We start from the raw sequence: 288,358 nt of genomic DNA, 5'->3' as shown, positions 1-288,358 counted from the left end.
AAAATACAAAGAGGTTGGTGTGAAATCACTTCCTCAATGGGAACTAAGTGAGACATGCTCAGTGGCTTCCCAGCAGAGGTGAGAAGGAGTTATCCTTCTCTGAGTCCTTGTGGAGAACCACCACACGTGGGGAAATTCCCTGCTGAAGTGTTCAGGGCTTATTGCTGCTCACAGACACCTTCTCCAAGTCACGGCTACAGGTCTCACCATATCAAAATATCCCCTCAGGCCTTAACTGTCTTACACTTTGATTTAAACTTATAAAGGAGAGGGGCACCTGGGTGGCTCAGTCAGTTAAGCCTCCGACTCTTGATCTTGGCTCAGGTCATGATCTTACAGATAGATTGGTGGGATCCAGCCCTGCATTGGGCTCTGGGCTGTGGAATCCCTCCACGAAGCCTGCTTGGGATTCCCTCTCTCCCTGCTCCTCCCCTGTACTCTCTCTCTCTTTCAAAATAGAGAAATAAACTTTAAAGAAATAAACTTATAAAAGAGAAAAGACACGGTGAGATAAAAAGACAACAAACATTGAAAGTTCTTGGCAGATTTTCCTTTGACTTGGGCTTTGTCTAATCACCGGTGCTAAAACACAAGGCTAAGAGCCAGAATTAATTTCCAGAACAGTGCCAGTCAACCGGAGGGCAGACCCTTGCTTGGCTCCTGATTTTTAGAAACAAGGCAAGATTCCCAGCTTCAAAACAATCTCATACTAGAAAACACTGAAGCCAGGGACACCTGGGTGGCTTAGTCAGTTAAGTGTCAGACTCTTGATTTTGGCTCAGGTCATGATCTTGCAGTTTATGGGATCGAGCCCCACATTGAGCCCTGCATTGACCCCTCTATCAGGCTTTGCACTGACAGTATGGAGCCTGTTGGGATTCTCTTTCTCTCTCTCTGCTCCCCCACCTGAAAATAAATAAATAAACATTAAAAGAAAAAACAAAAAACACTGAAGTCAGAAAGACTGGGATTCCTGAGAGTAAGATAAAGACAGATCAGAGAATTGTGTCACCCAAGCAGCCAGCCTGATGAGGGAGGATGAGGGCTGGACAGTAAGAAAGTCGTCTTTTTCCTAATACTTATGTCAGCTGTGTCTAATTGAAATATAATGCATTCCACGTATGGAATTTTAATTTTTCTGGAAGCCACATTTTAAAAAGCAAAACGAAACAGAAATTAATTTTAATATTTCCACTTAGCACAATGAATCCAAGATATTATCATTTCAATATCTGGCCAATATAAAAATTATTAGGGATATATTTTCCATTCCATTTTGTACTAAGTCTTCAAAACCTGGTGTGTATTTTATTTTACCCTTATCACACATCTCAATTCAAACCAGCCACATTACAAGTGATGAATAGCAACACGTGGTTAATGGCCACTGTGTTGAACCCCTCAGAGTCAGAGAACTAAAAATAAATGAGAAAGATAATCTAAGGACACCACTATTCTGAAAAGAGGCTGCCTGCCTACTGCAGTCGAGGCAAAGGGGGATGGCTTCTCTGGGAAGATGCCACCACATCGTCGTCTTTATGGAGTTTATTTCATCTTTACCCTGACCCTGTGAACTGGATATTATTCTCTCCTGATTAACAATAAGGAAACAGGGTCAGTAGTCTAAAGGCTGGGCCAAAGTCCCCGGGGAATAAGTGGATCTAGGATTCAAGCCCAGGCCTCCTGACTCCTCATGCTGGCCATGCAATGCTCTGGAAGAGCCCCACTTCCAGGAGACAATTCCTGAAACTCCAGGGGACTCTCTGTGACATCCTTCTGTCTGTCCCACACAGATTTTACTCTCTTTTTAGAAGACCAATGACACATCAACCCAACAGAGATGGGCGTCTGTGTATATTATCCAGGATGGTTTCTAGAAATGTGGGGTTAGGTGGGAAGGTGGATTCAAGCAAGGCTGGCCATGGACAAACATGTCAGAATTGTTTTTTGGTGTCCCCTCTGGAGCGCCTCCTCCCTTCACCCCTGTGCTGGGCTCTCACCCTGGATTCACTCACTACGGACCTCTCCCTGCTCCTCATGCCCCATAGTACATTTGGGCCAAGTGTCATTACCTGCACACACTGCTCTCTCTGCTTAAATGATGAAGTATGCTCATGTGTTGGACTCAAAGTCACCACAGCAGATATAACAGGGGCCTTTTCTGGAGAGAACACCTACACCTGAAGAGAGTAAATCAGTGGTGCAGATGTTCAGAAGATAGAGAGGGATCTTCACATCATTTCCTTTTAAGTCTACTGTTCCAGGTCAGTGGTGCTCCAGAAATGAATGCCCCATTCAAACCTAAACAATAGGGCATTTACCATTTTGTCTAAATAGTGCCCAAGCCTCAGACTGGGAAAAGCCCCATTTACTGGAATCAGTTCTGTTGCAGACCTAGAGATAGGATCACCCCAGGTGGTAGGGCCATGAGGCATGTGGCTGCGGATAGAGTAAGGCTCTGTCCACTTAACTCCTACCAACCTACCCCCGCCCCCCGCTCCCCACTCCCTCACTCCCACACACACAAACACTCTACAAATCAACACCTGGTCAAGGAGCTGGCCACATCTCCTACCTGTCAGGTGTTGCTCTGCCCATGAACCCTGGCCTAAGACATCAACAGGGGGATTCTCTCTGGGAGGTCCCCGTGTCCCTCCCTCTTCTTCATTACCCTCTCTCTCTGCAGCTCACACAGCCTGGACCCAGTACAAACCCATCCCTCACTGACATCCTTTGCCTTCAAAGAGTTCTCTGAACAATGGCCAGCCAGGCGCTCACCCGAGTGCAAACAGGGCTCTGCTCTCTGCTCCCTGAAAGGCCATATGGAAACTCCCCCTCATTTGTCCGCCACATCTGACAGAGCTAAAGCCTTTTATCTCAGAAGGAAAGAGCTCAGTTCTGAGCAGCAACCACGCCCCTAAGCACACACAAAGTCAAAAAGACATTTGTCCAAAGGGCCTGTCACAGAGAAGTCTTGTGTGTGTGTGTGCTTAAAGAATTTTCTCTTCCCGCCAAAATGTCTGTACCAGCAGCAGCAGCAGCAGGTCCGTGGAGAGCCTGCCATCTGACCTGCTCCGCAGGTCCCTAATTGCGTCCCATCTGGTGTCTGGCACACACAAAGGCCACCGGCCCAGCCCCGCCCCCGGCCTTTCTCTGGGCAGTTTTGTGCATTTGTGCAGCCTGGGCTAGGCCCACCCTGCCAGGCCCGACAGGGCGCACTGCTGGCGTGCGCCAAGGCCCAGGGGCCTCCCAGGCACTCAGACCGGCTGGCAGCTCAGGGGAGGAAGACAAAGGCCGTGCCTGGCGAGGTGGGCCTGTGCTTCAGGGCGGGCACCAGCATGGTTTGTCAGCCCAGGACTGATAGGTGACGGGGCAGGGGGCGGGGGTTATGGGTCTCAGCCAGAGAAAGAGGATGGACCAGCCCCAGGATGGACCAGCCCCAGGACCCCATTGAGTTGGCAGTATGCATTAAAATGCGCTTGCCTCTGACTCAGCAATTCCTAACTCCTAAGACTGTCCCAGACTGCAATTCAAAAGGGCCCAAAGACAAAGACCTCAAAGGTTCCCAGCACCACCTTTTCACACGATGGCAAAAACTTAGAAACAACTCTAACAATTAAGATTGGGTTGGGTTGCATAAATTGTGGAACGTACACACTATAAAATACCATGTAGTGATGAAAGGTGATGCTGGAGGCCTGTGGATGTTGGCATCCAAGGATATCCACAAAAACATTCTTAAATTTAAAAAGCAAGCTATAAAATAATATATATGATATAATCCTATGTCATTACAAGCTATTTTTATGTAAATTGATATATGCATGCATGTATGTGGGTATGTCTGTATGTAGAAAAAAATATATGTACCAGGCTGTTAACTCATTGTTTCTGGATATTGAGTTTATGGCTGATTTTTCTTTCTATTTTTGATCATCTGCATTTTCTGACTTTTACACATTTTCTATAATTATATAACAAAGAAATTTTAAAATGAATGCTGGAGACCACTCTTTCACTTACTTACAAATATTATTTAAAGCATGGACTAGAGGAAGTCATCTGAAGGAAACTATAGAGAAGGAGTTCCAGGGCAGAGGACTAGGAACACCAATATTTAGAAGTTGGGCATAGGAGGAGGAAGAGACAGGAAAGGAAAACAAGAAGGGGCAGCTAGTAAGAGAGGGGAAAAACCAGAAGGACCCCAGAGGCCGAGTGAAAGAAGTGGCTCTGGCAGAAGAGAGAGGCACTGTCACTCGTCCTAAGCGGTCAGATAATCAGATTAGGACAGCAAACTGGGCAAGCAGAATAAGAGGGAAATTGAGGAAGAGTTTTGCTGTGAAGAAATACAAAAATGGAAGATGTGGAGACTGTTGTCTGCTGAGGGAGGGCTGTTTTTTAAAGGTGGGAGATATTTCAACACTGCTGTAAGGATGACAAGAATGGCCAAGCAGCGAGGGATGCTGGGAGAGAAGGGAGGGTTGCAAAAGCACAAGCTTGGCTGAGTGAGAGGCGCAGGGTCCAGCTCACCTTTGTCAAGGAGGGAAAAGCAGACAGGTGGGCGCGATGCAGGCAGCTTGGGAGGTGTGGCCGGGGAGAGGTGAGGTATTTCCACCTGTGCTAGACTTTTTTTTAACAAACAAATATGGAAACCAATTTGACAATAAATTTCATATTTAAAAAATATATAAATTAAAAATAAATAAATAAATAAAAAGGAGCAAGCTGTGAGTGAAGGGAAGTCTGAGAAGAGAGGTAGGCACGACCTCCTCAAACCGGGGAAGAGTCAGCTGTGCAGGGGTGCGGGGTAGGGTTGTGCTTGAGGCCTCGGCACCCATGCACGTTATACAGGAGGTCGGTTGGCACTCTTGTGTGTTTGCCTCTAGCCCGGCTCCGGTGTTGTGTGAGTGAGCGGGCTTCCCACGGTGCGGATGGGGATGGCCAGGGCGTCGTGAACGCGGCCTGCACCCGCCAAGCATTCCTTTCTGCTGTGCTTCAGCCGGTTGCTGGCAAAGACTTCTCCACCTTGGCCCAAAGCCTATTTACTGACTTTAAGACTTAATTTAGGGGTCGCAGGCTTCAAAGAGCTGAGGGAGTTGCTATCACTAAGCACACGAACTGTAATTAGGTATCTGAAAATTAAACTAGGAGTTCCTTGAGGGCTTATGGGTTATGCTTACCTTTATTTCCTGAAGTAGTTAGCAGCTCAGTACACAGGTGTTGAAGGGAAGAAAGGAGAAGGGACGGAGCGGGTAGGGAGGAAGGTAAGGAGGAAAAAGTTTCCTCATTTTAGAACTGAGGAAATAAAAACTCAGAAAGGTAGGGGCGCATGGGTGGCTCAGTTGGTTAAGCTTCCAACTTTGCGTCAGGTAGTGATCTCACAGTTGGTGAGGATTTCACAGTTCATGGGTTCAAGCCCTGAGTTGGGCTCTGTGCTGACAGCTCAGAGCCTGGAGTCTGCTTCAGATTCTGAATCTCCCTCTCTCTCTGCCAGCCCCCCACCCATTCACGTTCTGTCTCTCTCTCTCTCTCTCAAAAAATAAATACTCCTCACCCACTTGCACTCTCTTTCCCTCAAAAATAAATAAATATTAAAAAAAAAAAACTAAGAAAGATAAACATAGGTCTTCTGTTTCCAAACTCTGCTTATAAAACCCACCAAGAGTAACATATTAACATTGGTCATGTTATCAGACACATGACTCAAGCTAGAGGGACCTTGCATAGGATTTGCTTATGCTTATTTTCCCGGTGTAATTATTAATGGAGTCATCAGAGGTCGTGGAATTCAGATGAGGGCTGGTTGCTTGAGTGAAACCTTTCACAACAGTCTGCAAACTGAAAATTCAAAACTTTTTCATGGTTATCATGTGGATCAGTGTCAGATTCTCACTTTTGACCATCCCTCCACGACCCCAGTGTATTACACACGAGTGTGAACTGAGCTATACCTTTCTAAAAATATTTTGCTCCTATTTTTTAATTTTGTTACGATTTTACTGATTACACATATCAAACGAAATTGAATTTTTACAGCTTTTTTGAGGTGCAATTTACATACCATAAAATTTACTCATTTTACTCGCTCAATTCAGTAATTTTTAGTAAACTCACAGTTGTGAAACCAAATAAAATAATTGGACTAATTTTATTTATAGGTGGGAAATCAAGTATATCTTGAGATTTCTATTAACATGAATTATTTAATGCACACAACTCCAAATATACACTCTGGAACTTTCTCTCCTTCAGTTTTATAATAATTTATATCTGTGTCAGGAAATGACTTCATCTCAACTCTTAAGATAATAAACGAGAATTAAAAAACAGCAATCATATTCTTGAGCATGATAGTACTTTAGTATTTTTTCCCAGGACACACTCCACCTTATGTTTTCATGAAAATATCACAAATGAGGAGATCTCTCTCTCTCTCTTTATAATGCTGGGGGAAAAAACAAGAGCTGACAACTGATAATTAATTACACAGCCCAGCGTAGTTCTGCCTCTAAGGTTCCTCTGCTCTGGCTCACCCAACCGTTCTACCTTCTCGGCCACCTACTCTCACTGTGGTTTTTACTAAATAGATATCCTGACTTGTCATTTAAGACATTTTCTCTGGATTATCAGAGAAGAAAATCCATGCAGCTGTTGAGAGAGCAATGGTCCTTGTTTTCCCACCGGCCAGTTGTTCTTTCCCACACCTCACGTTCTGTATGAGGATTTGGGGTTGGAAACCATTGACCAACTTCTTCATCACAGACTCTAGAAAGATACCATCAGGACACACATTCATCTCACATTTAATATTATAGAAGCAACTACCCTGCCAACTACTATGAGTACAGTTTCTGATATCAATGTGCCAGGCAAATAACAAGAAGACCTAAATCCTAACTTCTCCTCAAGCTTGATGTCCTAGTTCATTGACCGCAGAACACATCCAAGAACATCGACAATACAAGGAAGTGTCTGGAAGAGAGTAAAAGTCAGAAATCTTTCTGGAACCCTCCAGTAGAAAGCTCTGGAGATGGAGTTTTTTATCTAGGAGTCCCAGGAGTGGGTCCCAAACATTTAAATTTAAGATTTCAAAAACATTGGGAGCTTAGAGAAGTGATACCTTTGGAGTCTGGAATATTTTGCCAAAGAAAGATATCCTCATTTTTAAAAAAATGTTCATTATTTAGAGAAAGAGAGAGCGTGTGAGTGAGCAACTGGTGGAGGGGGAGAGAGAGAGAGGGAGAGAGAAAAAATCCCAAGCAGACTCCATGTTGTCAACACAGAGCCCATCACTCAAACCCATGAACCAAAACATGAGATCATGAGCCGAAATCAAGAGCCAAATGCTTAACCAACTGAGCCAGGTGCCCCTTCCTCATTGGTTTAAAAAGAAAGGTTATTATCTGAACACCTCCAAAATAAAAAGAACGTTCTCAGAATGATTATTCTATAAGTTAATTCTTTTTTACTTAAAAATGTATTATGCCAAGGGTGCCTGGGTGGCTCAGTCGGTTGGGCATCCGACTTCAGCTCAGGTCATGATCTCATGGTTCGTGGGTTCGAGCCCCGCGTTGGGCTCTGTGCTGACAGCCCCGAGCCTGGAGCCTGCTTTGGATTCTGTGTCTTCCTCTCTCTCTCTCTGCCCCTCCCCTGCTCACACTCTGTCAATCTCTCTCAAAAAAAATAAATAAACATTAAAAACAATTTTTTAATGTATTATGCCCACCTACTTTTCTCAAGAGCATATCCTCATCCAAGATAGAATCATTTTTCATATAGACAAAGGAATTAGAAAAACATTTTATAATTCTTTAATCAGATCAAAAGGTTGATCAAAACAATCCCAAACTGAATGATAGAATTCAGGCAATATAATACAGTGCTGCAATGGTCTAATGAATTCCAAAGAGTTTGTGTTCTTATCCTGTCCCCGCTATGCCTTTTATTTGTGTTATGGCCTAGGGAAATGATTTCTTATGCTACTCTTTCTCCTTCAACAAACATGAGAAAGTATTCTTCTTTATAACCACATTGTAAAAATTACAGTGAGAGAAAACAATTAAAGGACTCAAGCCACACAACTAACCTATCATTATATCTAAAGTGCTCAATAATTCCAGTACCTTTAGATACTATTATCATACCTATCCCCCAAATTATTTATGATTCCCTGGTTACATCATATACTCTCTCCTTCCAAAAGTGAACGGTAAACCAAATATAAAAGTATAAATTAAATTTACTACTTCAAGTCCTTTAAATGAGGTTTATCAACCACCTACTAATCAACTGCCTGCCTTCCCTTGGTCCTGTGAGGGGCAGAGACGAATCGGATGCAATCCTTAAGGAGGGAGGTAAGACATGGACCTAGAGCATAGGCCCTCAACACCAAAGGTGTAGGGAAGGCTAGGGGGACAATGTTTGGAAGAAAGTATTTGTTCCTATCTCTCCCACAATCCCAGCCTTCTTGCGCTTCCCCCAAACATTTTCTGTTTAACTTTTCCTCTTGAAATGATTTCACACTAAAAGAAAAGTAGCAAAAATAGTACAAAGGACTTTCCTAAAGCCCTTCAAACCAGCTCCACCAATTGCTGACCTTTTAGCCACATTTGCTTTCTCATTCTTTCTCTTTCCCTCTCTCTGTATGCACACACACACACACACACACACACACACACACACACACACTGTTTCCTTAAAGTAAGAGAGTCGGAGACATCATACTTCTTTATCCCTAAATATGTAAGTGAATATTTACTAGAAAATCGATTCCTTTTTACAACATAGTATAATAATCAAAATCATGACGTTTAACATTGATACAATACCATTATCTAATCTATGAATTTTATTTAAGTGTTGCTAATTGTTATTAGACTGAATGTGTCTCCCCAAAATTCGTATGTTGTAGCCCTAAACCCCAATTGTGACTGCATTTAGAGATGGGGCCTCCTGGGAAGAAATTAAGGTTAAATGAGATCATAAAGGGGGTGCCTGACCAGTAAGAGTGGTGTCCTTATAACGAGAGACACAAGAGAGCTCTCTCCCTCTCTTTATCTGAGCACAAACTCAGAGCAAAGGTCATGTGAGCATACAAGGGAAGGTGTCCCTCTATAAGCCAGGAAGAGGGCCATCAACGGAAAACAAATTTGCAGGCACCTTGGATTTTGCAGCTTCTAAAACTGTGAAAAAATAAACTTCTGTTGTATAAGCCTCCCACCACATGGTATTTTGTTACAGCAGCTCAAGCAGACTCATATGCTAATGGTTCCAATGACCTTCATAGAAATGTTTATTCTTGCCCAGCCTCCAGTCTTCCAAGAACTCTTAAAGCTCTTTATATACAACCCTTTCTTTATATAGGAATGTATGTGTTTTTGCTAAACTTTTCACATGTATATGTTCATCTTTCGGGGGAAGCTTTAAGCAGTATGAATCTTTGCTTTTGTCTTGCACATCTGTGATTGCTACACACGGCTCCCACAGCAAGTTCTTGCACACAGGAGGTATTCATGAATATTGGTTGATTAATTGAATGGGAATAAGTTTTAATTACTTATGAACCATACTGTTCGTCTCTCCCATCCTGTTGCCAGAACAAATTTTCCCATTGTTCCATGGGAATAATACATACCATATCTTATTTACACATAGGCTCTAGTTTATACACATAATTCTTTGATCATGTTCAGAGATGGATAAGCTCCCAAATTCCTTCAGGATAAAGTTCAACCTCTTTCCAGGATTTTAAACACTCCTCAGGATCTGGATCTAATGTGCATTTTCACTGTATTATTTCTTACTCTGCACTCCACACTCAAACCAAAGTGAGCCACTTGTCATCCCCTATTTTAATGTCCTTAATTTTCCATTTCTCCACTCTTTAATCATTCTTATTCTCTCTGCCTAAAATGCAATTCTTCCATCATCCATCATTGATCGAAATTACCCTCTAGCATTGAGCCCAACATTGGAGTAGAGCAAAATGGAACTGTTCTTCCATATATGCATATGTGTATATATCCCACAAAAATTTATTGAGCACTTGCTATCTGCCTGTTATGTGCTCAAACCACAGTAGTTAATGAGACAAATGGGGTTTCCTGCCCTCATCATCATCCTTGCCTCTGCTGGTTGGACAGTCTATTCTGAGAATTTGAGCAGCGTTTCTATTTACAATGACTTATTTTCCTGATAGTTGGTCATTTGGCTAACAAGAATGCCTCATTTGTATAGGCAATCCATGGTTGACAGACACATACACATTCATTATTTCATTTTATGCCAACTCAAAGGTGCCCATTTTATGAAAGTGGATACTGGAACCTGGGTGGTTTCATCAGCCAAGTGTCTGACTCTTGATTTTGGCTCAGGTTGTGATCTCATAGTTGGTGGGTTGGAGCCCCATGTCCAGGTTTGTGCTGACTATGCAGAGGCTGCTTGGAATTCTCTCTCTCTCTCTCTCTCTCTCTCTCTAAAATAAAGAAAAAGAAAGAAAGAAAGATAAAAAGAAAGAAAGCAAGAAGACTCTGAAATTCAGAGAGGTTAAGTTAACTGACCAAGGCTGATGTCAGATACAGGATGAAGATCCTGGCCTTCTAACCTCCTGTTCACTTCCACCACCTCCAGAAACCAGATTTAGAGGAGGGATAAGCAATATTAGCTCTACTCTATAAATGAGAAAACACATTTAAGCACAATGGATGTCAGGATATGTTGCAAAGCAAATGCAACCTCGTGGTATTTGGAAACCAAATTCAATCTTACTTCTTCCACCAAGATAAGATAAATCATATACAAATGCTTTAAGAAAAAATTAACTACTTGCTGAAATTTATTTGAATTCATAAGTTCAATTGTTGGTAAATTGCCCTTGCCTTATCAGCACTTAACTAATCCTGTAATTCGTTAAACCAGTAAAAAATTCAAATGCAAGTAATTCTTATAGTTCCAGTCTTGTCTTATACTATTAAAGTAACTCAGCATTTCAGAAAATTTGGGGGAAAAATCTCTCATAATCCACAAATTCTAACATATCCACAGCTAGCTTGAAAGTTTTTCCTTTGAGTTTTTTACCAGATACAAAAATTTTACATTATTACAATTATAGTTCTCTTACTCTGTTTTTTCACCTGATGTTCTATTTATACTTTACTGTATTTCTACATAGTCTAAAAATAGAACAGGTCTTGGAATCAGAAGGCCCAGGTTCGAAATGCATTTCTACCACCTTACCACTTATCTACAGGGCAGATGTATATCTTATGGGGCCCAAAGCTTTTACAATTTGAGGAGAGGCAGTCTTTAAGAATACAAAGTTGAGGGGAGCCTGGGTGGCTCAGTCAGTTGAGCGTCCGACTTAGGCTCAGGTCATGATCCTGCAGCTCGTGAGTTCAAGCCCAGAGCCGTGTTGGCTCTGTGCTGACAGCTCGGAGCCTGGAGCCTGCTTTGGATTCTGTGTCTCCTTCTCTCTCTCTGCCCCTAACCCACTCACATTCTGTCTCCGTCTCTCTCAAAAATAAACATTAAAAAAATTTTTTTTTAAAAAGAATACAAAGTTGAGAGCAGAATTAAGTATTTCTTTGGAATGAAAAAGGAAATCACAACAAATTTCTGGAGATTTGGAGATTTTGATCTTTTCTTCTGAGCTCTCTTCAGGCAATTTACCAGAACTGCTTGTACAGAGATGCTCCCTGATTACAATCTGGTTTCCCCTCCCAGCCTCCACACCGTGTGACTCCTGAATTCACAGAGGACCTGCAAGTGGAGTCCCTAAAACATTCCTTTCATTTGCTTTACAGTAAATCCACATCTGCTATTATGATCTTGGACAGGTTGCATACCCTCTCCAGTCCTCAGTTTGCTCATCTATAAAATGGATAATAGCTACCTGCAGAGGTTGCTATGAGAACCAAATGAAATAATGCAAAACTCAGTGCTGGAACCCATGCAGCACCACCCAGGCTGGTTATTACTTTCCTAACGCCAATGATGGGGAGGTAGAGGCTGCTTATGGAACATTGTGCTCCACCCCTGCTCCTTATAGAGACTGTTTCCTTTCCGGTTAGGTTATTGTCACTTTTTCAACAATCTATGCTTTTCTTTCTTATGCCAGTTTTCATGGATTTTTAGACCAATAGATTTTGTTAGTTTTTAACAAACCCTTCTCTAGCAATTTATAGCTAAAATTAGGAATTAAGTAAAGCAACTCTTTATCTGGGTCTTCCCCTTAATTATTTCTTCTGAAAATAATGCCTCATAAAACCTGATTTTGGGTTTTGCCTTTTTGGGGTTATTTTGAGGTTTTGTTGTTGTTGTTGTTTCGGGATGTGCTGAAGCAATTACAAAAAGTTAGAGGACTCAAGAGATTCAACGGCTCTAGCCTGCGAGCAGACGGACTATTCATAACTTTGTAGTTTCCAATTTGGAGCAGTCTCTGATGAATATCCTGCCCAAGCTGGTCTGCTTAGGGAACAAAAGCCTGGAGTTGTGACTGTTTCACGCCCCATTGGAGGTGCACACTGCTCAGGGCTGTCCTCTCTGGTGGCCTGTATTCATCAGAGGGACTCACCACCCTTGATGAGCTGGCTTTTACCAATCACTACAGGGAAATCCAGTGTGGACAACACAGAAAAGCTTTCCTTCAAACCACTGGGACACTGCCACAATCTTTTTTATCTTGTAAGTAACCCACAAAAGTTTTGATTAACTATATCCTGTTACTGCTTCCTCACCAAAAAAGGTAGCTTTTGCTGGGACAACTTTCCCAAAATGCTACAAAAACCCTGAAAGTTGTCCCTAGGTCATTTATTCCATAGTTTACAACATAGATCTCTCTAAGGACCACTTTCATATGGCTGCTTTGCACCTGATATTCTACAGGTTCTGAAAAACGGGGACTAATTAGGTACGTGTGAAATAAGACACAATGTGGGGAAAGGTGCTAATACCCCAAAAGGCAAGAGATGCCAAGTGTCTCATTCCATTTCGAACAACGAACCTTGGGGTGCAGTTCTGCCATTGTAAAAGAAAAGCTTTTACAGTTACAGCTACTTCAACCTCAGTTCAGGTACCTTCCCTTATATAATAATGGAAGAAGGGATGAACAGGGAGAGCTGCAAGGTGGGTAGGAGAAACACACCCAAAAGGGAGGCTTGGCACCAACTCACAAGCAGATCTGGGACAAAGGAGCAGGAAAATCGACTGCATACCACCTTTGAATACTGGAGAGAGGAAACAAGTTACTCGTTAACTTATTTTAAAGAGTGGGTTGTGACGTATGGCTGTTACTTCCTAAGATTTCTCTTACTAAAATTCTCTTCCATGTTTAAAAAGAGTATATATATATATATAATATATAATATATAATATATAATATATAATATATATATTTTATTTACTTGGAGAGAGACAAAGACAGTGTGAGTAGGGGAGGGGCAGAGAGAGAGAGGGAGGGAGAGAGTCTCCAGGAAGGCTCCGCGCTGCCAGCCCAGAGCCCAATGCCAGGCTCGAACTCATGAAACCATGAGATATAACCTGAGTCGAAACTAAGAGTTGGACACTTAACCAACTGAACCACCCAGGCGCCCCTAAAAGAGTATATGCTTAAAATATACTTAGAGATAACTGAATACTTATAGGGAAATTTCCCTAAATACTAAAAGTAAATGTCTAATAATTGTGCATTCTTTAAGAGCTAGAATTGACCTCAAATTGTAAATTAACTTTATAAAAGTGGTAGCATGTATCTGTTTTATCAACTTTTGATTTTATGGTAAACTTCATTATTTCACCTCTCAAGATATTTGGCCCACATATTTACACTCCAGACCAAAAGCAAGAGAAAATCGTACTAATTCCTACTGTTGCTCTTCCCAAACCTTCAACCCAGTTTCTTCTCTATATCTTGAATTTTGGCTTCTATATTCTTCAAACATTAGGCTGAGCTCATTTGAATATTTTTTAATTTTTTTTAACGTTTATTTATTTTTGAGAGACAGAGCATGAGCAGGGAAGGGGCAGAGAGAGGGAGACAAAGAATCTCAAGCAGACTCCAGGCCCTGAACTGTCAGCACAGAGCCCGATGTGGGGCTCGAACTCACGAACTGTGAGATCATGACCTGAGCCGAAGTCAGACTCCTAACTGGCTGAGCCACCCAGGCACCCCTTGAATTTTTTTCTATTAACATCAATGTAGCTTGATGAATGGTGGTTCCTATTAAGAAGAGTGTGCCCAGCCCTGTGCCTGGGGAGAACGCTTCCCACATACACATACATGGATGTATATTTATTGGATAAATGAATAAATGGTAGAGAAACCTCTTCCATACTTAAAAAAGTTTGTAAAGAATGAGAATAAAACTAAAATAATGTAACAGAAAAAGCAAGGAGTATTTCAGATAAAGTCCACCTTATAAATGGGCTTTCTGGACAGCTTCTTTTCATTGACTACAATTTCTGAGCATTATGTAAACATTATGTAGTTAATATGTTATATAATGCTCAATCAAAATTTGCCCATGGACAAACCTCTGCCACAAATGCAACCGTTCACACTACAATAATAGCCTAATATGGGAGGCTGAATAATGACCTCCAAAAATGTCAATGTGTGAATTCCCAGAACTCATAAGCATGTTACCTTACATACTAAAAAGGACTTGGCAGATGTGATTAAGGATCTTGACCTGGGGAGATTAGCTTTGATTATCCAAGTGGTCCCAGTGTAATCAAAAAGGAGACAGAGAGAAATTTGACTAGGAAGAGGAACGCCAGGGGAGCCTGGGTGGCTCAGTCAGCTGAGCTTCCGACTTTGGCTCAGGTCATGATCTCACGGTTTGTGACTTTGAGCCCCGCGTTCAGCTCTGTGCTGACAGCTCCGAGCCTGGAGCCTGCTTCAGATTCTGTGTCTGCCTCTCTTTCTGACCCTCCCCCGTTCATGCTCTGCCTCTCCCTGTCTCAAAAATAAATAAACATTTTTAAAAAATTAAAAAAAAAAAAAGAAAGAGGAACGCCACAGGTATGTGTCAGGAAGAAGATACCGCCAATCATTCCTGGTTTTGAAGATGGAGGAAAGGGCCATGAGATATGGACACAGGCGGCCTCTAGGAGCTAGGTAATGCAAGGAAATGGAGTCTCTCCCCAAGCCTCCAGAAGGAATGAAGACCTTCTCACATCTTGATTTTAGTTCAATGAAACTGACTTCAAATTTCTGACTTCCAGACTGTAAGATAATAAAGATGTGTTATTTAAAGCCACTAAATTGTGGTTATTTTTTAGAGCAGCAATAGGAAACTATAGAGCAGAGTGTAGTGTAATAAGTTCATTTTTTCAGAGAGATATCTAAGATCTTTCTCTTTCAAATTTCTATGATCCAAAATAATTGAGTACAGTGACTTCTATAGGATGAGTCGATAGTCCTTGAGCAGAAATGAAAAATTATGAGCAAGAGCTGAATGGATGATAAGAAACCAACCAACCAACCTAGAAGTGCCTAAGGAAAATCCAGTAGACTCTATTTATTATTATATTGTTTGTAAAGAAAGAATCTTCCCAATAACTGCCTTTATATACCTTTATGTCACTTCAAGTTTTTTTTAATACTATTTCAATAAACTAATTAGTAAATTAATTATGTATAGTACTTAATAGCAAACACAATATATTGATACTTATAATAACTGATAAGGCTCTAATTGTATATGTTGGGTTTGATTTTTGTAGAGTCAATACAGTTATATTAACAGATGATACACATTTGTAGGGAAGATTTCTGCCAGAAGTAGCTACAGTTGGCAATTGAGAACCAGGAGATCAAAGAGCTGGCATTCCTTCTTCCTACACTCCCTGACCGGTACCACAGTTCTTGGGTCCTCTTGAAGCATTGAAAGACTCATAAGTCATTTCCAGGCGTGCATCCTAACCCCCTGCAGCTGTGGCCTCTGATCTTGGAATGTATTGTTTCAGCAGAAGCATAGAAACCTAGAAAGCCTGCCCTGTTGAAAGGTTGCATAGAGCCTATATAGCAAATGCCAACCAATAAATAATTTTAGCCTCATTCTGTTCATATTCTTTTAAAAAAATTTTTTTTAATGTTTATTTATTTTTGAGAGAGACACAGAGTGCAAGTGGGGGGGGGGGGTAGAGAGGGAGACACAGAATCCGAAGCAGGCTCCAGATTCTGAGCCGTCAGCACAGAGCCCGATGTGGGCTTGAACTCACAAACTGTGAGATCATGACCTGAGTCGAAGTCGGATGCTCAACCGACTGAGCCACTCAGGCGACCCTCATTCTGTTCATATTCTTATATTTTATCTCTCTTCTTCTTAACCCCTTCTACACCTGGGGATTCTACTCAAGCATCATTTCCCAATGAAAACCTTTCCTGCCCAATCACCCAATTAGCTGGAGTTTTTGTTCTAGACATCCATAAAACATTGTATTCCTTTCCTTCAGAATGCTTATCATGGTTTGTAGTTATATAGTCAGTAGGGTGGTTATTTTTTTAATGTGTCTCTCTCTCCACTGTAGGGGCCAAAGGCAGGCCACCAAAAAATGTGCCCCTTTGGTATATTGATTATTTTAAATAAAAGCTACGTAAGAAAATGCTGATATAAGGACGCTCAGACCCTTCTCTGTTACCCTGAAAGCAGGAAACAAATCTCCCATATGAAAAATATCCTCCCTGTGCTAAGAAGTAAAAAGACATCTTTATCTCCAGGGACATCTTTAAAGACGAGAAAGCTGTAGAAACAAATCTTGTTATTTTTTTCTAATCTACTACCTCGGCCCTAATTCTGCTTAGAATTCCCTACTAGTTAACATCCCAAACATCTGTTTTGTTTATCCTGTCAATTCCTCACAATTTATTGTCTTTTTGTCTAAAATGTATAAAAACTAAAAAAAAAATAAAACAAAATGTATAAAAACTGCCTGCCTTGATCATTTCTTTCGGTCTCAGATTTCATTATTGGGCCTCTGTCACACATAATAAAACTTTGGGGTTTTTCTCTGTTAATCTGTCTTGGGCAAATTTAATTCTTAGTCCAGCTGAAAGACCTTGAAGGGTAGAAGAAGAATTTTTCCTTCCCTATATCACCAAATATCAAATCCCATAAGATTAGAACCAAGTCTGTTTTATCCTTACTAATTTATGGTAGGACATGGTCAATGTTGGTTGCATGAATGACTTAATGATGAACCTAAGGTGTGGCTCCAAAGCTCCCTTTCTCCTCCACTAACAAATACTTGGCTAATCTAGAAACCAAGTCAATGTAGGTGAGCCAAAAAACAGAAAACAACGCTCCAGAATATTTAGAAAATATTTGTTGAGGGCTGGAGCTCAGTGGGAGCTGGAGCTCTTCAGAAATGTACAAATCTAGAAGAGGAGCCAAGGCATACACAAAAAGCTCTAAAAAGAGACAGAAGTAATGATAACTACAAATAGGAGACAGATAAAGTGCAATGGAAATTCAGAAGAGGCAAAGTGACCTCCACTTCACGAGGCAGTGAGGTTATCCTGCCTCATTCCACAAACCACCTTTCTTTTTTTTTTTTACTTTTTTAATGTTTATTTCTTTCTGAAACAGAGAGAGACAGAGCATGAGTGGGGGAGGGGCAGAGAGAGAGGGAGACACAGAATCTGAAGCAGGCTTCAGGCTCCGAGCTGTCAGCACAGAGCCTGATGCGGGGCTTGAACTCACAAACCATGACATCATGACCTGAGCTAAAGTCGGTCGCTCAACTGGCTGAGCCACCCAGGCGCCCCCACAAACCACCTTTCTTGATAATATTCCACACTCCCTTGCCCCTCAGTCCTTTTGCTGCATCCATTTGGCAGATGGATATGCAATCTGCTTCTGCTGCTGCCCTGGATCAACTGGTCCTCGCAGTGGATGCCAAGGGTGAGGCAGATGTGTATCACCATGTATCAGTGCAGGGCCCCTGGCCTGTGGTCGTGCACCCCAGCTGAGGGCACAAGTGGGGCTTAATTAACACAAAAGCATCATTATGGACCTAGCAGAGGGCCTGAACTCATGCTCGCCTAAACAAGTCCTCAATACTACTTGGCAGTTCTACTGTGTTTCCCTGATAAATCCCTTCCCCGTTCTCACCAATCACTTAAAAATTCTTTACTCTCATCAGATCTCTGATATGTCTCCCACCTCATCAGTTCCTCCTGTCTTTCCCTGCCTCTTACTCCACAAAAGAAACTGAAGTCAATGAATTGGCTCTCTGAGGAGAGTCCTCACCCAAGGGCAGCACCACCTCTCCCCCCTCCGCCCTGGTACAGCCCACTTTCAACGAGACCCAGGGTTGGAAAAACCTGGCCTCACCTGACTTGGGACATCTTGAAGGGCCACCTGAGCCTCAGAGCTCCCCATGGAGTCGGCCAAGGTCTTCACTGAGACAGCACTATAGGGGACCAGCTTCTCCCTCTGCCCAGTCCTATTCCCTCCCCTTCCTCAGGTGTTGACTGCAAGAGCACCCTCTAACACACATCCTACATGCTCATCTCCATCAGACTGCTTCCCAGGGGTTACATGGCCTACCAGGGCTTGCCCGCTTCTTCAGGAGCCTTCTTTGCACTGTCCTCCTCCACCAACCTCACTATTACACTCTGCCTTTGGGGTCTTTTGGGGTCTTCGAATATGGAATGCCTGCTCCCTCCACAAGGCCTTACTCTCCTTACCTAGTTACCTCATGCCGATCCATCTGCTAGAACTCACTTCACACATAACTTTCTCTTGAGGAAAACAGGTCAGTTTCCTTTGTCCTAATTTCTCATGGGGCCATATTTCTCTCCTTCATAGTGCTTAGAGCTCTATCTCCACCCCGCTGCCCCTGCAGAATTTAAGCATGCTTCCAGGGCTGCTTGTTTTTGCTCACTATTCTACCTTTTGTGTTTTGCATAGTTCTAGGTGGTGCGCTCAATGCTGGACACATTCTCTTAGGGAGCTTACAATCCACTGAAAGAGATGGCAATATGGAGGGTAAGAAGGTATTAGACCTCCATCTTACTAATGAAAAAACTGAAGCTTGTGACAGTCCCAAGGTCAGCAAGGAGAAGAGTTGGGATTAAAGTAATCAACTCCAAAAGACACAGGGAGAAAGGAAGGCGGAGAGGAAAGATTCGAATGACTGTAATTTACTAAGTTATTCTGTTGTGGCCTGAAATGAGTAGTGTTTCTTCTGAATTACAAAACATTTTCCCTGTGAATTCCTGGTGACTTAAAACTGCATTGCCCAGTGCACTAGCCACTTGCCATATGTGGCTATTGAGCCCTTGAAGTGTGGCTGGTCTGAATTGAGATGTACTGTGAAGTATAAAATGCATTTTGGATTTCAAAGAATGTGGGGGCAGGGGTGGAAAGAATGTAAAACACCTTATTTTAAAATGTCTATTAAAAGTTCTAATTGGGTAAAGTAAGTTAAACTTTAAAAAATGTACAGGCCCTCTCATCTATCACTATTTGCACTCCTTGTTGAGCAAAAAGTGTTCAATTAATTAGTGAAGGTCTACTAGTGTACTAGCCCCGGGTGACAGGGAACTTGGGAATGGTGGGTTAATCAGATTGTAAGCTCTTACAAACAAAATTTGTATGTTTGGCATTTATAGCCCATGGAAATATTCACTTATTTCATGTAAACATTTTGCATAAATTTACTTTGCCAGAAGAAATGGGCTCAAGATATGCTAAAGAAGAGCAGTGAGAAGCACTCCAGAAGCCCCCTTCCTCAAGCCTTTCAACAACTCTGCTACCCAGGATAACCACTACCCTGACGTCTAATAGCATACATTAGTTTCATCTGTTTTGTACTTTCATAGAAAAAAAAAATCATACACTATGTACTCTTCTGTATACTATGCTTAATTTAAAAAATAATTTTGTATGTTTATTTTTTGAGAGACAGAGTATGAGCGGGGGATGGAGACACAGGATCTGCAGCAGCCTCCAGGCTCTGAGCTGTCAGCACAGAGCCTGATGCAGGCCATGAACCCACGAACTATGAGATCATGACCTCAGATCTTAAGTCATGAAGTCGGACGCTTAACCGACTAAGCCACTCAGGCGCCCCATCCTATGCTTAATTTTAATTTTTAAATCTTTATTTATTTTTGAGAGAGAGAGAGAGACAGTTCAAGCAGGGGAGGAACAGAGAGAGGGAGACACAGAATCCGAAGCAGGCTCCAGCCTCCGAGCCTGATACAGGGCTCGAACTCATGTACCCTGAGATCATGACCTGAGCTGAAGTTGGATGCTTAACCGACTGAGCCATCCAGGCGCCCCAACCTATGCTTAATTTTAAAGAATCAGCCCAAATTTCAGATGATTGAATGCATACCAGCTCAACATTGTACTGTGTGTTTGGACAAGTTTCTTAAGCCTGTTTCCATATCCATAAAAGTGGATTATAACAATGTTTACTTAATAGAGTTTTTGGGAGGATTAAATGACATTACTTGTGTGACTGGCACATGGCCCCATCTGCTACACTGTACTCAAATTTTCAGGCCGTGAACTTCTGGGTGGTGCAAGATCCCTGGGTGGTGCGAGCCTACCCATTCTCCATAGTATACAGGGAAAAGAAATCCACACTATCTAGGCAGTAACCGAATTCTCAAATGAGCATCTACAAATATAAGAGGAAACTTGGCTACTTGATCCACCTCATTTTTCAGCCTAAGGAAGAGATGCCATTTCTGTTACACCCTTATTCACATCCCCTTCTAGAGTATCAGCTTCCTTAAGGGAAGGGTCATGTCCTGTTTACCTTAGTATCCCCAATACCTAGTACCAGGTACTGCAAGCACTTGGTTAAGTAGTGGTTGCTAATTGAACGCATAAATAAGTGCTAACTGTATTGGGGCTTAGCAAATTGTGTCAGAATTTGATCCAATCTTTTGAGCTATGGTTACAAAATTACAGTAGTAAAATCACAGCAAAGTCAATCTCCCTCCCTCTTTCCCTGTGCTGGCCAGGAAAATCCACTCAAACCTAGCACATTCTGTACTTGGAACTTGAAAAAGCACACCAGATCTGAGACCTGCAGAAATAAGGGCATTAGAGTACACTGTTTTCAATACTGAGTTTGCTCAAATGCAACAGCTTTTAATGTACTAATGCCAAGACACTAAAAAGTTTTCAAAACATTCTCTTTTCGATACATGTCAGCCATGAATAATTTTTTTCTGATATACTTTACTTTGGTTTTCTACTGATATATTTCAGATTCTTGACCATATCTATTCATTAAAAAAAAAAAAATGCCAGGGAAGGGGAAAATGTAAAGTTATGATGGAATTTCACTTGGCTCACTTTACCCTCCACTACTTAATTAAAAATAAATTTTCACTGAATTTCACTTGGTTCATTTTACCCTCCACTACTTAATTAAAAATAAATTTTCACTTTTCGCAGAGTGGGAAGTACCTCTGAGAAAACTACTATCTGTTTTACATTATAATTAAAAGTCTGATTAGCTGGCAAGCCTATCACTCTATAGATGCATAAACTAAGTAGGAAATTACATGGTTATAAAATGAGCTAAAAGATTCTAACAAAATGATAGCTTATTGACTATAAAGTAAAACTAGTTCCATGTAGATAACTAAGAAACCAAAGCCATTTATATTCTGTTGTATAAAGTATGGTTAATATTCCTGATAGTCATGACTAATTTTTAAAAATTCTTTCAATTTAACACTTACTGAGATTTTTCTAAGCACCATGCTAGACAAGGAGCTATAAATAGCAGTCCCCACTCTTGAAAACAAAGTCTAGTGGGAAAGTTTTATGGAAGCACTAGGATAATCAGGAAATGATTCACAGATCTGTGTCTTCAAGGATGAGTAAAATTTTAACAGGCTAAGGAGACAAAGCAAAGCAATCATGCAGAGAAAACATTACAAACACAGGCATGGAAGCAGAGGCATGCACATACATGTTCTTGGAAGATCCAAGTCACCAGGTCTATGTTAGGAAGTGCAGGAGACAACAGACAACCATGGGAGGTCTTTGAACAGAAGATATGTGATCAGATCTATGTGATTTTTAAGTTTATTTGAAGGGGGGTAGGGACAGAGAGAGAGGGAGATAGAGAATCCCAAGAATCCTGATGCCGGGCTAAAACTCACAAACTGTGAGATCATGACCTGAGCTGAAATCGAGTCAGATGCTTAACTGACTGAGCCACCTAGGTGCCCCTCTTTGTGATTTTTGTATTTGTTTCTTTATGCTTACACAGAAGAAGAGAATGTGCTTCATCCTCTTAGCAGTTGTATTTCACACTGTAAATTAATAGATTGGCATTCTACTTTCATGTGTCAGTCTTGAACATTTGAGATCAGCATTCTACTGAAGGGTAAACTCATTTTTGGTGGGTTAATCCATCAGATTTCTAAGCCTAGAAAGCTAAAGGTAAAATCTAAATGGTGATGAATACACTGAAGCAATATAATACTCCACAGACCTGACTGGGTGACCATTTGGCCTTGCAGGTGACACCCTGATGTCACTAGCACAATTTCTTGATATTTCTATAGAATGGAAATAATCCAAGTAAGAGATGAAGGAATGGAATTAGAGCAACAGCCTTATGCAGGCTGAGAAATTTACTGCAGATTTCAATGTGGGGAGTGAGGGAGGCAGGAGACTTTTCACTGGGTGATGGAAGAAAAGGCAACACCACTAAGGAAAAAAAAAAATTGAAAGGTAGGTCCAAGTTCGGAAAAAGAGAAGATGCATTTAAGGTACTGACAGAAGAGTCCTATGGAAATACCTAAAAGCAGATGAAAATATGGCTCTGCAAGAGACTGTGTAAGTATTTCCACTTCCTGAGTAAAGAGGTCAAGTTGTGTTAACAGATAAAATCACCTGTATAGGTAGTTCTAAAGGAGGGGGAAAAAGTCTCAGAATGTTGGGTCAACTCCTTAAGGATGCAATGAACATCATAAAACAAAACCAAAGTGAAATGAGGAATGCCAAGTCAGCTTGTACACAGATGCTTTATTATGGATGTTAATAGTCAATATTGTATGCAAGATTCTCTTACAATGGAAAGTTTTCCCATACATCAAAAAACTCAATTTAGTCAGGGTAATTGCTGTATTAACGTGAAAACCTTACAACAAAATGCAATATTATATATGTGTAGTCAGTTTCCATGCAAGTATGGCTGCTACATGTATGTCTGGCATTTTTATAAATACTGAAAGAAATTCAAATGAACACAACAGTATAAAGGTGATGTAAGATGCCTGACACGTTTAAGATTAAAAATCTTCTTGCAAAAAGCAACAAAGCAGTTAACTAAAGGATTCAACCAATACCAACCCAAATATGTCCTATGTCCGTCCAATAAGCCCAAGCTTATCTGCAATATATTACACTTGGGATACTTTAATGCTCAAGAAAAATTATGCTTTAAAAAAATATAGCTCTTCCAAGATATTATACTTTGGTGACTGGAGACTATGTACATCCAAACCAGCTAAGGGCTATGGGCTACATTAAAACAAACAAACAAACAAAAACCATTATGTGCTATTAGTTCAAAGTAACTGAAATAGAAATGATCCAGTATGATTTTGCTACAATCATTGGTTTTTTATAAACATCACTTTTATAAAGTGATATTTCTGTGAGAAGTTCACTAATTAGGAAGCAATCAACATACTTAACAAACACACTAAGAAGATTCAAATTGGTTCATCTATTTGTTATCAACAAGGCATAATCTTAGTAGCATACATTTTCTTCACTTCTCACTACATATAATATGCAAAAATGAGCAAGTGGATTTAAATAGCTTAAAACCCTTTTAGGTCTACTGTTCAAGAGCTAGGAATTCAAATACTTAGTATTACCATTTCTATTAACATAAAAACATCAGAAAATCTTAAGCTGTCTTTGTTTTAAGGCATAGTATTTTGGCATTTGCAAGAATTTGCCTGGTAATGGTTGATTCCACTAAGTTAACTTGAGAACTTGCCATCATTTGCTTTTTACCTTTTCACACAGTGCAAGTGGTGGTGGCTCTTTCCTTCTCTCATAGCAGCAAGCCGATTCTGCTATTTTCTATAGCAGCATACTTCAGGAGTGGAGAGGGAGAGAGTGTGTCAATTATAAATAATTACAACTACAGTGTACAATTCTATTTGCCTGTCAGTGTTTAAGTTGACAGCACACCATTATATGTCTCAAAAAAAGTACATAAAATCTCTACACAAAAGCAAATAAAGACATTCTTTCAAAAAAGAAATAAGTGCAAACACCTAAAACAGGCAACTGAAGCAACTGTTGTAACCTGTAGAGAAACACAAAACATTTATAAAAGGACAAAATATTTTTATAAATAAAAGGTAATGTTCTCTACTTCTGAAACACTGAGTAAATATAATAAACTTCTAAGTGCAGACTGTTTTTAGGGACCAAAGTACCATATTATTTGTTTAAACAAAACGCAAAATTTTCAAACACATATACAAATCACCAGATTAATTTATATGACCCCCCCATATAATTTAAAAAGAAAATATTAAATTATTATTTAGTAAATTTTTAGAACTATTTTATAACCAACATGATTTAAAGGGCATAGTGCAATATTTAGGTAGATGTGACATACAGTAAAGATACTGTATTCTTTGCAGCTATAACTTACTACTATTTCATACTTAAAAGTCAAAATTGTTTTTTACTATGTTAGCTGTAAATAACAGGAAACAACATTGGCTTCTAGACACCCTGTATAGGTATAAATATCTACATTTAAGCTTTAAAAATGAAAATAAATTATAAAAAGACTTCTTTCCAATTTACAAAGTCTTCTTGCGCCTACATACTGTACAATACATTCAACAAAACTCTTCTGAGATTTATGAAGAAAATACTGACTCTTTACTAATAAGGAAAAAAACCCTTTTCAATGCTTTTTGTTTTTAGTACTATGCTCAAATAAATACATTTAACACTGTAGTTAATTTTATTGTTTTTGAAAAATACCAAAAATTAGTAGTGCAACTTTCTCTCCTTTTCAATTTTTTTTTCCATTGCATTTCTTTGTAAATGATAGCCTAAGGAAATTGGCACATAGGCAAAAGTACTTCATAAAACCATGTGTGCTTCTCATACACAGACTAATGCAGAAGTCATACATACTCATAAACCTATCTGTAAAAAACTGCAGCATCAAGAGAGTAACAACACGTATCTTGTGAAGAAAATATGTGAGAATTCTAGGATATCTGTAACATTCTAATATGGTTTACCCATCTCGTTCTTTAAAAAGAATTTTAAAAAATCTCATCTCTTAAAAAATAAACTATGAAATTACCTACCCCTTACTTAAGTGGCTGGGCTTTCTGCCTGCCCAATATGAAAAATGATGTAAACCGTTTTAGTGCTGTATTAAAACTTTAAAAACAATTACTTGACAAAAATTTCATTGCAACCTAATTTAGTAAAGAATATAGTAAGAGAGTGGGGCATTTCATCAATTTTAATAACAATTACAGTATGAGAGCTCTTGAAGTGCTGCTGGCAGCTGTATAAGTACTCAAATATCTTCTTGCTTGTTCAGTCATGATAAGTTGGTCTTCTGTCTTCCCATAAACCACTGTTTCCCATTCACAATTTGACTGTGAAGGAAATATCAATAGCGATGTGAAAATTACTAAAATAACTATTCCACTTCACAATTACACTTTTAAAAGTCAATTATTTCAACTGACTGGATTTAATGATAAGTAATCACTGTAAACATGTTTTGACAATGGCATTGTGATTCTTTTTATTAAACAGTGTTTTAAAAATACATACCGAAATATTTATGGACAATTTTTTTAAGTCCATATTTTTATTTTCTTAAGCCCATGTTTTTTAGCTATCTATATTGTTTATAGACCTGTGGAGGCAGTTTGAAAGGTTTCTACCCACGACTCCCCCCAAATCAAATCAGTCTTAACATGGAAAGAAATGTCAGTCTTTATTGCTTCAAAATTTTGCAAAACATTCAAAGAGAGGATGCAATGTCAAAAAATGAGCTGAGAACGCTTTGTTTTGCAAATTAGGAAATATATTCATAACAGAAGATCAAGTTTGTTTCATTGGTTTTCTTCTATTATAAAGATTACTACATTATAGGTATGGCCTGCTATATATATTTTTTCCTGAAAAGTTCTATGTTACACACTGGGAAATCAAATCATTTTAAATGGATTGAGAGAATGTGCTTCATGGCTCTTTGAAGAGTGGCAGCTAAGGACTGAGACGAGGTGGCCACATTTGATTGCCAAGTATGTTTTCAAGGACTGCTTAAATGTCAGAATGCTAGGGCTGCAGTCACTGTGGTATAAAGAAGAGAACTTCCTCCTCAATGAACTCTCAAATTATCTGGGTTGAATTCTTAAGATAACGTAGTAAAAAAACTTTCCAGGCTTCATTTACAGCAACATAATGGCTGCACAGCAACAGAAAAAAGAATTTTGTTTTACAACTTCTGAGCCAAAAAGTTGACTGGAAACAATTATACCAACAAAATCAAGCTGAAACTGCTTCCAACCACTTACCCTTTCAAGATAACAATTAGGGATATACATATTTGTTACAGGAGAAGAAATGCCAGAAGGAAACTTAGATATCTTTATTTTAAAAATTAAATAGTGCTGGGGTGCGTGGGTGGCTCAGTTGGTTAAGCGTCCAGTTTCGGCCAGGTCATGATCTCATGGTTCGTGAGTTCAAGCCCTGCGTCGGGCTCTGTGCTGACAGCTCAGAGCCTGGAGCCTACTTCAGATTCTGTGTCTCCCTCTCTCTCTGCTCCTCCCCTACTCACGCTCTGTCTCTCCTTCTCAAAAAATGAATAAACATTAAAAAAAATTTTTTTAATAAAAAAATTAAAATTAAAATTAAATAGTACTTAAGAAATCAACAGAAGAGACTCTGGCTACAACTCCAATTATTTAGTTTATATGTGTCCTGATGAAGGAGTCTCTCAAAAACGCAAATCTAGTTTGAGTGACAAAATAATGGTGAATGTTTAGTTACTACTATAGTCAATTTTGAATTTAAAAAGAAAAAGTATAATTTGTGATAAGTCCAAAGTGATAATTGAATAAACAACAACAAAAATCACTAAGAGAAACTTATAAATTCATACCTGAAGATTCTTTTCCAATGTGACAACTTTAGAAGTGTTAGGGTTTGGTTTCTTTTTATTAAGTGTATATGTTTTGTTGGTTGAATTTAGATCTTGTTTTTCAGGAGTCAAGTTGCACCTATTGTCATGTATTTCCAATAATGGTATCATTAATAAAGATGTTGTAAATATATTTTCTGACTAAGAGAGAAAAAAGAAAAAGGAAAATAATTCAAAAATGGAGACAAATATAGGGACTACTGAGTAAGTGGTAGTGGAAGCCCTGCTCATTTCCCTCCAAGAAAGCTTTTGGCTCCAATAAAATTTCTAGTAATGTAGTAAAATTAAATATTTCAGAAATTAGCCCAAGAAAAATACTGAAATTTAAAGTTTTCAGAACTACCATTTTTTGACATTATACATAAGTGAGTGAACTCTTCTCAAAACAAATATAAAAGACAAGGAAGTAAATAAAATATTCTCTACAGTTAATAGTTTCTCTCTGAATTAAGCAGAATAATAAATACTAAAAGAAACTCTCTATGAATTTCTAAGAAACAAGAACCACTAAGACTTCAAGCCACCATCTTAACAAAAAAAAAATTCTTTACAAACCTGCATGTCTGAAATGTCTTCAGTCAATAGTTGAGTCCCTGGTTCTTCTTTTTCCCAATTATCTAAGACCAGTGATTTTCTGACTTTCTTTACAGAAGCTGTATGCTAGAATGAATAATTTACAATAGAAACATTATGGTAAAGTCACTTTTGTTTTTAAAATCAAGACTTTTATTAACAATAATACTAAAAGATTACCTCCTGTTTGCAGCTTTTGTAAGCAGGTTCATCTTCCTCTTTGAGGAATATGTCTGTTCCAGTTTCTTCTTTTAAAACTTCCCGAATATCTTCTTCCAAGAAGGCAAGTGGCTGTGACTAAATTGTTTTTAAAAGGGTTGAAAAGTCTTTTATAGCAATTCCCTTTTTTCCCCATATATAGAAACCAATCTTTTATACTTTTTAATTATTGGCATTATTTTCACCCAGTCCCTATAGATACATAAGCTGAATGAATTTAACTAATCAGTTTTATGGCAAAACTAATACTGCACATTGCAAGCACTGAATGAAGTGTGGCACTTTCTTTATTCCAGGCTACTAAACAAAAATCTTCTTGGGGAATCTACTGTAGCTCCTGCTTCAATCAGGATCCCCAGAATTAAACTGATGAGAGATAATTTCCCAAATATTTTTATATAAAAATAAGAAATACAGAACAAATTGGGAGGGACCACACTAGCTCTTATTCTACTTTATTATAATTATTATATAGCATGTAATTACTAGTTAACACATTTTTCTTACCACTAAATGTGTAAGCTATTTAAGAGCAGTGAGCACATCTTTTTCATCTTTGTATATACTTTTGTACATCTAGCCTTAGGCTTAGGAGCTGAGACGGTGTTCAAGAAGCAGTGTGGGTGTGTATGTCTATGCGTATATTGGAAAGAAACCTGAGTGTGCGCTGAATAGTGAAATAGTCTCAAAATATTATTTATCTAGCTTTCTATCAAATAGCTAAGCAAAAATTTGTTTAATTATATCAAACACCTTCCATAACCAAGATCTGCTTTAAAAAAAATAAGTAATCAAAGTGCCACCAAATAAAGAACAAACTGACAGCACAGAATGACCAGCAGTCAACAAAGCTAGGGAGAATAACATTCATATATAAATGATATTTCAAAGCACTTACAAAAACTTTAAAAATGGAAATAGAATTTTTTTTTAATGTTTATTTTATTTTTGGGAGAGAGACACACACACAGCGAGAGCAGAGGAGGGGCAGAGAAAGAGGGAGACACAGGATCCGAAGCACGCTCCAGATTTTGAGCTGTCAGCACAGAGCCTGAGGTGGGGCTTAAACTCAAACCAAGAGATCATGACCTGAGCCAAAGTCAGATGCTTAACCGCTTAACCAGCTGAGCCACCCAGGCGCCCCCAGAAATAGAATTTTTAAAGTGCTCTCACCTACACCCTGAGATATGAAAGAATTATGTCAGTATTCTTATGCATTGCTCTACGAGTTTTTGTTTTAAGGATTACATTTCACAAAAAATATAGATTAGGTGCTCTTAAAAAAAATCTATAATTTCTTTTTCCCTCATAAGAATACAAATGTCCTACAGAAGTGACTAAGACATAGGTGAATTCATTCGCTACCATGATTATTCTCTTAATTGTCCTGTGACAAAGAAAAGAATTACTGTATTTAATATTTCCTAAGTTTGATACTACCAAAATTTAGATTTATATTTAAAGGACTTCCAGAGTTTTTAGTCTTTTGAGTGATTTTCAATGAACATTAGAAGAATCAATGTTTATTAAGAAAGCAACGGATACTTAAGGTGTACCTGATTAAAATTCCAGAGCCATCTCGAAGAAGTGCATATGACTCATAAGATACATTAGAAAAATAAATGGTTAGCATATAGTAGGTACTCAGTAAATAACAACTGGAGAAGGAGGAGGAAGAATGAAAAGTCAACTTGCTGTAAACAAATGTATGAGCATATGGATATTTTAGAAATTGTAATTACTAAATCATTACTTTCTTTTCATCTTAAATTGTTGACAAAAATCATCTGTTTTGCCAATGGATAAATTCTTCCCAAACGAGAACAAACTGACAGGGACTTTAGGTCACTTAAAACCTAATTACTCATGCACTATTACTTTTTTTAATGTTTATTTATTTATTTTGAGAAACAGAGAGACACAGACAGAGCACACACGCAAGCGGGAGAGGGGCAGAGAGAGAGGAGAGAGAAAGAAATCCAAACAGGTCCATACTGTCAGCGCAGAGCCCAATGCGGGGCTCAAACCCGGGAAACTAAGATCATGATCTGAGCTGAAATCAAGAGCCTGACATTTAACCAACTGGGCCACCCAGGCGCTCTCTCATGTACTATTACTAAAATAACAATTTTATTCAATTTATATGTTGACCAAATGGCCCTGAAGCACTGTAGAATTCTTATGCCTTCAGATCATTATTTATTTGTCTAACTTCCAATTAGGCTACACACTCCTATGAAGGCAGACACCATACCTGACAGGTTCAACATTACATCCCCAGAGCCTAGTCCAGTGCCTGGCACCTATTTATTAGGGACTAAATTATTTGTTGAATTAATGATGAATTTTAAAATGAATAGGGGCGCCTGGGTGGCTCATTCGGTTAAGCGGCCGACTTCGGCTCAGGTCATGATCTCGCGGTCCGTGAGTTCGAGCCCCACGTTAGGCTCTGTGCTGACAGCTCGGAGCCTGGAGCCTGGTTCAGATTCTGTGTCTCCCTCTCTCTCTGACCCTCCCCCGTTCATGCTCTGTCTCTCTCTGTCTCAAAAATAAATAAACGTTAAAAAAAAAAATTAAAAAAAAATAAGTAGAAAAACATAACTAAAGTTTCCTAGAAGTGACCAATATTTTAAAAATAGTTTATTTCTAATGAACCTAATTTGTCAGAAATCTGTTATCTGTCTGGAATTAAAATGCCCATAACTCATCTAACATACTTTCCAGTTGATAATATATATGCAAAAGCACAAATTATACTTCCCACCTCCATTTATGAACTACTATTGTTACCACTATTATTAAAATAATAATAGCAACTAAGTAAATACTACTTGAAACTTAGCACCAACCGCTTTATTTCTACTATCTTTTTTATCTTCAGAAATAACCTCTGAGATGTGGGTTGAATAGAAAACTGAGCCTGATCAGAGTCATAAGTATTATCAGCAAAGTGCTTATGTATATCAAAATATTAAAATTATTTTATTCTACTGCAGGTAACCACCACAGAAACTACTAAAATGTGGGTTTTAATATTAAGGGTTCAACTGACACTTGATTTGCTTTCTCTAGATGATATAATAGTAAAAAAAAAAAAAAAAAGTATAAATTCAAAACAAGCCAAGCAAAGGTTTAGTTACAAGTTAAGGAAAAAGATTCACACAACAAATTCTAACTTATAAATCAAGAAATCACATTTTATCAATTTCTGTGCACATCTTTTTTAAAATGTAAAGATTCGAAGATAAATATCAAAATTTGTGTTTTATTAAAATTAGGAAAATTCTTAAGATTAAAAAGAGTATACATACCACAATTTTAAGAGGTCCATATTTTTTCTCTTGAGCAGCAAGCGCATTCTTAAAAGGAGTAGGAGTTCTTGGTGTGGTACCCAATATAGATCTTCTAATAGTAGGTGTTCTAAACCTAGCCAATCATTTAGATATTTGTATTATAGTCAAAATTTGATTTTAGAAGAGTTAAGGAAGGCAAAGCCATGATAAAAGCATTACACTAAATTTTTCTTGCATATACACATGCTTTATTTAAACATTCCAGGAGTATTCTAAAGTATGCTTGCCTAAACTAATTCTTACTGCAATCAATCATCTTAAAATAGAAAAGGAACAAATGTAAAAAAGTACTAAAAATGTTGTTTGCTTCATATCAAAGTTTTCCACTATGTTTACCTTGTTTCACTAGGGATAAAATATGAGGTTATGATCTTTTTTTTCAATTCTAAGTCCTATATGAATAGGGATTAGGATATTTGTATAAGTGGACAAAAAGTTAACCTATTTTTTTTAAAACAGGATCATTTTTATTACACATTTTTAAGTAAGCTCTGTGCCCAACACAGGGTTTGAACTGATGACTCCAAGATCAAGAGTCACATGCTTCACCAATTGATCCAGCCAGAAACCCCACTAATCTACTCTTAAAATTGTGCTTCCCATTTTCTTTAACACAATTATTTAATACTACTTACCCTACATTTTCCTTTTGATCTTTGGGGGTTGTTTCCTTATGAAGAGGAGTAGTAATGAGAACTTTCTGCCCACAAATAGGGGTTGATGTAAATGAAGGATTTTCTATATTAATTTGTTCATTTCCAGGGCATGTGTTGAAAAACTAAAAAAGGAAGAGAGTTTAAAGACAATTTCTAGAACATTAATTTCCCTACACAAATATTACACTGATAGGATTTTCAAAGATATTTTCAAATGTAAGATATTTCTCCATTCCTTTTAGAATAGAATTATCAATAATATTTCATCTACATTCCACTCCATGAAAATTAAGCTCCATGAGGGCAAGAATTTTTATTTTGTTCATCACTGCCTCCTCAGCTCTTTTAAGTGTTTAGCACATAATAGGCATTCAAGAAATAGTTGTTTAAAAAATATTCAAAAGTTACAAAACACCATACAACAATTTAAAAACAGTGTATTATTAAATAGTAATCTACAGAAACTGTTAAGTAAAACAGATTCATACAACAGTGTAACTGGAAAAATTTTATTATTTTATTAATAAGTGTCTTTATTAATCTTAAGTGTCCTTTTCCATGAAAATACTTTGAATTCAGAAAATAATAATCATGCTTTGCTGATAATACAGCTGTCTAGAAAATCTGCTTACCTAAAACACAACTCTCAGAACTTTGGAGTAGCCAGAATTGGTATCAAGAATTCATTTTCCAAATGACACAATTTACTCACTGAATCTTAAGTTACATACAACCATGAAATACTATTTTTGTAGCCAACAGAATAGAAGCAGTGGTAGGAAGAAGTGGAAATTACTTTAAGGCTACTTATAACTGAAATGAATTCTAGCTCTATCACTTCTGGCTCCTAATATTTACAATACTTAACCCTGAGATTAGCAGTCAAACCCTCTCAAAACTCTGCAATGATGCCCATGAGTTATGGGATAAAATTCAAGCTCTTTGGTATGGGATACTAGATCTTTCTTATCATTACTCAACCTTCTCAGCTACTTTCCACCTTAGAATTTATACTTCAACAAAAATTGCTAGTGTTCAAAACTCCAAAAATAGAAAATTGCTGGTGTGCCCAACCCCATTTCACCTTCCTCAGGATGCTTTGTGACTCTAAGAGCTGGGGTGATGTTGGGAAATGCAACTCTTCAAACTGTAGTCCATGTCAATTGCATCCCCTGAAGCACAGGGGGTTTAATTTTCAGAGAACACGGTTTTTGTATACAGCCAGATCCTCCTAATTTTCCCAGCATCAAAATACACTTTCAATAATATCTCAGCATCCTCCAAGTTTATTTGGCCATTAAACTTCCTTCTTTTCCTGTAAAACTTTTTAACCTCTATCAAGACACTTTCAGCAAACATCAGCTCCATCCTCTTACTGACTGTGGACAAACTGCTTAACTTCTGAATTTCATTCCACCTCCCTTCTAAGGTTTTTTGCAAGAGGATTAACTGAGATGCTGTAAGAAGTGTTTAGCACACAGCCTCAAACACAGTATTCATTAAGAAAGATAGTATTATAAAATAAGAGATACAGTTTGCCCTGTATCTCTTATAAATTGCTGCTGCCCAGAGACGTAACTACAGGAGAAAGCAGATAGTTCCTGACATGCCTAGAAAACCTTCAGACACATGAAATTCTTCCAGTGAGCAGTCATCTATGAATATACACTTGATACCTGTTGAACCGTTAATCAGGAAACAATCTCAGTCTCAGCTCTGCCATCAGGTAACTTTGGGCAAACCATTTTACCTTTCTGGGCCTATTTCCTGATGAATCCTATAAAGATGTGCAACTACTAACCTAAAACATCCCTTTTAGCTCTAAAAATTTTAAGATACTGTAAAGTAACTACTATACTTTATGAGATACATTCTGATCTACCAGAGCTCAGCACTCTCATGTATACATTTAAATACCTTATCCATTTTTATCGAAGCAACAAACTGCTAGTAAGAATATTAAACATCTAATGTAATCGAGCTCATCAACATTTGGAAACATAAACAAACACAACACTACTACCTGTGAAGGAGAAAATGGTAGTGTTTTCACCGGTGTGTGTTTTAGTGCTGTATTACCACCATCATTGAAGGAGCCATCGCTATGTTCGCTGCCTGGGGACTGACCCACTCGCATTCTTCTCTTCTTTCTGAGGATGGTTGGTGGAGTGCTAAACTTGGCCACATTTGGGGATGTTACAGGAACAGCCTCACTGTCTGTACTGTTACAACTGTTTTTTTTCCCTTCAAGTACAAGACTGACATTAAACTGACATCCCATGGCTCCTTCATTGTGTTGAATTCGCATTAGTTTGACGGGGGTAGACTTGACAGGAGAAGCAGCAGCATCAGAAAGATCAAAACTGGTAACATCACTCCATGCTACAGGATCCTGCAATAAAATAAATCCTTAAGTTAATGTTATAAACTAGTTAAATCTGACACTGAACACAGAAAGATGACTTTCACAAAGTTATTCCTTTCTATTAGGAGAAACAGGCTTTCCTTGTTCTTTTTTTTTTTTTAAGACCATTTGAAAGGAACAGATTATGGTTTCACTACACTCCAGTTTGGAACATCCTAAAATAATATTTCATCCAATTCAGTAGCTGAGGAATACTGCCAAAGTATTTTAAATAAAAAGAATAAATTATTTTAAGTTACTATCAAAGAGTACAATTCTTCATAAAACTTGCACTCTACTCTGTATCAGAAAAATACTATCAAATTCTATAAAGTCATTTGGAAATGTGTATAGAACATCTTCAAAATGGCCATACACTTTGATCCAGAAATTCAATCTAACCTAAGGAAATAATCATGATTTTATACAAAAATTTACATAAGATGCTCTGCAATTTTCAATACTAAAAAATTGGATACCACCTAAATGTTCAATAACAGTACACTGAGTAAATAAATTTTGTTACATTCATATGAAAGGATAAAATTGAAGTTTAAAAAACAGTTAAGAAAACAAAGACATGCTCATGATATAATGTCAAAAAAATCCACAAACATAATACGTAAGAGTACGTTTCAGTTTAAAAATATATGCATATATGTATGTATTATATGTATAGAACACAGCCTGAAAGAAAATACTTGAAATTATTAACTCTGGGCTTATGAGGATTTTTCTTCTTTACAGTTTCCTCTAGTTTCCAACTCTAATATACTTGTACAACTTGTACAATAAAAAACAAATTGGTAACTTTTAAAAATTTTAGACAAATTACATACTTGAGATATAGATACAATTTTTTATGCCAAAAGCCACTGCAAAAAATCAAAACAAAATTAAGCATGACATATAAAGGAATGCTTAAAATAAAACTGGTCAGTGTCCCTTAAACTAAGTTTCTGAACATGAAACCATGTAGCTAAAATTGAGCTTTTTATAATCTCACAATTTCAAACTTACAGATTCAATAAGTTCTAGAGTCTCTGCAAATTCTGGGATGGTCTGTAGAGAGGACAGCACAGCATTTGCCTCTACGGCCAGGAACTTTGTGGGTGAATTCTGCTGAGCAGACAGAGTTTGATTTTCATCCATACTGTAAAACTCACTAGTGTGCTCCTCGAGGCTATTTAGAGTATTAGACATGCTATCATCCATGAGGAAACTACCAGACCAGCTAGAAAAGCTTCCAGGTTGCTAAAAGTACAAAAGAAATGTGAATATTATTTGTCATTCTCAACCTAAGCATAAATTTGGATTTTAAGTATGAGTTTTTTCTAGAATAACACACTTCACAACATTTCAGCTAAAAATATAGCAGCAAATATACTGTCTTTCCTCAAAATGGATGTAAACATTTTTTTCATTAAACCTCTTGACTCTATTTCTTTTCTCTATTTTTTTTAAATGTATAATATCATGGTAAGATAAAATTAGCATGTGTATACAACATAAAGTTCAAACTCCCAGAATCTGTCCTCTCTCTACCTTTCACACTTCATCTCCCAACATTTCCACTCACAAGCCCTCCTTTTATGAACTATCAAATACCCAACTACACTTGTTGCAATTCCCTCATGAGTTAGTCTTTTACCCTAGAGTGTCTTTGCACATACTGCTGCTCTCTTTATCTAGAATGCTCTCCAACACAGACCAAGGAAAACTTGTATTCTTCATTTAAGATACACCTCAAATACTGGAAAGTACTCCATCTGATCATCCACTTTTACCTGTTTCACTTATAATAATGTTCCAGTTCACCTACTTTGCTAGAATATAATCATTGTCTTTCAACACTGCACTCAAATAGAATTTCTTCTAGGAACCCTTCTCTGACTACTCAATCCTTAGATACCTCTCTTATGTGTTCCCATAAAACTTTGTGACTTATCACACTATATCCTATTTCTTGTCTGTGTCCTCATTGTGGAGTAAATCTTTTGAAGTCAGAGACTGTGTCCTATTTATCTCTCTAAAGAGGTACACTGGGCAATCTTTTGAGCTTAGTTTCCTAGTATCTCATAATAAAAAATGAAAAGAGACCTTGAAGAATCATGGTTAAGAAACAATATGTAATTTGAAAGTTGTTAAGAGTGGATCCTAAGGGGCACCTGGTGGCTCAGTTGGTTAAGTGTCTGACTCTTGATTTTGGCTCAGGTCATGATCCCATGGTTCATGGGATCGAGGCCCGCATTGGGATTCTCTATCTCCCCCTCTCTCTGCCTCTCCCCTATTCATGCTGTCTCTCTCTCTCAAAATACATAAACAAACAAACAAACAAACAAAAAGAGTGGATCCTAAGAGTTCTCATTACAAGAAAAAAATATTTTTCCCTTTTTCTTTTTCAATATAGTTTTGTACCTGTATCGGATGACAGATGTTAACTACACTATTGTGGTAATCCTTTCACAATATACATCAAATCATTATGCTGCACATCTTAGACATACAGTGTTGTATGTCAATTATATCTTAACAAAACTAGGGGAAAAAATATGTAAAATAATAGCTCTGTCCAACAGAACTCTCAGAGGTGATGACAATGTTTTTGCATCTGAAACTGCTCAATATGAGAGCCACTAGCCATATGAGGAATCAAATGTGACTAGTGCAACTGAGGAACTCAATTATTAAATTTTATTTAAAATTAAATGGGGCTAGTAGCTACCATATTTTAGAGAGTACATTGCCCTGTCCATAGGAAGTACTAAAAAAATGGTACCTATTACTTAAAAAAAAAAATTACTAGACTGTGCTAGATATTCATAATAACAAAATGTTAAGTTTCAAGTTAAGTAAGGTGAAAAAAGTTTTCAACATTGTTACAAAGTAAGTTCCACCTGTTTTAAAATTTCTCCAAAATAAAAGAAATTAAAGCAATCTTATTTTATTAGCACAGCCAACTTCTGAGTTTATGGTCACTTTCTGGAGATAGCTTCCAAACCATAAGCATTTCAATTAAGTTTGGAGGTGGGAAAAAGATTCCAAAGGTGACTAGGCCCAGTGGAAAAACCACAGGGCTACCTTCAGACACACCTGAAAAATGAATTTCTAACAACAAACCACAAACTTCAGAGTTAATAATAAGGATTACCAAGAATACATAAAACATATCTAACAATGCTCCAACATAATGGATACCCAGTAAATGACAATAATTACTATCACATAATTTTTAATAATAAATACTTTTACATACATACTTTATGTGTATAGACTAATTCACTGGGTGTAACAACTTCCCTCTAGAATCTAGAATCTCCAACCAGATCTTTATAAGAGTGATATTTAAATAAACAAGTTCTAAAAAATTAATATCTTTCTTCATTTTAAATTCCATTTCTTTTAGCTAGTTGTATCTTCCTGTTAAATTAAAAATGGGCGTGCCTGGGTGGCTTAGTTGGTTGAACATCCGACTTTTGATTTCAGCTCAGGTAATGATCTCACAGTCGTGGGATCAAGCCTGTGTCCAGCTCCACGCTGAGAGTGGAACTTGTTTGAGATTCTCTCTCTCCTCTCCCTTTGCCCCTTTCCCACCCACATGCTTTCTTTCTCTCTCTCTCAAAAAAATAAAATAAAATAAAATAAATAATAATAGTAATAATGGTAGACTCAAAAAAAATCAAAAATGGTTTAAACATGATATAATTATCTAGAAACGTGGACTCCCTTAAAAAAACCAAAATTAACTTTAAAATAAGTGCACTTTAGGTCTTCCTATTTGCCCATGGTTTTTGCAGTTTCAAAACAAAAACTATGCTTCCTATGGCATATATCTTGTCCATTAGTTAACAAATGTGATTTTTATTAATACTGTTTTAAATGGTGTAAAGACATCACCAGTTGCCTCCTAACACTATTTCAAGATCTCAGGTAATTCTATTTAGCAATTTTGTATTAGTTCCTAGTCACCTTAAACGGACAGTCCCCTCATTAAACCCCAAACCAAGAATAACCTTTTTCTAAATGTAAAAAGTCTCAGGATATTAAACTTTTAAAACTGTCATTTAAGTATAATTTTTTTTTCTTTTAATCCATCAAGCATAGCCTAGTTTAGCTAGGATGATTACCATTTATCCTAATTTAATACTCCTAATTGTTCTCACCAACCAAATCCCAGACAAGAGTTTGCACATGTAGTAACCAAAACCCAACATCCATATAAAAATTTCTTTAAAGAACATAAAATTTAAGTATTCCCTTTCCCTATATTTTTTAAGTTATTATTTTTTTTCCAAATTACTGAATTTGTATTCTTAATATAGTAAATAGGAAAAAATGTTCAAGGACAGAATAAAAGTAATTTTGAAGCACATAAATCTCTACATGTCTATTAAGTTCTTTATTTTTTAAACTTTTTTCTATTAAAGCCATCATTACAAGGAATGTCTAAAATAAAAGGAAAGACTAATCTAAACCACACATTTTACAAATATATAGACATATATTTTTATATATATACATATACACATATGTATAGATATATAATCATACCTTAAGTCTGCTTGACATTTATGACTCAAAAAGCATCTTAGTACAGAACACTGTAAAATACGTTCAAAGAGCTGTATATCAAAATCAGGCAACCTCAAAGTTGCAAATTAGAAAAACTATTTTTAGTCTGTATTAAAATCTGAAGTCATACTGAATAGGCTTTCTGTGTTAGTATATGAAAGTCAATGCTGATGAAAACTACAAGAGCACAAAAAGACTTCTAACAAGGTCTAAACACTTAAGCTTATTTCTTACCGATGAAACTCGCTTTCTTCTAACTTCATTCTCAGCTGACATAAGAAGCAACTCAAGTTCCTTTATTTTTTTTTCCTTGTCTGGATCTTCATCAATGAAGGGTGGCTAAAATAAGTTAAGTAAAATAGAAAGACTATTTAAATAATGCCTTTATTATTATTATTATTGTTGTTCTAATTTTTATTTTCTTTTATGCAACATAAAATCTATTTTCTCTAATAAAGCTTAATTCAAGTAAATCCCAAATGCTCAATATCACAATCCTTCTGGTATCTAAAGAGATGCTTTTTTTTTCCTTCCCCTCCCCCATGGTCTTCTGTTAAGTTTCGCAAGATCCACACATGAGTGAAAACATATGGTATCTTTCTCTGTATGACTCATTTCACTTAGCATAACACTCTCCAGTTTCACCCGCGTTGCTACAAAAGGCCATATTTCATTCTTTCTCATTGCCACGTAGTATTCCATTGTGTATATAAACCACAATTTCTTTATCCATTCATCAGTTGATGGACATTTAGGCTCTTTCCATAATTTGGCTATTGTTGAAAGTGCTGCTATAAACATTGGGGTACAAGTACCCCTATGCATCAGCACTCCTGTATCCCTTGGGTAAATTCCTAGCAGTGCTATTGCTGGGTTATAGGGTAGGTCTATTTTTAATTTTTTGAGGAACCTCCACACTGTTTTCCAGAGCGGCTGCACCAATTTGCCTTCCCACCAACAGTGCAAGAGGGTTCCTGTTTCTCCACATCCTTGCCAGCATCTATAGTCTCCTGATTTGTTCATTTTAGCCACTCTTACTGGTATCTGAGTGTGGTTTTGATTTGTATTTCCCTGATGAGGAGTGACATTGAACATCTTTTCATGTGCCTATTGGCCATCTGGATGTCTTCTTTAGAGCAGTGTATATTCATGTTTTCTGCCCATTTCTTCACTGGATTATTTGTTTTTCGGGTGTGGAGTTTGGTGAGTTCTTTACAGATTTTGGATACTGGCCCTTTGTCCGATAGGGAGGGAGCCAAAACATAAGAGACTCTTAAAAACTGAGAACAAACTGAGGGTTGCTGGGGGTGGGAGGGAGGGGAGGGTGGGTGAGGGGTATTGAGGAGGGAATCTGTTGGGATAGGCACTGGATGTTGCATGGAAACCAATTTGACAATAAATTTCATATTAAAAAATAATAAAATAAGAAATAAAAAATCAGAAATGCTAGCAAATATTTTCAATTTAACAGAAATGATTTGGGAAATTTATTATTTTATTTTAAGTAATCTCTACCCTGGGATCATGAGTCACATGCTTTACTGACTGAGTCAGCCAGGAGCCCCCAGAATTGGGAAATTTAAAAAAAAAAAGGTCATTAAAAAACTTATATCATCTATATTCTACCCAGTTTATCAAAACATATATCCATGGGAATGCAAGCTGGTGCAGCCACTCTGGAAAACAGTATGGAGGTTCCTCAAAAAACTAAAAATAGAACTACCCTATGACCCAGCAATTGCACTACTAGGCATTTATCCAAAGGATACAGGTGTGCTGTTTTGAAGGGACACATGCACCCCCAAATTTATAGCAGCACTATCAACAATGGCCAAAGTATGGAAAGAGCCCAAATGTCTATTGATGGATGAATGGATAAAGAAGATATGGGGTGTGTGTGTGTGTGTGTATACACACACACACACACACACACACACACACACCATGGAGTATATGGAGTATTACTCGGCAATCAAAAAGAATGAAATCTTGCCATTTGCCACTACGTGGATGGAACTGGAGGGTATTATGCTAAGTGAAATTAGTCAGTTGGAGAAAGACAAAAATCATATGACTTCACTCATATGAGGACTTTAAGAGACGAAACAGATGAACATAAGGGAAAGGAAACAAAAATAATATAAAAACAGGGAGGTGGACAAAACAGAAGAGACTCATAAATATGGAGAACAAACAGGGTTGCTGGAGGGGTTGTGGAAGGAGGAATGGGCTAAATGGGTAAGGGGCATTAAGGAATCTACTCCTGAAATCATTGTTGCACTATATGTTAACTAATTTGGATGTAAATTAAAAAAAAAAACAAAATTTGAAAAACAAAAGAAACAAACAAAAAATATGTCCATTCACAACCTAATGCTTTACGTTGGAAGAATGAAAGGAATACCTTACTGGTGCTGTCAACCACCTTACATTTGTACAGCTTATATTTTTCAAACTCACAAAAGTTTCTCCTTTAGTGTAATAATACTCAAAGTAAATAAAACAGATAGTATTGTTTTCATCCTAATTTTATGGATGAGGAAATAGGCACTATTAGAACTTTAAAAACAAAATTTTTTTTTTTAATTTATTTATTTTTGAGAGACTGAGAGAGACAGAGCCCAAGTGGGGGAGGGGCAGAGAGAGGATGAGACACAGAATCCAAAGCAGGCTCCAGGCTCTGAGCTGTCAGCACAGAACCCGACATGGGGCTCGAACCCACAAACAGTGAGATCATGACCTGAGCCAAAGTTGGACACTTAACCAACTGAACCACCCAGGCACCCCAGAACTTTCAAATATATGTTTGAAAGTGTGGGTTTTTTTTTTCCTTTCTTTTTTTTTTGTTACAAATAAAAAATTACCTGAATAAAGGCAGAAGTCGTCTGAACATGTTCTACGCAATTGCCTTCAGGTGACACATACTGATAGCCTGGGATCTAAAATGGAATTAAAACATTAGTATCATACATAGAATACCATATAAATTTTTTAAATCTGAGGCAGAGCATAAAAACTCTTGACAAATATCGACAATAGAAACTCATGAAGTATCTGTTAACTTTGAATATTCATTCATATAATAGTTTCTAACAGCTACATTTTTGTTCTTAGAATCTACTAACGAAAAGTCGTAACTCTTAGGAAAGCTGTATCTTCTCTTGGATGAAATATGAGAATTACTTGGCCTATATTTATCAGCCAATCAGTCCATCTATTATCTACACTACCCACCAAATTATTATTTTTTTTAATCTCCTCTTAGAAGGATTGCTCTATCTCCTGGAGAAAACAAAGTAATTGCGTTCTTTCTTATCTTTCAGAGGAAGGGGTTAGTCCATACAAAGCACTCACAAGAACAGACATTAAAGCAGGTTTTTCAATATTCTTATCTCCTACTCCTACTCCCCATGCCAATCTCTGTGTGAAAGATATGAAGCTTCTTCTACTACTTGTCTCAGAGAATGTCATAATCACTCATGTGCTTTTTAATACTCTGACAACAGACTAAGAATTATTTTCTTTCTTTTCTAAAGCATCTGTAATAAGAATTTCGAAGTTTCATGCAAATTTAGTGTGCAATGGTGGAATGAAATATAAGAGAAGTATTTTTAAAAACCTAAATATGTAATGAATAAAAACATAAAATTGTTCATCTTCTATAATGGCCTACCTAAATCACTATCTGCTGTAAAATCACAAAAATAACTTCTAACAAAGAATTTAATTTTCACAATACTTGGTTTGTATCAGTTATCATTAAACTTCCAATGAATTAGAAACTTATCTTTCTCAAACTTTTCATTTAAATCTGTAACAGCATTTCAAACCAATCCATTTTTTTCTTTCAAATCCAAATTAGAATCATCTTTTTAGTAGTTTGAGTTGAATTATGAATACATAATTCTTCCAAGAATTATTAAAAGTACAATAAGCCATTCTTAAAGCACAAGAAATACTCTTATTTTCCAATATATTTTGATGGAGACTGTTAAATACTCTCCTGGCCCCAGATAATTTTTAAAACTGTTTCTATGAGTTAAAGCAATAAATGTAAATGATAACCTAAGAGCAGAATGTTTCAGTTTATGCTGCTGAAATCTAGGACTCTAAAGAAAAATGTAAAGAAACAAACAATAAAAACCTTAAGGTACTGTGAATATCAGCAGGTAACTGTACTGTCTTCATATGTTTTCCTATTTGTAAATTAAGATGTCATACTTTTTTTAATTCTTTTAAAATTATGTGCAAAAGCATGCACATTTAATGAAGTACATTCAAATGAAATCTGTGCATACTAAGCAGACTTTTAACACCAAAATTTTATCTTTTGGTAGACACTATTAAGTCCTGATTTAATCTTTACCCTTTATGTGACGAAAACCAGAATTGTTCAACATAAAAAATTGTATGACAGGCAGAGAAATGTAAAACAAACCTTATGAAAACTTCTAAACTAATGTCTTGCAGATAAGAAAATGCACTGTAAATAAAATAGAGCTTGCCCTATTATGAAGTTGGGCAATCTCTACTCTAATAAACCTGTCTAAACAAAGAATGACATCACTTAGTTGACTGGTTACTAGGGAGAAAGGCAAAGTTGAGTGTCATCAAAGAACCAATTAATTATTTACCACACCTCCCAAAATGATGAATGAATTTTGACTATTTTCTTCTTAAGATCATTTTATAGACACTTATCTCTTAGAGATAAGTAATACTACAATTACATAAAATATTTTTAAAAAGGAAACTGCAATGGATGTTAAAGCACAGATGACTATAAGCACTGAATCATAAATGAAGATTCAAAGAATGATAGCATTAGTAAGTGTACATACTAAGGTTCTTAATTAGATAATATAAAAATTACATATAAAAGGAAACATTTTAATGTGTTTGTTTCCAAAATATTTATCAATCAAACAAGTAGGATAAACCACCACTAATGGTTTAACAGCTAGATAAGGCAATTTTTTTTCAGTCTGGAAATTTAAATATCCATTCCCCTTAATATATGTTGTATTTGTTTTATTAAGAAACCAAATATCCTCCCATATAGCAACTAAAGAAATTTTTTTTAATAATAAAGGTATTAAAAATATGTGCCTGAACAGGTATGTAAAACTGATTCTGGGTTTGCAAATGGTCCATAGTCGCACAAGGTTTGTGTTGAAGTTTGGATGAAGATCGTTCTGATTTTATTCCATCTTGTAAGTAGCCCTCCTGTTCCACTTTTCTTCGCATGGTAGAATTCCAATGATTTTTGATAGAATTATCAGTCCTAAGAAATGAAAGTGTATAATTTAAAAAGAAAAAAAGGATTCCACAAATTTTAACACTGTATAAAATGTAAGTGCTTAAATTTTTTACAAACAATGAAACTAGATACATTTTTTTCATGTTTACTTATTTATTTTGAGAGAGAGAGAGAGGGGGGGAGGGAGGGAGGGAGAGGGGCAGCTGGAGAGGGAGAAAGAAAATCCCAAGACTCTCCACAGGGCTCGATCACATAAACTATGACCTGAGCTGAAATCAAGAGTCAGATGCTCAACTGGCTGAGCCACCCAGGAGCCCCAATACTTTTTTAATTCAAAAGATAAACTGTCCATCTATAGATCAGGCACAGTTCTAAATAGTGGAGATATAGCAGTGAATAAGAAAGTCCCTGCTTTTGGGAATGCAAGCTGGTGCTGCCACTCTGGAAAACAGTGTGGAGCTTCCTCAAAAAACTAAAGATAGAACTACCATACGACCCAGCAATTGCACTACTAGGTATTTATCCAAGGGATACAGGTGTGCTGTTTTGAAGGGACACATGCACGCCCATGTTTATAGCAGCACTAGGCAACAATAGCCGAAGTATGGAAAGAGCCCAAATGTCCATCAGTGGATGAATGGATAAAGAAGATGTATATATATACAATGAAGTATTGCTTGGCAGTCAAAAAACAATGAAATCTTGCCATTTGCCACTACATGGATGGAACTGGAGGGTATTATGCTAAGTGAAATTAGTTCGAGAAAGACAAATATCATATGACTTCACTCATATGAGGACTTTAAGAGACAAAACAGATGAACGTAAAGGGAAGGGAAACAAAAATAATATAAAACAGGGAGGGGGACAAAACGTAAGAGACTTTTAAATATGGAGAACAAACAGAGGGTTACTGGAGGGGTTGTGGGAGGGGGGATGAGCTAAATGGGGAAGGGGCATTAAGGAATCTACTCCTGAAATCATTGTTGCCCTACATGCTAACTAATTTGGATGTAAATTAAAAAAAATAAAACTAAAAAAAAAAAAAAAGTGGCTAAGCAAACAATGGACATGCATGCAAAACTAGGAAATAACACACTGGAATCATTTTAAAAAGTTAGAAATGAGAACAAAATGAATGAAGAAAATATTCACTCTGCCCATGCATCTGCCCAGGTCAGAAATTTTTCTTACCCTGTCAAACTGCTTTGTTTCCAACGGTACAGTTGTAATCTAAGTTGATGAGCTAAAACACAGTTTAGTGATTTGATCTTCCCCTTGATCCAAAAGAGGTATCTTGCAAGTGGGAATCTGCCATCAGCTATCTTTCTAGACTGCTCCTTTGTATTGCTGACAACCTCATCCCAACTTGTTATTGTTGTTCCTATTGAAGCAACAAAATTTTTCTTTTCTAATTAATACTCCTGATAAGAACTCAGGAAATTGTTTTGAACTCTTTCCTATTTTGGCAGCTCTGACATTTTATGACATTTTTCTCCACCCCTATTCCCTAAACCTTTGACCACTCCTCCCTCTTGCTTTTTTTTTTTTTTTTTTAAATAATCCTTTTCTGATTTCTTTTCTGTTTTTCTCCTCCAGTGATCATCTCCACACTGTTTTTCTCTCTGTATTCTGTCTCGGGCACTTCATCCCATTTTTACATTTTCTAATCATCCCTATATGGAAGATGGACAATAATATCTATTTATTCCTATATTCCTGACCCTTCCTCAAGCTTTGCACTCATATTTCCAACGCCCCACTGAACATGATCAGTGGGAGATGCTACCCTATACTAACATATAATGTATCTGAACAAAAATTTACTCCAGTGAGTTCTCTTTTCCTTCCCTGTACCTGTTAATATATAATCAATCTTTCTCTCATCAAGGATTGAAGCTTTGAAGCTATCTTTTTCTTTTTAATTTCCTTCTACTTCTCTCCCCTAACCTCCAAATCCACTAGTAATCAAGGCATGCTAATAATTCATTCAAAATTGCTTCTCACATCTGGCACTTTCATTACATTCATACCATTACCAGAGTCCATGTCCTTATTACTTCACATCTGGATTCAGATTAAGATGTAGGGATCATGTAGTAAGCAACTGATAGGTGCCAGATACTGCTAGCTGCTTTCATAAACATTGAATCCTTCCTTAAATTCTCTCTCTTCCAGACTATCCTCTACCCAACTTTCAGATTAATATTCATAAAATGTTAACTTAGTCATCTTTTCTTTCTCCTGGCAATAGCCCTGCAGTGGCTCATTCAACGGCAAACAACTATGTTTCTTCACTTCTTTTTAACATTAACTCTACTCCACTGAAGTTACATCTTTGTTAAATGCTGTATATACTGTGGTATATTGAAAAAGAGGCCATAGACTTTCCCCATCCTAACATGAATACTGCTTTGCAAAGTGAATTTGTAATTCCTTCAGTCAAAATGTGTCATCTATTTCTCCAGTTTGTCTTGTGACTAGACTTGACCAATGGGACAACAGCAAACATGACTCAAGCAGAGACTTGAAAAGTGGTTTTGCATTAGGGCTTGTCCACTCTTGTTGCAGTGGGAACCTTGAGCTCACCATATTAAATGAGACTGAGCTAGCATGATGGAGGAAAACTTTGGCTGACAGTGTAAAATCAATGGACATGGGAATGAGGCCATCCGGAATTACAGCCATCAGACAACTCACTAGCTGCCCATGTATGCACGAAAAACTCTGTGGAAATCAGCAGTCAGCCTGGACTAGAACAATCACCTGCCATCCAAAGAATCATGAACTAAATAAATTAGTTGTTTTAAACCACTTAAAAAAAAAAAAAAAAAAGTCCCTGCTTTCATGGGGCTTATATTCTCATTGAAAGTGTGGCAGCATGGAAGGAGGGAAGAATAGAAAAACAAAAAAAATAAGAAGGAAACCATCAATGCAAACTATATTCAGCTATATATAAAAAGATCAGGGGTGCCTGGGTGGCTCAGCTAGTTAAGTGTCAAACTTCAGCTCAGATCATGATCTCACAGTTTGTGAATTCAAGTACCACATCAGGCTCACGGCAGTCAGCACAAAGCCTGCTTTGGATCCTCTGTCCCAGCCCTACCCACCCCTGCTCACGCACTCTCTCAAAAATGAATAAACATTTAACAAAAAAAAGATCATATACCATGATCAGGTGGGATTTATTCTAAAGATGCAAAGATGATTCAATATCTGCAAAACCAATCAACACCACAGTAACAAAATAAAGGATAAAAACCACGTGATTATCTTAATGCATGCAGAAAAAGTATTTGATAAAATTCAACATCCATTTATGATAAAAACTCTCAACAAAGTAGGTACAGAGGAAACATACCTCACCATAATAAAGGCCCTATATGACAAATCCACAACTAACATCATAGTCAATAGTAAAAAAAGGAAAGCTCTTCCTCTAAGACAAGGATGCTCGCTCTTGTCACTTTTATTCAACGTAGTTTTGGAAGCCCTAGTCATAGCAAGAAAAAGAAATAAAAGGCATCCAAATTTGAAAAAAACTAAAACTGTCACCATTTCAGATGGATGACTGTATACAGAAAACCCTAAAGAGTCAACCAAAAAAAAAAAAAAAAACATTAGTACTAATAAGTGAATTCAGTAGAATTACAATATACTAAATTAGTATATAGAAATCTGTTTTTTTTTAATTTTTTTTTAACGTTTTATTTTATTTTTGAGACAGAGAGAGACAGAACATGAACGGGGGAGGGTCAGAGAGAGAGGGAGACACAGAATCTGAAACGGGCTCCAGGCTCTGAGCAGTCAGCAGAGAGCCGGAGGCGGGGCTCGAACTCACGGACCATGAGATCATGACCTGGGCCGAAGTCGGACGCCTAACCGACTAGGGGCTCAGTCGGTTAGGCGTCCGACTTCGGCCCAGGGGCTCAGTCGGTTAGGCGTCCGACTTCGGCCCAGGGGCTCAGTCGGTTAGGCGTCCGACTTCGGCCCAGGTCATGATCTCGCGGTCCGTGAGTTCGAGCCCCGCCTCCGGCTCTCTGCTGACTGCTCAGAGCCTGGAGCCCGTTTCAGATTCTGTGTCTCCCTCTCTCTCTGACCCTCCCCCGTTCATGCTCTGTCTCTCTCTGTCTCAAAAATAAACGTTAAAAAAAAAAAATTAAAAAAAAAAGAAATCTGTTGTTTCTAATACAGTAATAACAAACTATCAAAAAGAAATTAAGAAAATAATACCATTCACAACTACATCAAACAGAATAATTAGGAATAAATTTTACCAAGTAGGTGAAAGACCTGTAGTCTGAAAACTGTAAGACACTGATAAAAGAAACCAAAAATGGCACAGATAAATGGAAAGATATACTATGCTCATGGACTGGAAGGATCGTTAAAATGCACATACTACGAAAAGCAATCCACAGATTCAATGCAATCCCTACCAAAATACCAATGGCATTTTTCATAGAGCTGGAACAAATAATCCTAAAACATGTACAGAGCCACAAACACCCCAATAGCCAAAGCAATCTTGAGAGAGAACAAAGCTAGAAGTATCATTCTCCCTGGTTTCAAACTATACTACAAAGTGACAGTAATCAAAACAGTATGGTAATGACAAAAAACAGAAACACAAAGGAACCAAATAGTCCAGAAATAAACCCACAGTCAATTAATTTTCAACAAATGAGGCAAGAACATCCAAATGGGAAAAAGACAGTCTTATCAATAAATTGTGCTGGGAAAACTGGACAAGTACATGGAAAAGAATGAAAATGGACCACTTTCTTACACCATATACAAAAATAAACTCAAAATAGATCAAAGGCCTAAATGTAAGATCAGAAACCATAAAACTACTCGAAGGAAACAGGCTGTTAGCCCTTGGACATTGGCCTAAGCAGTATTTTTTTCATTTGTCTCCTCAGGCAAGGACAACAAAAACAAACAAATGGGACTACATCAAACTAAAAAGCTTTTGCACAGTGAAGGAGACCATCAACAAAACAAAAAGCCTACTGAATGGGAGGAGATATTTACAAATGATATAATCAGTAAGGATTAACATCCAAAATATATAAAGAACTCACACAACACAGTATCAAAAAACAACCCAATTAAAAAATGAGGAGAGAATATGAACATTTCTCCAAAGAAGATATGCAGATGGGGGCACCTGGCTGGCTCAGTGGATGATGCGACTCTTGATCTCAGTCAGGGTCCTAAGTTCGAGCCCCACGCTGGATGTGGAGCCTACTTAAAAGAAAAAAAATTGTGTTTAATTAAAAAAAAAAAAGAAGATATGCAGATGGCTGACACATGAAAAGATGCTCAACATCACTAATCATCAGGGAAATGCAAGTCAAAACCACAATGAGATATCACTTCACACAGATCAGAATGGCTACTATCAAAAAGACAACAGGGCACCTGGGTGGCTCAGTTGGCTGAGCATCTGACTATTGCTCAGGTCATGATCCCAGGGTCATATGATCGAGCTCCCACATCAGGCTCCGTGCGAAGCATGGAGCCTGCTTAAAACATTCTTTCTTTCTCTCTCTAACTAAAAAACAAAAAACAAAAAACAAAAAAGACAAGAAATAACAAGTGTTGGCAGGGATGTGGAGAAAAAAGAATCCTCCTGCACTGTTGGGAATGCAAAAAGGTGCAGCCACTATGGAAAATAGTATGAAGTTTCCTCAAAAAACTTAAAAGCAAAACTACCATAAGATCCAGTAGTTCCACTTCTGGAAATCTATCTGAAAAAAGCAAAAACACTAATTCAAAAAGATATACACACCCCATGATCATTGCGGCATTATATACAGTCAAGATATGGAATTAACCCAAGTGGCCACTGACAGATGAATGGAAAAAGATATGGCATATACATACAATGGAATATCACTCAGTCATGAAAAAGAACAAAATCTTGTCATTTGCTACAACATAGATGGAGCAAGAGGGTATTCCGCTAAGTGAAAACAGTCAGGTAAAGATAAATACCATACAATTTCACTTATCTATGGAATCTAAAAAACAAAGCAAACAGACAAAACAGAACAGAAACAGACTCATGGAAACAAAGAACTATGTGATGGTTGCCAGAGGGGGTGGGCAAAATAGGGGAAGGAGATTAAAAGTACAAACTTCCACTTATAAAATAAACAAGACATGGGGATACAATGTATAACATAGGGAATACAGTTAATAATAGGTAACAATTTTGTGATGGTGGCAGATAGTAGCTAGATTTAGATGGTGATCACTTAATAATTCTATCCTTCATAAAATTTACATTTACTGAGAACCTACTTTATGTTAAAGCACTAAGCTAGCTGAGTAAAAATATATGTAAGACTGAAAACATCAGAATTTTCTAAACCAAGTTGAGTAACCTGAATAAAAAACTTAACACTATGCTTTAATTTCCTTATCTATTAAAAAAAAAAGGACAGCATTGTTTGCTCTGCATATTTCACTTACATATAAAGATTAATTAAAAATATAGGTAAAAGCATTTTATAAACTATGAAGTATAATATAGAGACTACATACAGCAATTAAAAAAAAAAACAAAACATGCATACCTTCTGAGTGAGGTATGGATTTTCCCAAGGTTGATGGTCTACTGTACTACAATAGGGAAAAATTTCAACCAGTGCAATGTATAGTAATACTTACAATGTATAGTATACAGCGGTATATCACTCTCCCAGAAGGAAATTCTGTATTTTAGCCACAGGGATATATACACTACTCTCATGATTTGAATCATACCATAATTAATTAAGAATTAAATTTTGTCTAATGAACTTTCATAGTTTATTTCAGGCAATATATTTGCTATTCCCTGGTCTTGTGCATAGAATCTAGTATGAAAGAAATCTCTTCAATTTACATTCTATTCCAACCAGGTTTGTACACAGAAGGTCTGTCTGACTGGCACTGATAAGTAAACAATCTAGGAAGTTATTAAATATTCACATAATCGGAAGGTCTATCATTTTACTGCACAAATTACTGCTATAAAATATTTCATTAAGAAAGTAATTCTATTGCTTACACAAAATTTATTACAAATAGGCCCAAAACGTTGCTTGTCTAAATTTCAATTATAAAAGTAATTCTATCCCTCATACAGAATTTATTACAAATAGGCCCAAAAAGTTGCTTGTCTAAATTTATTACAAATAGGCCCAAAAGGATGCTTGTCTAAATTTCAATTATAAAAGTAATTCTATCCCTTATTTATTACAAATAGGCCCCCGAAATAAATAGAATTTATTACAAATAGGCCCCCGAAAATTGCTTGTCTAAAAAAAAAATAAAAGTCATGGGGTACTTGCAAATATATTTAATAGTAACATAATAAAGATCAAGTTTAAGTACAGGAAAATGTATATACATTTATATAAGCACCTTCCAGGAAGCAGTTTGGCAATTTCTGCCCAACGATTTCCCAGCCGCTTATGTGCTTCATAGATGATCCTGTCCTCCTCTTCTGTCCAGGAAGATTTCTTTACCTCAGGATTCAGATGATTATGCCATCTTTCTCTACACTGCTTGCCTATTCTTCCTTTCAAATGTTTTGCAATTAAAGACCATCTTTTTGGCCCATATTTCTGAACTAATTCAATAACCTAAGAAACAGAAAAAACAAAGTTTAAAAAAGCAATACCTTTTTAAAAGTTTATTCATGGGGATGCAATGTACAGCACAGTGACTATAGTTAACACCATAATGCAGGGGCGCCTGGGTGGCTAGGGGGTTAAGCATCTGACTTCAGCTTAGGTCATGATCTCACAGTTCGTGAGTTCAAGCCCCACATCAGGCTCTTCACTGACAGCTCAGAGCCTGGAGCCTGCTTCGGATTCTGTGTCTCCCTTTCCCTCTGTCCCTCCCCTGCTCATGCTATGTGTCTCTCTCAAAAATAAATAAACATTAAAAAAAATTAAAAATAAATAAAAACTATACTGTAATGCACATCTGAAAGTTATTAGATCTTAAAAATTCTCATCACAAGAAAAAAAATTTTTTAACTATATATGATGACAGATGCTAACTAGAATCCTTGTTGTAATTATTTAGCAATACAAACCAAGAGCAAATCATTATGTGGTACACTTGAAACTACTATAGTGTTACATGTCAATTTAACATGACACAGTGAGAATACATCTCAATTTGAAAAAGCATTACCTTGATAGAATTTTAAAACATAACTCAAGAATACTATTTCTTTTAAATGCATTAAATCCAAACCACAACTACTAATTGTTAAGTTTATTTAAGTTAAGTTACTAATAAGTTAACTAATAAATACTAATTCAGCATTGGCCAAGTACAAAAGTTTACCTCAAACTTATCTAAAATACAATGTGCTAATTAAAGTGACTTGTAAGTTAAAATGTTATCACTGAAAATCAATTTAACGGTAAAAATGTTGAGACTTATAGATTTTCTACTCTTTCTTTAAAAAAAGCTTCAGTTGGAGGCCAAATAAATCAGTTTGGAAGCAAGAAGGATCTACAAAGTTATTGTCTTCTCATTTATTCCTTTCTCATACTAAAAGGATACAGAACACACATTATAAAACCTATCACTGACCATCAAGTAAATCTTACCAGTTCTGAGCCTAGTAAACTTTTTTTTTCCCTTGAGTGGCAGGAAAAAATGCTCTAATTCCTCAACCCTATTAACATTTCTGCCATAAAGAGCATGAACTAAAGCCAATTCCTAGTGGAGGGCAGCAACTTTCCCATTCTTCTCAGTCTTTTATAAAACAAACAATTACCTTAATATCGAAATCACCAAACCTTTTAGAAATACAGTGCTCTGGTATCTATCTTATTTTGGGGCACATTATAGGTCAAGAGGGAAAGTTAAGAATGACTTCCTCACATATCATGTTATCAGATAAAATTAAAATCAAATTAAATTGTTTTTTAAAATGTTAACTCAATTTTCAACAAGCTATACCCTAAATGTTACTCACCTAAGCTCTAAATAAGATAAATAAGCTAATAACATTTTTCCTTCTGTAAACTAAACTCACAAAGAAAAGCTATATATATTATACTTGGTTTGACTCAATTCAGAAAAACTATATTTCAAGACATTCAACTTTCAATTCTTCTACAAGCAGCAACCAAATCAAAGTGATTTAAACATAACCTTTGTGACAAAACAATATATTAGGAAGAAAAAAAAAGCCAATCCACCTACACAGTGAGAATAAAATATATGAACATGTTACCCTCTGATCTTCTTCTTTAGTCCAGGGACCCTTTATCAATTCTGGATTTAAAACTTTCTGCCATCGATGCTGGCACTGAAAATCTGAACGATTCTGAAAGAATTGATAATTTTGTTATTGAACAATTGTCTTCCAGAAAGCAAGTCAGCCTAAACTCAAGAAGAAAGTCTTCAAGAATAATGCATTCAATAACATTCTTTAAACTGTAATATTTATCTTATATGCCTGTGTCTCAATTCATTTTTAAATTAAAGTCTCTGGCAGGGCTTAGACTATATATTTTTAAGTATATATCTCTACACTGTGCCTTATAACACAGATACTGCCATGAAGAAATGTATCTGAGCACTTGGGTGGCTCAGTCGGTTAAGTGTCTGACTTCAGCTCAGGTCATGATATCACAGTTTGTGGTTTGAGCCCCATGTAGGGCTCTGTGCTGACAGCTCAGAGCCTGGAGCTTGCTTTGGATTCTGTGTCTCCCTCTCTCTGCCCCTTCCCCATCTGCATTCTGTCTCTCTCTCTCAAAAATAAATAAACACTAAAAAAAATGTATCTAAGATTGAGAAATAAAAGAGAGTAAACAGAAAACTATACAAAATAGACAAATGAACTCAATTAGCACAGTAGTATATTGTATATACTACTATATAATTGTGTAACTTTATACAATTTAAAAACCCCCAAAGGCATTACTAGGCCACTGCATGGTACTTAAAGGATTTTTATACATGATGACCTCCAAGTTATCAAGAAAAAACGAGAGGCGCCTGGGTTATTCAGTCGGTGGGGCATCTGACTTCGGCTCAGGTCATGATCTCGCAGACCATGAGTTCAAGCCCCACATCGAGTTCTGTGCTGACAGCTCAGAGCCTGGAGCCTGCTTTGGATTCTGTGTCTCCCTTTCTCTGCCCCTCCCTGCTCACACTGTGTGTGTGTGTCTCTCTCTCTCTCAAAAATAAACATTAACTCCTATGTATAATAAATAATAATAATAATAATAATAATAATAATAAAACAGTTAACTTTATGAATGACAAAAATATTAGAAGTATATAAAGGGATAAATACAAATACTTTGTTTACCAGTCACTGCCTTTGTGTCTAGTGGGTCTCAAGTTATTTTTATTTAAACTGAGTTTCTTCATTTATGGCTTCAAAACATCAATGCTGATCCATTTTTAAGGCTATCGTTTTCTTCAAAATAATCAGACTGCTCCTGTATGTGCTTGTAGCATTTCTTTGTTCACTTCATTTGCTGCTATACCCTCAAGTTAAACTGGTAAACCTAATATAAATAACTTTTCTAATTTAGTTTCCATTTATCTAACACCTGCTAAATGTCAGGAAATATGCCCAACATCCTATATGTCATTTCTAATTCTCACAACAATACTACAAAAACGAGTACTATTATTTACATATTATAGACAAGGAAGCTGAACATCAAAGAAGTTAGTAATTTTTCCAAGAGCAAACAGCTAGTAGAGCTGGCACTTGAATATAGATCAGACTGACTCCAAAACTTACGCACTTTCCATTATCTGGTCTCAATTTTCAGGTTATGTTGAAAAGCATCATAACAATTTAGAAAGAACATAGGTAATCTGATTTCTGATATCCACAGTAGTCAAAACAAATTCAAATGTGACTATTTTGCCTCCCTACCTTTAATGTAGTAAGGAACAAAAGGAATATATGTAAATTATAAATTTATAAATGTTGTAAATTATAAACTTACATACTAATGAATAGCATGTGAATAGTATGTAAATTATAAAATTACATACATATGTATGTGTGTAATATAAAATTACATATATACATACTAATGAATAGCATGTGAATAGTATGATGAACGAACAATAAGTAGAATTCTTTTAAAGATCAATAACACCTTAAAATCCAAATAAAGGTTGACAAACTTTCAACAGAGCTTTTTCTGATTTTATTGATTAGGTGCCAAAAGATTTCCATACATTTAACTTCTCTCAGAATGTTTTAACATTTATCAGCAAATATTTATAAAGCCCTACCCAAACCTAGTATTTTCATTTTAGATTAGTAATCTTTTTAGGCCCCTATATAAACTAATTACTAGAAAAATCGGACTTTTTAAGCCTTTGGCCACTATAGGAAGATCAGAAAAACAGAGATGTTTTTAGAAAGGAAACCTAAGTCTAAAATAATGAAGACACATTTTTGAAAAACAGCAAATTTAACCCAATAGCTTATGTTATCCATGTTATAAATAGAAGAAAATATTTCACTCACTTGAAGATGACTAGCAATTAGAGTCCAATCATCAGTTCCGTGTTGTTCAACCAACTTCTTTAACTTATCATCCTATTAAAACAGGTGTGAAAATTAGAAAGCTTTCTTTCCTTTGCCTATTCCTCTATTGCTAAATATAGATAACTGTCTAATTCTTTCATGTCATATCTGATGACCATTAGTAGAAGGATAAGCCACTGTAATACAAGCTCTCCCATTTACTACAGTGTTTCTGTCAGTCTTAACATCATACCACTATTCACACCTCTGGTGGAAGAAAAATATGTGCTTATCAGTTGATGAATAGCTTTTCTCATGTTTTGCTTTTCAAGATCTTTAATTCCTTTATTAAATATTATTAACCAATAAGTACAAGTATGAAATTACTAAACCTTATCATGTAATTACCTCATCTCTTGTCCATTTTACTCTGTTCCAGAGTTTCTTCAATCCTTTTTGTTGTGGTACTTCATAATCATGATCAGCATACTGGAGGTCATCATCCTCATCCTCACTAAAACAACAACAACAACAACAACAAAAAAAACACAATTGTTGGGGCGCCTGGGTGGCTCAGTCGGTTGAGCATTTGACTCTTGATTTCGGCTCAGGTCATGATCTCATGGTTCATGAAATAAAACCCCTTGTTGGGATCCACACTGACAGCATGGAGCCTGCTTGGGATTCTCTCTCTCCCTCTCTCTCCACTGTGTGTGTGTGTCTCTCTCTCTAAATAAATATATAAACTTAAAAAAAAATTGTGAAATCAAGAATTTTATGCAACTTTGTAAATTCAATCATTGAATCTGTGTATACAGGTATGACTGAAGAAGCCACCCAGACTAAAAACATACATCCCAACAGATTATTCAAGATATAACAAAGTAAGAGTTATACAATGTAGAGTAGCTATAGTTCTTACTGACACCAGGAGTTGATATGCCATCAGGGGTCAACTGTAGACAAGGAAAGAGTTTATGTCATGCTAAGGAGTTTGTCTTTCATTCTTTATTTGACCCTTTATCCTAAAGGGTCAAAGGACTTTAAGTAAGGGAGTAAAACACAAATATCTCATGTTTCAGAAAAATCACTGGCAGGATGTAGAGAAATGGAGGAAGACCAATTAGTAATTTTTGATAATAATCCAAGTAAAAAATCATTAGGGCCTGACACTGGTAAGGGTAAAATACAAAACACAGTCACATCCAGTTAAAAGAAACAATGGAAGAAATGATCCATTAACGTTACAATAACAACAAGAAAATTAAAACATGTAGAAATAATATGAATATACAAGATCAAAATATAGTAAACAACAAAACACTATTGTAATACACATTAGATCTGAACAAATGGAAAAACATTCAGACCACATTCCTGGATAGGAACAGAATTACAGATGTCCATTCTCCCTAAAATAATTCATAAATTTAAATTAAATTAAAATACCATTATATTTTCAGAGGAATTTAAACATGCTGATTCTATAGTTCATATGGAAAAGTAAACAAATAGCACTACCCAGTGAAGACATACTGTAGAGAAACAATAAATAAAACAATACTACCGGCACACAGATACACAGATCAATGGAAGAGACTAGAACATTCAGAAAAAAACAAAATCCAAATGGGAATTCGGTAAATTTTAACAGTAACATATCAAATCAGTGGTGTGAAGATAGATTTTTCAATAAATGGTAAGGCAGAGGGTAACAAATTTTAAAAACAAACTTTGAGGGGCGCCTGGGTGGCTCAGTTGGTTGAGCATCCGACTTCGGCTCAGGTCATGATCTCATGGTTCGTGAGTTCAAACTCTGCATCAGGCTCTGTGCTGACAGCTTGGAGCCTGCAGCCTGCTTCGGATTCTGTGTCTCCCTCTCTCTCTGACCCTTCCCAGCTCATGCTCTGTCTCTCTCTCAATAAATAAATAAATAAATAAATAAATAAATAAAATTAAAAAATTAAAAATTAAAAATTAAAAATTAAAAAAAACTTAAAAACAAACTTTGAGTCCTACTTTAAAATAAAAAACTTTAGATGAAGCAAATATATTTTTAAAAAAACGAAACTGTAACAATACTATTTAAAAAAAAAATAGGGTAGGCCTGGGCACCTGGCTGGCTCAGTCAGAGAAGAGTGTGAGTTTTAGTCCCATGTTGAGTGTAAAGATTAGTTCAATAAATAAAATTGAAAAAAATACGGTAGGGGAGGCTGGGTGACTCTGTTGGTTAAGCACTGGACTCGATTTCAGCTCAGGTCATGATCTCATTTCATTTTGTGGGATTGAGCTCCACACAGGGCTCTGTGCTAACACCACAGAGCCTGCTTGGGATTCTTTCTCCCTTGCTTTCTGCCCCTCTCCTTCCCCTGTATGAACACGTACACTAATGCACACACACATTCTCTCTCCCAAAATAAATAAATAAACTTAAAAAAAAAATAGGGTAGAATTCCATCTTTTTATATCCTTGAGTAGAATGGATCTAAATATAACAAAATCAAGAAACCATTAAAGAATAAACCAACGAAGGTAGTAATTGTGGCAACAATAAGAAGTGCATGAAAATGATAAATATGAAAAAAGTAGAAAAAGATTTTGCAAGGAATCAATGACTCCAAAATTTCTGGCTTTGGGAGCATAAACAGAGCTATCCACCAAGATAAAGAATAGAAGGAAAAACAGAACTTTGGGAGGGAGAAGAGAATGGGGAGAGTCTCAGGCAGTTTTGGACTAGCTAATTTCAAGGCACTTGAGAAATATATAAGAGGAGATATCTAGAATAGCACAGTCCAATAGAAATATAATGCAGTCATATATGTAATTTCCTAGTAGCCACATTTTAAAAATAAAAACATGTCAAAATAATGTTATTTAATACATTAAAAATTATCATATAATCAACATAATCATGAGCTACTTTACATTCCTGTTTTCTTACTAAAGAAAATCTAGTGTGTATTTTATACTTAGAGTACATTGCAATTCAGACTAACCACATGTCAACAGCTCAATAGCCACATGTGGGAAGTGGCTATCCTATGGGCAGAGCAAATCTAGAAGGCAACTAGGCCCAATATCTTCAGCTCAGGTAGGAGGCCTAGGGTAGACACATAGTTTTGACAGTCACCAGCATACAGAGAACAATTAAAGCCATGAGAGCACAAATCCCCAGAAGAGAGGGCAGGTCTTTATGATAAACTGAACCAGAAGACTTTGAGTAGCTAGAGGACTGAATACAGTCATGAGCATCTGATAATAACAAGAGCTAATATTTGTTTAAACTTTCTAAGTACCAGACATTAAGTCGTCTATGAAATTTCTCTCTTAAAACCCCACAACAACCCCAAGAATATTATTATTCCCATTTTACATAATAGGGAGCTTTGACTTAGAAAATTAACTTCTTGCCCATAGTTATGCCAAACACAGCATGACTGAACTCCAAAATCCACTACTTAACCACTATACTACCACATACTAGAAAAACAGGGAAGAAGCTGGAAGACACCAAAGACACCCGAAGAACCAGGTTCTAGTTACAACTTTACTTATTTTGCATCCTTGGACATATTAACCTCTTAGGGCTTTAGTTTACCTGTTTGTGAAATGAGCACCTACCTGATAGTGCTTCTTTAAGGATAAAATTAAATGAAAAAACACATAAAATACCTCCTATAGGATTGTGGCACAGAGAGGTAGTTCAACATTAGTATTATGTGCATAGGCTGAATGACCAGCAATATCCATGATTATTTCTATTTCAACTCTTTTCCAAAAATTCACTCAGATTTCAAACAGTTAACGTTTGATGATTTGTTTAATCTCAATGTAATATATTTAAGAACATGTGGGCAGTTCCTAATATCTACACATAGTTTAGTTCTTACAAAACTGAAACATGGAGGCCTAGATTTAACATATACTGTCTACAGATCCTTTGCAGGAACTTGATTTCCCTTGATTTGTCACTTCTATAGGACCAAAATTCTTCATATCTGACCAAGCAAGACTCCAAGAACCCTAAGTCCCCTACCTATATAGCTATCTATCTCTGCTTCAGTTCAATACATTTCAACATTCCAATGCTCTCTCACTAAGGCCAGTGTCTATTTGTAACATTAATCTGCCAGTCCCACTTTCATATATGTTTGTTTTGTTGAACTAATCTGAAAATAAAAGTTTAAAAAAATAAATACCTGTTATTTGCTGCCATCTTCAGCTATCAGAAATATCACCTGATTAGCCAAGATGAAATTGTTACAATGGAGATGGTTCAGGATCCAACGACTTCATAAATTTCTAAGGCTACCAAATCAGATAAACACCATATTGAGGCTTTCTGTCCCATTTGTATATATTCATGGCATCTACCCTTCCTTTTTAATGCTCATCACATATGCCAACCTTCCCAACCAAATAATAAGTTCAGGAGTGCAAAGACCATATCTGATACATTGACCTCTCTGCACAAACACAGTACCTATAATATTTGTAAAATTAATGATTATTGAATGATCTTCCTTACTTTTACCTCCTCCAAGTACTCTGTATCCCAAAATTACCTCACTCCCTTCCAATCCAATCAAAATTTCCACCTCTCTCAGTACAACTGACCTCAAGTGGATATGAGAAAGAACACTTTTTTTTTTTAACAAATGAAAATATCTTTAGGAGAAGGTGAAAGGCATTCCCATTTATTAAAAAGGACTTTCAAAATCCAAATGCACCTCCAAGTGGTAGAATTTTAATTGTTTGCTGAAACAAAATATTCAGTACAGAATGGGTTCTTTAGGGTATCTACTAATACTGCCTAACCTTTCCTAAAACTGTCCCTACCAACACTGACACTTCCTGCCATCCCAAAGAGCCCTCAGTCATGCTTTTCACAGCTTCCCCTCTTTCTTCCCTCCCCTCAGATCCCAAGAGCTTCCACAATAGCATATTTGAGACTGCTTTTTAAAATTGGGTTATTTCTGGATCAAAACAATATTTAATTTGGGGACCTGCCTATATAAATCTTGAGTATTCAAAAAAATATCTATATCACATCTGTACAAAATTCACCATGGGTTCTTATCAAAATATTTTAAGTTAAGGATAAGAGTCTAAAGATGTTACTTGGGTCAAAAGACTAGTGTGCAAGCAGCAATTTTCCTGAAAACTTGTTCAACTTTAAGATTCTGCCTCATTTTTTAACCATATACTTGATTTGTGAGAAATTTCTATTTCTACATGCGGTTTCATTCTCTGTTTTGCATCAGCATGGTCATCAGTTTCAGACAGAGTTATACAGCCCAATGTTCAGGAAGCTGGGTTTTTTGAGTGGGTTAGTGTGAGGGAGGATTAAAGTAGAATTCTTAGAATCATCTCTCTACCACTGGGACTTTCCTAGAGTCTATCCACCCAGCTACTTCTTAGTTTTAGCATAAAGTTATTTCTATATTAGTTAAGTAATTGTTAAAGGATGATGTAACTTTTAAATAAGTGTGACAGAATAAGATCCTAGAAAATTATCAATATCACTAGCTACAACAGAATGATGCCTGAGAATGCCTACAATTTGCCAAGAAAAAAGAGAAGGGATAAAACTCCACAAATAATTTCACCAACATCCCACTTTCACCATTTAACAGTAAAGAAGTTCCATTGCTTAATAATGGTTAGATACCATCAAAACAAATCCGTTCTATTTTTCTGCTTTTCAATGTCTTCCTTTAGCATTTCTATATTATAGCAATCGATAATGATAATAACTAAATAAAATCAACTCCCTACCTTATAAACAAATAAGCCATTTTTAATCTAGAGTGACTGATCTAGAAGACAGCAAAATGGGTGAAATTATTGGTCCCATCACAAAGCAAAAATAGAAGAGGAATTTGGTTGCTGAATCTTCATCCAGGACTTGGTTTCCAAAATTACTCTTCCAGTTCTATTTTTTAAGTCAAAGAAAATATTTATTCTATAACTGTCTAATACATAAGCTAAGCACTACATTAAAATGAAAAGGTTTTTTTTTAAATTATGAATGAACAGTGATTAGGATGAGTATTAAACAGCAAAATGAAATGCATGCACACATACACACATAAATACTATGACTCATTAGGCCAGGAAAATGGCTAAGAATAACTCTACACTAGGCATGAGCTAATAGGATATTACAGTCATAACTTACCCCGTGAACTAATACACAAACTATTCTTGACAATATTAACACAAAATACTTGACAATATTAAGATAAAACATTAGGGAGAAGTTCAATTTTAAAGGACATTAATTATCTCACCTAAAAAGAGTAATAAAAGGTATTGAAAGGAAGAACTTGAGAATTTTTTAAAATTTACTTTTATATGAAAAGAAACTACTGGTTTGAAATTAGAGATATATCAAGTTCTTTAAAATTGGCTCTAATAAAATCACTTCAACCTGATCATATTTTAAGTCATAAACTGCATCAAATCTGAAATTTTTATCAAAATCCAAAATTATATCTTTATTATACTGTCTTAACAGGGTAATTCTGTATTTTTTAAAGTCCAATTGAATTCAAGGTATGAAAATTTACCAGGTTGATTTAATAAAGTGAAATCAGGCCACCCAGTGGTTAATATTATGTACTGCATACATGAATATTTTATTTCCAAACATAGGCTGCAAGCTAGCATCATTATAGTAAGACAAAATTGACTTCATTTGACCATTACTAATAGCAATACTGAAATAAATACTGAAGGGAATTTTACCTAGCTATTCATAAATGAAAATAATGAGAGAATTTTTCTATTTTATTCCATTAGTGTATATATTTTTAAATGAGCAAGGATGATTACAAAAGGGTTCAAAACAGGATATATATTAAATCTAGAAATTACCATACAGACCATAAAATCCAACCCTCTATAAAACAGATTTAAAAACCTGGATATAGAGTTTACTTGCTTTCCTAAAACAATATTGCTAGTTAATGACAAAGCTGATTAAAAAATCAGTTCTCATACTTCAGTGTTCTTTTCACCCATAATACTCATTTTGCTGGAAACAACATAGTAAAATTGCTTCCCCTCACACACATACCTAACCACTGAAAAACATTTTCCAATGCAAAATCTGGCTTTTACCTTTATCAAGTGTATATATCTGAATCTGTTACTACTTAAATAGGTCTTCTAGGTTCTAAATGACATTTTTTAAAGTTTATTTAAGGGTAGCCCTGGCTTTTAAAAACTAAAATTAATTACTTAATACATAATGATGCTTAAAAATCAAACACGTGTTGAGGTGCGTGGGGGCTCAGTTTGTTGAGCTTCCGACTTCGGTTCGGGTCATGATCTCACAGTTAGTGGGTTTGAGCCCCCGTAGGGCTCTGTGCGGACAGCTCAGATCCTGGAACCTGCTTCGGATTCTGTGTCTCCCTCTTTCTCTCCCCTACCCCACTCACACTCTGTCTCTGTCTTTGTCTCTCAAAAATAAACAAACATTAAAAACAATTTTTTTAATCAAATACATGTTAGTAACAGATATGCCAATTGGTATTGCCTGTAAAATATATCATTAAACCCCCCAGTGGGATCTAAAACTATTTAAAGTCACATTAAATGAGCCTTTTCCTTTATGTAAATCTAGTTCAGAGACACTACAGCAATCTTAAACAAAAAGCAAAAGAGCCAACATCCTTCAGTTGTTTCAACCTGAGGTAACAGTTTTTTTACTTTTTTTCCCCATATCATACAGAAAAAGTATACTACAGAATTTATGCCCATAGTCTTATGTAAATCATTTATACAGCAAAGTACAGTTTTTGCTCAAATACTTAAATAGTTGTATAGTGGAGATCTTAAATTGACTAAATTATTTCCTTTCTCATTCAACTATAAATTAAGTTCATATTTATTATTGAGATATTTAGCCAAGAAACATGAGACTACACTTTGCTCAACAAATAATTTCTCCTTCAAAACATTTCACATTCTATTCTCTTCTAAGATAAAAAAGACATATTTTCATAAATAAGCAATATAATTTAGAGCATGAGACATTCAAGTATGAAGACCCTAAGAAATACACCACACAGAGACGATAACTTCTCACCACATCCTCTACCTCTACACTCCCATAGGGAACACAGCTTCACCCCACCACATTTAGTTACTCCAGCCTTATGACTTTTTAACTCATTCTACAATACATTTCAATTCATACAGCTGACAAGGAACAAAAGCCAACAGTACAATTAATGTTTAGATTTCAGGGCTCACAGTACCGCCAATAAAAGAAAATAACCTACACAGGCAAATTAGTCATTAAATCACTTCTCCTTTCTTAGTCTATTATTATTAAGCATACAAAAACTATGAAAAGAACAGACAAAATCAACCAGAGAGGGCAGGGTTCTGACATTCAAGCATCCCTGTCTAACCATAACTAAATGCTGATGATAGCATTAGCTAAGATATTCTTTCAAATAAGATTAACATCAATAGTGATAGGTAGATAATGCCACACAATAAATATAAACAAACTTCCATTACTGAGTTGACATAGTCAAGTGTCACCTTGCTTAATGAAGTTACTTTATTTTTAAAATTCTGTATATTTAAAAATCCAAAAGAAAAGGCCTAAACGAGTTCCTCAGTAATTATAATTATAGGAGCTTTTAATATTGATTGTTTTTGAAGATTAGGAAGTTAATTAGAGCAGCAATTCTCACCTGGGTGATTTCGCCCCCCAGCCTTCAAAACGCATTTGATAATCTCTGGAGACATATGATTGTCACAACTGGGGGAAACAGGGTGTTATTGGCATCTACTGGGTAGAGGCCAGGGATGCTGTTAAACATACTACAAAGCACAGGACAGCCCCCCCACCCCCAAAGAATCATCTAATCCAATATATCAATAGTGACAAGGCTGAAAATCCTATTCTAGAGGTGGGTTTATGCATGTGTATGTGTATACTTGTTCCACCTCAAGAGTTTGACCTATACTGTACTTGCCACAAAATAACAGTCTTACAAGGACTTAATCATATATTTCATGTTGATTTCTGAGAAAATACCCTACATACAGCAGATACTTAATAAATGAACAAGGCAGCAAATATTATGTGTCGCTATTGCCAGTTTTTAACAGAAATCTGCAATGAGTGAATCCTAGTACTAAATTCCAAGTTTGGAAATACATCTCTCGTTAAGACTTTAAGGTTGTGGACCTAGATAAAGAAAGCCATTTGTAAAACCTACCAAACATCTTTTAAGGTTTATTTAATAATAGTGACAAAAGACACCCTAGTTTTGTGCCATCTAAGTGGTTACTACACACAGTTTAGGTGTAGCTACTATAGCAACATATAAATAAAAATTAGATGAGTAAACTCCTCCTAGCAAGTTTCCAACAAAAAAATATGCCCTACCTCTGGGCAACACTTAGTTACAGTCAGAGCCAAACACGGGCACTAAAAATATTCAGTGAATCAAACATTGTTTTAAGATGAAGCTACTGGTGGTAACAGTGTGACATCTTCCCAACAGAAGATATTAAAAAGATAAACATAAAGTTGAGACACCGTAATGGTAACTACAGAACACGTCAAAACGGTCCTCTCTCATCAGCTATTCCTAAGGGGATTTTCCATACCTGTCAAGGCAGCAAAGATGGCAGAGGAGTCCCAGCGCAGGTTTATCACATAGTTCCTATTTTAATTGGTACAGTAGTTCAGAAAAAAGTCTCTCCGAATACCATTTTCAAGTCCGGGCTGTACACTAGCACTTCTACGTGCGCAGGGTACTCCCTAAAAGCGCACAGACTTACCTGGCAAGAAACTCCGACCAAGAAGCGGCTGTGCGAGATTGGAGTCTGGACGTGCGCTGTGGGGAGAATCAACTCAAAAGAGCAACCTGACCATTTGTTACTCACTTTCTGCGCCTATAAACATAGTGGTCCCCAACTCTCCACAAGTCACGGCTGGGATCCAGCCAGCCGGGCCGAAGCGGCTGCGGAGCAGCGGGAAGCAAAACCTCTGCCCTAGCTGGGGAGGGCCTGATGGGGACGCACTGGGAAAAGGAAGAGAATCTGAGCCGAGACTGTGCCAACAGGCCTGCGTAAAAGGGATGTCACCCACCTGCGCGACCTCTTCGCCATCCTTCAAGTACCGCATAGGCGCGGGCTGGGCGGGGACGCAGTTCAGCCTCCTCCAGCCTCAAGCGAATGTTCCTTGTCCCCGACCCTCCAGCCGCTTCCCTCGCTCCCTCTCCGAGGCGACCGAGAGTGGAACGCACGTCCCCGGCAGGGCAGGACGGAGGGACGGAGGGGCGGACAGCGACCCGCCCCCGGCCCGCAGCGCCACTCCTAGCCCCGGCCCGGCCCGGTCAGGGATGCCCCCAACATGTCAGCAGGCGCGCTCTCGCCCTCCCTTGACCCCTCCCGCCGTCTCTCAACCTCCTAGCTGCGGTCCGAGCTCAGCTCCGCGGCTGGCGCCGACCCCCACCCTCACCCCGCAGCGAGCAGCTCTGCAGGGCTCGCAGCCTCCTGCAGGGTTTTGTCCGCACCGCCGAATCTCGCGCCCAGCCTCCCTCAAGAGCCGCCGTTTGAATCTGCGCACGCGGCCCCGAACCTCATTGGCTGTAGCGGCCGCACGCGGGGGGACGAGGGCGTGGTGGGGAGAGCGCGCGCGGCTGAGGGCGGGGCTGGGGAGCTGGAAGTCGGGACTGGAACTCGCGGGAGTCGGGGAAGGAGCTGGGAGTCAGGGGGTGGGGCCGCAGACCGGGCTCGCCGGTCCTGCTTTGACAGGACCCGGAGCGCGCCCAGCGCCGCACCGCGCGGGGCCTTCTGGGAAAGCGAGTTCCGGTGCTCGCAGAGGGGCGGGTCCGGAAGCTGCGGTAAGAGTCCAAACTTCCCGGAGTGTGCTGTCAGGGTCTCTGGGGGTTGGGTGGCCCCGCCTAGGCAAGTCCCCACAGCCTTCTCAGCCACAGTTCCTCCACTGCGAACTCCTCCGGGTGTATCCCGCCTCATTAGTTTGGAGGCGCGGTCTTCGGACTTGAGACAAATCTAACCATAAAATTTGCGCGGCCGTTATTGCTTAAGCAAAAATGTGAGCTATTTTTGCCCAGATATCATAGCTACTAGAGTAGCGAAGGCTGTGGCAGAAAACTGAATATCAAGAATAAGCAGGAGTGACAGGTGAAAAAAGGTTTTAGCTGGAAAGATGCTTGACACGGAAAAAGGAAATAATCCAGGTCTGCGTCTGGTCTTGGCAGTGCCTGTCCTTAGCTCGCTCTCCGGGAAGTAATTGATGCGCGATGAAGAAGCCCTGATCCAGGAGAATAATGCAGGAAGACAGGAGCGGACTGGGAGTTTTGCCCGGATAAATGAGTATGGTAGTCAACTGTGGAAAGTGACGGTCTTTCCAGGAGAGACGGAAGAGGGTAGAACTGCACCGAAGGAGCTTCAGCAGTTGTAACTATTCTAAAGGATTCAAGTATGAAAACTAGGAGCTGCTCGGTTCAAATAGTTCAAATAACATTAAAGTAGATTACAGTAACCACTACAAATGGTAAAAGATCCAGATTTGCAAGGTACCATGCTCTACTGCATACAGCACTAAACCACATGTTAATATTATAACAAACTTACATTTTGCTATTTTGAAATTTTACGCATCAATTTTTGCAAATCAGAGATGCAGGTGCAAATGTGAATTGAAGAGAGTGCATGCACTACTTTCAAAACTTAAAACGCCTTTTTATGTATTAGCTCCTTTTTCTCAAGGTACGGATTTGGGGAAGGTAAAACACCTTTTAAATCATTCCTTATTGTGTTGTTCTTTCACTTTTTTAAAAACTTAATTTAGAAAGTAATGTCATTTGAAAACAGTGTTCTCTGATTTACTCCTGAGTCATACATTACTCGGTTTATTTATATTCTAACAGGAAGCAGAATTTCTGTTATATTTTAGGTTTTTTATACAAAATACATTTTTAGAGTTTGATGGCAGGTATTTTAGATTTTGACAATAAACTAAATACCCATCATTTTAGAGATAGAGAAAAAGGTAATTCCTCAGAAAGATCAGATTGCAAATTCATTTAAATCACTTAGAGAAGGACAAAGTGTACAGTTAAAGTGGTTCACAGTCATTTGAATACATATACTCAAATGTAATTGAGAATTGGTTTTTTTTTTAGCGAAACATTTTAAAAGTGTTCTTCAGAGTATATAAGGAGTTTTCAAAAGAATTAGGAGGGGGAAAAGCAATGAAAAATGGGCAAAATATTAGAACAGACCCTCCACCAAAAAAGATATACAAAAGGGAAATACACCACTTGAAAAGATGCTTCACATCATTAATCATTAGAGAAGTACAAATTAAAACCTCAGTGAGATACTACCACATAGCTAGAATGAGGGAGGGAAAGGACTGTGCAAGTGTTGGTGAAGGTGAAGATGCTGAGCAAATACAGCTTTCATGCATTGCTGGTAGAAATGCAAATGGAAAAGCCACTTTGGAAAACAAATGTTTACAGTGGCTTTATTTGTAATCACCAAAAACTGCAAACACTCAAAGGGATCTTCTCATTGTCACACTTCTCAATACCAAGAGTTGGTTTTGAATAGTCTGTTAAAGCTTCTCAAGTTGTTCCACTAAGATATAGGGAATTGTATACCAAGGGAAGATAGATTGGGAACGAGTGTTGGAAATTGCTTTGAAAACTATTTTATCTTTTAAAACTCATATAGGGGTGCCTGGGTGGCTCAGTCGGTTAAGCGTCCAACTCTTGATTTCCCCTCAGGTCATGATCTCATGGTGATGAGATTGAGCCCCACATCTGCTCCATGCTGGGCCTGGAGCCTGCTTAAGATTCTCCCTCTCCCTCTGCCTCCCTCTTTCTCTCAAAAAAAAAAAAAAAAAAAAAAAAAAAAAACCAAAAAACCTCACATGAAGTTTTCTTTCTACTCCATGACAAATATATTCCTGTTTTCAATTATAAAAATGATTTTTCAAGCATGTACTAATTTACTTTCTTACTCCAAGTCTTTAAATACATTGCTAAATTGCTTCATTAATATTAAATCAGCAGTATGATGCACCATACTCATCCTTCCCATGGTTATACCAACTTCTTATCCTCCCACAAAGGCCAAATACTCCCAAGCTTTGCTTATGTTAGTTTGAAAAGTTTTTGCTAGCTTAATATACTGAGAGGCTATACTTTTAATAGAGTTGTATCTGTGATTCTCATAGAGTTTTGTCTGTTTTATTTATTGCTAGAGTCCCAGTCCCTAGAATAGTAATGTGTTAATATGCTCAAATACAATCACTATACAATGAACAAAACAAAGGCAAATAATAAGCACATGGATAAATATAAAAAGTACAAATTAAGTTTGAAATACCATTTCATGAGTGCTAAGGTTGCAAAATATTTCTAAATCCTGCCAACTAAATTTGAATAATTCCTTGATATTAGTACTGAAGCTGGTATAATCCTTTTGGAAAGCAATACTGAGCAAAAGCCATAAAGATGTGCATAGCCTATGACAGACATTTTATGTTAATATACTGTAATTCAATGTAAGCAAAAAAAGTTGTCATTTAGTGCTTATAGTATTATATTACATTAAAACCCCACTTTGGAAGTTTTCACATTTTGAGACTAATTTTAAAAAATTTGTCTAATGTTTATTTATTTTTGAGAGAGACAGACAGAGCATGAGCAAGGGAGGGGTAAAGAGAGAGGGAGACACAGAATCCAAAGCTTGCTCCAGGCTCTGAGCTGTCAGCACAGAGCCCTACACGGGGCTTGAACCTGCAAACTGTGAGATCATGACCTGAGCTGAAGTCAGACACTTAACTGACTGAGCCACCCAAGTGCCCCAGATTTTAAGACTAGTTTAAATGGTTCATCATCAGAGAAGAACAATTATACAGCTAGTAGAAATAGTATAATATTAAGGCAATGCAATTAAATGACTATTACATTACTGGGCCCTTCTAGGTGTTGAGCATACATTCATCTTAGGCAATATTCACAACTTGTATAATTGTAACAATCCTTTGAGGTAGGTACTATTATTTTCATCCACTTTATAAATGGGAAAAATAGTGCACCAAAAGATTAACTTGTCCAAGGGCATATAATGGCAGAACCAAGATTGGAATTAGAAACCAAGCTTCCAGTCACTCTACTACCCTACTATCCATGAGCATTCCAACTATCAGTATAGTATATACTATAGACATAGTATGATGTAGAGCAAAGAGCTAGTAGCAGAACCGTATGATTAATATGTTATTCGTATACATAAGAACTCAGGGTATGTGTGTATGTGGGTATGTGTCTAACATTATAGAAAATGGTCTATGGACTACACACCACAAACTATTTAACAGTGTATCACTTTAGAGAAAAGGATGAGATGGGAGCAGGATGGGCTTTAACTTTTTCATTTTATATGTAAAGTGAATGTACTTTTATATTATCTGACTTTTTAAAGCATAAACTCTTATTTTTTAATTTTAAAAAATAAGCTGCCAATAGAAGGAAATAGTGTAACTATGGTATATAAAACAATATTGATAATGCTAAATAAGTATGCTTTGGCAGAAATGATGAAACAAAATATTATGTGCTCCATCTGAAAACAAAACTCAGATTCAGATATCTTGTAGGGACACCTGGGTGGTTCAGTCAGTTAAGTGTTGGACTCTTGATTTCTGCTCAGGTCATGATCCCAGGGTTGTGGGATTGAGCCTTGCATTGGGCTGTGCACTGAACATGGAACCTGCTTGAGATTCTCTCTCTCTCCCTTTGCCCCTCTTTCTTGTTCACATGCTCTCTCTCTAAAAAACAAAACAAAACAAAAAAACCCTACATCTTGAATATATAATTGTCTGCTCCAACCACCAATATATTTTGGTAATCTGTACTTTACATTTAGGATGCTATTTTAAGTTTGATGGAAATTATAAGTAGAAATCATACTGTTATAAGCAGCTATAGAATTCTTAGTTTGGCTTTTAAAGGTAAAAATAAAAGTCGTTGATCTGCAAGAAAAAAAAAAACTAAGAGAAAAAATGTTTTAAAGTGTCCTTATTTCCAGAGATGGGTAGGGGGGATGGATTAAATAGGTGATGGAGATTAAGGAGTGCATTTGTGATGAGCACCGGGTGTTGTATGAAGTGTTGAATCACCATATTGTATACCTGAAACTAATATTACACTCTATGTTAACTAACTGGAATTTAAACAAAAATTAAAAAAAAAAAAGTGTCCCTATTTCAAACCAATATCCTTTGCTCTACTCTTTTGTGGTAAATGGCCACCCAAAGATATCCGTGTCCTAATTCCCAGAACCTGTGAATATAATACCTTCATGGCAAAAGGTACTTTGCAGGTGTGATTAAAATAAGAGTCTTGACCTGGGGAATTCAGTTTGGATTATCCAGGTGGATCCAGTGTAATCACAAGGGTCCTTAAGAGTAGAAGAAGGAGGGACACCTGGGTGGCTCAGTCAGTTGAGCATCTGACTTCAGCTCAGGTGATGACCTCACAATTCGTGGCCCAGTGCCATGTCCAGCTTTGTGCTGACACCACGGAGCCTGCTTCAGATTCTTTGTCTCCCTCTCTCTCTGCCCCTCCCCTGCTTGCTCTCTCTCAAAAATAAACGTTAAAAAAAAAAAAAAAAAAAAAAAAAGGAAGAAAGAAGCAGGAGAAAGAGAGAGATTTGGAGATGTTATGTGTTAGCTTTGAAAATGGGGAACAGGGTCATGAACCAAGGAATGTAAGCAACCTATAGGAGCTATTAAATAAATCAAGGAAATGGATTCTCCTCTAGAGCCTCCAGAAAGGAACACAACCATGCTGACACCTTGATTTTAGCCCAGGCAGATTCTTTTGGAACTTCTGACTTCCAGAATTTTAGGATATTAAGTTTTTACTGTTTTAAGCCACTGAGTTTGTGGTAATTAGTTATAGCAACAATAGGAAACTACACCTCTGAATTTTCAACATTTTTAGCCTGTGGTAATAAAAGTAGTGCTTTCTTTTCAAAAGGTAATCTTTCATGGCATTCAAAATTTAGCACTTATTTACAACAAGTGAGCCTAATAACTGAGGGTTCAAAATGAAGAATAGGAACTCCAAATTAAGAGTACTCAGAGCATTAAACAAGAGAAATAATTTACCAGATACCCCAAAATCCTTAAAGCAGGACTATTGCTTATCTATAGGAAACATGACATGTGCCAAGATACGAAGGTTATGTGCTTCTCCACTTTAATTCTAAGCTTTCTACCTTTTTAATTTTATTAACTTCCACTTTATCAGGGACAATATCTTGTTTTTCTTTTGTTTTTGTTTTTGTTTTCAGCTTCCCCTACTCTCCTGGCTTAGGACATCCAGGAACTCCCAAATGGAACAATGAATTTGGAAGATTTGGAGGGAATTTGTGGTTATTGAAGATCATTACTGGCATTTAGTGTGCCAGTTCTACTAACAGAAAACTCTTTTCATGTTTGAAACAGTTCTGCACAAGGAAGAATTATCCTGACTTCCATTCAACATTCAACCCACACTAAATGATAAACCTGATTATATTTAAGCCCAGAATCAACTGTTTTTACTTATAAACACAAGTGCACACGTGTTTGGGTCTTTTTGCAGTTTTAAAATACACTGAATATTTCCAGAAGTACAACTACTATGTAAGCCAGAGGAAGGTTGTGTTTTATTTTGTTCAGACTTAATCAAGAGTTGTTTCTCCATTTTATAAAATCACATCACTGAGGGTAACTCAGCTTAAGGGTTTAAGACAGAAATGGAGCCCACCAATATCTATGTTTCTAGCTATTTTCATAGCGATTCTACGTATATATCAGCTGGATTTTATTATAAATCTCTTCTGTTTCTCCTCTGTATTATAGGGAGAACATTAAATTGATTTTTTAAAAATTTGTAAGTTATCTATGAATATCACTTTAGTAGGGTATAAGGAGTAAAGTATATGGTTATAAAAAGGGGACACAGGCTCTGGTAGTTTTGAAAATATTGATCTAAATTGTTTCATTCATCCATCTGTCCCTCCCTCCCATAACCCGGTGTCTGCTATCTTCCCTTCTTCCCTTTCAGGCAAACTTCAAAGGTGTCTTGACGTGGCTATCCCATCAGTCTTCAGTCTTAGTGTAATCTAACCTTTACCACCATGCAGTGGAATTGTGTCTGTAAAAGTCACCAAACCCTGTTAAATCCAATGGACACTTGAAGAAAGAAATTCAATTTCATTTTACTTGAACTTACTATAGCATTTGACTTTATTACTTCCTTTTATTTGAAACTTTCACCCTTGTTTTCCATGACCTCACCTCCATGATTTCCTTACCTCAGACTGTTTTAGAAGTCTCTCTTCTGCCAGCTCCTTAAATGTTGGCATTCTCCCAAATTGCATTTAGCTGTCTTCTCACTGTACACTCTCTTCCTAGACTATCTCATCCACTTCTATGACTTCAGTCATATCCTATGATTTACAGGTCTTCACTTTCAATCCCAACCCTTCTCCTGAACTCCATCTCTCTCCCTTTAGAAGCACTAAACACCCCAAATTCACACTGCCCCAAATGGAATTCACTCCCTTTCTACCAATCTGGAATTACTCCAGTATCCTATTCCAAATTAGTAGGACTACCATCCAGCCTCTCAACTCCTAACCTGAGTCTGGATTCACTTTTTACTGTCTCTGCAATATCCTCTCCTTGACATGCCCACAGCCAGTGGGTCAGTTCAGGCTTCCATCTCTCACCAATTATAGCAAGACTTTTTTTTTTTTTTTTAATGTTTATTTATTTTTGAGGGAGAGAATGTGAGCCGGGAAGGGGCAGAGAGAGAGGGAAACAGAGGATCTGAAGCCAGCTCTGCACTTTAAGACCTCAGAGCCCAATTCAGGGCTCACATTCATGAGTCCCGAGATCATGACCTGAGTTGAAGTTGGACACTTAACCAACCCAGTCACCCCAATTACAGCAAGTCTTTTAACTGATCTCTCATCCTCTAGGCTTGTCCAATTCACTGTATCTTCTCTACTTGGCCACCTGAGGGATTTTTTAAAACACAAATCTGTTAAAAATTTTTTTTCTAATGTTGATTTATTTTTGGGAAAGACAGAGACAGAGCATGAGCATGAGCATGAGCAGGGGAGGGGCGGAGGGAGAGGGAGACACAGAATCCAAGCAGGCTCCAGGCTCTGAGCTGTCAGCACAGAGCCAGACTCAGGGCCAGAACCCACGAACCATGAGATCATGACCTGAGCCAAAGTCGGATACTTAACCAACTGAGCCACCCAGGTGCCCCTAAAACACAAATCTATTTAACTTCTAATATCTGCCTTGGGAAAGTTTCAACTTCTAGCTGGAGTCTCAAAAAACCCTTCTCATTTTGATATTTGGGATCACCTTGCCTATTTTCGAACTATATTTACTTTTAAAGCAATTATGGCTACAAAACATATTTTGAATAACATTAGGACTTGGCAACATAACAGTAATAGTATAGCTCATAAAAGTTAGGAAGTAGCATGGGAGGAACTCATGATTTATGAGTTCGAGTTCTGCATGGAGTTCTGTGCTGATGGTGTGGAGCCTGCCTGAGATTCTCTCTCTCTCTCTCTCTCTCTCTCTCTCTCTCTCTCTCTCTCTGCCCCTCCCCCACTTTCTTTCTCCTCTCAAAATAAACTTTAAAAAAATAAAATAAAAATGAAATAAAATAAAACTGATGGCTCAATAAGACTTAAGTATATTATATCAAGTTAGAAGATGACCTAAAAATGGCAAGGGAATTCATCTTTCATAATGGAGGGAATCAAATACTGTCTAACGTTGATAAATCAAGAGATTAGACCTGTTATGGAGGTAACCACCAAAATAGAAATAGTTGATTTAGCAATTGAGATGAAGGAACTGGGTGTCTTTCTATCTAGTTTTGAATTTTTTTTTAGCCAAATACATTCATTGCTTTGAGAATAACTTTTTAAAAAGGAATACAATTAAGGCCCATTTCAATGAAAACTTTTATAGAATACTTTTTCAGCTATTGATTTAATTTCTCTAATTATTTCACTGTACCAAAAAATAAATTTAATAACATTGTAAAGTTTATTATACTAAAGACATAGCCAAATCACTTGCCATAAGATCACAAAATGAAATAGTCTTAATTTGAAAAGCAAGCTTGGGGGCACCTGGTGGCTAAGTTGGTTAAGCATCAGACTCTTGATTTTGGCCCAGGTCATGATTTCACGGTTTGTGAGTTCGAGCCCTGCGTCAGGCTCTTCCCTATCTGCCCCTTCCCCCAACTCTCTCTCTCTCTCCCTCAAGATAAATAAAAAACACTTTTAAAAATCTTAAAAAAAAAAAAAAAAGAAATATTCCAAGTGCAACTTTTACATTGGTTACTAGTCACTTAGGCAGTCCTACTGCTACATGGCAACAGAGGAAATGACAAATACCATGACAGGGCCATGAGAAGCTGGAGGAAGAAATGGAACTAATCTTCCTATAATCCTGGTAATGCTGGAGAAAAAAGCAAATAATTGAGGGTTCTAGCTCCTAATTTGATTCTTTCTTTACTATTTTGCTAAAATTTTTGTTATACATCCATGCATCTTATTTATACTGGTCATATTCAGTAGCAAAGATACCTTTTAGTTCCAAAGGATAGGCTCATATTCTCAAGTTGGTTTTATGCACTGAATTTAGAATCTCATTCTGCTACAATGTGTTTCCTTTTCCTTAGCAACCCTATTTGCACGAGCTTTCTCAAACTTTTTCGTCCCTATCCATTCAACTGGATCACCACCCTCTTACAGGAAGGATTTGGGGTCTAAAGGGTGGCAAACATAAACATCACACTTAATTTTGATTCACTGCCCTAAAAAATATTTTTGGTAGTACTGAATCTTGCCAATTTGATTTTTAAACATCATATTAATTCTTTTGATCTCGAATGACTTCACTTCTAAGGAAGCCTTCTCTAAACCACTAGTAGGTCAGGTTAGTTCCTCCTGTAGTGTAACCCTCACCACCAAGGGATGCCCATGATGACAAGTGAGCTTGTTTAAATGACTCCTTCACTAAAGATTATGATGGCAGGAAGTAAGTCTTTCTTACCATTTTATTATTTCTTATGTGTAGCAAAGTACCTGGCACATAATAGATTTCATAGAAATGTTTTCTAGGGGAAATGCAAGTAACCATGAGGGAACTGGACTTTCATCTAACCAATGATTCTCAAATTTACCCAGATCAATTATCTAAGAAATGTGGAAATCCTTCTCTAAAGCACCTCCCAATTTGGAGAAGGAAAATCCAAGAACTTGGGGTAGAGGATTGAGGTTCAGGAAGGGAAATTGTAGGAAGTGAAATTAAAGCCAGGTGGTACACACATTGAAATAATTTCAAACCAGGTTGGCATACCTGAAAACGAGCTAGATTTAACAACAGACGTTTTTATAGACCTATGTGACCACCAAATTTTACTTGGCCACCTATTAAGTCCAGGACCTTGGGTTAACTACCTAACCTACTTGAGTCTGTGTCCTGAAAGATGAAGACAATGGCGTTACCCAACCACAAAGAGTTGTTTTGAGGGTTTAACTAATTTTACATGTTGTGGTTCACCTATTGTCTGGATATAGGGAAATGGTCACTAAATGATAGTTATGAATGTGTTTATTGCTTGTCTCCATCATTGGGATGTAAGCTTCTACATGGGCTTTGTCTCATTTAGAATTGTTTCCCCAGTTCCTAGAACAGAAGCTTGGCTTTTGATCAGTGCTTAATAAACAGATTAAATGAATGAATGATTCAAGTATAATGTTGATTCCATAAATCAAATATAAAAATAAGTCATTATTTTACAGGTAGACCTCATACTATACGTGTTTCTTTCTATACATGGAACTGACAAACAGGAATAATCCCCCCAGATTCCCACAGTTTGTTTTTAGATGAAGATTTATGTGGTCTGACAAATGGACCAAAGACAGGTTTAGTTCCAACAAGGGTAGAGTACAGGTTTAAAAAAAAAATTAATGTTTATTATTTTGAGAGCAAGAGAGAGAGAGAGAGAGAGAGAACGAGAACAGGGGAGGGACAGAGAGAAGACACAGAATCTGAAGCAGGCTCCAGGCTCTGAGCTGTCAGCACAGAGCTGGATGCAGGGCTCAAACTCCCAGAACACGAGATCATGACCTTAGCTGAAGTCAGATGCTTAACCGACTCAGCCACCCATGTGCCCCAGGAAAGAGTACAGGTTTAAAGAACCTGTAAGTTTTTCATCTCAATATACCATATACAGTTTATGAAATCAATTAAAGACTTACTTCATTTTTCTGTATACATTTTTAATGATTAGAAACAATCAACTATGCAGTCATAATTGCAGTTACTGGGGTCTGAAAAAGCCAGTCAATAAAAATAAAATCCATATTGAACTGTCATGAGTAGGATGTTTATCTCATTTTATTCACTGAAGTTTTTGAGAGCTTCAAACTATACGGTATGTGACCAGTGGGATGCATGTACAAGACCTCAAGTCCAAGTTTGGGACAAGTGTAGCCAGCCAAAGCATAAAGCAAAGCTAATTGTTTAGTTTACTTGGAGCCCACACCAATGTCACTTGTCCCATAAGCACTAGATCATCAGCAAGTGAGCCCATGATGACATGGTCAGCAGAACAAGAAGGTAACAACTGTAGAACCAAAAGATTATAGTAGAAATGGAGGCCTTGAGAGGCTCCATGACTTGCCTTAGGTCACAGAACAAGTTAGTGAGAAGCACAAGACTGTCAGTTCTCCAGATTTTCAGTATTGCATGTGGTCATAAAGCTCTTGCATAAATATTTGAACATACAAACCATTCAGTTTTTAGCCCATTAACCATTTATCACAAATAAAGCAGGTTTTAACCTAACAAAACGAACTATTTAAATAATGTGTCCTGTATATGAGGATTTATCCCTTTTAAATGGCAACTGAACTCTACTGAATTACTGTGATATGTAAATAACAATAATAGTAAACATTTGAGTGTTTACTTTATGTCAGGCACTATTCCAATCATCTGATAAGTATTAACTCTTTTAATCCTCACAACCACCCCAGGAGTAGATATCCTCATCATCCTCCTAGACAGGAAAATGAAGCATAGAGCGATCATACCATAAGCAGCGTGCCCAGACTCAGTTCTAGAAGTCTAGTGTCTGAGACTCTGCTCTCACTAAGTTAAACAGGTCTAACAAATTGGATATTAAACATACATATTAAAACTTCAAAGTAAGTATGTCATGTTGATTGCTAAGCTATACAAATGTTACTATTTTCTTTATTTCCCTTCATTTCATTATGTCTAACAAGTATTTTTTAAAAAAACAGCACAAAACTAAGTTCTGTCTTTATTGGAACATGTCTGTTTTGTCTTTAAATATTCAGTAAGCGTTCCATAACCCAATTATGTAAAATGCCTAAAGAAATTTTGCTCATTCTTTTCTAATTGAGTCCACTTCATTTCCATTGAGATCACATTAAGGGGGAAACTTCTGTCCCTATATGATGTCCCACTAAAAGTTTAGAAAAGACTTTATTATAGTAAGAATTCCTTTATAAAACTGAACTATATTTTCATGCATTATCTTATTAAAGTATAATTCCAGGAAACTAAAGAATAAAAAATTATTTTAAAAAGCTACTGTGGAGAAGTCGAGGGGAAAATCAGTATGTATTAACTTATAGTTTTATTAATATAAAAGAAAACTTCAAATACTGTACAGTGTGAGGTGTGCTGTAGAACACTATATAGTTATAATACACTATTACCAATTATTTATTACTCAAATGTAATATATACAGCAACCACAAAATCAGAAAATAATGGGTAACAGCCAGTGCCTTAGGGATAGAACATTTATACTATTTAATTGAGCAATTAAAGCACTAGCTATGTGATTTTTCTAAATATTTACATTACCACTTATTTTTACATATTCTAAAGAGTATTTCTCTCCAAAAAGTAGACTCTCCAGCTCTTGGCACTAATTCTTAAAGTCAAATAAGCCTGAAATATTGATAACCTTTTCACTCTTTTATTGCCCTATCATAGGCATAAAAGGCTCAGGGACTTGTGCATTCTAAAGAAAAATATGCAATACCTTCAAATTTTAAATACTAAGTAATTGATACTCACAAGCAGATAATATCAACTAAAACTTTTTTTTTTACTAATTTTCCTTTTCTTTTACAAGAGAATAATCATTGTATTAATATTATACTACAAAAGCATGTAGACTCCATAATTTAAAAAATTAAATGTCAGATATACAAGTAATGGCATTTTCTCCAATAATTCACAATTTTTTACAATTTCTGCTATTTTGGAACAAACGTTAAAATTCCCACAATTTAATTATCATTAAATATGAATTGAAACACAGTATCTCAAAGAATTATTAAGAATGGCAGAACTTACAGTTAACTATAAATCTTACAATAGCTCCGCTTTGTTATTTTATTTCTTAAGTAAACATTCTACTGTGGTATGTTTTCAAGTGAATAGTTCTCTTTTGCAAATTAATTTCTTATATTGTGAAGAGCCTTGAGAATGTACAATTTTGTTAAATTATATAATCTTGAACTGTAGGATATATCTACCCAACTTATGTAGAGTATGTATCTCACTACTGCTATGATAAAGGTCATTTTAAATTCGTATCAAATGCAGCTTAATTCAATTTTGCAAAGGCTTCTAGGAAAATCTTAATATGGAGATCTTGTTTTGGGAACCATGAAACTCTCAATATCTACTCTGCAGTATTTTAAGTGTGGGCCAACTGAAATTCCTATTGAAAAATGAAGATAAAATTGTACTGATATTCTGAAATAAACACAGTATTAGATATTGTCACTATATTGATCAAAGCATAATTAATGACATAAGTTACGAGTTTACTTCATAGCTAAAGATTAGTAATTAGCGAGTTCTAAATTTTTAAGAAAATGTTCACTAGCAGTCAGTATTAGTAGGCAGCTCCATAAAGTAATAGTTATAAATTGTGCATTTAGTAGCTAACATGTGATGTCAGTACAATTCTCAAAAACCTGTCATTAGTAATATATGAATTGCTAGCAAGTGATCTTCCCTGAGGTAAGAGACCATACACAAAAGTCTGCTCATTTCAAATCAAGTTAGATACTTAAAAAGAATGGCAATAGGGACCTGTGGCTGGGATTCACAGATGCATTTCAGATTGATGTCTTAATTGCAAGCAGTAGGCTTGACTGTGAAAACCAAACTAAAAATCATCAGAAGATATAAAGCAAATTTCACAGTCAATAGCATTTGCTAAATTTCTCTCAGGTCTTCATTCTAACATTTTCCAATAAAATACTTGAAACATAGTGAAAGGGGAAACTTAGGCTTACTTTTTAACCAGTTCCTGAGTAAACATTCTCTTGGAGTTCATTATATTCTAGCTTATAATATATGGCAGTGTCTTGTTTTCTTCAATTTCAACCAGTTTGTCATTACCACTATTCTAAACATACACCATCTTCAACTCTACTTGGACTTTTGGTCATCATTTCAAACTTGGTATGACTACTTATAAAATGTATTACTGAAGAGAAAAATTTACAATTTTACTTTAAGTTTCAGTGAAACATCGCAAATAGAATTTAATTATAAGATTGAGTTATGGTTATGTTACATCTAGGGCTAAAAAAAATATTTTGACGATTTATGATCTCTAGCTTGAACTCAAAGTTGTGGTGACCACAAATGGCAGTACTAAAAAATGAGAAGTCTGTGGTCATGTATTTGATTATGATAACCATATGGAAGGACAAAGGATGAAAATTAAGCACTTAAATTCTTTCTAAAACTTGTGAAGATGATACCTGGCCCACTTCTCAAAACCTACTACTTACTCCACCCAAATTTCAGCAAATTTAAAATAATTTCAGAAAATCTGACCACTCTCAAAATCAAGCCTTTTATTCTTTATCAAGGGAGAACCCAAACTATTATAATATTCATACCTAACTGGCTTCTAAATAGCATTGCTGTGGCAAGAGAAATTAATAGTGTTATCAGAGTTTAAAGCCCTTCTTCTAATGTTCACAGGTGCATTCTAATTTGACTAAATGCAAATACTTAATAGGAAGATAAAATTTATTCCTGACACTTTTACTTTATGCTATGAGAGTGTATTTCTCAGTTATTAACTAAACATGCCAAGCCACAGGTGAAGAAAATATTTGTTAAAGAAAAGGTGATTATATCATTTACCTGGAAGCAGTGCATCTGCTTGCTAAACAGTTTTCCTGTATTTAAACTAATAAGAAAAAGCCAGTTTCAGTGGGTGAAAGAGCCCAAAAATAATTATAGTGGTTAGTGGTAGTTCTAATTTTTAGTTTTATACCCAGAAGCCACCTATACTAACTAAATAATTATTTGGTAGCTGCAGTTCTTTATGCAAAACGAGTGCACAATATAAAAGTCCTAAATTTTCCTGCTCTTTAGGTATTAAGATAATTGAAACTAAATTTAGAAGAAAAGAGATAAAATATGGTTTAAAATGTGATGTGATAAAACCCAAATATATATCTTGCTCAGATATCACTTGCAAAATGTCTAGATTCTCCATTCGTTCCTGATTCAAAATGGAGTAGTTCATTTAGTAAGTGGATTAGGTCAGAAATACTTTCATAGAAAGAAATCTAAAGCCTCCCTTCTTTGGAAACACAAGTCAAAGTACTGTATACATATTCCTTAATAAATCACCAGGTTGAAATTTTGAAACACCTGATAATATACTTTCTGATGAACATTTTCTTAGACTGAAAACACAGTTCTGTATCTGTTACATGTGCAAACAGAGACAGCCAGGCTTTGAATGCTCTAGATAAGAGATTGTATTAACATACATTTTGTCTTTCATCCATTCAAATTCAACTTAATTTCAGTGAACAAAGGAAAAAGATGGATTGAAATGTACATTTCAGAATACAGCTTTGCAGAATAGGATAAAATAGTGCAATACCAATCTCAGGATAAACATTCTTTGTCTTTAAGGTATAATAAGCATGAAAGCTGCTTCTTGAGGAAACTGGCACTAAAGATTTGATGAATACACTATTTAAGCAAATGCCCAGTTGATCAGGGTATGATGCAGTAAAATTTGCATCCAAATCCAAGTGAAGCCAACAAATAAAGAAAATTTTATGGATGCTAAGGGAAAAAAGGAAACATTTTTGGTTCAAAGGGGCTCAAAGACATTTAGCATATACAAGCTTAAATACCATTGATCAAAATTGTAGAACAATGTAACTCATTCATAAAGATAAATTCTTATATATAAATTCTCTGTGAATCTGACAAACTCTGAAAATTAGAGATTAACTACTGCTACCATTATTTTCATATTTTCTACCACACTTTGAAATCAACTTTTCTGCAAGATTAAAGAAAAAAATTCAGTGGTACTTGACCAGGCCAGGATTAAAAAAATAATGGTAACATATTATCAACAACAGAGCACACAATTGACTGTGTTGGCTCAGACAGCAACATTACTGAATCACATTGACTTTATCATTCTAGAATAGATATTTTCCCCCTAGCCTTGCTTAAATCAGCAAAATGTTATATCATTACACTCTATTCTCAAGATATTTTTCACCAAGAATACATATCTCTATGAATGTGTTTACGTTCACGGAAATGTCAGGATCCCAGTATCTAATAAATCCTTCTATGAATTTTAAGATACAATTTAGTTCAGATAACCTTCAAATTTACATAAATCTTTTGACACTCTAATAAATATGTGGAATGGTTATCTTGATGACATCAACATTAGCAAAATCTCATTTCCCCCTAGTTCTATCCTTTTCAGAAATCAAACATTAGCAAGAGAATTTTCATGTTTGAAACATTAAGACTTTCATGGAATTAAAGTTACAAAAACTTCCAATGAACCACATGTATGGAAGAAACTCATCTCAGCAGATCTAATAACTAATTTATAGGAATTCAGAGCCAGCCTGGGCAGCAGTATATTAAAAGCTATTGCCAATCACACACTTGCTGTCATGCACTGAATAACAAGATATAATCTTTGAATTATATACGTACAAGATTTTTTATGACTAATTGAGTTATGTGGCCCAGCCAACAAATGTTACATATTCACAATAAACATTCTGCCTTTATTATTAGCCTCTAAATAAATCAAGAGTGATCCATTGGCTCAGTTGTGTTTGTCATTTCAGCATCTTGGCTATCCATCTCTTCAGGCTCCTCCACTGAATTTCCCTTTTGTGCTTTTGACCTTGTGGCAAATGCTGCTCCCAGTGCCTCTGCCACACAGCTATCAGTTGTTTCTATATTCAAATTTTCAGTGCCACCAGTTAAGGAAAAAGATTCAGGTAAGCCAGTCTGAAGACTCCCAGACTTCACAGAAGAACTCACAACTTCTGCTTTCCTTTGAGGAAGATCAGATGGTGGCTGCTCTGTACTTTGATCCCGCAAGTGCTTGTCCATTGAAGCCTGGATAGAAGAAACCATTTCCTGCAATTTTTTTCGCTGGGCCTCAACCAAATCAGGATCAAGCTGCCTGCTGTCTCTCATTGTAACTACTCCAGGAGCTATTCGAATAAGCTCACTATTACTAGGAGCAGCTGTGAATACAGAAGGCTCTATTTTAATGGAACTAGTACTAAAGTCTGTCCCTATGTTATGCTTCCGTACAACTGGGGCTTCCCTAGCTCTTGAATCAAGGTGTGGGTTACTGGATGCAGTTCCTAGAGAATGCCCTTTTCCCTGAAAGGCAGTTACGTTATGAAGCTGCTCAGATTTCTTTTTCACTACTCCACCACTACCTAGTTTTAATAGCCCATGTGAGGGACTGGATTCTCTACTTCTTGTAGTAGCCTCTGCTCGAACCTGACTTACAGCCTCTTTAACTAAATCTTCAACATCAGGACCGATGGGGAAATGTCCTGCAGCATCCACACACAACTCCAGTCTATCTTCAGAAGCATTATAGACAAAGGTTTTGCCAGGCAGATGTGGAAAAGTACAATGCTTGCCATCAGCCATACCTAAAGAAGGGGGGAAAAAGGTGTTTAACATATTAAAATCTTACTTAAAAAGTGTAGTAAAGACCATTATAGTTGAAATAGTGAATTTGCAACAATAATAGCCAGATCAGTTTTGAAAAACAAAACTAATTTAAAAATAACTCATTATATTTATTAATAGAATTTGACACTACTAAACAAAAAGAAATATAACAGACCTTACTGTAGTTCCCCAGGGGACTTTTTTTTTTCTTTTTTTTAAAGACCATCATTAACCTATTACAAAGTTAGGAAAAGGGCTTGCAACAAACAACTGAGTTATGGGAAAATACTAGCAAAATTAGTAAAACAACTGCTTACAGTAAAGCAGTTAGAAAATATATTTTTATTTACTAAAACTCAAATTTAAAACTCAGCAAAAATACTTATAAGGGCAAAGTGTTGCACAAATAAGCTGCACATTGTGAATTACAATTAAAAAATCATAAGTAATTTTACTGAATTACAGAATACCAGAATAAAAGTAGTTTTCTCAGCATACCTTAGGTACATACTTTTCACAAATATAAAAAAATATGTACTTTCAAAATAAGATATCCCCTAGTTAAAGTAGTAATTATGAGAGCACATTCAGGAAAGCTAAAAAAGAGCTAAAAGATCTTAATTCAATTCCTTTAAAAAAGGAATTATATTTCATGTTACTTCTCTTATTCTTCTCTGGTAAGTCACAATCACCAAAATAAGCCTGACTTATAGATGCTCCTGCGATTTACTTCTGATCATCAACTAATAGAGCAACAGAAGAACTTGAAAGCAGCTTCTCTTTCTTTTCTAGTTGAGGATCTTGACCTCACTATATGGCATTCCAAAACTGTATATTCTTTCCAGCGTACGTGTAAGAAATATGTGTGTGTTTTAAACTATCCAATATTCCTACATTTTAAATTTGTTACTCAGAGTATACTCCAAGTATACAAAAATAGGGGTATAAAACCAAAGATTTTCCATGTTAGCAACAACAAAAGAAAGATGAAGTATAGAACTCTCAACAACATGTGATGAAAATGGTATGTTTATGGCAAACTATAAAGGCAAAAGCAAACTAGTTTAAAATGAATGAAACTATTAGTAAGTGCTGTAGAAACACAGAGGTGTAGGGTAAATGAATTCAAGAATGCTTAGTGGGCATTTAGGTAGTCTCCAGTTTTGTAGGTTGTTAAGAATAGTTCTTCCTGGGGCGCCTAGGTGGCTCAGTCAGTTGAGCGTCCGACTTCGGCTCAGGTCATGATCTCACAGTGAGTTTGAGCTCAGCGTCAGGCTCTGTGTGCTGACAGCTCAGAGCCTAGCGCTGCTTCGGATTCTGTGTCTCCCTCTCTCTCTCTGCCCCTCCCCAGCTCATGCTCTCTCTCTCTCTGTCAAAAATCAATAAACATAAAAAAAAAAAAAGTTGTTTAAAAAAATATATAGTTCTTCCTCCCTCCACTGAAAAAAAGCTACAGAGTGGTTCTAATGTATCTCACTGAATATTCCAAATAACCAGAGAAAAGAACGAAACTGCAAATGAATAAATAACATATAGTAATTTTAAACACTCATTTCAGCAGAAGTATCCATTAATACAAATCCAACTAGAATTTCCTCTTGACAGAACATTTTTGGCAGAGATAACTGACAAAAAGAGACAAAGTTTAAAATCAGAGATGTGGTCTAAAAAGTGCCTTTCAGGCCACAACCCTGGAGTCAGTTTATTACCAATCCCCTCCCTCAAAGATCTGTAAAACTTGGCACAAGAAACAAAGGTAGCAGAGAAGAGAATTTTGAATGGTTAAGTCCAGGGATGACCCTAGGCAAAACTTTTCAAACATTCATTTCAGTAGATAACATCTATTGAGTCTCACTATGTGCCACGAACTAAAACAGACCCTGATGATTCAAATAAAATGTAATTCTTAGGAGACAGATACAAACAGATCATTATAATACAATCAGGTAAATATATGATGGGCATACTACTCATTTCACTGATTTGAGGATTAAGTGAAAAAACATGTAAAGCATATACCACAGACTGCCTAATATTAATCAGTCAAAGTTTTAATTCCTCTGTTAGATCAAAAAAGGTTTTGTAATTGTTTCCAGGCTGCTATTGTGATGCTTTTCCTTGACCCTCCCTGGAAAGGATCATAGTCCCACACATGTTCATCACAGTATTTTTTATAACAAAATACCAGAAACAATCTAAATAAGCTTTCAACAAGAAGAGAATGGCTAAGAAAATTATGGTCTATCTCCCTAATGGAAGTAATATCCAGCTATTAATAACTGACATAAATAAGAAACCTATGATGTTTCATATATATAGTTAAATGTGCATGAATAGCAGGAAACAAATCTAAGTACTATAATTACAATCTGGCCAAAACATATATGTATAAGATAAATATTTAAAAATTATAGGTGATGTTTCCCATTTCTATATTTTCTAAACCTTTATATTATTAAAAAAATTTAAATTGTATTAAAAAATCACTGCAAATATGTTAAGGGTTGTGACCCCTTTAAGCATAATCATTTACATTTTATATAACTTATATAGTCCTTTGAATTTTAAGAATCAAAGTGTATTAAAGTTCCTATATCACATATCAACAATTCTATCACACTGGATACACCAAAAAATGTGTATACTAATGTTTATAACTACATTCTTCCTTATATCAAAAAACCCAAAATGCATCAGAAAAGTAGATGAATAATATTAAAATGATACAATAGAATACTATGTGGCAGTGAACATGAATGTAGTTGAATCCATCAACATGAACAAATCTGAAAAAGTGTTGCATAAAAGAAGCAAATCACAGAGAATGTATACAGCACAATTTTCAATGTCCATTTTCACAAAGTTCAAACACATTATAAAGATACCTGTACAAGTTTTAAAACTAAATTTTTCGTTCATGTCTGCATTTATCTCTATATAAAGACCTGCATGGAAAATTACTATACTTTAAGCAAATTAACTTTAATTTTTTTTAAATTCATTTATTTTGAGAGAGGGAGAAAGAGAGAGAGGGAGGGGCTGAGAGAGGCAGAGAAGAATCCCAAGTAGTCTCCTCACTGTCAGCATGGAGCCCAATGGAGAGTTCAAACCCACGAACCGTGAGATCATGACCTGAACTTAAACCAAGAGTCAGATGTTCAACCGACTGAGCCATCCAGGCACCCCTTAAACAAATGAATTTTAAAATATCTATCCAAATATAAAGACTAGGAACATTAACAGTCTGGTTAATTAAATTGGGAAATATTCCTGTTCAAATGTAGATATAACCATCTATTTGTTAGAGTGAATTTGAAAAAAGTAAGAGAAGTATGTTCCAATTTTTGGAGGATATGGTTGTAAATTTTGGGGTGAGGAGGGCTTGATATACTTTGATTCTTTGACCACCAGATAATAACAATGATTTGCCACATAAATCTGTCCTAAAAAAAGGAGAGATCAGGGGCACCTAGCTGGCTTGGTTGGAGGAGCATGCGACTCTTGATCTCAGGATCGTGAGTTCAAACCCCACGTGGGGTGTAGAGATAACTTAAATAAATTAATTTTTAAAAAAAAGAGGTAAAACATTGCCACAAATACTAGAATTGTATCTTGAACAGTAAAATAATTTTCTGACAATGACCCATTTCAAATGGCTGTTGTAGTCAAAAGAATTTTAATTATTCTGCAAATGCCAGTTGAAATTCTAATAATAATAACAAACATTAGCTAATTATTTATTAGGTGCCAGGCCCTTTGCTAACTGTTTCATGTGCAGGATCTCATTTGATCCTAACAATCTCTAGATTATAATATCCACTTACAAATGAAGAAACTGAGACTTAGAAGTCACACAGGTAGGGGCACCTGGGTGGCTTGGCAGGTTAAGTTTCAGACTCTTGATTTCAGCTCCGATCATGATCTCACGGTTTGTGAGTTCCAGCCCTATGCACTGACAGCGCGAAGACTGCTTGGGATTCTCTCTCTCTCTCTCTCTCTCTCTCTCTCTCTGTCTCTCTCTGTCTCTCTCTGTCTCTCTCCCTCCCTCCCTGTCTCTCTTAATAAATAAAGTTAAGAAAAAAAAGTTTAAAAAAACTTTTTAAAAATAGTAGTAATGGGAGTAAATGGTAGAACCAAAATTTGCTATCAGATGTTCTTACTTCAGAGCTCTAAACTACTTCCTAGTAAGGATAAGTAACACCGGTAACATTTAAAAAACTATAATGGCTCTATTGAGAAATAATTCACATACAATTCACCCGTTTTAAGTGTACAACTGAATGGTTTTTTGTATATTCACAGAGTTGTGCAACTGTTACCACAATTTTCATCACATTAAAAAGAAACCCAAACCCATTAGCAATCATTCTCATTTTCTCCCCTTTCTCTAACTCCCAGCCCTAGGCAACACTGATTTCTGTCTCTCTAGGTGTGCCTATTCTTGACATTTCATATAAATGGAATAATAGAATGTGTGGTCTACTGTGACTGGCTTGTTTCATGTAACATAATATTCTCAAGGTTCATCCATGATATAGTACATACCAGTACTTCATTCCTTTTTATTTCTAAATAATATTCCATTGTATGAATATACTAAATCTCACTTATCCATTCATCAGTTGATGGAAATACTGGGTTGTTTCCACTTTTGACAGTTATGAATAGTATTATTATGACCATCTGTGTACAAGTTTTGTGTGGACAAGTTTCATTTCTCTTGGTTATACACCTAAGAGTAGAATTGCTGGGTTGTAACCATGTTAAATCTTTTGAGGAACTGTCAGACTGTTTTCCCAACTCACTGTACCATTTTACATTCCTACCAGCAGTACGAGGGTTCCAGTTTCTCTACATCTCCTTGCCAATAGTTCTTATTACCTGCCTCTTTAATTATAGCCATACTAGTGAGTGTGAAGTACTACCTCGTTGTGGTTTTGATTTGCATTTCTCTGGTTAATGATGCTGAGCATCCGAACATCAGTTCATGTACTTACTGGCTGTTTATATATTTTCTTTGGAGAAACATCTATTCAGATTTTGCCCATCTTTTAATTGAGTTATTTGCCTTTTTACTGATGAGTTCTTTATATTCTAGATGCAAATCTATTATCAGGTACATAATTTGCAAAAATTTTCTCCCATTCTGTGGGCTGTCTTTTCACTTTCTTGATGGTGTCCTTTGTAGCACAAAAGTTTGCTTTTTATTTTCCTACTTTTTTCTTTCGTTGCTTGTACTTTTGGTGTCATATCTAAGGTTTTGCCAAATCCAAAGTCAGGAAGTTTTAGGCCTATGTTTTTTTCTAAGAGTTTTCTAGTTTTACTTCCTATACTCTGGTGGTGGATACATTTGGTGTGAGGTAGAGGTCAAATTTCATTCTTTTGTGTGTAACTATCCAGTTATCCCAGCACCATTTGTTGAAAAAATTATTCTTTCTTTATTAAATTGTCTTAGGATTACAGCTAACAGTTTAAAAATAATTCCAAACCAGAAACATATAAGTATTCAGAAAATAATCAAGAGTCATCCCCACAATCACCCACCTCCTCCCTCCCACACACAAAAAACTGAGGGAAGTTACTTTCAGTTGCATGAAAGACACTGCATACTTACCCTAATTACTGAAAACACCATAATCAATCCTAATTAAATACTAACTTTTAAAAAAACTACTAGCTGGTATCAATATAGTTCAGGATGTAGAATAAAGTGAAAATGGAAAGTTAAAAAGAAAAGGATTAAAAAAAGAAGGGAGGATGCTAAGAGAGAAATTTATAGCTTTAAATTTAAATCTACCTTTATTAGAAAATAAAAATAGAGAAAACCTGTGAAACCAAAACCTGTTTCTTTGAAAAGATCAATAAAACTGATAAACCATTAGCTGGATTGGCCAGCAAAACAAGAGAGGCACAGATTTACCTATATCAAAATGAAAGAGCTAGAGACTGTACAGATATTAAATAGATAGTAAGGGAAGATTATAAATAATTTTATGCCAATAAAATTGATAACTTGGATGAAATGGATAGATTTACTGAAAAGTAAAACTAACAAAGCTTACTCAAGAAAAAAGACATAACCTTAAGAGGACTCTATTAAAGAAATTAAATTCATAGTTTAAAATGTCCAGCAAAGAAAATTCCAAGCACAGATGGCTTCATTGATGGATTCTACCAAATAGTTAAGAAAGAAATAATATCCTCTAGAAAACAGTATGGAGGTTCCTCAAAAAGTTAAAAACAGAACTACCCTACAATCCAGTAATTGCACTACTAGGTATTTATCTATAGGATACAAAAAAACAGACTCAAAGGGGTACAGGCACCCCAATGTTTATACCAGCATTATCAACAACAGCCAAACTATGGAAAGAGCCCAAATGTCCATCAACTGATGAATGGATGAAGAAAATGTGGTAAACACACACACACACACACACACACACACACACACACACACACACACACACTGGAATATTATCCAGTCATAAAAAAGAATGAAATCTTGCCATTTGCAATGACATGGATGGAGCCAGAGTGTGAAGTAAGTCAGGGAAAGAAAGACAAATACCATTATGATTTAACTCATACATGGAATTTAAGGAACAAAAGAGATGAAAGGATGGGAGGGAGAGAAAAAAAGAGAGAGGGAAACAAACTGTAAGAGACTCCTAATAAAGAACTGAGGGCTGATGGAGGAAGGTGGGGGAGGAATGAAAGAGATGGGTGATGGGTATTAAGGAGGGCACTTGTTATGATAAGCACTGGTGTTGTACATAAGTGATAAGTCATTGAATTCTACTCCTGAAAGCAATACTGCACTGTACGTAAACTGACTAGAATTTAAATAAAAATTTGAAGGGAAAAAAAAAGAAATAATATCAGTTATTACAAAATCTACCTAAAAACAAAAGAGAAACAAACACTTCTCAACTCTATTTTATGAAGCCAATATTACCCTGATTAAACGGTCATTACAAGACAACTACATTCTGGGGTATCTGGGTGGCTCAGTTGGTCAAATGTCTCTCTTGATTTTGGCTCAGGTCACGATCTCTCGGTTCATGGGATCGAGCCCTGTGTTGGGCTCTGCTCTGATAGTGTGGAGCCTGCTTGGGAATCTCTCTCCCATTCTCTCTGCCTCTCCCCAACTTATGCTCTCTGTCTCTTTCTCTCTCTCTCTCAAAATAAACAAACATTAAAAAAAATTACATGCCATCATACCCACATAAGTCACAAAACACTCAACAAAATAAGTGATTTGAATCCAGCCACAAAGTTGACTCAACATCCAAAAATCAATATAATTCACCCTATCGATAAACTAAAGAGAAAAACCATAAGATCATCTCAATAGATGCAGGAAGAGAGCACCTAATAAAATTCAACATCCATTCAAAATATAAATTCTCAGTAAACTACCAATTGAAAGGAATGTCTTCAACCTGAAAAACCTAGAGGCTGAATGCTAATGCCTGCCCCCAAAGATCAGGAACAAGGCAAGGATGTCTGCTGTCACCACTCCTATTCCACAATGAACTTATAGCCAGTGCAATAAGGCAAGAGAAAGAAATACAAGGCATACTAACTGAAAAGGAAAAAAAATAACTTTTTTACTTGCAAAAGATATGATAACCTACATAGACAATCCCATAGAATCTGATCAAAAGCTACTAGAATATGTGAATTTAGCAAGTCACAGGATACAAGGTCAATGCATAAAAATCAATTTTCTATGCAATAGCAAAGAACAAAAGGAAACTGGAATTTTTAAAAAGCATCTTTTACAAGCATTCCCAAAACATGAAATATTTAAGATTTCCAAGAATTGTATACTGAAAATTACAAAATTTTGATGACAGAAATTAAAGAACACTTAAATAAATGGAGAAATACAAAGTTTTCATGAAATGAGAAGAATTGATGTAAAAATATCAATTATCCTCAATTTGATCTATATAGTCAACAAATCACAGTAAAAATCCCAGATTTTTTTTATAGAAACTGACAGGTTGATTCTAAAATTTATATGGATAAGCAAAGCACCTAAAATATCCAAAAAAATTTTTTGGTAAAGAATAAAGATGTTTGCAATGACATAGACAGAGCTAAAAAGTATTATGCTAAGTAAAATAAGTCAGAGAAAGACAAATACCATGTGATTTCACTCATGTGGAATTTAAGAAACAAATGAGCAAAGGGAAAAAAAGGGGGGTGAGGGAGAGGCAAATCAAGAAACAGACTCTTAACTACAGAGAACAAACTAATGGTTACCAGAGGGGAGGTGGGTGGGGGATGAGTTAAATAGGTTTGGGCATTAAGGAGTGCACTTGTTGTGATGAGCACTAAGTGTTGTATGGAAGTGTTGAATCACTATATTGTATACCTGAAACTAATTATTACACTGTATGTCAACTGGAATTTAAATTAAAACTTTTAGAAAATAGAAAAAAAAAGAATAAAAATGGAAGACTCATACCAACTGATTTCAAGAATTACTATAATGATACTGTAATCAAGACTACAGTATTTGTTAAAGGAGAGACATATAGATCAACAAATCAGAAAATAGTATCTAAAAACAGACCCACATATACATGGTCAATTGACTTTTAAAAATAATTTTACTGATGCTATATTTTGCATATACCCTTTTCAAGTGTATAACCCATGGTCAGTTGATTTTTGATGAAGCTACCAAAGTAATTCAATGGACAAGGCATACTGTTTTCAACAAACAGTGCTGGCACAATTGGATGTCCATACATAAAAAAATGAACCTCAACTCATACCTTGTGACATATAAAAAAATCAACTTGAAATAGATCATAAACCTAAATATAAAACCTAAAACTATAAAAACCCCTAGAAGAAAACATAGAAGAAAAATTTTGTGACCTTTGATTAGGTAAGGATTGTTTGGATAGGGCACAAAAAGTATAAATCATGAAAGAAAAAAATTGTTAAATTGGTTATCAAAATTGAAATCTCTGATCTTCAAAAGATACTGTTAAGAAAATGAAAACACCAATTACAAACTGGGAGAAAATATTTGCAGAACACTTACCTGATAAATGATGTGTGCCTAGAATATACAAAGAACTCTCAAAACTCAACTTAAAACAAAGATTCAAGCCAATTTAAAGATGAGCAAAGGATGGGGTGCCTGGATGGCTGTCAGTTGAGCGTCCGGCTTTGGTTCAGGTCATGATCTCACATTTCATGAGTTTGAGCCCCACATAGGGCCCACTGGTGTCAGAGCAGAGCTCACTTCCGATCCTCTGTCCCACTCTCTCTGCCCCTACCCTAATCACACTCTCTCAAAAATAAATAAAACATTTTAAACAAATGAGCAAAGGAAGAAGTAGGAAGCAAATAAGCATATGAGAAGATGGTCAACGTCATTGGATATTAGGGAAATGCAAATTAAAACCACTATGAGATAGTACTATAAACCTATTAAAATCATTTTAAAAACAAAAACTGATACTACCAAGTGTTGGTAAAGAAAGATACAGAGCAACTGGAACTCCAATGCAGTGCTAGTAGGAAAAAAAAATGATCCCGCTACTTTGGAAAATGGTTTGGAAGCTTCTTATAAAAATAAACATACACTTACCATATGACTCAGCAATCCCATTCATAGGTATTTACAAAAGGGAAGTGAAACATATGTCCACACACAAAGACCTGTTCACAAATGTTTATGGTGGCCTTATCCATAGTAGACCAAAACTGAAAATAATCCAAATGTCCTTCAATTGGTTATGGATTTTTAAAAATGTGACATATCCATGTCCAATGGAGTAGTACTCAGCATAAAAAACAATGAACTACTAATATATGCAACCAGATAGATGAATCTCAAAAGCATTAAGCTAAAACAGAAATTGGCAAATTTTTCCTGTAATGGAACAACACAGTAAATACTTTATGTTTTCAGACTATATAGTCTCTGTTACAACTATTCAACTCTGCCATTGTAGTGTGAAAGCAGCCATAGACAATGTGAGTATGGCTGTGTTCTTTTTGGCTGTGTTCTGATAAAACTTTATACACAACGGGCAGCAGACCTGATATGGCCCACAAGCAGTAGTTTGCCAACCCCTGTGCTAAATCAAAGAAGCCAGACACAAAGGGTTGTATTAAATTAATCCATTTATATGGCAATAATGAAAAAAGCAAACATAAAGAGACAGAAATAAAATCAGTGGTTGTCAGGGGCTAGGGGTAGGGGTAAGGGATTCATTAGAACGGAGCACAAGGCAACTTTTTTGGAATGATGGAAATGTTCTGTATCTTGACTGTGGTGGTGGCTACTGGGCTGTATATGTTTGTCAAAATTCATATTACACTGAATACCTACAAAGGGTGAATTTTATTATATGCAAATATGCTTCAACAATCCTGTCTTAGAAAGAAAGGAATGAAAGAAGTAAGATCAAGGGAGAAAGGAAGGAAGCCAGCCATTCTTTGGTCCCTGATTCAAATAAAAGAAAAGAAAGAAAAAAAAAAAATGGAGACAATCAAAAATCAAGGAAATTTAAACACTCACTGGATATTTGGTGATGTTTTAAAAATTATTTTTCATATTTTTAATATGTGATAATATATTGTAATTTTTTAAGGAAAGTTCTTACTTTTAGAGATACATACTAAAGTTCTTACAGATGAAATTATGTCTGGATTTCTTTTAAAATAGTCCAGTTGATGTAAATAAAAATGTACTGAGAATTGCTGAAGACAAGTGGTGGGTTAACAGGGGTTCATTATATTATTCTTACTACTTTTACATATGTTTGAACATTTCTACAACAGCCAAGTTGGGTTGTTTTTGTAAGAAGGAAAAAAAGTGTGTAAGAGATAAAATCCATAAATAGTGACTGTGCACTTAATGTCTACAGAGGTCCAGTAGGTGGAAAAATGAGAAAAGCCAGAGTGATAAAGTCTGGGGCCAAAATTATTCACATCAAATCTTTGAAAAAACATGTGAGACCCAAACACACACACACACATTGCCAACATTTCTCTTAAGACCTTAAAACTCTGAAGTTGCATACTTGCATATATCTTTACAAACAATGCATATACAATATGAGAAGTTAAATATATAAAATGAACTATTTCTTAAAATCCAGAAAACACTGAGGTATATAATAAGAATAGCCAAAACACAACAACAACAACAACAACAACAACAACAACAAAAATACTGTATTTTTTGTTTGTCCTTAGAATCATATACATAATTTAATGAGAAAATAGGAGCAAGAAAGTGATAGGAGACTTTTTGTAATATTATAGCAGAAAATATAGCTGACCATATCAAGAGAATAATCCACTTTAATTAGGCAGACTGCTGAAGAATATATACCTAAAATAAATGTTGGAAATAGCCTTATTTTTATTTAATTTTTTTGTTTCAGAGAGAAAGCAAGCATGAGCAGGGGAGAGGGGCAGAGAAGAGAGAAAGAGAGAGAATCTTAAGTAGGCTCAGCATCTGTCACATAGCTCAACAAAAGGCTTGATCCCATGACCCTGGGATCATGACCTGAGCCAAAATCAAGAGTCGGATGCTCAACCAACTGAGCCACCCAGGTGCCCTGGAAATAGCTTTTAGAAGAATACTATCTGATCTTTCTTAATCTTATAATAGCTTAAATGGAGATATTATCTAAGAATAAAATCATATATTAACTATACCCATGGTTTTCTTCATAATATTGTAGAACACTCCACCCTGCTGGAACATGTGAGGAAGCCCCTTTGCATAAGACCATACATCTTCTCCTGTAAAATAAAAACAAACAGTATTAGCAACAAACAAAAGAATTCCACCCAGGGTTGCTTAATGATTAACCTTGAACAGAGATTGCAAGGTAGATCTCCTAAATAAGTGATGCAGCTTGGTATAACATAAGGAGATGATATGGAGTGATGGGACTGCGGTAAACTAGAAAACCCATGACCTATCTAAAGGTGGCAGCCACTGACTGCCAAGTGCTATCATAGCAGAGTGTAAGCCCAATGCTTTAAGACCATCTGGCTTTTCAGAAGCCAGAAAGCTAGGTTTTTCATGTGAATTCTCCCTATTTTTAAATGTAGAAACTAATTCAAAAATGTCTTTAAAACTGCATGAGTCAATACTGGGCATATGAAACAAAATATATCTGAAGACTCAATCCAACTCAAAGGAAAGTATTTCTCAACACTGAACTAAACCAACAGAGAGAGTGATAGGAAGATATTTATTTTTAACAAGTAGAATACAGAACATTCTATATTTATGTTAAAACTAAACAAAAATAGATGAAAGAGGCTAGGGAGAAAAGTCTATAGGTAGACTGAAGATAAGTAATTGATGTTGTATTGTGTTCTTCCAAAGTTGACTTTTTTAAATAGAAATTTAGAGGGGAAATGACTTGTTGAAGAGATTTAGAATAACCTTTAGAAGTCCACAAAATGTCCCCAAGCAAATCACCATTTCACAAAAATATTTTTTCAAGAACATCCTTTGACAGTGACTATTCAATAAGAAGTTTCAAATAAAAAGTTAAGAATGATAATCACTGTTCAAAAAGGTAATAAAGAATGGAAAGAACGTAATAGTTACTTCTGGTAACTACAGGAATGTTGTTTTTGTTTCCTTATACTTTCACTATTTTCTCATCTGATAATGTACATCTGATAATGTACATCTGATAATGTACGATCAGAATTTTTTAAGTTAATCTTAACAAAGAAAGGTTTTTATTTTTCCTACTAGAAGATTATACTGGGTCTGAGTTTTGAATGGAGGTTACTGATGATGAGGCTTAATCACTATGTACATGCAATCTCTCAGAGCTCTAACCCCTTCCCACATTTATAAACAAGAATAGGAATTTGCATGGCAGTTGGCTAAAGTTATTCAGTACATCAGTTTAAAGTATGCAAATTTTAAAAGGCCAGGCACTTAAAGTTTCGGTTGAATAGAACATTTACTTACACACAAACACTTCATTCATTAATGATACAGTATTACCAGAAAATGGCTAAATTTAACAGTGGGCATACAAATTTAAAATTTTAATATTAATAAAATCCCCAAATACAGAATGTTAATAACTTCTAGTAGAAGTTCTGGTTGCTGAATTTATCATTAGACTTCATTTGGATGAATTATTTCTATGATAACTTTTCATTTACTTATCAATATTACTTTGTACTATTTTATAAAATATCAGAATACAATTTATTTGGAAAACGTAAAAAATTATAATGGTAGCACTTAAGTTTTTTTGTTAAAAGTCTGAACAGGTCTCAAATTAGGGAACTCTTCAGAATTGACCACCATTAAATACTAGTAAAAAAAAAAAAGACATTTCTTAGTGCTTTACATAACTTAACTATTCCTATTCCTTAACTATTCTGGAACTCTAACCAGTTAGAACTCTACTGGAGTGGTTATTAATCTTGTTTTCATTCTGTCCCTCTTAGGATCCTTCTTTTTTTTTAATTGTTCCTAAGGACCCTTTTAAGACACTATATTCCTATGCTGCCTCCTTCATTACATTTGAATACTACAGATATACAGATATACTGTTTGTCTATGTACTACATCAGAATTGTATTCATTAAAGTTTTTTTTACTCTCTCCATCTCCCAAGAACCAAATTCACCCCCTTTGAGAGCAATATGTGGCCCCACTGAGTATGCATGCTCTGTTGCTTAAGGGAAGGATAAATAAATCAAAACCTCTATTATCTACCCAGCTTTGAGCTGGAACTTTACAGTTTCATTTTCTCATCACAACTAAGTCCTATTTTACAGAAAAAGAAACAAGCTCAGAGTTTAAGCAATTCTCCCAAGATCAAACAGCTAGTAAGTGGCAGAGCCAGGATTTGAATCCTGTGTATCATTCCAAAGTTTAGACCTACCCTTTCCATTGATATTAAACCTCTACCAGAGGTCAAATTGTGTTACTACAAATTTGACAGAACTATCCGCAGTCTTTTCTTACAGAAATCCATGGCATCAACAACTGGTTAGGAGGAAAAAGTAGGCAAATTATTTCCTTTGGTATACAGATACTTCCATTTGTTGGCAATAGAACCAAACAAAGAAATTAGAGGTCAGGAAAAATGGATTGTGACATTCTGCACAAGAGCCCCATTAGCATCATATGGCTCTCCACTGCATTTGTCTCCATCAATTCTACAATTGCCCTGGTTCAGGCCTGTCTCCTATTCGAATTACTGCCACCATCTCCTTAACTGGTTTTCCCTCCAATCTTGTTCTCAAATCCCTCCTCCATAATACCTTCAGAGTTGCACCTTTAATGTCTCCCCAAAAAACATAAGGTAAAGTCCAAGCTCCTTTTTCATGGCAGATAAGAGTAATCCTTGCATTCTCTCCTATCCCACATCTCACATCATACCCTAACTTGAGTTTTACAAAGCAACACCACCAAAATGCTCTCTGGTTCCCAATGGCCAATAATTGCTATATATTCTTTAAAACTCAATTTAGGTGTCACTTTCTCTAGCATTCTTCAGAGTGGTGGATAGGTAGGTACCTTCCTTGCTACTCCTATGCATATGAGTACCACAGCCTTCATCACACTACAGGGTAATTTAGTGTATTTTTCTGTTTCCCCTTCTAGACTAGCCTTTCAAAGTCAGGAAAAGGTCACTGGTCTATCTGACTTTCTATTTCCAGGGCCTGGCACGGTGCTGGGTAGACAGTATCATTCTTAACATTCATTGAATGAATGTACATGAATGAACAGTATAAATGATGTTTTTCCTTTTAACAGTGCCTCAAATAAGTTCAGAAAAACTTAACTGAAGCAGCACCATGATAACTGTTCTTCAGTGTCAATACTGATAAAATATAACTAATGGAACCATCTATACCTCTTCATGAATCTAATAAAAAAAAATCACAGCAAAAACAAAGGAAAAGACTTTTAGGTACAAACTTCCAGTTATCAAATAAATAAGTCATGGGAATGTAAAGTACAACATGGTGACTATAGTTAATACTGTATTGTCTATTTGAAAGTTACTAAGAGTAATCTTACAAAAAAGGGAAAGAATTATTTTTCTACCATTTCATTAGAAAGCAAACTCTTGGAGAATAGGAAAAGCTTGGTAAAACATTGAACAAATATTGTTTTAATTCATATTGTTAGTCCTCAATTAATTTTACTTTTATTTTATTAAAAAAATTTTTTTAACTTATTTATTTTAAGAGAAAGAGAAACAGAGCACACAAGCAAGGGAGGGGCAGAGAAAGAGGGACAGAGAGAGAATCCCAAGCAGGCTCCATGCTGTCAGTGCAGAGCCCAATGTGGGGCTCGAACTCACAAACTGTGAGATCATGACCTTAGCTGAAGTCCGAAGAGCCGGATGCTTAACCAACTGAGCCACCCAGGTGCCCCAATTTTACTTTATAATTCATTTGTTTCTCCACAGTGAACAGTAAAATATTTATATTCAACATATTGTGTGTATGTATAAATGTAGAAAAAAGTCTGTATCACCATCAATAATCTCTGTCCAAACTTTGTCTTCCTCCTAAAAATCTTCAGTTCTCCTATCTAAGTTACATATGGCAGTGATATTACAGATGGTTTTTCTTTTGGTTTATCTGACTTTTTTCCTCCTTAAGAAGCAATATTTAATTTTTAAAAAGCATGTTAAAATGAAACATTTTAAAAATTTTCATTTTTCTAACTTTTACTACTAATAAAATCATGGGGTTAAAAGTGGGCTTTAAGCTCATCATTCCAATCTTTTTTTTATTTGGGGAAGAGGGGCAGAGGGACAGAGAGAGAGAACCCCAAGCAGGCTCCACACTAAACAATGTGGGGTTCAATCCTACAACCCCAGGATCATGACCTGAGTTGAAATAAAGAGTCAGACGCTCAACAGACTGAGCCACACAGGCACCCCCATCATTCTAATTTTCTAACTAGATTTTTAAAAAGGCAATTTGAAGTTTCTACTTTGCAATTTATAAAGTGAGCAAATTTTAAAATCTAACACCTATATGAAATTTATTTATGTGTTTTTATTGAGGCATAATTGACACACAATGTTACATTAGTTTCAGGTGTATAACACCGTGATTTGACAACTCTATAGGTTATGCTACACTCAACATAAGTGTAGCTACCACCATACACTATTACAATACCGCTGACTATAGTCCCTAGGCTTTAACTTTCATCCCCATGACTTTTACATTCTGCAACTAGAAGACTGTACCTCCCATGCCCCTTCACCCATTTGGCCCACTTCCCATCCCCACGACCATCAGTTTGTTTTCTGTATTTATGGGTCTGTTTCTGCTTTTTTGTTTTGTTTTTTAGATTCTGCATACATATAAAATAATATAGTATTTGTCTTACTCTGTCTTATTTTACTTAGCATAATACCCTCTAGGTCCATCCATATTGTTGCAAATGGCAAGATCTCGTTCTTTTTTTATGGCTGAGTAATGAAATGAAATATATTTTTAAATGCCCCCCCTTTATATTTTTAAAGATGCCCAAAGGTACTAAACATTAACTCTGAACTCCCATATCTATGACCATAAAATAAACTGGCCAAAATGTAAATTTAAACTAGGAACATGGGACCGTTTCTACTAGAAATACTCCTAAGGGTATTCACTAGCTGAAAGAACCATTGCCATCACTCCACCCTTCTTGCAGATCCTCCCATCTAAAAATGTATCTACTTTATCAGTAGTCAAAACCATTTCTAAGAAAGGCATGCCTGTTTTTATCCTTATACTGAATCCCTGAAGTATATCAGCCCATACAACTTTTAGCAGCATCATTAGCATTAAATGATGTATTTATCTCACACACACACACACACACACACACACACACACACAGTCTCTGGGGAGTAAAAATGTTACAGGCAACTATCATATTTTACTTTATACACACTTAAATTCTTTGAATTTTTAAAAATATCTTATAACTGAAAAATATGAAGGAAAATAAAAAATATCAAAGTAGCTAAGCGCAGAAAGGAGCAGAATCAATGTTTAATTTAATCTTCAAAGTATGATAGTATAAATTCATGTATAGACTACTATCTCTGCCTTTGAGTAGTTTATAATAAATACGGTGGGGTAAGCAAATGAATAAGTAAACCAACAAATAAGATAATGGAAACCTGTAATAGGTGCTATAAGAGAAATGAACTGGGTACCATGAGAGAGGGGGCCTACTTAGAGTGGTTAGCAAAGGTCTCTCAAACCCTTAGAAAAGGTAGTCAGGAGAAAGCCTCTCTAAGGTGGTATTTAAGCCTACACCTAAACGAGAAGGAGCCAACAATTCAAACAGCATAATGCTTGATGAACTATTTTCATAACAGCTCAGTTCACATCTGGTAATTCACAAAGTAATTTCTGCATTTTGAAATTTGCAATTTTATAAATAAGCCCTGTCATTTTCCATTTTCCAGTCCTCTCCAAACTAAACATCAATAGTTCTCCAGCACTCTTTACATAAGGTTGTGTGTATATATAACTATCCCCAAACTGACATTTTTACCAACACATCAGTTTTTATTAAGAATGTCTTCTGCATAATTCAAATACAGTTATAAGAAAATTAGAGGTAAAAAAAACTAATGTTTAATACAGGGACTAATACAGGCCACGCAGTGTCTTAGTACACTACAGCAGAAAGTCTCTCAAGTGCTACACTATGAAATCAGCAAAACACTCTTTTTATGCTCAAATTTTGTGTTGGGAATAGAAGATTTAAAGAGATTTGTGTATTGAGAAGGGAAGCAACATAAATGTTGGAGGTAAAGAGGAAAGGGATCATAACAAGAAGACACTACCTTACTGAACTCATTGCAGTCAACAGTCTAGTACTCAGATATTCAGGTTGAGAAACCTCAAACTAAACTCAAAAAGTGACCAATTATAAACCAGAACTACATTTTACTAATTTTCATTATAAAATATATTATGCTAATCAGACTTTTACAGTACTGATCATAATCTCACCCTTGCCAATTTATTTATCTACAATGGAGAACACAGTCCTCTAAGTGAAGACTACAGGTATGCTCTCACCTGTACATCAATACTTAGGAAGTTAAATGAATGATCAGAATACTTGATGAATACAGAATCCCTAAACGGATACAGTTCTTTCAGCCAGGCCATGGTGAGGACTGATCAAATATTCCAGCCCCTAGAGATTATCTTTCTAGTTACTAGAATTTTCATGAACCCCAGATGATGTATCTTTTCCCTTTGTACAGTAGTGTATAAACAGTGCCAAATTCTGCTTTTCAACTCTTTTTCAATGTTCAATGCTGACCATCCATTCCATTTCTGCTGACACAGCCTTTCTTTAGACATGTTAATGTCATCTATTTAATCCAATCAAAAACATTCAGAGTGCCTACAACCTGCTGGGCACTATACTAGGTACTGAGCATCCAAGGTTAGATAAGAAATGAGCCACATCCTCAAGAGTTCATCTTCTACTGAGGAAGACCTTTTCTTTTCCTGTTTTTGACCTGGGAGATTGCCAGTTTTTAAACTACCTTCTGCATGTATCTAATTTTATCCATTCTTTGCTGATGTTATTTGATTTTCGCAGTTCTAGGAGGATTTTACTGTTGCCCTGTGTATCAACCACAAAAGGCATTTTGTAAAGAGGCAACTGAAGTATTGGGGAGTTAAGCAGCTTGCCTGAATCACTAAGTTAATAAGTAGTGGAGCCAAGATTCAAATTCGAGGTCTTTCGGACTCCAAAGATCACACAATCTTTCCTATATTTCATGCAGTCTCTAAGAAACTAAAAACTCTAAGAGATAGAAATACACAAAGTGCCTAGTACATTTCTTGACATATCCCCCGATTTGATGGCTATGTCTGCCAAAATAAAATCTACAATATCAATATCAAGTTATTAATGTGTACAGGGCTTTTAGATCTCCTATTAACTTCTAGGCCCCCAAATTTAACAAGCCAGGAATAATCTTTATTTTGGTAGGTCAAGGCCCAACTCACTGATACTTAGTACTCTTAGAAAACAGAATCAAAACCCAGATCACTTTTCTAGTTAAAAACTCTAATCTCAGCAAAAATAAGGCTCTTCTAATATGTAATATGAATTTTAACTCTACTTTAAGCCTTAGTAAAGCATATTAACAGTGATTTAAAAACAAAGAGTAAGCAAATAAAAATAATGTAAAAAGTGCACCATTGGATCATATCCCAAATCATCTAAAGCTTTAGTTTACATATTTGGTTGATATTTTTAATTTATGCTGAATTATTAAAAAGAAATGCTTCTTAAGAAACACATTAACATCCACCTCTGTTTCTTGTATTTCTCAGGAGTTATAATAGTACAATATGTTTGAAAGCAAAGAGTCACTGAGCAAGGAAATTATTTAAACATAAATCCTAATGTACAAATAAAAATGTGATGAACTAGGAAAGGAAGAACAGGAAATGGAGGACAGAGACTATTAGGTGGGAGTGCAGTGAGAATATAAACACCAGAAACTGCAATTCATCAAACAGGAAGTCCTGAAATCACATGACATGCAGGAAAAGAAAATTTTAAAATAAATGAAAAGGGGCAAAGTGACCAGGCTCAATACAGCCCTGGGGGGAAAATATTTTAAAAGACTTTAAATAGATACATTATAAGCTATTAAAAAAATATGAGAATAAGTTACATTTAAATAATCTGGTGACAGTTAATGGACTACTTTCACTTTCTTAGTTGTCCTAATGCTTACTCAATGGAGAATCATGCTAACATCCATCTATTTAGGAGGAAGAAAATAATCTCTTCCTAAAATATTTATATAATCAAATCGTTTTTGTAATGATCACAGATTGTTTTTCATGAAGACAACAGAAAAATATTCACAATTAAGAAATACCATCTGAGTTAAAATGATCTTACCCATTAATGTTGCTAAAAGACACAAGGAGTACATTTCTTTGTCAGCTTGCTCCTGAAGTTCCTTGGATAGTTTACCAGTAACAGCAATCTCTTCTTGTTTCACAGTGTGGGCAGAGTGTGCTGCGGCAGACTGACCACCTTCCGCTTTACTTTTTAGAATCTCTATTGTAATTCTGTCACCATGCTGTAAAGGAACCGGCTCCTTTTCCATTCCTGCCTGGGGTGGCATTAACTCTTTAGGAGGAAAGCCATATCGAATACACTGTAAATATGGAGGAATGTTAAATTCTCTGGCTATGCTTTCTTGAAGTTCAAAAAAGGTTGTTGAAGATTTAAGTGTAACCATGGACTGTCGTCCATCATTAGTTGTTATTCGGATCTTCTTTTCCTTTGAAGTTGTTGGTGAATATGGAGCCTTGGTAGGGGTAGCAGGTGCAGAGGACGGACCATCACGAATGGTACTAGGAGAAACAGTCCTGGGTTGCCCTTTTTGTTCTTGTTTTAACTTCTCTGTTTTCCGTTTCTGCATTACAGCAGCCTGTTCCGTAATATTCTGTTGAATAGTTCTTTCAGTTTTACTCATGTTTAACTCCTCCTTGTGCAAAGTTTTTGTTTTCTGTCCAGTAAGAATAATTTTAGTTGGGAGCTGAGACTCTGACTCTTGTCCTTGTACATCTCCAACTCTTTGGGCGTGAGCACCATCTATATTTACAGGAGTATAATCATCGGGATTCTTTTTGGCAGTCTGATGCAGTATAGTATGGACAACTTTCTGAACTAGGATTTCACTCCCAAATTCACCTGGAAAGTGCTTGGTAACAAGTTTCATTGCAACATCATAAACATTACTATTCAAAGATGAATCACTTTCATACTGGAACCAATATACTGTTTCTCTGACCACTCTTCCACCCCATTCCAAAGTAATAGGAAAAGCTTCTGGTAGATTGTCATACTCTTTACCATCCCAAAAATGTTTGAATCCACAACCACATTTGCCACCAGTGGACCTAGAATTAGTTCTGTCCCCATCCAAATACACAATAGACCCATCTCCTCTGACCCTTCGCACAGATGTGCCATGGCACCAATTACAGGCTGTCAGGTTACTCAATCCATAGTCTGGTACCAGAACATCTTTCACTGAATCATATGAGCAAACTAAATTGTTCAAGGGAAAGCTATAATTTTTGTCAGGCCTCAGCTGTCCATGAGTACTTTTTGCCAGGTTATACAGTTTCCCTCCTGGAGCCAACCACTCTGGAGGAACATGAAGTTCAGAAAGGGCACCACAGAGCAAACATTTGTGAAGGCGATTATCCATTACTGCTTTTTTAGCAGCTGCTGTAACTTCTTCAGGCTGAACTCCTATCACCCCAGTCCTCCTGTAGAAATACTGATGGACATCAGCAACCAAACTAGGATGGATACCGTGTTTGTCCATAAAGACTTCTTCCATAGCAGCCACAAGCCTAAGTAAGTATTTATCCTGCAAACTTCTGTCTCCTCCAATAACACAACCACCATCCTCCTCAAGTTTAATGTACTTTTTAATAAGGTCCTGAGGCACACCCCATGCTTTAGGCAACAAATTCATAGGCAATTTGGGCAAAGCAGCCCCTTTTATGCCTACCAAGGGGATATAATGGTTTCTACCAGAGCTACTCCATGCAATACAGATTGGTTTGTTCAAATGACCATCTCTCCCTGTGCACTTCTCTGCAGGGATGAGCCCAGGCAGAAAGGTGGCTGAATAATCACCAGAGCTTCTCATGCCACTGAGAGAATCTAGCAAAATAATAGGGCGATGTAATACATTGGCAAGGCCAAATATGTGGATGTTCCTCAGGCCCAAGGGAACACCCTCAGGTGGTACAAACAGAGGGTCACACTCATTGATAATATCCTCCCATTCAGCGGCATCAATGAAGTCATGGAACAGGGCTTGATATTGGGCCAGGTGCTGCTGAAAGTGCTGTTTAAGATTCTCTCTCAAGGCATGCCAGAAGAGCTCCCGGCCTACTAGAGCACGGGACACAGCATGCACCAAGCAGTGTCCATCCCCGTCCACATGAACTGGAATGAGGCATTCCTGGCTTTTATTGGCCCGCTTGATGTCCTCAAGTGTGTCATGCAAATACAGGAGGCTTCCGGAGCGGTCCTTGCCATAGCCCACTGTGTTAACATGCTCTGGTTCGATGAGGAAGGCGCGGTCACCTAGCAAAGCGCAATCGAACAGTTCGCCCTGGTTCATGTCCCGGAGAAGCTTAGCCCTGCCTGTCTGTTTATCCATTCCATAGCGAGCTAATATGGGCGACAACAATTTGCAGTGGTAGTTAGAAAGGCCCATCACCTTTACCAGTTCCGTGTTCTTCTTGGGTGCCCCTGTCACCCCAAGCAGCGCGTTCCGCAGCAGGTTGTGTAGCACTACGTCCGGGTCGGTCACCTCCTCCACCCCCAGCAGCTGTTGCTGCTCGTGCCGCTGTCCGCACTCGGTACACTCGATGCTGACAGAACCGGAGGCCGGGAAGAACAGACGCGCCTGGCACTTCGGATCCGGGCAGCTCCCAGAGAGGATTCTCCGGTCTCTCCGTTTCGAGAGCCCCCCCGGAGGAGCCGCCGCCGCCGCCGCCGCCAGGGACGGCGGAGTCTGCGGAGCCTCAGGGGGAGGAGGTGGCGGCGGCAGCGGAGGCGGCGGCGGCGGCGGCTGAGACATACCTCTCGGCTCTCGTGTCTCGCTCCGCGTCCCAAGCGACCCTCAAAGGCTCATAGCCCAGACACCCACCGGCCCGACTCTGTCTAGTCCAGGCCCAGGACGAATCACTTTCCTTTCCCTACCAGCTCCTCCTCCTCCTAAGCGAAGGCGGAAGCGCCGGACGTTGTTTCTCTTCTTACTTCTCCACTGCCGTAGCCGTTGCCCCGAACGTAACGGCCACCACCCTATCCAGCACTCACACTCACTCACTCTCGCTCTCTCTCTCCCTCAGACACACAGACATACACGCCCTCACTAGGAGTGCGCAGGCGCAGCTACCGCTCTGCCCTCTGGGAATTAGAGTCTTGCAGCCTCTCTCCGGGCCATTGAATGCTAGGATTTTGGATCCGCAAAGAACTACAATACCGTGAGGCCATGCGGTTCAGCACCGGCGGAGAGGAGGAAGAGGAAGGCAATAGGAAGGGGGGGCAGAAAGGAGATCGTCATTCGTGTTGCTTGCCGGGAGTTGTAGTTTTAACTGGATCTTCTTTGTCGTCTTCCTCACTCTGGGGCTCAAGCAAAAGAGAATGAGAGACCACATTTCCTAGGATGCCCTGCGGTGCGTTCAGCCTCACTTCCCTCTTAGGCGGAGAGAAGGATACAGGGAAGCTTGGTAAAAAACAGAATTAAAGGGAGTGGGTGTCGGAGGCCGAGGGTCTGAAGTTCACGACTCATAGAAGGGGAGGGGAATTGAAAGGCTCTCAGTGAAGAAGGTACAGTAAATAAATGTCCAGCGGCATAGCGGGCTGGGAAGTTGAATGAAATGGCCTAATCTAGGCCGGAGGTCGTAAGAGAGAAGGGAGGGGGGCGGGGGGTAAACAATGAATTGATTCTCGGAGTATTTCTTAAGGTCTTTTTTTCTGCCATACTTCTCCTCTCATTCCTACCGCTATTGCAAGCTACTGAGGCGCCTAAGTCCCCTTCTCTGCCTTATTCCCCTTCTGTATTGAGGGTCACTGAGGCGCCATTTGTTTCCTAGTTCCTTGTACGTCTTTGCAGTTTACAGTACAAATAACAGTACTTTGGATGCGTGTAGAGTTGTATATACATGCAAAGGCTTTTAATTAGATATAATTTACTTACGATCCTCTCTTCAAAACTAATAATAGCTATCATTTATTAAGTTCTTAATATATTTCTGCCTCAATCTTTACGTACACATTATATTTGCTCTTCATAAAAACCTTGTTAGAAAACATGCCCAAAAGGAAGTGACTTCCTTAGGTTCACACAGCCAGTAAGCGACGGTTAGGCATTCAGATCTAGATATGTACCCATATTGCAGACGGGACATAGCAGGAAAGTTTAGGCCAGTATTATATAAAATAATAACTAACTTCCGGTTACTGTTGCTTTATAGTTTACATAATACGTTCACATATATCATTTCATTCTGGCACCAATCCTGTAATACGATACCAGGTATTGTCGACTCCATTTACAGTTATGGAAACAGGCTAGGAATTAAGTGACTCGTCCAAGGTCAAACCACCAGTGTATCTCAGACCCAGAAAGTGTTTTTTATACTATTTTCTACAAAAGAAAAGAGCTGTTAAGCTCACACCTTTTGTTAGGCCTCTATCTCTTAGGGGGAAGGAGTGATAAGGATGTTTACCCTTAAGGAGGCAACAGAGCTTTATTTTATTGTGTGCTTGGAAATTGCCTCTTCATGCACAACACATTGATATGTTAATTGAAAGCTAGTATTATTTTAATTATTATTGTACAGTGAGCCCCTTTCACTTATTCTGGAAAGTCTTGCTTTTTGAAACCTTAGATAAGTGAACTATCTCAAAATTTCTGAAACGTCTGGGACAAAATAGATACATCAGTGCAGTCCATGAGGCCATTTGAGTCTTCTGTAGCTGCCAAGGGAATTGTTTACCTTACTAGGTTTTTTGGGTAAATAGAATTTGATGCTTTGAAATGAACCATCTGTGAGACACTCCTAAAAGGTATTACTACTGACTTCCACCTTAATTATTGTCTACAGTTTTCTTCAAAAGAAATGACATGTTTGAAAGAGAAATTATTTAAACATTATTCTCTTATCCAATTCTCCTGGCCCACAGCGCAAATGATGTTACCGTAATACAAGATAGGTAATGTTACTTATCTTGAAAGGGATAATTTTCATTAAAGTTTTTTGGGGCTCCTGGGTGGCTCAATCGGTTGGGAGTCTGACTTTGGCCCTGGTAATGATCTCATGGTTCGTGGGTTCAAGCCCTGTGTCTGACTCTGTGCTGACAGCTCAGAGCCTGGAGCCTGCTTTGAATTCTGTGTCTCCCTCTCTCTCTGCCCTTTCCCTACTCACACTCTCACTCTCTGTCTCTCAAAATTAAATAAACATTGAAAAAATAATTTTTTTAAATAAAGTTTTTCTTAATTCATGCAGAAAAAGTTGTTTATTTCTATTCTGACAATAGTTTGGTGGTAACTACATACATGGTCTTGGAACTGGTTTTTAATTGAGTGTTTTTAAGTTGAGAAATTGAATATGCCTAGTAGGTGGAAATTATTGTCTACTGTTACTGAGAAGTTACACCTTCAGTGAAATTTTATTTTCGTCATACAGAATCCAAAGAATTGAATTATGAAAGCCTCAAAACACATGAAAAATGACAGCAGTGTGCACATGGGCATGCACTTTTATGTTTTGACATCACCAAGCTAAATTTTCTTTACTGATAATACATATGAATAGTGAAATAGATTTTTTAAATCACATTTGAATATGTCATTCTAAATCACACTTGACAAAATAACCACTTCCCACCTTACTGAAAAAATGGGTAGCCTTTTGCTGGTTTGTCAAGCACAATCCATTTGACTCATCCAATGTTCATTTCCCCATGTGGAACTTTGATTAGTTAGAAATACTCTTCCAAAACTAAATCTGACATTTAAACGCATTTGTTACTATAGTTCTAATTTTAAGAATGATACTTTTGAAAGGAAAAAAATAAAATACCCTGATATAAAGCACAGTTCATAGGAGGAGGGAAACGAGTTAAGTTTTCGATCAATTCTAGAATTAAATTGGGTCATTTAACCTTCAAGTCACTTAATGAGTCTGTAGATGAAAAGTTCAGAAAGTAAGAAGGCTAACAAAGGGGCATTAACCATGCCACGTTCAATATGTGAATTATTTTTTTACAGGCATTTAGAAGGCATGGGTACCTGTAAAGTAAGAACGTTTTGTTAGGACAAAATATGACATGCTGTTTCTTATAAGGCCATAGGAGTGCAGCAAGCTTCTAACTTGCTTATGTGAGATATACATGCTTCCTTCCTCTTCTTCCCCAAATCCATGATCTTAATTGCCTAATAACTTTTAAAAGATCTTGATGAGATTTCTAATAGTTTTTCTTTTTTTAAAGTTTATTTATTTTTGACAGAGAGAGAGAGAATGTGGCAGGGGAGGGGCAGAGGGAGAGGGAGACAGAATCTGAAGCAGACAAGAGAGAGCCTGATGCAGGGCTCAGACTCATACACCGTGAGATCATGACCTGAGCCAAAGTCAGATGCTTAACCGACTGAGCCACCCAGGAGCCCCACTAATAGTTCTTATTCTCATCTCAGTATTCCCTACGGGAAAATGAGCTGAGCCCCTAATGTTAGCTGCTCTGATATATACCTCTTCTATCACCATTACCCCAGCATCACCTCTATCTGAATTGACAAAATGCAGTTAAAACTGAAACCCTCTTTTTCCCCGTAAATTTCTAGTATGGCACTTCTAAAATTCCTGTATTGCTTTTTTTTTTTTTTCAATGTGTATTTATTTTTGAGGAGAGGTGGAGAGAGAGGAAGACAGGATTCAAAGTGGGCCCTGCACTGACAACAGAGAGCCTGATGCGGGGCTTGAACTCACAAACCGTGAGATCGTGACCTGAGCCAACGTTGGACACTTAATCAACTGAGCCACCCAGGCGCCCCTAAAATTCCTATATTGCTTTTAATAAACCTAGTAAATGTAAAAGCAAGAGGCATCCGCTTAACAAGAGCATAACCATTATTGTTTTTCTTTTATATTGGAAAAGGAAGGGAATCATAACTTTGGGGATTGTTATTAGTCAGCCACATACTTTCTTATATGAAATATACATCTGTACTAAGAGTTGACTGTGTTCCTCCAGATCTCTACTCCAGATAATCAGACTTTGAGTCATCAGCTTTTGTTGAAGCTGAGGGTGGATATGTGAGAGAGACTTAATTACTGAAGTAGGTATCGTGAGAACTTGAAAGGATGCAGAATGCCATCCCTGATGCCGAGGAACTCCAAGTCTAATAGAAGAAATAGGCTAAACTAAATTGTTCATAAATATAGGTAGAATAAAGTATGTAATCAATCAAAACAGTATAAGAAAATAAATATCACAAATGCTATGAAAAATTGAGGGCTTGTTGTAGGGGGAGTGTTTTTCAGAATATTATCTTAGTCTTTAAAACAGTCCTGTGAGATAGGTTTAACTCTGGAAGGTTAACATTATCATCATCATTATTACCACCCAGCTAGCAAGTAGCAGAGCTGGGCTTCAAATCAAGGTTTTCTTCCATGTTTAGTACTCACTCTTTCCACTACATCACAGCTGCTTAGTGATTTGAGAGAGAATTAGCCAAGAAGTGAGTGCAAACTGGTGGCCAGTGGCCAAACTTGGCTTACATGTGTTTTTGTTTGGCCAGCAGCAGTTTAACTTTTTTTTTTTTTAATGTGAACATCTTTGTGCAGTGGCCAGTGGTTCTCTCTCTAAGGTCATATACCAGGTCCCTTGAGACATATTACCTGCTTGGCTCCAGAAAGCATTTGCGTTTTCTGTGTCAGGCAGTAACTGGCGACAGAGAGGAGATATTCTCAAAAGGCTCATGAAAGGTATTTCAAAGGGTGGAAGAAGGACTTTGTGAACAAGAGTTGCAGAGAGTATTTGCAGAGAGTATTTGAAGAAGAATGATTGGCAGTATTTCTTATTATGTAAAGGTGAAAGAGGTCAAGTAGAGTTAAAGGTTATGCTTTAGCACTATAGTTTTCAAACTTTAGTGATCATCAGAATCGAATGTAACAGTGGGTTGCTGGGCTCCACCCCAGAATGAGTGCATTTGGGATGGAGCCTGAGAATTTGCATTTCTACCAAGTTCTTTGGTATTGCTGATACTGCTGGTCCAAGGATCATACATGGGAAATTAGCGTTTATCAGACTCTGGGTCATATCTGGGGAAGGACTTAAAACCCAGACTTTGGTTTCTGTTGTTTTAAGTACAACAGGAATTTACATAGAATGTTTAGAAAATAAGTAAAAAAATTGAAATTAGTCTTATCAGTTAGAAGGTTACAATTAACATTTTTAATGGACTGTTCAATTTCCTTTTTTCTAAAAGTATTAGGAAACCAAAATTGTATCATCATTATCATCACCATAATAGTAGCTATTAAATTAACACTAATTAGGGATCTATTATGTGCCAGGGTCTTTACATATATTTACTTAATCCTTATAATATTTTTTGAGCCAGGTACTATTATTATTATTTTTATTTTACTGATGAGGACTGAGGCACAGAGAGGTTATTTAATTTGTTCAGTGTTTCATTGCTAGTAAGTGGCATACTTAGGATTAAAACCCAAGCAGTCTGGCTCCAGAGCCTGTATGCTTAATCATTATGTTTACTATAATGAGTCTTCTGTCATACTGACCATTATGCTGTACTAGTGTGCTAAACTACTTTTAACCTGAATTGTTTAATCAAATCATGAACAATTTTGATAACATTAAATATTCTTGTCCAACATTTAAAATGAAAGCCTACATTTTTTCTTTTAAAATATTTCAAACATTTTAAGTGTACAGAAAAATTATATAAAAATACTCATGCACCGACTACCAGGTTGAACATGTTAATATTTCAGCATATTTGCTTTGAACCCCCCCTTTCAAAAAAGAAAAAAAAATGTAATTTAGTAAGACCATGATTTTAAGATTTAATTTTACTTAAAATGGTGCCTTATGAGTTATAAAAGAAATCACCCTTTCCCTTAATAAAAGTAGGATCCTGGGGTGCCTGGGTAGCTCCGTCGGTTAAGTGTCTGATGCTTGGTTTCAGCTCGGGTCATGATCTGAGCCCATGGATCTGTGCTGATGGTTCAGAGCCTGGTTTAGATTCTTTCTCTCCCCTCTCTCTCTGCCCTACCTCGCTTGCTCTCTCTCTCAAAATAAATAAATAAACGTAAAAAAAAAAAATAGGACATCCTTTAAACTTATAAAGGAGGAAGAATTTCTATGTAGTAATCAACCTCGTAATTACTGTTGTTATGCCATCCCAATGAACACTTCTCCTCCTTCAACACTCTGGCCCATACGTGGGCTTTTAAAATTATTTGGTGATAAAGGTAATAAACACAGATAGTAACATAAAACTAGGTAATGTGACTTGTATGGTTTACTCAGTTTTCAGGCTGCTTAGCCTACTTTCATGTGGCAAAGGTCAGATTCCACCTGGGTAACAACTGTGCGTTGCCAAATAGAACTATCTGCAATGATGGAAAAGTCCTATGCCTGTCCTGTCCAATATGGCAGCCACTAGCGTAGCCCTTGAAATGTGGCTAGTACAACTTAGGAACTGAATTGGGTTTTTGTTGTTGTTGTTGTTGTTTTGTTTTTGAGAGAGAGAGCATGCACAAGTGAGCAAGGGGCAGAGAAAGAGAAAATCCCGGGGAGGGGGGCGGAGAGAGAGAGAGAGAGAGAGAGAGAGAGAGAGGGAGGGAGGGAGGGAGGGAGAGAGAGAGGGAGAGAGGAAACTTGGGCTCACCCAGTGTAGGGCTTAAGCTCACCTGCAGCGTGGGCACATGCTCACCAGATGTGGGGCTTGTGCTCACGAACCATGAGATCATGACCTGAGCTGAAGTCAGATGCTTAATGACTGAGCCACCCAGGCGCCCAGAAACTGAATTGTTAACTTTATTCAATTTTAATTAAATTTAAGTAACCACATGTGGCTAGTGGCTCTCAATTGTCAGCACAGATCTAGGTCCTTACAGCTCTAAGTCTTCATTAAAAATAATGATTCCCCAGATTCCAGGGAGTTCCTGGTTCTGGTGCTGGGTCAAGGGATGCAGACTGAAAAAGGGAACAAGGGAGCTTTTTTAGGATGATGGAAATATTCTTTATTTTGATTATGGTGATGAGGATATGGATATATACATTTGCCAAAACTCATCCAACTGAATTCTTAAAAGGGGTGCATTTGTGTGTGTAAATTATACCTCAATAAAGTTGATTTTAAAAAGTAAAAGAAAAAAAAAGGGCTGAGTTCCAGGGACAGAAGTTCCACCTCTAGTCTATCTAAAGCATGCCTTCTGCAATCCCATTTTTTCCTTAGGAACCACCAAAGTCATTACTACAACATCATAGGACCCTTTGTGATCTGGCGCCTGGGTACTTCAGACATTTCCTTGGCTGGATGCTTTGGCACACTGACCACCTTGTTAGTCCTCAAACACTCCAATACATTCCTGTCTCAGGGCCTTTGCACTTGCTCTTCTTCTGATTGGAAAATTTTTCCCAGGTAATCATTTTAGGTGTCTGCTCAAATGTCAGCTCCAGCAAGATGCCATTCCTGCCAACCTCTGTCCTTTTCTCTCTCCATTTCCTTATCCTGCTCACTTTATAGCACTAATCACTATCTGAAATTATATAGTTACTTGTCTATTGTCCTTCTTCCGCATTAGACTGTAAGGCTGTTCATAAGGGCAGGCAGTTTGTTGATTGTTAGATTCCCTGTGCCAGGCACACAGTAGCCTCAATAAATATTGTTGAATGAATGAATGGCTGTCATCCATGGTAGTGTTTCTCAGCCTGAGATCGAAGCATGCATTCATTGAAAATCCACAAATTCTCTAAAAACTTTTAAAAAATTTTGTGTTGTAATTTTGATACTGATCTAAAACAATATTTATGATTTCCTAAATGAGCACCTTAAAACATGAAGTTTTGAATGCCTGAATTCATGTAGAGTTTAGGATTTTGTTTGTATCAGGTAAAAACCAAAGAACATCATGACAAAACGTATAGATAAAGATTTCATGGTAATTTTGATAGAGTTAGGTCATCACATGTCACACAGTAGCCTAGACTTGCCAAACTCAAAAGAACTAGGCCTTTAACTGCCAGTGCTACATTCAGTTAGAAACAGAAATTGCACAAAGCATGCATGCATGTGTGCACACACACACACACTCTCATATATTCTGAACTTAGTAGCTATAAGTGAACTAGTAAATACACTGTAAGGAATTTTTTTAATGTTTTTATTTTATTTTTGAGAGAGAGACAGAGTGAGAGTGGGGGAGGGGCAGAGAGAGAGGGAGACAATCTGAAGCAGGCTCCAGGCGGTGAGCTAACAACTCAGACTAACAGCTCTCCAGGCTCTGAGCTAACAGCTCCATGACATGGAGCTCAACCCCATGGACGGCGAGATCTTGACCTAAGCCAAAGTCAGACACCCAACCAATTGAGCCACCCAGGAGCCCCTCTCACAGTAAGGAATTGCTTTATGGTTTCCAGCAATACTCAGATTTGATACTACTTAACTAAGATGTCATACTTAAAGGGGGGATGCCTGATTGGCTCAGTTGGTAGAGCATGTGACTCTTGATCTTGAGGTCCGGAGTTCACACCCCATGTTGGGTATAGAGCTTACTTAAAAAAAAGAGAATGTCAAATACTCAAAAATACTAACCCTATCTTATGAGTGACCACTTTACAGTTATCAGGTGATCCTCAAAATTGGCATTCCAGGATTTTGTAGCACTAGAATTTTTATTGAAATATGTGATCTAATCTTCTCAAACTAGGAAGGAAACCTGGAAGATATTAATACAGTGTATTTGTACAAACAGGTGTCATTTGCATTGACATTATTAAAGTAAACATACAGAGACACAGTTAATATAGATCAGAAGTTGCATCTTAATCTTCGTAAGCCTAACAGCTTGCAATTCAAACTAACATTAATTTTAAATGGCTGGACCAAATAACCAATGTCTGTGGAGCAGGAGAATACTTATCACTGCAGTTTTATTACTTTTCCTTCTTCCTTTTCTTTTCCCTTTACTTAGAACTCAAAGGGTACTTTGGGGGTAAAAGAAAGTAAAGTTCAAGGGTTTACTGAAAGAAACACTTTATCCTCATCCCGGTAACATTCTTGAGTTTTTGTAGAATGAACTGATCTCTCTGTCTGAACCTTCCGGCTCTATCTCCTAAACACGGTCTAATTCAGTTCCTTTCGTGGGTATGACATAAAGAGTCAGAATAAGCATTACATTTTTTTATATGTATAGTCTCATAAGACATATGTGAATGGGTAAGAGAAGAGCAAAAGTACAAGGTGACATACTTTCTTAGTCCTTTAGATTATTTACATAAATCCTTGCATAATATTCCAATATATAAGTGTGTTATAATTATGATGTACAAGAATATAAATCCAAGGCAGTCTGCAAGCAGGGGTTTTTATTTAGGTGGACAGGAAATTATTGAAAATTATGTATGCATGTACTAAATTAAAGCATCAGCACTAGGTGTCAGCAGATCACAACATTGGAGAGTGCCTCAATTTGGACATTGGTAAAATAGCAATAAATGGACAGAGTGTCTTTCATGACACCTCTTGCCTAGCATTTTCCCATTCATATATTAATTTTCAGCCTGGCATTTGCTAAGTGTGTCCACAAATTCTATGGATATTAATGGGTATCATGTTGAGTGGAGGCTTCTACAGTGAAGTAAGTTTAGTAAACAATGAGTAAATAAAGTTAGTTTTTCTACTGAGGACTTTCAGAGCCTTTCTATGCTGATGACACTGTGACTCCAGAGAAAAAGCAGTGATGCCTCCAAAATGTGTAGGGAGAGGAAGGGTTTAATGGCAAGAGTCTGCTAGCAGCTTAAGATACTAGAATGTATTACATTTTTCATCTTGGACATTATTTTGTTTACAGTATACATTTTGGGGTAATCTGGGTGTGCTGATAGAGATAACAGGGATGTTAATACCCTAAGCCACCCTGGCAGTATTATTGATATGTAGCATTTCTGCACTTTGTTAGCCACAAAAACATTTGAATCTGTCAGAGGCACATATTTTTAGGAAAAACCAACACAGAGAAATAGTGCCTCTCATTATGGCCTCTACTTTCATCAGTATGCTTAAAAAGGAGTTAATGCTCTGCCATATTCTCTGGTAATTATGGAGGTGTTTTCCATTTAGTGTTTTAATCCAGCTGACATGTATTTTTGCATAGGATGTGAGGGAAAGATTCAAATGATTTTATTTACTTATTTTATATTGCAAAATACCGGTTGTCCCAAAACCTTGCATTAAATATGTTTTTGGTTTTGTTTTCAGGTCCAGAATCCTCCAGATCAATTTACCAATAAGTTCAATATGTAAAACAGACCAATGTGATTGAAATGGGAACGAATGAGAATTATTCCAACTTGCCAGCAGTACTTACCCCCTTTTCCGCCCTCCCCAAAGGGTGTACTTTGAAAACCATTGGAAAAACTCACCCCCTCATGAATGGCTGGAAATACCCCATCTGTAACATGCTACATTAAAACGTTTGCCTATCTCAGTTATTTTTCTGCCAGTCTCATACTTTAATTTATGGAGCCTAGGACCTTTATAATTTAACAAAAGAAACTGAAACATCTAATAAATAACAACATGAGATTTGGGGAGACCCATAAAATTAGGATATTTCTTTTAAATGTCTGTTGTTGGCAAGAGTTGATTAAGTCCCTTCAATATATATTTGAACTAAAATTATTTCTTTAAAATTTTTTTTAACGTTTATTTATTTTTGAGAGACAGAGCACGAACGAGGGAGGGGCAGAGAGAGAGGGAGACACAGAATCGGAAGCAGGCTCCAGGCTCTGAGCCATCAGCCCAGAGCCCGACGCGGGGCTCAAACTCACGGACCGCGAGATCATGACCTGAGCTGAAGTTGGATGCTCAACCGACTGAGCCACCCAGGTGCCCCTGAACTAAAATTATTTCTGAATAACTTGGTAAAACTATATACTGGTTGATAATATGATAATGTGTGTCACAAGTTTACAATGTGGATATTCTTTGATTGACTAAATCACTTGTAAGATTTAACCCTAAAGAAATAACCAGAAATGTATGGGAAAATTTTGCTGTTGTTTATTAATAGTATTGAAGATGTTCCAGATTTTTAACAGTGTGGGACTGGTTAAATGGACCCTGGCACAGCCATAAGATGGAATACTCATTAGCCATTATAGTGATGTTATAAAAAGAAAACTACCTTATTGAGTACTTGTTACAAATCTGGCACTGTACCAGTCGCCTTAATTGTATTGTCTTAAGTCTCACAATATCCCTAGGTGATAGGTATCACTCCCATTCATAGAAGAGAAAACAGTTCAAACAGCTAGTGAAGTAGTATTGTTGGAATTCAACCCATGTCTGCTCTTAACCCTTGTTCTTAATCACTATCCTAATGATATGGGAAAATATTCACTATTTACTGATAAGCAATTGTTTTAATGTAGTTTAACTGACATTGAAATAAACAACAAGCAGAAAACTTCTGCCTGGGGTGCCTGGATGACTCAGTCGGTTGGACGCCTGACTCTTGATTTCGGGTAGGGTCATGATCTCATGGTTTGTGAATTCAAACCCTGTGTTGGGCTCTGCGCTGACAGGGCAGAGCCTGCTTGGGATTCTCTCTCCTTTTCTCTCTGCCCCTCCTCCACTCACTCTTTCTCTGTCTCTCTCAAAATAAATAAATAAAAACTTAAAAAAAAAAAACCACAACTTCCTCCTACATGAAATTCCTTCCTTTCCAAAGTTACTTATGCTTGGTAATGTTTCTCCCCAAATGAATCTACCTTTACACATGTTTTTTAAGTTGATTTTGGAAGTCTTAAATGCCTGGTCTAAGAATTCAAACAGTACCCATGATTATAAAGTTGCTGCACCTTTATTCGTAAATTATATCACTATATATGAGTGGATACACTTGTAGGCTCTTTTTTATGTTCCCTGTATTCTATTTCTTCTTGCTCTGGCGTCAACTTGTAGGCAAAGTGAGGGGAGGGATCTGAAGGTCCATATGGCTAACTTTCAACACAGGAGTCCCTTGTGTGTGTGGTGTAGTGCGATAGTTAGAAGTCCTAGTTCTGGAACTCAACTGGTTAGACTGAGTCCCAGCTTTTAAATGAAAGTGTTTTCATTAAAATGAAGTGGTCATTGTAGCTACCTCATAAGATTGTGGTGAGGATTAAACTAATTGACATGAAAAATGCTTAGAACAGTGCCTGTGACATAGTAAATGCTCAACCATCAGCTATTATTGTCAGGATGATGATGATGCACATGTGCAGAGATGGGGAAGAGAAGAAAAATTACTTAGGAGTGTTCATTATGTACCACATACCTACATGATCTCTCCATTTGATCTCAGATATTTATTTGTATTCCCTTTTATTATAAAGGTGAGGAACTTAAAATTCAGGGTGGTTATATATGGAAGGAATAGAATGAATTATTAGACCCATTTCTAGGACTAAGGACAAGATAAATACTGAAAGGTGCCTGACCAGGAGATAGCAAAACACTGAGAAAGGAGATGAAAAACAGACCTGTAGAGCCACACCACCCTTCGGGACCAAGGAACAGTGTTGTAATTTTCAGGACTGAGTGGGTGCCCAACCCAATCTGTATCAGAAAACTGTGCTTTGGAAATTCAACTGTTTTTACACTAGTTGTATTTTCTGTAAATATTTCTTGTTTTGTTCTCCTGTTGTACGTACTAAAATTATTTCTGAATTGCCAGTCTGTCTCATTTGTACTTTGAGAGAGCCAAAAGGAAAAAAGAATTTTCGGGCATCTTCTGCAGGAGCTACATGTCAGACACCAGGTGTCCTGGGCTTCAAATGCCAGAAGCCCAAGACAGAAAAGAAATGCAAGGAAGAAAATCCTCTTCCCCAGAGGCTTCTACAGTGTTCTCTGCTCTAACCTTAGAAGGCTTTGAACAGTGTTGCCTAGAGAATGGCCTTTTACTTACTCATCCGTCCAGCATGACTCATCCCCAAGACTGTTGAGTAAGTGAAATTTTACAGTATGTATGTTTCTGTGACTTTTATAAACATGGTGATGTGGAAAGAGCATGGACTTTGGAATCGGACAGGCCTAAACTTTGTTACTTAGTGCTTGTGTAATTTGGGCTATTTAATGACTTCTCTCAACTTTCTTATGCATAAAATAGGAATAATAAAATCTATTTCACGGAATTGGTATGGAAATTAAGTGAGGCAGCAAAAATGAAGGTATAACCTCTGGCACATGTAGGCACCCATGCCTTTCCTTTCTCTGTCACGTTGTGGGTTTGGAGTGAGCATTTGGCTACATCTTGTATTTATTTTTATACTTTTCTACTATATCCAGGGCCGTGCTTTGTTTACAGTGAGCATCCTATAAATAGTAACAACATCATTGGCATACATGCACAGAAATTGAATGATGGGTCAACAATTTTAGGTGTGTCTTAATGTTTATTAATCTATTTATCCTGTCATAGAGAAAAACTGCCAAATGTAGATAAACAGGATGTGGAGCCAGGGCTGAAGAGTCAGGCAGGTTGTTCCCTGCATAGGGCCAGCAGCTGCAGAGGAGAGTGGGGACCAAGCCCTCAGCCCCTTCTGCTCGCAGAGCCCCCTGACAACTCCCAATTTCAGGTCACTCAAAGGCAGTGTTCTGTGGGGGAACGACAGACTTGTCTCTTCTGACATCAGGGGTTCCTCTTACAGACAATTTGCTATGCTTGATTTTAATTGTTTTCTTTTTCTCTTTTAATTATTAAATACTTAAAAGGTAAAAAAGATAATGTGGGGCACCTGGGTGGCTCAGTCGGTTACGCCTCCAACTCTTGATTTCAGCTCAGGTCACTCACGGTTTGTGAGTTCAAGCCCTGAGTCAGGCTCTGCGCTGACAGTGCACAGTCTGCTTGGGATTCTGTCTCTCCCTCTCTCTGTCCTTCCCCACTCACTCTGTCTATAAAAAAAAACAAAAACAAAAAAATCCCAGATGCTCTCACCACATTACCATTATTATTATTTGTTATCTGGAATACTGCAATAACCTCCTAATTGGTTTTCCTGCTTTTACTTAGTTGTCTATTTTCTATTTTTTTTCAAGTTTATTTATTTATTTTGAGAGAGAGAAAGAGAGAGAGAGTGACAGGATCCCAAGCAGGCTCTGTGCTGGTAGCAGAGAGCCTGATGCGGGGCCTGAACGTATGAACCATGAGATCATGACCTGAGCCGAAGTCAGACGCCCAAGCAACTGAGCCACCCAGGCACCCCACTAGTTTCTATTCTCCATAGAATAACCAAGGTGGAGTGATTCTATAAAAGTACAATTTACCACTTCATTCCTCTGCCTAATATTTTCTAACATCTATCACATTTAATCAAGATGTCTTTCCATGGGGATGCCTGGGTGGCTCAGTCAGTTAAATGTCCAACTCTTGGTTTTGGCTCAGGTCATGATCTCATGGTTTCGTGGGCTTGAGCCCCAAGTAGGGCTCTGTGCTGACAGTGCGGAGCCTGCTTAGGATTCTCTTTCTCTCTCTGCCCCTCCCCACTTGCTCTCTCGCTCTCTCTCACTCTCAAAATAAATAAATAAACTTAAAAAAAGATAGTGATACTCCTTTACCCATAAATTGACATTACTATAATTGTTATAAAATCTTTGAAATTATAACTTAATTTCAGACTTTTAGAAAAATAGAAAAAATACTACAAAGTGTTCCCACACACCTTTCACCGTTTACCAAATGTCAATATTTTGCCACACTTGCGTATCCTTGTCTCTCTGTATTACATATGCAGATTATTTTTGGACCACTTAAGAGAAATTTCCCTTCCTCTTCCTTCAATCATTTCTTCTTTCCCTCCTTCCTTCTTTCCTTTCTTCGTCTCAAATAAAACATTAGAGCTAATATTTCCCTGCTTCACCCATCCCCTTCTCTCCTTCTCTGCCTCTCCTTACCCTTGTCAGGGAACCTGCTGTCTTACATGTTTCTGTGCTTTTACTACATATGATTAGATGTAAAGACATTGAATTTTCATTATTTGTTGAGGCTTGCTTTGTGATCAGTACATGATCACTTTTACAACTTTTCCATAGAACCTGAGAAAGAATATGTACTTTTTAAATGAGCCAATAGCTGTAAACCCCTTGCAATAGTGCCTGGCACATTATCAGCACTAAATAGTGTTAACATTTTTTAAATAATCATATGCTGTACAGTCACATAGAGGTCCACTGGCTTAGATTTGTTAACTGTCTTATTCAAATTTTGGATGCTTGAACTCTTAATTTTTATTTAAAAATTTTGTTTTTACTTATTTATTTTGACAGAGAGAGTGAGCATGAGTGGGGGAGAGGGAGAGAGAGAGAATCCCAAGCAGGCTCCTCAATGTCAGCACAGAGCCTGATATGGGGCTGGAACTCACAAATCATGAGGTCATGACCTCAGCCGAAATCAAGAGTCAAAATCAAAATCAAGATGCTTAACTGAGCCACCTAGGTACCCCCTTGAGCTCTCAATTTTTAAAGAAATTTGCTAAAATCTTGTGATTGTGGATCTGTACATGTTTGTGTGTATTCCACCAACTTTCACTCCCTGGCATAGGAGTGAGACCCTGGTCTGTTGTCTGCATCCCACCTCTAATCCCACCCTTGTTAGTGTTTCATCGCAGAGAACTGGGATGGAAATCAGGGCCCTGACTGAACAGAAAAAGCATCACAGGGAAATGGAAGTTTATGAATCCAAACCCATCAAAAATCACAGTGACCTTGACATTTCCCTTTTGTAAGGCTGCTGTGCAGCCTGATCATCATTTGCTACACTCTGATGCTTGCTACACTCTGATATTTCTCCCCTCTAATGCCCACCACCATTCCCACCCTACTCCCACCCCTCCCCCAGTCCCTCAACCATAATTCCTCTGAAGTTTAAGCCAATTTTTTTGGATAATATTCACCAAATTCCCTCTCGCTAATATTTCAAAACTAAATTTGCATATTCCTGTAGTTCTGGGACTAGAAGCTTGGGAAGAAATGTTTCTTAACTGATTCACTAAAAATTGAATATTGTTGGCTGTATTATGATAAACAGAATACACATGAAGAGTGGGAAAACAGACATGAAATAAATAAAACCAAATAAATTGTGAAAAATGCTAAAAGAGAAAAGAACTGTTTCTAGAAGAGAGAAAATGGAAGGGGCGTGTCCTGTGAAGATGTGTTGGGGGAGGATGTTCCAAGAGGGGTGACCGGGTCTGGGAAGGTCGTGGGGCAGAACAGAACTTGGTAGTGAAGAGCTGAAAGAAGCCAGTGAGGAGGGATCAGTGAGTAGCCCAGAGGTCTTAGGAGAGACACAGGCTAGCTCACATAAGGCTGTATGAGCCACGTTAGAGCTTTTGATTTTATTCCAGAAACTGGAATCCATTGAAGGGTTTTAAGCAGAGAATGAGGTGACTAGATTTATGATTTTAAATGTAACTCTAGCCAGAAGGTAGAAATGACTACAGGAGATCAAGAGAAGAAGCAGGGATTCCATTCACAGCAACTTTAGCAAATGGGGGTTTTTGGTGAGCTCAAAGGGTGTTTCATTCTTGTCAGAGAGTTTGCTAAAACCACAACGGCAAATGAAACAGATTTTAACTTCATCTGTAAAAGATCATTTGTGCAGTTTGTGATGACCATCATAGACTTTTCACAGGTCTGGAAGGTCTAGAGTTATAACTAACTCCACCCCCAATTTAAATTTTGTGGGTATCTTGTGAGAACTTTTGATTTGAAAATTTTAAACTTTCATTTAAAAAAAGTACAGGGGTGCCTGGGTGGCTCCGTCTATTAAGCATCTGACTCTTGATTTCTGCTCAGGTCATGATCTCACAATTTGTGAGTTCGAGTCCCGCACTGGACTCTGCACTGACAGTGTGGAGCCTGCTTGGAATTCTCTCTGTCTCCCTTTCTCTCTGCCCCTACCCCACTTGTGCATGCGCTCTCTCTCAAAATAAATAAATAAATAAATAAATAAATAAATAAATAAATAAATAAATAAATACAATTAATTCCCATCCCATTACCTTGGGAATTACTTAATGATTGTTAAGTTTGCTGACATTTACTTCATCTGTTACTTTTTTTCTTCCTTTGCTGAACTTTTTTTTTTAAGTTTATTTGTTTGTTTATTTGTTTATTTTGAGAGAAAAATGAGAGTGTGTGCAAGCAGGGGTGGAGGGGCAGAGAGAAAGAGGGAGAGAGAGAATCCCAGGCAGGTTCTGTGCTGTCAGCACAGAGCCGCACGTGGGGCTCAAACTCATGAGCCGTGAGATCATGACCTGAGCTGAAATCAAGAGTCGGACACTTAACCAACTGAGACACCCAGGTTCCCCCCTTTGCTGAACTATTTAAAAGCAGATTCTAAATATATAATTTGTCCCTTCATATATTAAGGAACCACCTCCAAAATATGAACATTTTCTTACATACCACAAAGCCATATTCACAAAATTAACAATTTATTGCTAACATTTAATGCCAGTTCCATTACAAAATTTCTCTGATGTCTCAAAAATGTCTGTTTATAGTTGGTTTGTTCAAATCAGAATCTAAATAAGATCTGCACAATGCATTTGGTTGTTAAATCTTTTAAGTCTCTTCATCCACGGCACTGCTTTGTTCTTTTTTTTTTTCTTTTTTTCCTTTTTTAAAATTTCTATTATTGACCTGTTGTAGAAACTGGATTAGTTAATCCTGTAAAATGCCTAATATTTCATAATAAAAACCATTTTTATAAAGCAGGATAAAATATGGGGTTTGAGCCTTCAAACTTCCAGTAAGTCAGACCATCTCTCTGGAATGTTCTTTGAAGTGTCTGGCATACAAAACAGTTGGTGAACCATCAACACTCACCACACTTGGCACGCATAATGCAAGCTGTTAAATAAGAGTGCTTGTGCTTAAGGTTTTAATTTTATCATTCAGTCTTCTCAGGTTCTTGACCTGCTTACTCACTGTGATTTGCCTACTGTTATTAAATTAACAGAATCTGAAAATAGCAGTTTCTCAGATGTTTTTAAAAGCAATTAAGATAATGCTTCAGTTTGCTAACCTCAGCCTTTTTCACTTCAGAAATTAGAAAATTAAAAATAGTTGAACTGGAGGTAGCATTAATAAAAGCCAAGTTTGGTTCCACCCTGAGGATGCACAGAAGCAGCAGTGACCAAACTACATGTTTTCTTCACCTCAATGTCAGTCTCTCTGAGAAGGACGACTTGGTTTCTTTGCTATAATTAGCCTCTGTTGCCAATGGAGCAGAGTCTTATTACTTGCAGTAAATAGAATTAGATCACTAGTTCTTTTGGCTTTGTTGATTCAACAGGTTGTGAGTGCATGAACATTATTGACAACAATACCATTGTTATGTAAAATGTTGACATTAGGAAAAACTGGATAAAGGTATGTGGGAACTCTGTACTATCTTTACAACTCCTCTAACTATACAAGTATATCACAGTCAGACATTTTAAAATACTAATTTCCTCTTCTAAATGATTATCTTAGGGGAGTGCATGGTTATTCTGTTAATGATGTCATTGGTTTAATTATTTTTGAAGCCCCTCTTTTGGAACTGTCCTCAAAAACCTAAAGGTCATAAAATTGGAAAATTGTAAGAGATCTGAGGAGTTATCTAGTCCAGTCTGCCAACCATTCCGGAAAATTCTGCTATGTACCATAATTTATTTACCACCCCCCCTAGTGATTAGTACTTAGGTTGTGTCCCAAATTGTCCTCTTTACAAAGTTTATGTGAATTTTTTGTACTTATATCTTTAGACATATTAGGGATATTTCAGTACTCTAGATTCAAAAAGTGGAATTATTGGGTCAAAGGAAATACACATTTAAAATATTGATCCTGAGAAACTTAACAGGAACCCATGGGGGAGGGGAAGGAAAAAAAAAAAAAGAGAGGTTAGAGTGGGAGAGAGCCAAAGCATAAGAGACTCTTAAAAACTGAGAACAAACTGAGGGCTGATGGGGGGTGGGAGGAAGGGGAGGGTGGGTGATGGGTATTGAAGAGGGCATCTTTTGGGATGAGCACTGGGTGTTGTATGGAAACCAACTTGACAATAAATTTCATATATTTAAAAAAATAAATAAATAAAATATTAAGTCCTTCCAATTTGCCATCCAAAACAGCTGTATGCTTCTACCAACAGCGTGTGGGCATATACTAACGTGGGATGCTATCACTCTTCTACATTTTTGCTGTTCTGATATGGGCCTGCTGACACACAGACAGTGTGAGTGGCCTGTCTCCATAGGGAAGAATATTTTGCCAATGACATATTTTAGAATTAGCATGATGATATGTTTCATAATTATTTTGAACCCTCCTTTCTGCTGACTGTTCACACCACCTATCCATCCCTCTATATGCTGCTGCTGCTAGGTAAAAAAACCATCTTGCTTTATTTGCATTTCTCTAATTAGCAGTGAGGTTGAACGCATGCTTATTTGTTTATTGACAGCATGTATTCCTTTCTCACTGAATTGCCTATTCACTTTCTTGGTCAGTTCTATTTTTTATTTTCTTTTTCTTATTTTAAAAGAACACTTGATATTTGGTGAATAATAACGCCTTGTTGCCAGGTTGTGAATGTTTTCTGTGCGTCACTCATAACTTTATAGTCTCTTTTGCTATTTTGCTATTTGAAAGTTATGTTGGTGTTTGGCAGAAGATACAAGAGAGTTTTCATTTCATTTAAATTCATTTCAAATTAGAAATACTGTGCTTATCTGAGCAGGGAGCAATGCTCAGGATCAAAGCAAAGCATAGTAAAAGACTCCTGGTTGGCCTTCCTGGACTCCCTCCACTTGCCTCCCAACTCCCATCTCTCACCCCATGCTATTGCTCCCCTGGGGATTCCAAGGAGAGAAGGATGACCATAAGGAAAGGCATCACTCTTTACAAGTGTTTAATCATCATACAATCTCATCAATCCATCATGGCTTCCAGGTTTTTGTGTCAGACTAAGGAAGTTCTTTCCTACCCAAAGTTTGTAAAGACATTTTTCTATATATATTTTTTACAAATAGTTTTATTGTTTTGTTTTTTTACATTTAGATGTTTAAATCACCCATGGTTTATGGGTAATTAAGCCAATTATCCTTCTGCTGTTTATGTTGAATTATCTAGTCTTCCCCCACTGATTTGAAATGCCACCCTGAGGAGTACCTGGCTGGCTCAGGCAGTTGAGCATGCGACTCTTGATCTTGGGGGTTGTGAGTTCAAACCCCATGTTGCATGTAGAGATTACTTAACAATAAGATATCAAACGGAAAGAAAGAAAGGAAGGAAGGAAGGAAGGAAGGAGGGAGGGAGGGAGGGAGGGAGGGAAGGAAGGAAGGAAGGAAGGAAGGAAGGAAGGAAGGAGAAAAAGAAAAAAAAAGAGAAGTAAAGAAATGCCACCTTGAGCACATGTGAAATCCTGTAAGTATGAACCTGGATTACTTTCTGGACTCTGTTCCATTCCATTGATCTAGTTGTCTTTTTTCTGATCAGTACCATACTACCCTGTTTACTATATAGTTTTATAGTTCTTTTAGTGTCTTATAAGCCAATTTTTATTTTGTTACAGTTGTTTTTCAAAACCTTCTTAGCTATTTTCAAACATTTACTCTTCCAGAGAAACTAGAGAATCAATTTTTAAATTAAAAAAACTCCATTGGGGGGCGCCTGGGTGGCGCAGTCGGTTAAGCGTCCGACTTCAGCCAGGTCACGATCTTGCAGTCCGTGAGTTCGAGCCCCGCGTCGGGCTCTGGGCTGATGGCTCGGAGCCTGGAGCCTGTTTCCGATTCTGTGTCTCCCTCTCTCTCTGCCCCTCCCCCGTTCATGCTCTGTTTCTCTCTGTCCCAAAAATAAATAAACGTTGAAAAAAAAATTAAAAAAAAAAAACTCCATTGGGATTTTGATAAAAATTACATTTAATTTATAGATCGATATGGAGAGAATTGACTTTTAGGAAATACTGAGGTTTCTTATCCATATATGACTCTCCATTTTCAAAAAAATGATATGTCCTTCAGTAAAACATAATTTTAATGGGTTTTGAATATTTTTTATTAATTTTATTTCTAGGTATTTTTTTTCAATGTTATTCATTTTTGAGAGAGAGAATGAGAGAAAGAGCATGAGTGGGGAAGGGGTAGAGATCTTGAGAGGGAGACACAGAATCCAAAGCAGGCCCCAGGCTCTGAGCTGTCAGCATAGAGCCCGACACGGGACTGGAGCTCACGAACTGTGAGATCATGACCCGAGTTGAAGTCCGACGCTTAACTGACTGAACCACCCAGACGCCCCAATTTGTAGGTATTTTAGAGTTGTGATTATTATGTGTCATTTTTCCATTATATTTTTGAAATGGTTCTTAATACATAGTAAAATTATGATTTTTGTATATTCCTTTTGTACTTAGTATCTTGTATTATTGTACTTTGTTTACTTAACTCTCCCCCATTTCTGGGCATTAGGTTGTTCCCAAGCTTTGAGGATCGTAATTAGCCTTGCTATAAACATCTCTAAACAGGTAATTTTTTCTCTTTAAATTTCTTCCCACAAATGGAAAAACAGATTTAAAGAGTATATGGAACTTTATGGCTCTTATTACACATTGCTCTGAGTAATCTCCTGAAGGGCTAGACTCCTTTCCAATTCTGCCTATAATAATATCAGCAAATGAAGTAATAATGATGAAGATAATGATGACGAGGATGATGAGACTATTGGTAAGAGCCATATTATGCTCTGGGCTTCCCATGTCTTTTCATCTAATACTCACAATGAATCTATAATATGCTATTGCTGTCTCATATGGACAGATAAGGAAACTGAGGTACAGAGAGATTAACATCTGCACTCACACCTGGTAGGAGGTGAAGTCAGATGTGTTGTGTTCCATGGTCAATGCCTTCTCAAATACCCATACTTTTCTTAAAAGCATTTTTTAAAGTTTATTTATTTATTTTGAGAGAGAGAGAGAGAGGGAGAGCAGGGGAGGGGCAGAGAGAATCCCAAACTGGCTCCACACCAGTAGCTCTGAGCCCGACTCAAGGCTCAAACTCACAAACCATGAGATCATGACCTGAGCCAAAACCAAGAGTCAGATGCTTACCAACTGAGCCACCCAGGCGCCCCATCTAATACCCATACTTTTTATATTTCATTTATATTTGAGACTTTAAAAGGTATATAAGAGCTGAAAGTTGTTTTATTTTGCATTTCTTAACCAAGAAGTAGGTTGTTAGATAACATACTTGTTAAACCTCTTTTTCATCTCCTTTGACCACTTATCCAATAGACTGGTGATGTTAATTAGATATTTGTAACAACGCCCTCTAAACTGGATAGAAATTGGATAGAGATTATAAAAAAAAAGATTGTATTTTTTTCCCATATGTTTACATATATTCTTAGGTTTTAGTGCCCATTGATTCTTCCTCTATTCTAATTTATGTCTTCTGTAAATTCCTTTTTTTTAATAAATTTTTTTAAGTTTATTTACTTATTTTGAGAGAGAGTGAGCATGAGCATGGGGAGTGGCAGAGAGGGAGAGCGAGAATCCCAAGCAGGCTCTGTGCTGTGCTGTCAGCACAGAGCCCAATGCAGGGTCCACCCAGGCACCCCTTCTGTAAATTCTCCTTATCTGAAAATTCCATTACCAGCATGGGGAATAGTATATTAAGTAGTACTTAACACTCTTATCTTATTCATACAATGGTAGTCTTAGTAGAAGTAGTAGTAGTAATGGTAGTGATAGCAGCTTTCTTTCAAAAACTAAGTGCTTACCAAATGCTAAGGATCTTACATACATGAACTCATTTAATTATCACTATAATCCAATGAGATATTACCTTTGTTTTACAGATGAAGAAATAGGCCCAGGAGATCCTGGGTGGCTCAGTGGGTTAAGTGAGTAAGCATCCAACTCTTGATCTCAGCTCAGGTCATGATCTCGAGGTTCGTGGGTTTGAATCCTGTATCAGGCTCTGTGTTGACAGCATGAAGCCTGCTTGGGATTCTGTCTCTCCCTTTCTCTGCCCCTCCCCACTCTCTCTCTCTCAAAATAAATAAATAAACTTAAAAAAGGAAAAAGAAATAGGCTCAGATTTATCAGCTTGGCCAAGGACACACAGTTAACAAAAGGAAGTCCTGTCTATGCTGAAGTCCATGTTCTTAATAACAGTACTGCTGGCCCCCCATTATGTAGAGTATAAAGTTAACTCTCTTTGAAAACAAAATCTCTTTATAAACGTAAAGAAATCTTCCATACCAATTTATTTCTTTTAAAAATTTTGAATGAATGGGTTTTTATAACATTATATTAGTTTCACGTTTACAACATAATGATTCAATATTTGTATGTACTGTGAAATGATCACCACGCTAATCTAGTTAACATCCATCACCACATCTAGTTATAAATGTTTTATACTAACTTCTTACAAGCTTTGAATTAAAGAGATTTTTAATTTAATCAAATATTTTCTTAACGTTTATAAAGAACTTTGTCATTACCCTTGCCTATCCTAGCTTCTACCTCTGGTGGTCTCTGGGCATTGCCACTCTGGCCTCCAGGGGGCACTGTTACCCCTTTAATACTGTGGCTCAAGCCTTTGCTAATTCCCTTAAGCATAGATAAGACCAGGAAAATATTTAAACAAAGTTTACAAGGGGCTCAGATGAACAGAAGGCAAATGAGTACAGAGAGTAATATACAACTAGATAATTTGGTTCACTGAATGCAGAGTAGGCATTTCAGTATTTGACACTGAAATACCTTGCTTCCCACTGCATGCACAAAGCAGAAAACTTTTTTTCTATCCTGCACTATGTCCTCAAGCAAGCAAAATTCTTCAAAAACTGGCTCTGAGATTAGTAAGGCTAGTTCCAGCTAAGGGCTTCCTTCCAAATTCTACTTTCCAGTTTCAGTGTCTGCCTCTCCCTACACACTGGACACTTAACATGTCAGCCCTCTTCTAGAAAGATGGCATTGTCTGCTTCTGGTTTGTAGCTTTACCCTGTTGTTTGGGAATGGTTATCTGTGGGTGTCTCATACTCCTTCATGTCTTAGACAGTATGCCAAGAATGTAAGGCCCTAACAGCTTATACAGCTTATATTACATATCTATTACTACATAACCGATTACTCCAAAATGTAGAGGCTTAAAAAACAAACTTTTTTTTTTTTTTTGACAGTTTCTTTTGATTAGGAATCTGGGCATAGCTTAGCTAGGTGCCCCTGGTTCCAGGTCAAGGTGTTGGCCAGGGTGCAGTCATCCCCAGTCTTGAATAAGGGAGATTCTTCTTCCAAGCTCATTCAACAAAGTTGTTGGTAGGCCTCAGGTTCTTACTGTGGCCAAAGACATCCTTTCCTTGCCATGCAGGTCTCTCCATAAGGCAGCTCACAACATGCTGTCTACCCTCGCAATGAGTGAGAGAGAACATGAGAAGGTGCCCAAGACAGAAGCTACGGTCTTTTTATAACCTCATGTCAGAAGCAATATCCTGTCATTTGTGCTGTATTAAATTAGTTAGAAGTGAGTCAGTAGCTCTAGCCCACAGTCAACTGGAGGTGATTACACCAAGGAGTGAATACCAGAAGGTAAGAATCCTTATGGGCCATTGTAGAGGCCTTCTACCATATCACTTTACGCAAGCCATTTCTCATGGTGGTGTTTACAGAAAGCAATCTTTTTTTCTTTTTAATTTTTTTAAATGTTTACTTATTTTTCAGAGAGGGGAGGGGAGGAGAGAGGGAGACACAGAATCCAAAGCAGGCTCCAGGCTCCGAGCTGTCAGCACAGAGCCCAATTTGGGGCTCGAACTCATGAACCAGGAGATCATGACCTGAGATGAAATCGGCACCCCAGTCCTTTTTTTTTTAAGTTTATTTATTTATTTTGAGACAGAGAGCAGGGGAAGGGCAGAGAGAGAGAGAGAGAGGGAGAAAAAGAACCCCAAGAAGTCTCCACACCCAACCTGGTGCCTGATGTGGGGTTTGATCTCACAACTGTGAGATCATGACTGGAGCTGAAACCAAGAGTTGGACATTTAACCAACTGAGCTACCCACGTTTCTTGCCCTTTTTAAAAAACTTATGTCTACTCCCAACTTGGGGCTTGAACTTACAACCCTGAGATCAAGAGTAGCAGGCCCTACTGACTGAGCCAGCCAGGATCGCCTACATCAAGCAGTCTTGAGGAATGAAGTAACCTCTCCCTCTGGGAAAGAGAAGCTGGCTTAGCTTGTTGCTTGCTAGAAAAGCAATGGGCTCCCCAAGCTCACTGTTACCCGCAATGAACACAAACCCACTGCACATGTGGCATCTATCTGGGGCTCTTAGTATCACACCTGTGGGACTTGAGGCAAGAGGAGTTAATGTAAACAATTCATGCTGTTTATGCTGTGCTGTGGGTAAAAAAATTTTTTTTGCCTAGGTGGCTCAGTCTGTTGAACGTCAACTCTTGGTTTCAGCTCAGGTCATGATCTTACAGTTCATGAGTTCAAGCCCTGCCTGGTGATTCTCTCTCTCTTTCTCTCTGCCCGACCCTGCTCTCTCTCTCTTTCTCTCTCTCTCCTTTCTCTCTCAAAATAAATAAATAAACTTTTATAAAAGTTTTTTCCCCCTCTTCCTCAGATATTCCATGTCTTCTTTCAGCATCTGTAAAACAGTAAAGGTTAACTTGTTGGCTTGTAAGTAGGATAAAAACAAATTGCAGACCTGACAGTTTGACTCAACAGCACAATTCAGAATTGTATACAAGCCTGGGAGACCATCATTCATACAAGAGATCCACGTACATATATTTCATTTTATTTGACAAACACTTATGTGCCAGGTAATTATTCTAAGAGTTTATTGACATAAACTCATTTCATCCATGAGGTAGGCACTATTAAAAACCCCTGCTTTACAGATGAGGCAGAAGAGGCCCAAAGATGTTGAGTAACTTGCTGCAAGTCACATTGCTCATAAGCGTCAGAGCCTCAAATAGTCAAACAGAAACAAACACAAAAGTCCTGGCTACACCATCCATTGATCCACTGTATCATGCTAACTGTGTTCCAGGTTGGGAAGGGGTGAAGCAGAGACAAGATGGGGGGAAATGACAAAACAGAGAGTTCATTCCTCAAAACATGAGTTGAAATCAATTTAGTATTTTTCATTCCTAACATAGTAACATATTGTCTGTTGTTTCAAAGGATATTCAAAGGATAAACTCTACCAGTTATATTTGACTGGTTAGGATTTGACTTAGAACACTTGTTCTATATTCAGACTATGAAGGTTAAAATGTATTGTTCACACACACAAATCTGAACATGGACTTTATAACAGCTTTGTTCATAACTGCACAAACTTGGAAGCAGCCAGGATGTTTTTCAGTTGGTGAATGGACAAACTGTAGTACATACAGACAATAAAAATTAATTTTTATTTTAGATAAAGAGAGTGTGTGAGCAGGGGAGAGGGGCAGAGGGGGAGAGAGAGAGAGAGGGAAAGAGAGAGAAACTTAAGCAGGCTCCATGCTCAGCACAGAGCCCGATGTGGGAGTTGATCCAATGACTCTGGGATCATGACCTGAGCCAAAATCAAGAGTCGGACGCTCAACCAACTGAGCCACCCAGGCACCCCTCAATAGAAAATTATTTAATTCTAAAAACAAATGAGCTATTAAACCATGAAAAGATTGGGGGGAGGGGACTTTAATGCATGTCACTAAGTAAAAGAAGCCATATGATTCCAGCCATATGACAATTTGAAAAAGGCAAAACTATGGAGATAGTAAAAAGATCAGTGGTTTCCAGGGGTTGGGAGGAAGGGAGGGATGAATAGGCAGAGCTCAAAAGATTTCAGGGCAATGAAACTGTTTTGTAGGATACTGTAATGGTGTAAACATGTTATTATACATTTGTCCAAGTCCACAGAATATGCAACAAGAGTGAACCCTAATGTAAACCATAGACTTTGATGATAATGATGTGTCAATGTAGGTTCATCCATGATAATAAATGTACCACTCTGATGGGGCAGGTTGTGCATGTGTGGGGACGGGTTATATAAGACCTCTACACTTTCCACCCAATGTTGTTATTAACCTAAAACTGCTTTAAAAAATAGTCTTTTAAAAAATGCTTTGAAAATTACAGTATGCTTAAATTTTTAAAAAAATTTTTTTAATTTATTTTTGAGAGAGAGAGGGCACACCAGCAGGGGAGGAGCAGAGAGAAAGAGAGACACAGAACCCAAAGCAGGGTCCAGGATCTGAGCTTTCAGCACAGAGCCCAATGCGGGGCTCGAACCCACGAACCATGAGATCATGACCTGAGCTGAAGTCGGATGCTTAACCGACTGAGCCACCCAGGCACCCCCAAAAATTATAGTGTACTTTAAAATTTAAACTTTTTTTTTTTAATTTTTTAATGTTTATTTATTTTTGAGAGAGAGAGAGAGGCCACGAGCAGGGGAAGGGAAGAGAGAGAGGAAGTCACAGGATCCGAATTTGCACGTCACCCTTGCACAGGGGCGGGCTAATCTTCTCTGTATTGTTCCAGTTTTAGTACACGTGCTACCGAAGTGAGCACAGGAGTCGCAGAATCCGAAGCAAGCTCCAGGCGCCAAGCTGTCAGCATAGAGCCTAACTTGGAGCTAGAACCCATGGACCACGAGATCATGACCTGAGCTGAAGTTGGATGCTTAACTGACTGAGTCATCCAGTCACCTCAAATGTAAACTATTATTAATAGTGTAAACGTGTAGTAAGTTTTTGTTAAGCTCACTCTAAACCTGTTCAAGTCCCCCTTGCTTTTGGTCTCATCCTTCTGTCTGTTGCCTCCTCCTTTCCTTAATAAGTGTAAATGGCTTGGCCCCCACTTGGGCTCTTTTAACCTCCTCCATTGTCCTTCTCTTCAACCTTCCTAACCCCAGTTTAATGCGGCTGTCTCCTCCATACCTATACCATGGCTGCAGAGCTCTGCGAAGATGGTATCTATTGTACAACTTGCATTTCTCCTACATCAGTTCATCCCTCAGTGTGTCCTGCAACTATTTCTGTGTTTCTCAAACCAGAGCTTTCTGCTTAATATATGTATCAGCAAATTTTAAGTGTAGTTTTTATTTTTGATATTGTACTATTTTGAATAAATATTTTCAAAGTCATGCCATTTCTTCTTACTCGACAGATATTATATGTCAGGCTTTTTGCATATATATGTAATTAGATTCATGTTATTAAGCTGTTTTCTATTTAAAAATTAAAATAATCTGGCTTCTAATGATCATGTACAGATATATGGCAGATAAGCATATCTATCAATGATGATTCACCGAAAAGTGCTTATGTATCAGCAAACCCAGATGGGTTGATGTGTTTAGAGTTGCTTTAATTATTGGTCTCCTTTTTTTTTTTTTTAAGAAAAGATGACTTTTATTTATTTTTATTTGAGAGAGAGAGAGAGAGAGTGCAAGTGGAAGAGGAACAGAAGGAGAGAGAAAATCTTAAGCAGGTTCCATACTCAGGACCCTGGGATCATGACCCGAGCCGAAATCAAGAGCCCGACGCTAAACCAACTGAGCCACCCAGGCGCCCCAATTATTGGTCTCCTTAAGAAGATTCTGTGAAAAAGTTGAGTCATAGTCCCTTCTTTAATGTGCCTCAATGCCTTGGAATAAGCCTCCCTTGTTCTTTAGATTAGGGTATTTCTTCACTCAGTGAGCTCAATCAGAATCTAATTCAATCCTTTCCATAGCTTCTCTTTTAGCAAGACTAGGGACCACTCCCTGTGTCCTAGGGATTAATACTACTGGTCTCAAATGGTAGCCGATGGGGAAAATTTGCTTGAAAGATGTGGCTCATTTGGCCTGCACAGCATTTTAAGAAAATCTCAATTCGTTCCTAGCATTTTGGAATTATGCCATTTCACATTAGTGGATCTGGCCAATTGGGGCTTTGTGCTCACATAGCAACAATCAGCTGGTAGCAGCCATCAGCCATTCCATTTAGAGAGGGCATGCACCTCTTGCCACTCATGAAGACTGATGGTCAGTTGCCATTTATCACCTCACTTTCACCTCTTCTGACACTCACCATTAGAGGTGCTTCCCAGGTGCTTTAGGCATTTGAGTTTGTAAACTTCTACACCTGGTCCTTGCTGCCTTTCACCCAGAACCACCTATTGACATTGAAGGCTCTAGAAACACCAGGGCTTCAAATCAAATGGACTCAGCTCTGCCACTTTCCTGCCACGTGACCTGGGTAGGGTTATTTCACCTCTTTGAATTTCTGTTCCTTTATCTGTAAAAAGGGGATGATGATGGCATGGTTATGTGGATTAAAGGCAATAATGTATATAATGTGTTTCTGATAAAGCCAAGAAGAGGCAGAAAGGACTCAGTAAGTGTGGCCTGCCTCCTTTGACAACTGCTGTGCTCACCTCTCAGGAGATGACAGGGCTATTCCTGTAAGTCTCTGGGATAGTTAATTCACAACTAATTTGTATGATATTCTCAGGTGTCTAGACACAAGTAAAAATATAAGAAACCAGGGGTACCTGGCTGGCTCAGTAGGTAGAGCATGGGACTCTTGATCTTGGGGTTGTTGTGAGTTTGAGCCCCATGCTGCGGTAGAATTTAGTTAAAAAAATAAGATAAATTTTTAAAATAATAAATAAAAATAAATAAATAAAATATATGAAACCAGATAGTACTTAGGTAAAATTTATATTCTGTAACTGTCGTCTGCCATCATCAAGGACCCATAATGGGTTAAGTAAGTTGTTAGCCAACAGCACTTAGATTGCTTGGAGAATAATCCTGTGGCATGGTAAATTGAACTCTTGCAATTAGTTATATAAAGAAAATAAAAATGGAAAAGTTTGTGAGTTGGCATGTTTTCTAAAACCACGTGGAGTGAGGGAGGGAGACAATTCTCTATATGCCACACTTGCCCTCACACTGCAACTTTTGTAGAGTTGCTGATGTATCTATATATCTAACTTGTTTTTTAATCTGCTGCTGTAACAAATTACCACAAATTTAGAGACTTAAAACCACATTTTTAGCCCTCTAGGTTTGAAGTCTGACATCAGTGTCACTGAGCTAAAATTAACGTGTCAGCAGGGCTGCACCCTTTTGCAGGCTCTATGAGTGAATCCATTTTCTTGCCTTTTCCAGCTTCTAGAGACCACCCACATTCCATGGCTTGAGGCCCCCTTTTCCACCTTCAAAGCCAGCAATGTTGTATCTCTCCAACCATCCTTCCATAGTCACATCTTTTTCTCTAACTCTTCTTTTGCCTTCTTCTTCTTCCACTTTTGAGGACCCTTGTGATCACCTGGGACCCACTCAGAAAATCCAGGATATTCTTCCTATCTTAAGGTCAGCTGATTAGCAATCTTTATTTCATATAACCTTTTTTAAAATTAATTTTTTAAATTGAGATATAATTAACATATGACATTAGTTTCAAGTGTACAGCATCATGATTCGATAGACTGCTAAATAATCACTCCAAGTCTAGTTGACATCCATCACCACACATAGTTACGTTTTTCTTGTTATGATAAATTTTAAGATCTACTCTCTTAGCAGCTTTCAAATATACAATACAGCATTATTAATTGTAGTCACCATGCTGTACATTACATCTTATGACTTATTTATTTTATAAATGGAAGCTTGTAGCTTGTGACCACCTTCACTCATTTCATCTATCCTCTCCCCAATCCCTGATGCTGTCAACCACGAACCTGTTCTCTGTATCTGAGTTCATTTTTGTTTTGTTTTAGATTCCATATATAAGTAAGATCATATAGTATTTGTCTTTTCCTGTCTGACTTAATTCACTTGCAATAATTGCCCCAAAGTCCATGCATATTGTCCATGCAAACTTAATTCTTTGCCATGTCATGTAACATATTTACAGGTTCCAGGGACTAGGATGTGATGTCTTTGGGATGCCATCGTTCTGCCTACCATAATGAGTAGGTACATTACTATAAGTTTATCTCACTTAATCTTCACAACCACCTTGTGAAGTAGGAAATACATTTGCAAGTAAGAAAACTGAGGCTGAGGAGTTAGGAAATGTGCCTGGGTCCAGAGCTAGTAAGCAGAAGTAAGATTCAAATCCAGAGCTGTTTTCCTCTGAAGCCATGTGCCTAATCACTACACTATTCTGAAATTTGTTCAAATGGTGTTTTTCTTTCTATTTTCTATGAGAATGATTATTATAGTGAAAATTGGATTTTTGGGAGGTTAGTGGGATAGCCCAAGGAGTACATATGTTATCAGTTAAAATTCAAATACAGATTGTCTCTTTATTGCCTTAATGTGCTTATATTTTTCTAAATTGAATTTTATGTTATCACAGACTTCTGCAACTAAGTCTGACTTTCCACACTATGCCCCAGATTGTTAACATCACTTGCTTTTAAAAAGTCAAACAGATACAGGTTCCTCCAAGGCTGTGAACTTTGACTTTGCAGAGTTTAAAAGTAAATAAGACCCCAGGTAGTTATGTGATCCAGTTTCTTGCCTTCAGTACCTCACAGCGCTGTTTTTTTGGTTTGGTTTGGGTTATTTTTATTTTATTTTTATTATTTTGCTATTTGGGGAAATGTTATGAGATTCCATTGTAGGAGTTTAATTTCTATGCTCTTAGCTTCTAGCAGTTTTTTCTTCTACCTGTTTTTCATTTTTTCATGATTGTTCTCCAATGGAAATAACTAGCAATTAAAAGCAATTTATCCCAGTCACGAGTGGAAATTATAAGTAACGAGATAAACTTTTAAAGCCAAATAGCACGCTTGTAAAACTTTCAAACAGTATGGTATCAGGCTTGAAGAAATACACCAGGCAGAAGTGGTGAGATAGTTAAAAAGGCAAGGTACTGAGGAATATTCAATAGTAAACAGCATAAGGAAAAATTAATGTGCTTTTCTCATTTTCTATCAAGGATATAAAATCCCCTTGAAAGCACAATGCATGTTGTACCTTGAACCGCTGTATTAACACAGTGCTTTGAAGAGGAAATGTTTGTTGAATCAGTGGTATTTATATTTCAGAAAAGCACCTTGCAGATATCTAAAAGAGAAAATAAGTCAGAAATGGTTTATTTAAACTACATGAGGGGCATCTGGGTAGCTCAGTCATTTAAGCATCCGACTCTTGCTTTCTGCTCAGGTCTTGATCTCACAGTTCGTGGAATGGAGCCCTGCATTGGGCTCTGCTCTGACAGCATGCAGCCTGCTTGGGATTCTCTCTCTCTCCCTCTCTCTGCCCTTCCCCCACTTATGCGTGCACGTTCTCTCTCTCTCAAAACAAATTACTTAATTAAAAAAAATTAAACTACATGAGGGGTGCCTGGGTGGCTCAGTCGGTTAAGCATCTTACTCTTAATTTGGGCTCAGGTCATGATTTCATGGTTCATGAGTTCAAGCCCCACATTAGTGGGGCTGTGCTGACAAAGCAGAGCCTGCTTGGGATTCTCTCTCTCTCTCTCTCTCTCTCTCTGCCCCTCCCCGCAATAAATAAATAAACATTAAAAAAAATAATAAAGTACATGAAAACTAAGTGGGTGTTCAAATGACCAGTTTCAAATTCAAATCCTGACCCCACAGGAAATCATTATCTATGCCAAGGGCTGGTAGAAGATGTAGGGGAGGGAGCTGAGAAATAGGTGATTCTGTGAAGATTAGTTGTTGGAACAGTTCTTTATTATATGCTTCATAAATTACTTAAACTAGTGTTTGTGAGGAGCGCCTGGGTGGCGCAGTCGGTTAAGCGTCCGACTTCAGCCAGGTCACAATCTCTCTCGCGGTCCGTGAGTTCGAGCCCCGCGTCGGGCTCTGGGCTGACGGCTCAGAGCCTGGAGCCTGTTTCCGATTCTGTGTCTCCCTCTCTCTCTGCCCCTCGCCCGTTCATGCTCTGTCTCTCTCTGTCCCAAAAATAAATAAATGTTGAAAAAAAAATTTAAAAAAAATAATAATAAATAAACTACTGTTTGTGGGTGAGAATTCTATTTTTAACTTCTACCTCTCTGAGCATAGTACCGTACCTGGCACATACTAGGTACTCAACAAAAGCTACTGAATGTAGAAGAAAAAGAACAAAAGACATTAAATTCTTAGATGACACCAAACCAGCATGCACACACATATAATTTATGACCTCCTATACTAATATATTGTACACATTGTAAACCAGAAACCCGAAATTTAAACACATGAAATAATCAATATATTTTAAATTATTTAATGGTATTTTATTAATAGTAGAAGAGCCTTTTTGCTTTCATTTGATGCTTTATTCCTTGGTAATTCATTACTTTTTAAAAATCTTGGTTTAACACCTTATGATATAGTGATTTGAAGATCGGGTACTAAGTTCAGCTTATTTTGATATTACATTTTAATAGCTGTCATAGCTGAAAAAGATACTTCAAAAAGCTATTTGGATTTAAATTGAAGAAATGCATTGTTGTTGGTTTCTACCTATTAAATTACTCATTTTCTTCTTCAGTCTTATCAACCAGTTCTGCAAAGGTTTTTACTGAAGTCTTATTAGTAAATTCTCATTTTCTCTGCTATTAATCAGCAGTTCTTGCAAACTAATTTAAAGGCGTTGCATTTTAGTTAGTTTGAGGCCCACTGAAATTACTTGAAAAATATTTAAAGAAATAAAAAATTGTTTCCAAAATTTTTAATTATGCGTACGAGTTTTAAAAGGACACACACACACACACACACCATTTTTTTTGCAACAAAATTACACACTGATAGAAATATTTCTGAACGTAATTTTCAAACATTCTCTAAAGTGTTTCTTTCTAAACACATGTACACTTAAAGGAGAGGGTGGATGGAGTTAGTCTCTCAGGCAGTGTTAAAAGTTTGCCTTAAAAGGAAAATACCACTCACCACAAAGTTAGGGAAATCTGGATCCCTTGTATTGTTGTCAGAGGAAAATGTATCATTCATCTTGATATTTATTTATTTAAGTAATAATAATAACCCGTGCTTATGTAGTGCTTATTTTGGTGGTAGATTTTCACATTTTTAGCTCATGTCATCCTCAGAACAACCCAGTACAGCAGATACAGTTATGCTCTCCAATTTACAGGTGGGGAAACTGAACCCCAGAGATGTTAAATAATTTGCCCAGGATTACATGGCTGGTCATGGCAGAACTATGGTCAGAACCAGGCAGTGTGTATGCAGGAACAATGCTTTTGACCCCAGGAAGTATCTTGGACACTTCAATAGAAGATAAAGAGTTTCCACGATTACTCTCCATCTCAGTACAAAGTATTATATATATTCTATTGAAAGGATTTTTTTTTTACAAAATTAACCACATCAATGACCTCCTATGCTACACAAAACTGCAATACACTGACGCTGGATAAAGGAGAGCTTCCCTGCAAGGGGGAAGCCCACCCTTCTCAGGATACCTCACAGAGCACATGAATGACTGCCTGACAAAGGACTGTATGAGCAAGCCATTGTCAATATGTATGTTAAATAAGAAAGCTTATCCTCTTTGTGTTTAGATAAAATAGACATTGGGGTACGTTCTTTCTAATCTGTATTAGATTGTCTTGAGCACCCTTAGGACATGCACCCTCCACCTTAGATGTTTTTGTCTTAACAAATATAAAATTCAAAATCACCAAGGAAAAGTACAGTTTGGATAAAATAGGTACGGGGAGTTTCATAGGATAATCAAAATAACTTCTTAAATATAATGCAAGAATACATAAATGGGTTAAATAAGCATTTAGAGTTCAGATTTTAAAATCTGATAATGAAGAAATGTAATTTTAAATGTGAGAATAATTTTAAGTTCCAATATAGGAGCGTGAATTGAAGAGCTGTGAGAGAATGCTCTCACTGTACTAAGGACTTACCTGATCTTTTATAGAGTTCCATGTCTCATACTCGGCATCTCATCTAAATAAGAACATGGAGTATTTGGAAAGAATTCATATGAGAGTCATTTCACATTTAAAAAAAAAAAAGAGGAGGGGAGGCTGGGTGGCTCAGTTGGTTGAGCATCTGACTTTGGCTCAGGTCATGATCTTGAGGTTGATGAGTTCAGGCCCCGAGTTGGGCTCTGTGCTGACAGCTCAGAGCCTGGAGCCTGCCTTGGATTCTGTCTCCCTCTCTCTCTGCCCCTCCCCTGCTCTTGCTCTCTCTCAGTTTCAAAAATAAATAAACATTAAAAAAAAAAAAAAAAAAAGACGTGAGGGAGGGGTGATGGGCTAAATGGGTAAGGGGCATTAGGGAATCTACTCCTGAAATCATTGTTGCACTATACGCTAACTAACTTGGTTGTAAATTAAAAAAAAAAAAAAAAGTGAGAAAAAGTTAAAGGGACTGAGGTTTATTCTAGAAAACCTAGAGAATTTAAGGGTTTCCCCGTATGTGAAGCGTTATAATCCCTTAAAGTCTATTTAAGTCTTTGACACATTTGGTGAGCCAGACACAGACTCCTCAAAGAATCAGTTGTGGAAATAACAGCAACACGCTTCTTTAAGCCAGGGGCTATTAAGCTTTTGCATTTGAAATGGGTTCAATCATTAATTGCACATAATTAACAGTAAATAACTGAGTCACCAAATGAATAGTGTTTAAGAAAAGCTATTATTTCCTACTGATAAGCAACTAAAATAATTGTTATCTTCAAAGTCCACCCAGTAGGTTTGAGCTCACAGGCCCAGTATGATTCTGAGGAACATCGTAACTGCTGACACAACTTATGTAAGTTATTGCCAACTATTTACAGATGTAGTTTATGTATGTAACAGACTAACCAGAGATCAAAACAAAAAAAGGAAAGAAAGAAAAAGAAAAAAATGAGAAAGAAAAAAAGGGTGTATTTTGTTCTTGATACTTATAATAACTAGATTGGAAGACAATGAGGTTTCCTTAATAAGGAAGGATAATGGTTTTACTTCAGATCTTAGCAAAATTTAAAGTAATTTCTAGCAACTATTTATCAAAAAGCTGTGCCAGCATTTTAAGGGTTCTGGTCTCTTAACACTTCCCCTGGATTTTTCTCAGGAGTCTAATACAGAAAGTGAAAAAGTCCGGTAATCTAAGAGGCCTTATATTTGATCCTAATGTAGTCTTGCTTTAAAATGGTTTTCACATTGTTACAAAACACACTTGAACTTTGGGCACTTCAGTTTTGAGTTTGAACATGGCTAATTTGGCCCAACAAAGATGTTGAGCTGTGGACCACTCCCACCCCCAACACACAGAATGAGACTACCCTGAACCATTTTCTAGATGAAGGAAACAAGTTAATTTGGCTCTGTGCCAAGGCAGTATAAAACAGTATCAATTTCAGTTCCCATGGATATCTGAGTTTTTTCTGCCTATACCTTGGGTGGCTTTGTGTTTTATTATATGGTTTTGCTCAGAAAATTCAATAAATTTGTCACTTTAATTCTCATATTCTTACCTATTTATAACAGGCTTTTCCGGGTTAATTATTTCCTGAGCCAATTCATGACTTGGACTATCCTTAAATTACCTTTCCAAGAAAAGTGGTTTTCATTTTTTTTGAAGCTGTGGGATACTGCATTTGATATACCAAAGGATAAGCATAGCTGGAAACTATAGCAACAACTCATGGTGTCTGACCCACTTAAGTAGATGAGTTTGTAGTAGAATGAAGGAAAAGGTGCTATGGAAGCAATACAAATAATATGAATCAAAAACATCTTTGCTTTTGTAATCATGTGGTTGGTAGCACTATTCTTACTTCTCTAGTCTTATTGATTTATCTGCTATAAAACAAATATTCCAATGAATGCTGGCCCTCATTTCCATTACCAACTGACTTATGAATGAATAGAAGCCATTCAGGTCCCGTAGCTGTCATTTTATCAATTTTTCTCCTTATGGGAAGTGGTATTTCTTATATTGTTATGCTCTTCAACTCTTCCAAAGTTACAATGAAAGAACTACAAACAACAGAGGACTTTATTATGATATAAAAAGTCATGATGGTTCCATATCAGGCACCAGTTTAGGGAAAAGGTTTCCCATTTTGAAAAGTAGGTAAAAACCAAGCACTGATCTCAGTGGAACATATTACCTAAAAAGAAAAAAAATGCTATATTACCTCCTTAGGTAGTTGTTTGTTTTTATTTTTAATATTCGGGTCAACAGTTTACAGTATCACCAGCCCAATTTTCTAAAGTTCTGAACATAACTATATCTTAATATTTCTTTTATGGTTTTTTTCCTGTTACTTTTAGGACTTCTACAAAAAAAAAAGAAGAAAAGAAAAGAAAACCTCTAAATGTTGACCATTCTTTAAACTAGCACAAAAGAAATATAAATATTGGCATTTTTATGTCTGTGTTAGAGCTAATAATAATGATGATGACAATAGCAGTCTACTGATGTTATGTTCCAGGCATTCTACTAAGTTCATTTGATCCTCCTAGCAATTTTATATGATAAACACTATTATTATCTCTGTTTCACTGAGGAGAGAAAAGTACTATTATTCTTATGTTACTGATGAAACCAAAGCTCAGAGAGGTAAAATAATTTGCCCAAAGTAGAAAGTGGCAGAGCCAGAACTGAAACCTGAGTCTATTCAATGCCAAAGCTTGTGCTCATAATCTCTACATTATAGATAAAACAGATAAACAAAATATTTGCCCTATCTGTATGGAGTCCTATTTTAAAAGAAAATATTGGAACCCATAGTCTAAACAAAATACTTTCTGTTTTAAAATTTTACTTATATGAAACCTTTCATTTTTAATTTTTTTAAAGTTTATTATTTTGAGGGGGGAGAGAGAGAGAGAGAGAGAGAGAGAGAGAGAACGGGGGAAGGGCAGAGAGAGAGGGAGAGAGAGAATACCAAGCAGGCTCTGCACTGTCAGCACAGAGCCCTACATGGGGCTCAGTCTCATGAATCATGAGATCATGACCTGAGCTGAAATCAAAAGTTGGATGCTTAACAAACTGAGCCACCCAGGAGCCCCAATTTATATGAAACCTTTAATAAAAGCATAAATATCAGCTAGACATTTAGCTGAACATTCAACAACTTTTCTTTTACAATATAAGCTTAAAAAGACATTGGAACATAAGGGAAAATGGAGATTTGATCTATATAGGTGAATATGATTAATCAAAGTTATCAGCCTTAAAGTGAGCCTTTAAAATTAATTTTAAGTGAAAACCCCTTTAGTATTAAGTTCGTGAATATATTTACAACCTCTAGTATTCTGAAGAAATCAAGCTAGTAAATTGTAGCTTTCTGATTATAAATGCAAAATAACCTATCTTATCAGTTGAATGTGGCTCATCTACCTTCTTGTCTTAAAATGTTGTAGGAGGTGGTGTGTGTGTGTGTGTGTGTGTGTGTGTGTGTGTATTCTTCATAGCAGGAAGACAGATTTATCCTGGAAATACAATGGTTTCCAGATGTTTGTTTTTTAAGAGGAAAGGAAAGAAGGAAGGAAGGAAGGAAGGAAGGAAGGAAGGAAGGAAGGAAGGAAGGAAGGAAGGAAGAAGGAGAAAAGAGAAATAAGAAAGAAAGGAAGGAGGAAGGGAGGAAGGAAGAAAGTTGAAATATGGTGATAGGTATGTATCTCTAAGGCGAGAATGATGTCATTCCATTTGGACTTTATTGACACAAAATTTCTTTTTGTCTGAGAAATTTTTCAGCAATGTGAATATGGTTTTAATTAAGAGATACACTGATCACTTGTTGATTTTGTTACAAGGGAGGAAATTCTGTAGCTTCTCTGTGCCTTATTGTGTGGATCACAGGGAAAACATACAAAGGACCATGGCAATGTATTGAACTGTATCTGTTGTACTTTATATCCATTTCCTTGTGCCACTGAAAATCATTGTTTAGAAAGTTCTGCAGGATTATTATATTTCAAAGTATAAAAATTCTGTATTACACATTCATTTTCTTTAAGAAGGAGAAAGCCATACTGTGTTAAATGACATTACAAATGAATATTCTTACCTTTACCTGTGGCTTAAATTTTTGAATATTATTTTAAAACATACGGAAATGTCCCCTGAATTTAGGGAAGCCACACATGAATGCCAGTTCCTCTATAACTACCTTTGGAAGTTTATTTGTTCATAGATTTATGGCACATTCTCTGGAATCATATAGTCTGAAGTATAGATGGTTGCCTCAAAATCTGAAACATGATATGGACGTGGGAAACTTTATATAGTTGTCTGAGTCTATCTTCAAGTGATACCTGATAAAACATTAAACTATAGTAGTGTTGTGGGGCAAACAACCCACTCTACCTCAAAATCCTAACCACCTTACTCCACTCCCACTGAATCATGTAACCCTTAGGTTTTCCACTCATCTTCTCTACCTCCCGCTATCTTACCTGGAAAAAAGGAGACGAGTAAGAGTCTAAAATGCAACTTCTATATTTAAAGAATAAGAAAGAGTCATAAGAAACTGTGAAGTGTGCCCTCATTTGACTTGGAGATTAATGGGCATGCAAAAAAAAAAAAAAAGTAAATCAGAAAAATGTGTGTAAATTTTTCTGTACCCAGGATCTGCCAAATTGTGAACTCTTTACCTATAAACACAAAAGCCAAAACGTTGCTGATGAAAAAGAAAAAAAAAAAAAGAAAAAAAGAAAACTTCAAATAATACTAAATGAAGCACAGTTGTTGCCCTAAATTACTCGGATACTCATTTCACTTCCCTGAGTTTCCAGTTTACACCCAGCCACAGGCCCACCAGGCCGCTCCTGGGGTGACTCTTACTCCTCTGGCGGTCCAGCGGTCCAGCTCGCTGCCTACGCCAGGGTCATCTTCACCGGGCGGCCGGGAGCGTTGGCCCACGCGGCTCCTGGGCCCCAGGGCGGCAGTCACTGTCAGCGAGGAGCCGTAGCCTCTAGATAGGATCCACCAGTGTCCCCAGAACTTTGCGTGCACGGCGAAGCGGGAGCCAGTCCGCGCGCTGTGGCCCGGGCTTTCGCCGGGGTGCACGGGGAAGAGAGAGAGAGCGGCTTTCGGCGGCCCGGCCCGAGCAGGGGCCGCCCAGCCTGAGTCTCCTGCCGCGCGCCGGCAGCCCCCGGCTCGGAGCGGGCGCCCTACCGCCGCGCTGCCGGCCGCCCGGCTCTCTCCAGCCGCCCGACACACTGCGGGAGGAGCCGCCGGCCGCCGTGACGCGTCAGGGAGGAAACGGCGGCGCCCGGCGGCCCTGCGGGGAAGGAGGAAGCGCGCGAGTGCGCTCGCCTCCGCCCCGCCGCACTAGGAGGCAGCACCGCGCGGACCAGGGTAGGTGCGGGGACGCGGGGACGCGAGGCGGGTGGGCCGGCCGCAGGGTCCGCGCGCGTCCGGTCGCAGTCGGAGCCCCCCGGGCGGGTGAGACGGGGCGGGGCGAGCGGTGCCCGGGCCTCGGCTGCTGCCTCTCCTCGAAGCAAACGTGACTTTTCGACCCCTCAGCCCGAAAACCTCCGAATTGGTCAGAAGGGCAGAAGCAATACCCCCCGCGCAGCCCCCGATTCTGAGAGTTGGTGGTTTGTGTTTCCTCGAGGTGAATTCGGATTCTTTTTGATTCCTAAACGCTCGAGCCTTGTCGGTGGACGGACATTGTTAACCCGTGCGCGGCCTCGCAGCTTAGACGAGCCGGGAACTGTGAAGGTGGGGGACCCCCTCCTGGAGTCGAAAGAGGGTGCGGGTCACCTGCGAGGATCAGGGATGGCGGAGGGCAAGGGAATCATTAACCTGTTGTCAGCGGATGGTAGTCTCAGACTAATGCGTTCCTGTCCTTAAGTTCTCTGTGATTTATTTAAAGCCTTTCCATCTCTTTTAAAGTGAATTTGGCTCTATTGGTTCCCTCAGCTTTAGCATTAATATGTACCATCTAGAGTGCTTTGAGATTTTTAGATTTGTCATTTTTAGTGGTGGTCAGTTGGAAAGGTAGAAGAGAGAAAGAGTTCATCTCTTGAGACTTAAACTCCATCATTTAATTTTGCACAGTGATTTCTGAACCATAAGTTGAATTTCGGTTCTGCACCAAGAGACTATATATTTGAGATGCAGGTACACTTGAGATGCAAGAATAAATACACAGCACTATAGTTTCTAAATCTTTATTTAAAAATATTAGAGTTTAGTGTGTTTTGATTCTCTGCTTTGTCTCTAGGTTGAGGATTTACCCAACCAATCTGGGAAGTGACTTATTTATTTAACAAACACTTAAATGGCTCTTACTACATGCTTGGGCTCCTTCTAAATGTTTTATAAATATTAACTCAACTTGTTAACTAAAAATACTAAATTGTAGCAGTTCTAGCAGTGAAGAGGTTGTGTACACTTCAGTTCCCCAAATGTCATTGCAAGAACTAGAAACATTAGAGGAAGTTTCAGGCATATTTTAGGACTGGGTGTGCCTTCTGGTGCACTTGGCTACCACTCCTGTAAGACAAGCCACCACCCCTTCATTCCCTGGGGGAAGGGAGTCTGGAGCTACAGGAATGAGACCTCTTCCTTTCAGATCTCCACCAGATCCCTAGTGTCTTCTATAAGATGGTCTTTCTCATCCACTATACTGTCCATCATTATTAGCTAACTCTGGAGAGACCAGAACTTCTCCCTTTTTTCAACTGCCACTACACTGAGCCTAATTTTGTTGTTAAAAGGAGCTTTGTTCCTAATCTGTTTGACAATTGATGAAACCATAGTTTAGTGAAATATACCATAAAATAGAATGTTTTGGTTTGTACACATCAACATAACAAATAATGCTCTGTGATTTCACTGCCATTTACTGTTGGTAATGTTGAGTTGATAGGTCAATCTGGTAGATGCCCATTTTGTGATTTGCAGACATATAGAGAGAATATTTTTCCAGAATAAAGTACCCTCTTCAAATGAGTCCTTGGCCTGATAGATTGTTACAGACCCAAAACGGTGAATCATGGTTTTTATCATTATGGTGATTATCAATTTGATGTCAAAATCTGCATGTTATACCAGCTTTCTCTCTTTGTAGCGTTTTCTCTCTCTCTCATTTAAATTTCCAGAGAGATTATTAAATGAGACTCTAAGCCTTATTTAATAGGTTTATGAAGTATCTCCTGGAAGTAGGAAGGCTCAGTTTCCTCTGATATAATTTATGGTACAACAGACAGTGGCATTCATGAATTCAGTTCAGTGAAATGACAACTAATACTTTCCTGGATTACAGAGTACTTCCAGATATATTTGTGAAGTTGGCAGCCATTTTTTTAAAAGTTTGTTTATTTATTTATTTTGGCGGGGGGGGGGGGGGAGAGAATTCCAAGCAGAATCTGCACTCACAGAGTCCAAGGTGGGGCTTGAAGTCATTAACCGTGAGATCATGACCTGAGCTGAAACTAAGAGTCAGACACTTAACCGACTCAGCCACTGAGGCACCCTTAGCAGCCATTTTTTATTCGTGCTTTTACAGATGAGGAAACTGAGGCAGAGAAATGTTAAAATGCTTTAACCAGTATTGTATAGCTAGTGGGAGACAGAGCTTGAATAGAGAGCAGGTGTGTGGACAGAGCTTGGCATGTGCCAGTCTGTAGTAAACATTGTGGATGAATGACTCCGAATGACTTCAGATTTCTTGCTCTTTCTAAACATTATGCCTCTCAAATACCATAATTGATTTGTGCCTAAGAGATTTCCAGGCCTATACCAATATCCCTCAGTTATTTCAAACAGTATCTGATACAATAAACATCTTGTCTACAAAAAGAGATGAGAATGCTTTTTGGACTCATTTCATAGGATTTATCCACTCTGGCTTTTGAAAAAGCAAATAGGTTGGTTATTTTTTTTTCCTCTAAAATATCTTCCTTTTTCCCTATGATGTGGAGATAGTTTAGATTGGACATATGGTTTCATTGTTTGTGTTGATAGCTTCCTTATCTCTCCCTGCTCATTTAAGGTCATTTTTAAGGACTACAAATCACTGTAGGTTTTCAATGTCAGTGAACTCAATTAAGCTACTTAGATTCAAACACAATGATCATAGAAACTGTCTTTTTTTTGCAGGGGTGGGGGGAAGCATCTGACGTTACTACTACTGAATTCTTTGAAATGTTGCAAGTCCTTTAGTATAAAGGAGCTTTAAAAAAAGTTTTTTTTAATGTTTACTTTTGAGAGAGAGAGAGAGAGAGACAGTGGGAACAGGGGAGGGGCAAAGAGAGAGAGGAAGACAGAATCTGAAGTAGGCTCCTAGCACAGAGCCCGATGCGGGGCTCAAACTCATGAACTGTGAGATCATGACCTGAGCCAAAGTCAGACACTTCACTGACTGAGCCACCTAGGTACCCCAAGGATCTTTTTTTTTTAAACAAACCAAAAAACCCCTCAACTATTTATATCCTTCCAGCCTAATCACTGAATCCTAACGTATGTGACCTCCAGATAGATAACCTTCAATTAGAGAGGAAATATGGCCATTACCTGGAGGGAGGAATTGAGAAGGGTATCATGGAAAAAAGAGAGAGGGGATGGACTTACCCATGAGGGATATTAGGTGGTAAGAAGCTCTTAATGAAGCCAGACTGAGTCATCTGCCTGTCAACATTCTTCTGTGTGGGGGTGGAATAAAATACTTTTGAAACCTGCCTTGTTTCAGAAACCACTTTACCTTTTCTGATCCTCATGTTTTTTCTCTCTCTCTCTTTTTAATTCATGTAAATTACTGACTAAAGTGCTGATTCATGAAACTTAAATTATGTAACATGTTATTCCTGACAGAAACAGCTCCCACGTTATTTTAAGGGACTCGGTGCTTCTGTTTTCCTTTACCTATTCCATTACCTATGGTGGCTTCTTTGTTCTCATTTCACTTTTTTTTTTTTTTCCTATTTCATGGAGAAAAGTAAATCTAAGAGGTGCCGATTCCACCTCTTGTAGTTCATGGCAGAGTAATTTTAACTCAGTACTAACTTTGAGTTAATTGTCTTGCTGAGGAAGACGACATGGAAATCAAATGATGAAGGCCGATTCAGAGCATCAATAAGGAAAATTTTATTACCTGTATGAAACAGAGCCAGGGAACTTTCAAAGGGAATTAGGGCAGTGTACAATATCCTTGCCCTTGTCCAGTTTCCCACAGCCTCTCCTATTCCCCACGTCCTACAACCTGTCTTGGTCCATCTCCTTGTAGTTAGCATTTCTTCTGTTACTCAAAACCAAAATCTGTTTTCCTCAGGTGGGGTTGGGGGTGGGGTGAGTGAAAGGAGGGTAGGAGGGTGATGATATAAAGGGAATTGTTGTAGGGTAAGAGATTGATAATGTGTAAGATGGAAGAGAGGAGATGTGTGGGTGAAGTAAGATATTTAGTGTGCTCTCAGGGTGGATTTGTGCAGAGTGCTGGCCCCTCAACAGGGCCATAACTATAAGGGAGACCTACATGTGATCAAAGAATGTCTGGCAAGGATTAAAAACATCTGTGATATTGTATGATATCAGCAGGCAGAGCTCGTTTTTACCACCAAATGCAGAAGTATCATTATAGGTAGCTGTTTCTTCAGGCTGTGTTAGAAATTTGTCTGCACATAATCAAAATGTAGAGGGCTGATTTAATGGCTTTTAACTTGAGAGGAGGAATGATTTGATAGGACTTTGCTGAGTAAAGGCCTGGATTTTGTACCTTTTTAAAGGCTTACTTTTTTTTGGAGAATGCCTGTAACTTTGAGATGATAATGTTATTTATTTTACTGTATTTACTGTATTAAAATACATTGTATTTATATTGCATATAGTAATGAATATGATTCATGTTAGTTGCTTCCATTCAGGTTCTGGATATATTTTCTATGCCAGTCAATACCAATTTTTTTTCTATAGGTAAAATAGACTTCATATACAATATATGCATACACAAAATTGGACTCATTGATAGACTAACCATTCCAGAGAGTGCTGGATGAGATGTCTTCAAGTACAGTGCGGTGTCACTAGGACTTGACTAATTGTTTGCTTGAGTTCAAAAATGAGAAGCACCTTTATTTCTCTAGTTATTTATTTCCCTGTTTTTAAAATAAAAATAGGTTAAAATTAACTTAAAATGATCTGGTTTCCAATTCAGCATCCATATATGCACACAAAAATACATATAAGACCAAGTGTATAGACTATATAATCTAATGCACATGTATATTATATAATATGACTAGCTAAGAAAGAATATAAGAATCCTATCCTTAGTTTCCCAAGAAAATGCTATACATCATCTTTCCCCCACATTTGTATTATTGTGTTGTATGTTTTCTAAACATTATTTTTGATTTACATCTGTGTAATTCAAAGGTATGCATGCCCTTAAATTTAAGCAACTGAGAAGTATGTTACATAAAAAATAAGTCATCTCCACTCAATCTTACCTACAAAGAGAACCACTGCCAGTTTTTATATCCTTCTAGACTTTTTCCCATGTTTATATAAATTTGTGTATCTGTAAATGTACATTGAGGGTTTTTTTTTAATGGTAATCATTCTACACAATTTGTTTTTTTCTTATTTAGTACTTGATCATGGACATCTATAGATGTAGGTAAAATTTGAGTTACATAGTTAATAATTTATCCATTTTCTAGTTCCAGTATTTATATGCTCCCTCTTTTGTGTCTTTTAAAATATATTTAAATCACCAAAGTAATACATTTTTTTCAAGAAAATTCTAAAGAAAAAGAGAAAATGGGGGCGCCTGGGTGGCTCAGTCAGTTAAGTGTCTGACTCTTTATTTCATCTCAGGTCATGATCTCATGGTTCCTGAGTTTGAGCCCTGTATGGGGCTCTGCTCTGACAGCGTGGAGCCTGCTTGGGAAACAGGCGCTCGTGCTCTCTCTCTCTCTCTCTCTCTCTAATAAAATTTAAAAAAAAGAGAGAAAATAAGAATCACCAAAATCTGCCATCCATTAATAATCACTACTAGCATTTTAGAGTATATCTTTCTAAACTTCTGTGCGTGCATATCCATATTTTCAATGCCATTTTAAAAATTTCTCTTAGCATAACACTCTCCAGTTCCATCCACGTTATGCTAAGTGAAATAAGTCATACAGAAAAAGACAGATACCATATGTTTTCACTCTTATGTGGGTCCTGAGAAACTTAACAGAAGACCATGGGGGAGAGGAAGGAAAAAAAAAAAGTTAGAGAGGGAGGGAGCCAAACCATAAGAGACTCTTAAAAACTGAGAATAAACTGAGGGTTGATGGTGGGTGGGAGGGAGGGCAAAGTGGGTGATGGGCATTGAGGAGGGCACCTGTTGGGATGAGCACTGGGTGTTGTATGGAAACCAGTTTGACAATAAATTCCATGTTAAAACAATAAAAAAATAAAAAAAATTCTCTTATACAGGCATGCTTTGTTGGTTAGAGAATCATGTTTATGTAGCCAACCAACGTCATAGATTCCATGCATGTTTGAACCAGTTGTTTACAGTTTCCTGGCCACCTGCCATACCCTAAACCTGAATAACACTCATGGAAATTTATACTATACTGCTCATCAAGGGGATGAGGTGAAGGTATGTAGATGGACTGACAAATCCATCTAAATCAGCATAAATCCTTCTAGTGGAAGTCAGTCAATATTTGTATTTTAAGTACATCTAAAATACAAGATGTTTAAGAAGAGAAATAATGAAATATTCACATGCACTTGACTGTGATCACTACAGGAGAAGCAGAAGTAATAGACTTGAACCAAGAAAAGTGTTAAATTCAGTTAAGAATTAGAATAGCTGAACTTTAGATGTTTTGAAATCGTCTCTGAATGATAAGTACGTGGTTTGGACTATTTGGTTTAATAAAGCTCCCACCAGTGGTAGGGAGGAATAGGTGACCTTGAAGTTCCCTGTGATCCTATTCTATTATAGACTGTCTCAGAGTTAGTAACACCTGACTTAGTATAATTTCATGCATACAACTCCCTAGTTGCATACTAACGCCACCAGTCTTTCCAGACAGCACCTGTCCAGGCTAATATCTCTCCACCCACTGAGCATGTACACAGCTATCACCCACACAGTCCTCGTATATCTTTTTCCCGCCTTCCTCCCTTTCTGACAGTTTAGTAGCTTTTAAACCTCCCTATCCCCTTTTCTTCCAGCTTTTGCTTCAAGGAAATTTCTGTTCTTTTTCCATCCCACTCTCTTCATTTTCATCTTGAGCAAAAAAGATACTAATCATGGTGATACAGTTAGGAACAAGCCTTTCATAAGGGAAAGGAAAGCTTTTAGTTTGGGAGGGAAGGTAGACATTATAAAGAAACAGTGGTTTCAACCTTCAAAGTCCTTGACAATACCCAGTAATTCCTTTCAAAATATCCATAGAAGTCTCCACCCACCTCCTTTTCTCTAAATAACCTGGTTTTCCTTAAGCATTAGCATTTATAATGAAATTTAAAACTGTTTATAATTTTGCAGGGGGGGGAGTTCATATCATTGCAATAGCATTCTTTTGTGCTACTTTTTTCCTGTTGAAGATGTTAGCTATATAATGGATTGAGTTCACTGTTTTGGTCATGAAAGCTAACTCCTAGAAAAGACCACTCTTCCTTTCAGAAAACACATTTAGCTCTAGATACCTGGCTTAAAACAGTCTCTTTTGTTTTAAGTAAGTGGAAGACTAAGAAAGCTATTTTAGATTAAAGGCTAGCTGTCTTTGAAAAGTGGTATGTCAGGATTCCAAACCCTTTCCTTCCAGATTTTCATCAGCAGGGATATGCATTGGTGAGAAGCATAGATCAGCCTTTGATCCTTGGGAGTCAGAGAAGAAGCAATACTGGTTACAAGAATGATAGGTTGCCACTGGAGAGTCTCTCAAGTCAGGCCCAGGTAGCTTACTTTATACCACCTTCAGCTCAGCTGTAAAAGTGCTTTGGCGAGATGTTTTGAGGAGCTCCACACCAAGACAATAGCTGCTTGATAGCTACACTGAGAGTAAAGGCCTATTATTTTCATAAATATGAATGAAAAAGGTTGTGAAAAGACATTTTTATTCAGCTTTCAAACAACATGATGCTAAAATTGATGATGGCTTAAACATGAAAGTACTATGTCATTTGCTTATTTGAACTAGGTTAGTAAACATTCAGAAATTGAGACTGCTGGAATTTTAAAAAGTGGTTCTTATTTTTGCAGTTCTATGTGTGCATACTTGGCATTTAATCCTTTCTGACACAAGTACCTCTCTTTTCTGATTGATCTCCTTTTATCCCTCCTCTTTCTTTTCTCTTCTCATGAATATTTGGTTAATTTTTTTTTGTCTATAAGGAAATGATTTCTTTTTAATTAATGAAAGATAAGATACTTGTGTGTTTTAGCAGAGAACATTTTTAAAGAGATTAATAAGACTGTGCCCCCTTTTCTCCTTGAATTTTGTTTCCTCCTTTGGATTTCCTTTATTTCTGATTCCCATTGACATTAACATCATTTATGTTCCTCCTTTTAAAAGTCCACTCAAGTGTGAACAAAAGTCCTTGTCCTGTTGAATTTATTTGTTGTTTTTATTTGACATTTAGGATTAAAAATTTGCCTTTGAAATGCAGAATGGTATTATAAATTGCTACTTTTGTGTAGAAAAACAAGGAAAGAATAAGAATATATTTTTGCTTTGCTTGTCTTAAGCACAGACAGACTCTGGAAGGCTACTTAAGAAATTAACACTTTATCAAGTGGGATTGGGTGATGAGAGCTGTGTGGGTAGGGGCAGGGATGGGAAGCAGACTTTTCACTGTGTATTTTTTGTATACTCTTGTTAGAATCGTGTAAATATATAGCCCACTATAAAAATCTTTTTAAAAATCATGTCTATGGGGGGCACCTGGGTGGCTCAGTCAGCTAAGTGTCTGACTCTTGATCTCAGCTTAGTGTTTTTTTTTTTTAATGTTTATTTTTGAGAGAGAGAGAGAGAGAGAGAGACAGACAGAGCATGAGCAGGGGAGGGACAAAGAGAGAAGGAGACCCAGAATCTGAAGCAGGCTCCAGGCTCTGAGCTGTCTGCACAGAGCCTGATGCAGGGCTTGAACTCACGAACCGCAAGATCATGCCCAGAGCCTAAGTTGGACGCTTAATCGACTGAGCCTCCCAGGTGCCCCTCAGCTTAGGTCTTGATCTCAGGGTCATGAGTTCAGGCCCGGCATTGGGCTCCATGCTGGGTGTAGAGACTACTTTAAAAAAAAATTTTTTTTTAATTAAAAAAAAAAATCATGGCTATGGGTTTCCTGACTTAACAGAAAATAGATCTACCCTTTTCTGTTTTCCCTTTTCCATATGTCCAATAACACAATTTTATATTTTTATTTTAAAAATTTTAATTCCAATTAATATACAGTGTAATATTCGTTTCAGGTGTACAATAGAGCAATTCAACACTTCCATACATCACTGGTGCTCATCACAACAAATGCACTCCTTAATCCCTTTACCTATTCAACCCATCCTCCTACCCACCTCCCCTCTGGTAACCATCAGTTTTCTATAATTAAGAGTCTGTTTTTTTATTTGTCTCTCTCAAAAAAGTTATTCTTTTAAATCTTTTTTAAAAGAATCCTTGTGTAGTCTAGTCTCAAAGGACTAATAGTATTTTGCGGGCATCTTGACCTGTTCCCTTCTGCTCTCTCAAGTGTGGTGGCTAAGATTCATTATTAAGCCTTCCCTTAGGAAATCCTGATACTGCAAATGCAGCCAAATCTTAAGTTATTGTTGGCTTATTCGCTGAATCAGTTAACTGAAAATGTCTGCAGTATTCTGCCAACTGGATACTCAGTTGTTTCCTAATAAAACGATTAGACAATACCAACATAATTAGTGGAAAATTAGTTGATTTTCCCCCCATGGTATCTTGTATCTTATCATCATGATTATAATTTACCTACTTAAGATTGTATGAGTTTGATGCTTGTAGAAAATAAAGTTTGATTTACTTTTAGTATTTAGATAATTCTGCTCTTTTCAGCACACACTAAGCCAAATAGTTTCTTTCATCAGGATTTTTTTTTTTTTTTTTTTTTTTTTTTTACCTTTTGCCATTTATGACCTGTATTTTACTTTGTGGAGAGCAAAGAGAAAGGAATATTGTTGAGTATCTACCACGTGTTGGGTGCTTTAAGACATTATTTTATTAAATACTTGGAATAACTCTGGGAAGCAGGTGACTAGTTTTATTTTACAGATGAGCAAATTGGGGCTCAGTGAGGTTTTGAAGGTAGCTATATGTAGGCAACACAGGACAGTGCTGATCTGAACACATCTACCTGGATTTACCAGGAGATCTCCTCTGCCTTTGAGAAGGGGTTAAAGGCTGACTCTGCTCAAACCCCTCATCTGAAAGAACAGACAGAATTGATTTACAGATAACTCAGATTACCATCTGCTGTTGAGGTAGTAGTTAAATGAGTTTGAAGACTGGCTCTTCAGTTTTACTTTATTATTCTGAGATTACATTGTTGTTTTTTTTTTTTACTTTAGTAACTGGTGCCTGACTTCAAGGAGAAAGCTTACTGAAAATGTGTTAAATATAATATATTTCTTAACGAAAAAGAGCTTAAAGTTCTAAATTTAATTACTGAATGGGTTAAATCCCGAACCTAGAGGTTTTGAACGCCTTATGTTGGAATCTGCAGAGGTATTAAACTCCTACTATTAGCAACCAATGCCTGGTGAACTTTGCCAACTCTAAGAAATGGTTGTCTAAAATCCCTTAAAGATGATAATCAGCAACCACTTATATAAATTTGGAGATAGAGCAGGTACAATCTATCATGCTGATCTTTGAGGGATGTTAGCTAAGGTAGGTATATCATGTGTCTTGGCAGTTACTGGATGAGCTCACAAGAATGAAAAAAACATTTTAGGTCTCAATTCATATTCTGTTATCTGAGGTATTTATATGATGGGCAAAGATGGTAGGAAAGATACTGAGGAAATTCAAGAAAGGTTTAAAAAGAAGTAAGAGTTCACAGACAGTGAATAAAGAGGACAGAATAAGCCTACCCACAGCATACTCTGGAGTCTGTTATATGTAATACTTAAGGAAAATAAAAAAGTTTTATATTCTTTTCCCATTGAATTATCTTGACATCCATGTAAAAAGTCAATTGACCATAAATGCAAAGGTATATTTCTATACTCTCATTTTTATTCTAATTCCAGTGTCACACTGTCTTAATTAGCTTAGTGCGGCTTTTTAGTAAGTTTTAAAATCAGAAAGTGTGAGTCCTCCAACTTTGTTCTTTTTCAAGATTGCACTATTTGGGGTCCATTGCATTTTCATATGAATTTTCGAATCTGCTTGTTGGGGCGCCTGGGTGGCTCAGTTGGTTAAGTATCTAACTTTAGCTCAGGTCATGATCTCATGGTTTGAGGATTCGAGCCCTGTGTCGGGCTCTGTACTGACAGCTCAGAACTTGGAGCCTGCTTCGGATTCTGTGTCTCCCTGTCTCTCTGCTCCTCCCCCGCTTGTGTTTTCTCTCTCTCTCTCAAATAAACATTAAAAATTAAAAAGAATCTGCTTATTGATTTATCAAAATATGACAACTAGGATTTTGATGGGGATTTGATTGAATCTGTAGCTCAGTTTGGAGAGTATTACCATCTTAATGATATTTGGTGTTCACATCCATGAACGTGGGTCATTTTTCCATTTATTAAGATCGTCTATAATTTTTCAACAGTGTTTTGTAGTTTTCAGTGTATAAGTCTTCTGCTTCATTTTTAAAATTTATTTCTAAATATCTCATTCTTTTTGATACTGTTGTAAATGAAATTGTTTTCTTAATTCATTTTATGTTTGCTCATTGCTACTATATAGAAATACAATTAATTTTTTTTATTGAGGTACAATTGACATAATGTTATGTTAGTACAATTGATTTTTAATCATTGACCTTGTATTCTTTAATCTTGCTGAACTTAATTAGTTTGAATCGTTTTTTGGTGGATTCATTAGGATTTTCTATATATAAGATTATATTATCTGCACATATAGTTTTACTTCTTCCTTATCAATCTGAATGTTTTTTACAAATATTTTCTTGCCTGATTGCTATGACTAGAACCTCCAGTACAACATTGAACATAAATGAAGAGAGTTGATATCCTTGTCTTATTCCTTATATCAGGAGAAGAGCATCCAGTGTTTCCTCATTACACGTGATGTTAGCTGTGGGTTTTTTGTAGATGCCCTTTAATAGCTTGAGGACATTCTCTTCTTAGTTGCTATGTTTTTATCATTAAAGAGTGTTAGATTTTTCAAGTGCCTTTTCTGCCTCTGTTGAAATGATTGTGTAGTTTCTGTCCTTTATTTTGTTAATACAGTGATACATTTGATTATTTTTCAGATGTTAATCCAACTTTTCATCCCTGGGATAAATCACATTTGGTCAAGGTATATAATCCTTTTTATATGTTGCTGAACCTGGTTTGCTGGTATTTTGTTGCGAATTTTTGCACTATGTTGATCTGTAATTTTCTTCTGATATCTTTGGTTTTGGTATCAGTAATACTGGCCTCCTTGAATGAGTTCCTTCCTCTTCTTTTTCTTTAGGAGGAGGTGAGATTTGGTGAAAGATTGATATTAATTTTTCTTTAAGCTTTTGGTAGAATTCACCAGCAAAGCCATCTGGACCTTGGCTTTTATTTGTGGGATATATTTTTTTTTATTGCTAATTCAATCTCTTGTTATATATCTATTTTTTTGAGAGAGAGAAAGGGAGAGTGGTGCATACATGAATGAGAGAGGAAGGGGCAGAGAGAGAGGGAGAGAGCATCTTAAGCAAGGCTCCACACCCAGCAAGGAGTCTGGCATAACATGAGCCTAAGTCGAGTTGCACGCTTAACTGACTGAGCCACCCAGGCACCTCTATATATATCTATTTAGTTTCCAGTTCTTCTTTAGTTTGTTTTGGTAGTTTTTTCCTTCCTACAAATTTGTCCATTTCATCTAGGTGATCTAATTGGCTCCCATTCATTCCTTATTTTACTAATGAGTCTTTTCTTGATCAGTATGGTTAAAGGTTTACCAATCTTGTTATTTTTTTTTTCAAAGAACCAACTTTTGGTTTTCTCAATTGCTTTTCAGTTCTCTATTTCATTGATTTCTACTGTAGTCATTATTACTTCCTTTTGTTTGCTTTGGGTTTAGCTTGCTCTTTTTTTTCTAGTGTCTTAAGGTGGAAGTTTAGGCTATTGATTTGAGATCTTTTTTAATGTAGGCATTCACAACTATAAAAATCCTTCTGAACACTATATTCGTTGAATTCTAGAAGGTTTGGTATGTTGTGTTTTCATTTTCATTTATCTGAAAGTGTTTCCTAATTTCTCTTGTGATTTCTTCTTTGACCCCTTGGTTACTTAAGAATGTGTTGTTTAATTTCCACATATTTGTGAATTTACCAAATTTCCTCTTGTTATTGCTTTCTAATTTAAATTCATTGTTGTCTGAGAACATAATTTGTATGATTGCTGTCTTTTTAAATTTAATGAGGCCTTATTATGGCCAAATATATGGGCTCCCCTAGAGAATGCTTCATGTATATGTGAGAGGATTGTGTATTTTGTTTCTGTTGTTGGAAATGTTCTATGTATGTCTAGTAGGTCTCATTGGTGTCTGGTGCTCATGTCTTCTCTTTCCTTATTGATATTCTGCTGAGATGTTCCCATTAAAGCATTTTAATGATTTATATTAGTATAGATGTGAAAACTTACTATCAAGATAAAAGACTGAAATGCAAACTTATAATGTTGTTTTAGTGGGCTATTTAAACAAAATTAAATTTAAAAATTATTTATTTTCAACACACTGGAGTCCTGTGTCGGGCTCCATGCTGAGTGTGGAGACTGCTTGGGATTCTCTCTCTCCCTCTGTCCCTCTCCCCTGCTCTCACTCTTTCTCTCTAAAATAAAAAAAAAAAAATTTAATTATTTACTTTCATTACTTTTTAATGTTAAAATTTAAATGTAACTTAAGTTCAGTGCTATTTTCTCAGGTCCATGATTCTTTTGTATCTTTGTGATAGGATTTGCTAGTAAAGTGCACTGAAATAGTTTTTCAAATGTTATGCCCAGAATTCGTGATCCCCAAAGACCACCAGGGAGCCGAGTCCGATGCAAAAGCAAAAGAGCCTTTATTCGAGCTAGCTAGAGCTCAGTCCCCTACCTGCACCAACGCAGCGGCGAGATACCAGGGAGAGAGAGCGAGTTTCAAAAGCACAAAGGTTTTATAGGGGTCTAGGGGCAGCCGATTGGCTGGGGAAGGGTCAGAGTCCTGTTACGCAGGTCACTGCGCGTGTTTTGATCAGGAAGTTTGAATGGGTGAGCGGGAGGTTACTCAAGGGGAGGAGGCGTGGTCTAGGTGAAGGACACAGAACAAGATGGAGTCGGCCGGCGTAGGCCCGCCCTTTCACAAACAGTATTGACACTCATCTCATCTCAAATGAATCAACAGTCTTATTTGATCAGCTTACCTATTAGGGATTAAGAATTTATTGCTAACGTGTGGTGGAGGTGACTGCTCCAAAAAATGTAACAAATGTAACCCACATCTTCACGCTAAGCAGAATTGGTATATAGTTGAATTTTCTTATTTTTAATTTTCAATGGTAACATTTTTTGATCTGCACCTACAAGAATTCTATGAAATACACATTTCAAAATTTGCAGTGGTAGAAAGGCTATGTGAAATTCAGTTAATAGAGGCAATTTTTAAAATGTATAAATGTATGAATACCAGTAAATTCTTTTCCTTAAAGCATCATGTACTTGTGAAGACAATATAATTTTACTTGCCTTGCAGCACATATAGGAATTATTCTGCATTTTACAAATAAACTATTGTTTTGAAATTATACCCACACTTTAGTGTTTTGTTTTGTTTTTTTAACTGTAGTTAGAATGATCTCTCATTTAATGAATCCTGTTATCCAACAGTGACCATTTTGGAAGGCCATTTGGCCTAAGTAGATAAAGAGTGAGGTTCAGAACATAGAGGAAAAATTCTACATTATTTCTAGATTATCCAGATTTTTGGATTATCAGAGATGACAGCAGTTAGATAGATTGAAGAACAAACAGTAGCTACAGAAGAATCAAAAAGAATGTAATAGTGGAAAAAGTACAGAAGTGTATTAAGAGGGAGAACATAGCTGCAGAAGTCTTTTTAGGTCCTTGGCAAAGAGGCCAGTACACAGAAATGCATTCCTAGATTTTCTAAATCTATATCTACCCTGGGAGGGAAATTTCTGAGTGAAGTGTGTCATTGGAGCACATGCTCTTCAGTACTATACTTATTACAGTAATTGAATTTTCTCTCTCCATTTAGATCATGTGGCAATATTCTCTGTGGCAACACCAAATGACTAAAGGAATGAATTTGATTGGTTTATTAAGTGTTTTAAAAATCTAGGGGCACCTGGGTGACTCAGTTGGTTAAGTGTCTGACTTCGGCTCAGGTCATGATCTCATGGTTCATGGGTTCAAGCCCCGTTTCAGGCTCTGTGCTGACAGCCTGAAGCCTGGAGCTGGTTTCAGATTCTTTGTCTCCCTCTCTCTCTCTCTCTGCCCCTCCCCTGCTCACGCTTTGTCTTTCTCTCTCTCTCAAAAATAAATAAACATTAACAAAAATAATAAAATAATAAATAAAAATAAAAATCTTATGAGCTGATTTAGGAAAGTGATGATAGATGTAAAAATGTTTGGCATAGTAAAGGGCACAAAGTAGGAATGTGATAAATGTTGGCTGATATTATCCTATCCATAATATTCTATAATACTTAATAGCTTTGGCTGAGGAATTTAGAAAGCCCCAGTTACAGTGCTAGATCTGCCACTAACTTATTAAGGGATCCTTAGCAAGTCACTTGATTTTCTTTGATTGTAAATTACTCAAATTTCCTTCTACCTCTAAAATTCTATGGTTCTATTAAATCCATATAAAGAAAAAAGCTTTAAATAAAGATTATTTTTTTAAATAGAGGTGGAAGTTTTGTTGTTTTCAACTTTTACAATTTTAACTAGGGTACACTACATGAATAAGATTCTTTATAGCATTATCTAAAACCAACCACTGATTTATTTGAAAACAAAGGGTTTCTTTACAGTGTCATTTAGCCTGGCATTGCCATGAATCCAAGAATTATTCCACACTAATCAGAGAACAGTAATTCAGTTGTACTTAAATTAGGAGTTCCACACAGCCATTCACCAGAGATGAATTGAGGTGAACAAGAACTTCTAACTTAATTTGCGAAAGTTCTAAAATGTACTGGTGGAATACACTGTAGGAGAGTGAAAAGTAGGTGGGAAGTGTGGCTCAGATCATGCAAAGCTGTTACAGAAACTGTCGCTGCTTTTTGTTAACATTTTCTGATCTGTGTGATTTCTAGTAAAAAAAATTAATGATACTGTAAATTTTGGGAGCATTTTTACCATTTTGAAATGTTGATGTATGGTGTGACTGTTAGATAATGAATCAGCGTGTTTGGTCATTTTTGTTTTAAAAAAAAACAAAATGTTATATGGATTCATATTCATGTAGTTGTGAAGGAAAAAACTCTTGTTTTCCTTTACATGAAATACCCTGAACAATTCTGTCCTCTGGTTATAAATGTATGGCAGTTTTTCACACACCAAGTAGTTCTGAGACACCAGCTGCGTGTGTCCTACAAATTAACTCAATCCTGACACTGTCTGGAGATCCCACAGATTAAGAGCTCAGTTTTATAGAACTGTCGTCCCGCCCCCTTCTGCTGACAACTGCAAGGCCAGGTGGTTCCCTGTGCTTCTGAAGGACAGGCTATAAATTTCCTACGATTCCCTTCTCAGGTTTGACTAATTTGCTAGTGTGGCTCACAGAATTCAGGAAAAACAGTTAACTTACTAGATTGCCAGTTTATTATAAAAGCTGTAACTCAGGAACAGCCAGATGGAAGAGATGCTTGGGGCAAGGTATGTGGGAAGGGATGAGGGAACTTCCATGCCCTCAGTCAGGGGTGCACCGCTCTCCCACATCTCTGTGTGCACCAATTCAGACGGAAACTTTCTGATCCCGTCCTTTTGGTTTCTATGTAGGTTTCATTATGTAGGCATAGTTGGTTAAATCATTGGCCACTGGTGATTTATTCAACCTCCAGCCCCATTCCCTCCCCAGGGGTGGGGGTGGGTGGGACTGAAAGGTCCATCCCTCTGATCTAATCAGATTGGTTCCCCTGGCAACCAGTCCCTATCCTTAAATTACCTAGGGGTTTTCAGGGCGCCTGGGTGGCTCAGTCGGTTAAGCGTCCGACTTCGGCTCAAGTCACGATCTCACGGTCCGTGAGTTTGAGCCCCGCGCTGGGCTGATGGCTCAGAGCCTGGAGCCTGCTTCTGATTCTGTGTCTCCCTCTCTCTCTGCCCCTCCCCCGTTCATGCTCTGTCTCTCTCTGTCTCAAAAATAAATAAAAACGCTAAAAAAATAAATAAATTACCTAGGGGTTTTCCAGAAATCACCTAACATAAACTCAGGTGTGATTGAGACAGGCTTGTTATATGAATGACAAAAAGACACCTGTTTCACCCTTATCATTTTTGTCACTTATGAGGGTTTTAGGAGCTCTGCCAGAAACTGATAAAGACCAAGTAATATATGTATTTCTTCATATAAATCACAATATTGTAGTACTTTGTTTTGAGAGGCAAATTATGCTCAGAGACTGAGTTTGTCTTTGCCAGTGAGAAAATTAATAATGGGAAACCTCAGGGCGCCCGGGTGGCTCGGTTGTTTAAGCACCCAATTTTGGTTCAAGTCATGGTCTTCTGGTTCATGGGTCGAGCCCCATGTCAGGCTCCACGCTACCGTGGGTTCTTTCTCTCTCCCTCTCTCCCCCAACGCAAGTGCATGCATGCTCCCCTCTCTCTTTCTCACTTTCAAAAAAATAAACTTAAAAAAATGTTTTTTAAATAATGGGAAACCTCACTAAAATGGGGACAGGTGGAACTCTCACACCCACGCTTGTAGTCAACTGCAGATGCAACAGAAAGAGATAGACCTTGCATGTGGCTACTACTTTACTATCAACAGAAGGAAGAACGGCTTATCTTATGTGGCTCTCTCCCAAAAACTCAGCCAATGAGAAACAGCCACAATCTAGCCAATGAAAATCCACTATACTTCCAGTTCCCAGTTTGCACCAATGGAATTCTTTCTTTATAACTGCCTTCCCAACTTACCCTCTTTCTCTATACAAGAGCCTGTGAGCCCTCTCTGGACTTGTCTGTCCTTTTGCTCTAGCTTACTTGTTCTGGCTTGCAGTTCTCTTTTACTCCCAGATAAACCCATCTTTTGCTGATAAAATAACTGGAAGTTTTATTTTTAAGGTTAACACCAGCAATTTATTTAATGTAGGTTCACTGTAGTAATTTCATAAGCCAATAGCATTCAGGATAATATTTCTTAATAAACCAATAAAGAAATAACATATCCCAAATAATGGTAGATGAATCACACTATTGTTCCAGGCAAGGGATGATAAAAGAAATAAAGCCCAAATTTAGTTGAGGTATATACTTTTATATAGTCGGTACTCAGGAGAGACAGCTCAGCCAACTGAGAGCTGACATTAAACTGTCAGAGCAAAAGTGAAAGTCCTTTGTTCCTAGAGCGTGTTGGTAAGGAACAGTGGCACTGATGTTGATCGGAAAGATGTTCTTCTTGGGACGACTGCACAGTTTTCACCGCTGCGGATAAAACAGTTGCCTTTACCACACCAGGGTCCAGTGCCCTGAGGTCTTGGGAGAGCTATTTATATCAGCAAAGAGTAGTCTTGCCAGACTGAATACACTCAGATAGTCCTTACAGACTCTGGGTATTTATAGTCTAAATGTCCACTTGCCATAGTTGCTTCTTCATATATTTTTATTGATAAGCCCAAGCAGGGTCCTCAGCAGCTGAGCTATGGAGTAATTATCAATGATAATGGATGAGATGATGAAATCCTGACACAACTTACACCAACTTTACTCTTTATGAACTTTACTCTTTACTCCTTACCTTCCTCTTACAAATAGGTTCATTTATGTCACAAGCAGGTGGATTCAAAATCATATCAAAACAATATACAACATCATTGTTTAAGAATTGTTAAAATTGGGGCACCTGGGTGACTCAGTTAGTTAAGCATCTGACTTCAGCTCAGGTCATGATCTCCTGCTTTGTGGGTTTGAGCCCCATGTCAGGCTCTGTGCTGACAGCTCTCTCTCTCAAAAATAAATAACATTAATTTTTTTTAGATAAAAAGAATTGTTAAATTATGACAACCAAAACTATTTTTCCACCTCCATTAAAAGAATACAGTACACTTTAAATGTCCATTTAAGTTTTAATGGAAAAACCAGGAGACAAGCCATCGAAATGTACTCTGGGTTTTTCTCTTTTGTAATTTTAAGCTCTTACTATTAAAGTTCATTTATCATAATTCTGTGTACATTGCCTTAGGTTCAGTTTTAAAAGGAGGGAAAAGTGGAAAACAAGTTACGAAACACTAAGGTAATGGATGGTGGTTATGAGTCATTATGGTTTATTGTGCAAGTATGTTACAGAAGCAGAAGGATCTATCAGGCACACAGTTCTCTTAAAATGACAGATTTCTCAAATCCTCAGTGACAAGGATCTTGTATATGTGTAATGAAGTCTCTTCTCATGGACTTTCTAATCATTAAAATATAAAGTTTGGGTCGCTTGGAGAAAGAAGGTAAGTGATTGTGTTGAAGACTGTATATTTGTTGGATAATTGTATACTACCCTGGTCATCATTTGCTCTTAAGTCTTTCTAGGACCCACCAGAGCTAGCCATATCCTGAAGGACCATATTGATTTTCAGACTTTTTTTTTAAACAATTTCTTTTTTTTTTTATTTTTTATTTGTTTAATGTTTAGTCTTAAGAGAGAGAGAGAGACAGAATTCAAGTGGGGGAGGGGCAGAGAGAGAGGGAGACACAGAATCTGAAGCAGGCTCCAGGCTCTGAGCTGTCAGCACAGAGCCTGACATGGGTCTCCAACTCAGGAACCAGGAGATCATGACCTGAGCTGAAGTAGGACACTCAACTGACTGAGCGACCAAGGTGCACCAATGAATAAACAATTAAAAAACAAAATTAGCATCGAAGCTATTTTGGATCTCTCTGCCCCTCCACAGCTTGTGCTCTCTCTCAAAAATAAACATTAAAAAAATTGTTTATTTATTTATTTTGAGAAAGAGTGCACGGTGCGGGGGGGGGGGGAGACCCCCCAAGCAGGTCCCACACCATCAGCTCAGAGCCCAACGTGGGGCTTGATCCCGCTACCTCAAGTTAATGACCCAAGCTGAAATACACTTAGCTGACTGAGCCACCCAGGCACCCCCAGACTTACTTTTACAGGTAGAAAGCAAGAAGTACCTCATTTCATCTGAGGTAGTAGGCCATAAACAACATTTTGAGCTTATAAGGTGATTTTCTTTTATTTAAAAAAAATTTTTTTTTTACTTTATTTTCTTTTGAGAGAGAGATAGCATGTGCGTGAGCAGGAGGGAGGGGCAGAGGAGAGAGAGAGAGAGAGAGAGAGAGAGAGAGAGAATCCTAAGCAGGCTGCATGCTCACAAAGGAGCCTGACTCAGGGCTTGATCCCATGACCCTGGGATTGTGACCTGAGCCAAAATCAAGAGTTGGACACTCAACTGACTAAGCCACCAGGTTCCCCTTTAAATTTTTTTTTTGAGGGGCGCCTGAGTGGCTCATTTGGTTAAGTGTCTGACTCTTGATTTCAGCTCAGGTCATGATCTCACAGTTTGTGAGTTCAAGCTCCACATCAGGCTCCATGCCAACAGCAGGGAGCCTGCTTGGGATTCTCTCTCTCCCTCTCTCTCTCTGCCCCTCCCCTGCTCTCACACTCTCTTTCTGTCTCATTCAAAATAAATAAACTTTTTAAAATATAATAATCTAGTTTTTATAATTTACATCCAAGTTAGCATATGGTGCAACAATGATTTCAGGAGTAGATTCCTTAAGCCCCTTACCCATTTAGCCATCCCTCCTTCCACAACCGCTCCAGCAACCCTCTGTTTGTTCTCTATATTTAAGAGTCTCTTATGTTTCGTCTCCCTCCCTGTTTTTATATTATTTTTGCTTTCTTTCCCTTATGTTCATCTGTTTTGTATCTTAAAGTCCTCATTTGAGTGAAATCATATGATATTTGTCTTTCTCCGACTAATTCCGTTTAGCATAATACCCTCTAGTTCCACCCACATAGTTGCAAATGACAAGATTTCACTCTTTTTATTGCTGAGTAATACTCCATTTTATATATATACATGTATTCTCACAAAGGAGCATATACATACATACATATATATATATATATATATATATATATGTATAATGGAGTATTACTCAGCAATCAAAAAGAATACACACACACGTGTGAGTGTGTGTGTGTGTGTGTGTGTATACACACACACACACATTATATTTATACACACCACATCTGCTTTATCCATTCATCCATCGATGGACATTTAGGCACTTTCCATACTTTGGCTATTGTATCCATACTTTGGATAGTGCTGCTGTAAACATTGGGGTGCATGTGTCCCTTTGAAACAGCATACCTGTATCCCTTGGATAAATACCTAGTACTGCAATTGCTGGGTCATAGGGTAGTTCTAGTTTTAATTTTTTGAGGAACCTCCATAGTGTTTTCCAGAGTGGCTGCACCAGCTTGCATTCCCACCAACAGTGCAAAAGATATCCTCTTACTCCACATCCTTGCCAATATCTGTTGTTGCCTGAGTTGTTAATGTTAGCCATTCTGACAGGTGTGAGGTGGTATCTCATTGTGGTTTTGTATTTCCCTGATGATGAGTGATGTTGAGCATTTTTCATGTGTCAGTTGGTCATCTGGATGTCTTCTTTGGAGAAGCGTCTATTCATGTCTTTTGCCCATTTCTTCACTGGATTATTTGTTTTTGGGGTGTTGAGCTTGATACGTTCTTTATAGATTTTGGATACTAATCCTTTATCTGATATGTCGTTTGCAAATATCTTCTCCCATTCTGTCGGTTGCCTTTTAGTTTTGCTGATGGTTTCCTTTGCTGTGCAGAAGCTTTTTATTCTGATGAGGTCCCAATAGTTCATTTTTGCTTTTGTTTCCCTTGCCTCTGGAGACGTGTTGAGTAAGAAGTTGCTGTGGCCGAGGTCAGAGAGGTGTTTGCCTGCTTTCTCCTCGAGGATTTTTATGGCTTCCTGTCTTACATTTAGGTCTTTCATCCATTTTGAGTTTTTTTGTGTGTGTATGGTGTAAGAAAGTGGTCCAGGTTCATTTTCTGCATGTCGCTGTCCAGTTTTTCCAGCACCATTTGCTGAAGAGACTGTCTTTATTCCATTGGATATTCTTTCCTGCTTTGTCAAAGATTAGTTGGCCATACATTTGTGGGTCCAATTCTGGGATCTCTATTCTGTTCCATTGATCTGAGGTCTGTTTTTGTGCCATCAAAATAAATAAACTTTAAAATTATTTATCAATATAGGAGCACTAACAGTGTAAGAAAATAATAAGTAATGTAACTTGGTTCTATGAAAATAATACTAAGTTCAGTCATTTTATGTAGGCACTTTCCCATTTATACTTAAGCACCACAGACTCTCCTTACTGCATCAGAATGCTAACATTAATGTGGTTCAGCTCGCAATAATTTGTATTCATTTCATTAAAGCCCAAGTTACAGTTTATGAAGTTATTTCCTTTAATATAGTACAGCTCATAGAACATAGTAGAACCTCAAAAAATGTTTGTTGAGTAGTCTGGCCATCTGCTCACACTCAAAAAAAAAAAAAAAAGAAAACAGGATAAAAAAATGGAGGAAAAATTCCTCCCATTCTATCTTGCATACCAGAAGAGACTAATCTTCGTAAAGCCCTATTTTAATGGCATGCCTACCTTTCTTAACCTACAATAGCTCTTTATTAGTTCAAATCCAAACTTTTCACCCTGCCTTACATATTCAATCTAATTTGGGACAGCACTTCTGCAGAATCAGTCTGTACAGTTAGATCCACTTAATTAAAATATTGGCAGCATAGGTAGGGGATATGGATTGGTTGTACTAACTTAAAGCAGATTTTGGCTTTCCAAATCTAGACATTAACATCAAGGTATAGACTTTAAAGTTATATGTTGGTACACTAAACAAAAACTTTGTATTCATTAAATATTTATTGAGTGCTCACTATGGGCTAGGCACTGGAATAGTGGATGAGGCTTTGGTGATCATCAAAATCAACATAACCTCTGCCCTCATGGAGATTCTGGTGTAATTGTGAAAGCAAATAGTTATAATTCAGGGTAGAAAGTGCTAGAACAGGAGAAGTGCCCCAGGAGCCCAAGTTCACAGCAAGAGCATTTAACCCAGCTATATAGGATCAGAGAAGGCTTCTTAGGCTCATTGACTTCTAGCTTGGTGACAGTCAATGGGCTGTGCATTACAGGTTGAAGGCTCGTGAGTTTGAGCCCCGCTTGGGCTCTGTGCTGACAGCTCAGAGCCTTGAGCCTGCTTCGGATTCTGTGTCTCCCTCTCTCCGTGCCTCCCCCACTCACATTGTGTGTGTCTCTCTCTCAAAAATAAATAAACATTAAAAAATTTTTTTAAAAGAAAAATAAATCAGAATGGATAAAATAAGCTGCTTTTACTGCTCAGCTTCTAGTCACGTACTATGTTGCCTTTAATTTATGTAATTTATGCATACAAAATTACTAAGTCACACTGAGATAGTAGAAACATCACTGTAATTTGCTAACACCCCCTAATCCCCTTGGAACATTTCCTTGGATCCACTCCTTGGATTTCCATGGCCATCAGAATAACATTAGACTCCTCAGCATAGTTGTCTAGCCTTTTGTGCTTAGTCTTTAATCTGCCTCCCTGTCTCTATTTTCTATTTGTCTCCTTCATCTGAACTTACTCTTTGCTCTGCCATACCTTTTGCACACCCTGTTTCCTGCTTTTGAGCCTTTACTTAACCTTCTCTTCACTTGGAATAGCCGCCTTCCTTCCCTTTCACTGCCTATAAAATTATCCTTTGTTGAAAACTCATTTCCAATCCTTTTTCTATCAACTCTGATTTTCTTGCTTTCCTTCTTGCCTCCTCCAATTCTCCAGAAGTGTTTTCTTTTTTGTTTTCAATAAAACATACTGTAGTCTTTTGCAGTGCTTTTAAAAAATGTGGGTTGCAACCCATTAGCGACTTGTGAAGTCAATTTAGTGGATTGTGATCAGCATTTTAAAAATGGAATAAAATAGACCACAATAGAAAATATCAAAATATGTTGTATATCAAAAGGAGTACAGGTTTTCCCCACTATCCAAAAATAGAGCGTTCTTATGAAAACTTTCATAAACCAAAATAGTGTAAAGGAAAGAAGCAATTACCATTAATTTATATGGCAAAAAACTTTGAGAGTTCCCAGATCCAAAAATTAACCTCTTAGGCTTTTCTGATACCTTAGGATGTATCTTGCTAATGGATGCCCAAAATAAATCATAGATAAAGTTCAGATGCTCACAGACACTGTACAAAGCTGGCACAGCTTGATGCTGAGATGCTGAGTGTGTTTCTGGGCAGGGAACTTGGTGGTGCCACTGTGGCTGCTTGAGGGGTGCCTTCTCCATAAAGGCTCACTGCAAAACAAATGCTGAATGCAGTTTTTGGTTTTTGTGTTTCACCTTTTTGGTAAAAGCGAAAATCCTCTTCAGATTTCTTTCAGGTAGCAAAAACAGGTACTGAAGTAGGTTTTTCATAAAAGCGAAGTGGTGTAAAAAAGTTTTAAAAAGGGGATACTGGTGATATTGTTCTATGGTACTTTTGTTATAGATATTTATATATGCTGGCTCATCATGTAAGAAATATTTCTTATAGTTCTTGGTAAAAAAAAAATTTGAAAAACACTGGTTAACATATCTGTGGATTGGCTCCCCAATTAGATTATATGTTACTTTATGACAAGGACTTATCACTTGAGCTCTAAATATTCTACCCTCTCTGCTTTATATCGTATCTAGGGTGTTTTGTTCATTTTAAGTGTTGATTTTCTTTGAACTTGTCTCTAATCCTTCCTAAATTCTTTTAATAGCATTTTCATAAAATTCCCCTTATGGTTCAGTCTAGCAAAGTGGAATCTCCCAGTTCTCTCTCTGCCTCTGGAGAATTTCCTTGGGGAGTCTTCCATTCTCCAGTTCCCATCTGGATTGCTGCTGGACTGTCACTCTTTTTTTTATAGTAAATTGTTTTTTTTTTAAAATATGAAATTTATTGTCAAATTGGTTTCCATACAACACCCAGTGCTCATCCCAAAAGGTTCCCTCCTCAATACCCATCAACCACCCTCCCCTCCCTCCCACCCCCATCAACCCTCAGTTTGTTCTCAGTTTTTAAGAGTCTCTTATGCTTTGGCTCCCTCCCTCTCTAGCCTCTTTTTTTTTTCCTTCCCCTCCCCCATGGACTTCTGTTAAGTTTCTCAGGATCCACATAAGAGTGAAAACATGGTATCTGTCTTTCTCTGTATGACTTATTTCACTTAGCATCACACTCTCCAGTTCCATCCACGTTGCTACAAAAGGCCATATTTCATTCTTTCTCATTGCCATGTAATATTCCATTGTGTATATAAACCACAATTTCTTTTTTTTTTCAATATATGAAATTTATTGTCAAATTGGTTTCCATACAACACCCAGTGCTCATCCCAAAAGGTGCCCTCTTCAATATCCATCACCCACCCTCCCCACCCTCCCACCCCCATCAACCCTCAGTTTATTCTCAGTTTTTAACAGTCTCTTATGCTTTGGCTCTCTCCCACTCTAACCTCTTTTTTTTTTTTCCTTCCCCTCCCCCATGGGTTTCTGTTAAGTTTCTCAAGATCCACATAAGAGTGAAACCATATGGTATCTGTCTTTCTCTGTATGGCTTATTTCACTTAGCATCACACTCTCCAGTTCCATCCACGTTGCTACAAAAGGCCATATTTCATTCTTTCTCATTGCCACGTAGTATTCCATTGTGTATATAAACCACAATTTCTTTATCCATTCATCAGTTGATGGACATTTAGGCTCTTTCCATAATTTGGCTATTGTTGAAACTGCTGCTGTAACCATTGGGGGACAAGTGCCCTATGCATCAGCACTCCTGTATCCCTTCGGTAAATTCCTAGCAGTGCTATTGCTGGGTCATAGGGTAGATCTATTTTTAATTTTTTGAGGAACCTCCACACTGTTTTTCAGAGCAGCTGCACCAGTTTGCATTCCCACCAACAGTGCAAGAGGGTTCCCATTTCTCCACATTCTCGCCAGCATCTATAGTCTCCTGATTTGTTCATTTTAGCCACTCTGACTGGCGCGAGGTGATATCTGAGTGTGGTTTTGTTTGTATTTCCCTGATGAGGAGCGATGTTGAGCATCTTTTCATGTGCCGTTGGCCATCCAGATGTCTTCTTTAGAGAAGTGTCTATTCATGTTTTCTGCCCATTTCTTCACTGGATTGTTTGTTTTTTGGGTGTGGAGTTTGGTGAGCTCTTATAGATTTTGGATACTAGCCCTTTGACTGATATGTCATTTGCAAATATCTTTTCCCATTCCATTGGTTGCCTTTTAGTTTTATTGATTGTTTCCTTTTCAGTGCAGAAGTTTTTTTATCTTCATGAGGTCCCAATAGTTCATTTTTGCTTTTAAATCCCTTGCCTTTGGGGATGTGTCAAGTAAGAAATTGCTGCGGCTGAGGTCAGAGAGGTTTTTTCCTGCTTGCTTCTCTAGGGTTTTGATGGTTCCTGTCTCACATTCAGGTCCTTTATCCATTTTGAGTTTGTTTTTGTGAATGGTGTAAGGAAATGGTCTAGTTTCATCCTTCTGCACGTTGCTGTCCACTTCTCCCAGCACCATTTGTTAAAGAGACTGTCTTTTTTCCATTGGATATTCTTTCCTGCTTTGTCAAAGATTAGTTGGCCATAGTTCTGTGGGTCTAGTTCTGGGGTTTCTATTCTATTCCATTGGTCTATGTGTCTGTTTTTGTGCCAATACCATGCTGTCTTGATGATTACAGCTTTGTAGTAGAGGCTAAAGTCTGGGATTGTGATGCCTCCTGCTTTGGTCTTCTTCTTCAAAATTACTTTGGCTATTCGGGGCCTTTTGTGGTTCCATACAAATTTTAGGATTGCTTGTTCTAGCATTATTACTCTCTTTGCCTCTTACCTGGTCTGGATCCCTTGCTGCCTCTTTTGTGGCTTATTCTGTTATTTTGATAGAGCACATAGTCTGATAGCTTAGTGAACATTGTACCTTCACATTTGAGTAATAAATTGGTTGCCTGTAGAACTCTGGTTGAAAATTGTTTTCCCTCAGACTTCTATTTATTTTATTTTTATTATTATTCTTAATGTTTATTTTTGAGAGAGAGAGCGAGCGAGAGAGCGTGCAAGCAGGGAAGGAGCAGAGAGAAAGGGAGACACAGAATCCAAAGCAGGCTCCAGGCTCTGAGCTGTCAGCACAGAGGCCGATATGGGGCTTGAACTCACAGACCATGAGATCATGACCTGGACGTTTAACCAACTGAGCCACCTAGGCGCCCCTTCCCTCACACTTTTAAAAGCATTGCTTTGTTGTCCTCTAGTTTCCACTGAGGCATTTAAACCATGCCATTCTTATTCCTGAACTTTGTGACCTCTTTATTCCTCTCTGGAGCTGTTAAGATCTTCTTTTTATATTTTCTGTTCTAAAATATTACAGTGATCTGCCTTGTGAGGTCCTCTCTTCAGCCATTGTGCTAGTACTCAGTGCACATTCTTAACATAGAATTTATGTTGTTCATGTTTTGTAAAAGTTATTTGATAATTTCATTCTCACTATTTTCTCTTTGTAGGTCTTTGACTAGTTGTGTGTTTGGTCTTTTGGATTGGTCCTCTAATTTTCTTACCTGTTTTTCCTGTTGTCTGTTTCTTGCTATTTTTGTTCTGCTTTCTGTAAAAGTCCCTCAGCTGTATCTTCCAACCTTTTTATTGAATTTTTTGTTTTAGCAGCGTTGTTACTTTCCAATAACTCTTTCTTATTGTCTGATTATGCTTTTTAAAAATTATTTTATTGAAAAAAATCTTATTCTTGTTCCATGCATATTTTTCTATATCTCTGAAGGTATTTTTTTTTGTAGATTAAAAAACTTTTGTCTATTCCTAGCATTCTATTTCCTGTTTTTATTCTAGTTTGTTTGGTTCACATATTTTTTTCCTTTTCTCTTTGGTCCTTTATATTAGAAGTTTTCCTTAAGTCCCTGATGATCATTTAAGAGTAGGACACCAAGGGCACCTGGGTGGCTCAGTAGGTTAAGTGTCTGGCTTTGGCTCAGGTCATGATCTCAATGGTTTGTGAGTTCGATCCCTGCATTGGGCTCTGTGCTTTGTGTGGAGCCTGCTTCAGATTCTCTGTGCTCCTCCTTCTCTTGTGTTCTCTCTCTCTCTCTCTCTCTCTCTCTCTTTCTCAAAAATGAATAAACATTAAAAAAAAGAGTAATACATGTAAAATACATTAAAAACAGAATAAAGGTTCTGTGTATCTGAGTGGAACTTGTTAAAAGTGAGCCAGCTTTTTTGATGGGGACCATCACAGCTTTCATTCTCAGCAGCTGTTTTCTCAAGGACCATTCAGTGTTTTCAGATAAGAAGCCTCTCATCTCTTTCCTGTTGCACCAAATCCTGAGACTTTTCAAGGCATCTACAGGTTAGGTTGACTCACTCCTGCCTGGAGTCCCCTCTGCAGACCGTCACGTTTCACCTTCTAACCTCTCTGTCCATTTACCACTCCTTCCTATGCTTTCTGTCTTCATATAGTATGGAGTTTGGTGTCTCTTGTGTTTTCCAATTGTTTTAAGGTGACTTCTGAGAGACAGAGGTGAAACATCTTTCTACCCACATTTTAAAATGATAAAGCCCTTACTGAACTTTTTAATTCACAAATTTTTTTCCATATACATTGTTAAAACTGCAGGGAATATGCCAATGTTTCTTCTACACAGGCATGTTGAGACCTAATTAATTGTTAATGTATTTATGTAGATGAAATCCTTGTGTAAGTATTAAGTGGCATAGTGTTTTCCAGAGAGCATAGAAAGAATGCTGTAAATATTTTATTTTTTTTAACGTTTATTTATTTTTGAGACAGAGAGAGACAGAGCATGAACAGGGGAGGGGCAGAGAGAGAGGGAGACACAGAATCTGAAACAGGCTCCAGGCTCTGAGCTGTCAGCACAGAGCCCGACGCGGGGTTTGAACTCATGGACCGCGAGATCATGACCTGAGCCGAAGTTGGACGCTTAACCGACCAAGCCACCTAGGCGCCCCTAATTTTTTTAATTAAAAAAAAGTTTATTTATTTTGAGAGAGAGTGAGAGAGAGCAGAGGAGGGGCAGAGAGAGAGAGAGAGAGAGAGAGAGAGAGAGAGTGATTGAGAGAGAATCCCAAGCAGACTCTACTGCCAGCACAGACCCCGATACGGGGCTTGAACTCATGAAACATGAGATCATGAGCTGAGCCATAATCAAGAGTTGGATGCTTAACTGACTGAGCCACCCAGGAGCCCCAAGAATGCTATATAGATTTTAAATTGTCTTTTGTGGTTTCTCTTTTTAAAAAAACAAAGTTTCTTCTTTTCCCCCACCCCTTTTAACTTTAGATTTTGGCAGGCCAGTATTTGTTGTTCTCTTGTTGCCAATTCAGATATCAAGAATATGACATCAGGAGGCAATTCATAATATGAAGCATGCTGAAGGTGGCCTTGTGAAAGTTGTTAGTTCTCATGATATTGAGGTGTGAAGTTCACTTTTAAAATAGACTGTTTTATTCCCTAACCTCATTTTAGTGTTCTTTTTCTTTTTGAGCATATGACCATGGTTTCTCCGTCCCAGTAACTTCAGTAAAATTTCTTACAGAGTAATTCCTTACAAATAAAAGACTATCTTCAAGTAATTTAAACAGCCAAATAGTGTTTTTGAGTAAATAGTACAGAATGCCTGTTTTAGAAAGTCCAGGTCTAGAGGAGTAAGAAAGCTGGAGAAGCCTGAGATGGTGCCATGTTATGGAAGAATGGTATTACATGCTATTTTAAAATTCCTTGACATGTGTGCCATTTTAGTATAAAGTTAAAAAGCTTCTTATCTTTTAAACTTTTAGCCACTTAGCAATTACTTTTTTTAATTGATTTGATTTGCTCAGTCTCACTCAAAAGTTAATGCAATGTGCTTTACAGCATAGCATGGCAAGTAGAGCACCAGGAATTCTAGCAGTGCCGAGCAAGTTACTTAATGTTTCATTGTCCACTTCTGTAGAATGGAGTTAAGAAGGTGTCCCTATGGGGATTACATGAGAGAATATGTGAAGTCCTCTGCACAGGGCTTGGCTCCATTAATGTTAGTTCCTTCTATTGAGGTATGTAAAGCATCTAGCTCAGTGCCTTTTCCATCTACTTTCCTCCTACTTATTCAGGATGTTCTGCTGAATCAAAACTAACAGTAGGAAGTTATATAATTCAGATCTTTTCTTCTGATTCTTAGAAGATTTAATTTGGAGATAGTTTTGGTGAATTCAAAAACATACTGCCACTAAGGTAGTATCTATTTATGCTTAGAGCTTTCTAAAAAAGTTAATCCTGTCTGTGGTGAATTAGCAACCTATTAAAACAACAGTACATTGCTGAAGGGAATTCCAAATTTTTGCAATAATTTTTTTGCCAAGCTACTCAGGCTTTGGGTATTACCTAGGGGAATTTATAAATATGTCAAGTCTTGATAGATTCTTCCTTTTTATGCTAATGTACTATAAATATGCTGGGCTCATCCTGCCTGTGGGACATATTTTGTCCAGGCTGTTTCTGGTATCACCAGCATCACGATTCTCCTGGACCTGACTAGCACTAGGGACACACAGGACCAGTTCAGCTCTGCCTTGACTTGCATTTCCCTCTATCACTGAGATCAATAAACTCTCTACTCTGACAAGTAGAAGGAGCAGGCTCATCAATTTTAATTTTGAAAATTGCCTACATGCTATTGTCATCAATTTGTCTGGGTTACCTTTGCAAAGATGGTGGACTCATCAATTTGAAACCCATTATGTCAGAGTTGGCCATTAGGGATTTCTAATTTTGCTATTAAATTATTTCCAGTAAAAGTCTAACTAGATATTCTAGCTGTATGAATGCTTATATGAGAGAATGGTAAAGAAAATAGAGAGTAAGGGATGGATCCATTTTGTATTATTCAGAAAATTATTCTATAATACAGTTTCTGAAATTAACTACCTTTGGTCAACATATAACAAAATAGGTAAAATTTGATTAGTTTCATCTGATAGAAAAATTATCATTTTATTAATGGGCAGTTTCTTGCATTTGGAAGACTAAATTTTGAGGGTAAATAATATATAGCTTTACAGATATATTTTTATTAAACCAAAAATCTCCACTTATGCTTTTTTAGTTAAAAAGTAGAAGGCTTAACATTCCAGGGATACAGTGGACTTAGATTTGAATTGCTTAAAATATTTTTTGTAAGATACTCTTTTTTAAACATATTATTAAACACACATAAAAGAATATTCACAACGAGTGTAAAATATAAAGAATAACACTAAAGCAGACCCTGATTTATCTACCACTCAGTTTAAGAAATAGAATACTAGTAATACATTAGATTCCCTATGTGCCCTATGCAATTCAGTTCATGTCCCTCCATCCACCAATTAACTATGGCAAAATTTTGTATTTATTATTCTCCTGACTTACTGTAAAATTATTTTTTCAACATTTGTATTTATCTCTAAACAGTAAATGCTGAATTTTTTGTTTTTGAAACTTATATAAATGGAATAATTTCTCCTGATACTTTTTTTAAAATTTTTTTTAACGTTTATTTATTATTTTTGAGACAGAGCGAGACAGAGCATGAACGGGGGAGGGGCAGAGAGAGAAGGAGATACAGAATCGGAAGCAGGCTCCAGGCTCCGAGCCATCAGCCCAGAGCCTGACGCGGGGCTCGAACCCACGGACTGCGAGATTGTGACCTGAGTCGAAGTCGGACGCTTAACCGACTGAGCCACCCAGGTGCCCCTCTCCTGATACTTTTAACCGTAGTGTTGGTGACATTCATCCATGTTGATGTATACAGATGTGGTTCATTCATTTTCATTTCTGTGTAATATTCCATTGTATGACTGTCCAATTTACTTATCTATTTTTCTCTTGATGGACATTTGGGTCATTGTTAGGTTTGGAGCTAGTACAAACATTGACTTCTTATACATGTCCCTTGTTGCACATGAGCAAAAGTGGAATTGCTAAACCAATTGCTTAATTTCTGAATTTCACGAAAACTTCAATTTGCTTTCTTTGAAATTAGGAGGATTTGAAAGGGCACCTGGGTGGCTCAGTTGGTTAAGCGACTAACTCTTGATCTCAGCTCAGATCTCGGTCTCAAAATCATAAGTTCAAGTCCTGTGTTGGGCTCTGCACTGGGCATGAAGCTTACTTTTAAAAAAAATGAATTTAAGGAAGATTTGAGAGAAATTATTTCAAATCAGTGGTTTGATAATATGGTATCAATTTTAGCAATTTTTCTAGGAAAAATGAATGAATTAAAGATAGTTGATTTATTCAGAAAAGTCAGGAAGTGAGGAATTCTAGACTATTTAGATACATTTAAACATGGATGTAGGGATATAGATATATAGATATGAGATAAAGACATAGTCAATTTCAGGAATCAGAATATAATCTTAATAATAATAATAGCTAATTTTTATTGAATATGTATTAACCAAGATGATTGTCCTGGTACATACCAGTTGAATAATTGAATATAAGCCACTGCCTGGAAATGGTTTGTGTGTAGTGTGTGTGTGTATGTGTGTGTGTGTGTGTGTGTGTGTGTGTGTGAGAGAGAGAGAGAGAGAGAGAGAGATTGTCTGAATATGAACAGTGAAAAAATTTCCTTCAGATTGCTTGATTTTTGGACAAAAAAAGCATTTTATATTCATTCAGCCTGCTTTGATCAGGACATCTTCTACCATCTGGAAATAAGATGGACTGTAAGATGCTGAATTAATTTTTTTCACTGTGATATTTGAATTTCTACAAATTCAAGGAAAAGTGAGTCAATAATGGCTGTTGTGTCAAGTTTGCAATTAGTGTTTATTGCCAATGCTTTCCTTTCTATATATCTGGAAGTGTTTTACAAATTAATTTATGTGAATTTCTCATACAATGTCCTCTCTTCTGAAAAATCATTGCTTTACAACTATCTAAAATTTGCTCACTTTTTAAAAAAGTTTATTTATTTATTTTGAGAGAGAGAAAGCACGCACATACATGTGTGCACATGCAAGTGGGGGAGGGGCAGAGAGAGTGAAAGAAAGAATCCCAAGTAGGCTCTGTGCTGTGACCATAGAGCCTGACTTGGGCCTTGATCCTGTAATCCATGAGATCATGGCTTGACTCACTGAGCCACCCAGGCGCCACTAAAATTTGCTCACTTTTAGGATTTCCTCCCTTCCTCTGTACTTAAGATATTTATTTTTGCCCCTGCATGGGCCAGGCACCTATTTGTCTAAGTGCAGGAGATGTAGTAAGAAACTAGATCCAATCTTGCCCTCAAAGAACTTAGAGTTCAGTGAGAGAGAGAGAGGGATATGTGAACAGGCAATTCCTGGGCAATTTACTTTGATAGGATTAGTTAATCTTATAGTTAATCTTAAGAAGGGGGAAGGGAAAGCTTTCACTATTAAGATATTTTTAAAAACCTGTTCTTTGATTTAAAATAAATACTCAGTAAATTTAAGTACCTGTTTACTTACTCATTTTATAGGTAATTTTTAATACAGCTACTTTCAAAGCTTTCAGGATTTTTTTATGATTTTTTTTATGATTCTTCCTAAAGAGACTACCATTCTGTTTTCTTGTTTGGATTTCACAAAAAAGAAGAACTGCTTTTCTCATTGCTTCAAATATTTTTTTAATTCCATGAGTCATGACTTCTGGAAACTTCTTATTCAGAAAACATTTAGTAGTTCTTGATCACATCTTGTGATTATTTTAATGAACTCATAAGTATGGCATGACATTTAGAACCATGTAAACAACACATGGGATGGTGCCTTGAATCCACATATACTCATGCGCTTAATAAATGTGGGTATTTTAATACTGGCTTGCTTCACTAAAAGAAAAAGCAGGTATACCACATGAGTAATCTCTGGTTACTAAATATAATTTACTGAGAGGTCAATCTAAGAGGGACTATAAAGTGTCCAGTAGACTTGGCCATGAGGAGAGCACTGTGCTAAGTGTCAAAGCAGTTTGGGGAGATGAAGGGTGGACGTTGAGTTGAAGAGTGAACAGTAGAGGAACAGAGAAGACAGGAAGTGTGGACCCTGTTGATTTCAATACATGAATGTGTAATAGGGTGACCATCTACCCAGGACTGTGGGGTTTCCTTGGATTCAGGACTTTCAGGACACTCCCAGGCAAACAGGAGCATTAGGGTATTCTACATACTAGATTCTGTGCTGGGTTCTGAGGTTGTAAAAAATAAGAATGCAAAGAGAAAATTATTATATAATATGATAATTTAGGATATAAATTTAAGAGGCTGTGCAAACACAAAAGGGGACATGCCCTAGTTTGCAGAAGTTGGTCAGAAAGAAGCCAAGGAGAAGATGAAATGAATTCAGTGAAACAGTAGGGGTTACCCCAACAAAAACCAGGGGGACAGAACATTTCAGGCAGAGAAAGAGTGCAGCAGTTGGTTTATAGAGAAATATAGGTAGTTTTTTCCTTAAAGAGAAGGGGAAGTCACTAAAGGCTAAGGGAGCCCAGGTTCTTTACCACAGGGTTTGGGGATGTGGGAGATGTTAATGGAGATAAAGATGTAAAGGGAGATAAGTTTGCAGTGAGACTAGGGTGCTGCTGAGGGAAAGAAAGAAGAAAGGAGGTGCAATGTTTAAGAATGGGGAAATCACAAGTTTCTGAGATGGTCAAATGTGATCATATTAGATGGAAAAGATCTAGGAATTACAAAGCGCTAAAATAAATAGCTAATACTAACTGAATGCTTCCTTTGTTTCAGGCACAAGAGGTAGATACTATTACTATCTCCATTTTACAGCTGAGGAAACTGAGGCACAAAGAAGTTAACACTTACCAGCAGTTATGCAGTTCCTAAGAGGCAGAAGCCAGAACTTTATAGATTCTATGGAACCCTTCAGTATATCTGCATTTATTTCCACATGTGATTTCACCTGACATTCACAACCACCTCTTGTGGTATTTTTATCTCCAGTTGAGGGGACAGTAACAAAGGTAGAAACTTGTCCCGAGCCCCATGGATAATCAAGATATATGGTTAGGCAATATGTAGAAAAGAACAACCAAAGACACTGTAAATTACTGAAACTTTTCTTTTCCCCACATTACATACTTTCCCAACCTTAAAATAAAAGAATATGATCCTGCCCTCTCCATACTCCAGAAATATTCTAGCCATTCACTTGTATTTGTGTTTTTTTTTAATTCAAATGCACTTCCCCCTTAAAGTCATAAATATCATTTCTTAATTCCTAACCAAGTTGCAAGATTACTAATATTGGCCCTAGACTTTAAATGCCCTTACGAACCTCTGAACTCCGGTTGCCCTCTGAGTCCTGAGTTTTGGGGAAGTGGTAGTGACTCTTTGGAACTTTGTTTGACTAGCAATCAACTAGCAAAGCTTTGACTGTTGTGGTGGGAAAGAAGTCTACAGAAGTCTTGAGGCGAGACTCCCAGAGTTTCAGCAGAATTGGTTGATAAAAGTTGGGGTTGACTCTCCCATCAAGGGCAGACAAGGGCCCCAATAGCAAGAGTTGGTTTGTATATTTTGGATATTCACAGATCAGAGGGTTTCTGTTTAAATTGTGACCAGTTTTGATTTTGGATAATTTCTGCATTTACAGATGGAATGAGAGACAATGCAAAGTTAAGGAACATTGTCCCCATTTTTTGCTAGTTAATGATTGAGCCAGGACTAGAGTTAAATCTCTACCCCCTTAACCTATTGCCCCAGTGGGATTAAAAGCCAGTGAGGCTTTACCACCAATATACTGATTTGCCAGTACATCTCTTATGGATGGCAGCTGTTTAAGTACTCAGAATGCTTCCCCAGAAGGCTCACAGACCTGGAGTTTCCATCAGTGAAACTCTCTAATGTTGTGACACACACAGCATTCCCTCACCCACTCATTAAATGGCTCTAGTATGTTAGGCATTATCCTAAACCCTTTCAGACTCAGTGGTGAATATGACAGACACAGTCTCTGTCCTCATGGTGCTTAAGGGGAGATGGTCATAAAACAATTACACCAAGTGTTTCATTACATTTGAGTGATAAATGGTATGTAGGGTAAGTATTGGATACTATGTGAATGGAACAAGTACCCTAACCTAAATCCAGGGTGAAAGAATGCTTCCTTGAGGAAGTATGATTCAGGCTGATTCCCAAAAGGAAGTAGGAGTTTGCCAAGTCTTATGGAATGAATTGTCTCTCTCCAAATTCATATGTTGAAATCCTAACCCCCAGTACCTTAGAATGTGACTGTATTTGAAGATAGAATCTTTAAAGAGGTAACTTAGGTTAAATAAGGTCATTAGGGAGGACCCTAACCCAACATGACTAATGTCCTTATAAAAATAAATGAAGACACAGATACACACAAAGGGAGGGCCAAGTGAAGACACAAGGAGAAGATGGCCCTCTACAAGCCTTGAGAGAAGCTTCAGAAGAAACCAACTCTATAGACAGCTTGATCTTGGACTTCTAGCCTTTGCAGTTGTGAGAAAATAAATTTCTGTTCTTTAAGCTACCCAGTGTGTGGCACTTTGGTATGGCAGCCCTAGTAGACTGATACATCGGTAAAAAGTAGAGGTATGAGTGCTCCAGGTAGAGAGAATGACAGACTCAGAGAGTTGTAATTGGCTAGTTTACTATCTAGTGTTGTAAAAGATAATAATAGGGGTACCTGGGTGGCTCAGTTGGTTGAGCGTTCAACTCTTGATTTCAGCTCAGGTCATGATCTCAGGGTTGTGGGATTGAACCCTGCATTGGGCTCCATGCCGAGCATGGAGCCTGCTTGAGATTCTCTCTCTTCCTCTTTTCACCCCTCCCCCACTCATGCTTGGGTGAGTGTGTGCTCTCTCCCTCTCTCTCAAATTAAAAAAAAATAATTTGGGTATGTAAAGTTACGTTTATTAATGGCCCCATCTTCCAACATTATCATGTGTTCACCTGCTTCTAAAGTACATTATACGTTCATGGGGTTCTTTTGCCTAGAAGGGTCTTTCTCTGCCTTCCTGGCCCTGAAAATCCAATGCATAGTTCAAAATAACTGAAATCTTACGTACATGATACCTTTGACCACTCAGGCCCCTACTTGTCTATACTTTTTTACTGATTGTGTATGCCAGTGGTGCTCAGACTTTTTGGTCTCAAAACCCCTTACACTCTAAAAAATTATTGAGGACCCCAAAGAGTTTGTATTTATGTGAATTATCAATAATTACTATATAAGAAGTTAAAACTGAGAAATTTTTAAAAAATATATTTTTAAATGTTTACTTTTGAGAGAGACAGAGACAGAGCATGAGTGGGGGAGGGACAGAGAGGAAAATACAGAATTTGAAGCAGGCTCTAGGTTCTGAATTGTCAGCACGGAGCCTGACATGGGGCTCGAACTCACAAACTGTGAGATCATGACCTGAGCCAAAGTTGGACGCTCAACTGACTGCACCACCAGGATGCCTCAAAAATATTTATTTAAATTAAAACAATTTACCTATTACATATTAACATAAAACATTCTTATGATAAATAAGCATTTCACAAAGCAAAAAAAAATAGATTATTGCCGTTTTACATATTTCAAATCTCTTGAATTATGTCTGTCTTACTAGGAAACAGCTGGATTCTTACACCTGTTTCTGCATTCAAACAGTTACAATATGTTGTTTTGATTGAGGTATGGAGAAAATAAGGCCTCACAAAGATATGTAGTGGGAAAAAGCAGGGATATTTTAGTAGCCTGTCCAGAAAACTGTGAAGATTCTTCTTTGATACTATACCAAGACTTGGCAAGTGGCCATTTTTTAAACACAAGCTGTGTGGCTTAAAACAACAGAAATTTATTCTCTCACAGTTCTGAAGGCTAGAAGTCTGAAATCAAGGTGTCAGCTGGGCCACAGTCTCTCCAAAGACTCAGCGGGACATTTGTTCCTTACCTCTTATAGCTTCTGGTGTTTGTCTCCCTTCATCTTCACATGACCTTCTCCTCTGCTTGTCTCTGTGTCTTCTTTTCTGTCTCTTATAAGGACACTTGTCATTGGATTTAAGCCTCACCTGGATAATATAAATTATCTTGTGTTCCATTTGGGACACCACCATTCAACCCACTATAGTCATCTTATATTTTGAATGGATCTTTGATGCAGGCATGATTTTGTAACTTCATGTATTAGTCTTTTGAAAAATACTGGTTCACTAATGTATGCAGATTTTCCAAATGTTGACACATTTTATTTAACAATATTTTTTAAAATCATATTTATTAATATCACTAAGTGCGTCAGAAAAATCTTTCAGTGGAAGGAAGCAGGCAAACTCAAGGGGGAAGAAACATATTTTCCAGTACTCTTAATTTCACTTTAAAGGTTGAATTCTGTCAATGCCAACAAACACAGAGTTGTTTTCCTTGATGTGACAGTCCTACTTTGTTCATTTTCAAGAAAATGTCTGCCAGTACCCAAGCTTGGCAAATATTGTCATTTGTCAGTCATCCTTTTCAGTAAAAATTGTGTTCTATATAAAGCAGCTACTTCAGCTTTTAACTCAATTACACAAGGAAGGACTTTCCCTCCAGACAATCATTAGAGTTTGGTATACAGCAGAAGTCCTTTATGCATACTTCCCATTTTGTCATACAAGAGTATTAAAAACTAATGTATTCAAAGGTCAAGATTTAATAACATTTTTATTGCTTTTTCAAGGATATCCTTAAGTGAACTTGATTTTTTTTCCCCTCTTTTTAAACTGCAAGTGAGTAATGGTGAGGAAAATAATGAGTAGTAAAGCAGTGAGTCTGCCTTGTTTCATGCCAGGGCACCAGCAGTTCTAGCTACTATTACTTTTGCACCATCAGTGCAAATCAGTGAAAAACGCAAATAACATCTTATTATGAAAATAGACCTCACAGACCCCCCAGCAGTTCTAGCTACTATTACTTTTGCACCATCAGTGCAAATCAGTGAAAAACACAAATAACATCTTATTATGAAAATAGACCTCACAGACCCCCCCAATAGGGTCATAGGGCCTTCCATGGATCCACAGACTATACTTTGAAAACTGCTCGTGTATACTATTCATTTTAGACCTAGATCACCATAGACTGATTAAATTTATAACATATATATTTCTTTTTTTAAACATTTTTATTTTATTATTTTTTAAAAAGCTTATCTATTTATTTTGAGAGAGAGAGGGAGCAGAAAGAGATGGGGAGAAAGAGAGAATCCCAAGCAGGGTCCACACGCAGCACGGAGCCTGATGTGGGGTTCAGTCTCCCGCCCATGAGATCATGACCTGAGCCAAAACCAAGAGTCGGACACTTTACCTACCGACGGAGCCACCCAGGTGCCCCTGTTAACATATGTGTGTATCTTGTTATTTGACTGTTTCCTTAGAAATTAAATATATGTATGTATCTAAAAATAAAAATTAAAAAAAAAAAAACAAATAGTATAGGAAGGCTTATAATGAAAAACAAACACTCCCCCACCTCACCAGTCCTCTGAAGCAAACACTGTTTTAAGGAAAGAAACCTTTTTATTATAGCAAATTTCAACATATACAAAAGTAATCTGAAGTATAATTAGCCATTATAAACATGTTTCCCACTTTCAACAGTTACATACTTACAGCTAAATCTCATTCAGCTAATCACCCTCTCTTCCTGTCTCTACAATGAAGCAAATCTGCGACATCAGGTCATTTCATCCTTAAATATTTCAGCAGTATGTCTAAAATACAGACTCTTTTCAGAAACATAACAGAAACATTGTATCTTAAAAAAACAATTATTTCTTAATGTCATTAGATATCCAGTCATATTTAAATTTCCCTAGTTACCTCATAATTTTTTCAGTTTAGTCCAATTGAGATTCAAATAATATCTATATAATTGGTAGTTGATATATCTTTTTAGCCTTTTAATCTAAGTGTTTCTTGCCTTTCGTTTTTCCCTTACAGCTTACATCATGAAGAAACAAGGTCATTTGTCCTATATAATTTCCCACTAAATTTTGCTGATTGCATCCTTAAAATGTCATTTATCATGTATCTCTAGCCCTTGTATTTCTTATAAATTGGAAGTTAGAAGTAGAAACTTGATGAGATTTGGGTTCAAATTTTTTGGCGAGAATCCTCTGTGAGTGGTGATATGTTTTTCTATCAGGATTCATAAAAAATGTCTGGTTGGCTGTACTTTTGTAAGGTGAACAGTCATTGATGATCATTGCCTAGATGCATTAACTTGTTAGAGTTTGCAAAATGGTCATATTCTAATTATGTTCTGCTTTATTCATTACCTAGAATTATTCTATAAAAAGCAGCTTCCCCTCATCGACTATTTGGTTACCTTGGGGTGAAATTTGTATTGGAAAGGCAGTATAAAGGTTTGATTCTTACCATTGATTTACCAGTTAAAAGAGAAAAAAAAAAGATTTAGTTCCTTAATATCACTCATAGGTAATCCATGAGGTTTGTTTTGTATTTTTTAGTGTCTTTGTAAACTCCTGTATTTAACATTCACGTGTTTTAGTTCACCATAGTCATTAATTCTTTTTTATGCTTGATTTTTCCATCTTTGGTTAGCTCTGAATTGGCCCTGAGGACTTTGACATGACTATAGTACTCACTGATACCATACCAGAAGTAAGGAAGTTAAGACATTCCAGGCTCATTTTGTGTATTTCCCGACCCAGATCTGCAATCTGCTGATCCTATAAGGAGCCCTGGTTCATTTTAGTGGAAAATGTCTAGAGACCACTATCTAGGTGCTGTTGGTGCTCATTTCTCTGAGATGATTGATATTAGGTCTTTTCTGCATCAAACCTGGGTAATACATATATGCATATATTTTAAAAGTAAAATACAAAATATATTCATAATGTTATTTCCAAGTGAAATTCAGTACTATAGATTTTTTGTGTTTTGGGTTTTTTAAGAACCAATCTCTTCTATATATCTCCTCTCTCTCACATCAAAATCCTTGGTTTTTAAAGACACAAAGATAATTACTCATTTTATTTATCCCACAACACAAACACAGTCTCAGAATGATAATACCGTTACCAACATATGATTGCTTGGATAGAGTTTAAGATTTTTTTTAATGTTTATTTATTTTTGAGAGAGAGAGAGAGAATGAGAATGAGTGGGGGAGGGGCAGAGAGAGAGGGAGACCCAAAATCCGAAGCAGGGTCTAGGCTCTGAGCTGCCAGCACAGAGCCCTATGCAGGGCTTGAACTTACAAACTATAAGATTGTGACCTGAGCCAAAGTTGGATGCTTGATCGACTGAGCCACCCAGGCTCCCTGAGTTTAAGATTTTCTTTACAGTTCTTTTTTGTCTTTGGGATTTATCCCACCAGGAATACACAGCTGACCCTTGAACAACATGGGTTCAAACTGTACAGGTCACTTATATGCAGATTTTTTTCAATAAATACAGTACTTGTGCTTTTTTAAATAACATTTTTTTCTCTAGCTTACTTTATTGAAAGAATATAGTATATAGTACACATAACATACAAAATAAGTGTTAATTGGCTGTTACCAGTTAGGCAATTACCAAGTCAACAGTAGCTTATTAGTAGTTAAGTTTTTGAGGAGTCTAAAGTTATACATGGATTTTCAACTGCAGAATGGGGGCTATTGGTGTCCCCAACCCCCAGCATTGTTTGGGAGTCAGCTGTACTTTGTTTTGAAGTGACTTAAAATAATTCCTCTAATCAATTTGGTTAGGTCTATTTGTTTAACTTTGAGAAAGAGCCATTTTTATTTTTAATCTTTTCTGCTTTTAGTTCCTATTATATTTCCCTCCATGTATGTAAATAATAAACTTTATGTTTTTCTTTCTTGACTTTTGTTAACTTTGCACATTATCTTTGAACAAATAATTAGAATACATGACATCTGAGCTCTCATAGCATCTTCCCTCCCCCTCACTATAGTAAATATAATTTATACTTAATAACCTTTGTTTCTTGTTCTGTCAATGATACACGGGGGGATTGAAATTTTCATTTTATACACTTGATATACTATACATAGAGCCCAGTAGAGAGCAGTATACATACTAGGTAATTAATACTTGCTGAATTAAATTGAAATTTTTTTTAGAGAGAGAGAGAGAGCGTGCACACGTGTGAGTGGGGGAGGTGGCAGAGGGAGAGAGAGAGAAAGAGAGACTTAAACAGGCTCCACACTCAGCACAGAGCCTGACATGGGACTCAATCCCATGACCCTGGTATAATAACGTGAGCCGAAATCAAGAGTTGGATAGGGCGCCTGAGTAGCTCAGTCAGTTAAGTGTCTGACTTCGGCTCAGGTCATGATCTTGCAATTGGTGAGTTTGAACTCAGAGCCTGGAGCCTGCTTCAGATTCTGTGTCTCCCTGTCTCTCTCTGCCCCTCCCTCCCTCGTGCTGTCTCTCTCAAAAATAAATAAACCTTAAAAAATTAAAATAAGAAAAAAAGAGGTGGACACTCAACTGACTGAGCCACCCAGGTGCCCCTAAATTGAATTTTTATTATACTGTTTGCCAAATAAAATGTTAGTCATCAATTAATGGAGACACTAGTTAAATCAATTAGTAATTTATAAATCATGGTATCAGATCAAGGATTTAGAATCAAAAACAGTTGTCTTTCTCTTCTTCCCTTTTTCCCTTTATCTGTAAATTATTTTGGTTGTCACGTCATCTTTTTTGTGTTTCTGTTATTCTCTTATTAAAAGATATAAGTATTTTGATACAAATTTGATATGACTAGAGAAAAATTATAAAGGAAGAGAGCTTGTGAGTGTTTTAATGAGGTTAATGGTAAACCCACGTTAAAATCTTTAGAAAGGAAATACATATGAATGAAGCTGTTCATTCCCAGTGCTAAGCTCTGGGACCCAAACTGGAAAAAAAAATCACCTATTTATGACATAGTGTATTGAATCATGAAAATACACTGGAAAATAATTTTCCCCCTTAGCATACAAAAGAATGCATAAAAAATGTTCTTGTAATCTGTGTCTCCATTAATGGAATCTGAATTAAGCAGTCTTTTAAAAGAAATATGTGTAATTAATCATGGATTAAAAATTAGTAACCAGATCATATAAATCATTTGAGGCAAATTTAAACCCAAAGGCTTATTTCAAATTCCAGTGTCAAATAAAATTACTCAGCACATCATTAATGGATGATTTTCTGCATACAAGATTAATAGAAAAGATATGACTTCTGAGAGTTGAGAAAGGATTCAATTGGATGTCAAATTCAAAGATTTTATTTCCTTTCTAAGATAAATAACCCCTAATTGTTGTTTATTGAATTTTATTTTCTCTGGCCCATTGCTGTGTAGGGCTTCAATGTAATTATATCATAGGTCATTAATTCTCTTTTATAGAGTTAGGTCTCTTCACTATAACATTAATATTTATGTAAACCAACATGGATTTAAACAAAAGAGGGGCGCCTGGATGGCTCAGTCGGTTGAGGGTCCGACTTCGGCTCAGGTCATGATCTCACGGTCCATGAGTTCGAGCCCCGCGTCTGCTGACAGCTCAGAACCTGGAGTCTGTTTCAGATTCTGTGTCTCCCTCTCTCTCTGACCCTCCCCTGTTCATGCTGTCTCTCCCTGTCTCAAAAATAAAATAAACATTAAAAAAAATTTTTTTAAATAGACACAAGATATATAAGAACTATTATATGTAAGAATTATATGGAATTTGGGATTCAGAAAATAACATTTAAAAATTGTATTATCAGAAATTATACTTATCAGTCTTTCTTTTTAAGTTTCAGGCGCCTTTATATTTCAGTAAATGTATAGTCCCAGGGGTGTACTTAAACGTCTACTGTGTCCCTTTATTATATAGTTCATTTGTCATTATGTCTTTATTTAAAAAAATTTTTTTTACATTTATTTTTCAGAGACAGAGTGCAAGCAGGGGAGGGGCAGAGAGAGAAGGAGACACAGAATCCAAAACAGACTTCAGTCTCTGAGCAAGCTGTCAGCACAGAGTCTGATGTGGGGCTCAAACCCACTAACCGTGAGATCATGACCTGAGCCGAGGTCGGACACTCAACCAACTGAGCCACTCAGGTGTCCCAGTCATTATATCTTTAATAGTGCATTATGTTGTGTTCCTGCTTCAACTTTGTTTCTTAGTCAGTATATCTCAGTACAATGGAAACAAGTTTATTTCTAAAAGTTATCTGCCATCTCAAAATTCCAGAGACAAAGTCTGAGAAAACAGTGAAAGTTTCATATTAACCTACTCTAGAATATTAGCAGTGGGTTTTTTCTTGGAAACTCATTGACTTTTCAAAGCCGTTTTATTATACATGGGTAAATTGTCATTATAGAAAGGTGATGTAGCATAGTGGTTAACAGCATGTACTATGGAACTAAAGTACCCAGATTCTAATCCCTGATCTGCCAGTTAATAGCAAGTGACATTGAGCAAAGTGATTTGGCTTTGTAAGTGTTTCTTCACCTGTAAAATGGGGATGATAGTTGTGCATAGCTCATAAGCTTACTGTGAATATCAGTATATGTAAAAGTGATATATGACTGTTAGCTATTATTATTTTGACTCATACTATTAAGAACATTATTATTAAGAACATAGCTCATAAGCTTCCTGTGAATATTAGTATATATAAAAGTGATATATGACTGTTAGCTATTATTATTTTGACTCATACTATTAAGAACATTATTGGGGTGCCTGGGTGGCTCAGTTTGTTGAGCAACTGACTCTTGATTTCGCCTCAGGTCATGATTTCATGGTTTGTGAGTTTGAGCCCCACATCCAGGTTCTGCACTAACAGTGCAGAGCCTGCTTAGGATTCTCTCTCTCCCTCTGTCTCTACCTGCTTCTGTCTCTCCCCCTCAAAAAGACAAAAATGAACATTAGCAATTATTGTCAAGGATGCAAATAGGTCTAGTTATTTCCTATTAGTGTTCAGAAATGTGTTTATAACTGTTTCATCAGGAAACTGTAATATTACCTATTTATGTGATTTTTTAAAGGGTTTTAGACATGCTAGAGTCAAATATATTCACATAAAAACACATCTCCAATTCTATAAAGGAAGCCAAGAGGATTCATATGTAGAAATTTATATTAATCTTTTTCCTTCAATAAATATTATGTGGTTGATCCGTGTAAGAATATCCTAAGGACCCTGGAAATAATAGGGTGAATCACATATGGATCTTGCTGACAATTATTGACTAATAGGGGAAAAACAATAAATAACTCTGAGGTAGAAAGAAAGAGGTACAGATAAAATTCTCCTAAGGGCTTACAGGAAAGAGAGATTCCCCACTGAAAGATTGAGAAAAACTTTTGAAGGAGCTTGTATTTGAACAATGCCATGAAAGAAGAGCAGGACTTATATAAGTAGAGAAATGAAGTTCTGTGTTACATGTAAATAAAGGAAAGGGCTTGTTTTGCTTGGAGAATGGGAGGCATAAAGGGGAAGTAGGTTATATGATAGATACGTAGGATCTAGGAGGCTAGGCTGAGAAGATCTTATTCAGTCATCAGTGGGATATTGTTAAGGCATTTTTCACAAAATTAAAGTGAGATTCACATTAACATAAAATTAACCATTTAAAATGACCAATTCAGTGACATTTAGTATATTTACAGTGTTGTGCCACCAGTACTTCTGTCTAGTTTAAAACATTTTCTTAACCCGAGTTAAACCCCATGTCCATTAAGCAGTAATTTCCCATTCCCTCATCCCTCCTGGCCCTGGCAACTACCAATCTGCATTCTATTTTTGTAGATCTACCTATTCCAAGTAGTGGATTTATTCAGGATGTAACTTCTTGTGACAGGCCTCTTTTACTTAGCATAATGTTTTTGAGGTTCATCCATATTGTAGCATGTGTCAGTACTTCACTCCTTTTTATGACTGAATAATAATCTGTTGAATATATATACCACAATTTGTCTACCCATTCATCCATTGATGGATATTTGGTTGTTTCCATCTTTTGGCTATTGTAAATAGTACAGCTGTTAACATGCACATGTAAATATTTATTTGGGCACAGGTATTCAGTCCTTCTGGGTATATATCTAGGTGTGGAGTTGCCAGGTCATATGGTAATTCTGTGTTTAGCTTTTTTGAGGAACTGACAAACTGTTTTCCACAGTAACTGCACCATTTTACGTTCCTACCAACAATATACAAGGGCTCCAGTTTCTTAACATTCTTGCCAACACTTTGTTTCCACTTTTTAAAAATTATTACCATCCTAGTGTGTGTGACATGGTATCTCTTTGTGGTTTTAATTTGCATTTTCCTGATGACTAATGATGTTGAGCATCTTTTCATATGCTTCTTGGCCATTTATATATTTTCTTTGTAGAAATGTCTATGTAGGTCCTTTGCCCATTTTTTAATTGTTATTCATCTTTTTTTTTTAATGTCTATTTATTTTTGAGAGAGAGAGAAAGTATGAGTGGGGAAGGGGCAGAGAGAGAGAGAAGGACACAGATTCTGAAGCAGGCTCCAGGCTCTGAGCTGTCAGCACAGAGCCCGACATGGGACTCAAACCCACAAACTGTGAGATCATGACCTGAGCCCAAGTCGGATGCTAAACCAACTGAGCCACCCAGGCACCCTTGTTATTTATCTTTTTGTTATTGAATTGTAGGAGTTCTTTATATATTCTGTATACTAGACTCATCAAACATATGATTTGCAAATATTTTCTCCCACACCATAGGTTGTCTTTTCACTTTCTTGATAATGATCTTTGATTCACAAAGGTTTTTTTTTTAAAGTTTATTTATTTTGAGAGGGAGAGAGAGAGAAAGAGTGGAGGAGGGGCAGAGAGAGAGGGTGAGAGAGAGAATTTGCACTGTCAGCACAGAGCCCAATGCAGGGCTCAAATGCATGAACCATGAGATCATGACCTGAGCCAAAACCAAGAGTTGGATGCTCAACCAACTGAGCCACCCAGGTGCCCCTGATTCACAAAGGTTTTTAATTTTTAATTTTAATTTTTTATGAAGTTCAATTTATCTATTTTGTTGTTGTTGCTCATGCTTTTAGGGTCATATCTGAGAATCCACTGCCAAATCCAAGTTCATGAATATTCATCTCTATGTTTTATATAAGATTTTTATAACTTTGGCTCTTATATTTAGGTCATCGATCCATCTTGAGTTAGTTTTTATATAGAGTGTGAATTCCTTCATTTTGTCATTTTGAAGGGAGAAAAGGAATTAATGAGGTAGAAAAATTAAAATTAAAAAATTAAAGTTAAAAAATTAAAAACACACACACACACCAAAAAAAAATCGAAAAATGATGCTAGAACCTAGGTGTGTTTTGGTCTGGGTGTTGAAAGTGGTTTGACAGATTAGAGAAAAAAAGGGGGGGAGAAAAGAAAAAAAAAAGGAAGTCGTTTGAGAATTTGAAAAAATGGATACACTGAAGTACACTAAAATGAGATGATGGGAGTAAAATAGAATTTGAAAAAATTTACACAAAAGTAAAGAATATAGTAGGAAAAAAATTAAAGAAAAACATTTTTAATAAAAATTAAAAATAAAAATGAATTTTTTTCTCTTTCTATATTCAAGAAAAAGAAACAAAAAAGAGAAAAAAGAGAAAAAAAGAAGTTGTTTGAAAATTTGAAAAAGTGAATACACTGTAGTAGACTAAAATAAAATGATGGAAGTAAAATAGAGTTTGAAAACATTTACATAAAAGCAAAAAATATAGTAAAAAAATTAAAGAAAAATATTTTTAATAGAAATTGAAAGTAAAAATGAAGTTTTTCACTTTCTGCATTCAAGAAAAAGAAAAAAAAGAGAAAAAAGAAAAAGAAAAAAGAAAACAAAGAAATTGTTTGAAAATTTGAAAAGGTGAATACACTGAAGTAGACTAAAATAGAGTGATGGAAGTAAGATAGAATTTGAAAAAATTTACACAAAAGTGAAAAATATAGTAAAAAAAGAAAAATACATTTAATAAAAATTCAAAATAAAAATGATTTTTTTCTCTTTCTGCTGAATTCTGTGGTTCAGGTTGTGCAGATTGTTGTGTTAATCCTCCAATCAGTTTTCTAGGTGTGTAGGATGGTTTAGTGTTGGTCTGGCTATATTTCATGGATGCGAGACGCACAAAAAACTTCCATGCTGTTCTACCATCTTGGCTCTTCCCCAGTTTTTATATAGAGTGTGAAGTAGGAATCCAACTTCTTTTTTTTTTTTTTTTTTTTTTTGCATGTGGATACCCGGGTGGCCAACCACTCTATGAAGAGACTGCCCTTTCCCCATTGAATGATCTTAGCATCCTTGTTGAAAATTACTTGGCCATGGATTATAGGCTTATTTATGGACTCAATTCTATCCCACTGGTTTATAGGCTTATCTTTGTGCTTGTTACCATACTATTTTGATTACTATAACTTTGTGGTAAGTTTTGAAATCAAAAGTGTGAGACCTTATTCTTTTTCAATATTGTTTGGGTATATAGGGCCTTTTGCAATTCTATATGAATTTGAGAATCAGTTTTTCCATTTATGCAAAACAAGGCTGTTAGAGTTTTGATAAAGATTTCATTAAAATCATTACAGGATTTTGAACAGAGAAAATTATGTGACTAGAATTGTCTTAGACGACATTCTACAATATGGATAAAAAGAAGGAAAAGAGAGGAGTCTGGGAGACCATTTAAAAAGTTAGCACAACAGGAAGGCTCAGACCTATATTTTTGGAGTGAAGGAGAAGGGACAAATACCAGAGACTATGGAAGCAGACTTGAAGGGGCTGAAGTAATGGTCTGTTCGTTTAATGATTTGCACCCCATTGTTATATGCTCCAGGCCCTGAGGATGCTATAGTGAATAAGATGGATATGTTATTTTGCTTTCATGGACCTTGAACTCTAATGGGGCAGGAACAAGGGAACAATAAACAGTGAAATAAAGAGCAAACTGTGATCAGTGCTATGAAGAAAATGAACAAGCTGCTATTACAGAGATCACAGAGGAAGGCCTATTTTAGATAGGAAAGGTCTTGATGAAGAACAGCTATTTAAACAAGACCTGAATGATGAGGAGTTAGCCTCTGGGAAATGGGAGGCAGACAAAAGAAAGGATGTTAACCTAAGAAAACAAAATTATCAGAGGCTCTGAGAAAGGAAAGGAAAGGGAGGGAGATCTAGGGAGAAGTCAAAGAGGAATCCAAAGTTTGAACATGGGTAACTGAGTAAATTGTAGTGCTGTTAATACAACAGGCATGGAGGGAAAACCATGCATTCATTTATTTTCAGGTGGAAGATATTTAGCAGGTACTTGGAAATTTGGAACTAGAGCTGAGGAAAGAGGTCAGGCTTCAGGTTAAGTATATTGTAGTCAGCTGTATGGAGGATGAAACTCAGACGTAAGCTTGTATGAAAAACCAGTTATAGTGAAAAGAGTTTAGGACTTAACGTTGAGGAGCTAGATTTAAGTCTTCTCTCTCTTATTGACTGGTAGTGATACTTCCGGCAATTTCTCTCTATAAGGTCACAAATCTCTATTTACTGTCTAGTTTGTTCTAATGATATATTTGTCTACCTTTATGACAATTATGATAGCTTTATAAGTCCTCGGTATCAGGTAGTTTAAGTCTTTGTTCTGTTTAAATCCTTTTTCGACTTTTCTAGCTTCTTGGTATTTCCACATGTATTAGTTTTCTATTGATGCCATAACAAATTACCACAAACTTAGTGGCTTAAAAACAACACAACTTTATTATCTTATACTTATGTGTTTAGAAATCCAGCAGAGGAGGTCTCAGAGGGCTAAGTTCAAGGAGTCAGCAGGGCTGTCTTCTTTCTGGAGGCTTTAGGAGAGGATTCCTTTCCTTGTCTTTTCCAGCTCCTAGAGGCTGCCTGCATCCCTTGGCACCTAACCCCCTTTCTCAGTCTTTTGTGTGTGTGTGCTGATTAGTCTGGTTTAGCAATTTGACTGATTTTTTTTTTAATCAACTTTTGGTCTCATTGATTTTTCTCTTTGTCATTGGTTGTACTCTTGATAGATTTCTTTCTTTCTTTACATTATTTTGGTTTAATTTGCTCTTTTTTATTTAATAAGGTAGAATCTGAGGTCATTGATTTAAGAACTTTCTTTTTTTATTATGGGTATTACCTCCTAAGTTCTACTTTAGTGCTGTCTACAAATTTTGATATATAGTGCAAAATATTTTCTAGTTTTCCTTTTGATTTCTTCTTTGACCCATGGGTTATTTAGAATTGTATATTTTGATTTCAAATATTTGGACATTTTCCAGATGTTTTTCTGTTATTGATTTCTAATTTAATTTCATTGCAGTTAGAGAACATAGTTTTTGTATGCCTTAAATCCTTATAAATTTATTGAAACTTATTTTATGGCCCAGTGTATGGTCCATCTTGATAAATGTCTTATGTGTACTTGAAAAGAATTATATTCTTATGTCTTGTAGTGATCTGTAAATGTCAGTTAAGATGGTTAATAGTGTGTTTAGGTCTTTTATATTTTCTATGGTCTGAATGTTTGTGTCTACCCCTGAATTCATATGTTGAAATCTTAACCTCCAAAGGTGATGATGGTAGTAGTAGGTGGGGCCTTTAGGAGCCCTCATGAATAGGATTAGTACTCTAGGGGTACCTGGGTGCTTCAGTCGGTTAAGTGCCCAACTCTTGTTTTCAGGCCGAGGTCATGATTTTGTGGTTTGTGAGTTTGAGCCCCAAGTCGAGCTCTGTGCTGACAGTGTGGAGACTGCTTCGGATTTTCTCTTACTCTGTCTCCTCTCTCTCTCTTTCCCCCTCTCAAAAATAAGTAAATAAACTTAAAAAAAAAAAAAGGAGTAGTACTCTTACAAAAAGATACCCTCTATCAGATAAGGACACAGAAGGTGCTAGCCATAGACCATGAAGAGGGCCCTTATTCAACCATGCTGGCACCCTGATCTCAGACTTTCAGTCTCCAGAGCCCATGAGAATTAAATTTCAGTCATTTATAAGCTATACAGTCTGTGATGTTTTGTTACAGCAATCCAAATTGACTAAGCCAGTATCCTGGCCGATTTTCTCTCTACTTGTGCTATTATCATGAAGATTTTTTAAAAATCCCCCCCCAAAAGGATATGCCTATTTTTCCTTGAAGTTGTTTCAGTTTTTTTATCATTTATTTTGAAGCTCTGTTATTAGGTGCATAAACTATTTAGGACTTTTGTGTCCTCAATTGGCCCCTTTATAATTATGAAATGATCTTCTCTTTCCCTGGTAATATTATTTGCTCTGAAATCTATTTTATGTGATATTATTTTAGCTGCTCCAGCTTTCTTTTGACTAGTGTTAGCATGGTGTATCTTTTTCATCCTTTTACTTTTAACTTTGTGTCTTCATATTTTTGAAGTATAGTTTTTTTGTAGGTGAAATATAGTTGGGTCTTATTTTATTCAGCCAGTAAGACAAATTTTAATTGGGTTGTTTTGACTATTGCATTTAATGTTATTATTGATATGAGTTAAGTTTATGTCTGTCTTCTTGTTGTTTGTTTTCTATTTGTCTTATCTGTTCTTTGTGTCCTTTTTCCTATTATTCTACCTTATTTTGGATTGAACATTATGCTTCCATTTTTTCCTCCTTTGTTGACTTTTTAGTTGTAACTCCTTCTCTCCCTTTGTTTTATGGCTATTTTAGGGTTTAAGTATATATCTTTAATTTATCACAGTCTATCTCCAAATGAATTATGCCATATCACTTATAGGATGCTTACAGTTAATTATAGAATACACTTTTCAATAATATACTTCCATGTCTCTCCTCACAACCGTTATGCTATTGTTGTCATACATTTTACTTACATATAGGCCACAAAACCCACAATAAATGATTACTATTGTTGTTTAAATATTTATCTTTTAAAAAGATTCAAATTATAAAAAAAACCCAACACCTCTATTGTTATTATTTCTAGTGTTCTTCATTCCAGGTGTACATCTATATTTCCAGAAATATGGAGTCATTTTCTGCCTATCATATGGACTTCCTTTAACATTTCTTGTAGTGCAAGTCTTCTGGTTATGGTCTTTTAGCTTCTGTGCATCTGAAAAAAATATATTATCTTGAGTTTTGAAAGATATTATTTGCTGGGTATAGAATTCTAGGTTTTTAGCTTTTTGTTCTGTACTTCAAAGATGTTGGTCTGCTGTCTTTTTCTTGCACGATTTCTCAGAAGAAATTTGTCATCTCTTGTTTCTCCATATATAGCATGTGTTTCCCCCACTGGCTGCTGTTAAGATTTTGCTTATCACTGGTTTTTAGTAATTGTATTATGAAATATCTTGGTGTAGTTTTCTTCATGTTTCTGGTGTTTAGGTTCATTGAGCTTGTCAGATCTGTGGGTTTATAATTTTCATCAAATTTTGAAAATACCAGTCATATTTCTTCAACTGTCTTTTCTGATACCCTTCCCCAAACCCTTCTTTCTCCTCTCCAACTACAAGTATATTAGGCTGCTTAAAGGTTTGCCATAGCTTATTGATTCTCTTTTCTTTTTTATTTAAAAACTTTTTTTTATTTTTAGAGAGAAAAACTTTTTTATTTTGAGAGAGAGTGTGCATGAGCACGTGCAAGCTGGGGACTGGGGCAAAGGGAAAGGGAGAGAGAATACCAAGCAGGCTCAATGCCCAGCATGGAGCCTGACACAGAGCTCGGTTCCATGACCTTGGGATCATGACCTGAGCCTAAGTCAAGAGTCAGACACTCAACCAATTGAGCCACCTAGGCACCCCCTTTTCTTTTTAAATCCTTTTTCTCTATATAATTCATCTTGGAAATTTCATATTGTGTGTCTTCAGGTTCACTAACGCTTTCTTCTACAATGTCTATTCTTCTGTTAATCCCATCTAGTGTATTTTTCACCTTAGAGACTGCTTGCTTTTTTTAAATTTTTAATGTTTTATTTTTAAAGGGGAGAGAGACAGGGTGTGAGTGGGAGACGGGCAGAGAGAGAGAGGAAGACACAGAATCCAAAGTAGACTCCAGGCTCTGAGCTGTCAGCACAGTGCCTGACGCGGGCCTCAAACTCACAAGCTGTGAAATCATGACATGAGCCGAAGTCAGATGCTCAACCGACAGAGCCACCCAGGTGCCCCTAGAGATTGTTATTTTCATCTCTGAAAGTCAGATGTAGAAAATTTTTATAACTTCCTTGTCTCTACTTAATTTTTTCAATATATTACCATAAAATAACTGTTTTAATGTTCTTGTCTGCTAATTCTAACATCTGTGTCAGTGATTGGTTAGTTTTAGTGATGGATTTTTCTCTTAGGTGTGGGTCATATTTTTGTTTCTTGACATGCCTTGTAGTATCTGATTTAATGGCAGATGTTGTGAATTTCAATTTATTGGGTGCTGAATATTTTTGTATTTCTATAAACATCTGAATTTTTATTTGAGATGCAGTTAAATTACTTTAAAATAGTTAGATCCTTTTGGATCTTTTATTTTTTGGCAGCACCAAAGCAGCATTTAATCTAGGGCTAATTACTCTCCAGTACTACGGCAATGCTTCCAAGTACTCTACCTCATTGAATTGGGAGGTTTCTAGTTGGCCTGATATGAATAGCCACTATTCCTGGCCCTCTGCGAATGCCCAGTACTTTTCCTTCTAATGCTGAGACGGTTTGTTCTTTTCTTGACCTTGGGTGCAGGTATGCACTGATCAGCACTATTGAATTATCAAGGAAGACCCTCCGCAGATCTCTGGGATTCTCTATGTTGTTATCTTATCTCCCATATCTGAGTTGTGAACTCTAGCTGTCTTGTTTTTCTTGGACTTAGAGCTCCTGCAGTTCCTCTTTTATTGCCATGGCCTGTAAGTCCTCTGAAGATAATAAGCTGGGGCAAATCTTGTTCCTTTTCCATCTCTGAGGCATCATTCTCCTTCATTGCCTAATATCCAGTATCTTGAAAACTGTTGTTTTATATATTTTGTCTAGCTCCTTTTTGTTGTTGTTGGTGGTGGTGGTGGTGGTCAGGTGGGAGAGTAAATATGGTCCTTGTTACCATATCTTGGCTGGATTCAGAATTTCCCCAAGGCTCTAATCTTCATAGTCACTTCACATTTTGAGAAGAGGAAGAGAAACATTCTGAGAGTCTATAACCAGTTGCCTCTGGTACAACCAGTCTGTAAAATGAAGTGTGACTGTTGTTTAATCTGCCTACTTAATACTTATTAAACACCCAAAATATTATAAAGGTTTGTTGTGAATAGTGATTTATAGATTGTTTGGGCCAGACTTCAGAGCTCTGGGGCTTCCTTTAAACATGCCAGTGACATTTTCAAAACACAGGGGCCATTGATAGATTGCAAATCAGTTTTCACTCTTACTGGGTAGTCATTCTGAAAATTGGTTCTGCTTCTACTTTTGTCATCTGGGTAAGGTTGCAATTGAGGCAAATTTACTCTCTAAAGATATTAGTACTATGTAGGACCCCCTAAAATAGGCAATTTACTGTGATTTCAGGGTTTATTTCTGGGACACTAAATACCTTTCTAGTCCAACTCCAAGCAGTGCAATGTGATTCTTGTTTATCTTATTCTTAAAAATTTATTTGAAATTGAAGGGGAAGCTCCTGCAATCATATTTGCATGGAAAGAAAAGATCAGCATTTTAATTAAAGCAAAGAGAGGACTTAAGAAAGCTGAAAATAATCATAGACTAATGAATATATTTTTAAGCACTTACTATGGGTATAGCATTTTTTTCAGCAATGCGGTGACAAAAGAATGTGTTAGCTACTTTTCATCTTTATGTACCTCTGTGAATGTCATAGATTTAGTCTTAAAAACAAGTCTTATTTAATAGTAACTTATCCCCCCACTTTTTAAAAGTAATCTCTATGCCCAAAGTGAGACTTGGAAATCTTGAACTCAAGACCCCAACCAAGATCAAGAGTCACATGCTCTACTGACAGCCAGGCAAATGCCCCTGTTCCCCCCACCCCCCCCCTTTTTTTTAAGTTTATTTATTTATTTTGAGAGAGAAGGAGAGAATCTAACGCAGGCTCTTCATTGTCAGAGCAGAGCCTGATGGGGGGCTCAAACTTGCAAACTGTGCGATCAGGACCTGAGCTGAAGTTGAATGCTTAACCAACTGAGCCACCCAGGTGCCCCTGTTTTCCCTTTTTTAAAATCAGTCACATGTAACTGCCCATCAAAGCTTTGGTTAACATGAAGTAATTGGTGTTATTTCAGTGTCATATAATTTCAGATAAAAACAGAGAATCTTGGGATGCTTGGCTGGCTCAGTCAAGGAAGCATGTGACTCTTGATCTCAGGATTGTGAGTTTGAACCCCAGATTGGGTGTAGAGATTACTTAAAACCTAAAAAAAAAAAATTAAGTAAAAAACAGAATCGTGCTGGTATAGGTGACTTGAATAGCCTATATAATTTCTTTCAGGTCTTTTGAGATACTGAAAATAGCTTTTTCTTCTTTAATTTACTGGGACCTAGGGTGATCCAGTAAGTAGCTTACAGTTTAGTTTTGGAGATAAATAACAGAAAAAACAAGGTAGGACTGTTAAGTGCCACATTTGAGCGGCATAGATCCTAAGTGTTATAGGATTTTATTGTGTAGAAAGGTACCTGAGCTGAGCTATCACAATCTGGACAGGTAGCTAAGACTGAGAAGTATTCTGAGGTGGGAGGCAGTGGATATAAATGTTCAGTGGCCAGAATGTTGGCTGTATGTTGTGGATATTGTACAGTGAGAGACTCTTCTATCAGAGAGTAGTTGGAGATGAGGTAGGAAAAATAGGTGAGGGTCAGATCTAAGATCTTGAGTTCTTTGAATTTGTACTTTATACAGAGATGGCAGTGAAAATGAGAAGGGTCATTGAAGAGACTCTGTAATAGAGAAAGCCAAGAACCTGGTGACCAAATGTGAGGATTGAGAGGGAAGAGTAGAGGTTTTGAGCTAAGAGTTATTATTATTACAAATAGAAAAGTCATAAGAGAGAGCTTAAATGAAGTGATGCCAAAGATCCCTGGGGCTTTTTCTAAAAATTCCCAATTTCTCTGTGTGGCTCCTGACTGGATAGCACTTTCCCTATGGTCCTTTGCCCTCAATTGTTGAGCCTGGCAGGATGAAATCAAGCTTGGAAGGGCATTTCCAGGTCATGAAGTCACCTGGCATAATTTTTCATTTTACAGATAAGCAAATCAAAGGCTTCAGATATTGTGACTTCCCTTAAGACCACACAGCTAGGCTGGTTTCTTGCTACTGTTTTCTGAAATTCCTTCAGCAAATACTGTTGGTGAAGTGAGCCTTGTGTTTTCCCACCATAATTCAATTAGTGTTTGACATGATTCGCAAACAGTTTTTCCACCTTCAAAAATCAAATATATTAATAAAGTATCTCCTTCTTAGTGGTCTGATTTTTTCCTTTATCCATACATGTAGTAGCAAACTTCGTAGCAGCATACTATGGGCATTAATGCCAAACTCGTTTTGAGTGTAATGAGTCTGCTCTCATGAAAAGTGCCTGAGCGTTTGAGAAGGAATGATTAACATTAATTTAAGTCTGGAGCTATTCTTACTGAGAGTCCTTTCTAGAATTTTTTAAATGAACGAGATGTGGACGGAGATCAGTAAAGGATTTGGTTCCTTTCTTTGCTTCTCTAAACGCTATTCCTTATTCATGCATGGAACCCTAAATTCGCATGTGACTCCTAACCTGCAGGAGAATGAGATTAGCTCATTAGCTAATAGAGCTGAAAAAATGAACTCTTCTGCTTTAAGATGTCTCACCCAGTACTACACCTCAGCTGGAACCTGGGAAGAGCGCCTTCTCTTTCGCCTCCCAAACCTCTTTCCTTATCTTAGCCCGTGGCTCTCTCCCTTCCCCCTTCCCCCTTCCCTCCGCCTGCATCGCGCATTTCCTTGCTTGGGGTCATGCACCCCAGGCTCCCCCTCCTGTATTTATTTAGGGCCGCGAGGCTGCATCCAGCTTGCAGCTGCGCTGCGGTCCACCGCCTCCTAAAGCCCGGGGCGGAGCTGAGTGAGCATTAGCCCCGCCCTCAGTTGTGGGCGGGGCCAGCGGCCGAGAAGGTTCCGTTTATTTGTGTGGGCGGGGCCTCCTGCGGGGGGCGGAACTAGGAGGTAGGGCCAAGGCGGGGAGGGTGGCTGGCCCAGCTGGGGGCGAGAGGCGCGGCGCCGAGGCTCGTAGATTGTGGCGCAGCTGTGGTGGCGTTTCCCACTCGCTATGCGTCGGGCGAGGATCTCCGAAGGTAAGTATGGGGAAGGGTCTGGGCGTAGCGAGAGCCAGGTGGAGGTACCCCCGCGGGCGCGTTTGAGCCAGGTGTTGTTTGGAACCGCCCCTGTGCTACTTCCGTGCGTAGTAGGAGCGCGTGGTACGAGTGGGCGGCCTCCTGGCGTGAACCCCCAGAGGGAGAGGCGCAGGTCTGTCTCTAGTTTTGCAGCACTTGTTCACGGCATTAGCTCCAGGACAGAAAGCATTTGCGTTGCTCTACACACCTCCTCCCCAAATCTCGAGAGACCTCAGGTACTGAGGTTTTTGTGTTCTTTAAAATGCGTTTCTAGTTCGTGGTTCACGACTGGAGGAGAAAGTCGATACTGAACTTGTAGTGCAGCTTTATTTTGACTTCATGTTAGTTTGCAAGAACTGTAAGAGTGCGACTGGTAATGGGACTGTTATTTAAACAAGAGCTCCAGGGTTTACATAGGCAGCGTATTGTGGAGATTATTGTGGAGTATTTGAAGCTAGAATGCCTGAGTTTGAATCTACCTGTTAATTGTGAAAAGTTGGGCAGGTTGCCTAATTCCTCTATGACTTTGTTTCTGCACACATAAAATGAGGATAATGATAGTTCCGTCCTTATAGGATTGTTATGAGATTAAATCAGTGAATACTTAGTTCCACCTGGCGCATAGCCCACAACAACGTTGGCTGTTTTCTTTATTATGCATTCAGATGGGCTTTAATCTAACAAAGCCGTCAACACCGGAAAACCTTTCCGCAGAGTTGTTGATAGAAATGCTTGCAGATTCCTTTGGAATTTCAAAGGCTGAATCCCACCATAAGGTCTCATTATTTTTCTCATTTACCAGAGATGTGATCATCCACCTGGTTTCAAATCTAATCCACTCTCAAATGATAAAGAAGCCTTAAGGGTCTTGAAGGCTGTTCTTAAACGGGGATGAGAAAAGGCTAGCACTTGCAGAGTGTAGCCTCATTTTAAACACCAAGCTCTGGCAGGTTTGTTTAAAAGAAGGTCGTATCCCTTTTACACAGAACTGACAAGTTGTGTTACTTGGGACGGGTGCTTATTTGTACTATTATTGGAAAAGGAGGTAAACCAGAGTACCCAAATATATAAATAAACTAAACATCATAGAAACCATAACTAGCCACCTAGAATCTCAGATCGAAAGGAATGTGAAAAATCACAACAGCTGCCGTTTACAGATAAAGATGAGGCCCCAGGACCCAGAATCAATAAAAGGCATAGCTTAGACTAGAATTCAGCTCTTCTGAACAATAAATTATAAAATCAAAGAATGATACTACTTCTGGTTTCGATAATTATACTATTTTTATTTTTGACAGTTTTATGGTGCTGTGAATGGTTTTCCTCTCTGTAGCATCCTCCTTGGTAGCTTAATTGCATGATTCATAATCATTCTTTAGCACCTTTGATTTAAATCTCAAGTCTCAAAGTTGCTACATCAATGATTGCTTTGAGAACAAGATGATTGTCTTCTTAAGCGTTGTATAAACATGTTTTAACAGTGCTTTGGTTTTGTTGTTTTAAAATGTAGTCTTTTTCTCCCATGTGGGGAACATAAACAGCCAGTATAAACAAATTGACTTACTAGGCAGTTTGTTATCACTGTGTTACTGGTGAAGTTTTCTTGATTGGGTAGGATAGAGTCAGGAAGTGGAACACTGAATGCTAGCCCAAGAAAATAGGACTGGGTCACCAAAGATATACACTGCAATTGCTGCTGACTTCAAAAGCATCATAGGGTGACTGTTTGAAGATACTGGTGTTTACTTGCTGACTCCTCTCAGGCTTCTTGCGTAGTTCACTCCCTTACCTCTAGGTATTTGTTTAGATGTCACACTCTCAGTAAGACCCTCCTAATTAAAATTCCATACAACCCCGTTCTTCCTGTAATATATATTTATCTCTTTATTTACTTGTTCATTATCTCTTGTCTGCCATTAGAGGGTAAGTTCCACGAGGACTGGGGTACTTGCCAGTTGCATTCACTGCTGTGTCTTAGGTCCCTGGAAACAGTGCCTGGCACCAGAAGGTGTTAGATGTGTGCATCTGATGCAGACATTTTCAGCTAAGGCTAGTAATTACTTAAGCCAATTCACTGTCATTTTGCCCTGCTCTCCCCTCCACCCAATTCTGGTTATTTCTAGGAAATAACCTAGGAATAAAACCTTGTTACCTAGGAACAAAACCTTGAGGCAGTGTTAATGCCTCCTTCTACCTGGCATTCCACATGCAAATAGCAATTGACTAATTTGTCCTGTCAATTTTTTGCAAACTTGCCATTCTTATTATTGCCAAACCCCTCTTTCTTCAAGCCCTCCTCTATTTCATTCCATTTTCTACACCTATAGCCTTTCAGGTTCCCTTTTCAAATGCCTTTACATCTTCATCTAGAGAATTAAATCCAGAGTGAGAAGCCTGGCATTCAGAGTTCTCTTTGTGATCTCAAATGCACTTTTCTAGCCTCTGTCTCCTATATGTAAGAAAAGTGATTTCTAATTTATGCTTGTAAATATGAAAATAAAATGAGACTTTAGTGATAATGCCCTGTAAAAGCACAAAGTGAATGTTGCTTCTTGACTGTTTCTCTTTCTGTTTTTATGGAGTGAGTCTTTCCCTGCAAGGAGGCAGGAATTCAGACAAATGGGACGAATGGCTATTCCCTATTTGTTCTGAGGACTTTGGCTGCCCTTTCTGCTTTGAGTGCCCAGCCTTCAGGTTCTTCCTTCACCACCACCCCAGAAACCTAGATAAGTTCAGTTGGAAGTGGTTTTATTCTTCCTCTGAATTCTAGAAGCTTTTATACATTTTTTTAAAGTTTATTTAATTTTAGAGAGTGTGCACGCACGTGTGCGCGCAAGTGGGGAGGGGCAGAGAGAGAGAGAGAGAGAGAGAGAGAGAGAGAGAGAGAGAGAGAATCCTAAGCAGGCCCCGTGCCGTGAGCACAGAGCCTGATGGTGGTCTATCTCATGAAGCAGGAGATAATGACCTGAGCCGAAATCAAGAATTGATGCTTAACTGACTGAGCCACCCAAGTGCCCCTAGAATCTTTTCATACTTTGAGAGAATTTATCACAGTCTACTTTGAATTGTAATTCTTTGGGCATTTATCTTTTTCTTTTTTGCTACATACAAGCTCCTGGAGGACAAGAATCATACACACACAAATTCTAGTTCCTTTTTTTAAGAAAAAATAAGACACTCACTTCTTTGTTTCTTTAAATAAAGATGAACTTAAAGTTCTATTTTATAGGTCTTTAAATCATTAAATATTGAGCTTCAGTCACCTCTACAGTATGAGTAATTAAGAAAGAAGGCAGGGTGAAATTTAGTACTACATAAAAAGATCCAAATGAAGATAATATCTGGATTCATAAGGGAAGAGCTGTAGGGAGAGCAACATATCCAACACCCACATAGCTGGACAGGCAGAAGTTTAAAAAGATACACAAACTCAGGAAACCATTAGGACAAGACACACTTTATGGAGCAACATCAGCTTTGGATTTTTCTTGTGGGGAATTACTTCTAAGCTTTATTTTGTTTTTGCATCTCTGTGCACAAATAATACTGTCTCCCTGCTTTGTTTTCTGTGCTGGATAAGACTGAACATTTTCTCTTCCTCTTTCTGGTCTGAAAGTAGTTACCTTCTTTCCTTTCATTGTTTAAACTACTAAAATGTTCATACTTTTTTCTTATTTTCCTGGTATATGGAGATGACACATGCCAGAAGCTTTTTGTTCTTCAGAGAAAGGTGATAGATATATAACTTGAATTTATCTACTGTTAGAAGCTTTTGGTTTTATTTGATATCAGCATGTGGTTTAATATCTTTTGTTTCATTTCATTACATATCCTTGCACATACTCCAGTTGCGTGAATGCTTTTATTTTACTTGTGACTTTTTCTCCTAAATTAAAACTTGTCTCTCTAAAGTCTACAGACATTTCTGAAATTTAATTTTTTCTCTTATTGCCTCTCAAACCTCAACTGGAGTTTACCCATTGTAGGGCGTGCATTAGCCTAACTTACTTTTTTTGTTGATTTTGAGTACTTTTAGGTGTCAACTAAATTTATTTTACCACTCCTAGGATGAAGCTGTGGTTTCTGTTGGTAGGAAAGAGTTGGTAGGGAAAATATATATATAAGTCACAATTTTTTAGATGTTAGAACTTTAAGGTAAAATGTTGCTTATATTTTTACTAATAAATAGCTAATATAAGGTCAGGATTTAAAGCTAATGTGTGACAATTTATTGTTTAAGTGGTACTGTGATTTAAATATTTTTTAATTTTGATTCTAAGTTTTGTCCTTTGGGAAATTTCTTATGTGCTAACCAGTAAAGTTTTACTGTCAGAAAAAGAATCTTGAAACCAAATATTTGCTTTGGAGTAAGGTTTCCTTTATCACACTGTATAAGCATCTGTGTTTATCCTGAGTTTTCCTTATTTTCAAAAAGCCTGGTTGAGGGTGCTTATCAGATAGGACCATTCATACAAATAGTAAAAGTTGTGGCAGAGCCTAATTACGTATCTCTAGCACATGGTTAACACTTTGTGTCTGTTAAATAAATAAATCTGTGCTTTTCAGGAGGATTTTGTTAAGATACTGTAGCATATTAGTATATTTAATAATGGAATTGATCTAAGGATGCCTAGGTAGCTCAGTTGGTTAAGCATCCAGTTCTTGATTTCACCTCAGGTCATGATCTCAGTTTGTGGGTTCAGGCCCCGCATTGGGCTCAGTGCTGATGGTGTGGAATCTGCTTGGGATTCTCTCTCTCTTCCTCTCTGTCTGCTTGCTCTCTCTCAAAATACACCTAAATTTTTTTTTTTTAAAAATGGAATTGATCTAGTAAAGAGGGAGAAATTGATGATTCAGGAGACTGATTTAGGAATGATGATCTGTTGGTTACTTTGAAGATCTCGCACACTTTAGCATATTGGAATTTTTACAAACTCCCTCCACCTGTTTGTTGAAAGAATAAATTAAATGTGTATCAATAAGTGTGTAGCAGTACATAAGTCACAATATCTACACTCTGGTCATAGAGGTTCTCAATAAATAACATGCAGTCTTAGATGATTATAAATGCTAAAATGGAAAGAACCATGATGACGACAGGATTGCTTTGGGAAAGGAGCATTGTAGTTAGGGTGGTCTTGAAGGCTTGTTGCAGGAAGTGGCATTGGAACAAAGACCTCATTGGGAAGAGGGGACACAGGTACAGGAGATGAGGTGGGAGAGTGCTCTGTGTGTGAGAACTAGGAAGTGGGCTGTTCCTACAGAAGCCTAGTAAGTGGTGGGTTAGGAGGCACTGGTGGGATGCCGCTGAAGAGGTAGGAAAAGGTTAGACCATTCAGGTGCTTATAGGCTGACAGCAATAATTCAGAGTTTGGATTCTAAGAGCAGAGGGAAGCAATGGAAAGGGTTTAAGCGATGGGATGAAATTATCAGGTTTATAGGGATTAAGAAAATGACCCTGCCTACTGCAGGAATGAATAATGGATTGCAGGGGGTTAGAGAAGAAGTGGATATGTCAGGTTGGAGGTTCTCTAAAGATACTATGAAATGCTATATTGATTGTTGTCTTTTTGGGGAGGGGGTGGTAGTTGTTTTGTTTTTGGTTCCTCCTCAGTTCTCCCAATTTCCCCAGCCAGAACAAGGCTTCCTAGGGCCTGCAGTATTTTACCACTGCTAGTTCTGTATAAAATTCCACGTTTGTTTTCAGGTGCCTCATGTAATCATCCATCCACCCATCACTCTGCCAGCGATCACAGTTGTCCAGGAATCATCCTTGGAAGTGTTCTGGATTCCCATCTTCTTGGAAGATGCATTGGGAATGTGCCTTCCAATGGAAAAGCTTGGGAATCCAGGAAGAGGGCAGGTGTTCTGGCAATGGGGAGCCCAAGACAGTGACTTGAGGAGCCTGAGAAAGAGCAGAGCATTGCAGTTGCACTTAACATCCCTACCCTGTCAGTTCTGGAACCAGTGGAGGGACATGTTATCAGTTGCAGCAAATTTAGGACCTTCTTCCTTATCCTGGCAGCTTTGAGTCTAGTACTGGAGAACAGGACTGTCAGCTGTTACTTTTACCTCATTCAGTCCTTTTTTAAACTATTCTGTATTAAATGAGCTAGTTTCAGAGAACCAACAGACTCCTGTAACTTTTGTCAAGGTTTTTGGATACTCCTGTCAAGGTGTTGGTCACAGATTATTTTTCTGTATTATGTCCCAACATTGAATACTCTACACATATTTTATTTCTAATTCTTTTATCACGTTTTAAAATCACTTTTATCTATCAAGAAACAATAAATAGAAGGTATCTCAAATAAGAAATGTGATAAACTTTGGAAAAACTAGGACTGCTTTGTGACTATAGAGTGAGGGAAAAATCAAATGGGGGTGGAGTGGGAATTAGAGGAAGGATATATTAGGAAGGAAAACAGGAAAAGTTGTAACTGATTCATCATGTTGATATGTGTAGGGAGAATGTTACTATGCATCTTCCATTGGCACATCCTATTAGATTTTTAATCTGTTCTGCAGTGAATTTAATTTATAGATGTGACAAAGATGTGCTTTGTTTCTTTTGGATGTGGTTGGAACTAGTATTCTGAGAGGCAGAAATAAACAGATACAGATTATGTACTATTACAGTAGGCTTTCAGTAAAGTAACTAATTAGGAGTAAGAATTTCCTAAGGTCCTTTTAATGTGGTTTAAAATGAAACCCAACTTTCTTGGCCTGTCTTCTCAGGAATAATTCTTGCCCCCACCCCCATGCGATTCCTTTTCATATTCTCTGGGTCAGTCCCCATTTTCCAAACCAATCCCTATGTATATGGATTTTGTTTTGTTTCTTCCTTTGTCAGTTCCCTCCTTTGGAAACCTTGTTTCCAAACACCCACCACCCAGTCCTTGTCCCCCTGCTGGAGGAAATTTGTAGCTCTTCCAAGGTCTGATTCCTGCCATTTGAAACGGGATTGTTCTTAATTTCCCTTTATGACTTGGTGTGAATCACTGAACTCCTCTCTACCGTATTAGTTAAGAGTGGTTACTGATACTTATAAATATATCTATCTCATAACTTGGGTAGGGTCTACTAGTCAGTACCAAACAGTATCCGTGATGTGTGAAATAAACAGGGTTAAGAACTTTTCTGCTTAGGGGTGCCTGGGTAGCTCAGTCAGTTAAGCATCCGACTTTGGCTCAGGTCATGATCTCGTGGTTGGTGAGTTTGAGCCCCACATCTGACTTTCTGCTGTCAGCACAGAGCCTGCTTTGGATCATCTGTCTCTCCCCTGCTTGCACACACGTGCACACTTGTGCACGCACTTGCTCTCAAGAATAAACACTTAAAAAACAGAACTTCTCTGCTTAAATTTAGAGGTAAAAGCAGAAGAATCTTTGGATTTTCCCTAAAACATTTTTTTGGCTGTCTGAAACAAAGTTGGACAAGATCCAGGACAGTAATTGCATAAAATGGACAAAAAGATGGGCATGATGATGAAGGAAAAAATGCTTTAAAAAAAGCTTAACTAATGTTAACTATACTGGAATTGAAGTAAAAGGCTTATTTTTTTAAAAAAAGCCTGTCTATTTTAAGTAGTATTTGTCAACAAAGTTTTATGATGTTCAATGAATTTGGACAGTTTTCTATCATGGTGTTTCATCCATATTTCTACTTTTTACAGCCCCCCCCCCCAAAAATGAAATCTATTCATGCTTAAAAAAAGAAACAACCTTCCCTTTCTCTTCAAAAAACCATATCTTGTGATAGCATCCTTTCTTGTGTCATCCTTACTTCATAATTTAGCCCATGATTGTCTTTGTGATGGGGCCAGTACTCAGAACCTGCTCCGTACCACACTGGTAGTTATTGACGTTCTGATGTTTTAAGAAGATGGGCCACTCCTGACACAGTGCTCCACAAACCTGACCCCTCCTGGTGGCAGAATCAGAAAACTGCTTTTCCTATTCCAAGGCTTTCTTTCTGTAACCTGAATGCTGAGGGACACTTGGTATTTTCCTCTCTTCAACCCGTATCTCCAAAGTAATTTAGAAGAAGGGAATGCCTGCAATAGTACTACAAGAAATTGAGAGTGTGTGCACACCAGGCTCTGAGGTCAGAGCTATGTTCACCTTACAGTGCTGCCATCCAGAGTTGTGTGAGGATGTGGACCTCAGAGCCTAGGTTCCTTCATCTGTAAAATGGAGATGAAGATACTTGCCTCATGGGCTTCTTTGAGGAGAACGTGATGGGTTAGATGTGAGCACTTAAAATAGTGCCTGGCATTAGTACTCAGTATATACTAGTGTCTTCACCTCCACATTATTGATATCTTGGGCTAGATAACTTTTGTCCTGTGCATTGTAGGATGTTTAGCATCATCCTTGACGTGTAGCCACTAGCAACCCCCCAAGTTGTGACAACCGAGGATATCCCCAGACATTGCCCGGTCTCCCCCTGAGGAGAACCACTATATAAGTATAATAATTTACTAGCTGTTAGATTACCTTTGCAAAACACTGTCCCTCTTAAAGTCTGGCTGGTCCCCAAAAGTTCTTTTCTCATCTGACCACTTCTTTTTGTCATGTTGGACTTGTCTGAGTTTGTCATGTTGGGCTTGTCATCACTGGATGAAGATTAAGGTTAGTTCTTCCATTCTGGGTTAGTATCTGAACTTAGGCTCATTAGAACCGCATGATCTAGCCTTAGGCCAGCCAGCTGCCCTTGGGAACCAATCTACAAGACTTTATTGTGACTCTGCAGCAGAGTGAAGGCAGATTCTTTTCCTATTCTTCTTTTGAAAAGCTTAACATACATATCTATGAACCTCCCCCCAAATTCCAAGTTTTATTCCCACATGAACAACATAGCTTTTTGTTCTATTCTTTTTAGTTGTGGGGGTTCTTACATCAGTCATCTTCTCATTTTGTTTTATTTGCCTGACTGGCCATAAGATGATTTTGCAGAATTTTAATTGCTTCAGTTTCACAGAATAGACATAGATTTAATGTAAAGTAATAGCAGGGTTGCTTTTTCATAGTTTCATTCCTGACCTCTTAAGAATAAGTTTATGAGCCTTCTTCATTGATCTCCAGGGGACTCTTTAGAGCATGTATGTGTTAGATAGAGGTAGTGTGGTATAATGGGTAAAAGTCCTGAAGTTCAAATCCTGGCTCCACCACCTGGGGCAGGTTACCTCCTCCCTTTATGCTTTGGTTTCTCCTTGATTTTCCTGTCAGTAAAGCTTTTGTGAGCTGACTTGTAATAAGCTTAGCCACTGAATATTAAATATTGTGAGGTTACTAGATTGATTTAGCTTGAAGGGAAGGAACACCTTACTTAAGGTGAGGCAGTGTGGTATAGCAAACAAGTATATACAGGTTTTGGAGGTAGTCAAATTTGGACTTGAATCCTAGCCCATTAACTCGATAGTAGCTTGGGCAAGTGATTTCTTTCTTCTTGTTGTTATTTGCAGAGGGAGGGGCAGGGAAGTGATTTAATCTCATTTTTTTCTTCACAGCAGCATTTTCATTTCCCAGTATATGATTTTAGCTCCCTTTTTCCAGAGAAAATTGAGGCAGACAAGGGTGATTTCTTTCAGACTTCTACTCCCATACCTGCCTGGCTTTATTTTTAGTTAGGCTGAGAATATATGGCAGTCTGCATCTGTGTCCCTTGTCTGTGCTTGCATGGTGTACCAGGCATACATGTAACATCACTCTATCACCCTTAGCCAACTATTGAAATTTTTATATTGCTTATCATTCTTTCCCATGAGGTAAGTTCTTTGCAGGTAGGATTTTTTCTTTGTCTTTTTATTACTTAATGCATAATGAGTGCTTAATAAGTGTCTGTTGAACAAAGGAATAAAAACTTATTTTAAACAAATTGCTGTGTATTAGATCCAATTTATTGACTACTACAGAGCTAGGTCTTTTACACTTATCTCGAATTCTTAAAACAACCATATGAAGTAGCTGTTGCTAGCCTCGTTTTCTTTTCTTTTTTTTTAATTTTTTTTTCAACGTTTATTTATTTTTGGGACAGAGAGAGACAGAGCATGAACAGGGGAGGGGCAGAGAGAGAGGGAGACACAGAATCAGAAACAGGCTCCAGGCTCTGAGCCATCAGCCCAGAGCCTGACGCGGGGCTCGAACTCACGGACCGCGAGATCATGACCTGGCTGAAGTCGGACGCTTAACCGACTGCGCCACCCAGGCGCCCCAACTTGCCTTATTTTCTAGATTGGGAAACTAGGGCTCAGATAATTTAATCTTGTCCAAGGACTTGAGATAGAGAATTACAGCATTTCATCCACATAAGAGTTGTAGTCATAGGAGAGAAGATCATCTCTCAGGAGTTTTTGGCCTTAGAGAGAGGAACACACTAGCTATCAAACTGCAGTCTGCTCAGGAGGGAGCAAGATGAGCAAATACATGTCATTATCCCCCTTTGCCTACTCCATACCATGCCAGTGCCTCTCTGGAGGAAGTCAACCACCGCTAGAGGCGAAGGGAGCCTATAAGGTGCAGGCTATAGAGGTCTTTGTCCTGGAACATGGAGCGCGGTGGAGATGGGTCTGAAAAGACAAATGAAGAATAACCAGCAGAGTCCTCCCTTTCTGTCCCTTAGTAGTCCCTCTTATACTTTGGGCATAAAACTCTTGTTCCTGACTCAGGGGAAACACAAAGTCCTGTCACTCACTGCATCCAGTTCATTCATACTCCCACCTAAACCACTGCTAGTGTTCATAGAAGGGAGCAGAGAAGAAAACTAAAATAAAACAAAAGTACTATAGTCTCTGCATCTGTAGCTAGTTTTTTGGCTCAAGTTGGTAGCTAGTATATGTTCCCCTACCCTCTTGCAACATATTAGCTGGTCATAGTTGTTTACTGGTAGGGCACCCCAAACCTTCATTCCCACAGGATCCAAGTCTGTAGTAGTGTCATTTAAAAAAAAATTTTTTTAAATGTTTATTCACTTTTGAGAGAGTGCTAGAGCGCATGAGTGGGTGAGGGGCAGAGAGAGGGAGACACAGAACTTGAAGCAGGCTCCAGGCTCTGAGCTCTCAGCCACAGAGCCCAGTGCAGGGCTCGAACCCACGAACCATGGATCATAACCTGAGCCGAAGTCGGATGCTCAACTGAGTGAGCCACCCAGGCGCCCCTGTAGTAGTGTCATCTTTATTGAGTAGCCAACAGTTTCCCATTGACTAGTACTGTTGGACATGGCCCACTGAATCTCCTCAATTCAGACGTCATTCTCCTCCCCACACTATAATGGCATCCAAGTTTCCTCCTGGAAATTCAGATCAGTCACTTTACTTGGAGAGTAACCACTCTCTTATTAGGTTGGGTGGCTTAATAAGCCACAAATGGCTAGTGGGTAGGCTTAGCTTTCAATTTAATAGGGCTAGACTATTCCTTGGTGAAAGCGTTCTTCCACCAAACCCAAGGTTGCAATGGAAAGCAAAAATTCCTTAGAGATAACGCTGAGCGGAGCCATTCTTAGTTCCTGACCCACATATTTTGGCTGTGTGAGAGATAGAACCATATGTTGGCTCTGGGTATAGCACATATAGCATATCCAGCCCCAGTGTCATAGGGTGTTTGCTCACAGGTGCTAGAGCTGAGCCTTCTGTAGCCATTCCACTGCTCTTTCAAGCAGCTGCTTCTAAGTGAAGAGATACATGGTAAAAAGAGCACATTCTATGGCTCTGAGCCTATTGTTATACTTCCTGGCTCTAAATGTGTGCCTTGGTCTGGCATGATGTTGTATAGGATTTTATGACAGTGAATAAGGCCTGCTGTAACCAAGGATGGTGCATCTGGTCAGAAGCATTTCAGGCCAGGAAGGCAAGTCTGGCTTCTGTGAGGACAGATGTTGTCCCATGTGGCTGTCTGTTCCCCCTGTGGGATTGTGCCATAGTGGGGATCGGTGTTGGTTTTAGCTGTTGAGGTTGGGCACTCAGCACTGACAGAAGCTAGATCATTATCAGTGCAAGGAAGGCCATGTTGTTGAGCCCCTCTATGCCTTTTTATCTGTATGGGGGCAGGAGGTACATGGGAAATGTCTGTAACTGCCCCTCAATTTTGCTATGAGCCTTAAACTGGTCTGAAAAAGTGTTAATAAAATATATAATAGAAGAAAATTTAATGTCTTGAGAGGGAATGTGGTGTAGTGTCGTGTTAAATCACAGATTCTGGAGTGAGGCATTACTTCAAATTCTGATTCCACCAACTTCCTGCTTCATGACTTCAAGCAATTACTTAACCTCATTAAATGTCTGTTTGTTCACTTATGAGAGTGACCATAGTATCTTCCACAGTTATTGTGAAGATTATATGTTAGCCCAGTCTTTGGCATATAGTAATAATCATCACTATTATTACTGGTATTAAAATATAAAGTTTAGGGGCACCTGGGTGGCTCAGTTGGTTGGGCAAACGACTTCAGTTTAGGTCATGATCTCATGGTCTGTGGGTTTGAGCCTCACATCAGGCTCTGTGCTGACAGCTCAGAGCCTGGAGCCTGCTTCAGATTTTGTGTCTCCCTCTCTCTCTTCTCCCCCACCCATTGTGTTCTCTCTATTAAAAATAAATAAACATTAAGAAAAAAATTTTTAAATACAAAGTTTAAAAAGTTTATAGAACAGTATGTTCCATCATTTTAACACACACAGGCACACATGTACACAGTAATACAGATATGTACAGACTTCTCACACCCATATATGTTTATAGGCACATAGAAAAAAAAGGAATATATGCAAAATAATAATTGGTTGTACATGTCTGTTGTGTACTAAGATGATGTATATTTTTCTTTGTGCTTTTCTATACGTTTCTATTTTTATGATTATTTTTGTATTCAAATGGCAAGTTGTTGTGAATTATAAAGTGACTCAAGAAGGTAATTTGGCCAGATTTCATCACATAAAAACATAGTTTTTCGTCTAGGGTTAGTCAATCCTTGTTGATGAAATCAGGGGGTATACCACTATCAGCCTATATAGTATTTTTGGGAATTGAGGGTGCATTCAGTCAGGTACCATTGCAGTTCTGATACTAGGTTTATATTGATGATGGTGGATCTCAAGGTCAACAAAATGAAGTATATTGTCATGGAGCCATGCAAAGACAGTGCCCAAAGACTGAACCTGAGTACTCCAGAAACTGAGTGACACTGATAGGACATCATTCAGGAACCTTCTGTATTTAAGCATCAAAAGCAAGCAAAGAAGCTTAAGCCATGATTCACAGCACCAAAATGTGTGAATTGCTTCCGAAAGAGTGATTTCATTTTCTCAGATGTATCTGCACTTCTTCAGAATTTCTGATCCCATGGAGTTCAGGTCAGGTCACAGTGGAAAAGAAGTCCAACTTTTCTTTGAGGTCTAATAGATTGATTGTCTCAGGATGCTCATGAATTCCTAGAAGTCTTAGATCTGAGTTGGGTAAATACCTTTAACAACTTTCTGCTACTCAGTTGTCTTAGCTGGTTAAAGTCTAACTTTCACAGTCAACTTCCACTCCTTCCAAGTAACCCGTAAATTGTCAAAGGTCAAAGGTATTAGAATAAAGAAATCCTACCTTGTCTACTTTGTCATGGGTCCATTGAGCAAGCAATGGGTGATTGAGAAAGAGGCTGATTGATATCCATAGGACTTGTCATATTACCATCTGATTATTGAGAGTCTATAGTGGGCTTTTATGTAGGACACAAATATTTTCATATTCTGTGCTATATTGAAAGGTTCATTCAGACATCCACAAACCTCTCCCCCTTTTTAAACTTTAAAAATTTTTATTAAAGGGACACCTGGGTGGTTTAGTCAGTTAAGCTTCCAGCTCTTGGTTTCGGCTCAGGTCATGATCTCATGGTTCATGAGATTGAGCCCCATGTCAGGTTCTGTGCTTCAGCATGGAGTCTGCTTGGGATTCTCTCTCTCCTTTTTTCTCTGCTTCTCTTTCTCTCTCTCAAAATAAATATTTTGAAAAATTTTATTAAAAAAAGATGAAACGAACATTTGGGAATATACTCTTCCCTTTAAAAATTTTTTTAAAAATGTTTATTTATTTTTGAGAGATAGAGACAGAACAAGAGCAGCAGTGGGGCAGAGAGAGAGGGAGACACAGAATCTGAAGCAGGCTCCAGGCTCCGAACTGTCAGCACAGAGCGTGATGCGGGGCTCAAACCACAGACTGCAAGATCATGACCTGAGCTGAAGTCAGACGCCTAACCGACTGAGCCACCCAGGCACCCCTATATTCTCCCCTTTAAAAAAATTTTGAATCTTACTCTTTCTAACTCTTTCACCAGCAAGCCATCCATTAGCTACTGGCCACAAGTCAGCATAAATGTGTACCTTTGGCATACATTTTCCCTGACATCACGTATACTGCTGAGAATTCTGCCCAATGGGAATATTTCCCTTTTGGGGACCATAAAAGACCATATGGTCTTTTTGGACCATGGGCTACATTATCTCATTTCTGGTCAGGGCTAGCACACCATGCATGTCCATTCATAAGTGGGTATGTCTTTTCCCTCCTCTGCTAACTGGTTGTAGAATGAACCCCATGAGCATGTGTTGAGAGAGCCAACAAGGGTTGGAGAATACTGTTCATGATGGGCTGTTCTTGTTATATAGTCTCTTGGTTTCCCATGGGCAGGTATACAGTCTTTACCTGAGCCTAGTAGCAAGCCAGGAACCAAATGGACAAAAGTTACTGACAGTACCTTAAAGAGTCTATAGCTCTTACACTTCTCTGGATTCTTGTTAGAGGCTCCTTACCCCATCCCTGTCTGCCGTGTCATTTTGTAGTACTAGTGGGTGTGCTAAGGCATAGCCCCAAGAGTTAGGGCAGCTTTTCTTGCTGAAGAGCCTTCTTTGGGATCAAGCCCCAGTAAAAACTGGCAGTCTCATGGGTTATCCAGTATAAAGGTCAGAGCAGCATTTCCAAATAGGAAACTCACCAGTTGTTTTATCTGTTTCTTAGTGGATATAGTGCCAAGTGTAGCAGTGTCTCACTTTACATGGGATATCCTGCCTCAGACCTCTGGAACCATAGAAACCGTCAGTGTGATCTTTGAACTTTCATGGGGTTTATAACTTCATCCTCTGGCTTTTACATGTGTCTTACAAAGGCATCCTGAGTGTTTGCTGCTTGTTGTTCACCAGATCCAGTTAACAGTGCCATCAATGTGATAGACTAGTGTGGTGATCTGTGGGATATTGAGATGATCAGGGTCCTTCCAGACTATATTATGACAGTGCAGAAATAGCCCTCAGTTAAAACGTTGAAAGTGTACTGTTGTTTCTGGCCCTTGATAGCAAATTGCATCATATTGTCCTTACTGATGATGATAGAAAAGAAAACATTTGCCAAGTCCATATTTATCTGCTGGATATCAGGGGTTATTCTCATTTTCTCCAGCAAGAAGTATTACATTTAGAAGTGCAGTCATGATTGGCCTCACCATCTGATTAAATTTATACTAATCTGTTGTCATGTTCCAAGATCTTTCTGGCTTTGGTACAGGTAAACAGGCAAGTTAAATGGAGATATGATAGGAATCAACGCCTCTGTATCCTTCAAGTTTTTTGATAGTAGTACTGATTCCTGAACTTCTCCCATGGATGTGGTAGAGCTTTGGGTTTACTTTCATAGTGGGGACAGAGGGAAGAGTTCCAAGGGCTTCTTCATGGCCCTTTCTTTGTAATATCTTTTATGACATGGGATGGGAACCAATATGGGAACTTGGCCAGTTAGTAAGTATATCCATTTGTAGAAAAATTTTAGGACTAGGGAAATAACCACAAAATGGGCCTGTGGTCCCATTGTACCCACCATGAGATACAAGGGTTGACTTCATCACACATTTCTTTTCTGGAATGAGATAGGTGCTCTGACTGGTGGGCCATGTTTTGGGTGTTTAAGGTTTAGTGTCAGTTTAGAGCTAGTGTCTAGTAACCTTTGGAAGAACTACACATTTCTCCTTCCCCAGTGGGCAGTCACCCTTGTCAATGGCTGCGGGTCCCTCTTAAGGAATGTCTGGAGAAAGATTGATGGGATACAGTTATGGCCATGTATAGGTTCACAGTAATCTTATATATTTAGTTCTCCTTGGTCTGGTATGCTTCGATGTACTCCCATTATGTGCTCCTCAGACGCTTGCTAATAAAAATTTTTGAGATCTGCAAATTTTTCAGTATAAAGGCAGTCTATTCCCAGAGTAGGCTTTGAACTTCTTTCTGTACTCTTTTGGGATCTAACTCCTGTTAGCATGCAACAAGAGGTGATAGGAGTAGGTAGTGAGAAACGGCATCCTACTTAATTGTCTACTATGCATGGACATTTATATGTCCCCTGTACCTCATATGAAACAACTTATCCTGCTTCCCAGCTCTTTCCCCCTTATCTATTCCTGATGCCACTTAATGTCTTATCTTTTTTTTTTTTTAAACGTTTATTCATTTTTGAGAGAGAGAGACCAAGTGTGAGTGCGGCAGGGGCAGAGAGGGAGGGAGACAGAATCTGAAGCAAGCTCCAGGCTCTGAGCTGTCAGCACAGAGCCCGATGCTGGGCTCAAACTCACAGACTGTGAGATCATGACCTGAGCTGAAGTCGGACACTCAACTGACTGAGTCGCCCAGGTGCCCCAACTTAATGTCATATCTTAACAGTCCCTTCCAAAGGGAAGACTGGAGGCATGATGTTCTGTAGTTCTCCTGTAGACCATGGACAGTAAGGCACAAACAGACATTCAAACTCATACATAATACAATACCAGGAGGACCCACACTCCCTGTGTCCCACATTCTCAAGGGACAGGTGTGGAAAGCATAGCACTGTAATTTTCACCTTCTTGTCACTTCTCCTACAGCTGGAGAATGGGCTGATGTGGGTCTGGTCAGGTTAATCTGCCTTAGAAGAGCTGAGGTTCCACCTGCTCTGATTCTTTAGCAGTAGAGTGTTGGGCCTACAGGGCAAGACTGCTCAGGTGGCTGCCCTGGTCTAATGGGGGCGCTGAAGAAGCTGGCTGCTTTTATGGGGCACTCTGAGCTTAGGAGGTGGCAGTTACATTTCTGTTTTCTGACTACTAATTCAACTACATATAAATCCTTCTTGACTGCATTTCCAGCATCAAATCTAGCCAAGCAGGTTTTTAGTCACCTCAAAGGAAGTACCCTTATAATCAGTTAAAATTCACCCTACCTGAATATTCAATGCCTATTGATAGATATTTGAAATCATTAGTTGAATATAATTTACTTACAATTATTAGATCTGTCAGAGTGACTTCCTAAAATTAATCACCAGGGAAACTGCCAAACTAACTCTTTAAAGAGAATTATTTGGTGTCAGTGGAGAGTATGGGCTGCTGCGTTTAGCAAAAGTTACATCAGTTTAACATCTCGAGCCCTTTGTCCTTGGGTGGAATGATATTAACATAATTGTATTCATTCTACATGAAGATCTGTAATGTCTCTGACCAGAGGTCCAGCGCGTAAGAATTATCCAGTTATTATGATGCAGCACAACACAGTGGTTAAGAGTCAAGACTCTGGAGCCACGTAGCCTGGGTTCAAATCCTGGATGGGCGATTTATATAACGCCTTCATGTCTAAATTGTCTCTCACTTGTAAAACAGGAGTAAATAATTATCTATACTGTATAAATATACTATATATAATAAATAGTTGCATACTAACTATCTACTATATACGTGTGTGTATATACACACTGTGTGTGTATATGTATATATTTATATTTATATATATATATATTTACCTACCTGCTATAGGTACTATATATACCTACTGTATACCTACTACATATAAGTGTATATATATACCTATTATAGGTATATATATCCATATACATACCTATATAGGTATGCAATAGGTATATAGGTATATATAGGTGTATATACTATAGGTATATAGGTTGGCTCAGTTGCAAAAGCATGTGCCTCTTGATCTTGGGGTCTTGGGTTTGAGCCCCACATTGCACGTAGCAATTACTTAAACTTAAAATAAAAACACACTTTTTAAAAACACTGCTCTAGGTCTGCCTGGGTGGCTCAGTCGGTTAAGTGTCTGACTTCAGCTAAGGTCATGAGCCTGAACCTGCTTTGGATTCTTTGTCTCCCTGTCTGCTCCTCCCCTGCTTGCACACGCACGCGCTCTCTCTCAAAAATAAATAAACATTAAACAAAAAATTAAAAACCCTGCTCTAAATCTATCAAAGTAGAGACCTTTTAGGTGAAAGTTGCTCTCAGTCCCATGAACTATGGTGTACAAGCTTTTAGAATTTAGCAGTAAGGAAGGTAGATGGGATGCACATGTTTGATTTTGGTTTAGCTATTCATAGGCCTGAGATCCTAAATCTCTAACCTGGACTGAAACTTACAATCAAATATAAATTCTTGTCAGAATAAGCATAAAATGGTTGCTATGAATAAGGAATGTGATGGTATTTTAAAATTATTTTGCTAATCTTTTTTCTTTGTTTTTTTTCTGCTGGCTAAGGTTGCATGATGGAATTTGAATATTACCTCAAGAGGTTTTATGCTTTGGATTAGCTAACAGTGTTTGTCCTCTGCTGACTATTTCTCGGTGACACTATTTTTGGTGTCCATTTGAGGCAATAAACCCAAAGGGATTATACCATGGACTACAAGGAAAGCTGCCCCAGTGTAAGCATTCCCAGCTCAGATGAACACAGAGAGAAAAAGAAGAGGTTTACTGTAAGTATATAATATAAAGCATATGGGGGAAAATTGAACATAGAGAGTATTTCCATTTCTGCTTTTGTTCTTCCTTAACCTGGAATGTCCTCCCCATGTTTCCACATATGCAGATTTTACTTATCTTTCAAATGATGTATCCTCCCCAGTCTTCCCTGTGTACTGTAAGGGAATACAGTTGCCTTTTCAGATTTTTGCCTGTTTACCTATCCCCTTGGAAAAGCTTATGAAACTCTGATAGATCCTCTCACCAGAAAATGTGCAGACACAAGGATCTACAAACATGCACGTAATTTTGCATGCAGTCAGGAGGTTAATGGACTCCAGAAGTCACTAGTCTTATGTTAAGAACTACTGTCTCAACAAAACAAAACAAAACAAAACAAAACAAAACAAAACAAAACAAAACAAACATGGTTTCGAAATTTCCATAGTGTCTTTCTTGACATTTATATTTTCTACCTCAATTTTTAAAAATTTTAATCCAGTATTTTATCTTTTGTTTACTTTAAAAGCAAAGTCCATTTCTAATTTTACTTTTGACCACTGTAATACATACTATGGAACTGTAAAGAATAAGAACAGTGAGTGTTTGCTGAATCATTGTATCAGTGACTATTATTGGAGAATAGCCATTTTTCTAATTAGTGTAATGACACATACAGTATTTAGTTCCAGTAGCCCTGTTAGTGTGTATGTCCAGAGATCTCCTGCCCGCCTCCCCCTGAAAGAATACCATTTATCTTGTTTATAACTGATCCTTATAACTGATTCCTTGTAAGCCCCACCCACTGAGTAGTATGAAAAAATACATTTAACCCAGTTCTGTTTAACACTTAGTTTGAGCTAAAATTTAAGCAGTTCTTTTAAGTTAAAATGCTCAGGCTGTCTTCATTCTGCTCTCTCTCTCCCATATGAACACACAATTCTCCAACTTGACGTCATGGTTTATGAGTGGAGAGGTGTCCCCTTTCACAGTATTTAAGTCAGTGACTGATCTCATGGTAGCCTGCTGAAGGCTCTTATATTCTTGTCATCCCTCTAGATCTTTGCTGTTCCAAATGTACAGTGACCGGTCTGGCAAGCAGCCAGCTGTGGTTGACCTGATCCAGGTCTGGGCATTTTCTTGGCATCCATTGCTGTCATCTGCAGTCAGCCAACTTATTTGTGATCTATTCTTTGTTGGCTTGGCCAGAGTGGTGGAGATTTACTGCCAATTCACCTTCTCCTTGTCTCTTGATGGCTGTAGAGCCCACTGAGGCTCTGCTATGCCTTTCACTGCTCTTTTGATTCAAGTGATCTACCTTGGCCTCTGACTCGGGGGTCAGTCACCTGGCTCCTGCCAGGTGCATCCTATGACAAATGACTTGCAACTCAGAATTCCTGTCACATTCCTGTCACTGAGGAGTTAAACTAAACCCTTTGGTCTGACAAATCCAGTCTCCCTTCTTAACTAGGTGGGGCTGGGGCCCCCAAATGATACTTCTCTCCCAAAGTCCCAGACGAGGAGCTGGAAATAGCTTCTGTCCTCTCTTCTCCTTTTTTAATAAACATATCTCCACACCCTGCACCAAAGCCCAGAGTAGAGATTGCAGTGTGTGTCTGGCCATTTGCCTCTGCTCAGTCTCTGTTGCAGCAATATCTTAAGCATTGTGCATTCCACAGTCTTATAAGCAAGTTTTAGAAGTATCTTGCTGATGGTAAACAAGAAGTCAGTATACCTTTGGTAAAATAGTGGAATGTGTGAAAGTTTGTTTTTTCTTCTCCTTATTTTTACTTTTGAGCATTCTCTCCTTCAAGGGCATAACCTCCTGTCAAGTTTGATGGAAGTTCATATATATCAAATATAGGCAGTGAGTTATCTCAGGTCCATTTACTTTTTCATGGTAGAGGTATTTCCAGAGCACCTATGTGAGTCAGCCAGTTGAGGATCTGACTCTTGATTTCAGCTCAGGTCATGATCAGGGGCTTGGAGTCGAGCCCCATGTTGGTCTTCATGCTGACTGTGGAACTTTGCTTGAGGTTCTTCCCCCTCTCCCCCCCATAACATCACTCCCTTGTGTAGGCACTCACTCACCCTTTTCTAAAATAAAATTAAAAAAATTATATGCTGTACAGCTACTTCAGCCTAGAAGCTATGTGTGGGTTCTAGTCTTGGTTATACTTGGGTAACCATGGGAAGCCACCTTACCACACTAGGAAGCCAGCATAAGTAATTCAAGAAGCTTGCAATCATCTAAACCTAAATTTCTGATCCTTTGGTAGCAGTCCTACTTCCAGTCCAATCTGATCCTAAATGCTCTATGAGATGAATCTGTAGTTAAGTCTTAGAAACATGGTGCACCTTCACTGGCACCTTGACCAGGTTCTTTATTCTCTACTTCCGCATTCTCTCCTTATGAACAGTTATCATTTCACAAACAAACAAATCTTACATCCAGCAGCTTCCTTTAAGAGAACTTGATGCCTTTTGGTTAAGACCAGAAGAGCCATGTTACCACCCATCATCACATGTGGCTCATGTAGGGGCCTGGATCCTCTTTTTCTCTTAGCCTATATGTAATACATCACTTACTCAGGTGACTGATACCAGTGACTTTGTTTCACCTTTCAGGTGAGGCCTTATCCTCTCCTATGGAGGAATGTGGCTTTACATTCTGGGATGCCTCTCACTGTGGCTTGTTAAGGTGACCGTATCTCACACAGTGCTATAGAGTTCATATGTTGTAATCACATGCAGTATCAGAGAAGTGCTTTTCTCACAGTATTTTCTCTAACTATGAACTTGTGAATGTAGCTTCCAATCTTTTATGGGAAAGGATAGTTTATACATATTTGTATGCTTATCTTCTAAAATAAACCTGGTCTACTCTAAGTTGTCTAATAGACTGTGGACAACTATTGTAAACCCAAAAGCAACTCCTATCTTTGTAATTCATACCCCAAGTCATACATTAGTGAGCCTTTCCTCAAATGCCTGGATTCTTGTTATTTTTCTCCTTTGAATGACACAAGATCTCTGGGGTCCCAAACCATTGTCTCTATGTTACTATGATACTCTGAGAGTATCTGTGGGATGCATTATAAGAATCAATTCTGTGTTATAATTGTTGATGATTTGATACTGGTTCTGGTACATGAAGGGTTAGAAGATTTAAATTTTAGTCACATAAGTCTATGAATTTGGGCAGTTATTTGACTTTTTTGGGACATCATTTCCTTACATATATACTAGGGGTTATAATATTTGTTCTGCTTACTTCATAGCATTGTTGACTATGGTTATATGAAATTATGTGTATGTGAAATTATTAAACATATGTAAGACGATAGTAAATACGAAGGTAAATTTCTAGTTTGAAAAATACTGTGTACAAGATGATCTGGAAGGAGCAGAACTAATCATTGAGTCTTTACTATGTGCCAGGCGTCACTTTTGAAATATTATATACTTTATAATTTTAGGATAATGGTTACTGCTAGGGAAGAAGAGAGGAAAGTGGCATCAATTGAATCTATAATATTAGAAAAATTGGGGGGAAAATCTGAAACAAGAATGGCAAAATGTTAGAATTCAGAAGTTCTAAATGAGTTCATAGGTGTTCACTGTGTTATTGTCTGAAACTATGGAAATATTTCATAACATTTAAAAAATAAAATATCAAGAAGATGAAGTAAGTCTTTCAGCTGGTATACTTGTGTATTTTGGAGAATTGTGTATAAACATGAATGTCTAATATCAGTTTCATGAGTATGAAAACAAGTTATTTGCCTGTTAAATAGCTAATGGGTTTTTTTTGCAGTCAAGTTTTGTTATGCTATTTTTTATTTTCACAGGTTTATAAAGTTTTGGTCTCAGTGGGCAGGAGTGAGTGGTTTGTCTTCAGGAGATATGCAGAGTTTGATAAACTTTACAATACTGTAAGTAAATGTCAGTCTTAATGATTTTTATTTAAAACAAGACATCTGAGGGGCATCTTGACTGGCTCAGTCAGAAGAACATGTGACTCTTGATCTCAGGGTCGTGAGTTTGAGCCCCGCCTTTGGTGTAAATTACTTAAACAAAGCTTAAAAAAATTAAAATAAAAAATAGAACATCTGAGAAAACTTGCAAATAAGAGAGATTTATTTGAGTGATTAAATAATATTCAGATAGAGAAGCAGAAAAGGGTATGAGATTCTTCAAAAGCATCCAAACCTTGGAATTCCTACAAAGAAGGGTGGAGAGGATTGTTGAGAAATTCCAAATAAACTGTTGAAGATAGGGAAACTAGATCCAGCTTAAAATACATCTTAATGTCAGAATATTAGAAATAAATTCTGGGCATGTGGGTAGCTTAGTTGGTTAAGTGTCTGACTCTTGATTGGCTCGGGTCATGATCTCATGGTTCGTGAGATCGACCCCTGTGTTAGGCTCTGTGCTGACAATGAGGAACCTGCTTGGGATTCTGTCTCTCCCTTGTTCTCTTGCTCTCTCAAAATACATAAACTTAAAAAAAAAAAAAAAAAAAAAAAGAATTTCTTTTACTACCTCTCTAATAACTGTTAATCATCTTGTTATTTCTGGTTAAATTGCCTAGCTATTAGATTTAGGTCTGAAAGTTTGTCATAAGCTTACCCTCCTTCCATAGTTTCATTCTTGGTTTAGGGATAAGTCTTCGGTTCCAGATTTTAAGTAGCTAATACAATTAAAATGTATATGGACTTTCATAAGTTCTGACAGTAGGGTGGGGGGTAGGGAGTGTGGGAGCATTAGTTATTTTAAATAATTAAAACCTGTATATTCAAAATTCAAATATTAAATACTATTTTTAATCCAGTGTTTTTGTAATTACAAATACTCCCTAAAGTAGGAAGCAAGAGCACCATGGTCATTTTAACATATCAGGCCAGATCTATGCAGGGACCAGTGTTTGTAGAGTGTGTTGCCTCTAGTCATACATACCTTGGAGGCCAAAGAATACCACCTGAGTTGGTCATTATAGACCCCAGATTATAAAGACAGCTCTGGATTCCAGTTTTTGCTTCAGTTAAGAAAAAAAGAAATTCTTCAAATCCCAAATTTAATTTTTTTCTGGCCTAAGAATAAAAAGGAGTTTCCTTCTGTATTTAATAAGTGGTAGATTACCAGGCATCCTTCAGAAAAAAATTGTTTCATATTTAAGGTAATTTTTTTCAATTTTCTTAACCCTGTCTCTTGATTTAAAAAATAGGGTTAAATAGATAAATAAGTCTGTAACTCACCATTTGTAAGATACTTTATTATTATTTTTAAAAATTTATTTATTTTGAGAGAGGGACAGGGAGAGAACTAGTGGGGGAGGGGCAGAGAGAAAGGAGGACAGAGACTCCGAACCTGGCTCTGTGCTGACAACAGAGAGCCCGATATGGGGCTTGAATTCACAAACCGTGAGATCATGACCTGGGCCAAAGTCCACTGAGCCACCCAGGCGCCCCTGGTAAGATACTTACAGGGGAAGTTAAGTGTGTCCCAGTTAAGAGATAAATTACTTCCTAAATGGGCCAGAATGAACCAAACGTTGTCTAGCTGTACAACATCTCATGTTCTGTTAAGTCATGAAATTTAGGCTTTTCATTCATCTCTATTTAGCATTTCACTATATTTCTTCCAAATAATATTCAAATGCTTTGCTAGTTAAAATTGAACTTTTAAAATAATACTTCAGTATTTTTAAATGGTATTTTTTCCAATGTAAAATTAATATATATTCTAGAAAATCTGGAATATGGAGGAAAATACATATTTAAGCTTAAAAATCACCTAAGGGGTACCTGGGTGGCTCAGTGAGTTAAGGGTCTGACTTCAGCTCAGGTCATGATCTATTGTATGGTTCACGAGTTTGAGGCCCGCATCAGCCTCTGTGCTGACAGCTTAGAGCCTGGAGCCTGCTTTGGAGTCTGTGTCTCCCTCGCTCCCTGCCCCTCCCCCACTCACATTCTGTCTTTCTCCCTCTAAAAAAATTTTTTTTAATCACCTAAAACATATTGCTACTCAGAGATAACTGTAGTGTTTTTACTGTGCTTTTTTCTATAATACATACGTAACTGAACTTTGTATATATATTTTTAAAGTGCTTAATCAAAGGATATTGAGACAGCGTTTTTTACTTTAGAGACAAAATAATAGCCAAAAAGAGTTTCTACATGAAGATCTTTTCTGCAATGTTGAGTGATTTTAAAAAAAAAAAAAGTTTATATTGGAGGCTGGGTGAGGGTTGAATTGCCAATTCTAGTTGAAATTCTTGGATACCATTATATACATGATCAGCATTTTTTGAGGATGGTACAGATTTGACCATAGCTATTATGATGGTAACATAACACACACACACACATACACACAGAGATGGTTTATATAAACTTCTTAGAGAAATAAGGTCAAATTTTGTTTAGTGAACTACTAATAACTGAAAATCTGAGATTTCTTTCTGTATTTTGATTAAAAGATTATATGGGCCAGAATTAGCTTCTAAATGTGTTTGCTTCTGTAGAACTATTCATAAGAAGGAGGAATGTCAGGGATGTTACCTAACAGCTCAGCAGTGTGGAGATCTGCATGAGTAAAAAGCCATCCTAATGTCATGATGGTTTCATGATTTAAGTAGCCAGAGATTAATTAAGTAGAGTGTTAATATTTGAGTATCTTTCAGTATAAAGGTAAAGTAGGACAGTGTGTTTGGGGCACCTTCCCCCCCCCCCCCCCGCCATGATCACTTTCATTCTTTTTCCATCATATACCCCATCTTAAGCTTTTTGCAGAAAATTTTCCTTAATATATAGTTGAGTTTTTATCCTTACCCCTCATTTTTCCTGCATTTCTCTTCCTTTTTTCTTTTTTTCTTATTTCCCCCATTTTCTCTGTCTCTCTGTTTTTCTGTAACTCTTCTAATTCTGCCTCCTGTGGTGACAGGCAAAGCAAAGAACAGGGGAATGGTACCAGTTGTGTTCTTTGAAACCACGGAAGTGAGGTTAAACCTGGCCTGGATTACCCTTAAGTTTGAAAACACAGATTCTTTCCTTGTGCTCCTTTTAGAATAAAAGAAAAAACAAAAAGTAAAATACCCAATTTGTAAACATTTTGATAATATAAATGTATTTTTATGAGTGTAGTTTGCATTTAAAATTTTTGTTGTAGAAATTGTTGAACACATACAGAAGTAGAATAGTACTACAAACACAGAAAATAATATAACGTACCATCCAGCGACAGCAGTTACAGATACACGGCCATTCTAGTTTTATCTCTGTCCCTAGCCTGTCCTCTGTAATTTTGAAGCAAATTTAAGACTTTGAATCATTTCATCTGTAAATATTTTTGTATACATCTCTGAAAAGATATTTAAAAAATAGAGTACTATTATCACATCTGAATATAATTAACAATAACATCTTAATATCAAATATTCAGTCAGTGCTTATATGACTGGTTGATAAATCTATAAAGTGTCTTTTGGTGACTAAGTTTCCCTGTCCGCCTCTCTTTTCTTTCCTTTATGATTTTTCATTGAAAAAGCAGGGTCAGTTGTCTACGGATTTTTCAGTCTGGATTGTGCTGACAGCATACTCATGGTGTAGAGTGATTAATACATTCTTCTATTCTTTGTATTTCCTGACAGTTGGTAGTTAGGGATGTAGTTTATGTGTGTGTGTGGGTTTTTTTTGACGTCAAACTTAAAAATGAGTGTTAATCCACATTTATGACTTTACTGCCCCGCATTTAATGTCTCCAGGGCCAAGTTCTTTGGGGATAAGCAAATCTGATAAACAAATGTATTAAAATATGAATAAGGGGAAGGCTAGAGCAGAAGATAATTGAAAGCAAAATTCATCAGGTTTCTTAGAAAACAATTGTCAGTAGCATGTTCATATAGAAAGAACACAAAGGTCACAACTTCTCTTGAGGCAATAAACAGTGAGTAACATGTATTCAAAGCTTATACTCCAGGTTTTTGTCTAAGCACTTAACCTAAATGATTTCCTTTAAGGCTCTCAACAGATGTGTAAGGTAAGTGCTAAAATCATCTCCATTTTACAGACAAGAAAACTGAAGCACAGAAATGTTAAGTAACTTATCCAGGGTCACAAAGATACTAAATGTTCTCTTGGGACAAAATAGGATGATTAGTCAGACTAATGGTATTTTATTGGTATAATTTAATATTGTATATTTGATCATTATATACTTTAAAAGTATGTCTTATTGATGGAATTTCTTGAAAATCAGATTGTAATTTGTTTTGGTACGTGTATAACTAGAAGACTTAGAAAATTAAGTTCATATAATGTTATTTTTTTAAATTCTAGTTAAAGAAACAATTTCCTGCTATGGCCCTGAAGATTCCTGCCAAGAGAATATTTGGTGATAACTTTGACCCAGGTAAGCAATAACTTTACAGACCTGCCGTAAGTGATGGTTGAAGTTTGAAGAAGTAGTTAATGTGTTTGTTGTGCTATATAGTAGTACAAGTCTTCACAAAGCTATTTGATCTCATGTTCTATGAAAATAGTAGCTCAGGAAGGTGCTCTCTGTGTACCAGGCATTGTTTTAAACACTTAACATGCTTTAATTGATTCAGTGGTCACAAAAATCCTTTGAGGCAGGTGTTCTTATTCTCATCATCGCTCTTCTATAGATAAGGAAACCCAGGTACATTTAGATTAATTAATTTGCCCAGAGTCACAGGTATTAAGTGTCTCATTTAAAAGTTAATTCAAGCAGTCTGGCTTCAGGTAAATTTATTGGTCATTAAGGATAATTTGTGTACTTTTCTAACCATGAAGGACATTCTTTGTTACATCCAGAAACATTTATTAAATATATAGCCTGTACACAGCACCTTGCAGGCCTCTGAATGGGATACTAAGATAATGTCCTATTATTTACTCTTAGGGAGCTTAATGACACATAGATCTCAGGAGTCTGGAGCTATATGTCTCAAGCCTCAAGCCTGGAACTTTTTTCACTGGAATCCAGAATATCAATCCAGTCACAAATGGCCACATACAGAGAGACAGAAGGAAGGTTCTTTATCTGCCAGATAATCTCCTTATGCAGATTAGAAAAGCCATCTGTGTCACAGGTGAATCCTGACAAGCTAGAGTGCAGTCCATCCTCATCTATCTTACCTCTGTAACTAATTCACTTATAACCTTGTAACCTATTACACCTTTGATTCCTTACATGTGTGCTTTCTTGGCTCACTACTCAAAATATAAGCTCTCACGTCACTTAGGATATCCTAACTGTGCCTCCTGTCTGCAACTTAGCCTTATATCATTTCTTGCCCTCTCAAACCTTTTCACTGTGCCCTGTGGAATTCTGTCCAAGATTAACAAACTTTTTTTTATCTTCCATCTTTTTCATATTTCTTTTATACTTTTGCTTTAATTAAACTTAGGTTTTTCCCTGTGGCTGTTTCTCCCTCTCAACTGGAGGCTCTTAATTATTTTATACTTTATGAACCTTAGGATTGGAGAGGCTGCTCACTTTCCCTATCGTAGGTAGAATTTTTTTCTCTTGGGAGAATTTAGCACACTTTATTGTCATTGCCAGTGTGTCTTGTCTAGCTGTAGATTTTATGAACATTGGTACTTTGTCTTTTTTATTGATTTATAGTCCCTGGTAGATCTTAGGTTTTTAGTAAATATTACTTAAATACATGAATTCATTAATAAAGAGAAGCAAATAAAAAGGAAAAGGAGAGAAAGCAAGAGAAGATTGAGTCACCACAACAAAACCAGATAGTACTTTCTGTAGAATTGATTCTATAGGCCAGTGCCTTTATACTAATTTTGCTTTTAGCTGCAGAACACTTATGTCCCAAGGAAATCTTCCACAGAAAATGTTATGTGTAGAACAAATAAAAATGAGGCTGCTTTGTTGGTACAGCAGTAAAGTATATCTGTGGAGCACAGGTTGAAAACCATCATCATGGGCAACATGTGGGTCTTAGAGTTATTTGGGTGAGGTAAATATGAAATACAACGTGGAACCAACTGTGTGTAATATACAGTAGGCACAGCAGAGAGAAGAGACAGGATGGAGAATGGGAAACTGGGTAAGCGAATGTTCCAGTAGTCCTCACGTTAAATAATTAGAACCAGGACTAGGGTGGAAATGGGCTAACAAATGAGTTCATATGTAGGAATTCTTTTAAGGAAAGATCTGTAAGAAATCTTGGTGATTGCTTAAGTAAAGGAGATCTAGAGAAGAGAATGAGAGATAATTGAGGTGTCAGGACTGGGTAAATGAGAGAATTAATTAATTTGAAGTGGCAGAAGGACATCTGAGGAATCCAACTATGTGTTGCTGAATGGAGACTTGAACTCAGGCTGGAGTTCTGGAGAGCCCTTAGTTGAATCCTAATGATAGAATCGTTTCATTTTATCACAGGAAGAAGAGAGATAAAAACCTGCAACTTCCTTCTTTAGGGCAAAATCCCACATAGAATGCCCTGTAGTATTTATGTTCTGGTAGATTAATTTGATACTGAAAAAATAGATTTTTATTGAAGAACAATTTGAAATCGATCCAGAGCATATTGTATATGACTTGGCAACAGCGTAATGGACCATATGTCACAGAGATCTGGAAAGCTCTTTATTGGGGAGATCAAATCTAAGCCATACTCAAACAATCACAGAGTGACAAGATGCTCATTTGATTAGGCTTTGGGGAAACAGGCATATTTTGTTGGTGGGAATGATAAGTGGTACAATCCATATAGAAGGGAATTGGGTATTATTTAGCAAAACTATATATGCATTTCAATGTGACCAGGAAATCACATATCTAGGAATCTGTTCCAAAGATAAACTGCATATGAAATGATGTGTATGTAAGACTATTTATTGTGGCATTATTCTTAATAGCAAAAACTGGAAACAACTGAAATATCCTTGCAACCTTGGAATATGATGCAGCTTTAAAAAAGAATGAGCAAGCCCTTTGTGCATTATAGTAGAGTGATCTCCAAAACACATTTTTCAGTGGAAAAGACAAAGTACAGATATGTATAATATATCTTTTTTGTATTGGAAAAGGTATAGAAATAATGGAAGAATAAACTGAAAAACTAAAAACTAGTGACTTTAAGGAGTAGGAAGGGGCCAGTGGGAGGCAAATGGGATAGAAGTTAGATGTTCCTGAATAAGTCTTGTTTATAGCTTTGACTTTGGAATGATGTGCATATTTTAAATATATTTAAGAACAAAAATAAAATACAATAATAAAGCGATCTCTAACAAACTGAAGGAAAAAATCTAACTCTATTTTGATTGGTAGTGGAAACACATGGACAATAATTATCTTAAATGACTTCAAAACAGGATTTTTACTGAATAGTCCTCCTGGGATGTATGCTAAGAACAAAAAAGGATGTACAGAAAATTTTATACTGCATCCAGCAATCTTATTGTTATTATATGGAATTGTTATTTGGTAATTATGTTACTCTCATGGGAACCAAAGTTTTAAACAAGAAGAAAGAAAAACATGTTTTAAATAAAAATCTTACAATTTTTAACTTAATTTGGAAATACAGTTTGAAGTCATGATTTTTTTTTCATTTTTTTTAATGTTTATTTTTGAGAGAGAGAGAGACAGAGTGTCAGCAGGGGAGGGACAGAGAGGGAGACACAGAATCCAAAGCAGGCTCCAGGTTCTGAGTCGTCAGCACAGAGCCGGATGTGGGCTCAAACTCATACACTGTGAGATCATGACCTGAGCCAAAGTGGGATGCTTAACCCACTGAACCACGCAGGCATCCCATGATTTATTTTTTTTCTAAAACAACACATATTTCCTAGCTCTCACCTCTGGAAATGCCTAAAACAGTAACAAATAGCAGTGAACATTCCTAGCGTCCAGGTTGTAATCTCCAAATACCATTTCCCCCTTAAAGCAACCAGAGTTCCATGGGAAAACAGTGATTCTAGATCTGGGGCAAGAAATGTATAAGATGGCCCTAGGATATCTTGCCTAAAAAGCAATGAAGCCATACAAGATTACTAAGATTTTATCAAAAGGATGCAGGAACTCAATTGATGGGGCTTTCATTGGCCAAAGATGGAACAGTTAGAACACGAGGAAAGAATTTGCCCTGTTAACTTACTTCATGCTTGACAGCCATTGTGCAGAGCTTTTCCATATATCTCTCTTGAGTTCTTTTGTGTGTAGCTTAAGAGCATGTCTCCATGTTCTTTTTTTTTCACTTCTTTATTCTGGTGGTTGCCAACATCTATAAAATAAGTTTTACATATTTGAAGGTAGATTTTAAGGGTTATTTCTGCCTATACTTTTCAAAGTTAAAATTTCATTTTCAATTTAAGGATCTTTCCGTAGAGTGCAGAGAAATAGCTATACTCTTTATCTTTTGAATGGTTTAATATCAAGCCTTTTGCCAATAGGACCCTAAGGTCAATATATAAACTACGTACTGGGTTTTTTTGAAGTTTAAAAAAAAAGTTTATTTTATCTTAATTATTTAAAAAAAAAGTACAAGGTAATTAAAATCAGTGTGAATCAAGTAAGAAACAGAGCATATGAATTTTAGAAACTACGAATGTTAGAATATATAATTGTTTGTTTAGTTATTTATTCACAAAAACATCAATTAAGTAACTCTTATTACACTGTGTTAAGGGCTAAAGAGGGCTAAATTTTTTTAAAGGCATGACCCTTCAGTGGCTTACATAGAAACTGCTTTGGGGTGGCTGGGTGGCCCAGTTAAGCATCTGACTCTTGATTTCAGTTCAGGTCATGATCTCACAGTTTGTGGTGTTGAGCCCCACATTGGGCTCCACACTGACAGTACAGAGTCAGCTTGGGATTCTCTCCCTCTCTCTCTGCCCCTCCCCCGCTCGCTTGCTCTCCCTCTCTCTCAAAAAAAAAAAAAGTTAAAAGAAACCATTTTTATTTCTTTTAACTTTTACTAATTTAAGAGAAATAGATTCATACAAGATAAAAAGACAATTCCCCATTATTATTCTAGTCTTTGAGTTCTGGTGAGGCCTAGATGTCATACCCAGCTAGTTCTTTATAAAACTTGATGTAGATACCAGTGCCTTACACAATTTTTCTTGGTGCAGTTGTGAATGGGATCAGTTTCTTTATTTGTCTTTCTGTTGCTTCATTATTAGTGTATAAGAATGCAACTGATTTCTGTACATTGATTTTGTATTCTGTGACTTTGCTGAATTCGTGTATCAGTTCTATCAGACTTTTGGTGGAGTCTATCGGGTTTTCCATGTACAATATCATGTCATCTGCACAAAGTGACAGCTTGACTTCCATCTTTGCCAATTTTGATGCCTTTGATTTCCTTTTGTTGTCTGATTGCTGATGCTAGCACTTCCAACCCTATGTTAAACAACAGCATTGAGAGTGGACATCCCTGTCGTGTTCCTGATCTCGGGGAAAAAGCTCTCAGTGTTTCCCCATTGAGGATGATGTTAGCTGTGGGCTTTTCATAAATGGCTTTTATGATCTTTAAGTATGTTCCTTCTATCCCGACTTTCTCGAGGGTTTTTATTAAGAAAGGTTGCTGAATTTTGTCAAAGGCCTTTTCTGCATTGATTGACAGGATCATATGGTTCTTATCTTTTCTTTTATTAATGTGATGTATCACATTGATTGATTTGTGAATGTTGAACCAGCCCTGCATCCCAGGAATGAATCCCACTTGATCATGGTGAATAATTCTTTTTATATGCTGTTGAATTCGATTTGCTAATATCTTATTGAGAATTTTTGCATCCATATTCATCAGAGATATGGGCCTGTAGTTCTCTTTTTTTACTGGGTCCCTGTCTGATTTAGGAATCAAAGTAATACTGGCTTCATAGAATGAGTCTGGAAGTTTTCCTTCCCTTTCTATTTTTTGGAATAGCTTGAGAAGGATAGGTATTATCTCTGCTTTAAACGTCTGGTAGAACTCCCCTGGGAAGCCATCTGGTCTTGGACTCTTATTTGTTGGGAGATTTTTGATGACTCATTCAATTTCTTCGCTGGTTATGGGTCTGTTCAAGCTTTCTGTTTCCTCCTGATTGAGTTTTGGAAGCATGTGGGTGTTTAGGAATTTGTCCATTTCTTCCAGGTTGTCCAGTTTGTTGGCATATAATTTTTCATAGTATTCCCTGATAATCGTTTGTATCTCTGAGGGATTGGTTGTAATAATTCTATTTTCATTCATGATTTTATCTATTTGGGTCATCTCCCTTTTCTTTTTGAGAAGCCTGGCTAGAGGTTTATCAATTTTGTTTATTTTTTCAGAAAATAATTCTTGGTTTCATTGATCTGCTCTACAGTTTTTTTAGATTCTATATTGTTTATTTCTGCTCTGATCTTTATTGTTTCTCTTCTTCTTCTGGATTTAGGCTGTCTTTGCTGTTCTGCTTCTAGTTCCTTTAGGTGTGCTGTTAGATTTTGTATTTGGGATTTTTCTTGTTTCTTGAGATAGGCCTGAATTGCAATGTATTTTCCTCTTGGGACTGCCTTCGCTGCATCCCAAAGCATTTGGATTGTTGTATTTTCATTTTCGTTTGTTTCCATATATTTTTTAATTTCTTCTCTAATTGCCTGGTTGACCCACTCATTCTTTAGTAGGGTGTTCTTTAACCTCCATGCTTTTGGAGGTTTTCCAGACTTTTTCCTGTGGTTGATTTCAAGCTTCATAGCATTGTGGTCTGAAAGTATGCATGGTATGATTTCAATTCTTGTATACTTATGAAGGGCTGTTTTGTGACCCAGTATGTGATCTGTCTTGGAGAATGTTCCATGTGCACGCGAGAAAAAAGTATATTCTGTTGCTTTGGGATGTAGAGTTCTAAATATGTCTGTCAAGTCCATCTGACCCAATGTATCATTCAGGGCCCTTGTTTCTTTATTGACCGTGTGTCTAGATGATCTATGCATTTCTGTAAGTGGAATGTTAAAGTCCCCTGCAATTACCACATTGTTATCAATGAGGTTGCTTATGTTTGTGAGTAATTGTTTTATATATTTGGGGGCTCCGGTATTCGGCGCATAGACATTTATAATTGTTAGCTCTTCCTGATGGATAGACCCTGTGATTGTTATATAATGCCCTTCTCCATCTCTTGTTACAGCCTTTAATTTAAAGTCTAGTTTGTCTGATATAAGTGTGGCTACTCCAGCTTTCTTTTGGCTTCCGGTGGCATGATAAATAGTTCTCCATCCCCTCACTCAATCTGAAGGTGTCCTCAGGTCTAAAATGAGTCTCTTGTAGACAGCAAATAGATGGGTCTTGTTTTTTTATCCATTCTGATACCGTATGCCTTTTGGTTGGCGCATTTAGTCCATTTACATTCAGTGTTATTATAGAAAGATAGGGTTTAGAGTCATTGTGATGTCCGTAGGTTTCATGCTTGTAGCGATGTCTCTGGTACTTTGTCTCACAGGATCCCCCTTAGGATCTCTTGTAGGGCTGGTTTAGTGGTGATGAATTCCTTCAGTTTTTGTTTGTTTGGGAAGACCTTTATCTCTCCTATTCTAAATGACAGACTTGCTGGATAAAGGATTCTTGGCTGCATATTTTTTCTGTCTAGCACACTGAAGATCTCCTGCCATTCCTTTCTGGCCTGCCGAGTTTCAGTAGAGAGATCAGTCATGAGTCTTATCAGTCTCCCTTTATATGTTACAGCATGTTTATCCCTAGCTGTTTTCAGAATTTTTCTCTTTATGCTTGTATTTTGCCAGTTTCACTATGGTATGTCGTGCAGAAGATCGATTCAAGTTACGTCTGAAGGGAGTTCTCTGTGCCTCTTGGATTTCAATGCCTTTTTCCTTCCCCAGTTCAGGGAAGTTCTCAGCTATAATTTCTTCAAGCACACCTTCAGCACCTTTCCCTCTCTCTTCCTCCTCTGGGATACCAATTATGCATAGATTATTTTTCTTTAGTGCATCACTTAGTTCTCTAATTTTCCCCTCATACTCCTGGATTTTTTTATCTCTTTTTCTCAGCTTCTTCTTTTTCCATAATTTTATCTTCTAGTTCACCTATTCTCTCCTCTGCCTCTTCAATCCGAGCCATAGTTGTCTCCATTTTATTTTGCAGTTCATTGATAGCATTTTTTAGCTCCTCCTGGCTGTTCCTTAATCCCTTGATCTCTGTAGCAAGAGATTCTCTGCTGTCCTCTATACTGTTTTCAAGCCCAGCGATTAATTTTATGACTGTTATTCTAAATTCACTTTCTGTTATATTGTTTAAATCCTTTTTGATCAGTTCGTTAGCTGTTGTTATTTCCTGGACGTTTTTCTGAGGGGAATTCTTCCGTTTCGTCATTTTGGATAGTCCCTGGAGTGGTGCAGACCTGCAGGGCACTTCCCCTGTGCTGTGGTGTATAACTGGAGTTGGTGGGCGGGGCCTCAGTCAGACCTGATGTCTGCCCCCAGCCCGCTGCTGGGGCCACAGTCAGACTGGTGTGTGCCTTCTCTTCCCCTCTCGTAGGGGCGAGATTCACTGTGGGCTGGCATGGCCCATCTGGGCTACTTGCACACTGCCAGGCTTGTGGTGCTGGGGATCTGGCGTATTAGCTGGGGTGGATCAGCAAGGTGCACAGGGGCGGGAGGGGCAGGCTCAGCTCGCTTTTCCTTCGGAGATCCGCTTCCGGAGGCGCCCTGCGGCACCGGGAGGGAGTCAGACCCGCTGGAGGGATGGATCCACAGAAGCACAGTGTTGGGTGTTTGTGTGGTGCAAGCAAGTTCCCTGGCAGGAACTGGTTCCCTTTGGGATTTTGGCTGGGGGATGGGCGAGGGAGATTGAAATTTTTCTTAAACGCTAGCCTCTAGGTAGGGTTGGGAGCCTCTTTTCTGGTATCATAGCAGCTTTTGAAATCTCCATTCCCTTGGTGGGGCTTGAACTCACAAACTGTGAGATCGTGACCTGAGCCAAAGTTGGATGCTTAACCTTGATATGCCCAATTGTAGTGATTTGTTTAAATTTGTCTTCCACTAAATTTGTCTTCCTTCTATCCTTGAGGATAGATACCATGACTTAGTTAAACATTTTTATAAATTTCTGGTGCCTTGTACAGTACAAAATGTGTAATAGGTGATTGGTGAACAAATGAATACATGCATGCCATTGGTGAATACAAATGGAACACATGCGTGCCATTTTCAACTAGTCACTTGTTCTGGAAAGTCTGCCTAGTACTAGGTTAAAGATTTTAAATATCTCTCACAGAACTTAAATTTTCAAATAGTTGAGGATTCTGAATTAGGTACGTTAATTTCATTAGCCAGTCTTTCTCTTTTTTTTCCTTCTTTTCTGGATGACTTCTATTTCAAATCACAAAATGTTACAGCTAGAAAGAGAGCTTACAGATCATCTAATTCTATCCCCTGCTTGACAGACTACAGAAGGGAGGAGTTTGTGATTATAAAAACAGGCAGTGGTATCTGAGACTCAGTTACATCTTAGACTCTAACTCCAGTGTTGTTTAACTGTGGCAGGCTGTTTTTTAAAATGCTGCTATTGTTATAATAATAGTATAAATAGTATAATAACTATTTATAATAATAATACAATAATAGTAGTAGCAATAGTAATGATAATAACTGTGCTATTATTTGAGTTCCTTCCTGTAAAGTAGCTCTTTTACCTCTATTTCATGCATGAGGAAAATAGAGAGTTAGCAAGGTTAAGACACTGTCCCCAGCCACACAGCTAATAAATGATAGAATTACATTCATCTGGTTTGTTCTCTTTCACTTCACTCTATTGTCTGGTTTATGCATGGTACCTTTAGAAACAAAATTCACAATCTTTTATGTTCATGTTATTTTAAAACGAAAAATTACTTGTTTGGAACATTACAAAAATCTTAACTTTGTTTCCTAATCTGAAAGTTGTGGGTTAAGACTAAAGAATCTCCGTGGTCCCCATGGGCTCTAAAACTCCTTTGATGATGAAAATAGGTCACTCTGGCCACCAGTAGCAGTATTAGCACTAAAACTCTAGGTTTCCTCAAATCAAGAGTTTGATGATGTTTTTACCCTATCCTATGGTATTGGAAATTGGGTCCTCCTGGTTCATTTTCTTGAAGCAGTGAAAGGACAGAGAAATCGGTGTAGGTTGGTTTCATACTTACTGTGGAGACTGAAGCTTTCATTTTGTCTAAACATTGAGTTCTTTTCAGTCTCTAACTGAAACTTCTTGAATGACAGCAGATACATTCATATAAGTTCTTAGAGAGATTTTTAAAAATATCTCTTTCCAACTATAATTCTTAAAGATAATATGTCAGCTTTATGTAAACTTTTGGAATTTATCCAGTAATGAGCTTGTTAGCCATTTCAGTTTTACCTGGAATTTTTTCAGATATTTGCATGCTTAATGTTGATCTAAAAATTAAGTGTGGAATCTCCCCTAAACTCTGACCACTGTAGGCCTCTTTTTCCATTTATTGACTTCTTTGTTTTCTTATGTCAGGCTTTCTATAGGGCCTTTAAAACTTTAAAATCAGTAATGGAAGTGGAAAGCACTTAGCCACAGCATAGGATGTAGTTCACAAAGGAAGGAAAATTACAGTTGGTCTCCCAATATAAAATGTACTTTTAGTAAGTCTCCATAGAACAATTTAAAGCTGTTTCCTTAAAATCATTAGATTTTCTCTAAATATTTCAAATGTAGTCATTCATTTTAGTTTTCTCCCTTATGTTAACTTACTAAGCTCAGTTCCTGAAAAATAACTGTTTCAAGTATAGTTTCTAATGTAAACCTTGCACATGCTTTACTATCTTGTGATAACAAAGAATGCCCTTGGAAGAGTTTTATAAGCTACTTTCCTGAGGGGGTGCCTGGGTGGCTCAGTCGGTTGAGTGTCCGACTTCGGCTCAGGTCATGATCTCACGGTTCGTGGGTTTGAGCCCCGCATTGGACTCTCTGCTGACAGCTCAGAGCCTGTAGCCTGCTTCAGATTCTGTCTTCCCCTCTCTCTCTGTCCTTCCCCTGCTCACACTCTGTCAGTCTCTCTCTTGAAAAATAAATAAAAACATTAAAAAAAATTTTTTTTTAAAGATACGTTCCTGAAATTCTTCAAGAAATTCACAGTTGAACAAGAAGAAAATACTAAGTGCATCTGATCTAAGAGACCAGATCTAATTTCTATTTGTTCTTTTATAGCCATACCTTACATTTAAGAAATGGAAATAAACCTATGTGACTAGAAACAACCTATAATTTTGGTGTCAAACGCTATACATTAAAAGCTTTATTGAGTAAAAATAATTGTATTGAACCAGAACTCATTTTTAAGTTGAATATTGTTTCCAGATTTTATTGAGACGTTCACCAAGTGTCCTATTTTTCCATTTTTAGAGTATATCTCTTAAGAATCAGGATTTAGGATGATGGATTTTTAACCCCACAACAGCAAATAACAAAACAGTGAAAGTAGTTAAAGATTGTGCTATCTCTTCCAGGCATTCTACTGTAAACTTATATTCGTTCTCTCAATCCTATAACAGAATTACTAGGTATAAATGTTATCCTCATTTTACAAGTAAGGATTTAAGTCTTCGGTTCAACGTCAGTTAGCTAGCAAGTAGCAGAAACAAGATATTTGAATTAAGTTTTCTATTTCCAAGAAACTTTGTGCTTAACCTTTATTGCTAAAACTACTCTTGCATGGTCCTTAATTATCAATAGTACAGACACTTCTGAAACTGCTGGACAGTTGTTCTTTAGGAGTGTTCCATTGTATCTTTCAAGGGATGTTAAGCAGCAGTTTTTTAGCAGCCAAATTTTGGTGATAGTCAACCAGTTAATCACCATTCCCCAGTTACAAGGATTACCAGTAATTCTTGTTTTTTTTTATCTTAATTAGTAGGATTTTTCAGTCACCAGTGTCATAGTGTTAATTTTTATTCATTGCCTGGTAGTACTTGAGGAATTGGACAAAGCAAACCACCTTTCCACGTTTTGTTTTCTTTAACATTTGTTTTTACTGTTTGTTTATTTTGAGAGAGACTGAGAGACAGAGAGACAGAGCATGAGTTGGGGAGGGGCAGAGAGAGACAGATACACAGAAGCCAAAGCAGGCTCCAGGCTCTGAGCTGTCAGCACAGAGCCTGATGTGGGGCTTGAACTCACGAGCTATGAGATCATGACCTGAGCAAAAGGTGGACGAATAACTGACTGAGCCACCCAGGCACCCCTACCTCTCCAAGTTTTGTAATGTGTCTATTTAGAACCTAAAATAGGCATTTCTTTGGAGAGTTTTCTTTTGGGAGATATGTTTTCTGCTTGATTTTAATTTTATAATCATTGTATTTATAGATTTAAAAATATATATATTTCTAAGTATTTCTTATTGTAGATCAGGAAACATGAATTAAATAGCTTCTTGATCAGAATTCACTGTCTTGTGCTTGTCTATTCTTATATAACTGTATTGATGATAATTACATAGTCTGTTGTTAAATAATCCTAATAGTTTGTCTCTCTTAACAGATTTTATTAAACAAAGAAGAGCAGGACTGAATGAATTCATTCAGAACTTAGTTAGATATCCAGAACTTTACAACCAGTAAGTAATTTTTATTGTTTTAAAGAGGCGCTGAAACCAAACCTAAGAATAATGAATAAGCTACTGATCTAGACTTTATACGTTCTGTGGAATGTTACTGTGCTGTGTATGTTTGTAAAATTATCAAGCTGTTTTTCCCTGGTATTCTTTTTTTTTTTTTTAACGTTTATTTATTTTTGAGATAGAGAGAGACAGAGCATGAACGGGGGAGGGTCAGAGAGAGGGAGACACAGAATCTGAAACAAACTCCAGGCTCTGAGCTGTCAGCACAGAGCCTGATGCGGGGCTTGAACCCACGGACCTCGAGATCATGACCTGAGCCGAAGTCGGCTGCTTAACCGACTGAGCCACCCAGGCGCCCCTCCCTGGTATTCTTAAAACTCCTTTTCCTCCCATCAACTCAAGGCCCTGGTTATCTTCTTTCTTCCTTTTGTACTTGTATTAGTTTTGTAGATTAAACTTAAAAGAAATTTGCATAGCCCATAGTTAAGACATTTTTCTAACTATATTTGTTCATGTTATGTTTATACTTGCATTCAAAAAGGATTTGTTAAATCACTATACTGTATACCTGAAACTAATATTACACTGTAATGTTAACTAACTGGAATTCAGATAAAACCTTTTTTTTTAAATATTTTTTTTAACATTTATTCATTTTTGAGAGACAGAGACAGAGTATGAGCAGGGGAGGGCCAGAGAGAGAAGGAGACACAGAATCCGAAGCAGGCTCCAGGCTCTGAGCTGTCAGCACAGAGCCTGACACAGAGCTCGAACTCACGGACCACGAGATCATGACCTAAACTGAAGTCAGATACTTAACTGACTGAGCCACCCAGGAGCCCCTAGATAAAACCTTTTTTTAAAAAGCATTTATGAAGTACCTGCTGTATGCATTGGTATATAAGGAGAACTTTCCAAAGGCACAGGCTAGTCTACTGGGAGAAACAGACATGTAAATCAGCAATTAAAGGTAGGAAAGTTTTATGATAGAGGTGCTAGAAGATAATGGAGAAAAATGTGGCCAGCTTTTCTTCAGAGGAGGTCAAGCAAGGCTTCCTGGAATTTAAAGGATGTGCAGTTGTTTAGGAAAAGGTAGGGAGAGAGCATCCAGACAAAGGGGGCAGAATCTGCAAAAAGCCTGACATATTGAAGATACTTACATGTTTACATTTCATCTCATGTTAATGAGTTTAAGCTTCTTTCTGTAGGCCAGCAGCTCCTGATGAAGTCAGAAGTCAACAGCTCCTGATGAAGTTCCTCTATAGGAACATATAGGTAGATCCATGGTTTGAGATGTGTTTTCAGTTGAGTTTGATAATTCATGGGTATTCATTATATTTATTATGATTTTTTTTCAACGTTTTTATTTTATTTTTGGGACAGAGAGAGACAGAGCATGAACGGGCGAGGGGCAGAGAGAGAGGGAGACACAGAATCGGAAACAGGCTCCAGGCTCTGAGCCATCAGCCCAGAGCCCGACGCGGGGCTCGAACTCACGGACCGCGAGATCGTGACCTGGCTGAAGTCGGACGCTTAACCGACTGCGCCACCCAGGCACCCCTATTTATTATGATTTTTAATTTACATATATGTTACCTACATTATCTTATTTTTACAATTTTTTTTTTTTAATGTTCATCTTTGAGAGCAACAGAGACAGAGCACAAATGGGGAAGGGACAGAGAGAGAGGGAGACACAGAATCTGAAGCAGGCTCCAAGCTCTGAGCTGTCAGTACAGAGCCCAATGCAGGGCTCAAACTCGCAAGCTGTGAGATCGTGACCTGAGCCAAAGTCGGACACTTAACCGACTGAGCCACCCAGGTGCCCCTTACATTGTTTTGCATATATAAAGTATTGTGTTCTAAGAAGAAGTAAAGGGGATAAAGTAAAGTATCTGGGGAGCTTTTCCATAGCTCACCTATCTGTGTAGACATGAAGATTGCCTTATAGACAGTGATGCAAACAGGACACCCTTTAATAGTCTTTTCAGAATCACAGCCTGAAGGACTGTATATTTAGCAGTTCTAAAACAAGTGACTACCATTTGTGTAGTTCTTCACAGTATAATTATTGAGGGCTTATACCATTCTGAGCAAGTCTTCTGACCTCTTTTTTTAACTTAATTTAATTTACTAAGTTAGTAAAATTCTAGAACTGGACCTCCTCTGACCAAGGTCTCCTGCCCAGTGCTTTGGATTTTCCCTCAATGCTCACAGGTAGGATAAGCTCAGGGAGAGGTGTGGCACCTGTGGTAGCTCTGGGGTTAGCCAGTGCATTAAGGAGCAGGTGCCTTTCCATCCTGAGCCTCTAGCAAGTAACAAACACAAAATTAGGGAGGATCTTTGAACTCAGGATTTGTACATCTGGTCTTTTCCTCAGCAAAGAGCCTTTTGTGATTCGGCTCTCTATATAATTATTTTTTAAACATTATGCCTTTGCCCTAGGACAAATTCTGTGTCTTCAGCTTAGATCCATCCCTCTAATCTTTAATTTTTGCTGTATGCACTCATTACTTCTAATTGGCATATTAGTGGCTTGTTTTAAATATAATGTATACATTAAGAGGTCGAACGTGTCTTCTTTGACAGAGCCTCATAGAATAAATGGTGGTGATGGATATTATTTCTCCTGACATTTTGAAGTGTTACTCAGAACTTGTAACACTCTATATTAAGTTCTAAATATTCATCCTGGATCTGGAAAGTAATATTATAAAAATGTTATATTTGGTATTAAAATTCAACTAAAAGCAATTTGATTATATTAATTTTAATTATACATTTGAAATACACATACCATAAAATACACAATTCTTAAGTATACAACCCAGTGGATTTATATGTACATATACAACCTCTAACTACCACCATTCTATTCATGGTCGAGGACATTTCCAGTACTTCAAAAATAAATAGCCAAGAGTTTTTTCAAACTTAATTTTTAACTGCTGTTTTCTTTTTAATAAAAAAATGACATTTCATATTTTTTGAATCTCCTCTTGATGTTAACCAACCTTTGCTAATTTTCACACTTTTCATTTAAACATCAAACTATAAAATAGTACAGATTTAAGAGAGCAAGAAGAGAAGCCAATCATCAAGTGTATTTCGAACACTTACTATGTGCCTCTTATTCCCAGTTAGGGAAATGCACTTTAAAAATACTTCTACTTGAAAAAAAAAAAAATACTTGATAAGGTGCCTGGCTGGCCCAGTCAGTGGAGCATGTGACTCTTGATCTTGGATTTGTGAGTTCAAGCCCCATGGTGGGTGTAGAGATTACTTAAAAGTGAAATCTTAAAAAAAAATAGAAAAAAAGTACCTTTATTTGCTTACGTTAAAACAACTTTATTGGGGTGCCTGGGTGGCTCAGTCAGTTGAGCGTCCGACTTCGGCTCAGGTCATGATCTCACAGTTTGTGGGTTCGAGCCCCATGTCGGGCTCTGTGCTGACAGCTCAGAGCCTGGAGTCTGCTACAGATTCTGTCTCCCTCTCTCTCTGCCCCCCCCCCCACACTCAGACTCTGTCTTTCTCTCCTTCAAAAATAAATAAACATTAAAAAAAAGTTTAAAACAATTTTATTAAAATTTATTTTTAAAATTATTTAAAAACTGGAATAAGGCAGGTTGACATTTCTCTGATCTCTGAATAAAAAAGGGTTTTCTGAACATATTGGCAATGCATGATACGTGTAAAGTAAAACAATGACAAATTTGACTTAATAAAAACTTTTGAACCCCAGAAATCACAAGTGAAGTTAAAAACCAAAAATGTAGAAAAAGTTTCCCATAATAAAGAACAATAGATAAATCTGCTTCTTCTAGAAAGAGCTTGTGCAGACAGAACACACTTAAGACACCAAAAGAAATGGACAAAGCCCTTTAATGATTTATAAAAGAGGAGATGCAAGTGGCTGATTACCAGAGAAACTGAACATTTCTGTATTATTTAAGAAATGCAAGTTGGGGGGTGCCGGGGTGGCTCAGTTGGTTAAGCGTCCGACTTTGGCTCAGGTCATGTTCTCACGGCCCATGAGTTTGAGCCCTGTGTAGGGCTCTGTGCTGACAGCTCGGAGCCCGGAGCCTGCTTTGGATTCTGTCTGCCTCTCTCTCTGACCCTCCCCTGCTCATGCTGTGTCTCTCTCTGTCTCACAAATAAATAAACATTAAAAAAAATTAAAAAAAAAATAAATGCAAGTTGGAGTAAAAAAATGCAAGTTGGAGTAAAAATAAAGCTTATTTTAGCTTTATTGCAGTGCAACACATACAGAAAAGACCACAAATCATGATTATGCAGCTTAATGAACTACGAGAAGGTGAATGCATCTGAGTTGCCAGCGCCCAGGCCAAGAAATGTAGAACATTACTAGCACACCTGAATCCCCTCACATGCCTCCTCTCGATCACTGTTCCTTTGTTCCTTCCCAAAGATAACTGTTCTCCTGATTTTTAGCAGGAAAGATTAATGTGCCATTTTTGTACTTTATAATAAATGGAATCATACAATATTCTCTATCTGGCTTATTTTCATGTTTATTTATTTTTGAGAGAGAGAGAGAGAATGAGCGGGGGAGGGGCAGAGAGCAATGGAGACACAATCTGCAGCATGCTCCAGGCTCCAAGCTGTCAGCACAGAGCCCGGTGCGGGGCTTGAACCCATGAACTGTGACATCATAATCTGAGCCAAAGTCAGACTCTCAACTGACTGAGCTACCCAGGCACCCCTCTATCTGGCTTATTTTCAACCATGTGAGAGTCATTCATGTTGTTGCATATAGCTATAATCTGTTGATTTCCATTGCTGTATATTATCCCATTGTATGAATATACTCCATTTTATCCATTTTACTGCTCAGATGCACATTTGAGGTGTTTTTATTTAATTGTGAATAATGTTGCCATTAACGTGTGCAGATATTTCTGATGTACTTGGAGTAGAACTTCTGGGTTGTATGCTATGTATATGTTTAACCTTAGGGGATAATGGTAAACATGTTTTCCAGAGTGATTGTACCAAATAATATTTCCACTATCCATTTATAAGATCACATTGCTCACCTCACCAACACTTAGTATTGTTAGCCGTTCTGGTAAGTGGGTTGTAGTATCTTACTGTTGCTTTATTTGTATTTCACTAACTACTAATACCTTTTCTTTAAATTACCGTTTTTCACTTTTAAATTATTAGAGATGGTAATATAAACCGAAATATTTAATGCTAATCAGAGCTGGAGAGAGTCTTCAGGATATTCATACACTGCTGGGAGAGAATAAATTAGTATAACCTTTCTGGAAATCAGCTTAACAAACTATATTTAAAACCTGAAAATGGTTTATAATTCAGACCAAATAATTTTGTTTTTAAAAATCATGAATGCACAAAGATTATCAATCACAACTTTATAGCAGTGAAAATTCTGTAGTAAAAATTTGGAATCTTTGTATCCATCTGTGTATCCTAAAATGAAAGAATCATTGAGTAGCATTTAGTGCATTCTCACTATACAACAGTATACATCTATCAAAAGTGACTGTTTACAAAGACTTTTTAACAACACGGGGAAATGTTTGTGATGTAATTTTTATGTGAAAAACATTAAAAATATTTTAAATAGAAGATGGTCTTAGTGGTACAGAAAAAAAGATTGAAATAAAATACCACCAAGATACTAGTAATAGTTGCTTCTGTGTGTGATAAGATTAAAGATCCTTACCCTCACCTTTAAAAATTTTTTTATTGAGGGTCCCCTGGGTGGCTCAGTTGGTTAAGTGTCTGACTTTGGCTCAGGTCATGATCTCACAGTTCATGAGTTTGAGCCCCGTGTTGGGCTCTGTGCTGACACCTCGGAGCCTGGAAGTTTCTTCAAGTTCTGTTTCTCTCTCTCTCCGCCCCCACCCCCTTCTCCCGCTCGTGCACGCTCGCTCTCTCTCACAAAAATAAACCTTAAAAATTTTTTCTAATTTTTTTTATTGAGATAAAATTCACATCAATATAATTCACCCTTTTAACTGTTTTCAAAAGTATACAATTTAGTGATGTTTAATATAGTCACAGTGCTATACAACCATCACCACTATCCTATTCTGTTGTCTCAAGCCTAATCTAACATTAACATCACTCCAGAAAGAGACTGCAGTTGACCCTTGAAAAATACGCATTTGAACTTTGCAGGTCCACTTATGCATGGATTATTTTTTGGTACAGTACTGTAAATGTATTTTCTCTTTATGATTTTTTTAACATTTTTTTCTCTAGGATACTTTATTGTAAGAATACGCTATATAAAACACATAACACAAAATAAGTGTTAATCAACTGTTTGTTATTGGTAAGGCTTCAGGTCAACAGTAGGCTGTTAGTAATTAAGTTTTGGGGGAGTCAAAAGTTACACATGGATTTTCAAGTGCATGGGGCGTCAGGGCCCCTAAACCCCCATGTTGTTTAAGGGTCAGTTGTACTTTTGAATTTCTCCTTTCACCCAGCCCTTAGCAACCACTAATCTACTTTTCTGTCACTGTGAATTTGCCTATTCTGGACATGGCATATAAATGAGGTCATATAATATGTGATCTTTTTTGTCTTTTATTTTTTCAGCATACTGTTTTTGAGGCTCATCCATGCAATATCATATGTCAGTACTTCATTCTTTTGTATGGCAGAATAATATTCCTTTGGATATGCTACATTTTGTCCATTTATCAGTTAATGGACAGTGGGGTTGTTATTACTTTCTGGCTATTGTGAATAATGCTGCTTATGAACATTTGTGAGTTTTTGTATGGATGTGTTTTTATTTCTCTTGGGTACATGCTAGGAGTGGAATTGCTTAATATATGGAATTTCTACATTTAACTTTTTAAGGAACTGCCAAACTGTTATCCATAGTGGCTATACTAGTTTACATTCTCACCAGCTCCTCCCTTTTTTGAAAATTATTTTTTGGAGCACCTGGGTGGCTCAGTCAGTTAAGCAGCTGACTTCAGCTCAGGTCATGATCTCACTGTTCATGGGTTCAAGCCCTGCATCGGGCTCTGTGCTGGCAGCTCACAGCCTGGAGCCTGCTTCAGATTCTGTGTCTCCCTCTCTCTCTGCCCCTCCCTGCTTGCTCTGTTTCCCTTTCTCAAAAATAATAAACATTAAAAAAATTTTTTTAATAAAAAATAAATAAAAATTATTTTTCATCTTTCTGAGTTTCTTAGTAAGGCCTTTTTAGTCCACTTTTTTTTTCTCTTCATGTTTGATCTTCATACCCATCCCTTCATCCCTACTGTTGAGCCTTACTTGAATGTTTGTTATATGTCTTCAGATATTTGTTTATTGGGTGCTCCTTCATGTCTGTGAATATTTAAAATATACAAAATGATACTGTGCTACATGGTTCCTTGTTTCTGACTCTTGAGTGGAATTCTCTGGGTCGTTAACCATAGCTTTACTAGTTTCTCTATTGGTGGATGCCTATTCTTCTGATTTATTACTATAGAGAAAGTTGCTATGAGTATCCTATTTACATGTCTTTCACTGAACCTGTACAGAATTTTCTTGTGGTTTATTCCTACAACTGGAAATTATGGGCCCTACACAGTTTAACCAATATTGCCAAATTCCTTTTCAGAAAAGTTTCCTCATTTTACTTTCTTACTAGCAATGCATGAGGGTGTCTCTTTCCCTATATCCCTATCAACTTTTGATATTATCTGTCTTTCTAATCTTTGCCCATTAACGGACATAAAATGGTATCTCATTTGTTGTTTGACTTTGGATTTCTTTGATTATTAGTTAAGCTAGACATCTTTCTTACCATTTGGGGTTTTTCTTTATGAACTGCCTGTTTTTATCTTTGATCATTTGTCAGGTGGATTCCCTATATTTAAAAAATTAATCAGCTTGTTACTTTTATAATAGTAGTGATGGATTGTATTGGCATTCATACTGTAAATGCTATTACAGTTATTTTATTTTCATTTTAAAAGGGAGAAAAGCTATAGAGATGCTTTTAAAGTTATAATAGAGTTAATTTTTGTTTTTAGTCCAGATGTCAGAGCATTCCTTCAAATGGACAGCCCAAAACATCAGTCAGATCCATCCGAAGATGAGGATGAAAGAAGCACTCAGAAGGTAGTAAGAGGGATTGTATTTTTTAACAGAAAAAATACCATTCCCCAAAGATGAAATTACTGGCAACTTGAGGGCAACATTTACTTGAAATGATGTAATCTCATCCATTGTAAATTTTCTACCCTGTAGAATACAAAAAAACAAATGTGTACACCTCTTATTATTTCTTATAAAATTTATAAAATGAGTACTTTTATGATAAAAAGTAATCCATGGTAGTATTTAGTAGAAAGTTTTGAAAATAGTAAGAAGTATTTATCACTAACCAGACTAGTAATTTTTAACATTTTAGTGGTTTTCCAACTAATCTTCTCTTAATATATAGGGATTTTTTAGTTACCTAATTTTAATTATACAGTATATACAATTTTATATGCTGTTCTCTTCACTTTACATCTTAATTTTTGATCATTATATGTCTTCATAATCATTAACATACTTAAACTATTGTTTTGAATTTTGACCAGCAGGAAAGGCCTTTTTAATCAGAATGTTAATTTAATACTTCTTCCTCTTCATTGCCGGGTTTTTATATGCAGAACAATCAATATGCATGTGCCAGTTGGCATCAACTAAGTTTTATTCCTGTAGGTACATGCACATAATCAGTATGTGTTCCAAATAAAGAGTAGGGTATTCTTATTTTTTTTAAACCAGTTGTGATAACCAATAAATAAATATAATAAGCTCTGGCTTATTATAATGATGTTTTCAACATTTACTTTAGAAAGTTATGTGGGAAAGGTAAATTATAGTAATTTAACCCAGAGAATTATTATTTAGCAATTAAAATTATAATGAAAACTGTTAATATAAACATGGTAATACCTTTATAATTAAAATTGATGAAAGCTATATATATTTGCTAAATATATACATTAAAGTCAGAGATGTTGCCTTAAAGTACATTTTTTGTCTTTATAATGTTGTGTTTTTTCATGGTTCTGTTTCTGTGTTTTAAAAGATAGTATCACTCGGAACATTACTGTCCCATAGCTAAAATCTTCATTTGGAAAATAGTCCTATTCCTTTTTTGCAACTACTGTAAAGTAGTAATTTTACTTCTCTGATACCACTGGAGGGTTTTCAAGTTAAGAGAGCTGATTTATGTTTTCCATTTGTGACATGGGTGATCCCAGGACAACATAAAAGGATATTTTAATTTTATATCTGAAACTTGTCAAAAGAGAAACAACAAACTGGGAGAGCATTTGTAATAAGGCCTAAGAAGGGAAAACATTTGTGTAAAAATATATAGATGGATTTTTGAAAAGAATGATATTTAAAGCCCTGTAGATAAAAAGCAAAGGGACATGAAGAAATACTGTTCGTAAACAGACATATGGGAAATGATCAACCTCAATGCCAACAGCAAGTGAAATTTTTAAAATAGAGATTTTTTTTCTCTCTACCAAATTAACAAAAATGTAAATAAAATACTTCAGGACTGATAAGGGTAAGGCACAGCAGGCATCCCTGCCTGGGTTTTCCTGGCACCGCTATAATTTGGCAGTTTGGCAGTGTGTATCAAACATGAAAATATTCAGGTCATTTAGGAGTTGACGCAAATGAAATAATCCTTCACGCAGAAACAAACAAAGGTAATCATTCTAGTACGAAAAGTTAGAATCAATGTAAATATAAACCAATTCAATAATTTGTCCCCATATATTGTACATTAAAAAAATTTTTTTTACGATTCCAGTCAGTTTTTCAAAGCTACGCAAAGACTATGTGAAATTACTGCAATATTTGCAAAATCATCTGTTAATAAGGTTATGGATTTTTTAAAAGCACCTTCCTGGTGTTTTCCATATTTTGTAACCATGTATATATATTTTTAATGCAAAAATGAAATATTAAAGACATTTTAAAGAAAATGTATATAATCCTGATTTTCCATGTTTTACTTGCTAATCATGTTGAGAGTATGTAGGTTTGGGTTATTTGAAAAATATCTTGCCTTGCTATAGGAGGCAGCTGGCTTTGAAGAAAGAAACAAATGAAGAGAGCTTCCTGAATTCTGATTCCTGTCTCTACCACTTTTGACCTTAGATCTGAATTCTATTTCCTTTCTCTTTTTTCATCCATAAAATCTGTAATTGGACTAGAATCTCTTGCAGTTTTAAAATACAGATAAAAAGAATCTGTTCAGAAAAGGGAAGAAGCTGTACTTTGTCTTACAGCTATAGCTATTTATTAAGGACTTCTAAGTGGATAACTAAATTAATAGCCAGAAAATATCTTCGAGGACATCAGGACCTTTCCCCTTACTTAGAGAAAAATAGAGTCCAAGAAACATGCTTTTGTTTAATTATCATTAATTATTAATGATAATTATGCTGTTAATAAACTATAACACATCCTCAGTTTAGTGATTAACTGTAATCTTTAAAAATAGTAGGTAGTAGAGTACCTCAGTTCAGCGACCGACTCTTGATTTTGGCTCAGGTCATCATCTCACGGGTTCCTGAAATAGGGTACTGCTGATAGCTCAGAGCCTGTTTGGGATTCTCTTTCTCTATCCTCCCCCATGCACATGTGTGCACCCTTGCTCAAAATAAATAAATAAAACTTTTTTTAAAAGGTCTTAAAAATAGTAGGTAAAAAATTAATTATGTTTCCCAATAATTTTCATTATTATTTTGGAAATATGCTCTGTTAGGAAAATCATTGCTATGTAATGAAATCTTTTTATGTATCAATGTTAATTCAGGGCACAAGTTGCCCTTGTTTAATCCATGCTTACTGCCTCCTCTTCCCTCACCTATATAATATATAAAGAAAGTTAATTGAATGGAAAAGTGATCCAGTTTTCTGCACATTCATTCAAAGAATAAGTGTATTGAAATTGTAATTTAGTTTGGATTATGTTATCAGATTCTCGGAAACACTATAATACATAAACAGAAAAGATTACTCCATGTTAAAATTATGACATAATAGGATCTCGTTTCATGAACCAGATTTTTTAACACTTTTTCTTTTTTTTTTTTGGTCTTGTGCTAGATTGTATGGTTCTCTAAATTTCTGTCTTCTGGGGACTGAAAATGTAGTACTTGAAAATTTTTCATGTAAAGATATTGGTAGAAAATAAATTTGTTTTGTAAGTAGGAAACTGGTGTCAATATTGTTATTTTTATAAGAAACGTATTATTATGCTTAGGAAATTTTGCCCTACATTTTTCATTTTTTTTTAATTTATTTTGAGATAGAAAGGGCATGTGCATGAGTGGCGGAGGGACAGAGAGAGGAAGAGAGAGAATCCCAAGCAGGCTCCACACTGTCAGTGCGGAGCCCAGTGTGTCCTCGATCTCACAAACTGTGAGATCATGACCTGTGCTGAAATCAAGAGTTGGATGCTTAACTGACTCAGCCACTCAGGCGCCCCTTTGCCCTTATTTTTAAAAGTAGTTTGCATTGTGGAGATTTTCTATAATTTTCAAATGAATTTAAGTGGAAATATATATGATCTATATCACTAATAATAAATTGCTTAGATAAAATTTTTTAGTTCTGATGAGCTTAAAGAGAAAAGTTTTTACAGCTTATTTTGTATCTATAACGTATGGAAGTATAATTATATAATAAGGCTCTAGTAAAAGTATGCATATTTGGAATATCTGCAGCTTTGTGATTGTATGTATAAAGAATTTCAAAGGGAATTTATGTGAAGCAGAATTCACTTACACCTGGCTGTATAAAAAGTGCTCTCACTAACAAGATCACTAGATTAATTTTATGGGATTTGGGGATAAATTTCTAGCTAATTATTAGTGAACTAGAATCTTTTTTTAGTTAAATTGCTTTATGGCATAGTAGGTAAGTAAAGATTTGGTTCTAAATTAATACTAGGGATTAAATTTATGTTAATTATTGTAAAGAGAAAAGACTATCTAAAATTTTTGTTAGACCACAGTGGTGGAATTAGAAAAGCACTCCTGTCTGTGTGTATTTGCTTTAGAAATAAGTCTGTCTCCTATAATTCAGTCCAGCATCTGCAGTCTTCATCATCATCATATTATCATTTCCATGTCTTAAAATTAATGAGCAGTTATTTGAAAATTTGAAACATAGGTAGCCATTTTAACCAGTTTTTAAACGTAGAAATGGTCCCTTGTAAATTGTGGTTTCTACACCCACCTCATCCAAGGAGCTTTCCCCAGTTTACTTCATTCATTTGACAACTTTGAGCTTCATTCCTGTGTTATTTTTTTCCTTACAGCTGCTCTTGCAATTTTTCATAAAAATGTGTGTTTATATTGGTTGTGTGTTTCCAAATAAGTTTATGCATTTAATAAGAATTAGGACTTCAGTTTTCTTTAACATGGCGATGCATCAATATCTATGGGAGAGTTATATACATTTTATTTCAGAACCATTTATTTTATTGACTGATAATCTTTGAAGTGTTATTAACAGTGTTACTGTTTTTTCCTCCATCTCGATAGCTACACTCTACCTCACAGAACATCAACCTGGGACCATCTGGAAATCCTCAGTAAGTTTAATTTGTTTCAAAAATCCTCTAACTGAATTCTAGGAAGACCTGTTTTGTGAATGTGCAGATATACATAATTATATCAGTTTAACTAGAACCCAATAAAATACAATAACCATAGTTATGGTGAATATAATGCTATCATATGCTTTGCTTATCTATTTTACTGTTCTAGCTTTCCATTGCTGTAACAGAGTTCTGAGGATTTTGTAAATCCACAGATTATTAATTTGGTTCTGCTGTTTTGCCATTGTCATTTTTCTGGTGTGTGTGTGTGTGTGTGTGTGTGTGTGTGTGTGTGTGTGTAAAATCAGAAGACTGTATTTCTCAGGGGATCTTAAGTCGTCTTGGGAGGGACTTGGAGGGGCTCTGACAGAAGTATCCATGCAGGTCTAACACATATTCTCACTGGTGCTCAGTGTTTATTGGTGCAGCCCTGGTTGTCAGCCAGCTTGTTCCAGAGGAGTCATGATGGACATTACCATAGTAAAGTCTGTTGAACTTGTTCTAACCAGTTTCTCCCACAATGCCATATTTTTTTTGAGCATGGGGAAAACATTTTGAGGAACACCAGGAATGGCAAATGTAGATCTTGATTTTGAGTATCAACTCCAGCAGTTCATTAGAAGTGAATGCCTAGATTGCTGAATACATAGGATTCCAGGGCCACTTCTTGGCTCAGTTTGAGGAGTGCCCTGACAGATTAATGATAACTGCCATGGTTTGGAGAAAGAGTATAATGTTTCTATCCTTACTTGTAATTATTCTTCAGTTTCATTGGATTAATTCTGAAGTAGTGTAGCTTTTCTCCCAAGACATTATGCTTCCCTCACTCTTTTGGTCCTCTTAGAGAGTGAGTAAAGACAGATAAAAAGTGGCCCAAGGATTGGGTCCTGAGAGACATCAGCATTGTGGTAAGGTCAGGGAGGAACCAGTAAAGGAGAAAAAAAAAAGGTAGTAAAATAGGAGAAAAACTGGGAATGTGATGTCTCAAAAGCAGGTGAAGAAAGTGTGTCAAGGGGGTAGTAGTTAACTATCTTAATGTTTCTGGTAAAGCAGGTAAGTGTTGAGAATTGACCATTGGGTTTGATAAATCATTGGCGACCTTTGTAAGCTGTTTCAGTGGTGTAATGGGTACAAACCCTGATAGGAAAGAGTTCAGGAGAGGACAGTGGGAATAGACAATGAATTTAAACCTCTTACTTGAAGAATTTTACTGCAAAGGAAAGCAAAGAATTGGAGTGGTAGCTGGAAGGGAGGTTTAGTTTTGAGCATGCTTTTCTGTCATCATACACTGAGTTGTTCAGGCAGCACAGAAACAAACTCGCTTTCAGCTAGGGTTCATCACCAATAGTTAACAGTGGTGCCTTGGGTACGGCCTCAGTTAGCCTATTTACTATGTTTGAAAAATTTGCATGATTTTTTGCTATTTGTTTAAAAAAATTATTTCAGTATCTCAACATATCACTAAAGAACAAAATAGTCCAAAGAGCAGATTCTTGAAGAAGCAAAACACCTGAGCTTAGTTAAGTATTTATTTCCCTAATCTTTACCTGTTATTATTTAACCTAGGCCTGGTGCTATTCTAATGTTTGAATTGGCCATTTATTTTGATAGTAAATTAAAGGAAATTTAAACTCTAAATGGAGTCATTATCTTCTCCTGAGTCCAATTTAAGATTCAGACCGTGTTGAAGGAAACCTCTTTCCTGGCTGCTTACGCTCTGCTTTCTGTTGCCATGTGCTTTTGTCTACCTGTAACCAATATTGTTTTTATCTGACAAGTTAATGTAAATAAAAGGACAAAATTAGTATTCTCTTTGATCTCTGTACTCCTGGATTTTCTGCATTGCCATCTATGAGAATAAGCGGAGAGGTCTTTTATCTGTAATGTATGATAAGTGATATATGTGCAAAATCTGTATGTGTCAGAAAAATTGCCAAACTAGATAGTCCTTGGAATAAATTACTAATTTATATAGTTATTCAGTTTCCTCATTAACAACACTGGTGAGGTTTATGGTTAACAAAATTGGTTTAAAGAGAAGCTACATTGAGTTCAAACAATACATAGATATAGATAAATGCTTTTCTCACAAAAAGACCATTATGGAAGTCTTTCTTAAGCAGAACTTAACAAGGCATTAAGAAGGTTATAAAATGTCTTATCAGAAAGTAGATATTACTTCTATTCATTATTACCTATTTTATATTCAAGATGAGGTATATTACCAGTGTGAAAGCTGGAGTCATCATGCTAGAATGTTGTGCCCAGCATTTACTTATTAAAGAGTGAGGTACTAAGAAATGTTTAAAAGTTAACATCTTTCCAATTTCTAGGAGGCTAATTTTTGTCATTGTTCATTTATTTCAGTGCTAAACCAACAGACTTTGATTTCTTAAAAGTTATTGGAAAAGGCAGCTTTGGCAAGGTAAGAGTTTTTATTTTTCCATACAATAAATAAACACTTAAGGAATGCATGCGTTATATATTCCAGGCCACGGTGCTTGTTGGTATGCAGGATATGGAGTTATGATGTTTTCCCTACCTTCAAAGTACTTAAGGAGATAAGACATCTACTCAAATTTTAACATAAAATTCATTTGTTCAACAAATATTTATTGAGCACCTATGATGTGCCAAGCACCATACTGGCTTTTGGTTAGATAGTACTGAACAAAACTGACATAGTCACTACCTTTGTGATGCTTAGAACCTAGTAGAAGTAACCAATTAAAAATATGTAGTCAGGGCACCTGGGTGGCTGAGTCGGTTAAGTGTCCAACTCTCTTGGTTTTGGCTCAGGTCATGATCCCATGGTTGGGGAGTTCGAGCCCCATATCAGGCTCTGTACTGACAGCATGGAGCCTGCTTGGGATTCTCTCTCTCTCTCCCTCTCTCTGTCCCTCTGTGTGCGTGTGCTCTGTCTCTCTCAAAATAAGCTTTAAAAAAACAGTCAAATAATTGAAAGTAATGGGACTGTGAAGTAAATGAAGAATAGAAGACAATAGGCAGTGGCGGGAAAATTCCTATTTAGATGGGTCAAGGATGGCTTCTTTTTACTTTTTATTTTTTTTAATGTTTATTTTTGAGAGGGAGAGAAAGTGTGCAGGGGAGGGGCAGAGAGAGAGAGAGGGAGAGAGAGAGAGAGAGAGAGAGAGAGAGAGAGAGAGAATCTCAAGCAGACTCAGTGCTGACATCGCAGGGCTCAAACCCATGAACTGTGAGATCATGACCTGAGCTGAAATCAAGCCAGACACTTAACCTACTGAGCGACACAGGAACCCCAAGGATGGCTTCTTTAAAGGGATGCTATTTAAGCTGAAGCAGGAAAGACATAAATGAGCAGCTATGAAAATAACAATTGAGGAAGGAAAGGGATGTGTGAAAACCCTGCTGCTCCTCACACAGTGTCAGATGAATCATATAACTTGACCGTGTAGCCAAACCAAGGAAGGAGAATCTACTTTAAGGCCAGAAGCATCATAGATGGAGTTACCAGAATCATAAGATATATTTAATTGCTTTTTTGCATTATACTTCAGTCTGCAGTGAAAATAAATATGCATGTGTTTAATTATAGGTTGCTACATTCCTAGCTTTCAGTATCTCTAGTTTGTTTTCTGAGTTCCCTAGATACCAGAAACTGTGACCATACAATTAAATCCATGTGTGTTTATTAGTTCAGCACATATATTGACCACCCACTACGTGCTGGACATTGTGCTAATATAGCAACAGAAAGTTAGAAAGGGATAGTGCACGCAAAGTGCTCCCTCACAGTCTGTTGGGATGTTTGAGATAATCTGTCATTAAAAACAAAAAGCATTCTTTTTTAGATCTAGATAATGATGTTTAGATCTAGAGTCTACCAGGAATTGGTTCTCACATATATTATGAAGTTGTAGGGTCAGAGTTCATTTTTTATCCTATTGATATCCATCTGGTCCCACACAATTTATTGAAAAGACTGTTCTTTCCCCACTGATCTACAGGGTAACCTTCATCATTTATACGGTGTCCATATATGCATGCATCTGCTTCTAGATTTTATGTTTTATATTTCTGTTTTGAGTTTTTCTGTTTTGTTCTGTTAGTCTATGTCGTTTGATATCCAACAAAACAAGGCCTCCCTTGTTTTTCTTCAAGAGTCTTAGCCCTTTGCATGTATTTTTAATTAGCATACCAATTTCCACAAAATTTGCATGCCAATTTCCACAAATTCTGGATTTTGATTGGGATTGCATTGAATCTAGAACAATTTGGGAAGAATTGTCATTTTTACATTATTTAGTCTTCCAATCCATTAACTGTGGTATATCCCTTTCTTAATTTTTAGTTCTTCTTTAATTTTTTTCAATAATGTTTTATAATGTCCTATAGAGTTTTTATATATCTTTAATTGGATTTATTCCTATGTGTTTCATTTCTAAATGCTGTTGAAAACTGGTGTTAATTATTGAAGCTGAATATATGCATTACCTGTGTGACACATTGGTTTTACTTCTAGCTATATATCCTTCTAGCTATTTATCTTTCTAGCTATATATCCAACAGATATGCATGCACATACACACTAATATGGAATATGGAAAGGAATATGTCATAATATTCGTGGCATTGTTATTCATAAACAATCTAAATGTCGGTCAATTAGAGTGGATTAAATTGTGTAATGCAGTTTTTCACAGAACAAATAATCATACAATTTGTAAGGAGCCACAAAAGACCCCGAATAGCCAACGTAATTTTGAAAAAGAAAAAACAAAACCAGAGGTATCACAATCCCAGATTTCAAGATATTCTACAAACCTGTAGTCATCAAGACAGTATGGTAGTGGTACAAAAATAAACACATAGATCATTGGAACAGAACAGGGAACCCAGAAATAAACCCACAATTATATAGTCAGTTAACGTTCAACAAAGGAGGCAAGAATATGCACTGGGAGAAAGTCTCTTCAACAAATGATGCTTGGAAAACTACATGCAAAAAGATGAAACTGGACCACAGTTCTTACAACACACACAAAAATAAACTCAAAATGGATTAAGGACCTAACTGAGACCTGAAACCATAAAAATTCCCGGGACGCCTGGCTGGCGCAGTCGGTTGAGCGTCCGACTTCAGCCAGGTCACGATCTCGCGGTCCGTGAGTTCGAGCCCCGCGTCGGGCTCTGGGCTGATGGCTCAGAGCCTGGAGCCTGTTTCCGATTCTGTGTCTCCCTGTCTCTCTGCCCCTCCCCCATTCATGCTCTGTCTCTCTCTGTCCCCAAAAAAATAAATAAAAAACGTTGAAAAAGAAAAAAATTCTAGAAGAGCGCACAGGCAGCAATTTCTCTGACATCGGCCAGAAAAACATTTTTCTAGATATGTCTCCTGAAGCAAGGAAAACAAAAGTAAAAATAAGCTATTGAGACCACATCAAAATAAAAAGTTTCTGCACAGCCAAGGAGATAATAAAACAAAAAGACAGCCTACTGAATGAGAGAAGATATTTGCAAATGACATATTTGATACAGGGTTAATATCCAACCTAGATAAGGAACTTCTGCAACTCAACACCAAAAAAAACAAATAGCCCAATTAAAAATCAGCAGAAGACATGACCAGACGTTTCTCCAAAGAGGACTACACAGATGGCCAACAGACACAAAAAGATGCTCAACATCATTCATCATCAGGGAAATGCAAATCAAAAGTACAATGAGATATCACCTTACAACTGTCAGAATGGCTAAAATCAAAAACACAAGAAACAAGTGTTGGGAAGGATGTGGAGAAAAAGGCGGGCTTGTGCACTGTTGGTAGGAATGCAAACTGGTGCGGCCACTGGAAAACAGTATGGAGGTTCCTCAAAAAATTAAAAATAGAACTGTGTGATCCAGTAATTCTACCACTGGGTATGTACCCAAAGTATTAAAAAACACTAATTTGAAAATACATATTCACCCTTATGTTTCAAGCAGCATTGCTTTCAATAGCCAAATTATGGAAACAGCCCAAGTGTCCATTAATAGATGAATGGATAAAGAAGATGTGGTTTGTATTATATATACAACGGGATATTACCGAGCTATGAAAAAAAATGAAATCTTGCCATTTACAACAACATGGGAACATCTAGAGAGTATAATGCTAAGTGAAATAGGTCAGTCAGAGAAAGACAAATACCATATGATTTCATTCATATATGGAATTTAAGAAATAAAAATAAAAGAGACAAACCAAGAAATAGACTCTTAACTATAGAGAACAAAGTGATAGTTACCGGGGGTGGGGGGGTGACTTGGTGGGGGGAATGTGTGAAGTAGGTGAAAGGGATTAAGAATATACTTACTGTTAAAAAAAAAAAGTACATTTATCATAATGAGCAGTGAGTAATACATAGAGTTGTTGAAAAACTGTATTATACACCTAAAACTAATATAACACTGTATGTTAACTATATTAGAATTAAATTTTTTAAAATTGTATAATGCATTATTCTGCACAGTAAAAAACAAAAATTATGCTACGTGACACAACATGAATGCATATTACATTATTTAGAATGAAAGAAGTCACAGACAACTTTATATGATTCTAATTACATAAAACCCAAAAAAAGACAAAACTTAATCTGTGTTATTACAAATTGCGATAGTTGAGGAAGACAGGGATAAGTAGTTTCTGAAATCAGGGGAAAGGTGAGGCTTCAAGCTACTGATAATGTTTTATTTTTATTTTTATTTTTTTATTTCTTTTTAAAAGTTTTATTTAAATTTCAGTTAGTTAATATTCAGTGTAATATATCAGCTTCAGGTGTGCAACTTGGTGATTCAGTATTTATATACAATTCCTGGTGCTCATCACAAGTGCACTCTTTAATCCCCATCACCCATTTAACCCATCCCCCCATCCACCTCCCCTCTGATAACCATCAGTTTCTTCTCTATAGTTAAAAATCTGTTTCTTGGCTTGCCAATCCCTATGATTGTTTATTTTGTTTCTTAAATTCCACATATGAATGAATGAAATACAGACTTTGTCTTTCTCTGACTTACTTCGCTCAGCATAATGTGCTCTAGCTCCATTCATGTCATTGCAAATGGCAAGATTTCATTCATTTTATGGCTGAATAATATTCCATTGTGTATATATACCACGTCTTCTTTATCCATTCATCAGTCAGTGGACATTTAGGCTTTTTCTATGATTTGGATATATTACATAATGCTGCTGTAAACATCTTATGTAAGGGTGCAGGTTTGCCTTCGAATTAGTATTTTTGTATTTTTTGGGTAAATACAAAAATAGACACATAGATCAATGGAATAGAAAACCCAGAAATGAACCCACAACTGTATGATAATGTTTATTTTTTGACCTGGATAGTGGTTACACAGTGTGACTTCATTTTGTAGTAATTTACTGAGCTATAATGATTTGTGAGTTTTTTTATATATATGTTATGTTTAACAAAAATTAAAAGTCTTATAAAATGGTTAGAAGCCAATAAAATACAATAAAACAAATTAAAGAATACATAAAAAGGAAAAGTAAACAAATACAAATCCACAGTGTGTCTGAAAAGTAGAAAAAATATATGATAGACTAAAATAAATAATGGCAACCTAAAATTTATTACAAACTCTTCTCCACTGAGTGGTCTTGGTTCCATTTTCATTTTCCCAGTTTGTTTCTTAACAGTTCTCCAGTCTACCAGTCTATTGAAAAAATACTTAGCTCTTTTAAGGGAATCAGTATCCCTTGATTGCCACATTTGAATTATTTTCTCTTAATATACTTGAAGATGAACCAATCAAAATAGAGAAGGAAAGGTCAGGCTGGGAGGTGGGAGGTGTTGAGAAAAGGAAAAATTTAAGAAAGGAAAGATGTTCAGTAGAGTCAAATATTGTAGCAAACAAAAGAATGGAAAATGGGAGAAATGGCTAACAGTTGAGCACAAGACATTTTTACCTTGAAGATGTTTTGAGTCTACTTTGATTAAAAACATTTTTTTAAATTAATAGGCTTTATTTTTAGAACAGTTCAGATTTACAGAAAAGATGAATATAGAGAAAATACAGGAAATTCAGAGAATTCCCAAACCATCCTCCATTCCACACAATTTCCCTATTGTGAATATCTTACATTAACATGGTATATTTGTTCCAAATATTCAGCCAGTATGGATGCATAGTATTAACTAATGTCCACTGTTCATTTAGATTTCCTTACTTTTTACCTAATGGCCTGTTTTTGTTCCAGGATCTCACCCACAATACCACATTACATTAAGTTGTCATGTCTCCTTAAGCTTCTCTTAGCTGTGACTGTTTCTTAGACTTTTCTTGTTTTTGAGGACCTTGATGGTTTTGAGAAGTACTAGTTAGGTATATTGTAAGATTGGAATTTGTCTTTACTTTACTTTACTTTACTCATGATTAGTCTGGGGTTATAAGTTTTAGCAAGGTTAACAACACCGGGACTAGAATACGAGGCCCAGCAGTGTCCCTACTTGCTGTGTCAGATAATCTCAAAACGCTTTGGAACGTACCCCGTTTAATAGTTACACAGCTTGCTGGGCATCTTGAATCCCTTAAAATTATTTGTAAAATCCTAAGTCTGTTACTTTTTTTTCTGGAGCAAAAGCCTCTAAGTTGCTTCACATCTTTGAAAGTGCATGCAACCTGCCCATTATAAAAACTCGGCTATACAGGGTGCTTCTTCTTCTGAATGTTCCTGAATTTGAGACTTGTATCAAAACCTAAATGCTCAAACAGAAATGCACTTTGATCATATAGAAACCATTTCCTTCTCCTTTTTTTAAAAAATATATTCATGAAGTTTATAGCCTTAGTATTTTCACTCTTTAGGACTCAGGGCTGGTGCTTGCACGCGTGAGCGCGCACACACACACACACACACACACACGAGGATCTCAAGCAGTTTAGATTTGGGGACTTAAATTGAGTAAAAATCTCAAACTTTGGCACATTAAGTGACAAAGAAATGGTATCTGGCTATTCAAGTGATAAATATTTTTTTTGTAAAATATCTAAAGAAGTGAAATAGAAATAAATTCAGTACTTTTCAGTTTTCGAAACTAAAACATACAATCTAGGTCCCTTGTAGACTTTTTTTTTACATAATTTAAGTACAAATTTATTGACAAATGAATTATTTCTATCAAAATACTGAAATTTCTAATAGTATGCACAATCTTTACAACAGGTTCTTCTTGCAAAACGGAAACTGGATGGAAAATTTTATGCTGTCAAAGTGTTACAGAAAAAAATAGTTCTCAACAGAAAAGAGGTAAAGTAAAATAGCATTTTTTTCTCCTAAATCCATTTTCTCAAATAACAAATGTTTTCTGGCATATAATACAAGTGGATCCTTTACTTTTTTTCTTTTTTTTTTTTTAACAGCAAAAACATATCATGGCTGAACGTAATGTGCTTTTGAAAAATGTGAAACATCCATTTTTGGTTGGATTACATTATTCTTTCCAAACAACTGAAAAGCTTTATTTTGTTCTGGATTTTGTTAATGGAGGGGAGGTGAGTTTTATAATTCGTTTTCTTTCTTTCTTTTTTTTTTTTTTTTGTATGTTTTTATTTATTTAAGCAATCTCTACACCCAACGTGGTCCTCGAACTCATGACCCTGAGATCAAGAGTCTAATGCTCTACTGACCCAGCCAGCCAGGTGCCCTTATGATTAGTATTCTTATGTTGATAATGTTTAGAAAAAGTAGAAGGAAGTCACAGTTTTTATTCACTTATCAGTTTTTGGAAGGATAGGCCAGCATTAACACTATTATGTTCAAGATTCTGGCTAATAGGCACAAAGCAAGCTAATGAAGAATTGTAAACAAAGCTCTTTTCTTAAGCAGTTTATGGTGTAGGTGGAAGATTCATAAAAGAGCCTTGGTTTGAATCTGCAGACTTCACAGATACTATAGCAAGAATAATATACTGAAATGTTAACAATAAAACATGATTTGTATTTAGATAATTATTGTCTCCACAGTTGCGTTTAAAGATTACTCTAGCCTGTCATTTTCTAAAATGTGCAAACTATAATCAGATGAGATGATCCTCTAATAAAGAGTTCTGTGGTGAAGTCAGTGGAAAATATTTCATGTTCTATCCCATTGGCAATTACCAATATGTTTCTTGGTGACTCACAGTATGTTTCAGCATGTTAAAGACTTTGAGTTCTGCCTTAAACAAAGCAAAGATTTCTTTGAAAATAATTTCTTACCATGTAGTTCCTTTTTGTTTGAACCAAATCTATTAATTATATTCCCCAAAACTCTGAATCAGAGGGATATTGAAATATATTTTGGGAAATGCTACTATCATCATAATAATTACAGTAATAGCTAACATGCATCAAGTGTACTTGATGTGCCCAGCACTCTGGCTCTTTGTATGTATTATTTTCACAACAATTGTTATATAAGATAAAGAAACTGAGGCACAGAGAAGCTAGTAACTTGCTCAGGTCATGTGTTCAGTAAGTATTAGAGCCAGGAATTAAACTCAGGCAGTGTGATTCCAGGATTTAGGCAGCTGACAGTCACGTTCCTCTGTTGCTCAGCCCCCATGCCTTTGTAATTAGTTTGCTCTCTGACCTATGAATGTCTCTAAAAATTATTCCGGTAGGTAGTGTCATATTTTTATCAAAGGGTCTTTGATCCCCTAGTCCCAGAACAGAAAGAGAGGAAAATAATTATTTCAGCCTTGCTGTAGTACACTTAGCTGTAGAATAAAGGAATTAGAAGAAAGACTAATGTCTATTCTACAAACCTGAAAGATGGTCAGACACACCTAGATCATTTTGGGTTTTGTTTTTGGTGTGTGTGTGTGTGTGTGTTTAAAGATTGTATTTTTAAGTAATCTCTGCACCCAACGTGGGGCTCGAACTCACAACCCCAATATCAAGCATCACGCACTCTACTGATTGAGTCAGCCAGGTGCCCTACCCCTAGATCATTTTGGGGGAAGATCATAAAAGAATCATTATTCAACCACCTACATCTATGACAGAAGTGCTGAATGCCTCCTCAGTGTAGAAGCAAGACTATGAAGGTTGAAGATTTTAAGGTTGTCATTTTATTTTGTGTGTACATGAGTGCTAGCATATATTGAGAATTTATTGAGGGCCTGGCACTTTGTAATTATTTTACCTGCATTATTTGAATTAGTCAATATAATTGTTTTAGGTATACACTCTTCTATCCATTTTATATATAAGGAAACTAAGGCTCAGAGAAGTTAAGTAACTTTTTCAGTGTCATCATGTGTAAGTGTCAGGTCCTGGATTTAATTAACCTAGACCTCAGTACCACTCTGTGTATTTGAAATGTCATGCAAGGCGTTAAATGCAGATCCTCTTGCAAGCTTCCTGTTTTGTCCATGGCTTCTTCATGCTGTTTTAGGACCTTGCTTCTGAGCTCTTTTTACCCAGTCATCACTCATAAACTGAGTGGCAAAGGTGGAAAGAGGTAGGATTGTGTTCTAAAAAATAGACTTGGCTAGGATAATGAGGAATGAAAAGAATGAAATAGAATATTGGGGTTGGTGGAGGAGGTGTTGAAAGGGCAGTAGTAGGTAGAATAGCAGTAAAGACAAGGAGAACAGATAGAGGTATGAAGAGTATAATTTCATTACGGGTTTCCTGTTGTTATTACTAGTGTTCTCCCCTGATTCTCATACTTAACATTTTAACCTTGATGTGTGATACTTACTTTTGCATGCTACTTCACATCTGTTTTGGAGCCAGGTAGAGTATAAAGAAGTAAGTTTTATGATACGAGGCATATAAACAAGCCTTCCTGAGCCTTAGCTTCCTCATTAATTTTCTACCTCAAAATAGTTGGGTGGATTTAAATAATACAAGCATATAAAGTCCTTAGCATGCTGCCTTTGATTTAGTAAATAGTATTAGCTATCATTAGTGAATGGTCAGTTTTTCATTTTGGGTAATTTTCATTACTATTATATTAGACAGATGTGATCAGATCAATATAGCATATTATAATAGTATAAGCCACAGCTAACAAAGGCAGTAATAGGGCTAAATAGGAGGGAGTATTCCAGAAATAATTAAAGGATAACAGCAGAAGAATTTATTCATTAGTTAGAAACAGAGGCTAAGGGTAAAGGAGCAGTCTAGGTAAATCCCAGGCCAGCATCCACTTATCTACTGTGTCAGGATCTGGTATAACTGATCTTCACCATACCTTTCAGAAGAGGTTAAGAAAAATTTGGGGACAATTTTTGTTAAGTCAGAGAAGTGGAACGAATTGCACACAAAAGGAGAAAAATTGAATCCAGGTCTGATCAGCTATAAAACCTGTACCTTGTTGCCTTCCATGGCTTAGAGAGCTGGATAGAAAGTGATGTCATTAAAGGAGTAGAATACCACAGTGGCAGTTAAGTTTGTAAAAGAAGACAAGGGGCTCTGTTCTAGACAAGTTGAGTTTGTTGGCTTGTGAAATAGTCAAGAAAGAACAGCAGGCAGCAGGTCTTTGTAGAAGAAGCCCTAAGCAGAGGTCTAGGTGGGGTATGGCCATATGAAAGACCTCAGTGTTGAGGGGTTAGTTAAAATCACTGGAATGGACTAGGTCACCCGGCAGGGTGGGTATCCAGAGGAAGGATGACTGTGAAGAGACCGAGGACAAAAACCTTGTTATCCCTGCAGAGTAAAGGGGCAGAAAGGAGCAGAGATGGAACTCTCCAAGGAAGGAGACCTAAGGCGAGATCATTGTTTTAAAAGCCAGGGAACTTAGAGGAAGGACCTAGGACAAACTTCACCCAGGCAGGTAACCTAAGGAGTAAAAGGAGATTGTAAGTAAGACATAAGTTAAGGATTCAGAAGTGTAAGAAGTGAACTGGAGAGTCCAGCTGCTGCTCAGTTCCCACCATTTGCTACCACATTGGAATTTAGGCTTAATGTTGTAGAGTTTCCTTCTCTCCCCCACCCCCCAGAGGAAACCAGAACTATGAGTTTTTATCCCCCAAAAATTTCTCCCGTTTTTAAATGTTACCAGTTAATTGAGATTTTTCTAAAAACAGTATTTGGCTCAAACAAATGAGATCTGTGGGTTATATTTGGTCTGCCTGCCGCTTGTTTTCAATCTCTGAATAGGGTTTGATTTTTTTTTTTTTCCCAAATGAAAGCACAGTTAAGAAAGGTCTAGTGAGATAACCACATGGCTATGGTCTTTGTTGATAATCTTTTCCAGAGTGATAAGGACACTGATGCATTGAGGATTGAGGAGTAAATGAGAGATGAGCAAGTTAGCAAGGGTAAAGAAAGATGCATGGTTCAAGAGAGAATAATTGCTAGGTGGGGGACACACAAGGGAGAGTCACAGTTCTGGGCTTTGGGGCATTTTTATCTCATGTTCAGAATAACCAAAATCCTATTTTTTTATTTATAGGATATGTTTGTTTCACCTTATGTGTGAATTATCTTAATATCTTTCTTTTTCCCCCATTTTACAGCTATTTTTCCACTTACAGAGAGAACGGTCCTTTCCCGAACACAGAGCTAGGTTTTATGCTGCTGAAATTGCCAGTGCATTGGGTTACTTGCACTCCATCAAAATAGTGTACAGGTAAATTTTAATGTATTTCTTGTAAAAATGTCATTTTATTACTTTATTTCAGTTAATATTCAGTTTTGCTTTCCTTTCAATTTAATAGGGACTTGAAACCAGAAAATATTCTTCTGGATTCAGTAGTAAGTATTTTAAAAATCTACTGACTCTCAATTTTATTCTCATTTATGCTTAGTGGAAAAAAATCTATCTCAAAAGCTCTACACTGCATGATTCCATTTATATAACATTCTCAAAATGACAAAACTGTAGACATGGAAAGCAGATTAATGGTTGTAAAGTGACAGGGACAGTGGGAAAAGCAGAGTGAAAAGATAAAGGGGTAGCATGAGTGAGTTCTTTTGATCCTTTGAGGTGTTCTTTGCCTTGATTGTGGTGATAGTTACACAAATCTGCACACCTCTATTGCATAGAACCACACATACCCAAATGCATGTAAAAAAACCCAAAACTGGGTAAAATTGGCAATCTGGTTAACAGTATTCTACCAATGTCAGTTTCCTGATTTTGATATTTTACTGCAGTTATGTAAGATATCAGCATTGGTGAAGGGTATATAAAACTCTTTGTAATATTTTTGCAATTTCCTGTGTGTCTACAATTATTTTAAAGTGAAATGGTTTTAAAAATTGTGAGTTTATGCCCATGCACTGTTTTATCTTACTGCCCCTGTATTTGTCAGGGACATGTTGTCTTAACAGATTTTGGGCTTTGTAAAGAAGGAATTGCTATTTCTGACACGACAACAACATTTTGTGGGACACCAGAGGTAAGAAATATGTCTCATTTGTCATTTATATAATCATGTTTAAAATGCAAAAATGAATCACAAATTGCATATATAATATTTGAAATCAGAAAAGTAGAATATTTTCTGCTTTCTACTGAAGTAGAATTTCAGCTTCCAGCCACTTGGAAATATATGATAATCATCCCTTCAGAACATTTAAAGTTTACTGATAGTTAGTATTTTTAATTATGATTGCGAGCTACCACAGATAACCCAACAAAGATATAAATTATGCTTATAATGTTAAAAGTTTACCATATCCTTTATTTAAAAAAAATCACAAATCAGTAATGAAAAAGTCCTAAAGTTGTGGTAATGTTTACACCATTCTAAATGTACTAACAGCCATTGAATTATACTAAGTGTTCATTTAACAGAAGAGAGTAAAGTAGTGGATATGGAAGGAAAAAATTGGAAGTCAGAATTAATCAGAACATCTCACTCTCTAATCATGTTAGCTAGCAGAAAATGTATCCTTCTATTTGAGACAATAATAATAATCCTTACAAGCTATGTTAAAGCCTTGTTATTCTCACTACACACACACACACACACACACACACACACACACACGTATGTTTAGTTTATTTTAAACTGTCCTAATTTTAATGTATTTATAGTTATCTTAGATGCCAGTAGTATTTCATCTTTATCATAGAGTAGTTGCGAATATTGTGTTGCAATGTGTGATAAAATGGCTCATGAGTCTTTTAATCAAGATCAGAAAAAATTTTTTAACTTAAAAGTGAGAGTACTTTGAAATGTCTTTTTCTTTTCTTCCTTCCATCCTTCCTTCCTTCCTTCCTTCCTTCCTTCCTTCCTTCCTTCCTTCCTTCCTTCCTTCCTTTTCTTCCTTTCTCTGTCACCCTAGCTCTTGTGTATATTTGTAATCATTCTGTTTCAGTTTGTGTATGAAAAAACCTTTTTTTTGTGAATGTGTGTTGATTTCATAGGTAACAAAATCTTTAAGTCCTATAATTTTTAGAAAGGAAACACAAGTTTTTTTGGTCATCTAAATCTAAATGTAATCAGAAATTATTAAACCCTTTTTATATATTTTGCCATATCTTTGGATCACATTAGACAGAAGGCTTAAGAAATTATTTCCTTATTTCATATGGGAACAGAAAATATACGTCTTGGAATCTAGAATTCAAATTCACCATTTTATATGTGTGAAATTGTGATGAGTTTAAATGTTTCACAAATTAAAATGTGCATAACCATCTAATCACAACTTTTCTAAATAATTATATTAGAGAATTGCTATTTTCTTTAAAGGGAAAAAACATTATATTTGCTACATTAAAAATTCTTGTTTAAAGAGAAACAATTACAAGTAATGACTAGAGGAATTTCTAAAATAAATTTCTTGTGAAAGACTCCCTGCCCCTCCAGCCCAATATCTAGTTTACATAGTGTTACAGATTTCTACATTTGTTCTCATCTTCTGTTTGCCTTAATTGCATCACAGTTTATGGAGGAAAGTACTTGAATATGTGTATTTTGAAAAATGTCCCAGATGATTCTGAAGAGTATTATCACCTTGGAACCACTGATACAGGATGAGAATACCTAGCCAATTAAAAATCTAGATGATAGGTTTTTAGTGTCATAGTAACATCTTAAATTTGTTAAATTTCTTAATTATTCCTAAATTTTACCATGAGTTGTGTATCAAGTTGCTCTAATATTTAATGTTTTCCATAGTACCTTGCTCCTGAAGTAATCAGAAAACAGCCCTATGACAATACTGTAGATTGGTGGTGCCTTGGTGCTGTTCTCTATGAAATGCTGTATGGATTGGTATGTATTTCTACTCTTTCATTATTATTCCAGTATATTTTAATTCTTTGAGTTTTCGCTCTCATTTTAGTAATCTGGAGATCTGGAGGACTCTTAGTTAACACTAATAGAGCAATAGTAACCTGGTTAAACAAATCCAAAATCACATTAGGGATATGCACACACACACCAAAAAACTTTTGTTTTGTTACTGGTCTTTTAATGTCATTTTTTCTGTTGTACTAATCAGGTGTTCTCATCCCACTTGGATTTTTTAGAAGTAGATACTAGTTACAACATTAATATTATCCACTTTATTTTTTTTTAATATTATCCACTTTCATTCAATTTACCCCAGTCATCATTCTGCCCAATTTCAAAAAGATGGGAAGAAAAATATTTTTGTATTTATCTGAAGATAATATCTTTTGGGTTTTGCCTTGTGTTTTATTTTTATAGGATATAATACACTGGTGCTCCACTTTTTCCACCATTGGGAACTTCCTCTTGCCTTTACCATAAACACCATGTCTAAAAGATTTTATTGAAAAAAAAAGGGATGTTCACTATGAAATCAATTGCCCTGGTTTTTATTAATTAAAGACACATAAGACCAGCCAGAGCTTCTGATTAACATGTGTAAAGTTGTTCTACTGTATTGATTAATATCATTCCAACCAAAGCAAACAATTAAGGCAGTCAGTTTACATATTCTTACAGGAACAACACATGTTTTTCTTTAGGCTTTTTGAGATTTTTAGAATAGTTTCTAGAGTCCTTTTGTGATCCCCTGAGTGTCCAGCAACCTCATGCTGGGAACTGTGCACTCATCTCCTATGCTGCTGCCCACACAAAGCTAAATAATACCATCAGCTGAGACCTGAGCTGGGGCTTGGTTTTTTTGTTTGTTTCACTTGTTTTGTGTGGGCTTTCCCCCCCCACTGAAAACTGGGGAGCTCTTAGTGTAATCTTAACACATAAGGCACACGTTAAAACATTTGTCTTATGTTGCAAACTTTGAATGATAGATTCCTATGACAACCAACACTGTCTCTTCTTTGCCCTTGCTTATTAAAAGAGTCGATTTCCTGGTTATGCTAGTGACTTGGAATACCTGATACACCTTACTTTCTTTAACTGCTGGATATTTGCCATCCTGTTATCTCTGAATCTTTCAAATTTCTTTAGAGGACCATGAAAATGTAAAATATTATCCTTGTATGTAAAATGCTGTTGCCTCAAAAGGGAACATTTGAAACATATATTTCATAAATGAGACTTTATTTAAAAATGAAGTTCAAGGGTGACCCAGTTAAGCATCTGACTCTTGATTTCAGGTCAGGTCATGATCTCATAGTGGTGAGATTGAGGCCTTATGTGGCGCTCCATACTGAATGTGGAGCCTGCTTGGGATTCTCTCTCTCTGCTCCTCCCCAGCTCACTTGCATGCTCTCACTCTCTCTTTCTCTCAAACCTTTAAAAGATTTTTTTTTTAATAGAAAAATGAAAAAATGAATTTCAGTTTTAAAAAGTAAAAATGTGGGGCGCCTGGGTCGGTTGAGCGTCCGACCTCAGCTCAGGTCGCGATCTTGCGGTCCGTGGGTTCGAGCCCACGTCGGGCTCTGGGCTGATGGCTTGGAGCCTGGAGCCTGCTTCCGATTCTGTGTCTCCTTCTCTCTCTGCCCCTCCCCCCTTCATGCTCTGTCTCTCTCTGTCTCAAAAATAAACGTTAAAAAAAAATTTTTTTTTAAAGTAAAAATGTTACGGGGTGCCTGAGTGGCTTAATCGGTTAAGTGTCCGACTTCAGCTCGGGTCATGATCTTACAGCTTATGGGTTCGAGCCCCATGTCGGGCTCTGTGCTGTCAGCTCAGAGCCCTGGAGCTGCTTTGGACTCTGTGTCTCCCTCTCTCTCTGCCCCTCCCCCCACTGGTGCTCTGTCTCTCTCTCAAAAATAAATAAAAGTGACAAGCCTATAACTCCCTTAACTTTAAAAATTATTTTTAGTTTAAAACTTAACTGCATGATTAGTTAATCCTCATGTGGAAGCTCTACAGGTCTTTAAGCTGTAGCAATAGAATTGTAATTCTGCACAGTACACCCATAATACTGCCATTACCGCAAGTACTTAGGAAGGAACACTATCTTCAGGTCTTCTCTCCTAGCAATCTCTGTTTTAATTAGTTTATTCTGAAGTCTCAAGAAATTATTTAATGTTTGATCTGTGTGGAATCTCCGCAATAATTCTTCCATTATGCTTCTGATGAGGTTGGTGGTTTTCTGTCAGATACTATTATGCAGTTTACACCTGTCTGCAGGGTGTTCCTAAACATTTCAGTGACCACATAGTGGGCTCTACATGATGCTGGCTTTAAAATTTTTTTTTAACATTTATTTATTTTTGAGAGAGCGTGAGCGGGGGAGGGGCAGAGAGAGAGGGAGACACAGAATGCGAAGCAGGCTCCATCCAGTCTCTGAGCTGTCAGCACAGCGCCCGGCGTGGGGCTTGAACTCATGAACCATGAGATCGTGACCTGAGCCGAAATCAGACGCCCACCCAACTCTTGATTTTGGTTCAGGTCATGGTCTCACGGTTCATGAGAACGAGCCCCACATCTGGTTCCCTGCTGACAGTGCGGAGCCTGCTTGGGATTTTCTTTCTCTCTCTCCCTCTCTCTCTCTCTCTCTCTCTCTCTCTCCCACTCTCCCCCCTCCCCTCCCTTCCCCTCCCCTCCCCTCCTTCCCTCCTTCTCTGACCCTCCCCTGCTCACTCACTCACTCTCTCTCTCTCTCTAAAAATAAACTTAAAAAAATAAAAACCAACCTCTTTGCATTGGAGACTATGCTGCAGATGTACACGTGCCCACAGAAACCTTTGCATTTCTGCAGCTGTCCAGACCCAGGCTGATTCCTGTAGATCAAGGCTGAATCCAATTCTTTGAACCTCATTTTGGTATAGTTCAATTAACACTAACTTCTGGGGCACCTGGGTGGCTTAGTTGGTTAAGTGTCCAACTTCGGCTCAGATCACGATCTCATGATTTGTGAGTTTGAGCCCTGCTTAGAGCCCTGTGTCAGGCTCTGCACTGGCATTGCAGAGCCTGCTTCAGATTCTCTCTCTGCCCCGCCTGGCTCACACTCTCTCTCTAAAAAATAAACATAAAAAAAAAAAAAAACACTGGGTGCTTGAGTGGCTCAGTCGTTTAAGTGTCTGACTTATGCTCAGGTCATGATCTCATTGTGGGTTCAAGCCCCGCATGGATCTCTGTGCTGACAGTGTGGAGCCTGCTTGGGATTCTCTCTCTCTCCTCTCTCTGCCCCTCCCCTGCACACACACGCACGTGCACACACACATACTCACTCTCTCTCTCCCTCTCTCTCTCTCTCTCTCAAAATGAATAAACTTTAAAAATAAAATAAACTTTAAAAATAAACTTTAAAAAATAAAATAATAATTAAAAAAAACACTAACTTTTTTTTCCTTTTTTTCCCAGCCTCCTTTTTATTGCCGAGATGTAGCTGAAATGTATGACAATATTCTTCACAAGCCCCTAAGTTTGAGGCCAGGAGTGAGCCTCACAGCCTGGTCCATTCTGGAAGAACTCCTAGAGAAAGACAGGCAAAATCGACTCGGTGCCAAAGAAGACTTTGTATGTATATCCTTCCCAGTACCACTTTATTTAAGCTTATTTGAGACTTGAAGAAAAATTCTTATTTTATGTGGCATTTAATGGGATGAATGTAACTCTTAAATAACACCATGAAAAAAAAGCACGTGTCCCAGCAGTTTTTACCATGTTTATATGGCGTGAAGCACTTGCATGTATGTTTTTTTGTTTGATCTTTATGACCGTTTGAGCCTCTCCGCTTCACCCCTCACATCCTGCTTTCATACCCTATATAAAATTTTTTTTTAATTTTGAGAGCACACGTGGGGAGAGTGGTGGAGAGAGAGAGAGAGAGAAAGAATCTTAAGCCAGCTCCACGCTCAGCGTGGAGCCCAATGTAGGGCTCAATCCCATGAACCCTGAGCTGAAATTGGGAGTCGGACTCTCAGCCACCCGAGCCACCCAGACACCCCTCATACCCTATTACATATTTTTTTCATTTATAAGAATTTCCCCTCCCTTTTTAAAAAATGTGTGGCATGAATTTTGTGATTACCTAAACTTTTAAATCATTTTATTGAAACAATTTATAAGTGGCTCCTGTCTGCATGAGGTAATGCCTTTTGCCTTGAACTAACATTAAATAACTTTTTTTCCTGAGAATTTGGTGACACCTCTCTGAGGTAATTATAGAATCTACAGGTTTGGTGGGTCTTTTTTGGTTTTTTTAAAATTAGGGCAATTAGGGGCACCCGGCTGACTCAGTTGGTGTAGCATGTGACTCTTGATCTTGAGGTTTGGGTGAGCCCCACCTTGGGTGTAGAGATTACTTAAAAATAAAAAATCTTTTTAAGAAATTAGTGTAAATTAAATTGCTTATGTAGCTACTGGTGTTATGTTGGTGTGTCAACATGGACTTTTAAACTCAAGTTTCTCACAAATTCTTGGGGATTCTTTTATCAGTCGTGAACTTGAGCTGTGAATAACAAACTTGTCTGCTGGAGCTTTTCCTTTCCCACACTCCCCAGTACGTAGCTCTGTCAACAGTTTTCTGCCTAGCTTGGATTCATTCCATAGTCCATTGGTTTTATTCAGTCTTTCTAATACTTCACATCTTCTTGCCCCTTGGGCCTTTTATGGAATTCGCTGACAGAAATCACAACCCTGGATGAATCCACTTGTCATCTTCTGGGCTGCTAAACAGTGCTGAAGAAGGCTGTCCCACTGGGCATATTGGAAGCACTATGAAGTTTAGTCATTAATCTCCTTTGTGCTTCATCGCTGCTTGGTAATGTTCCTGTGTTTCTCTAGCTGCTTCTCCTACTGTCTGTATTAATGATTTCAGACCTTCTCTCCAAATTTCCAGACTCCTTTTCTTCACTTCTGGCAGATGATCTTGCCTTCTATTTTATAGGGAAAGTAGAATCAGCAGAGTGGAACTAACTCAGCCTCGCTGTCAGATTTGAAGACCTGCACACTCCTGCTTGCTGTCATTTCCTTCTTCCTAATGTAGTGGACAAGGCCAGTTTGTACATCTGCACTGGATCCTGACTTCTTGCAGGGAACCCTGTGCATGCTATTTTTCTGCACAGATAACTGCTTCCTTTTGTTAGAGTGCATTCCAAGCAATAATGAGACATTATCAAATCTCTTCTTAAACTGAAAGCCCTCAACCATGCTGGCCTGCCAGGTAATAACTTTTTCCCGTCATAAAAGTTTCTGTGTTGATTTTTTTCTTTCCCAGCCTCTTCTCATTTCTCAATTTACCAAAAATAGCTACTAGAATTGCTAAATCCCTCTATTCCTCAACTTGCCTTCTCAGCAGTATTTAAACTTCCAACACTCTTTCTTGTTCCATAGGCTTCTGCAAGAGCCCACAGTCTTCTCATTCTGTATTTCCAGGCCCTCCTCTGTAATGTCCTGTGTAAGCCACTTTCTTCAACCTGATGGTTAAATGTTGTGGTTCCTTGTGGTTGGCCTAAACCCCCTTTTCTTCTTCTGTGTTCTCTTTCTGGACAGTCTCAGTTGGCCCAGTGGCTTTGATTATCTCTGTATTTTCATCTCATACGTTTATAACTTCAGTCCAGACCTCTCTTCTTAACTCTGGACTCATAATACTTACATGTTCAGCACCAGTCTTTGGATTTCTGGTTAGTACCTTAAACACAGCATATTCAAAACTGCTGAACTCCTGCCATCTTCCTTTTGTGTGCCTCAGCTCAGAAATATGAGTCATTCTCTACTTCTCTCTCTTCCTTACTTCCATATTCAATCAACAGCCAGATCCTGTTGCATTTGCCTCCTAAATCTTTCCTATAGCTATACACTCTTCTACTTGACTGTGACTACACTTTTCCTACCTTTTTCAACTTTTTTTTTAAATTTTATTTTTAAGTAATCTTTCCATCCAGCTTGAGCCCCAAACCCACAACCCCGAGATCAAGAGTTGCACACTCCACCAACTGAGCCAGGTACCCTTACCATTTTCAACTTTTTTTTGCCACAACAGTAGCTCTGTTTCCTTAATCTGGCCATGGCTTTCCAGTCCATTTCCCTATTACATTCAGGTCTTAAAAAAAACAAACCGGAAATCCCTTATATTTGTGACATTCCCGTATCTAAAATACCCTGATGGCTTTTCATAATCCTAGGATAAAATTCAAAATTCTTAATGTAATTCTTTAACCAGTATGATATGTCAGTTTACCTCTTGGGCTTCACCTTGTGTGACAGTCCCAATCCTTCCCTGTATTTTAAGTTTGTTTATTTATTTTGAGAGAGAGTACGCACATGCATGCACATACAAGCAGGGGAGGGACTGAGAGAGGAAGAGGGAGAATCCCAAGCAGGCTCTGTGCTGTCAGTTTAGAGCCCGATGTGGGGCTCAAACTCACGAATCATGAGATTTTGTCCTGAGCTGAAACCAGGAGTCAGACACTTAGCCGACTGAATCACCCAGGTGCCCCTTGGCTCGTTTTCTTCATCAAACTAACCTCTTTGCCACATGAGGGCCTTCATATTCTGCCTGGAATGTTCTCCCCGTCATTTTTTATCTAATTTTTATCATCTTTCAGACTTCTGATCAAACATTACTTAGTCTCCAACATGTCTTTTTAAACCCACCAAACTAGGTTGGATCCTACTTTATACACTTCTGTGTCACCTTGCAGGGAAAATAACTGGAATAAATACTGTGCCATCTTTTGATAATACTAACCCAGAATAGAATTTTTTTTTTTTTTGGTAAAATAGCTCATCCCCTTGATTTTACCTCTGCCCCACTGTAAAAAACTTTTTGCCTAACTTCTTTTTTACCTCTGCCATTCAGACAATAATTATAGTTCTTTGTAGCTATGTAGTACCTTATTCTTTTCATACCTCTTTTATTTCCATATTTTCCATTGGTCCTTAAAGCAACCTGTGAGGTATCTTTATTTTACCTATGAAGAAACTATTACTGTTAAGAGGATATAACTTAAGTTGGTCATTCCAAGTAACTGTCTTTCCTGTTTTTCTCTGGCAGTCTCTCCCCTATGCCATTTTGCTACATGAATAACATAAACATGTACCTAGAAAGAATTAGTGAGGGACAAAGTGGTAATGGTTTGCCTTCATATAATTCTTCAGTGAGTACTTAATTATATTTTTCAAAATTATAAAAAAATATATGTATTTTTTTTTAACATTCTAGCTTGAAATTCAGAATCATCCTTTTTTTGAATCACTCAGCTGGACTGATCTTGTACAAAAGAAGATTCCACCACCATTTAATCCTAATGTGGTAAGTATATATCCAAATCTTGCTTTCTAAAATAGTAAAATGGAATAAATAAATAGTGAAATATAGAACTATATAGCTCATCATAACTTTGGCAATAGATCTCAAAATCTCATGTGAATGAAATTGAATCAGTACCTTAAATACTTTAAAAATCTGTTTCTCAGCATTTTCTAGTATACTGGTAACTTCAAGATGACCAATAAGATTATAGCTACATTGCATTGGTAAAAGTATCTCCTAGCACAGCAATTATGAAATGTTTCTTTGGAGCATGTATAAGAAAGGGATGAGTTCATTAGATTAAAAAAGATGCAAATTGGGGCACCTGGGTGGCTCAGTCTGTTAAAGCTCCAACTCTTGATTTTGGCTCAGGTCATAATCTTAGGGTCATGGGATTGAGCCCCACATCCACGTTCAGTGTGGAACCACCTTGAGATTCTCTCTCTGTCCCTTTGCTCCTCTCCCCTGCCTCATGCTCTCTCTCTCTCTTTAAAAAAAAAAAAAAAAAAAAATTAAAACAAAGCATACCTCTAGATTTAGAGAGGATTGTGCTTTAAATAAATTTTTTTTAATTTTAAGTAACATTAATGCATCTTTTTTCTACATTGATATAAAACTAAGCACAGGCAAACATTAATGGTAATGTAAATTGTCATATCCCTTTTTGGAAAATAAAATTTTCATGTTAGCTTGACTTGGTAAATCAGCTGATAGAAAAAATTTACATAAACATAATTTTTTTTAAAGCTGAAAGCTGCATTGAAGATTATGTTGGAAATTTGGGGAAATAAATATAGAACAATAGGGAATTTTTTAATCATCCATAGTAGACCAATAATGATATTACTAAACTATTGATAGCTATATATATAGGCATATATACTTTTATGATATTTTTATGCATCACAGTATGAAGTTTATTCCCCATACTGCCAGGTTACTGCCATTACTGTCCTCCTTATTATACATGATTTATAAATGAAGAAATAAAAGTCAGAGATGCCACATAGCTGATTTGAAAAGTAGCAGAGCAAGGATTCAAATCTGTGCCTTATTCCAAAGTCACTATTCTTTCTATGCTTTCTTGTGCTTGAGTGTCTAATTAAGTAAATGATAATAATAAATACAGAAATAAGGGTGCACCTGGGTGGCTCAGTAGGTTGAGCATCTGACTCTGGCTCATGTCATGATCTCCCATGAGTTTGAGGCCCACATCGGACTTGCTGCTGTCAGCGCAGAGCCTGCTTCGGATCCTCTATCCCCCTCTCTCTCTGCACCTCCCCCGCTGTTTCCCTCCCTCCCACCTACCCCCCCCCCAAATATTTTTTTAAATGAGCAGACACTTAGAAAATTCTTATAATGCTAAATAAAAACATGGCAATTATGGGGTGCCTGGGTGGAATTCTTTCTTCCTCTCTCTTTGCCCCTACCCAACTTGTGCTCTCTCTCTCAAAATAAATAAACTTAAAAAAAATGGCAGTTATAATTTTTGTGACTTACGATTATAGCAGTAAAAATAACACATAAGGACTGGAAGAGAATATAATATAAACCAAGATTAATTTGGGTTTGCAGGGTCATGGGTGAACTTGTGTTTCTTTTATTTAAAGTTTTTTGGTGTTGCGAAATTCATGAAAGACTTTTTAGTAGATTAGTGCAGGATAAGGAAAATACTTTAGGAAAGTATTATTTAGTCTACTCAGATTTTGTTAAATGTTTGTTTCAGTGCATTGCTCATGGCTGGTAATATTTAGTAGGTGTGATATTGTACACCTATTAACAGAACATTTATAGATTGCCTCATTTCATTTAACTTATCCAGAAGTGACTGTTTCAGAAGTAAGGACAGACTCCATTAAGGACAGTTTTGTCCCTAATTTCTAGAGTTTGCAGTAAGAACCTAGGGCCTTTAAGAATTATTTTCTTTTTATTTTTACATTGAAAGTCTTACTGACTTTAGTTATCTTCAAATAAATAGGTCATCAGGCACATTGAAGAGTTGAGTTAGGTACTCCTAAGCAATACTGGAAATGGAAACAATGTAGACTTCAGAGTTAGATACCTCAGTTGGGATTCCTGCTTTTTTATGACTAATTAAACTTTTTTAAAGCAAGATCCACAACCAAGAAGCCACAGGGGGGGAAATTGTAAATTTGGCCACATTAAATCTAGAAAGGCCTACATGAAAAAAAAAAATGCAGACAACAAACTGGAGAAAATTTCTTTAACACATAAAGCATTCTTGTAAGTCAGTGAGAAAAAAGACCAATTACCAATAGAAACATGAACAAAAGACACAAAATACACAGTTACAGAAGAATAAATACAGCTTTTAAATATATGAAAAGAGTTCAAACTCAGGTTACCATTTTTCACTTAACAGATTAACAAAGATCAGAAAGCTAGAGTATGATTAAGTAGATGTTCTCAATACTTGCATCCTTTTTTTTTAACATTGACAGCAATTCTTTGAAATAGTTCTGCTATTTTCCATATAATACAGATGAGTTAACTTAGTCACAGAAATGGTTAATAGTTTGCCCAGAGTTTAAAATTGAAGAACTAGGGGTGTCTGGGTGGCTCAGTCGGTTAAGCCTCTGACTCTTGATTTTGGCTCAGGTAGGTCATGATACTTAGCCCCTCATCTGTGCAGATGGCACGGAGCCTGCTTGGGATTCTCTCTCTCCCTCTCTCTCTTCCCCTTTCCCGCTTGTGCATGCACACACACACATGCTTGCTCATGCGCACTCTCTCAAAATAAACATTTTTTAAAAATAAAATAAAGTTGAAGAACTAGAACTTGAGCTCAGGCTCTTTGAAGACAAAACCTCCCTAACTCTTAACATAAGCAATACAGTATTATCCCTGTTACTACTAGCCAACCCATAACGGCATTCACAAAATACCTATAAAATCAAGTAGAAGAATATTTGCCATCATTTACTGAACACCTTCTACATGTCAGATTCTGGGAATTTTATGTATTCACACATCAGATCCTCACAAAAACCTTAACAGGTGGGTGGTACTATTTTTACTTTACAGAAGCAGAAATGAGCTCACAGAGAGGTAGTTGATATAAAAAATTATAGCTAGCAAATTTCATAGCCAGAATTCAAACCTTAGTCTTATTCCAGAGCCCATACTTCTTAGAATAACATGTAAAGATTTGACATTTTTTATATGTACGTAAATTCAGTTTCTTCCTCTTCAGTGGGGGAATTTCTCATATTGAGGGATCTAGTATTCTGAGTTTCCCTTGTCTCTGCTCCACTGTTTGTAGACCTACCTGCCAGACTAACTATATTCTTAGCTTAGAATATCTTCTCTGGATCCTTGTCTTTTACCTCAGTTAGACTTGATGACTTGGACATGCTAAGGATTCCTGCCCCCTTGGCCCCTTAAAGCAGAGGTAACCTAGAGATTCAGGGATGAGCTCTAAGAGTGAGTCACCTGAATTTGTATCTCAACTTTTATCTGCAAATACATTGGAAGCGGAGAGTCCATTAGGTTGTATCAAATTTGTAAAGGAAGATTAAGAACCGCTGCCATTGAGCAGCTGCCATGCTTTACTTCCCAGGTTCTTGGCCACTTCAGGCCTCTAAAGCTAAGGTGTCACAGGCGAATACTTAGCGACCTCTGTAGCGCAAAGAGTGTTTAACTTGCATGGTTTTATTTACAACGCCTTCATTCTTTAAGCAAAAGGCTTTACCTACCCAGAGTTCAGAAACTGACAGGCAAGCATTTTTCTGTAAGTTCAAGTGAAAAGTGCCATCTTGAAAACCTACTTGGGCTCCTTTTCTAAACTTAGAGGTGGTGATGGGTAGAGAGAAAGGGAGTCAGTTGGAGGGCCTGAGGTTCACATTGACTTAGGTAAGGACTCTGTTATGCTAGCCACCCTTGTCTCCCCACAGCTCCCAACAGAAAGAACTTTGTTAGGACAGATAACCTCACCTAAATAATAAACTCTGGAAAGGAAAAGCAGAAATTGCTTCAAAGAAGTGACGAAGTAGGAAGACATCTAAACTTGCCAGGAATAAATACACAAATTCGTGAAGGGGTTTTAATGAAAGACTAAATTAATGAAAACAAAAGTTAAGATGAGGGGCACCTGGGTGGCTCAGTCGGTTAAGCATCCAACTTGAGCTCAGGTCATGACCTCCTGGTTTGTGAGATCCAACCCCATGTCGGGCTCTGTGCTGACAGCTCAGAGCCTGGAGCCTGCTTCGGATTCTGTGTCTCCCTCTCTCTCTCTGCCCCTTCACCATTCACACTGTCTCTCTTTCTCTCTCTCTCTCTCAAAAATATTTTTTTTAAAAAGCTAAGAGGAATAATAATATGCTTTTGATGTTTTAGGCGGGACCAGATGATATCAGGAACTTTGATGCAGCATTTACAGAAGAAACAGTTCCGTATTCTGTGTGTGTGTCTTCTGACTATTCTATAGTGAATGCCAGTGTACTGGAGGCAGATGATGCATTTGTCGGTTTCTCTTATGCACCTCCTTCAGAAGATTTATTTTTGTGAACAGTTTGCCATCCAGAAACCATTGAGGCGAATACAAGCCTACAGATGAGACTGAAACTCCTGTTTGTGTGAATATATTCAAATCTGTTTAACTAGTGCCTCATTTTTACATGTAATGTTAAATATGAAAAATGTATTTTCTGCTGTATGCAAGAAAATAGGGCATTTCAAAGAGCTAAGTTTTGGATTAAAATTTGTATTATTGTTTACTAGCTTATTTTTAAACAAATTTTAAAAGCTATTGTTCTCAGCATTAACCTATTTTTAAAGAAAACTTTTTGCTAATGACTGTTTTTCCCCCTCAGTTTACACTAACATCTACCCAAGACAGACTATTTTGCAACAGCCTATTTCAGTTCAGTTAACATAAATTAATGCCTTTGTAACTCTCTATTTTGACCTTTGTTCTCAGATCAGAACTATGCAATTGGTATGTGGTTAAGAAGAAATCACATCTTTCCATGAGAAGTCGTTGGTTGACATAATCAGTTCTTCGTAGGATTAAAATGTAAAAGCATAGTTAACACATGGGCTGTGAGTTAACACTTGGAGTAAGTGTTCATTCTGCAGATCAAATTAAGAAATAACAAGGAGATCCTTTACTTTTGAAATACCAATTCAAATTTGCCAATTTTTTTTTTCTGTAAGAAAAGTAAAAGCTTAATAGTTAGAAGGTTTAAATATTCCCAAAGATCTGAAGGGTAATAAAATACTACTGGATTTTTTTTTAGGTGGTGCCAAAAATGAATGTCTCTGTGTCATGTATTTATATTACAAATACATTCTATTTATGTTCTTTCTGGTCTTTTGATGTTATTGATAAGTAGGCCTAAATCTCAGTATTTGCTTTTGCAGACAGCTGTGTAAAACTGTTTTTCTAATTGGTTAATAAGTGAAAAATATTGAGCTTTCTGGAGTTTTTACCTAATTGGGAATTAAAAAACAGAATAGCAAATTCTAGGTCAGTGTAAATATATATATTTTGCTACAATGTAACAAGTTAAAAATAATTCCAGCAGATGCAATGACAGTATCTTACTTGTCTTACGAAAAGTACAGGAAACTGACCTTAAAATCATACTAAAAACCAACTAACTGTGGACTTGTCACTATGAAGAGAATACAGAAAAACTAAAAAGAGTGCTTGTCTTGGAATTCTGCTTCTTAGAGTAGAGATTCTTCAAGTCATGTAGGAAACATTGTGAAAGTTTCGAGACCAACTTTAAAAGCTTAAGGAACAAGCATTCTTTCCATGTATTTCCTCTTGAGAAAAAAATCACAGAAGCATTTCACACCAATACCCTTTGGCTTAAAAATGTTCATCAGAATGGGGTGGGGGAGTGTGCTTTTGTTAGATTAATAATATTTGCATCCAATACACTGAATCTTACTTTAGAGGTAAGACTTTAATAGGGACACTGTAAATATTTGGTTTATTTGGCACTACTGTAAGTTCTGCTTTTACACAAAGCTCTTTGCTTATTATAAAGCAAAATAAAAACTGTAATCTCCTGTATGATTTATTTTTTACTCAGCTACTCCTTAATTAAACTGCCAAAAATTAAAGTGCAATATTGTATATTTTTAAGAACAAATTTAAAATATTATGCTGATGTTTATTGGATACAAGAAATACAACTCTTACAGTAAAATAAAACTAGCAAAAAGATTAATAATCCTCTAATTCCTGTCATTATTTTAAATTAAATTGGTGATGGTTTATAAAAGTCATTACAAAAATGATTTGTATATGTGAAGAATAAAAGTATAAAACTTAAATATTTGGACACACATAAAAATTAGATTATATGGATTATCATAGGCTGACATATTTAATATTCAGGGAACAAAACCTCTTCCAAGTTTCAAGTTTATTTTTTCTTTCATAGCATGCTAAGTCTTTTAGAAAAGAAGTGTGTGCCCTTTGAATAGTTGAACCATTTCATGGCTATTACCAAAATAAACTCAGAGGTCTAAATGAAGACTGCCTAACATTCTTCATGTTATCCATACCTCTTATTTTATTGCATATGGTACAGTGTAGAGCTTCCCAGCCATTGTTACATTACAGCACACACTGAAAATTACAAATTTTTGGCATACCTGAGGAGAGGTGCTAAATGATGCAGGTACTGGCAAGCAGGTTCTCTGTTCAAGATTTTTAAATTCCAAAATAATTTCTGAACTTAAGATATTTACAGAGAGAGCCAACAAACACTGTTTGGATTTAATTTTAGCAATGGTGAACATTTAAAAGGTGGTTTAAATATTTGAAAGATTTATTGTAAAATTTTATCACTATAAAAACCATTACCAGTGTCTTTTAGCATACTTGTTAACTAGTAATTATCCATAGGCATAATATTACAAAACTTTACATATTTTATGAGTCATTCTTTTGTACATCATACACTATGTGAAAAACAGGAGTGAGAATTACAGGAACGTTTTTGGTGATGTTTGACTTTTTTCAATAAAGTGTTTTGAAATTAATAACTTAATTCCTCATTTATGTAGTTTGGAAATTAGGTCTGTTTTAAAAATGGGATTTCCTGCCACTTACCTTTAAAGTCAGTGTTTACAATTCTGTGGATTTTTATAGATTATTCCATATCCCAAGGTCATTGTTCATTTATGTAGAACCCTAGAAATATGTAGATGAGTTTCAGGTGGCTTGAGTATGTTGAAATAATATGCCAACTTCTGTGTATAAATGAAATTGACTTGGGACAGGAAGTTGTGTTACATGGCTTTGTTCAGATGCCCAAAAGGATTCACTGCTGTAAAATGATTGGGCTTCTTCTCTGCCATTTTTGTTCTCATTTACTCACCTACAATTAAGAGAAATTGCTCTTGGGGCACCTGAGTGGCTCAGTTGATGGAGCATCTGACTCTTGATTTCAACTCAGGTCATGATCCCCAGGGTCGTGGGATCGAGCCCCACATTGGGCTCCACACTGGGTGTGTGTAGCCTACTTAAGATTCTCTCTCTCTCTAAAAATAAAAAGAATTTTGTTGTTGTTGTTTAAAGAAATTGCCTTCTAACTTCCCTGAAATCATTCCAATTGGGAATTTTTGTATCTTTAACATTTTTGGTGTCTTGGGAATATTGCATAATCATTCATTTGTAATCCTTTAAACATAGTCCTTAATAGTTAAAAGGACCACTATGCAAAAATATTTTATTTTGCTATTTCCTTACATCATGCCCATTTTTATAGAGGTAATTGAGAAAGAAATACAGCTGTCTCAAAATGTACCTTTTAAATAATTTACCCAAAGTCAAGAGAGTATAGTTTAAAAGCATATTACACAAAAAAAGCCTATGAGAAGTATAAATTCAGAGTGATATTTATAGCAGTGAAGTAGCTAATCAAAGGATCCTACAAACAAAAGGTTAATTTTACATATACTGAAAATGATGAATCACTATATGAATCTTAGTAACGTAAAACAAAAATTGCATCACTTTACATAACCTTACTGGAAGAACCAGACACATTTGGTGATTTTACAAATCTTGTGCTCAAATGTAACATGGAAGTTTTTAGTATAAATTCTGTTTTGCAGTAATATATCTCACAGATTTATCATTTTCTTCTAACATTTTTCAGCATTTTCATGTTATTAGGAAGCAGAGATTTGCACTTCAAGTTTAGGTAAGTTTCTGTGGGAAATTCCACAATGAGTTGTCAATATTTAAGTGTTACTGTGTTAACTTATGGAATCCAGTAGGCGGTAAAACAGACTTACCCAAAT

At 37.2% G+C, this 288,358-nt stretch overlaps 3 protein-coding genes, 1 long non-coding RNA gene and 1 other non-coding gene across 16 annotated transcripts; 2 read left to right on the top strand and 3 right to left on the bottom strand.

The window, feature by feature from the left end:
• Nucleotides 1-22,989: 22,989 nt before the first annotated feature.
• Nucleotides 22,990-66,131, bottom strand: MYBL1 (MYB proto-oncogene like 1). Of its 6 annotated transcripts, none has more exons than XM_053208703.1 (17): nt 65,886-66,128; nt 56,171-56,276; nt 55,763-55,834; nt 53,492-53,584; nt 51,655-51,875; nt 44,085-44,259; nt 41,840-41,914; nt 39,210-39,314; nt 35,424-35,657; nt 34,023-34,391; nt 31,979-32,121; nt 31,302-31,416; nt 27,952-28,068; nt 27,754-27,858; nt 27,160-27,339; nt 25,518-25,642; nt 22,990-24,309 (listed from the first exon to the last, which is right to left on the bottom strand). In XM_053208703.1, the coding sequence occupies exons 1-17, from the start codon at nt 65,903-65,905 to the stop codon at nt 24,225-24,227; spliced, it is 2,340 nt and encodes a 779-aa protein (XP_053064678.1). In that variant the 5' UTR covers nt 65,906-66,128; the 3' UTR covers nt 22,990-24,224. The 6 variants fall into 6 exon arrangements, with proteins under 6 accessions (XP_053064678.1, XP_053064679.1, XP_053064680.1 ...); XM_053208704.1 differs by having other exon boundaries at nt 22,990-24,093; nt 65,886-66,126; XM_053208705.1 differs by lacking the exon at nt 27,160-27,339 and having other exon boundaries at nt 65,886-66,131.
• Nucleotides 66,132-78,616: 12,485 nt separating this feature from the next.
• On the bottom strand, nt 78,617-106,916 carry VCPIP1 (valosin containing protein interacting protein 1). Its single transcript, XM_015077702.3, has 3 exons — nt 103,879-106,916; nt 95,634-95,720; nt 78,617-83,908 (listed from the first exon to the last, which is right to left on the bottom strand). Exons 1-3 carry the CDS (start codon nt 106,592-106,594, stop codon nt 83,037-83,039), a joined length of 3,675 nt encoding a protein of 1,224 aa, XP_014933188.2. The 5' UTR covers nt 106,595-106,916; the 3' UTR covers nt 78,617-83,036.
• Nucleotides 106,917-107,198: 282 nt separating this feature from the next.
• LOC106979776 (uncharacterized) lies at nt 107,199-117,260 on the top strand. Its single transcript, XR_001430977.3, has 2 exons — nt 107,199-107,346; nt 117,032-117,260. It is a non-coding gene; the product is annotated as an uncharacterized LOC106979776 (long non-coding RNA).
• A 17,017-nt stretch (nt 117,261-134,277) lies between these two features.
• LOC113594777 (U6 spliceosomal RNA) lies at nt 134,278-134,383 on the bottom strand. The gene has a single exon (XR_003415220.1). It is a non-coding gene; the product is annotated as a U6 spliceosomal RNA (small nuclear RNA).
• A 12,082-nt stretch (nt 134,384-146,465) lies between these two features.
• SGK3 (serum/glucocorticoid regulated kinase family member 3) lies at nt 146,466-287,095 on the top strand. 7 transcript variants are annotated; one of them, XM_053208699.1, is made up of 18 exons: nt 146,466-147,100; nt 159,158-159,204; nt 223,079-223,296; nt 227,134-227,217; nt 231,622-231,694; nt 243,795-243,870; nt 251,901-251,988; nt 256,440-256,489; nt 258,863-258,920; nt 265,710-265,793; nt 265,907-266,038; nt 269,995-270,107; nt 270,196-270,232; nt 270,793-270,879; nt 272,611-272,706; nt 276,178-276,333; nt 279,983-280,072; nt 284,429-287,095. In XM_053208699.1, the coding sequence occupies exons 3-18, from the start codon at nt 223,219-223,221 to the stop codon at nt 284,597-284,599; spliced, it is 1,473 nt and encodes a 490-aa protein (XP_053064674.1). In that variant the 5' UTR covers nt 146,466-147,100; nt 159,158-159,204; nt 223,079-223,218; the 3' UTR covers nt 284,600-287,095. The 7 variants fall into 7 exon arrangements, with proteins under 7 accessions (XP_053064674.1, XP_053064672.1, XP_053064675.1 ...); XM_053208697.1 differs by lacking the exon at nt 159,158-159,204; XM_015077709.3 differs by lacking the exons at nt 146,466-147,100; nt 159,158-159,204 and adding an exon at nt 198,739-204,507.
• The last annotated feature ends 1,263 nt before the right edge of the window (nt 287,096-288,358 follow it).

This window comes from Acinonyx jubatus, chromosome F2 (assembly GCF_027475565.1).
Source record: "Acinonyx jubatus isolate Ajub_Pintada_27869175 chromosome F2, VMU_Ajub_asm_v1.0, whole genome shotgun sequence".
Taxonomy (NCBI): domain Eukaryota; kingdom Metazoa; phylum Chordata; class Mammalia; order Carnivora; family Felidae; genus Acinonyx; species Acinonyx jubatus.
This window is presented reverse-complemented; position numbering and strand designations above follow the sequence as displayed.

Excerpts from the sequence above, each read along its gene's own strand:
- VCPIP1 (XM_015077702.3), bottom strand. The coding sequence starts at position 106,594 with ATGTCTCAGCCGCCGCCGCCGCCGCCTCCGCTGCCGCCGCCACCTCCT. Across the intron at positions 95,721-103,878 it reads TCTTTTAGCAACATTAATGG|GAGAAGATGTATGGTCTTAT; the intron begins GTAAGATCATTT and ends TTTATTTTACAG. Across the intron at positions 83,909-95,633 it reads TATTATGAAGAAAACCATGG|GTATGGCTGATGGCAAGCAT; the intron begins GTATAGTTAATA and ends CCCCTTCTTTAG.
- MYBL1 (XM_053208703.1), bottom strand. The coding sequence starts at position 65,905 with ATGGCGAAGAGGTCGCGCAG. Across the intron at positions 51,876-53,491 it reads CTAAAGAAGAAGATCAGAGG|GTTATTGAATTAGTTCAGAA; the intron begins GTAACATGTTCA and ends TCTGTTTCTTAG. Across the intron at positions 27,859-27,951 it reads ACAAAAGCTGCAAACAGGAG|CATACAGCTTCTGTAAAGAA; the intron begins GTAATCTTTTAG and ends TATTCATTCTAG.
- SGK3 (XM_053208697.1), top strand. The coding sequence starts at position 223,219 with ATGGACTACAAGGAAAGCTGCCCCAGTGTAAGCATTCCCAGCTCAGAT. Across the intron at positions 231,695-243,794 it reads TGGTGATAACTTTGACCCAG|ATTTTATTAAACAAAGAAGA; the intron begins GTAAGCAATAAC and ends CTCTCTTAACAG. Across the intron at positions 272,707-276,177 it reads ATGAAATGCTGTATGGATTG|CCTCCTTTTTATTGCCGAGA; the intron begins GTATGTATTTCT and ends TTTTTTTCCCAG.